Source organism: Lissotriton helveticus, chromosome 7, assembly GCF_964261635.1.
Source record: "Lissotriton helveticus chromosome 7, aLisHel1.1, whole genome shotgun sequence".
NCBI classification, from domain to species: Eukaryota; Metazoa; Chordata; class Amphibia; order Caudata; family Salamandridae; genus Lissotriton; species Lissotriton helveticus.
Window position 1 is genome coordinate 522,071,781 of NC_136068.1, and position 288,358 is coordinate 522,360,138.

Here is a 288,358-nt window from a genome sequence, read left to right on the forward strand (position 1 = left end):
TAGGAAATCCTCTTCCACTGGGTATGTGTGTAAGTTAGCCCTATGGTACTGTGAAGCTCTGTAGAGTAGCCGATTAAATCCTGTTGTCTCCTCTGGAGGTGAAGGTCTAGAGAGGTATACACATCCTGTGGCACATTAGGGACATATGTAGTGTTGTAATCGTCCCAGTGGTCAGGTGAAGAAGGTGGACTAATGTCTCCTGGTAGCTCTTCACTTGCACCCTCCCCTGTGTCATCTGAACTATCATCATCGTCCCTTGGTGGGGGGGATGGTGGAGGAGAATGGTGTGGTAGGGGGGGTGGAGGAGAAGGTGGAGAAGGAGGAGGAGAAGGAATTATAAGTGGAGAAGTGGCAATGCCTCTTTTCTTTGGTGGTGAAGATGGTGCAGGCGTATCCAATGGTCTCTTCTTTGAGCTGAGGATGAGCTGACCAGTTTTAGGATCTTTTACAAGATTCTTTTGTTTAGGATCTGGCCTAAAAAGCTCTTCTGAGGGATGCTGGTAGTTCGGTGCTGACTTTTTACGAGGCACCGTCTCTGGGATTGTTTTGTCTTTCGGCTCCGAAGGTTGTTCTGAACCTTTATGGAGCGGCTTCTTGCTCGGCTCAGAGTGTTTTTCTGGAGTCGAAGGGTCGGTGGTTGTTGGTTTCGGTGCGGAGTGCTTCGATGTAGAGGCAGTGTTCGGCGTGGAGGAGGAGGACGGTTTCTTTTTTGGTGTCGGTGAATGAGATTCGGTATTGATGTCAGGTTGACTCGAGCCCGAGTGGCCTGAAGGCTTAATAGGCTTCTTCGCCGACCCCGAGGGTGGAGCATGGGAAGCAGGAGTGAGGTCTTCGATGTCTGAGTCCTCGCCTTCAGAGGGGCTGTGTTCTTCGACCCGCTCCTGTTCTGGAACGTTGACGCCCTCTTGGAAGATATCATCAGGAATGGATGTCGACGAGCGAGCCATTGTTCTTCGAGCTCGACGATCTTGAATGGTCTTCTTGGAGCGGAAAGAGGCACAAGCAGCACAGTCTCTGGCCTCGTGCTCCTTTGAAAGGCAGACATTACACACATGCAGATCGGTGTGGGGAAACTTCGACCCACATCGAGGACACTTTTTAAATGGAGTCCTTTCCATGAGCCAGATGCTAAGGCCCAGGTAGGCCCGAGTCGATGATCGGAATCGAGGACTTCGACGTTGGAGAGATGCGCGACGAGTAGGGTTCGCGATCGAAAACAATACCGTAGAAAGGGTGAAGAATTGCGCGTCAAAAGTTATATCGGTAACGGCACTGAACTGGAGCGCGAGAAACACATCCGAGCCCGATGGAGGAAAAAAACTATCTGAAGATGGAGCTGATGCCCATGCGCACTATCATACAAAGGAGGAGTCACCTATCTCGTGACTTCCAAAGACTTCTCCAAGACAAAAACAAGTGCAAACATCCAGGCCCAGCACCAGATGGCGATCTATGCATAGTGTGTGATCTGCAGCTCATATGCCTTGAACAAGACTTTCCTTTACCACATATGGTTCATTACCACATATAGCAGGGATTATTTAACTCACAGACTGAGTTTGGCAGAAATTGTTTCTCATGCACAACCAAATCAAAGTAGTACATTTTCTTTAACCGCTTTCATAAAACAGCTGAAATTTATTCATATAGTCTACAACATAATTAAGTTAGGCTTTGGATGCAATGCGTCATTTCTCAGTTGCAAGGTGATTTCCCTGGCTGAAAGTAAGAAAAAGTTTGATAGGACATTTGTTGCTCCACTAAGAAGAAGGGAGATGGATGTCCTTCTTTGGTTTTTATTGCTGCTTCAATTAGATCAGGGCTATGCGCTACGTTTTTTAAATTAAGCATTACCCCAGTATAATAGAACAAGATGTTTCTGTGGCTTGTAGATATTGCCTGACATGACCACACCTGCTGTCTGCTAAGGAAAGCAGAAGATAAGCAGGTTCCCCCAAGAGCCTGGTCAGGCTGTAATTCACACAAAAGGTCTTATTGCTTTAAGCACACTGCAAGATCAACAGCAAACCCCAAGTTGCCTATCGTCTCTGATCTATCTAATTCCCTCCCTTCATGCCATGGTAATTGGTATCTTTTACAGTTTCACTTCCCTGCTTGAAGCTCTGCTCTGACATCAGATCTTCCATCATGTTGTTCTATCTGATTTTCATAAAATGTTTCTTACCACAGCTTCCAGTGCTCCTCTTCCCTCCACAGTGGCAACCATATAAATCATTAACGTGCCTTTTCACCAGTTCATCATTTATTGCTGCGTTACCCTCAATATCTACCATCTTCCCTTTCTTTGTGTGGGATCTGTTGCATATCTCACATCCCTTCAGTTTCTATCACTTTACTCTTACCAATTATACAGTTCGAAGGGTTGTCCTCCCCAATCACCACCGTTCATTGGTATTGTGCCCGTAAGCCCCACAACCTGATCGCTTCTCATTCATATATTTTCAGATCCTTACCAATGCCCTGCCACTCCATCTGATCCCCATCGTCACCTCAGCAGTCCCTTACTGCATTTCTGCTCTTCACATTGCGCCGTTTCCCCCTCCACAATCTCTCCTCAGTGCATGGAGGAGTAGCAGTTTGGTACTTTAGCGTCCTTCTTAAATCCCCATGACCTTCATCTACCAAGTAGGACTTAATGGATAGTCACCAGGGCATCCGATCAGCATTGCATGCAGTGACCATTCTTCTAGCACCTAGAAAAAGATGAACGACTTTAAACTAAAGAGAAGAGTTAGACATCACTGCATTTAACTGGCTCTGCCCTAGGTCTAGCAGTCCTTTGGATTCACTTGTCTTGCAGATATCTGTCCATCTTGCTGGAGTCGCTTTTGCCACTATTGAAGTTGCTCCTACATCATCTTCTCCAGCACACCCTGTTATCGCCATTCATTTGTTTAGATCTACTCCCTTCATTGCCTTCCTCTGTTTAACTGCTTTCCATCCCCTTTCCTTCTACTTTTATCCCTCCTATAACACCCTTACCGACCTGTCTTTTGATTGGTTTTCTGGTCCCAGGTCGTCTGCCTCCTCCTACTCTACATCCCTGGGGAGTAGCAGGCTAGTCTTCTCTCCCTCTGCCTCCTCAGAACATCCTCTTACCTTTTGATTAACTTGACTAAAACTGTGCAACCTCTTCATCGGGTGGCTCAGAAAGTGCTTTAGTAGTCAGTGCATTCGACAGGGGCTCTTTTGATGAAGTCTAATTATTATTTTACCTGCTCCTATCCACTCTTATCTCCACCTTTGTTTTTACAAAGTTCGAGAAGTGTTTTCACTGTGGCTTCAAGAAGCACCAACAGCCCCCTTGATGGTGTTCTGCTGCCACTACATTAAGGTTAGTTCTGAGTTTGCAGTGTCTGAGAAGCCTGCTTTAAGCCGAAGGGTTCAGTTGCAGGAGACGAGCTTCCTCCGACAGATCTACAAACCCAGGAGGATCGCCGCCATCTCCGTCACTGTCTAAAAAGTTGTTGTTGTCGAGGCCTCCATCATCATCCTTTAGGCTCCTAGCCTCCTTCTTCCCAATCTGATTTCCAACCCCAGCCCCTAGACCTCCCCCAATAACAGCAAAGGTGCCTGTTCCAGCCACAGCACCTGCTGCAACCACTGCAACCTCAGCAGCCACAACCACCCCTGCCACCACACCACCAACCACCCCTCCGGCTAGACCGACTGTGCCTACACCTAAAGCCACACCAGCCTTGATGGCACTGATCTTGAACCGTTTGGTGTAGGCTATCATGAAGCGCTCCATGTCAGTTCTCATCCGGAACTCTAGCTCCAACTTCAGGTCCAGCTTCTTAAACTCATCGCCCTCCAGCAGTGTCTCAGAGCGTCTCATCAGCTCAGCCATTTTGTCCTTCAGCCGCTCTTTCATCTTGCTGGGGGATGTCTTCAAATTAGTAAATATGGATTTGGAATTCAGGTCCTGCAGTAAGGAGGTAAACATATGTCACAAACTTTACAGGGTCTGTCGGGATAGGCATGCCACATACAACTGACATTGATATGCGAGTTAGATGCAGACAAACTCAGCATCATTACAAAGTCAAAGCATAAACAGAGTTGTTACTGAGGTACATATATAGAGGAATTGTTACTTTCCCGATACCTGCTCAAATATTTTGGCCTAGCCACATCCTATACTCTCAGTGCCACCTTATCAAACCTAAACAGGAATTGCTATTAAGCCAAAACCTACAGAATTAATAATCCTGAGCTGACAACCTAGCTGAGAACTCTGGCATTCGATCCCACTCCTATAAACAGCGTAAAACGGAGCTTGTTCAATCTTCTGTCTCAAGAGACCTTCACCAATCACATCAAATTGATTTTGTTTCCCAAAAATCTTATTGCCATTTTCTTCATTTTAGTTAACATAACAGAATTAGTGATACAATAGGGACAATATTATCCATTGTTTGCCCAAAAGTGTGGCATCTGGGTTGTTGAGAATTTTTGTGCCAAGTCAACATACAACAACCTATAGATTACTAATATGAGCTTGGCGTTCAATTGGTAGAAGGAACAATGGGGAGTGGAGATGGAACAGACTAGGTTCATAATGAACCGTTTTCTACTTGTGATAAGCAACTGATTGACCATTAAGGGGGTATTATGACAGGTGCGCTCAGTTATTGTTGGAACCTCACCAATTGAAGGAGGCAGCACCAAGGGGGAATCCACCAGGGAGTGGGGGGGGGTGAGGGGGGCTACATTGGTGCATCTTCTAGAAACGTTGTTCTCATCACTATCTTCAGGATGGCATCCCAATCCCTAGATATAGGGCATGTATGAAGGACTCTGGCTTCCTCCCTATCGAGGGCCTTGCTCTCAGCCCCTGCCCACCCTGTAAGCATCTATTCATAGTCAGTAGTGATGCAGATTCACATGCTATGCATACTACAACCATCTAGTGTTGGGCCTGGACTCTGCAAGTTGTTTTTCTCAAGGAAGTTTTATGATCTGCATCATGCATCGTTTCTCCTCCCCCTCGAGGTACTGCACATGATCAATGGCTCCTTTATTAGATGTTTTTTTCCCTTTGTCATATACAGAGTGAGGATATACGCTGCTAGGGGAGCATTTGTTATTCAACATGTTGCCTTTGTGTGCATTCTTCTCACCATCTAATACCTTTCAGAGAGGTGGGAGGGAGCATGTGAATCTGCAGCGAATAGATGCTTAAAAAGGTATGTAACATACTCCATTCGTAGCATGTGTTGGCTGTAGATGCACGTACTATGCATATATTGTTACGCTGTGCTCCTCTAGCAGTGGCATCAGGCATGAGGTGGTGCGTTTGTTTGAAATAATGTCTGAAGGACTGTTTGTTCAACTAGAGCTTGTTGTCTTGCTTGAACATCCACACAATAATGCTTTGTAAATGCATGTGGGTTCATCCATATTGCTGCTTTTCAAATGTCACTAAGAGGGATATTACCCAAAATGAGCCCTTGGTATAGTTGTCAATGTTTATTTTGCTTTAGCAGAACAAATTTGGATACAATTGACAATCCATCTTGCCATTCCTGCCTTTGAAATAGCTTTTCCTTTATGTGGATTTGAAAATTAAACAAACAGCTTTTGTGTTTTGCTGAAGTGTTTGGTACGTTCCAAGTAGTGCAGAAGTACTCATTTAACATCCAGTGTAAGCACGTTCTGTGACTGTCTCTGGTTTTGGAAAGACAGCCTGCAACTCTAAAGTCTGATTTAAATGGAAAGGAGATATAACTTTAGGTAGGGACTTTGGGTTTGTGCGTAAACAACTTTGTCTGGGAACACTTGGAAATATGGTTCTTCCACAGTGAGCGCATGTGTTTTGCTAACCCTTCGTAGGCCACCTTCCATCTTAAAAATTGTATTTGACAGTTATGTAGTGGTTTAAATGGTGCCCCCATAAGTCGTGTTAGGACAACGTTTAGGTTTCATGTGGGTAATGGAGGTGTAAGTGTAGGAAATAGTCATTTTAATCCTTTTGAGAGGGCTTTGATGACAGGAATATGGAAAAGTGATTGGTGCATCTGTTTCGTAGGTATTATGCAATGGCTGCTAAATGTAAGCGTATTGAAGTATATGTAAATGTGCCTTTTGTAAGTATAACAAGTATCATATTAGTTGTTATTCTATTGTTGAAAAAGGACTGATGTTTACAGACACACAGTAGTGGACAAAACGATTCCATTTTGCTGCACAGCAAGCCCTTGTGGCTGGTCTTCTGGCCTCCTTGAGGATAGTCACGCATTCTTGAGGTAGATTCAAGTACCCAAACTCTAAGGCCTCAGGAGCCAGATAGCAAGATTAAGCTGCTGTTTATTGGGATGTCTCACCCTGCCTCCTCTATGAGTGAGAAGCTTTGGATAGTTGGGTAGCTTCTTGTGAGACACTAGGAATAGCTCTAGCAGTGTTGTGTACCATGGCTGCCGAGCCCATGTTTGAGCAATTAGTATTAGGGTCATTGAAGTTGGTCTGAGTTTCCTGACCATATATGGAATGAGTGGGAGAAGAAGAACAGCATAAGCAAATATCCTTGACCACTTCATCCGTAGAACGTTCCTTCTGGATAGTGGGTGTAGGTATCTGGATGCGAAGCTTTGGCATTGTGAGTTTTCATGGTGGCAAACGGGTCTATTGCAGTGGTTACCCACCAGTGGCAGTATTGTTGCTGTAATGGAATGTGTATTTCTCATTCATGAACTTGTTGCTGTGTCCTGCTTACCAGGTCTGCAATGGAGTTCTACTACCCTGGTATGTATTGTGCCAGGAGGAGGATTTTGTGTTAGTTTCTCCATTTGCATATGGTCTGCGCTAGCTGTGACAGTTGTATGGCATGGGTCCGTCCATGTTTCAGAATGTAATACATTGCAGTGATATTGTCTGTTGGTAGAAGAATATTAGTCCCTGTAACATTAGTTAGGAACGCTTTGAGAGACATGTAGATGGCAAGAAGCTCCAGCATGTTGATGTGCATTGTCCGTTGTTGTGAAGTCCAGTGCCCCTAAACCATAATGTCCTTCATAAGAGCATTCCATCCCATGAGTGATACATCGGTTGTGATTGTCACCTGCGGGATTGGGTGATTAAAGTCTCTTACCTTTAGTATGTTTGTGGTGTTCCAATATTATGGTGCCTCATGGACCCTGGGTGAAACGAACACTAGATCTTCCATACCCCCTCCCCCCTTCCTCTTGTTACCATTGCGATGCTAAGCACTCTTGGAGAGGTCTCATGTGTAGTCGTGCATGTGGCACTATCGCTGTGCATGAGGCCATCATTTCTAGTAGGCACAACACAGTTTTGACTGACAGGTGCCGATCTGGCTAAAAAAAGACCCCGTTGGTTCTGGAGCTTGAGAACCCTTTGGGGATTGAAGCTTTTATAGATATTGAATTAAGTATCACTCCTTGGTATGGTTGTACCGGGGGTGGTTGGTGATGCAATTTTGTTGCATTGATAGTGAACCCAATTGATGACATAGGTTGATTGTGTTTTGAGTGTCTAGTAGACATTTGGCTTTAGTTGGACTCTTCATCAGCCAATCGTCGAGATGGGGAAAGACATGTATGCTTTCCCTTCTTAGTTTTACTGCTTCTACAGCTAAGCATTTTGTGAGAACCCTTGGGGCTGTTACCCCAAACAGTAGCAACTTGAATTGATAATGAATTCCATTTACCACGAACCGTAGGTAGCTGCAGTGCGCTGGGTGGATTCGAATGTAAAAGTATGTATCCTTCAGGTCTAATGCAGTCATGAAGTCACCCTTTTGTAGTAGTGGTATTACATCCTGCAATGTGACCATATGGAAGGGTTAGGATAGTATGTATCAAATGAGCGGACACAGTTCCAGATTGGGGCATAGTGAGCAGTCTTTAATTGGTATGAGGAAATAAAGGGAGTAGGCTCCTTTGTTGTGATGTCTGAGTGGGACTACTTCTAAGGCCCCTTTTAGTAGTAATGCCTTTACTGCTTCCTTGAACAGACGTAGATGTTGTAGATTTAACATCTGCTGTTTTGGAAGGAAATTTGGTGGCTGTTGAGTTAGTTCTAGGCAATCTCCCTGCCTGATTATTTGCAGTACCCATTGATCTGAAGTGATGTATGTCAACAAGTGGTGGAAGTGTTCTAGCCTTGCCCTGACAGGTGTTTTGACTCGGGGTAAGTGTGGACCAGTCATTTACTTGGTGGTGTGGAGCTGCCCTTGTTGGTGGCACCTTTATCTCGGCCCCTTTTTTTGTAGCCTTCACAATAGAATCCACATCCTTGCTGGTGATATTGCTGTGGTTGGCGCTGACATGAATTGTTTTCTGGGGTAGAGGCTTCTGCTGCCTCTTGCCCCTGGTAGCGCCAAAAGGGCTATTGCTTCTGAGATGTTGTCTGTAAGGAACCCATAGATTTGCTGTGTAAGTGTCCTTTTTTTGTGTGCAAATTGTGTGTCCAGAGTGGGCCCAGAGATGTTTTCCCCCATCGAATGGGATATTAATAATATGCTGTTGCAACTCGGGTTTGAATCCGGATATGCGTTGCCACACATGTTTATGGAACATGAGTGATATATTGATGTCCCTTGTAACAGTGACTGCTCTGTCCAATGCACATTTCGTTGTTGCATTTGAGATCTGCCTCCTTTCATTTACAAGGTATTCCTCTGGGAAATTTTGCATCAGGTCTTGCATATCATCCCAGGTAGCGCTATTGTATCAGGAGAGTAGGCCAACTGAATTGGTGATCTTCCAGTGGTTTGCGTACCCTTCTGCTACTCTTTTGACTGCTGCATCAATTCTTTTACTCTCTGCCTGGAGGAGGCACCTCTCCAGTACCTTGTGCTGCATCTTTTTTTTCCTAGCTGTGGTGACAAGGGAATCTGCTGGGGGATGCCCCTGTATGTAAACAGTGTCATTGGAGATGGTCTGTATTTATTTTCAATGCGAGGAGTTAGGGCCCTGGATTTTACTGGGTCTTTAGAGATGTCTTTTGATATATTGGCAGATATTAAATTGCATGCTCTGTGTCCGAAAGTGTTTCCACTAGGAAGTCATTTGGATCCTCCATAGTGTGCATGGGGAGTTTTTGGTACTCCGCCGCTCTAGTAGATATAGGTGACCACTATATAGAAAGAGGAACACCCAAGAAGTACTTTTTAGGTCAAAGAGCAAGGGGGAAAAGACAAAAAAACTAGAGAGAACTCCCACACGACCTGTATTCCTTATCTATAGGCTTTCTAGAGCTCTATGAGCTGACCATCACTAAATTTATTAAGCCATGAACACAGACATACTGATATTTATCATTTTATTTATTACATTTTTAAACTTGTTCTTAATTTTTCAATGAGATTTTCTGGTTATACAAAGCTAAAACATGTTTGTGAAACCAAAAATTATTCATTAATACCAATATACAGTTCTTCCACATTGCAATACATCAGGTGTTTATCCTATCACGATGAAACACATTTGAAAACAATACGTGTGTTAAAACATATAGTATGCCCCCTAAAGCCAACCACACAAAATATTGTAACCTCATACGCAATAACAAGATATCACACTCATCTCATACATGACCTACCCAACCACAATTACATACACTGATGATAATCATGGAGAGAACACTAAAAAAAACATATCCGCAATCGTGATGTGGGTTGGGATTTCAAAACAACCAGGTCAACGCATGTGTCAGTGGAATTTCTACTTTACTTCCACCTTCATCAGGACCACCGTTAAATTCTCTACTGCTTTCTTTTAACGGCCTCTAAAGGCTCACAGAGATTTAAGGATGAAGCCAATACATCAAGCCTGAGGCAAGGATCCGATTTGGGTATATCTGTAGCAGGTTCATCCAATGAGTAGCAGAGGTGTCCAAAAATACATATTGTGGTCTCTCTCCTTCCAGGTGAGAAACACCAGATGCGAGACGCAGCCGCACACAGGCACAGCATACTATGCAGAGAGGCTCCTGGATTAAAACAGCCATATCCAGTAAACAAGGCTGCAGCCTGGGCACATGGTGTCCCGGGTAAAGCTTCTTGGCTGTAAGAATAGCGCTGGCAAGATCAAAGCTTTCACTTAGTCTGTATTTTTGAACACCTACAGAAAAGGAATACAGGTTGTGTGCGAGTTCTCTCTAGTTTTTTGTAGGCACCACTGGGTCAGGCAGAACCACATTATAATCGTCCCATGGGTCAGGGCTATGGTGGGCATCCTGTGTTTAGTGGGAATCTGTGTCCTGTATCTCCCCCCTCTGCCTCTCTCTTGTGAAGAGGGTAAGTGTGTTTGTGTTGACTCTGAGGGAGCTAAAAGTCATTGAGCTTGTGGCTCCGTGTTCCTGTGCCTATGTTTGGTGGAGGCGGTGGCAAGGATTGTTCCTGAGCCTGTCTCTTCGCATTTTCTTTAAGTTTTTCCTGCACAAACTGTTGCAGTCTTGCAGACAAGTCCTTGGTCTTAACTTGCTGTTTGTTTCAGGGTCTTTTGTTACTTTGGAGCTGCTGGTGTGTTCTCAAACTTTGTGTGGCTTTAGAACCCCAGCTATAAGACTTCTCTTCTGGCTATGTTGCGTTTTAGGCCTCGGAACCAAGGACTATTTTGATTCCGATGCGCTCGAGCCCGAGTGTTTTTCCGGATTTGATGATTTTCTCTGGGTCACAACCTGCATGGCATCGTTCGGTGCTGACTTATGCTTTAGTGCCGGTGGCTCAGTTGGTGCAAGCTTGTGCTTATGTGCTGGCATAGTGCCTGAGCCTTCCCCATGCTGTGGCCTTGTTGCCCCATTGGGATCAAGAACCTTCTTATCTCTTCTCGGCACGGAGTCGTGCTCAATGTGTATGTCTGAGCCAGAGGGCTGTGGTGCACCGTGGCAGGGATGGTGGAGGTGAGTGCAAGATCTTTACACAGGAGTCAACAGTACTCACAGTACATGGCATCTTGGTCCTTGGCCCAGATCAAGAGATTAGCCTCGACGATGTGAGCCACTCATCATGGACCAAAGTCTGTTTTACCACAGATGACAAATTGGAAGTGAGCAGCTGCTTCGCTTTCCATATCGCGGTCTTGCGTGAACTCCGCCTCGGCCGCCAGTTCCATGGTGTGTCAGCTGTCGATCCCTTTCAGAGCCAAAGTGTTTTCTTGTTTTTAAACAATGCGCAAGCCGGCGCACTTGTCTTCTTTGTGCTCTGAGGGTAGGCATAAATTACACACCTCCTGTGAGTCAGAATGTGCGTGGCTCAATGGTTAGAGCGGCAGACCCTGATGCAGAGGTCTGGCACGGGACCAGGGTTCAATTCCCGCCTCGGCGGCTCTAGGACTCAATTTCTCCAGACTTGATAATTCTCGCCTCGGTGCCTAGTCTAATCATGGGTCCCACTCTGTGACTCTGGGCAATAGCTTGCTTAATCTCCAAAACGGCCCCAGCAGCGCTTGGATGCCTGGCTTCACCTTGGGGGTGCCCAGGTGTGGACATCTCACAGGGAAAGCCAGGAAGGGTTCCACAGCGGTATACGTACAGCGTCAGGAGACCCCGAAATGGGGTGACAGTTGCGCTTTACAAGTACACACGCATTTACATATTCGGCCCGCACCGAGGGCACCATCGGAAGAGACACTTTTTTCTCCACACCAACATTGCTTTGTGCTGGATGCAACGTGCCTGGAACTATAGAGCCCCACCATGCACACTGACATCGATTCCTTTCTATCCATGCCAACAGATGCAGTTCCAAAGCTACTACCCCTTGTCTCTTTGAGACTTTTTATTGTTCTAAATTTTCAAAATCCAGTGTGCAAGGGTATTTTGTCACCCCCTAAATCTACAGAGTTTAAACCATGTGGGGAATACATATGTCTATGACTGACCCATGTGTGGTTTGCCTGGGATCAGCATATGACTCCAAGGCCTGTAGTAATTGTGGCTTTATGCACCCAAAGGTTGTGTATTTTGTATCCAACTCTCATCAATTAACTCCACATATTCAAGAGTTCATCAATATTTACTTACACACCCAAGTTGTACCTGAACACCTCTGTAGTGGGATCAATGACTTGTGCCGTCTCATATTACTTGTTTACCTGACTGTATATTGATATGTTTTATGTATGTTATTATGATCCTTTCATGTTAGTGACTACTACATTGCTCCCACTACCTCTGTTCATTCCTACTGCCCCTACCTTGTCATTGTGAAGCGCTCTGATATCTGTAAAGATCTTGTTCGCGCTATATAAAACTTTGAATAAATAAATAAATAAAATAAACATCATTGGCTAATGTAGTTGTTCTTCGTATCCACATTACAGACTTTCAATTTATGAATGCTTGATTGATAATCTCCTCAGTTAAATGGATTTAAGTCCAAGTCCCACCCAATGTATTTCGGGTCATTACCCTTCATCAGGGGTAATCTGGAAAAAGATTTTACGTCCAAAGGAAATTATTTGCCGACTTGTGGAGACAGAAAAATATTTTTCATCCAAAGGAAATTATTTGCGGGCCTCGTGGGGATCAGTTTGTGACTGGTCTCCATGAGTTGTGCAAATAATTTCCTTTGGACGAAAAATCTTTTTCCGGATTTCCCCTGATGAAGGGTCAATGACCCGAAATGCTTTGGGCAGGGCTTGGGGTTAAGTTCACTTAACGGAGCAGATTGTCATTCAAGGATTTAGCCCGGCTTGCTTGAATCCAGTGGCAAAGTGAGCAAGGGACTCACGTCTGATCATACCCTGCCACACTTATGGCGGCCAAAGCGGAACTACCCCCTTTTGTACCCCAGAAACCGGTCCTCGGAAGCTTGTTTCCGGTCCAGGGAAGGCATGGCTTGGCAGTTCGGGCTGGACTGTTCCCATGAGGCACAGGGTCAGACTGATTTGCATATAGCCATGTCTGAACTGGGGTGGCAGAGTGGTCTAAAGAACGGTGATGGATCAAACCCAGATGTTTTGACTGGGTGTGAGTGTTTGATTGGTTCAGATGCTCCGTCCATCACCACTACCCTTTTGTACCGCTTTGGCCACCATAAGTGTGGCAGGGTATGCTCAGACGTGAGTCCCTTGCTCACTTTGCCACTGGATTCAAGCAAGCCGGGCTGAAGACGGCTGGAATGCCGGAAACCGGTCCTCGGAAGCTTGTTTCCGGTCCAGGGAAGGCATGGCTTGGCAGTTCGGGCTGGGCTGTTCCCATGAGGCACAGGGTTAGACTGATTTGCATATAGCCATGTCTGAACTGGGGTGGCAGAGTGGGCTAAAGAACGGTGATGGATCAAACCCAGATTTTTTGACTGGGTGTGAGTGTTTGATTGGTTCAGATGCTCCTTCCATCACCACCCCCTTTTTTACCTAATAGCCTGGGAGCAGCACCAGGACTTGTCTGAGCGGCCTCGTTTGCTGCTCAGACAGTGTCTTAGTGCCTGTGGCTTTTCTCCAACCGACAGTGCAACATGCAACCCAGCCAGGGTGGAGAAACCTAAGTGGCAGGTCTGTTAGGCAGGCTTAAGATGGCTGGTCAAACCGACATGTGCACTTTAAAGTGTGCACTTACCCCTCTTCTCCGCCATGCCCGGCCGTTCCCCAACCAAGACTCCCTGGCTCATTTAGTCATCGGAGAAAAAAAAACATGATAATATTGTTATATTATCATTTTATTTTCCACTGACTGACTCAGTGGGGCGATGCTCCTCCGCCATTACAGAGGAGCCACCTCTGCATTTACATAAAGTAAAAATCTGTCATCTGTGTAACATGCTTTCCACTAGACAAATTAACTCTCTATGCTACTTTGATTCAAAACTGGGACTAGACAAAACACATCTCTCCAGCAAATACATTAACCTCCAGAGTTATCTCACCATTATTATTATTCCCTGAGATTAGTTGGCACACAAAGATCTCTGTAGCAGGTGCCTTAGCCCCACTAAGATATTTTAAAATGCAGACTTTGCAACCAATTAAGCGGAACAGATGTATTGCCACGTTCTTCCTTGTTGCCAATTTCTTTGTGGCAGGGTTTTAAAAAAAGAATGTATAAGTGGGGTTTGTAGCCATTATCCCGCATTTTTTATCCCGCGGACTTTCAGGCCGCATACCATTTACCCGCAAGGACATTGACCCCGCATACCATCATGCCGCATTTTTTCAAAACGCATGTGCATTTATCACGCATGCCTTTACAACAAATTACGTTGTAAAGGCATGTATGGTAAATGCATTTGCGTTTTGAAAACCACGATGACGAGAGAGGTAAGGGGGTTTGGGTTACTTTTTTAGGGGTGGGGGTTGTGCTGGGGTAGTTATTGTGTAGTGTAGTGTTGTGTTAGTGTAGGGTCGTGCTGGGGGGAGTGTTATAGGGGTTAGTGTAGTGTTGTAGTGTTTGTGTAGTGTAGGGTCATGCTGGTGGTAGTGCTTTAGGATTTAGGGTAGAGTTGTAGTGTTTGTGTAGTGTAGGGTCATGCTGGGGGTAGTGGTTTAGGGTAGTGTTGTAGTGTTTGTGTAGTGTAGGGCTATGCTGGGGGTAGTGTTTTAGGGTTTAGGGTAGTGTTGTAGTGTTTGTGTAGTGTAGGGTCATGCAGGGGTAGTGTTTTAGGGTTTAGGGTAGTGTTATAGTATTTGTGTAGTGTAGGGTCATGCTGGGGGTAGTGTTTTAGGGTTTAGGGAAGTGTTGTAGTGTTTGTGTAGTGTAGGGTCATGCTGGGGTGTAGTGTTTTAGGGTTTAGGGTAGTGTTGTAGTGTTTGTGTAGTGTAGGGTCATGCTGGGGGAAGTGTTATAGGGTTTAGGGTAGTGTTGTAGTGTAGGGTCATGCAGGGGTAGTGTTTTAGGGTTTAGGGTAGTGTTTGTGTAGTGTAGGGTCATGCTGTGGTGTAGTGTTGTAGTGTTTGTGTAGTGTAGGGTCATGCTGGGGTTAGTGTTTTAGGATTTAGGGTAGTGTTGTAGTTTTTGTGTAGTGTAGGGTCATGTAGGGGTAGTGTTTTAGAGTTTAGGGTAGTGTTGTAGTGTAGGGTCATGCTGGGGTGTAGTGTTTTAGGGTAGTGTTGTAGTGTTTGTGTAGTGTAGGGTCATGCTGGGGTTAGTGTTTTAGGGTTTAGGGTAGTGTTGTAGTTTTTGTGTAGTGTAGGGTCATGTAGGGGTAGTGTTTTAAAGTTTAGGGTAGTGTTTGTGTAGTGTAGGGTCATGCTGGGGTGTAGTGTTTTAGGGTTTAGGGTAGTGTTGTAGTGTTTGTGTAGTGTAGGGTCATGCTGGGGGAAGTGTTATAGGGTTTAGGGTAGTGTTGTAGTGTAGGGTCATGCAGGGGTAGTGTTTTAGGGTTTAGGGTAGTGTTTGTGTAGGGTCATGCTGTGGTGTAGTGTTGTAGTGTTTGTGTAGTGTAGGGTCATGCTGGGGTTAGTGTTTTAGGATTTAGGGTAGTGTTGTAGTTTTTGTGTAGTGTAGGGTCATGTAGGGGTAGTGTTTTAGAGTTTAGGGTAGTGTTGTAGTGTAGGGTCATGCTGGGGTGTAGTGTTTTAGGGTAGTGTTGTAGTGTTTGTGTAGTGTAGGGTCATGCTGGGGTTAGTGTTTTAGGGTTTAGGGTAGTGTTGTAGTTTTTGTGTAGTGTAGGGTCATGTAGGGGTAGTGTTTTAAAGTTTAGGGTAGTGTTTGTGTAGTGTAGGGTCATGCTGGGGTGTAGTGTTTTAGGGTTTAGGGTAGTGTTGTAGTGTTTGTGTAGTGTAGGGTCATGTAGGGGTAGTGTTTTAGAGTTTAGGGTAGTGTTTGTGCAGTGTAGGGTCATGCTGGGGTGTAGTGTTTTAGGGTTTAGGGTAGTGTTGTAGTGTAGGGTCATGCAGGGGTAGTGTTTTAGGGTTTAGGGTAGTGTTTGTGTAGTGTAGGGTCATGCTGTGGTGTAGTGTTGTAGTGTTTGTGTAGTGTAGGGTCATGCTGGGGTTAGTGTTTTAGGATTTAGGGTAGTGTTGTAGTTTTTGTGTAGTGTAGGGTCATGTAGGGGTAGTGTTTTAGAGTTTAGGGTAGTGTTGTAGTGTAGGGTCATGCTGGGGTGTAGTGTTTTAGGGTAGTGTTGTAGTGTTTGTGTAGTGTAGGGTCATGCTGGGGTGTAGTGTTTTAGGGTTTAGGGTAGTGTTGTAGTGTTTGTGTAGTGTAGGGTCATGTAGGGGTAGTGTTTTAGAGTTTAGGGTAGTGTTTGTGCAGTGTAGGGTCATGCTGGGGTGTAGTGTTTTAGGGTTTAGGGTAGTGTTGTAGTGTTTGTGTAGTGTAGGGTCATGCTGGGGTGTAGTGTTTTAGGGTTTTGGGTAGTGTTGTAGTGTTTGTGTAGTGTAGGGTCATGCTGGGGTGTAGTGTTTTAGGGTTTAGGGTAGTGTTGTAGTGTTTGTGTAGTGTAGGGTCATGTAGGGGTAGTGTTTTAGAGTTTAGGGTAGTGTTTGTGCAGTGTAGGGTCATGCTGGGGTGTAGTGTTTTAGGGTTTAGGGTAGTGTTGTAGTGTTTGTGTAGTGTAGGGTCATGCTGGGGTGTAGTGGTTTAGGGTAGTATTGTAGTGTTTGTGTAGGGTCATGCTGGGGGTAGTGTATTAAGGTAGTGTTGTAGTGTATGTGTAGGGAAGTAAAGTGCTTTATGGTAGTGTTGGGGGGTCGTGCTGGGTTGTGTAAATGTAGGAAAAGGACTGTGTGTCAAGGGTGGGTGGTGCATGGGTACTACATTACAGTGTAGTGTAGGGTTGGGTAGGGTACTCTTACTTACCTTAACAACTTTAACAACGAGTATACCTTTAATATGCATGCCTTTTCGTTGTAAAGGCATGCGTGTTAAAGGCATATTCGTTTTAAAAGTATTCGTTCTTTTTATTTGCGGCCTAATAGTACTTGCGGGATCAAATTTGCGGTATGATGGTATGCGGGATGTTTGTCTGCGGTCTGACATCATATATTCATAAATGGACGCCCATATTTTACGTTGGGGGTTGCGCCTTTTTCTTGGCATAATCACAACACAAAATCTAATTTGTTAAACATTGTAATGTGCTCAAATGTGCTCATGATAGACCTGCTACACATGTATGAGGTCTGATGGCGGTGATCCGTCCAAGCTCTTGTTTTTCTCATAAATTGTAACTCTGAAAGAGCCCTGGGTGCTGCTCCCTGCCTACCCCGGTAAAAGCTGCAGTTCCCTGCATTGTTCCCTCTCCATGGCCTGTGAAATCGGGCAGAGTCCAGTCACAACAGTTGAGTTCAGAAAGACAACACTGCAAGATCATCTGGCTCTGCTCAAGAGTCTGGGAAGAGGCGGGGGCTGGCGCTTAAGCATGGAGTGAGCCAAGGACAACAGAGAGATAAGAATGGACTGCCCCAAGGGACGGCAGACTTCCCCTCCTATCACTTTATAAACATGGTTTATTTTCTCCTGCACATTTTTTTCCCCTTCAAGTCTACAGAGTCGAAAGCTGTCCCGGTCTTATTGGAAGTGTTATCATTGCTGCGGTTTTGCAATTGGGGGGTTCCTAGGCGTCAGTTGCACGTTGCAGCGGTGGTGGAGTCCACTGTGATTTGTTTTGACCTGGGCGGGACAGCAGCGATTTAATCCCACCAGCCATGCCAATTCCACCCCCTTACACCGACTCCCATCTCACACACACATGCATGTTTGTTTTGTTCTAAATAACTCTTTATTCTGTGTTTTGGAGCATGAACGTGCAAGTGTGCTTAGGGTTCCAAAACCATATTGTACTATCAGTAATTGTCTTACATTTTGCTTGTCATTTTGTAGGTAAAGCCTATTTACTGCTTTTATTACGAATTAACTACTTATTAATTTATAAGGGGGAGCTGTGTTGTGTTCTAAATGACTCTTTATTCTGTTTTGGAGCGTACATGTGTGCTCAGGAATCCAGAACCTGTCCTTGACAGTTGAGGCTGGGAAGGAATCTGGACACACCAGCGGTGTGGGGCTTGGTCTGTAATGCGAGAAAAATAAAGTTTACTTCAAGGAACTTACCGCTTCCACGGCTTTCTTTTAATGGAACAAGTGCCACCTATTGTTGCAAGCGTCTGCTACACACAGGTGGTGGGAGATTTTACTCTTAATGAAGAGTACTTGCTCACCCTTGTCCTTCCTGCTGCCTCCCATATAAGGTTTACTTTTATATACTAATAGTTTGTTTCAAGAAAGCATTTACTTATGTTTCGCCGGAGCACATATGCAGTACTTTTACCCCCGATTTTGCTCTCTGTTGATTTTCACTTGAAACCAGCATCAGGACAATCATTTAGTAAGACATACATCCATTAAAGGAGGAGGAGATTACATGTGCAAGGGAAGCCACGTAGGATCGTACTCTATGATGGGTTTAGTTTAAGCTTATAAAGGGACATAAAAGTTGATGTCATCAATAAGAAGCTGGAACTTCCATGTAGGTTAAGCAAGTTACTTTATTTAAGTTAAGATGTTAGATAATAAGATATAATGATAACCCCATCAGGAGCAGCTGTCCTGCAGCTCAGCCCTCACCCAACTGACCTTCACAAACCTCTAACATTCCATTCATCCAACATTCCACATTACATGCAATCTAGCTGAGCAGCAGGAAAACATAAGATACAACAAGTCTTGACCGGATTCACATATTGTTCAGTGCTCAGATTTTTGCAGGTCTCCCAGCACTGATTAATAGACTGCCCAAAAAGAAGCATGCATGTTGCATCCTTGTGAGTAAAGAGGGGTAAGAACACCAGATATAGCTGCACGTAGATCAGAGTAAGTGACCGTGCCTGCAGTGAGGGGATGGGATGTGCTCCTGTAAAGAAGATGTCTTCTAATTTTAAGGACAGATCCTATTCACCAGCATCTTGGCGCATATGTGGTACCCCTGTCAATTTCAGCAGGATCTGAAAGTGCTGCTCTTGGTTTATTCTGGGTCAATCTATGAAAAGAAGCTCTGCTACTGAAATTCTCCAGTTAGGCTTAACATGTATCCACGTCATCCTCATCGGTTAGTAAACAAGCATCCTATTTGGCAGCAACATAGTGTGTGAGGTGTGTAAGACAGCTGGAGCTACGGTAATCCAGTGTCATTTTAATGATTTTGGAGGCCCTAGGAAAGACATATTTTAGGGGTCCTTTTACTTAACAAATTTGAATTTTATTACCGGTTTTCTGCTAATTCAAGAAAGTATGATGCAAAACTATACTAAATTATATATCTAAGCGAGTCACAAAAAAACAGCTGAAACGGGTCTTGCATGGGACCACAAAAATCCTTAAGATGGCACTGGGAGTCAGAAGTAGAGGTAGATATGGAGGTTGAGATAAGTAGAATAGACAGAAATCAAACAGAGAGAAAGTTTTCTTTCAAAGGGGCCTCTGGAAGGTGGGGCCCTGGGTAATTGCCCACTTTGCCCAGGCCTTAAAACATATCTCCTAAATGTTAAGAGTTAAAGCCAACAGAGGAGCTGAGAAAATCTGTTGTCAGATTGTCTGAGGTCTGACAATTACCCATGGATTACATTTTTAGGTCTCGCACCTGGCGGCGCAGCGCGAAGCGCTGTCGCCAGCGAGACTTATTGTCAGCGACTTGCCTCTCATGCGGTACAGACCGGGGCACGCGCCGATTGGGGTCTGTGGACACGCTTGTGAAGACACTCTTGCACAGACGTGCTTGCTTCCTAAGTGTGTACAGCAGGTGCACGTTAATTAGGCTTGCATGCAGTAAGTGCGCGCACACACACACACCCCCACCCCACCCCACATGATTTTGCTTTCCCTCCCTCCGGCGTTTCAGCCCACGCTCTCAGACTCGGCCTGCTCTCACCTGTTGTACTCCATCAGCGCCATTGGGTGACACAGCCTGTCCGTTCGCTGCTGCCCATTTCCTGGTGCAAGCTGGGGTGGAGCTGTAGGGGTAACTAACTATCTTTTACCATTCGTGCTATCATTACCGTCTAGTGTTTTACCGCGCAACTCCCCCTCCCCCATAGGCATTCTCTCTCTACTTTTTAAATCCCATTTCTGGTATCTATCGCCTTGTTTTCAGCACAGAAATTCCCTAGTCCCCTTCTCGGCCATCCAGGGACGTGTTTGGGGGCCGTCTTCTGACACTCTTGCACACTTCAGCAGGCTGCCTGTCTCCCAGTCCTTTACCACTTGGACCCTCCTCCTTGCTGCGCGGGCACCCTCCCGGGGCAGCCGGGACAAGTTGGCGCGAGATAGAAATGAAAAAAGAGAGGAGCGCGGGCGACTCCTGAGTAGAGTCGGGGGTGACCCCTCTAGGACTGTGCAACAGCAGGCTGTCGTGCAACTGCACTGGAGGATGGCTCGGCGGAGTTGCAGATGATTGTTGCTAGAGTCACCTGTGTCCACACAGCAGAACCTGGGCATTGCTAGAAATCTGGGTTACACTAGAGATGTGAACTGTCAGCGTCTCAGAGATAGCTGGTCTCTGTTTCTCTCGGGATACGATCAGAGAGCCTCCAGGTACTGGGCACTTTTGCAAAGATAAGGCCAAAATGATCGAATGTGGAATCTGTAATTGTTTAGTTCACTCCTATGTTTATTTGTTTTTATTCTGTTATGATTTGTTTTGAGGACGGCAAGGGGCTCTGTGTCCAAGTGTTTCGCCTACTATTGATTTCTCTGTGTTTATACCTTTACCAGCGAGTCTCTTTCCCACTTTGTGCCTGGAGCCCGGCCAGATCATGGCTTCCCTCTCTTTGGTAGACTTAAAAGTTGCCCGCCTATTTCACCCACCACTTCCAATGGCGTCTACACAGTGATTTTAAGTCCGAGCCTTATTACGCACGCATATTGTGCTCGTCTGTCCTTCGGTTTTACCTTGCCTTGCTAAGCGGCAGTTTAATATTATTTAGAATTGGATTGGCACCACTTGTATACATCCTTTGTATCCGACGTCCACACACATATCGTGTTATGCGCATTATAAACGACCTTTACTCAATAATTTTGAATCGAGACTTACTGAACCATTTTGAGTTCAGACTTCGTTTATTCCAACTTAAATTATGCGTTGTACTTTTGTTTTGCTTGTGTATCGTTAGACAGAGTGCTGTATGTCATCACATTGATCACGTTTACCACTCATGCTTCAAGTGAATTGTGTTACATTTGTTATATACAGCAACTTTTCCAAGTGTTATGAGTATTTGATTAACACACGTGTGCTAGTAGTATGGCCCTGTAATACAGCAGTACTTTTTTGGTACGACTCAGTCTGTTGGTGGTCTGGTTCATCTTGGGACTTTGGTGTTACCATTGTTTTTTAGGAAGTTTGAACATTTTGCTTCAAAATTATGAATGGTCATTAAGTGGCGATGTATTATTAAACAATGTTGTATGATTCTAGTTTTGGGGAATAAAGAAGGTAGAAGGTTTTTATTACCATTTGGTTTATTTTTAGGTTGGTTGAATGTCTATTGCAGTTTAACATGTGTGCTGTGTTGCTGGCCTTGTGGCATTTCTGAGTGGCGTTGGGACTTGCTTATGATATTTTCTTATGTGTTGTGTTGCCTATAACTTAAGTGTCGTAGGTCGTCATACACAAACAAGTATTGTCCACACACTTCCAGCCAATCTATACAAAAGACGCCTTTCATTTTTATTCCTAATCATTACTTAGGCCAGTGGCAATTCCGTCACCACCAAACCGCCATCCAACAGTGCTCCCTCAATCCACTTGAATGTACCATCTACAGAGACCTACGTGGATACAGTCATTGCATTACTATTGTGATAAACCCAAAAGATATACTGAAATAAAGTAACCTATGAAGTTAATTACTGATCTCCTACATCCACTCCGAAATGAAAAAATCCTGAAATTAAACAAAAATAAAAATACAAATACAAAAGAGATAACTTGTAATAGTCTAGCAAATGTAATGTAAATAATGTGCCTTGATGGTTGTCATTTCCTAGTATAGATGATTACGAACAAAGACACTCATTGTGATTTCTCGTCGTTATGATTTTTCTTTCAAAGCTTTAAATGCGTCCTGGCTTCCTAAAGGGTTGAAAAATTACTGTGCCCATTTTCATGTGGAAAAAAAACAGGACTCAAATACTCTTTTGTCTCCCGTACCCACTTTCCTAAGGCCCTCACTATCTTCGGCCTAGGTCCGCATGGTATGTGCCACGCCGCACCCTCAGATCATCCAACCCTAACCTACTAAAACCCCCTGTTTTCAGGTGTGTCTCAAAAGGGGGGAAATCAATCGCAGTGATATGGACCAAGGCATGGAACCAACTGCCCAATCACCTACGTTTCATTCAATCAGAAACCCTTTTCAGGGAAGCTCTGGAATCCTCGCAATGCAATAGGTCTCGCATTTGCAAGAGTTTAACCTATTAGCATTGTAAATGACAATGCCTTTTATTTAGGTTTAAAAGCCAACCCATAAATAAAAGGCATTGCCATTTACAATGCCAATGGCTCAAACTCCAACAACTGCGAGACCTATTGCATTGCAAATGCTTTTTACCATTGGAGTTGCCTTGGAAGCCTACTATAGCTACACAGGGAGAGGATACGAAAATGCACGCCTTGAGTTCAAAGTGAACACCATTAGTTTTATGGAAAACTGAAGGAACTTGAAATCGAATTGGGTTAGACAAGACCCGTATGCCAGTAGAGGGAACAGAAGAGGAGATATGTGTGTGGGTGATTCTCTTATCCATTCTTATAATCCTCAAATGTAAGAGACTGAGCAGTCTCATGTCAATAAAGGTTTGAGCATTAAAACTCAGTTCTTACAGAATGTAAAAGCCTATAGAACCTACTTAAGGAAAATAACCACCAGGCTGACACGTCCTCTAGGGGAACCCAGTTATGCACCAATCATTTCTCAAAAGTTAATTTTGTAGCCCTCCATAGGGAAAAAGAAACCATCACTTGGAGGAGAAGAGCCACGGCCGGCGGACGGCCTGGAAGCTGACACCGCCCGGGATCGTTAGCAGCATTGTGAGCCCACGTGCATGCACAGAAAACTTCCTAATTAATGGGATGGTTGGAACAGGAAATTCGAAGCAGATTATCAATACATAATTTGTAGCCCTGATGATGTCCAAGTGTGGACAAAACGCGTTGGCTGATTGATTTGTTACTATATTGTGTGGATCTAAGAATTAGATTTTTTTTTTTTAAATAAGCCACAGAGTTTGAAATTCATCAAAGACTGCCTATGAACCCTTTTTATTGCACAACACCTTTACCTGAATAATAGATCTGTTAACATTGTGACCAAGGCGCTCCTTTCAGGATAAGTTATGAATTCTTGTTGATTAGTGGCCCGGGGCGGTGGGACCATTGAAAGTTGAGCGTGGATAAACAACCCAATCGACTAAACAATATTACACACCAGTGCGCACACCTCCTAGGCCTCATCGCCTATCGAGTTGGATGAATCAAAACATTATTCTTATCACTCCATTATGGACCATCTTCAGGTTTTGTCCAGGTCTTCAATGGTGTTTTAGAAAGACACATTAGCAGCAGAATAATGTGTATAAAACTAGAACTCGAATGAGGAGGATACTTTGAGGTAAGGCAAGCATGAGGTAGATTTTCAACATGGTATAGCAGAGATAAAAAATTTGCATTTGTAGTAAATGATTGGACTCGAGGGGTGAATGAGAGTCAAACATAGCAACCACAATTTCGTGAATTGGTTTTAATATGCACATTTGCCAGTTTATAAGGAGTACTTGTGCTTAGGTTCCACTCCACCTCCATGTGTTTTTAACTGCTCAGATTTTTTATGATCTACTTCATTTTAAATGTGTATGTTTGCTGCTATGGAATGGGTAATTTTATGTGCAACAACCTCAACTTTGCCTGCTGAAAGTCTATGCAAAGGTCTATCTGTGAGTATAGGAGTGTTTATTCTTTTAAGCTTGAATCGCACTGCGCAACCATCTGAACTCATGCCGACTTGTTTCTACAGCATTGACCTCAGTATATGGAAAATGTACTTATGTTCCCACGTACTTCTCATGTGCAGTGTCATAGTTTAATGAGGCACCTAAACGTCACTGTGTATTTAGATTGCTTATTTTTTAAATGTATGTTATCTAGATGAAATGCTCTATGGAATTTTTATGGATTGTATTTACTGCTTTTATGGTGTAGACCCGAAATAAAGTATTTTTGGTGATAAACAACCACATTTTGTGCAAGGAGGGATTGTTTAATAAAACACAGTAGTATTCTGTTTTGTCCATGATTAGCCAAATGACATTTCAGTTCTTCCAGGTATTGGTGGCAACCAGGCAAAGGGCAATGGCTGATGAATAGGGACTGTCTTGTTGAAGGTCTTTTAAAAATCTGAGTGTCGCCAGCATAAATTTGAAATTTTATACTGAATGAGGAGATTACAACAACCAGGGGTCACATGTACATGCTTGGCAGTATCGGAAAGAGGGACGGGTCCTGGGGGACCTAGAGGATAACGTTGTTGTGTTTACCAGTGTACTGAACTAGTTTGACGTCTTGGTTTCTATTTGTTTGGAAGGATCGTATCCAAGCATGGGATTTTCCACAAATGGCAAAATCAGTGTTAAGGTAGGAGAGTATTTTGTGGTCAATTCTATCAAAGACCCCAGAATGATTTAATAATCGTGCTGTACTGTGGCCTTTGTCACTATGCTGAGTAACTGTTTCCTGATATTTAGGATTGCCTTTTCTGTGCAGCATTTTGGTCTGGCAACCTGAGAAGAGTTGGTCAGCTGAGAGACGGCAATGCAGCGATTTTGGCTTGGAACGCAGAGAACAAATGGCCTGTAGTTCACATGTGAACCTTTTATTTTCATGAACAGGATTTTGATAGCTTGTTTTAGCTTATTGAGCTCTGTTCCTCATTGAACAGATGTGCTGATGACTTGGAAAAAGTCTTCTGATAGGATGGAGATGAAAGACTGTTAGGTGTAGGGTTAATTGATCGAATATTGAGCCCAAGATATAGAGCTTTGTGACGACGTCTACCATCCCTGTAGGTAGTACCATACTGATGAGATGGATGGTGAGAATTGATCTTTAAAGTACCTGTTTATACATGTAGTCCAAAGGAGTGCTCTACTACTATACTGTGGTCTAAATATCGACCTCCAATAATATTGCATCCAATATATCAGCCTTACCACTATATTGCAAGTAAAGTCTAGGAAAGTGGACGAAGAGTTAAGTATAGTGAATATATGCATATCTTGCCATATAAGGAAGGCAATGACCTGGATGCAATATTTTTGTAGTTCGGTTTATTCGACCGCAAAAGTGACATGCAACCCACCAGAGGCCACCTCCCCAAGAACACGGGAGGAGATCATAGTTACAAATTATCTACATGGATGGTGTAAGAAGGGGGCATTAGAGTTAGATGCACAGCACAATCTTTCATTCTATGAGAGCAGCAACAGTTCTCAGTGACATCATTCCAAAACATTTTCTTTAGAGGAGAAATCATCTCACCAATAAATGCAATACCAAATGAAAATTAGAGGCCTACACACTTGCATTGCTTTTTATAAATAAATATATATTACCTACTGGCGGTCGCCAGTAGGTAGTTATAGTTAGGTCCTATTTTCCATAGGAAATTCACAACATTCTATTTCCAATAACTTTGGCGCCAGTTGATAAATCTTCGCGAAATTTTCAAAACTCGTGGGGCGCTCCGGTCCGCTCCTATCCTGAAAGTTTCGGGGTGATTCGGCAAGCGGGGGCCAAGAAAAAAGGGTGGTCCCAAAACATGTTTTCCCAATGCAATTTCCCATAGGAAACTTTAGACACGGCTACAGCCTGAACTGCTGAACGGAATTACCCCAAATTTAGCAAAGAGGTAGCCCTTGGTTCAGAAAGAGGCCTTTTTGTTAAATGGTGTAAATCCATTCAGTAGTTGCTGAGAAAATCAAAAGTAAATACCCATATATATCTATGGCCTTGGAGGATCCACGCACCCTCCCGATCACGAGCTGTATGCTAATTGGCTGTCAACACTCCAAACCTGGAAGTGTTGGAAGCCATCTTGTGCCTCGGTAGCCCCCTGGCCCGTCTGCAGATGGGGAACGAATTCCCCTCGAATACTGGGGGTCCCTGGGGGCCAACTATCCCACCAGGAACCTCCAGTATGCGCCAGGGGGCTGCGTTGCAGAGAGGTGTTCTGAGGCCACGCTCCTTTTTACACCTCTCTGCAACGCAGCTCTGTGGTGCTTACTGGAGGTACCTGGTGGGCTCAGGATTGAAGAGATATTAATTCCTCAACTTAAAACGCGCCACAGGGCGTGTTTGCACACATGTCACCTCAGGCCCCGCCCCCTCCCTTCACCACTGTGATAGAGGTTACAGACCTCTCACCCTAATATAACCTTTGATACACACACTCAAAAATAGAAACAAACTTTTTCAAAACAATGGACATACCAATACCACTTACAACACAACTATTCAGTAATTCAAAAATCTATACACACATCCACTCATTCACCAACAGTCCTATACAGTCACTCATACATGAACTCACTCATCATATGTACTTATACACCTATATATCCTGTTAGACAGTGACACTCATCCATAGTTACTCACACTCATAGTCAAACATGCAAACAAAGTATCAGACATCCATTAAATTGCATAAACAGTGATACACACACCACTACACTTACTGCTACAGAAACTTATACATACTTACTCTCTTAAGCAATCCCTTATACAAACACATACTAATTTATACCGGAACTCTTCCAATCTCCCACTCTCCCATACACTCACTTATATACACCAATACTCACATATACTAGTTTAAAATATATGTAGTTACTCATAAAGACACTATTGAGACTGTCATTCACTCACTAACACACCCATACACACACTCATCCACCCATACAGTCCTGCACAAGTGCGGTCTTCAACACATACAAACAGTGAGTCACTCATTCATGCATCTATGCACTACATAATATCCCCCACCGAACCATACAGACACTCAGACACTCCTACTGATACTCAAAAAAACAACTAATAACCTATATAGACACTCATGTAGCTACTTACCAACACATGCAGCCAGTTATACACAAAGTAAGAGACTGATAGATATTTACATATTTAAACATTACTCACTAACCCATGTATTCACTAAGATACGCCTAATCAGTCAGTTATACAATCAATGTTTTTAAAAAAATCATCCATTTAGACACTTATATACCCATTTATTCTTCCATCGACCTTGAGATATACATATATAAAACATTTAATTTTCAGAAAAACACACATTCACTGGATGATGTCATCAGTGATGTCACTTGAGATGTCGAGTGATGTCATGAGTGATGTAATATGTGATGTCATCAACAGTGCATTGTGGCCATGCGAGTTATAGTTAGCTGAACCAACTATAACGGTGGAATTTCAATGGTTTTGTACGAGCGAAATGTCCAACTAACTATAACGCCCCTGAAACCTATGTTTTTTTCAGTGAATATATATATATATATATATATATATATATATATATATATATATATATATATATATATATATATATATATACGATAGATAGATAGATGGATACATATATATAAAAAACGTTTATCCACAGTTGGCACCTACCAAGACTTGAAATTGAGTAAAACATGAGTGCAGTGTGCCTCAAGTGTAACACCACAAAAAAACCCAAAAAACACATCCTCACTGAGTCATAAAAGTATTAGATAGTAGGGTCTCATCGGGACTTGAAGCTTCCTTGGAAGCTTGTTTCCGGTCCAGGGAAGACATGGCTTGGCAGTTCGGGCTGGACTGTTCCCATGAGGCACAGGGTCAGACTGATTTGAATATTGCCATGTCTGAACTGGGGTGGCAGAGTGGGCTAAAGAACGGTGATGGATTAAACCCAGATCTTTTGACTGGGTGTGAGTGTTTGATTGATTGATTCAGATGCTCCGTCCATCACCACCCCCTTTTGTACCGCTTTTGGCCGCCATAAGTGTGGCAGGGTATGCTCAGACATGAGTCCCTTGCTCGCTTTGCCACTGGATTCAAGCAAGCCGGGCTGAAGACGGCTGGAATGCCAGAAACAGGTCCTCGGAAGCAGGGAAGACATGGCTTGGCAGTTCGGGCTGGACTGTTACCATGAGGCACAGGGTCATACTGATTTGCATATAGCCATGTCTGAACTGGGGTGGCAGAGTGGGCTAAATAACGGTGATGGATTAAACCCAGATCTTTTGACTGGGTGTGAGTGTTCGATTGATTCAGTACTCCGTCCATCACCACCCTCTTTTGTACCGCTTTTGGCCGCCATAAGTGTGGCAGGGTATGCTCAGACGTGAGTCCCTTGCTCGCTTTGCCATTGGATTCAAGCAAGCCGGGCTGAAGACGACTGGAATGCCAGATACCGGTCCTCGGAAGCTTGTTTCCGGTCCAGGGAAGACATGGCTTGGCAGTTCGGGCTGGACTGTTCCCATGAGGCACAGGGTCAGACTGATTTGCATATAGCCATGTCTGAACTGGGGTGGCAGAGTGGGCGGAAGAACGGTGATGGATTAAACCCAGATCTTTTGACTGGGTGTGAGTGTTTGATTGATTCAGATGCTCCGTCCATCACCACCCTCTTTTGTACCGCTTTTGGCCGCCATAAGTGTGGCAGGCTATGCTCAGACGCAAGTCCCTTGCTTGCTTTGCCACTGGATTCAAGCAAGCCGGGCTGAAGACGGCTGGAATGCCAGAAACCGGTCCTCAGAAGCTTGTTTCCGGTCCAGGGAAGACATGGCTTGGCGGGCTGGACTGTTCCCATGAGGCACAGGGTCAGACTGATTTGCATATAGCCATGTCTGAACTGGGGTGGCAGAGTGGGCTAAAGAACGGTGATGGATTAAACCCAGATCTTTTGACTGGGTGTGAGTGTTTGATTGATTCAGATGCTCCGTCCATCACCACCCCCTTTTGTACCTCTTTTGGCCGCCATAAGTGTAGCAGGGTATGCTCAGACATGAGTCCCTTGCTCGCTTTGCCACTGGATTCAAGCAAGCCGGGCTGAAGACGGCTGGAATGCCAGAAACCGGTCCTCGGAAGCTTGTTTCCGGTGCAGGGAAGACATGGCTTGGCAGTTCGGGCTGGACTGTTCCCATGAGGCACAGGGTCAGACTGATTTGCATATAGCCATGTCTGAACTGGGGTGGCAGAGTGGGCTAAAGAACGGTGATGGATTAAACCCAGATCTTTTGACTGGGTGTGAGTGTTTGATTGATTCAGATGCTCCGTCCATCACCACCCCCTTTTGTACGGCAACGAGAGACATGCAAGCCCAAGTTCACTAATTTCAAAGTAAGCTCCAACGATACTTCCCATTTGGAACATTCAAGTCTCACGACATTCATTCTCTGTTAAGCATAAACTGTTTTGGTGCTGCATCCGGGAGCTGCTTTGTGGGGGGGGGGGGGTCACTGGTACCTTTTACCGAAAGCTCCTTTCACATCTTTTGCACCTACTTCCTCCGCTAACCAGAGGTGACACGTGCCACCTGCACCCGCCCCAAAGCAGAGCCCATCTGACCTACTTATAGGCCACGAGACAGTGGAAAAGCTGTCTCTGCCTTAAGTGCACTAAACGCTAGGGTGTCTCTTATCGTGCGGGGCACCTCCTCCTCTCCCATTCTCAGGTCTGTGGTCGGCACTGGGAGATGGTGCTCCTTCTGGCCTGAGAACCATATCAAGTGCTATCGTTTTTGGATGCAAGGGTGCTGTATCCAAAAGGTACTTTGCTTCTTTTCAATTGAAAGTCCCTCAGTTTTCCATCTTTATGTCTGTTTCTTCAATTGAGGAGTAACATGTATGTCTCTGCAAAAAATTTACCCACATTTGAAAAGCAGAGCCGGGCTAGGAGTACACAAGGATTCATCAGTTCCTTATGCCTGGAGCTCAGACAATGACATTGGTAATAATTTTTTATGTGAGGGATGTAATAAGGCCCGAGTCCTGAACAGTGTACTTTGGCATTTAGGGTGAGAGTTTGTTACAGACCTTTATTATTCTGGCTCGAAGTAGAAATGCTATTTTTGTGTCCTAATTAGAGGGTATTCATCTGTGGCCGGAATATAGGCATAAGGCCAAAGCTGCCACATCTTTTTAATGTTTCAGAAAAGTTAAGTATCATCTGATTATTGAAAAATAAATATCTAGAGCTCTTACTACCAAGGGAGGAGATATAAGCATTGAAGAGACGATAAAATAGTCCCTGAAGAATACTGCAGGAGGGCTTTGAAAGGGCTGAAGGCCTACGGCTATTGATAGAGTTCTGTTGGTCAGAAATGATTTTACACAAAAGATTAAACAGCCATTTGGCCCTGTCGGACTTAGCTGTGGATGCCGAGGTCAAAGGTCTGTCACTGCAGAAAGGCTGCGGGCGACAAGCATTGTTTCCAGAGGTGCGATAGGCGAGTACCTTATGAAGAACCATGAATGATGAAAGTTCAGTCCTTCCTGAGCCAAGGTGAGGTTGTGGAAGAGGATGTAGTTCTATAATTGTTATTTCTGGGCAACTGCATTTTCGAGGTACTTCGCAGAGGGTAAGAGGTTTGGATCATGGGTTGAATTTGCTCATTTGAAGTATAACAGGAGTACACGTCTGAGGACTGTGGCTACTAGGGCTTGATTAAGACATGGTTGGTATGATGCAGAACACCAGTACATTATTAAGGGGTGCACAAATGTAGAGGGCAAGGTATTTTATTGGAGCATTTACAAGCTAGGTGCAAAAAGCGACTGAGTGCGGGACCTTTTGCAACCAACGCACTGGGCTAACGAAGGATATCCAGATGTACAGCTGCCACCACCTCGTCTTGGAAGGTGTGCCAATCGGGAAAACAACTATGAACTCACTTTGCACCTCTTTCTATTGCCAACCCAGACATGTTACAGCCTCTATCTACTTTCTCTTCGCCCAAAAATGGAAGCTATGCTCAACTAGCTAAGACTGTACGGTTCTAACTCGGAAATCAGAGATTCTAGAAAAGGAAGCTTAGGCTAGATTTTTATTACCACTCTAGGTATGTCTTTCACTTGAGGCCATTTTGACTATGGCTTTGTCACCAAAAGTGTTCCTTCATGGGCTTCATGAGGACATTTTGTGGAAAAGCATTGTTAAATAACAATAGTGTCTATCAAGTGTTTTATTTCTTTTTTTTTTGGACAATAGGCAAGTGCCAGTTGGACGCAGGAGAGAAGGGCAGATCAGAGGCTGTCAGAGAAGCTTAACGACTGTTACAAATATTCCTCATGGCAGGAAATAAGAGAACATATTTCTGAGGGTGGAGGAAAGCACCAAGTCATTCACTTTACCTCTGGGTGTAACAAAGCACTGCAAACCACTATTTTGTATTTAATTCACACCCAGTGTGAAAGTTACACAAGAAGGAACATCTTCAGTATTGTTGCTCATCACGTGCCCATGATCACTCAGTGCTAAGATTTCTCTTATGAATTGTGTAAACAGAGGAGGGGCCACCGTGTAAATAGACTACTCATACATAATACATTAGTTTAAAGAGAGGGCCTTTAGCCAAACAGAACATTAATTCCCTAGGGTTTCCAGGGATAAGGAGACCAAACATCCAACACTTGGTACTGAAGGAAGCAAATGGCAAGCCCTATAGACTGTCAGAGAAGTTAATTTAAGACGAGAACCTGATTTACAGTTGCTTGTGCCTTGTGTAGCCTCTTTCTTAGTGGACTGAAAGTTGTAATTTTGCACAAATTAAATCTCCTTTCCTAGAAAGGCTGTTTTTACAAACTAGTCTCTCAGTCTGTCATCTCTGCCATGCATATTTCAATAGCATGAATTTCATGGCCATCACCAATGCCCATGCCTACTTCAGTAGAGTTCACCTAATCCCATTCAGTTTTGATTCCTGGAACAAGATTTGCCACAATGTGTACTTACCTGTTCCTCGATGAAGCTTGCATACTCATTCTTCATGCTGTCGTTGGCTCGGAAGTTTCGAAGCGTTATGGCCATCTGTACAAGGGAAATAGGTAAGGATAAACTACTACCACAAGCAATTCCAAACAATTCATAAACATTCCCAGACCTGAGCGGTAATCTATGTCCGGAAAACTCGCACACCCACACAAATTTAAATGTTGGCACACAAGTGTTCGGTCTATAACACACAGCCATATTTGAGTATGTCTAAAAGTGCAAGACATCTTCAGCGCACATCCAAGCAAATTATGTGCAAGGGGAGACCATTGTGTGCTTCTAGGCGGAGACGTTCCTATAAAAATCAATGGTTGGAAGTGCGCAGAAGGGAAGATTGTAGCTCAAGGCTCTACACAGTGCAGAGGCTGTGCACCTGCTAGAGCACAACATATCTTCAGGAAAAGCCTAGAGCGCTGCTGGGTCATGGGAGCTCAGCCTGTGCGAAAGGAGCAGGAACCGAAGATCCAGTGTGCACACGTAGGAGGTGTTGGGTGCAGAATAACATGGGGATTCCAGTGTGCACATGACCATTCAAGGATTATGCGATGATTGATGTCACAAACTAGTGATGTCATTAACAGGCATGAATGGACGCCGTACAGGCATTCTGGGCAGTGAACTCCCAATGGGATTGTTGAAATTCTTCAAACATGACATGCTTGGAACAACTGACGGTATGCGGGGTGGCACGCCAATCTATGAGGGCAGCGTAACATGGCAGGAAGCGTAAATAAGAGGGGTGGAACAAAGGAAGATAATGGACAATGTCACAGAAGATGGGGGGACGGTCAGCATGAGCAGTAGGAAGGCTGAGGTTTGGACATCAGAGAAGGACAATGATCTGAGCTCCAGGACTCATGATGCTCTGTGCTTACTGGAACATTTATGAGGAGAGTGAAAGTACCTAATAGTGCTCATTCATGTCAGGGGGGTGGTGTGTGAGATCGAGCACAGGCAGATGCTGTGCTACAAGTTCTGTGCTATTACCAACATTTCTTGATGTACTCAGAATAATACTGTTCATTACTGATTACTTAAATGGAGTGGTCAGTGAAAACCTGCATCCTTCATTCTACAGATAACACATTTTACTCTTCACATGGCAGCAGGATTGGCAACAGAAAAGAGCTATATTAGCTCACCATTATGTTTCTGTCTCCTTCTAGGGATAACGTCATTGGCTGGGAGCTCAAGATACCTTATAGGGTAAAACATGGAAAGGTAGGATGCTGGAAAGGAGGAGAATAACAGGGATAATGACAGCTATAATGACAGGAAATAAAAGAGGTCTTAGAGGAGAGGGTAAGGGAGGGGGTTAGAGAAGAAGAACTCTAGAAGAGTGGAGAGATATCTGCCACAGAACAGAAAAATACATCTATACAGATAGGAAAGAGAGCTAGAGAACAACAACAGAGACATCTAGATAATTAGACAGACAAGCAGAGGAAAGGAGAGAAAAATGGCACCCGTTCAAAGTGTATGATGGACAGGCAGAACAGATATCCAAGGACAAAGCATACAGGCTGTTGGAGCTGGGAACAGCATGGACGCAAAGGATGTTGTTCATAACAGAAAACAAAAGAACAATACACATTACCTCCAAAGGGGACGAAAAGCTATACTCGTTTTTCTTTATCAGCTCCACAAATTTCTGGAGGAGAGGAGAATGAAAAAAGCCACAAATGAGAGCACAATCACAACTCTGAAACCAAAAACATATGCATATTCTGCTAGTGTAAGGCAGTGAAGGGAAACATTTTGATCAGTGCTGGGCAAGGACAGAAGCAACAATAAATTGTCTATTGAGTTACTATCGCCACAGTTGCATCATATCATTTGGACATTTCTAGCTTTAAAAAGACGCTACTTTAATATCAAAACAGATAAAGCTTTCTTTAAATGAGTACACACATAAACATAAAAGCAGATAGATGTGGGTCTGAGTCTCCAATACTCTGTCAGTGGGATGGCTGCTACACCAAGAAGAGCATCAGACACTGTGTATACGAAGAATGCCATTTCCCCTCCTTCATCTCTATTACAAGGTACAGAATAGACTCAGTCATTCCATGCATTACGGTAATGACGGCAAATGTCTTGTGTTCCTTTAAGGTTAGAAGACTACTCCAGTTCTGTAGGAGAGGAATTTCCGTTCCCCATTTAGCGGCTAATATGGTGGTATGTTGTCAGTACTGTCCATTTCCCATATACACTAGACCAGGCGCTAGTGGGCCATTCAAAACAAAGCACTGGGCCAAGGCAGGCTGCAGAGTCTTCCTCAGTGGCTAGGTAGATGGGTGGACACAAGAATTGTCGTGACCCAGAAGCCAAGGAGAGACATGCTTCTGAGTTGGGAGCACAGCGACATAGAAGTAGTGAGAGTCACCGGACTCGTCCCCATTTTAAAAGCATATTGAGGACCAGTAGCAAGAAAGTAGCAACCCTTCCTCCGAAACCAAACTAGACAGCAAGTGGGGAAACAGGAGTCAATTTATAAGACGGTGGTAAGTGATATCAGCATTAAGAGGAAAGAAAAATAGATGATTGGATAGAGGACTACTGCAGGAGAATCAATCGGTTATTTTGGCTCTAGTTTTGAGGTTGAATTGAATACTAATATATTTTCTACAAATTGATTAAGATCCCCACCATGTACAAGAAGAAGTGTTTATTGTGCCCTGAGGTTCATCGAAGTGCAAAATAAGAAAAATCTCACTGATACAATCGGTCACTTCGCTCCCTCACTCCACCACATCTTTATCACGTGGTTTGTTCACATGCTATTCAATTATTAATCTCAGATTCTAGATAGTGGTAAGTAGGGCATAAGTGCAGTTGATGCCACTTAGGAGCAGAGCTCCGCCACAAACAAACCCAATTTTATGCTTCCAGAAGACAGGTGATGGCTTACATGAGTGATTGAAAGGACTGGGTAGCTGCACTGAATCTGAGAATTGCTTTGTTTCCCTTTGTAGAGCCTTGATCCTTGTGCCAACCGACTGACTACATAACAGCGCCATAGAGGCCTCGCGGCTCCAGAAGAAATCCTGCAGTGATGCGACCGGGCCTTCACAATAGTTTCGAGCCCTGACAACCTCTCGTGATGTAGAAGGTGAAAACTAGGTTTTTAGTGCCACTGTGAGACATTGATGCTTAACTACAATGTAGCTTTATGTGGCCTGGTGCTGAGCGTGGGCCTCAGTTACAGATGAACATTTCTCTGATGTACAACATGGTGATATCAAGTGCCAGTAAAGCTCATCTCCTGGGGTTCTAAGGTGATTTCTACGTGCAGGATTCTAATGTTTTTTAACATATTCACAAAAAATATAAAACTCGGGCGTGTCAATGATATGCTTTCGATATGATGTGACAGATAAGTAGCATCGAGATGACGATTTACATCCTGGCAGAGATGTCCTAGGCCCACAAAAAGAGGATTCTCCAAGAGATAATCGGTTTGCATTTCATTTATATACTCTAAAAACTTCAAGACCTTAAAAATGGTGGAATCCAGAGATAAAGATCTCAAAGAGCAAAAAACAGGAAATAAAAGAACGAAACAGGATCTGCCTATCCCAGACTTCAAAGGTTGAACATCCTACATGATCTCCAACAAAGTACAAAATTAAATACGGAGTTCATGCAAAATAAAATGAGGTTTGAGGGGTGATGTCAAAGCACTATCAAGCAGGATTGACGAGGCTGACTGAAGAATAAGCCAGACAGAGGATTCTCAGTCTGCATTAAAAAACTTAATCAGAAAAGCCTTATAAAAAATGGTTGAAATCCAGGAAAGAGAGGACACGGAATTGGATGGCAGGAGTAGAAGGAGAAACCTTAGAATATTCAGCCTGCCAGAAAACGTGAAAAATGGCAAGCTTCTTACAATTATGGAGATTAGATATGCACACAGGCTATCCACCAGGCTCACCAAATTCTAAATCACCTTGGGTCCTTACATTCAGACTGTTTAGATTTCAATATTTGGAACTCACTCGACCAGATGAATAGGTCAAAGATAGGAATATCCCAGGACTATGCCAAGGCGACGGTAGTATGGAGGAAATGCTCCCTGTCTTTAAGACCTGAGTTGAAATAGCATAATATTCTTTTCTCATTTGCTGGTCCTTTGAAAATAGGACTAATACATGAAAGAAAAGGCTTCGTTTTGAATGAACCAGCAGAATTGGACGCCAAGAAATATCTATATCAAATTCAAATGGACATTTAAGTTTGTATCAGGATGGTCTGATAAATTCTACTCTACTTTGTATTTCTGTTATGCTCATGTTGGAATCATTTCAGGACCTTTATACTTTGTAGGCTGGAAGGCATTGTTAACATCCTGTAAATGTGTGGCTAACTATGTGTGTTGACTAGGCTACAATCATTGAAATATTGTATGGAAACAGTGTTTCCACAGCTTCCTAACCACCTTCTGTGGATAATTTCGAACATAAAGTGACAACTGTGGGCGCAATGCTCTTGTAAGGGGAGAGTTTCCAAGCATCTTCTCTGGAATTTTTTGTTTGTTGCCGAAGTTTTGGTAATAGTTACTTGCTCAAGTGAGTTCTTATTTAAATCAGCTTTGCCTTCCCTTTTTGATTCGAGTCACAAATCAGTATATAGCACAGATGTTTATTCATCGATTCATTCCTCCATGTCTTGTTTTTGGCATCTCTAATGATTTAACTTAATCATATAGGAATAATTCTGTTTTTTTTCATAACATCTCTGATTCTCATATTACTTATGTTTGTTCGCACCTTTGTTCTGATACTATTAATCCCAAACCATGTTATTGAGCAATTCAGCAGTTATTCGGTTTTTGTGGTTTGTTTCATAAGCTGGAGTTGGTTCTGCCAGAGGCCTCTTAAGGCAGCCACTGCCTTGTAGTTATAAAAGAAGGAATGTTGGGTGGGTGAATGGGGGAGGGGAGGGCAAAGTTTGATGGATCTTAATATTATCATTTTACTTATGCGTTTCCTTTCTCTTTTCTCTCCTCTCTCATATTGAGCTCTTTCTTAGTCAATTAAAAACAGGCTCTTACTTACATTTCCCGTGATTGTACATCCATATGCTATATAACTCCCACTGATTTCCCTTGGAAAAAGGCTCATATCTCATGCCACTGATGCATCTGTTTTGAGTACAACAATATAACTCATACATCATTATTCTCCAATTCCATACAACCATATACAATGTAGACCTTACAGATATAATTATCATCCTGTCTATTGCCGCAGTACAGTTGCAAATCACAACCCATCCATAGCCCAGGGCACACAAACGGATTAAAGTAATATTGCTGAATACTAAGGGAAATAATCGTCCGGTTAAAAGGAAAAAAGGTGTTAGACTACTGTTGTAAATCCAAAGGCGACTTTATGCTACTCTGTGAAACAAGAATTGGGGAGAATGAATCCCAACTTATGCTCTATTCGGGGTGCGAAACTGTCTCACTGTTGCCGGCTCATAAAAAGAAGAATGGTGTGGTCACAATGATTTTCAAAAATGCTGACATCAGCTGTCTGGAAAATACAGATGACAATGACGTCAGAAGGCTATCATCTAAACTTTCTAAAGACAAATCAGTGTTCTATATGGCCAACATCTATGCCTCGATAGGAGATCAAAGCGATACAAAAGGGGATGATGGACGGAGCGTTTGAGCAAATCAAACACTCACCCCCAGTCAACTGATCTGGGTTTAATCCATCACCATTCTTTAGCCCACTCAGCCACCCCAGTTCAGACATGGCCATATGCAAATCAGTCTGACCCTGTGCCTCATGGGAACAGTCCAGCCCGAACTGCCAAGCCATGTCTTCCCTGGACCGGAAACAAGCATCCTGGGACCGGTTTCAGATTCATAATCCTCATCAGCCAGGCTATCTTGAATCCAGTGGCCAAGTGAGCAAGGTTCTCACGTCTGAGCATACCCTGCCACACTTAGGGCGAACAAAGCAATACAAAAGGGGATGATGGACGGAGCGTTTGAGCAAATCAAACACTCACCCCCAGTCAACTGATCTGGGTTTAATCCATCACCATTCTTTAGCCCACTCAGCCACCCCAGTTCAGACATGGCCATATGCAAATCAGTCTGACCCTGTGCCTCATGGGAACAGTCCAGCCCGAACTGCCAAGCCATGTCATCTCCTTGCTCACTTGGCCACTGGATTCAAGATAGCCTGGCTGATGAGGATTATGAATCCGAAACCGGTCCCAGGATGCTTGTTTCCGGTCCAGGGAAGACATGGCTTGGCAGTTCGGGCTGTACTGTTCCCATGAGGTACCACGTCCGACTGATTTGCATATGGCCATGTCTGAACTGGGGTGGCTGAGTGAGCTAAAGAATGGTGATGGATTAAACCCAGATCAGTTGACTGGGGGTGAGTACAGCACAAAGAAGAACGGGTGAATGGGGAAAGTTTGCGCTGGAAAGAAAAATGTTATTGACAAGAAACAATATTTGGTAAGCTCAAAAAGGATCAGATACCGGTCACCCAACCAGGATCAAACAAAATGCGACTCCAAAGGGGCCACGTTTGTACAATTAAACCATGAACATTAGATCCTGAGCTGAAAGGGAGTACGTCGATTCAAAATATCAAGTCCAGATTTACAAGTTTTTTCGTTTTATTCTTCTTTAGTTTTTCAATCTTTAGTAGAGTCCAATCTTCACACGTACAAAAAAACAACCGCTGCCAACACGTGTTTCGTCAAGGTCATCAAGACCAAACGACTTCGTCAGGGCTGTAAGCATTACAATAGATATAAACATAATTACAATCCAATCAAAAGGGGATATCAAAATCAAATCGCTTTCTATTTACAATTAAATAAACAAAGTGGCTTTCGTTCAAACCTTAAAATACAGCTTTTTTTGTAAAAGTTTCACAACAAAGATTAAAAGCGGTTGTTTTTTTGTACGTGTGAAGATTGGACTCTACTAAAGATTGAAAAACTAAAGAAGAATAAAACGAAAAAATTTGTAAATCTGGACTTGATATTTTGAATCGACGTACTCCCTTTCAGCTCAGGATCTAATGTTCATGGTTTGACTGGGGGTGAGTGTTTGATTTGCTCAAACTCTCCGTCCATCATCCCCTTTTTAATCGCTTCGATAGGAGATCAGGCCTTGAAATATCAGAAATTTTTTACTAGACCACAGGTTCAGTGACTTCAATAATCCACTCGACCTAACTGTAATGTACTTAAACAGGTCTCAAATGGTGTGATCCTAGGCAAATATTTTATTTTAAAGACCTGCTTTTTTCTTCATTATCACATGTGAGAGCACATTTAAATTGCGAGTTCAACATTTCTGCTGTACAAAAAACCTCTTCTGTTTGATTCAATAGACTAAACGTTTGCTCCATGTATAATAAGAACCTGCCCACATATAGGGTATACGTGATACCTGATTTGTCTCTTAGTTCACTGATAGCATTGCCATTAAGGCAGGGGCAGGAGTGTTTCTCAGTTCATGTTTTATATTTTATATAACTGTATCACTAAAGCATGATGAGGTAGCACCCTTTCATTTACAGAGAGTACATTTCCCATGAAAATGATCTGTGACAATTGGGTTTCTGCATATTTATCATTCTGCACATTGACAAGAAAAGTGTTCCGAGTTGTTTTCATCCCATAAAAATATTTTTTTCATCACATTGAATTACAAAAAATGGGCTTTCCTAACTACTGAAATATAGTGTGAAATGTTTGTACAGTTCACTTATTAGCTATCTAAATGTTGATTTAGAAAAAAACCTGACACCCTACAGACGTTCATTTCACACTCTTTGTCCAACACATTCAAGTATTCTTCTCAGCAAACTTTTTACAAACAATTGATAAAATAATGTCAAGTTTCATTTGGATTTTGCCATATTTGGATAGTGCTTTGGACAGAATATTGGCATGTGTTTATAGACCGAACACAGCCCACAGATGTATGAAACACCTGATCTCATCTCTAGCATTACATGGCCTAGGGTACCTCCATAATCCCACTGGCAGTGAATTTACATTCTACTCACACCCACCATAAGCATTCATGAGAATATAATAACTTCTTACAAATCACATCTGACATCTGTATCGACCAATCCAAAAATCAAGCCAATTTTAATCTCGGACCATGAATGCATTTTCATTGAGCTAAACTTTACTAATACTGGACCCACAGACAAAACATGGAGGATGAATGAAGAAGCACTGAAAGATGATGACTCAACAGGCCCAATCCTATCCTCAATTATCAAAAATTTTGAGGACATCATATCTGATAGCATTTCACCAGAAATGATCTGGGATGCTATGAAAGCAACATTACGCGATGTAATGAATGGGATTATGGCTAAAAAAAAGAATAAATAGATACCAAAATAGACTCCCTGGAATTAGAGTTTGGGAAATTAGAAAATTATTTAATGCGAACCAGATATAGCAATAAATAAAATAAGAATATAACAAAATTCTTTTTCAAGAGCTCACAAAAGGGTTACCAGTCTTTATGTCTAGAAATGTTGTGGAGGGAAACAGAGCAGGCAAATTCATGGTTAACTGCCTTAAATTTACAAACAATAAATAACACATTGCGGAGAGGAGATCAGGTGTTTCATATAAGTTTGTGAGCTTTGTTTGGTCTATAAACACATGCCAATATTCTGTACAAAGCATTATCCATAAGTATTGTAAAATCCTAATAAAATTTGGCATTCTTTTATCAATTGTTGTTAAAAAGTTTCCAGAGGCTAATAATTTAAATACACTTGAGTTGAAATTTATTTGAGCTGATATCATCAGTTTGACGCATTCTAATCTCCCCACCAAGTAATGAACTTAGGGGACCCTGCTTCTGTCAATGATTTAATTTTGTTAAATACTTCTAATTGTTCCTTTGTAAGGTCTAAGTTCTTTTAAATTCTATTCCTAAATCTTTAAGTTGATTGGCTTGCCCCTTAAGCCCAGATGAACTAATTATACTAGGGTGACATAAGGCATTTATAGGAAATATTTTTGTTTCACATTTTCTTAGCACTGAATGCAGGAAATTCAACGAGACCCCAAAAAACTTTTCTCTGCATCCAGTGCCATTGCCATGGAGGGGGTGTGCAGTAAAGGAGACTTTTCAGAGACGTGAGTAAATAGTCTTGTGTTATCCGATGCAAAAGTACCTTTAATAAAAAAAGGCAATGATTATGGCTTCTGAAGCCATACCTTTAACTTTCCCAGAAGTGCAAAATTGTGTAAAAAGAGTTTCCAAGTGAGGGAGAAGGTGCGTTTTGTAGTTTATTTTATAGAAAGATGCTGGAAGGCCATTAGGCCCAGGGTTGTTCCCCATCTTTAGTGATTTATAGCCTTGCAAATTTTGGATAATTGTATGTTGGTGTTTAATTCTATTTTGTCCAAAAGATGTAGCTTTTCCAGATACCCACTGCACTCTTCTAAGCTGTTGGTCCTATTTGGGTTAGAAAAGTTAAGAGTAGAATGCCTGAACCACCCTCATAATAGCTTTACTATATGGGCGCATAGTGCCTGGCACATGCATTCCGGATTGCATAGTATTTTTAGAGAAAGTAGCTAACTTATGTCATGTGGCTAGTAGACACTATGATGCTCTTGAAAAACTGAATACCCTCATAAAGAAAAATATCATTGGAAAATCGAAGCTTTTATGTGATAGATCTACTATTAGATCCCCTACGGATGAAGAGTTGACCAAAATCTAGACAAATCCGTTAAGACATAAGATCTACCCTCTACTGTTTTAGTGTAATTGTTAGGCTCTAAATCCCTGCTACTGGTCACCTGGAAGTCTATTTAAACAAGGGTTATCGGAGCCTTCATCAAAACCACTATGGAACAAACGTGACCTCTATTCAGAAATGTCTAAAACTCTGTAGTACCAGACAAAGTCTACCCCGCAGTGCACCCCTCCAACAGAAGCAGAATGCTTAACGTATCTTCAGCCTCCCTGTCCCTTCCCTGTCAACTCCCTCCCTTTACCCACGCCGTAATTGACAGCTTATACAGACTTACTATCCGACTTATCTTACCAAAACCAGGTAGGTTCTGGTATACATTCTTCTACATATCTTTTTTTCTTTCTTTCTTATTTTACATATTATTCTCATCTAATTGCTTTTCTTTTTTACATATATGCATGGGTCTGATTAGCGGTATGCTAGTCTACAATTAAAAGGTTTATAACCATAAGAAATAATATTAATTTATTATGTAATCATTCTATTCTATACCCATATTCCTAGGCTACATACAATTTATACCTTTTGACATCTATACAATGTTAATGTATGTACTTCTTAATATTTCTTGTCACTAATTATCGTTAAAACAATAAAATGTATAGAAGTTCAAAAATTACATTTAATTTATTTCCCAAATTAGAAATATGTAGACAGGTAAAAAGTAACATGTTATCATTATTGTTTCCCAATTGTACAGCACAACTTCTGATGAAGCGCAAGAGTAAGTGTGAAATGCACAATTTGTGATGTACAAAAAAGCCTTGAATTCATTGAAATTTTGATTGATAAATGCTCTCTCCCCGAAAATATGAATGGTCACTAAATGGATTTAAAGTGGAACAGATGTAAATACAAGCTTGAAGAATGCCATTTGTACGAAGGATTACATGATGAATTAAATGACAAGGAGTTTTTATGGGAATTTCATAATTTCAAACTGACTGAACTTTAATGTGGTAGACCTTGAGTCAGATGTAAAAGAGCGCACAACCATATATGGAAGAGAAACCAGATCTAGCTGTTTAAATGTGCTGGGTGTCAAGTGTCAGGGCATTTCCCCGGTACAACCATGTGATGATTAAGGCACATCATATACAAATTATATCAACTTTGAAAAAGTCTAGGAAAATATGTTTAAAAAACTGAGAACAGAGTATTCAGGATTGCACATGGAGTAGACCTTTTAGAAACAACAGTGAGAACCTCACTGGCATCAAGATGAAATGGTGAGGTCAACATGGCATACTGACCTATGTCCCTATTCCCCATTAAAAAGGAAGGTAACAATGAGGAGTCAGTTATGCATCTTCATTTATTTAAGTATGATGCTAAAACCTACCTTTGGTGCTAGGACCATTGCTATCGGTTAAAAACTACATTTTGTTACAGACGTTTGGTGTCTTGTTGTGTCATACTTTCAGGGTAGGACAGAAGCCATGACATGTCCATGTAATAAGGCGGAATGTAAGTGTCACAATATCATGATCTGTGTTAACATTTGAGTGGTTGCTTTCTCTTCAAGGAGCAGAACCCCTTCTTTGCAAATAATAAACTATTTAACTATTAAGACTGACATGGGCAGGTTCTAGATATCATATACTAAAAAAACAGGCAAACTATTATTAAATACATTTGGAGCTTGTGTTCACTCTATTCAACGCTCTTGTTTTTAAGCATTTTATTTGAGTTAATCTTCGTGCTGTCCATCACTGTGTTCCATTAATTTTCAATGTACATATTAGTGAGGATGGTCTGTTTTGTATTCATGTTAAAGCTCTTAGAAGTCTACTACAGTTCAGAAAGGCACACACTCTCAGGAGCATACTAATCAGTATTAGCTAGGGACTTTGACCTCTCTGAGAGAATACTGAACAGCTCCTTAATCAATAGGTTGGCATGAAAAACATCGCATTGTTTTTGTCTCTTTCTTACAGGAAGTGCCATAGCTCTTTGGGTTAGGGTGCCTCTTGCCTGAGACCCTGCCCTCTTACTCAATAGAGCATCCGAGTGCCTCTTACCTTTATTTTCTCTGCCAATTTTCCAGCGGTCAGTTTGAACCCCCTGTTGTCCACCTTCACGTGACTGAGAGCTGAGTTCACCAAGCTGTTGATATAGGTCTTCAGAGTGTCTCGAAAGTCGTCATCCATATCTTTGACAGAAAGAGAGAGAGAGAGGAGAAGCAAATAAATCAGACATCTGCATGGAGATATTTCATACATGTGACATAATAATTCACTCACCTTAAACTAAAATGATATTGTATAAGCGCAGTTGCCCATATGTCTTCAGGTCATTAGGGCAATATGTTTCCTGTGCTGGGGCTCGTGGGCAAAAAAATGATGAACTGAAATGCAGCCCAGACTAATTACCAGTGCCTGCTCATGGTTTTCATCCATCACTTTTTGGTTTTTCTATGGATGGCCCAAGTCTCAAGGGTATAGCCAGACATGGCTTCTGTGCTCTCCGTGCCACGGGGCTCAAGCTACAACTTCCTGATGAGGCCAGAAACCCCCAGCTGGTGTTGCCTATGCTCCTGCTGAGTAGAGATATGGCCTGGCAATGTGGGCAAGAGTCGACTGATCATATTGCAGAAGGACCAAGTCTGATTTGCATATGGCTGCAACTTGAACTAGATTTGGGAGTTCAGGATTATTTTAGGGGTTAGAGAAGGAAACTAATGAAGAATGGGTGTAGGAAAGCCGCATTTACTGCATGGTCCTCCTGGATTTTCCTTCTTTAGATGGACTGTATTTGTTTGCAAACCAGTAGTCAAGTGTCTGTGTTGCCCCTTTAAACATTGTTAAAATGGCATATGCTTAATCTGCATACTTAACTTGCCTATTAAGTCCCTGGCATATGGTACAAAGTGTACCAAGGTCCTAGAAGTTAAATGCCACTAGTGGGCTGCAGCATCTATTGTACCATCCACTACAGTTGCAGTGCAAACATGGCTCAATGGCTACCACTGTAACAGTGTAACTAGAGCAATTTGGCCTGTCAAAGTAAACGCTTTTGACAGGTAAAAACCTTTCTTTTAAATACTAATAAGTCACCCCATGTAAGCCTTTGTAGCCCAGAATGCAGAGTGTCTGGTATTTAAAAGTAGAGCATGTCACAATTTAATGTAAACATGTCTGTACTTTGACTAGCACCAAAGACTATTTTCACTGTAGGAAGCCTGGCTGGCCCATAGCGAAACACTGGCAAGCTATATTCAAATCTAATACTGTATCTAGGGATTATGAGTCAGACAGAAAAAGAATATATTACTTAACCAGTAAGCATCTGATCGCTGCACGTAGTGCTGTAGATTCACATGCTCTGGATGTGTGCAATTTGTTTTTCTTCGATGAAGACTATTGAGTCATGAGACAAAGTGACTCCTTTTAGTGATAATACGCATGGGCATCAACTCGATTGTTATGTTTTTCCGTAGGCAAGTAAGAATGGAGTGAGAGTAAGTATAATTAAAGAGATGTCCAAGCAAATAAAATAGTATAAAGCAACTGCAATGGCCACAGGTGTCCGGAGAAGAGGGTGGGTGCATGTGAAACTACAGCACTACATGCCCTTAACAGATGCTTACTGGGTAAGTAACATTTTTTCCGTTCGAGGCATGTGAGGCTGTAGATACACATGCTTTGTATAGACTGTAAAGCAGTCCCTCTCCAAAAATGGTGGCTAACCTGTGGGTGTTGTATTTGTTTGAAAGAGAGTACATAGCACTGCCTGACCTGCATTGGCTTGAGGGCATGCTAGGACATCCACACAATAATGTTTGATGAAAGTGTGTGGTGTAGACCATGTTGCTGCCTTACAATTGCCAGCTATTGGGATATTGCAGGCGATAGCCATGGGAACCCCTATCTTACGAGTAGAGTGTGTAGACAGAGTCCTTTTAGCTTCGACATAACATGTCTGAATGCATTTAATTATCCATCTAGAAATGCGTGACTTGAATATGGCGATACCAAAGGGGATGATGGACGGAGCGTTTGAGCCAATCAAACACTCACCCCTTGTCAACTGATATGGGTTTAATCCATCATCATTCTTTAGCTCACTCCACCACCCCAGTTCAGACATGGCCATATGCAAATCAGTCTGACCCTGTGCCTCATGGGAATAGCCCAGCCCGAACTGCCAAGCCATGTCTTCCCTGGACCACAAACAAGCATCCTGAGACCGGTTTCTGGATAATCAGCTGTCATCAGCCAGGCTAGCTTGAATCCAGTGGGAAAGTGAGCAAAGGACCCACGTCTGGGCATACCCTGCCATCTTACGGCAAACAAAGCGATACCAAAGGGTTTTCCTTTGTGAGGAGGCAATAAAGCAACAAAGATTTGGTTAGTCTTACGGAACTCTTTAGTTCTGTCAATGTATTACATAAGAGCTCTTTTGACACCTAGAGTATGACAAGCTCTTTTTGCAACTGAATAAGGTTGCGGAAATAAAATCGGTAACTCAACTAACTGATTGAGGTGGAAAGATGAAATCACTTTTGGAAGGAATTTTTCGTTGGTTCTAAGGACCACCCTATCTCTGTGCAGCTAAGAGAAAGGTTCTTCCAAGGTTAATGTCTGAAGCTCACTGACACGGCTAAGTGTGGTAGAGGGCACCAAAAACGCAACCTTCCAAGACAAGAATTGGAAGGGACGGTTATGCAATGATTCAAATGGTGGACCCATATGTCTGGTAAGTACAATATTGAGATTCCATGTGGGTGCAGGTGGGACACTAGGTGGAATTACTCTTTTAAGGCCTTCCATAAATGCCTTCATAACTGGTACCTTGAACAAAGATAAGTGTTGCATGTTTTGTAGATAGGTAGCAACTGCAGCTAAATATGAAGTCTAAACCAGCCACAGGTTTGCAAATGAAGAAGGTATCAAATAATGTTTTGCACAGTTGCATCAAATGGATTAATTTGTTTACTGCAACATGAGGAGACCCATCTTTTCCACTTTGTTGCATAACCTGCTCTAGGTGTAGGTCTACGAGCTTCCTTAATAATATTCATACATTCAGGTGGGAGATTAAGGTAACCAAATTCTGACCTCAGGAGCCAAATCACAAATCGCAAGGTTTGGCTCCTTAGTATTCAAGGGCCTGGTTCTATATGGTTCTGAGTGAGAAGGTACCAGTTGAGGGGATGCTTATCGTGGGAAACTATAGAGTTTGAGCAGTGTAGTGAACCATGATTGACGAGCCCAAGTGGGAGCTACTAGAACTACTAGAACGAGGGTCAGAGACTTTTGCCTGAGCTTTTGAACCACAAATGGTCAGCATCCCTACATGCCAAGAACAGATGCATACTGGTAAGTAGCATATTCCGTTCGAGGCATGTGGGCTGCTGAATTGATATCTTTGCATAGACTGTATAGCAGTATCTCCTCTAGTGGTCGCCACCTGTACCAGCTGCAGCAGTTTGGAAAAGAGTTTTAAGGATAGCCTAGCCCACAGCAGCTTGCTCATTTGCTTGCACATCTACACAGTAGTGTTTAGTGAAAGTGTGTATGGTAGACCATGTAGCTGCCTTACATATCTCTTCTAGGGGAATGTTTCCTAGGAATGCCATGACTGCCCCCATTTTACGCGTTGAGTGTGCTTTTGAGGGAACTGTTAGAGTGCGTTTAGCTTTTTGGTAGCATATCTGAATGCATTTAACTATCCATCTGGCTATTCCTGATTTTGAGATGGGATTCCCTTTATGTTGTGGTGCAAAAGCAACAAATAGTTGCTTTGTTTTCCTGAATGGTTTGGCTCTGTCAACGTAATATAGCAGAGCCCTATTTTACATCTAGTGTGTGTAGGGCTCTCTCAGCCACTGACTGCGGGTTTTGGAAGAAAACTGGCAATTCTATGGACTGATTGATATGGAAAGTGGATATAACTTTTGGCATAAACTTAGGGTTAGTACGAAGCACTACCTTATTGTTATGTATTTGCATGAAAGGTTCTTGAATGGTTAATGCCTGTAGCTCACTCACTCTCCTGAGGGAGGTAATGGCAATCAAAAATGCCACCTTCCAAGTTAGAAATTGTAATTCACATGAATGTAGTGGTTCAAACGGAGGTCCCATAAGTCTGGTAAATACTCTATTTAAGTTCCAGACTGGTGAAGGTGGGTGCATTGGAGGGATTATTCTTTTAAGTCCTTCCATAAAAGCTTTCATTGGGGGTACACTAAGCAAATACTTGCGTTGTCTATTTTGGAGGTAAGCTGTAATAGCAGCAAGATGTAGTCTTATAGAAGAGTATGCCAAATTGCATCTTTGAAGATGCAATAGGTAACAGATAATGTTTTGGATGGAAGCATCTAATGGGTTGATTTGGTTATTTTTGCAATAAATTACAAATATCTTCCATTTAGCTGCATAGCATGCTCTAGTAGTTGGACGTCTTGCCTCCTTGATAATGTTCATGCAATCAGGAAGTAAATTAAGGTACCCAAACTATAAGACTTCAGGAGCCAGATCGCTAGGTTCATCTGATTGGGATCTGGGTGCCTGATTTCTCCATGGTTCTGAGTTAAAAGATGTGGCGAGAGGCGCAGTATTTGGTGGGGAACTACTGAAAGTTCTAGAAACGTTGTGTACCATGGTTGTCTTGCCCATGTGGGAGCAACCAGGATCATTGTGAGTGACTGTTGACGCAGTTTGCGTGCCACCAATGGAATCAGTGGGGCTGGTGGAAAAGCGTACGCAAATCTGCCTGACCAGTTCATCCAAATAGCATTGCCCTGTGACAACGGATGTGGGGACCTGGAGGCAAAGTACTGGCATTTTGAGTTTTCGTTTGTGGCAAACAGGTCTATCTCTGGATGCCCCCATTGCTGAAAGAATGGGTTGAGAACCTGAGGGTAAATGTCCCATTCGTGTAGCTGTTGGCTGTGCCTGCTTCACAGATCTGCTACTTGATTGTCTTTCCCCAGCAGGTGTTCTGCTAGGAGAAAGATGTTCTTTGGAATTGTCCACCTCCATATGCTCTGTGCTAGGTGAGATAACTGTGGAGAGTGTGTCCCTCCCTGCTTCTGTATGTAATACATGGCAGTCATGTTGTCCGTCCGGATCAACACAGTCTTGTTGTACAAGTACTTCTGAAAAGCTTTCAGTGCTAGAAATATTGCGAGCAACTCTAAGTGGTTGATGTGCAGTGTTTTTTGTTTGATTGTCCAGAGCCCTTGAACTGTGAATTGAAGTAGGTGGGCTCCCCAACATGTCAGTGATGCGTCCGCTGTTAGTACTACTTGTGGAACCAGCTCTTGGAACAGTCGCCCCATGGAAAGGTTTTGTGGGTTCCACCACTGCAGAGAGTTGTAAGCGCGACTGTCCACCAACACTAGGTCTTTTAATTGTACTTGAGCTTGGTTCCACTGCCTTGCCAGGCATTCTTGCAGTGGACGCATTTGAAGTCGGGTATGAGGGACAATGAATATACAGGAGGTCATCATACCTATGAGCTGCATGAACACTCAAGCTGGTAAGGAGTGTTGTGGCTGAAACTTTTGAATGAGAGTCTGCATATTGGCTATCCTGGTTGGATTTGGATATGAGTTTGCTACTGAGGTATCTATTGTGGCTCCCAGATATTGCTGTGTGTGGGAGGGCTGTAGATGTGATTTTGGGTAATTTATGGAAAACCCCAGACTGTGCAGCAGCTGGAGTGTTTGAGATGTATGGCTTGCACACTGCACGTACGAGTTGGCTTTTATGAGCCAATCGTCGCGGTATGGAAACACGTGGATGTGTTGCCTTCTGAGGTGTGCTGCTACAACCGCTAGGCATTTTGTGAAAACTCTTGGGGCTGTAGTTACCCCAAAGGGGAGAACTTTGAATTGATAATGTCGCCCTTCTATTGTGAACCTGAGGTATTTTCTGTGAGCTGGATGTATAGGTATGTGAAAGTATGCGTCCTTGAGGTCTAATGTAGCAAGGAAGTCGTTTTGCTGGAGTAACAGGAGTACCTTCTGTAGAGTAATCATATGGAAATGCCCGATAGTATGTATTGATTTAGCGGCCTGAGGTCTAGAATGGGTCTGAGGGACCCATCCTTCTTGGGAATTAGGAAGTATAGAGAGTATACTCCTGTCCCTTGATGTTGAAAAGGGACTGGCTCTATGGCTCCCTTTTCTAGCATGGACGCGACCTCTTGTTGTAAATGTGTTCAGTAACCATACTGGATAATTTGTCTCAGCCACCTGTCTGTGTTAATGGCATTCTAGACTGGTAGGAATTGTTTTATTCTGCCTCCGACCGGTGTCGGGTGGTCCGGAGGGAGTGTGATAAAGTCACTGTTTGGTGGCAGTGGAGGCTCTGGTGTTATTGCCGCCACGTCCCCTGCACTTGTTATTGTTTCCCCTATAACCCCCTCTGTTGGAGCCTTTATTAAAGGTACTCTGGGTGTTACTTTTGAATGTAGAGGAAGCCTGTGATGTGTTGCCTCTTGCGGAGCCTCTCTAGGAGGAGCGACGAAAGGAACCTCTGTGTTGTTGAAACTGAAGTGCGCCCATAGACTTAGCAGTTTCAGTATCTTTTTTCATTTTGTCTAAGATTGAGTCTACTGCTGGACCAAACAGGAAATCTGGGTTAACTGGTTGGTTGAGGATTGTGGATTGCACCTCGTTCTGAAAACCAGAGATGCGTAACCACGCATGCCTGCGTAGTAATACACTAGTATTAATGGATCTTGCTGCTGTATCAGCTGCGTCAAGCGCACATTTAATGGAAGCATTAGTTATAAATTTGCCTTCCTGAATGAGGTCGTTAGCTTTAGCTTTAAAAGGTTCTGGTAAATGTTGCAGCAAACCTTCAAGTTCATCGTAATGCGCTCTATCATAGCGTGCTAATAAAGCCTGGGTGTTTGCAATCTCCCATGAATTTGCAGCTTGTGAGGCCACCCTTTTGCCTGAGGCTTCTAAGATCTTAGACTCTGTCAGGAGGGGGCACATCTCCTGATGTTTGTGAGTTGGCTCTCTTTCGGGCGTTTGCCACTACTAGTGAGTCTAAAGGCAATTGGGATTTGATATAGGCGGGGTCGGAAGGGGCCGCCTTATATTTCTTCTCTATTCTGGGATTGAGTACACGCGCTCTGGCTGGATCTTTGAATATGTCTGGCGCATGTTTAAGTACCCCTTTTAACATAGGAAGTGTCCTGACATTTTTCTCAGAAGTAGGAAAGGTGTCAAATAAAAAGTCCTTTTCTATGGGGTCAGTGTGCATGTCCACATTGTGATATTTTGCTGCCCTATCTAGTAATTGATTGAAAAGAATGGTGTCGTCAGTAGGCGACGGTTTTGTAGGGTATGTGGAGGTGTCTGGGATGGGCTGTGGATCATATGGATCGTTTTGGTCATCCCATGGGTTATCTTGTGCATCAGGATCTTGTGCATCCGGATCCTGTGGCTCATCAAAATTGTTATGAGGATCTTCCCCCATGTTTTCTTCCTCATCATACTGTGAATGTGTAGGAGAGTAAGGCACAAAAGGCATATTAGGATAGAGAGGAGGAGGAGTGAAAGGTCTTGAGGGAGATGTCCCGAAGTCTTTTTTCTTTGGAGGAACAGGGGAAGGACCGTGTCCAATGGTCTCTTTTTCCGATGGTAAACTGTAACCTTTACTGTTTCAGGGTCTATGTACAGTTTAGATTGTTCCTCACTCACTGGATCAGGATGGAAGAGTTCTTCCTCAACTGTCCGTGGCGCCGATGTTTTTGGCTTGGTGACTAGTCCGTGACTTTTTGGCTTGAGAGCCTTAGGTTGTGGAGCTCTGTCTAGTTCGACTAATGCTTTAGGGTCGGAAACCTTTTTCGGTTCGACGACTTTGTCGACGTTCTTTAGTACTTTAACAGTCTTTTTTGGTTCAGCGACCTTCTTTGGATCAACCTATTTCGGATTGACCGGAGTCTTTGGTTCGATATGTTTGTCTTGTTTTTTGTGCTCGACGACCTTTTTCGGCTCGATGTCTTTGCTCGAGTCGACAGCTTTTTTCGTGTCGACGGGCTTTTTCTCCGGGTCGAGTATCTTCTTTGGATCAACGACCTTCTGTGGCTTAGAGCTCATTTTCGGCTCGAAAACTTTCTTGGGTTGGCCGACCTTCTTTTGTTCAAGAACCTTCTTCGGTTCGACGATTTTTGGGTTGACAACCTTCTTTGTTTCGATGACCTTCGGTTCGACAACCTTTTTGGGGAGAGTGTTACTCGGGCCAGGTGTTTCAAAAGGCTTAGTCTTGGGCTTCGGAGCCGAGCCAGAAGGCGGGGCTTCTGAAGTAACTTGTCGATCTCGGCTAAGGCCTTTAGGCGATGCGTCGACCAGAGCCTTTTCTTTTGGAATGAGCGGGGTCGGGGGTTGAGTACTCACTTTTTGCACCGGCGTGATCTGGTCGTCGGAGTCCGACTGGTCCTCAACAGTGCCGATTTCTAGATCAGAGTCTGCCGCTTCAGGGAGGTCGTGTTCGTCATCGAAGATGTTCTCCGGTTCCGGTGCTTGCTGCTGCATCCCTTGCCTAGCGGCCCGTCGATTCCTGATGGTTTTCTTCTAATGGAATTGGGCACACGCTGAGCAAGTTTGTTTGTTGTGGTCTGTTGATAAACACCTGTTGCATACTGTATGTTTGTCAGTATGCGGGAATTTGGCGTGGCATTGTGGGCACCTTTTGAATGGACTCCTTTCCATCGACAGCAGTTCCACGTGGCATCGAAAAGGCCCAACGGCCCGCGTCGACGACCGGATCGAGATGGAAAGTTAAATTGAGTCAAGGAGTACCGAACGAGAACAATACCATCAAGGTAGAAGGCCTTTTGACCTTAGAAAGTAGGTTAGTTTCGATTCCAAAGTTAGGAATAACATCCGAACCCAATGGCGGAAAAAACCAATCTGAGGATGGAGAAGATGCCCATGCGCACTGTAGTCCAGGGGAGGAGTCACCTATCTCTTGATACTTCGAAGACTCTTCCAGGACAACAAGGTGCAATCATCCGGACCCAACACTAGGCGGCAATCTCTGCAAAGATATGAATGCAGCAGCCCACATGCTTCGAACAAGGCTGAATCTGTAAAGGTTGAAGGAGTGATTCCTGTATGTTGACAGTAAACCCCAGTTGATGGAAAAGACGGAGAGTAGTGTGGGTGTATTGTTGACACATGAGAAGTTTACTGGCTTTGATAAGCCAATCATCCAGATATGGGAAGAAATGAATGTTTTGTCTGTGGAGATGTGCTACTACCGCTGCTAGGAATTTAGTGAACACACAGGATGCGGCAGAGACTCAGGGTGGGAGGTCTTTGAACTGGTAATACCTCCCAGCTGTAACAAACCTGAGGTACTTGCCATGAGCTGGATGGATTGAGATGTGGAAGTAAGCATCCTTTAAGTCTAGTGCTGTGTGAAGTTGCCCTGTTGGAGCAGTGGGATCACGTCCTGAAGAGTAACCATATGGAAGTGTTCTGATAGTATATAATGATTTTGTGGGCCTGAGATCTAAGATTGGCCACAGTGATCTGTCTTTTTGAGAATTAGAAAGTATAGGAAGTACACTTCCGAACTTTGATGATGAAAAAGGGCGGGCTCTATGGCTCCATTGAGCAACAATCTACACTTCTTGTTTGGGCAGGTTTTGATGTTATATTGTGTCTGTGAGGTGGAATGTTTGGAGGTGTGTTTATGAGCTCCAGACAATAACCATGTTGGATAATTCTAATACCCACTGATCTTATGTTATACATTCTCAAGTGGGGAAGAAATGTTGTAGTCGGCCCCCGACACGTGTTAAATTGTCGGGGGAAATGATAAGAGAGCCACTGCTTTGAGGTGGATGAAGCGGTGCGTGTTGAGGCGCCTTTACCGCCACCCTCGGAATTTTTTCCTCTATATGTACCTCTGTAGTATTCCCTTGAGGGTGAGGTCTAATGCTGCTGCCTGTTTGAGGAGGTAGAGGCAGGGAGCCGTTGTGGTGCACTGTTTATATGAAGGATGCCGAAAGGAGCCACAAGAAGTTTAGATTTGGAGCACCCTGATTGATTTGGCTACCTCCCTGTCCTTTTTCATTTTTACCAATGCTTGATCGACCTGGGGACGAAACAGCTGCACTAAAAATAATCGTATTTTGTCAAAAGTATCTGTTAGCATGTATTTAGTATAATACATTAAAACAGGGGCTGCTCTCTACACACACCATATAAACAAGCGCTCTCTCCTAGCACATGCTGCCTCTCTTCTCAAGTTATAGGAAGGATGAAACTTAGAGTCAGCCCTGCTTTCATTTGAACCTGTGGCTGCTACGTTTGCAGAGATTTCTGGAGCCTTCTGTTCTTAATTAGCCTGGCTGGGCCCAATTCTTTATCTTTGTTTACTCTCTCTACCCTGCCTGTCTCACCCTCGCCCTCCCTGGTTAACCGGGTCTACTTAACCAAGTTTGAGGCTTGTTGATCACTGCCAATTCTCAAGGTATAGGAAGGATGAAACTTAGAGTCAGCCATGCTTTCATTTGAACCTGTGGCTGCTGCGTGTGCACAGATTTCTAGGGCCATTTACAATAACAAAACAAGTGCACAATACTGAAACATATCAATCTATGGATATTAGCAATGAACTTCTAATAGACTGGTTTATGATCAATAGAGATGTGGAAGACTTGTCCGATGCACTTATGCCATATTTACCACAGACATGCGAAGTAATATTTTGCAATGGCATTATTACAAAAATATTAAAAGATATTGCAACAGAATAAATATATTTATAAAACATGTATAAATGTACATCAATATTTTTTTTCCACTCAACTTACTTTAAAGTACTAAAAATGTTAGTTTAAATTTTATTGCAAGAATTTTAAGTTAACAAACATTTGCCAATATCTTTGGTTACACACTTATAAGGTGCCAAAAAAACAACACATATTAGCAATGTCAATAGTTCAAAAATAAATTCCAAACTACCAAGCTCTAATTGGGTGTTTTATGTATGCTAAAAAAATATTACTGCACATTGCTCAGAAGGTACATTTTGTATGTTTAGCCTTAAGGCTACTTTAGCATTGAAACTAATTGTAAAGCTGTTCCACGTTTGCTTTTTAAGCAAAAAAGCTAGAACAAGATTTTTAAGTAGCAGACAATTCATTACTTTGTAGTAGTGTTTAGAAACATAGTTATGCTATAAAAACATTGCCATAGACAATACGGCTCGCCTTTCAGAACATAAAAGTATTTAGTTATGCAGCACAATATCCTTGGTGCAACAACATCAACTGTTGCATGGCTAAACACTTATAAGGTCCCAAAGGCGAGACGTATTGGCTATGCCAATGCTTGTTTTAGTAGGCACTGGTAAATCTATGGCCTCTTCAAAAGAGGACAAGTGCACAGCTGGTATAGCCAAAGTTAAAGACAAGTTCAATATTTGAAGTAGGTGCTCCTAAGGTGTCGTCCTCTCCCCGAGGGATGAGTAAACAGAAAATAAAGTGCTGTCAATTGAAAATTGATTGCATCCCTTAGGGCACTCTTATGTTGGAGGATTTCAAACCTCTATGTTTCCAAAAAACAATCTTCGTAAACTTTTGCAAGTTGGTGGATACTTTTATTAATCCAATATAAGCATTAAAGTATGTTTTCCCACATACTGAATTTTCTTTATGAAATCAATGTTTTATTTACTCCAGCTCCAATGCATTTCGGGCCGATGCCCTTCATCTGGGAGCATCTAAAAAAAACGACATGTAAAAACACCTAAGTATGATGTTCAAACTGTTTCAAACAAAGCAAACAATAAGTCTACAAAGAGTGCAAACATATAAATGATGAAACATGTTTTTTCTCAGTGACTGGGGTTTTAACAAGTGAACAAACACTCTAACCATGTTGTAAAGTGAAAGTGAAGGGAACGGTTTAAAAGCGAGTGAGGCATAAACTGTGATGTTACATGAAAATGCGATAACGAAGTTAAGCAAAACGGACCGTTCTTAGACAAAAGTTGTTAATAAATGTGGCTTGTGGTAAACGAGCGCATAATGCTGCTAAAGTTAAACGCAGCGCTATCGGGTGCGGGTTTGCTCAGCTTTGAGTCGAAACTTACTTTAGGAGAAGATCAAGTGTGTTCTCACTGGGTCACGGGAACGCTTAGGAATAACGAGTGAAGCTAATGCGGAAGCATAAACGGGCTCAGAGTGCCGATCACGTGACCGGGAACATGGACTTAAAAATGGGACTGGGGGTTCTACATGATATGCGCTACAGAGCGTATCTAAATGTAAATGCACAGATATATACATATATACAATAAATAATAAAACAGAAAGAATATATAATGACAAAAAAATTATTTTAGGTGCCTAATACTATAACAAGGAAACTGTCCATAACTAATGTCCCCACAACAGGGGGTTGTTATAGGTAACAAGAAAATTCGATCCGTTCATTTAAACCATATGGTTTCATGGATTGAAGTCTATAGATCCAGTAGTTTTCTCTTTGAAGTAAAAACTTGTTATTACGTCCTTCAACTTTATCGATGATTTCTAAAATCATGTACTTGAGTTGTGAAACAGAATGTTTCATATCATTGAAATGACCTGCTACAGTCGATTTTTGATTGCTAGTGCGGATGTTGGATTTGTGTTCATTGAGACGTAATTTGATTTTACGTTCTGTTTTCCCAACATATGTCTTACCACATGGACATTTTAAAAGATAAACAACATTGCTGGTGTCACAGGTGGCTGTGACATGTAAAGAAATCGGGTGTGTTAACTTGTTGCCGATGATTGTGTTGCTGCAATTGTTACAATTATTGCACGGTCTTGTTCCTCTTGACACTGGGTTGATGGTTTTGGTTTGCTTAAGGATTTCTCCCATATTTTTTCCTCTCGTATAAGCAAACAATGGTTGAGATTTGAACATGTCTTTGAAATCAGTTTCTAATTGTAATAGCGGCCAATATTTCGACGTCAGTGCCCTATACACATCCATTCCACATGCACGAGGCCTCGAGGCCATGGAACAAGCCATTTTGAAATTAAATTTGGATGAACCAACGAAAGTTTTCCTGATGGAATTAGTAACCTTTACATTATATCAGAGCTATTTCAAACACCAAGACGACTGGTATTTGCAATTAGTGGGCACCAGCATGGGCAATTACGCAGCTCCAGTCTACGCGAACATTTACATGGGCGAGTTCGAGCAAACTAACTTATGGTTCAATCCAGATCGGAGTAGACATCTAAAAATGTACGTACGCTCTATCGACGATTTGTTTATTTTGTTGAAAGATACCAGAGAAAGTTTGGAAAGAGTTCTCATTGCATTGAACACTGCCAACGATCGTATCAAATTCACATGGAACATTGAACCAGAAACCATTACCTTTTTGGATGTCCGTATTACACTTAAGATAACAAAATTAACACAGACATATTTCGAAAATCTACAGATCGCAATAATGTTTTACATTATACCAGTTTTCACCAGGCATCCTTAAAAAAACATCTACCCAAGTGTCAGTTACTTAGAGTGAAGCGCATAACATCGGATCCCATTGTGGCTGAAACTCGCATTGAGGAGATGACTGACAGATTTCGTTTAAGAGGATATCCCAATCAGATATTGGAAACTGCTAAAAATCAGATCAAATCACTCAACCGCAAGAAATTCTACTCAAACCCAGATCAAAACCTAAAAGTGACCGCATGGTCGTTGTTTCCAAATTTTCTAATGTGAGCACGACATTTAGGAACATTGTACTGAAACATTGGCCGCTATTACAATTAGAAACGGATTTCAAAGACATGTTCAAATCTCAACCGTTGTTTGCTTATACGAGAGGAAAAAATATGGGAGAAATCCTTAAGCAAACCAAAACCATCAACCCAGTGTCAAGAGGAACAAGACCGTGCAATAATTGTAACAATTGCAACAACACAATCATCAGCAACAAGTTAATACACCCGATGAAAGGTCATGAAATTTCTTTACATGTCACAGCCACCTGTGACACCAGCAACGTTGTTTATCTTTTAAAATGTCCATGTGGTAAGACATATGTTGGGAAAACAGAACGTAAAATCAAATTACGTCTCAATGAACACAAATCCAACATCCGCACTAACAATCAAAAATCGACTGTAGCAGGTCATTTCAATGATATGAAACATTCTGTTTCACAACTCAAGTACATGATTTTAGAAATCATCGATAAAGTTGAAGGACGTGATAACAACAAATTTTTACTTCAAAGAGAAAACTACTGGATCTATAGACTTCAATCCATGAAACCATATAGTTTAAATGAACGGATCGAATTTTCTTGTTACCTATAACAACCCCCTGTTGTGGGGACATCAGTTCTGGACAGTTTCCTTGTTATAGTATTAGGCACCTAAAATAATTTTTTTGTCATTATATATTCTGTTTTATTATTTATTGTATATACGTATATATCTGTGCATTTACATTTAGATACGCTCTGTAGCGCATATCATGTAGAACCCCCAGTCCCATTTTTAAGTCCATGTTCCCGGTCACGTGACCGGCACTCTGAGCCCGTTTATGCTTCCGCATTAGCTTCACTCGTTATTCCTAAGCGTTCCCGTGACCCAGTGAGAACACACTTGATCTTCTCCTAAAGTAAGTTTCGACTCAAAGCTGAGCAAACCCGCACACGATAGCGCTGCGTTTAACATTAGCAGCATTATGCGCTTGTTTACCACAAGCCACATTTGTTAACAACTTTTGTCTAAGAACAGTCCGTTTTGCTTAACTTCGTTATCGCATTTTCATGTAACATCACAGTTTATGCCTCACTCGCTTTTAAACCGTTCCCTTCACTTTCACCTTACAACATGGTTAGAGTGTTTGTTCACTTGTTAAAACCCCAGTCACTGAGAAAAAACATGTTTCATCATTTATATGTTTGCACTCTTTATAGACTTAGTTGTTTGCTTTGTTTGAAACAGTATGAACATCATACTTAGGTGTTTTCACATGTCGTTTTTTTTTTAGATGCTCCCAGATGAAGGGCATCGGCCCGAAATGCATTGGAGCTGGAGTAAATAAAACATTGATTTCATAAAGAAAATTCAGTATGTGGGAAAACATACTTTAATGCTTATATTGGATTAATAAAAGTATCCACCAACTTGCAAAAGTTTACGAAGATTGTTTTTTGGAAACATAGAGGTTTGAAATCCTCCAACATAAGAGTGCCCTAAGGGATGCAATCAATTTTCAATTGACAGCACTTTATTTTCTCTTCAAAAGAGGGCCACTGCTTAAATGGGTGGGGCACCGGCTGTCGAACCTTAGCGAAAATACAGACAGTCAGAGGGTGTGTAAGTAGTTTTTTCTGCTTAGGGTGAAGCCGCTCCTGCATGGTTTGAAGGATTGGTTCCAAAGGCAACCTTGGTGGAGATGTGGACGTTTTCGGTACCGAAACAGATTTTTATTTGGGTGCGGAGTTGCTCGGAGCCAAAGCGGTCAAGGACGGTGTTCTCGGAGCCGAGGAGGCAGATGGTCACCTCAGTCTGAGTCTCGGTGCAGAAAGGAATGGTTTGGGCTTTGCCTTTGGTTGCGTGGGCAGGGCATCTGTAGGATATGGTCAGGGTGGCTTACCATGGCCTGTTGGTGTATACAACCTTTACAACAAAACTTTTACAACGAACTACCATTACAACGCAACTTTTACAACGCGAACTATTACAACGCATTGCTCTGGGGGGCACTCTAGGATAGGGAATAGGTTAATTTACTATCAAATAACCTTCCCTACTATCCACGGGGACTGGAGTTGGAATAGTAAATTAAACTATTCACTATCCAGCGCCCAAAAGCATTATGCGTTGTAATGGTATGCGTTGTAAAACTTACGATGTAAAGGTAGGCGTTATAAAAGTATGCGTTGTAACGTCATACATCCCCTGTTGGTAGTGGTGACCTAAGAGCAGTATAATCGACTGGAACGGAGTGTCTTTTGGCCAGTTGAATAGGGGCATGGGCACTCCCGATATGCTACCCAGAGCAAGATCCTGTATTCTCAAGGTCGGAGTCGAAGTCCTGGATGGAAAAGGCCTCTTCCTCAGCGACTAAGGCCTCATGGAGCTCTTCCTCTTCCTCCTCAACATCTTGTTGCCCAAAGAGGTTGGGTGTTTCTTCTATGGTGCTGAGCTGCATCGCTCTGCGATCCACACAATGGCCCCCCAAAGTCTTTTTCGATCGAAAGTATTGGCAGGCTTCAGAGTCTGCCCCTTAATGATCTGGAGACAATCATAGGTTGCAAACCTGATGGAGGTTGGATCTCGGGTACTTCGTGTGGCAGTTGGGGCAGACACAAAATGGAGTATGTAGCATTAGCAGTGCATTCTTAGTCAAAGCTGATGATATGAAGAGTAGGTCTGAAGACCGTGAGTGGAGCACGTTTAATAGACAGGCAAACGTTTTCTCCTACACAATGATGGAAATGTGATCGAAACAATAATGACGAGTGTAGAAATAAACAGCAAACCGAAGAGAACCAGAGCTCTAAAAAAGACGTCCAAAACCGGATGGCGGAAAGAAAACAATCTAAGAAGGAGTCAATGCCCATGTGCATTACCACCAAGAGGAGTCACTTTGTCTTGCGACTCGAAGACTTCTTTGAAGAAAAAATACTTGTACAAATCAGGACCCAACTCTAGATGGTGGAAGTATGCACAGCATGTGCATCAAAGTCACATATGCCTCAAACATAATTATTTTTAATTAGTTATTAAAATTCCAATTCTATGGTAAGGTCGTGTTTTTAATTAATATTTAAAAAAAAAAAGTTTTAAAAAGTTACCTTTTCCCTGCCTAAAGTTCCTGGAAGATAATTTGCATTGGCTTTCCAGCTTCTCCCAGACAGGGATTAACCTTTGAATAGATACGAAAGTCCTCTCATCAGATACACAATAGATCACTCGGATTGGTAGGTTGACATGAGCTGATAGGAATGACTTCTTTGAGCTCAGTGGGAGGCTGGGGGCCTCCTTTTGAAATCCCTGTGCCAAATTCCACTTAATAGGTCTGCTGGCATATGGCGCACTTGAAAGAGAATAGAATGCTAAGACTATTCTTTAATATCCACTGTCCAGTTGCTGGAAGGCCCAGCTTTTGTCCTACCACACTTCAGTCTCTGGATATGTTATGGATACAGTGCCTGCCTCAAACCAGATTTTAGTGTTAGATGTGGGAGGACACTAGGATTACCATAGTACACTCTACACTCATATATATATATATATATTAGAGCCCGAGTTTAGTGCATCAGAAGACTTTTGCCATCTTGAAACTGCACTGAAAAATGGCACCGCGGACCTATTTGCAGTGATGCAAATAGGAACTACTCACAAAATGGGCCGGGATCGCCCCAGCAACTTTTACTTCCTTGGTTATGGAGGGACCAGGAGTCACCCTGACCCACTAGCAAGTGCCAGGAGTAAATAAATGTGGCACCTGCCGGCACCCACTTCAAAACACTTTCTGAGCCCAAGGAAGAACAGAAAAGGACTGGAACTGCTGTCTGTGACCTGAGAGTAGCACAGAAGAACTGGACTGGACCTGCTCCCCTTGTACCCGGGACAAAGAAGTACTCCAAGGGTAAGTTGGCTGACCTTCAGAGTAAGCCTCAGGGCCATAACAAGCAGCAATAGGCCTTTTCCTGGATGCACCCAGGTGGCTACTGGCCACTGGCCCTGGACTGGACCCTGCTGTTAGTCTCTGGCTGACACCTTGCAAGTCTCAAAATGCCTCCCCTGACCTGAGGCTTAGAAATGTACTTGTGCAGTTGAACTAAGTCAGTGTGAAAATCTTTGACCAGGATGAAACTGGTTGGTCTATCTGACCCGTGCTCCATCATGGTCAGTCTCAAATTGTGAGTAGGTCTTGGTCTACCACAACTATTCTCATTGGAGCTTTTTAGTGCTATTGCTACCCAAAACATTTAAAAATTCACATCTCCGGTTCCCCTTATTCGTTTTTTGTCATTTTGCTTCGGCTTAAAACAGTCACACGTTGCCCTAAGTGGAGCCTTTCTTCTCTGTACGATGTCTACCAGGTGTTTGATCTCAGGTTAATTTAGTGACTTTGCCGGCTCACCCTGGGAAGAACTGTGCTAAATATTTGATGTGGTTAGTTATCCCCTTTAACTAATTACTTATAGTGGTTGTGAGAATAATAAGGATGGGACCTTACTGGAAGGGCTGAAGCAGGCACTGTGGTACCCAGAGTTAGAAGTGCTGAACCCCAGAGTTACAGTAATATTGCCACCCTTCCCATAAGAGTTGTGTGGGCTGCTTTAGCCTTGCCTACATCTGTTTTAACATGTCAAAAGAAACGTTATCATTTTGTCTCAGGAGTTTGGATCCATACTATTTAGTACACAAAACCTTAAGGTTGCACAACCTTGTCCTGTAATTAGGGTAACCAGCTCATTGAAGGGGATTACCAAAATGGTTTCCAGTCCTAAACTTTTCACCTATAAACCATTGTTTCAGGTGTGTTAGTCTGATTCGTTAAATGGAAGCAAAACAATACTACAACACTCAGACTGCATTAACTTATCACACAAAAGTTCAGGACTGGAAGCAACATCTGTATTGGCCTGGAATACATGGAACAAGAGCACATATGAATGGGTAGTGCATCTATGGGCAACAGAGGGGCTGTGCATTCCTATTATACAGAGGTGACAGGACAGGGCCACATATCTGTATAAAACACACATTTATATCAGTTCAGCAAGGTGGTGAAGTCTGAAAACTGGAACATATTGACAGTTGCTACAAATGAATGACAATGTAGGCCTGGAAGTGAGAACATTAACTACTGTGAAATGAAGGATGCTTCTTGTGACAAGTTGCCCCTGTTTCCTAAGGGCTAATGAATATAGGATCATAGAACAGAAGCAAAAGAAGCTACAGGTAGCCAGGGGTCTTTGATTGTAAACAAGTTGAGGGCAGATTATTTATGAGGCTGTCAATGTCTGTGAAATAAGAATGCTGATCGGGCGAGTCTAGTCTGGAGCATAATGGAAGGATTATGTTTTTGTTGAAGGAGGGAACGCATTCTGCGTGTGTGTGATTGGCTACAGGTGCCTGTTTTGTTTTGGACCATTGCTCAGGAAGCTGCCATATTTTTTTTAAAGGGGTGAGAAAGGGATGTCCGCGTGTTGTTCTCTACAAGTGAATTTATGGCGCTGGGGGTGTGGGGAAGTATGGGTAATGAAGCTCATGGCTACCAATTTATTGTGCCATTTCCCCGCTTCAATCTTTGGCAAGATAGCTGAAGTACATTTGGAAGGATGAGATTTGTGTTGCGATGTGTTGGTGGTGTTATTGTGTCTGTCAGCAATAGTGCTTTGCAATAGGTTTGCATAATGATCATGTGAGGCAAACAGCGATTGTGACAATTTGCGCAGAGCTGCCTTATGTACGGTGATGAAGTAAATGGTATTCGCAGTATGTGTGAAGGTGAAAGTGTACTCTTTGAGGTGTGTTTAGCCTGGGAATAAACAAGCATCAAGGGCAACCACCTTTAACTTGCCACCATTCACTGTGGCCACCAAGCTAATGTTGTGCAAGTGTCTTTCAAGTAGCAGACATAATGCCTCTCGTCTCAACTGACCTTTAACCCCATGAGTGGATGGCGAGGGAGTTCATGTATGGCAGGGATTTGTGCAAATCTTAATGCTAAAAATGACTAGTTTCGTGCACTTGGCAACAAAATGGATTGGGCCACAGTACGCCTACCGTGCAGAGTCCCTGTGCTTCCAATTACAATCTTCTTGCCCGGAAAAGGCATCAAGTAACAGCAAGATCTATTCTTTAGGATGTTCAGAGCTCTGGGGTACTTGGAGGCACTCTGCAGCTGCTGAAAAGCAAAAGAAAATAAGGAAATCACATTAGAAGGAACCACGACTTTCATATATTTTTCTATGTATAATTTATTTTGCTGACAAAGATGAGACTGATATTTCTTCGATGAATTTAAGATTAACACCAAGAAATGTTTAATGTTACCATGAAATATGTTAGATTAAAGATAGCGTCCACACAAACAAACAACACAGTAGACCAAAATATTCAAGTTGAAAAATACTTAAAAAATACACTTCTTCATAGCTTCATCCAGTTCATGATCATTTTAAAATTTAAAAACAACGTTTAGTAATGTACACATTTTCATGTCCAGGGTGTTCAAAAGAAACTTTAAAGGTTTGTTACCTACTTTTAAAATATTTCCACTTTCACATGTTTTAATATGGTGTTCACATTTAACATGGTTTTTAAGATACATAATACCTTGATATTTGATTAATTAGCAGACCACTGTTTCTATTTTTAACTCCCCAAATCCAGCACCCACAGACACCAACAAAATCAAGCACTGGAACATAGATGAGAGTAAAAGTTTGGATTCCTCTTTACTCTTCAACATCAGGTAGTTCTTTCAAACTGAGCCGCAATCCAAGTTTGAGAATTTAACACAATAAATATATTTTTTGTGTGGAGTCTAGTTTTTGTTTCTCTAACAGTTTTCCGATCAGCACTACCCACATCTAAAGCCTTTTCAATTTGACCCAATGAGTGAAGAACACAGTTCTGGGAACTTCGAGATGCCAATTGGTTTCCAACTTCCTCATCACAGCTCCCAGATTCGTATTCACAAGCAGCGCTCTGAAGAATTTGTATGCAACATGCAGCACTACACAAAATCCCCCCAAATATGCAAAGGACACAGGATATTCTTTATTATTTCCTTGAGATCAACCAATCAAGATTTTTTTCCTTTTTCTTCCTAGGCCCTTGGTACCTTCCTTTGCCAATTGTCAGAGAAAGCCACAACCTGGCAGGGCAGCACTGAAAAAGCTCAGTTTTTTTTCTTGTAGATCAGGAGCAGCAGGTGAAAATTTTACTTTTATTTCCACTTGACTCAAGATAGACAGTCTACTGCCCCAGGGTTCCATGTTGAGACACCGACTATTTCATATTTACCTACAGCCATGCTGCTGCCTAACCTAGCCATGACTGTGTGTGAGTGTGACTGGTGTGTGGATAGGGATAGACTGAGTGGTGGTGGAGACTGCGGTGCAGCCGCCGAGCTCTGCCTCCACACCGATATTACTAACGTTGTGAGTTGACTGGACACCGAGAGCAGCTTGTGATGGGACGTTTCTGCTGGAGTAGATATTTTGTTGGGGTGGGTGTTGCAGGATTCCGGTGATTTGCGAGACGTGTTGTTCTGGAGTGTTTACCCAGTGGCAGGGAGGGGCTGTTTTTGTTTCTGTTTGGTATGTTTTTCTGTTGCAGCAGTGGCAAAGTGATGAGTGATGGAGTGGAGTGAAGTGGGCGAGGTATAGTAGGTTACTTCATAATATGGCAACACATTTTAGGGTGGTGACCTGGAATGTGCAGTGGCTCAGCTCCTTTGTTAAGCAGTACAGGGTTCACACACAATTTAGACGACAGGGGATACATACTGCTCTGCTGTAAGAAAGACACCTATTGGACAGTGAAGCCCAGAAGGTGCAGCGGAAATGGAGGGGACAGTTTTACTCCGCTACTTACTCTAACTATGCCCCTGGAGTCTCCATATGGATTGCACGCCAGGTTCCTTTCCAGATGTGGTGCTTTCAGGCTGAAGTGGGAGGTTGATACCTTCTGGTGTGTGGCGTTCTACATGGACGTGAAGTGTGCCTGCTGAATGCATATGCACCAAACTCGGATGATGGGGCATTCCAGTTAGACTTGGAGTGAGGGCTTCTCCCTTTACCTTGGACCCCTTACTTTGGGTTGGAGATTACAACCATGTGTTGGATGGTAGCAGGGATCAACACCCCCAAAACAAGGAACAAAGCCTAATATGGCAGCTGCACTGAGCGAAGTGATGGCCCGGAGAGGCAGCCTAGATGTCTGCCACACAACGCACCCTGCTGTTAGGGAATACACTTTATGTCTCAACACACAACATAGTCACCTCGACAGATTCTTAGTGACGCAACAGAGGATATTGCCACTTCAACAGTGCAAATGCAGATAGTGGGCAAATTCCTCTCAGACTATGCACCGCAACTACTAGAGTCGGGGATAGGTGATAACAGACCCTTAGTGCCCCCTGTGGCATCTATGCCTGGAGGCACTCACTGACTTGCTGTTTCACGAGGAGCTTAGGACCGTGACAGGCAGTTATTCTGACTCTCACTGGTCCTCCACAGCACACAGGGCAGTTGAGTGGGATGCGCAGAAAGCAGTGAGTGTCTGTCCCGTATTAGTGGCACCAGATGCTGCCAAGAGGCGCAACAGCTGGAGGAGGAACAGCAGTTGATGATCCTTCAGTGCGATGCCCTTGCATTAGGGAACCAGCGAGAGTCGCTGTTGACAGCCTGGAGGGCAGTGGAGGAGACCTGGGATAGGTTGGACAGAGTAGTTTGGCTGGATTATCAGTTTTTGCGTCGTGAGGGTGACAAGTTGGGACACTTACTGGCATGGTTACTTAAAAGGGAACGCCCGCCCCGGTGATTCTCTCCTTGAGGCGCCTGGATAGCACCCTTGCAGGGACACAGCCCACGATTAATCTCCTCCTGCGCGACCCCCTCACGACAATTTATGGGGCGATGGGAGTTAAGCGACTACCAGGGGCATGCAGCTTCTTGGATCCCCCTACCACTCTCTCTACTCACAGCCAAGCAGACGGTAGGCCTGGGGGGAGTGGGGGGGGGGGAGCTCTCGGTGGAAAAGCTGAAGGAAGCAGTCCATGAGATGGTGCGCAGCAAGTCACCGGGCCCAGTGGAATATTATCAAGCGTATTCTGCGTTACTCCTCCCAAGACTGTTCGAGACGTTCTAGGAGGCGATGTTACCAGAGTCCATGCGTGAAGCACAGATTCTTATGCTCCTCATGCCAGGTAGAGACCTTTCGGATACCAGCTCTTATTAACCCCTGTCTATGTTGGCAGTGGATGCTAAAATCCTTGCGAAGGCTCTCGCCACTAGGTTGTTGGTCATGGTCACTCATTTAGTGCACGATGACCAGTGTGTCTTCATGCCAGGATGGTGAAATCAAATTAATTTATGAAGATTGCCCCATGTGCTACACTCAGTCATGGATACTAAGGTAGAGGCAGCGTTAGTTGCCTTAAACGTCGAAAGGGCATTTGACACCCTCGGTTGCGAAATCCTCCAGAGAATAGGGATTGGACTGGTGTTTCCAAAAAGCTTCTCTATGCTAATCTTGTCGCATAGGTTAGGCCCGGTGGTGTCGGCATTGCCCCGCGGCCCTGCTCAGTGACTTGTCCTTCTGGCCGTTGCTGCACTGTCGTGGGCCCCTGGGAGTGCCGCCTCAATAATAAGCACATACGGAAGGCTGCTGAACTGTTTGCTACACTCTACCTCCTGCTCTTCAGTGGCTGCTCGTAGTACAGGAGGAGACTGAACCCCTCGGACGGCCGGTGGTGCAGAGGAGATAGCGCGTGTCGACGAGGGCCCTACCCGGGTCCCAACACAGGCCACAACATGGTCCGTAACAAGGGCAGACGCCAAGACCCTGCGGTGCATGCTACGCTGCGCTCTGCCGCCTCTGAGGACCCCCTGGCGTCCTCCAACAACGAAGTAATACCGCCGACAGGTATGGACTCACAGGAGGCTAAGCTAGACCTGATCCTGACTGAAATTAGGGCTTCTAGGGAAGCTCTGGAATCTCGAATAGACACTATGTCTACGGGTCTGTCTCTTTTGAAGGCCGATCACAGTAAGTTGGCAAGAAAAGTCACAGAACATAAACTGGCTCTGGATGACTTAATACCGCAGTCAACGGAACACTCTACGAAAATCGAGGCCCTTGAGCGACAACTAAAGGGGCTGCGGGACAGAGTGGACGACGCGGAGGGCCGATCACGCCGCAATAATGTACGCCTCCTTGGCGTGCCGGAACGCAGCGAGGGGACCAACCCGACGCAGTTTGTAGAAGACTGGCTGAAAATGATTGTTGCACCCGAGGACCTCACCCCGCTGTTTAGTGTGGAGCGCGCCCACAGAATGCCCCCGCAACCGCCAAAGCCAGGAGCGCCTCCACGTCCGCTAATAGCCCGAATTCTGCATTACAAAGACAGAGATGCAATCCTCAAGACGGCACGGGGGAAGGCCCCATTACGCTACGAGGACAAAACGGTGTCAATATACCCGGACTTCACCCCTGCTGTACAGAGGCCAGGTCCTCCTTCCTGGGAGTGAAACGCACTTTGAGAGAACGCAATCTAAAATATGCCCTGTTCTTTACGGCGCGCCTGAAGGTTATCCATAATCACAAAACCTACTTCTTCGACACGCCGGAGGCGGCATCGGAATGGATCGAAGTGGCACTCTCGACGGGATTAACACAAGATCCTTTGGATAATATGCCGGGAGATGCCGCGGCTAGCGTTTCAGATCCACGGAAGGTCACACAGGATACAGCAGACAAGAACTCTGGCACAAGCGGAGCCTCTGCAGGAGTGGGTGAGAGGAGGACCCAGGGATCGTCACTGCTGACGACGGACGCTTTGGCGGCTCATGATGCCCAGACCAGAACCGGAACGGCCAGCAAGGCCAGCTCGCATACGCTGGCCTCTGATTCAGACACTAGCTTGCAATTGTTCCCGCGCATCACGGCACAGATTTATTTATTTATTTATTTGAGAGTTTTATATAGCGCGAACATGGTCTTTGCAGATATCAGAGCACTTTACAACAAGGGGTAGGAGAAACAAGAGAGCAAGTAACAAGCTTTTGAGCGAAGGATAGTTGAAGGCAGTAAGTGAGTAGCAAAATAGGGTAGATACAAGAGGGAGCATAAACAATCAGTTAAACCAATAATACAAATAGACAGTCTGAAAAACGAATATTACAAATAGTGAGGAGTCTCAAATAGTTCCAAAGTAAGGTACAAGTTCACGTGAATTTAGCCATGAGGATAGCTTTCACTTTTTTTGTTAAAGAATGTAGTGGAGGTGATAAGTCTGGTTTCTGGAGGGAGTGAATTCCAGATCCTGGGTGCCATTCCTGAGAATGAACGCTTATATGTTTTTTCCTTCCGGAATCTACGAGGTTTCAGAAGAAGATTCTTTGTACTTCTAGTGGTTCTTGAGCCACTAGAAGTATTTGTCAGAGTATTATCAGGAATTGTCAGAATTGTCAGATGGCAAACGAATTCTGACACATGGACTAGGCTAACGGTGGGGTGGTAATGTATATACATGCCTGTAAGGATGTTTGCATTGGGGTTACACAGCAAGGGACACATGTAGCTCATAGGGCACAATGTACTGAGACTCTTGTTAACAACTTCTGAGTAGGGTGACAGGAGCGCACCCCCCCTAGCATAGGCAAAATGGTTTTGTATGTTCACCCCTGTTGGGTACTGAGGTTTGGTCCTGGACAGTTAGGTAGACAGGACCTCAAAGTTGGGAAGTTAAGCACTATGAACATGCACAATACCCATTATACATCACCACATGGAATACAGGACAGGACGAGACCACACGACAGTCGCGCACATGGCCATGTCAACAACTAACACCTACAAACTCTGCACGTGGAACGTAAGAGGTTTAGGGTCAGTGCACAAGAGGCACAGGGTACTGGCCCAGCTGCCCAGGCGCAATGTTGAAATAGCATGCATACAAGAAACCCATTTGAATAGTGCAGAGGGCTCTAAGATGGCTAAGAAGTAGAATGACAGTTATATGCTACTGATTATTCGACGTTCTCCAGGGGGGCGGATAATTGGATAAAACACACGGTCCCCTTTAAAGCCTTGGAACACCGTGTAGATAGAGAAGGGCGCTATGTGTTTGTGAAGGGATTGCTGGATGGTTCACTGGTGGTAATAGGTAGCCTCTATGCTCCCAACACGGAGCAGTCCAAATTCTTCGATACTATCAGCAGGATACAGTCAGATTGGTCAGAACACGTGTGGGTTTTGGCTGGTGACTGTAATGCGGCGCTAGACCTGACTCTAGACAGGTCCCATCCTCCCTTGCATGCGACAGAGAGTAGGAAACAGTAGTAGGAATCACGCTGGGCGATTGGGTGGGATTTGGCGGACACATGGCGTACCAAATATGCAACTCACAAAGAATACACGTTTTACTCCCCACCACATAAACTACACATGAGGATAGACCGATTCCTTTGCTCTACTACATTGACAGGTTCCATTGATTCAGTTATGCATATGGGCAAAACTTTGTCGGATCATAATCCGGTAGAACTGGTGTTGAAATGGGGGAGACTGCCTACTCCAATACCGACCTGGAGATTATCCCCCACACTGTTGGAGGATCAGGTATTCAGGGCGGCAGTATCGGACGCCATTACGAAATATTTTGAAGAAAACGCTAACACATCTGGGTCCCGCCAAAGTGAATGGGACGCCTTTAAGGTGACCATACGTGGTGAGCAATGAGCACAAAAGTGGGCGTTAAATCTTTAATATTACGAAGGCTAAAGGAAGTGGAGGGTAAATTGGCTATGTTAGAAAATGAGGCTGCGGGTGCGCAGGGCGGCCTCACGCAGCTTCAAGAAGCACATATACAACATGCAGAATTGCTGGAGGAACTCCGTGTAATAGACTACAAGGAATACACGCACAGACAGCATACACAGGCGGACAGATCTGGTCCATTACTGGCTCGAATAGTACGAGATATCCCGCCGATTACCCCAATAGTGGAAGTGAGGGACGGAGCAGGGATGATAGTGCAGACACAGCTAGAAATTAACAAGGCATTCAAAGACTATTACACAGGTTTATATGGCCCGCATCCGCCACTGACGACCACGGCACTGGAGTCGTTCCTAACGGACGTCACCATTCCAGAAATCACGGCAGCGCAGCGGGAAGCTTTAGCACATAACATAACTGTGGCTGAAATCAGACAAGCCATTAAGGCGCTGCCGTGAAACAAGACTCCCGGGACGGAAGGTCTACCGGCCGAGTTTTACCTCACATACATTGATATCTTATCCCCGCACTTACACACACTGTACAACGTATCGATGGAAACCCGCGCTCTGCCTCCCACAACTTTGCAGGCACTAATAGTCTCCCTTCTGAAACCTGGCAGGAATGCACTACAGCCTGAGAATTATAGACCTCTATCGCTGCTGAATACAGATTACAAGATCCTTAGCTAGATTTTGGCGACCCGCATATCCCAATACATTCCTACACTGATACACTCTGATCACTGCGGCTTTGTGCCTGGCCGGAGCACGGCTCTGAACCTTCGGAGACTAGGCCAATTGCTGGGGCTGGAAGGCACGAGACACAACAAAGAGGGATGCATCTTTCTAGACTGAAGGCAGGCCTTCGGCTCCCTGAGATGGGATTACATGGTAGCGATTCTGGGCAAATTTGGTATCCCACAGAAATACATCGACTGGGTGACGCTGTTGTATCTTCGGCCCACAGCGAGAGCTCGAACTAACAAATGTATCTCGGAACAAATTGAAATCAGGAAGGGTACGCGGCAGGGATGCCCACTATCACCACTGCTGTTTATACTCGCTCTGGAGCCTTTACTAATTAAAGTCCGTGCGCTGACGGGTGCCAAAGGGATATGGCGAAACGCAGTGCCCCATGTCACATCGGCCTACGCCGATGACATCATTTTATACATTAATGTTATGTCAGCAGATATGGCTCCGCTTCCCATGATCTTTAATACTTTCCGAGACGTATCAGGATTAGGGATAAATGCCTCCAAATCTTATGGCTTCTATTTTAACACCCCTTCGGACAACACACATATAGAGTTCGAGCCCCACAGCTTTCAAGTGGCAACAACGTCTTTTAAATATTTGGGAATACAGGTATACCGAAACGCCCGTGATTTGCTGGATGGTAACCTGGGTAAGGCAATTACTGCACTCAAAACGCAAATACAGTTTTGGAATACGCTTCCACTGTCGATAGCTGGGAAGGTGGCAATCGCAAAAATGGTGGTGTTGCCTAGGTTACTGTATTTCTTTACGAATCTGCCCCTTTTAATACCGATGAGTTTTTACAAGACTATGAACACGCTACTTACGGAATTGTACTGGGGCACGGGTAGACGGCGCATCAGTCTGGCTAAATTGCAGCTGCCTACGGACAGGGGCGGCATGGGAGCGCCAGATATGATTGCGTATGGCTATGCTTGCCAGCTCCAGCGCAACTTACATGAACTAGGCATGACGGAGGTCGACAGAGCCAAGGGCGATATTCACAGGTTGCTACTACCAAACGCTAAAGTACCGGGGGACACGCCGTACCTCCTGCAGCTGGCTATTAGGTGCTGGAAAAAGGCGATCCGATATACCACTGCTGCGTCGTCCTATGCCCCCACAATACCGCAGCTGGGACTCCCCCTGGGCAGCGGTGTGTTGTCGGAACGGAAACTCAGGTCTTGGCAGCAAGCGGGTGTTATACAAGTGGGTGATTTCTTGGCGGAGAACGCTCTCATGTCCCACGCGGATTTCACATGACTACACAGTACCCCGGACACATTCTTTCTGCTACACGCACAGATTAAGCAATACATAGCTTCGACATGGGCACGAAATGGGACGGAACCACCCGTGAACCCGCTCCTTACAATGCAATATTTAATGGGGTCGGGCAGCCACCTGACGAAATGGCTATCAGCCGGCATCCGAAATGGTAGAGCGATCACATTACAGCCTACACGAGACAGATGGGAGGGTGATGTTGGTCAAGTAATTGGGAATAAGGACTGGTAGCGGATCCTTAGGTTTCCGAAGAGGGTCTCACGTAAACCGAAATTCAAATTCATCCAACTGATGATCATACACAGAGCATATCTCACTCCACACAAATTACATACCATGTTCCCTGGCGCAGCGAACACATGCCCTAGGTGCGCAGCGGTAGACGCCAGACAGCTACATATGTTGTGGACTTGCCCGAGGCTCGGCTAATACTGGGCAACAATTGACAAAACCTTGGAGACGGTTGCCCCGGGTAGACCGTACGTATCACCACTGTATAGCCTGCTGGGGGTAGGACATAGAGAAAAGAAAAAGAGCGCAGCTACCCGCTTTGTTGATCTGGCACTTCTGCTTGGGAAACGCTTATTAACGATGCGCTGGAAGTCGGAAAGGCCTCCGGAAGTGGAGGAATGGCATAAAGAGGTGATGCGGTGGGGTAGGGCGGAAGGTACGGAAATACGGAGGGAGGAAAGACGAGGCCTGAGGAAAATATACATTTCGCTAGAATGGGATACAATGATGGCAGATTTTGAGTTATGTGCTGACTCGTTTCGTGATTAATGCCTCAAGGCACTGGAATGCCCACTGTGAAATATGGGATTAGTCTGTTCTGAACTTGTAAATATGGGGCAGGGAGGGGGAGGTAACGCAGAGAGTCAATCAGCAGTAAGCGCTAATGTGCGAGTCACCAGGTCAGCAGAATACGCAGAGAGTTGATCGTTATGTGCTGTACGATACGCAGATGTTTTGAAATGTTTTGACTTGTCCTATGGATCACATCATGTGCAGAATGTGTAGTGCTGTAGGGAACCGGGAGGGGGGGAGTTGTACACGAAGGGACGTTTTCATAAAAAGTGTACTGTTACATATGCTGCTAACTGTGCAGTCAGACTTACTGCAAAATGATTTGATAATTGGAGAGACCGGTATTATATGACTGTAACAATGTTCAACTGGAATAAAGACATTTTCAAAAAAATAATGTCCCACTGTTTACCTTCATTAAACTTAATAGTCTTCTAGTGTCCCTCATGTGGGTGGGTAAGCGCAGCAGAGTTAAACTCAACATTTTGAATCTAGACACAGAACTGGGAGTTTGGGTCTGCCAGATCTACAGCTAGAATACTTTGAAGTATTTTAACAATATGTGGCTCAGTGGTGTTCTGATGGCCCGAACATGGGGAAGAATCTACTAGGCGCATGTGTAACAAAAGCAGATCTCCAGCAGTGCCTCATGATGGGGGTGGGTATTCCGGACAATCACTTCTTTAGTGTCCACCAGGTGGCAACAGCCTGGGACCATACAGTAAAGTGGGTACTAAGATGGGGCCCCCTATGTCAGACTTCTGCTCCTTCGTTGGCTGGAGCCCATTCGTGAGATCCAATCTGTGATGGGCCTGAAGCAATGGCTTATGGTCGGTTTTAATATCACTGGTGATCTCTATCTTAACGGCATGTTCCTCACAATAGCAGCAGCTCAGGATGGGTTTAGCCTTCACCAAGGCCAGTTCCTGCAATACACCAAGGTATCCTGAACGATTCGCAAGATCTGGACCGATTTCCCAGCCAAGCCTGAGGAGGCTCAGACACTACAGATAATACTGGTCCCTCTATCACTTCTTGGCTTAATCTCACGTATTTATAAGGCTCTTAAAGGTGATCCCAATATCCACGTGTCAGTAGGTTGGGAGAGGTGGGCAGAGGCTCTGAAAAAGCCTCTTACTGATGGGGCCTTGACGAGAACATTTGCCCAGGTTAGGGAAGTATCAAGTAACACGAAGTTAAAACTCCACAGCATCTATACAGAATCAATCAAGCTGGTTCGAATGCATGCCCGGATGTGGGTCAGCTCCAGTGTCCTTTCGCCACATGGGATTGTAGCAAGTTACATGAGATTTGGGGCGAGGTCTTAAAGACATTATGTGCAATCACACGCGTGCCAGTGGAGTCCTCAGTCCATGGTTGGTTACTTGGGTGCTCCTGACACCTAAACGAGGGACCCACAAGAATCGTAAGTTTGCACTCATGGGCCTGGTGCTGGCCAAGCGACAGTTGGCCATCAACTGGATGCAGCTCATGGCTCCGGCCAGCAAGAAAAGGCTGGAAGATATGCAAGAATGGGGTGTGGCTGAGGAGCGGCGACTATGAGCATATGCAAGGATGAGCATGCTCAGCGTGAGATAGAGTAGTGGGAGAGCATGTTAGATCGTTAGTCAGAAGACAACAGCCCACCCCAACCCCCCCAGCATATCTGGGGACCTGAGGCAGGAGCGATGGTTCAAACTTTGTGTGGGACATGGACTCTGGGTCAGTTACTTAGTCTATGTGTGATTCGAGTGACCCCGGGGATGTGTCTGATGTGCTGTGGCCATAGCGATTTCCCCTACATCTCCTGCTCCTTAACCCATCTCACATTTACCCCTCTCCCCTCCTCCCTGCCTTATTCGGGGGTTGTGCGTGAGAGGGCTTTCAACCCTGGTGACATGCTGCTTCATTTATTCTGCTGCTGTTTTACTTTAATATAGGATATGTATTGTTATTGTCCTATTATTTACTGTTTATATTGCAGATTTGGGCAGTCAATCATTCTACTGTCACAATGGAATTTGTAACAGACATACTGCAGCCCTGTGTAGCACCATTTCGACAGTGCTTGGTGTGCCTTAATCTTGTGCCACATGCTAATAAAAACAATTTAAAAAAAATCCCTTCATCTCCTATGGTGGCATCTTGACTGACAGAGTTAAAGACCCGCTAACAATGCAACACGTATTTCAGAGATGCATTTAAGTACCTCAAAGACGACAGCAACATTCTTACCTCTGTAACAGTGTTTATATATTTCTGACCACCTGGGACTCCGTAGACAGGAGGGTAAAACCAGTCTCTCACCAGAATGTCTAAATGCTGAAACATAAAAGGAAACAATGTGGCATCAGTGTTGCTTCAGTTTCTAGGACAGCAAATCTCACACCTAACTCACATTCTGCGCAACCCGAGGCCTATAAAACCAGCAATGTAAATATACCTGCTGCAAGTGAAAAACAATAACAGCCCACTGGGTGCAGGAATAACTCGAGAAAGTAAAATTACAAAGTCATATCAAGTATATTTTCAACCAAAGAGAAGATAAAATGAATATCCTGAACATCTTTATGACATGGTAAATCAAATCAACTATGATAGATGAGAAAATGAGAAAACTTGAAAAAAGAATGTTTATGAAGATAAACTAAATGGGGAAATGCATACAAATAAAGTAGAAAGAAATTCTCAAAAAAGAAATAATGATACCAAAGATTTCAATAACAATTTGAAACACCACGGATGATTGTATCTAATTTCATCATGAAGGTGACACACCAATGAATTAAAGAAATCACTTTTTTCACAAAGATACTGGAAATTATGTTCAAAATTGCATGTAACACTTTCTTGCATGCTTTTACACACTCAAACTGAAAAGTAACTGCAGTTCCCATGAACACGGAGTAAAAAACATGAAATGAAGCATACCACTCTGAATAAACCTTAAAGAGTGACAATGGACTATATGATTATTCCGTGATCAAGGACATGATAGCAGAAACACATCAGGGTTTATTTTGGTGTGACAAATGAAATAAATATTTTTTCACATCCATTCTTTTTGCTCCAGACAGGACAAGACGTTTTGTTTTCATCCGTACCCAGCGCCCCCAACAATTTGCAAAGGAGCACCGAGATCAACTGAAAATGAACTACTGTCTTGGATACATATAAAATAAACTGTACCAATTCAAATCTAGGATAGGCACAGACTCTAAACAAGCATTTGCAATGCAATAGGTCTCGCATTTACCAGAGTTTGAGCTGTTGGCTTTGTAAATGATAATGCCTTTTTATTTATGTTTTGGTTTTTAAAACATAAATAAAAGGCATTGTCATTTAGAATGCCAATAGCTAAACACTCACAAATGCGATACCTGTTGCATTCCAAATTGTGTTTAGAAAACTCATGGAATGCATTTGCAGGGGCTCACTGTGATTGATGGCCGGTATAAGGAGGCGAGATATAGGACGGGCACTTTATAGCTAATGTTGTTACAGATGCATTTGAACAGAATGCTGTCACTTGATGGGAGTTTATTTTTGTATATAAACTAACAGGAATGATTTATGTTTCGGTTTTTAAGTACCAAGGAAAATGCGTCCTAAAAATGCATTCCATGTTGGGAAAAAAAGAAAAGCAAAACAGAAATCTAAACTGTTAGTTTATTTTAAAAACCGTCAGGTGAACGTGCTGTGTTTATAAAGCACATTGAATGCAAGAAATGCATTGTGGGGGCTCACTGTGATTGATGGCCGGTATAACAAGGCCAGGAATGCCTCTTTCGGTGCAGCAGGGTAAAACGACGAAGTTGGAGGAAATAAAAGCAAGCGCCCTGAACCTCCCACCCAATTCTGGAGGGTTGGAATGTAAGATCCCTGCCATATCAGTAGGTGACCCCAGTCAGTTTCTGAAAAAGTAAACATGCAATGCAGGCATTTATTTTTTATTTAATAAAATGACAACAATGTCGTGCACACGTTTAAAGAGGCTCCTACCTGAAGGGTCGAGTGCAGAAGTGGAGGACGTGCTGATAAAAGTGAGTGCAGACGGGGTGGATGTGCCGATGGAATTTAGATAATTAACCGCACTAACGAACTCCCGTAGGGTGAACCCGACATTTAAAAACACGGGCAGAAAGACATAGGCGGAAAAAAACAATTACAAGTGATAAGGAAAGGTTACCTGTGTCAGAGAGAGATTACAGCCACACTGTTTAGTGTCCCATGAAGCCCATCATGCACTGTAAAGGAGGCGGGAGAGCCGCGGAGTAATAAAGGTTCAGCAACTTCTCCTCCACAGGAGGCGATGATAAATCTGTGTGCGTCTTCATGCACAAAACAAAAAGGGTGGAGGGGGCAGGGGAGGAGGGGGCAGGGGAGGAGGGGTCCGGGGAGGAGGGAAGGGCCAGAGGGACTTGATGGGAGTGGTGGGGGGGAGGGGGAGGGTATAGAGAGGGAGAGGAGGAGAGACAGGACAGGGGGAAGCAGCAGAGACACGGCGGGTAAAATAAACAAACACGGCTGGCAGGGGAGGGGGCGGAGAGGGGAGAGGTGCGACACGGCAGTAGGAGGAGGAGGGGGGAGGAGAGTAGGGGAGGCACGGCCTAGCGGCAGGCAGGCAGGGGAGGAGAGGAGGAGGGGGGAGGAGAGTAGGGGAGGCACGGCCTAGCGGCCGTGCAATCAAGTAGTGAGGGGGCGGAGCTGGGGGAGGCTGTGAGAGAGAGTAGGCAAGGCAGGCGGCTGGGGGCATGTGCACGCGCTTTTAAGCTCAATGCACATGCGCATTGAGCTTAAAAGTCACGGGCACTGCAAGGAATCGCCACGATTCCTTGCAAGTTAGATAAAGTCTGGATGAGCCCCTATAGTCTCGCTTGCTCGATGCGCATGCGCATCGACAGGCGAGACCTAAAAAGTGGGATATCCGATAACCTTAGTAATCTCACAACTGGTGGCATTGATTTATCTGTTACCTTAGATGCACTACAGACTAATCAAACTGAAGAGGTTAAGTACACAAATTTGGAGAGTTTTCTTGATGATCTGGGGATTGTATATGATTGTTCTTTTCCTAGTGATTTCCACCCTATTTCCGCTTTCATCCCTTAAATGCTGTATGATGCTATAGATACTTTTAATGAGAGTGGTGGGAGGAACAGGTGTCCATCGCAGAGGACACAGCAGAAGGGATGGACAGGAAAGTCCTTTGGTTGCGCTATATTGATGACCTTTTTATCACCTGGAAAAGTATTCAAAGACCTGCAAGGGAGTCTATGGACAAAATGATGGATAATACTCTCAATCGGAGGTTTATATGTACCACCAGCTGAGACAGTATTGTGTTTTTCAAAGTACAGATTCATGTTCGGAATAATAAAATTTGTAACAAGCCTGTTTAGAAAACCTACTGTGGGTAACAGCCTTCTCCATGCTCTCAGCAGTCACCCAGAGACTCATGTGGAGTATCCCTTATGCGTGGCTGCTGAGGACAAGGAGGAACTGCAGTAATGAGGAGTCATTTGAGGTTGAAAAAAAGGAGGATGATTACTAGATTCAGAGAGAGGATATCCTCGGTGGGTACTAAAAAAGGCCACTGAAAGCATTAAAACAGTCAAGAGGGATGAGAATATTCAAGAACAGGATACAGGAGACTGAGATAGACAGTATCCATCTGGTGACCACATTCAATGTGTGCTCCAATAACATCAAGAACACGGTTTCCCAGAATTGGAATATTTTGAGATTTGACCCAGTCATTGGGAAGTACAGTGAGAATAGACCCAGTATGACCTACAGGAAGGACCTCTCGCTAAGGGACCTACTGGTCAAATGTGATATGACCATCATTAACAACACTACTGACCATCTGCCAAAGGGCTTTACTCCTGTGGCCATGCAAGGCTCGCAAGAACAGCAGAAGTAGTAACGTTTTTGAGGTGCCACCACTCAGTTCCTCACTTGTAACTCCCAGTATGTTATCTATATCCTTGAGTCTCCCTGCAATAAAGATATTTGGGGAGTACTGTACATACAGTCAAGAAAGGGGTTCTCAAACATATGAGAGCCACCGACAAGGCAGATCCCCACTATCCTGATGCCAGACATTTTGATGAGGTTCATTTCTGGGACAGATCTAAATTCAACTTTTTTACTGTAGAACACGTCATACAACACAATAGAGGTGGGAAGAGGGCGCGGACACTGAGGAGAAAAGAATCAAGATCTAGCAGAGACCTTGAAACTAAGAGCTCATGAGGTCTCAACTCTGAAGAAGTACTAAGGGTCCACTTAGGCAATGAGTAGTTCCCCCATGTTGTTTGGTAGTTTGCTGCATACTCTGGCTACTTTGTTGTATATTCGTATTGGGGTATTGCTAGCTCTGTAGCCTCTGTGGGTTTCCTTTTCTTTTGCGGTTTGTAACTCCAAGCAAATTTTGTTTTTTAACAGTTACATGTTGATTTCAAGAAGAAAGGAAGGGAATCTCACCTAGCTGTTGTGTTGCCTCCTGGCAGAAGCCCCCTACCCATCTTTCCTATGCAGCACCTGGATGTCTGGTTCCTGCATAGGTAAGATTTATTTTTCATTAGTCTTTTACCCATTTCAGGGCGTCTGTAGCTATTTTTGTTTTGCGAGTGCAGATCAGCCATTTACTAAATACATACAAATTTCTTTTAAGGTTTGCTCATTAATCCTTACCCCCGTGGGCTATATCCTTGCACACTCGGTCTGGTGTGTGACCTTCAGTTTGATTTCATATTTATTTATCATGTATGCCCCTTTTGCCCTCTAGGCTTTATTTCCTGACACTCTGTACCATGGATAGTTCCTGAGTGAGTGCATCTCCCTCTGCTTGGTGTATACATGACTGATGCTGGCCCCTCACATAGTGCCTAATTAGGATGTTGGACGGACTGCCACCGTAAGTGGCGGTCCGCCCGACATCCAGGATAGCGGTCTGACCAAATTACAATGTGGTCGGTCAGACCGCAGTGGTCGGAGGGACAGACCGAAACCTCCAACAGGCTCAAGGAGCCCATGGGGCTTCGGTCGGTCCGTAATCCCTATAATGGGGGTGGTGGCTGCGCAGCCACCACCATAGGGAACTACGATGTCCCTTTCCAACAGCCTTTTCATAGTGGTACCACGATGGAAAAGCTGTCGGGAAGAGACTTTGGAGGCCCCTAAAAAGGCTCCTGTCCCCTGTGGGCCTCCACTAAATGGCCTGAGGGACACATGTGGTGCCCCCCTCAAACATCCACTATTGTGTGCCAGGCACCACATGGTACCTGGCTCACGGTACATGGATGTTCCAAAAGATCCCTTTTTCTACTGCGTCTTCGCTGTGGCACGTTTCCGGGCTGCAGAACAAGCCGCAATGGGAAAAGGGATGTTTAGGACTGCCAGCATGGCGGTCATATCGTAATTAGGCTGTCGAGACCGCGCACTCCTAGTTGGACGAAACAATCTGACCGCCATCATAATAAGGCCAATAGTGTGATTTACATACCCACGATTTACATTTCTCTCTTCCTTTGGCATTATTTATTTGATGTCAGCTTACTGCATTTTCTTATGCCATGTGTTTATACTATTTGATGGATTTATTTACCTTGATTACAAACCAGTCCAAGTTCTACATTTTTATGATTTGCCCAGCACATGTTTTCACATGTGATTCTTTGGGTTAGATTGTGCTTTTACTGCAGGAATGTCATTTAAGTTACGTAGAACACTGAGACAGACTGTCTATAATTGTATTTTGTGATTTATAGGGCATAACCTAAGATGTTAGTATATCAATTTATACAGCTTTACATTAACCTAATTCACTTTTTATATTTATCACTGTGTACATTATTTTTAAGGTAGGACTGCACTCTATTGGTCATGTGAAGAAGGCCCCCAAGGGTGATGCAGCAAGGACCTTCACTTCCTGTGCTCCACCTTCTTTAACATATTTCTCCTTTCTTTTCTTAAACTCTGGTTAAATCTTTGTTGATAGGGCTCACTTCAAAGTCCCTTATGACATTTTTCTTACAGGACTTGAAGCAAAATCACACACCAGTTCCGCCACTCATCACTGTACTGTGCACAGTCGGAATGATTTACAAGCTGCATTTTGTAGTATATAAATTAGTACTACTTATTTACTATAAAACGCTGTTCAAGAACTTACAAGTGTGAATCTCCTCTGCCACTCCAACTTTTCTATGAGCTGATAATCACACATATAAGTGTACTACTTAGTTGTAAATGTGGGAGATACCAGGGGGGTTGGAAAAAGGGGCACACTTACTACTAAATAAGAGCGATTTAGGGGTGAGTAAGGCGGGGTTTAGGAAAGGCCAGGAAGGGGGTTAGAAAGGGACATGCCTTCCCCCACAAAAGGGTAAGCCCAAAGCATTTCGTAACTGCACTGCTAAAGTTACTACAGCCATAAAATACCCGAAACAGTAGTAAATGTACTCCAGCTCAGAGCTGGAGTGTGACCAGCACCACACATGGCCAACCACAGGTACTGCAACCCCCTCCCTTAATGGAGGTAGGAACTTAAAAGAAAACCCCATAGGAAAGTTATATTACATTTAATTATTTCAACTAGTTAAAAATATAAATACATGTAATGTAAAAAAAAAATCTATTTTATTTTAAAATACTTTAAGAACATTTTTCGAATTGATAAAATAATGTAGAAATAATTTTTGTTTCAATATAATTATATTTTAAAATTCTTTCAATTACTTCTATACATCTCTTTTAATACTTTTCTAATAAATATTAAACTCCGGTGCAGAGCTCTCCCTTTGGGAAACTAAAGGGAAAATAAACTTAAAATCTGCACTATTAACCTATTTTTAAAATAAATATTTCATACATTTCAATATATTGAATACAATTATTTTGTAAAGTTTGAAAACATTCTCACCAAAAAAACGTCATAATATATAAATTATAAGTAGTGAATAAAATGAATTTGACTTACATTATATTTTAATGTTACATTAATTTTTAAATTAAAAATGTAATTAAATACTTTAAAATTAAATAAATGTGTTACATTTAGATTTTATTAACATAAAGGCTCTCATTTCGATGTCTGTCGGAGGCTTTCTGACCGACATCTTCAGTTTCACTTTCGATAGCTGTATTAAAATGACGGTGGTCGGAAGTGAAACCGGATGGTCATTCTGGCTGGCTTCCGCCGTGCTCAAGGAGCCCGTCGGCCATGCGGAACCGGCAAGTAATCCCTTAAGGACAGTGTTTCTGCCGTAGGGATTATGATGTCGGATTCCCACAGACTTTTCATGTTGGGCTTTCTGACATGAAAAGCCTGTCGGAAAGCGACTTTCCCCTTGCAACAGTGGTGCCTGGTTGGGGGGCTGGGGAGCACATATGGTGCCCCCCCTGTCAATCCCTGAACTGAGTGGCATGCACCATGTGGTGCCTGCCACGCGGTGCAGGGATTAACTAAAACTCCTATTTCTCTATGGGAGCTTGTGCTGCAGGTGGTTTCCGACCGCAGCTGAAGCTCTCATAGAGAAATGCGACTAATGAGACTAATGCTGCGGTCAGGACTGCCGACTGGAGGTTGGACGGTCCCGATTCCGCAATGGTGTCAGGCGGACGCGAGTCCGCCTGACATGATAATGAGGCCCTAAGTTAGTTTATGTTTTTTTAATTATTTAAATAGTTTAATTTTACATTATTTCCTATGGGCTTTTAATTACATCCCTACCTCCATTGATTTCTAAGGGAGGGTGTTGCAGTACCAGTGATTGGCCATTTTGGGCGCTGGACCTATTTTTGCTCTATTTTGGCAGCAGTAACCTACACTCGAAAATTTGGCTCCACCGCCTTGTTTCTAGTGAAGACATAAGGCTACGCGTTTGAGTAACTTTACACTCAAACGGTGAACAGCCAAAAGTAGTAAAGTTACTCAAAAGTCTAGGAGCAAATTACATTTGCAAATTACTTAAAAGTGTAAGTTATCTTTGTGAATAGGCCCTAGAGTCTTTAATTTTTCTAGCGCAGATATCCTGAAAACATAGTAAGTCTGCAAAGAGGAGTGACTTCAGAGAAATTATGTTCAGTGTGACAAATCTTTGCAGATGCAGGACTGTGGGCCTGCAGTGATGGGGATGTGAGTCTATATATATATCATGAGGACTGAGTGACTCACAAGTGACAACACAGGCAAGATTCAGATTGGCACGAGTCGAGGAGAGAAAGCGACTGCTTGAAATAAGACTATTTTGATGAAAGAATGAGAGTCATGAGAAACGACTAAAGGGTTGTGTCTTTGGAAATATGCTCTTCTGCCATGGAACTAACAGGGGGCTGCAGGGAATGCATGTCCTTTAAAAAAAACTTGAACAATGAGGAGCACTTTCCGAAGCTAGAACAGGACACTTGTGGACTCAAGAGCTGCATGTGTCGTAACTAGCCTAACTTGAGTAATAACCATGTAAAGTCCCTGGGCTTGTCGGGCGGTCACAGTTGGCTATGGTTTGAAGCTGAAGAAACCAGGGCTCTTTTGAATGCTAGTAGGCAGGTAGAGTCCGGCCAGTCACATTTACAGGGCTAGCAAAGCGAGATGTGAGAACAGCTTACGTGGGTCTTGACTTCCCTTGTCCAGGGAGAGGGGGTCCGACAAGGGTCATAAACACAGCTTCAGCCCATCACTGACTCCTTCAACCTTTGATCAAATTTCACTGTATCAAAGAGGTTTTAAGGAAACAAATCCCATACAGGTTTATAGGTTTTCTATGTCTCATTCATTTATTGCTATTGCTTTTTGGCAGGAGAGGGAAAACCAGAGAGATCCTCGTTAAGGTGGACAATCCCTTCCCAATTGTTAACCTTGGAACCTCAGTAGCTGCAAAGTAAAGGGCCAGAAGAGGCTGTGGAACTCGAGGAGGATGATGGCAGAGATATCTTAAATGAATACCAAAAGCACTCCCTAGTAACCACAACAAGATGCAAAGCACCCTAACAACTGCTTAATAAATATGTCAAAAGGTGGACAGCGAGGTGCACCTGTAATTATAAATATGTGTTGTTTTATCAGTTAGATGGGTAATATGACCCTTCTGTATGAGGGATAGTGTTGATTAAACCTGTAAGTTTACCGCAAAACAGGCAGTGTATGACTATTTCTTATTTAACCACATTTAGGGTTCTTAGGGCCAGAGAAGCAGGAGATGCTCATTTGTAAATAAGTTGGAAGGGACAGCGATTATCTGAGCGAGTCTTCCAGCTACACACATGTGCAATGTCATTACTGTCTGGGATCACCAGACTGGGAAAAGGTAGACTTCTTATGTGCGGTTCAGTGGCAATGACTAGAAATCCCCCTTAGCGGCACATTGCTGGTAACGTAAAATTCAGTCAGTGGACTGCAAACGTGAACATAATACTCCAGGTGTGGCCTACAGCACTGGCCCGAAAACGACATAAAAAACCTCTACAGTTTTTCTCGGTAGACACATGATTGAGTCCAAACTTCCACAGTGGTCTTTCAAAGATACCAGCTTATCCGAAAATGTCCTAGTTTGCAGAGCCCATTAAACCCTCTGATAAAGGTGTGCGAATACTCTGCACCCGTTCCAGTTGTTGGCAGGGATGGTAACCCAAGAAATGCTTACCTGAATGGCCTCCAAGCAAAATGTCTTCCCGACTTCCTCCGCCACATGTGCAAACATCTGTTCAAAAAAGGAGCTTGTTATTTAACAGCGCCGAGCTACAAATGGCAGCAAAGACCTGTGCATCCTTCCACTAGTACTCAAACAACATGCTTTAGGAGGCTACTGCAAGATACAGTGAGTCCCTTTGTCCAAAGTTTTGGAAAGAGGCCCAGTAATTACAGACAAGCATCCAGATTTTCTTTCTAATGTTGTGTTGTGAAACAGAAGAGCCTATTTCTTTTTAGGTCTGGCCTAGTTTCGCAAGGGATAATATAGTTGCAGTACATATTGCAAGGGGCTTGTTTTTGCCCGCCCCCCCAATTAGATCTGAGCCCACTTCATACATGTCCATCCAAAAGGTTTATCCAGCCCTATACGAAACTGCATCAAAATTAAATGAGACTTTGGGAACAACTAAAGTGCTTTAGTGTTCGTTCACCCTGATTCTTCACTGTAATTTTTCAAGCGTGTCTAGAGCAACAACGTGGTGGAAGAATTTTTTTCAGCTAGTTAACAACCCTTTGGAAGCCGGACATTTTCCTACCTTTACTAAAACCCACTTGTTCAGGGTGGTGGATTCATGCATGCAGCGCCATGTCACAAGCGAGATCCCGATTAGGAGGGTGAGAGTTCTGTTATACTAGTAAGTAGGGTATAACATTATCATGTTATACTAGTAAGTAGGGTATAACAAGTTCTCTTAATGCCACACACCCACTGTGATGTCAATGCAGGTCAGGAACAATGTGTCAAGGGTATTTGATAGCTGCAGGTTCCACTAACAACAGGAAGGAAGAGGAAAGACTGCTTCGGATTCTCTGTATTTTAACCTGTGCAATGCATAAATGGCACTGGTTGGGTGACTGGGTAGATGGATGCCTGTGGTCTTTGTGGGGTAAGAGTTCTGGAAGTAAGAGATCACATTTTTCATGATGGGATGGAGAGAAGGTCAGCTGCAGGTCCAGTGCAATGTAAGGGGTGAGCCTAAAGCCGGCACCCTCTAATGACCAGGCATGCTCCGGGGCATAGAAAAGGTGGACAGGGGAGCACCTCAACGCTTTGGTTGGAGACTGGAGTGGCTTCGGATTCTGACATCGACATGGAGCAGCAATCTCATGGAAGAAATGTTTGGACCCTAAAATAAGTCTATAAACCCTTTGTTGGGTTTAGCGTGCCCAAGGCAGAACTCCACTTACATCCTAGGTTCGTGCTGGCTTCACCTAGATTGCCAGGGGGACAGATCTAGCATTTAGAGTGCCTAGCTCAGGGCTCTGGACAACCAATTGTTAGTTTGACTCACCAATAGCAAAGGAGGGAGACCACTATGCTAGAGCCACAGGCCTATGCAAAGCTGTCTACAATGTTTTCTTCCTGTGTCCAATGGTCACCTACCCTTCTAGAGTTGGGACAGCACACTTCCAGTTAAAGTGAGTCGGGTAATGGGTAGTCTAGCGTGGACCGAAACTTGTGAAGATAGATACACCTAGAACACACAACTCTTATTTCGGTAATAGCTCCAAAATGCGAGGATAGAGAGAAAGCCTCACCATTTCCATAATCTTGAGACATGAGGGCTTTCCCAGGACTCTTTATTGGGATTTTACAACCTGAGAAGGATCATTTGCTTACTGACTACTGATACAGAGCCTGCAATGTGTAAGCTGTGCACTTCATTACTGTGCTAATGTTAGACCTGTGCAATATTATAATCTTGAATAATTTCAGAATTGTGCATTAAGAGATGTGTGCAAAATGAGTCTGATTTTAGCGCACAAAGCAGGATCCCGCCCGTGTCTCATGTGACTTTCCTAGGTTAGGCATCTTTTACACAGAAATGCTACTCCACATACAAGCAGAATAGATTTCCTGTAATACACACAATTTCGCGAAATTGCAGGTATTTTGCAGAAAACAATCTGACACTTGGCACAGCATGCTGTATATACGCTACTGTGTCGAGTCGTAGGCTACTTTGCCCTTAAACCAAGTGGGTGCTCTATACATGGCTAACACCTTTTCTGCCCCGACACGGAAACAGCAGGGCAGACAACAGCCATAGATTTCGCACACAGACAGCCTTCACACTTTAGCCTCTCCTGTTTACATACAAAATTGCTGTCGCTCCTAGTTCTGCCTAATGGAATACACTGTAAGTGGAACGAGGGGGTTGTAATTCTATGAAAGTGTTTCATATAAATAGATCATTTATGTTGGTTTTCTCTGCCAGCAGCACAGATGGGAGGAGGGCAGTTATTAACCTCCATGGATTTTTACAGTGCAACTGCACCTAATCTTTCAACGTACACCAATATTATTCTACAATTCTTTGCTTCCACACAAATACATATCCATTCCCATGCTATTTACATGTAAAGCTTCATATTGCCATCCAACATTCTTTTAAAGTCAGACCTTTCAGCATTGCCAATGCTGGTTTAGATCCCTGAGTAAGCCCAGTTTGCTCAGTACGATGGTGTAAATCACTTATCCACAGGGCTTCTGCTGCCATGTGCAATAGAGAATACAACTGTGGCACAGGAAGGGATCTTGGAATTACTGCACCTAAGCCACAAAGGTGCTCAGAAATGCTCGGAGAGCGGCACATTTTACATGGTACTGCTGTAGTCATGGGCATACAATTTAAAGCAAGGCTGTCGGATAGCCAGGAGCAGTGACTGCACTCTGGGCCACTGGTTCCGTCTGATTTCAGACTTTCCTCAGTCGTCCTAACCAGTCATTGCATATTCTGATCATGGACATGGGTAAGGGGGTACCCATTCACTTCAGGAACCAAGGAGGGAGCAGGATGGCATGCATAAACCATCTCTTAGGTAAGGGTTAGATGGATGGTTTTTGTGATATCCCCTTGGCATCATTCTACATCGGCTTTTTCACCCCTCTGAGCGGGTTTGGAAACTTGGACCAACTGCATACATTAAACATAGGCAAGCACCCTAAATTCCACCTCTTTCACAGGCGCACAAGCCCAAATGCATAAATGTGATTCAACACCCAGGGTCCACCACATGAAAAGTATGTTCTGCTACTTGGATGGCTGCATATACTCAACATGTAAATACAAGAAACTCACCTCCAGGTACTCCAGCTCCGTCTCCTTCAAGCTGCAGGAAACATTGAAGATCTACAAGAGAACCAGACGAAAGTTGATGAGTGGTAAACATAAAGCCTATGATGAGCTGTAGGTAAACACAGAAAATGGCTTCTGACTTTTTTTTTTATTTAGCAGGCTCTGAGGAGAGGCCGCTTTGCTCGACCTAATGACTGTCCACTGAGTTCTTTCCCAAATGTTGGGAAGAGGCATGAATCAAGGCAGTTCTCCCAGTTAACAGATACCACCTGAGCAGGTCCCTCTTCATTTCTTATGCACATCCTATCTTTACACAAGGTCTGCAGACAGACCTGAGTATCTGTAACAGGCCAGGAAAACCAAGTGTGTAACTAAGGAAGGCATATGCTGTTGTGGCGGGAGTGAAATGGGCCTGGGTGACCCTTCATATTGCCAACATGCATCACAACACTCATTTCTGACTTGATATTGCTGGCTAACTATTAAATATAAAGTGGCTTGGTGTTGAAGAGACCGACTGTGCTGCTAATTTATCAATCAACCAATCATTGACATGAAGGGATGCAAGTGAGAATTTTCACCCCACATTAAGTAACTGGTCTTTCTCCCTCCTAAATGCTATTAACCAGGCAAGTTCCGAATAAGGTCATACCCAATATTAGAGGTCGAATATGGTGAGGGTTGTCAGAAGATTCCCAAAGCACTGGATGGCAAAAAAGTGATAGGGTAGATTTTCAAACTGGTGGCATTAATCCACAGTGGCACAAACTTACTGAATTTCCATGCACAGTGATGGTGGTTGACACTATTCACTGGAAAATTACTTTTTTATTTTAGGATGAACTAGAGCACAACCAATAAAAACAGACATATGTGGCTAAGAGGCCCTCCCCACCATTTTGTATGCGGAGTTATAATGCATGAATCATCTCTGACCAGTACTTCAGGTTCTAACTTCCTGGAATCTATGGCAGAGGTGACTGAAGGCATGAACATAACATTTAACATCAACTACTGCCAGCTCCAGTTAACAGTTCAGTTCAAATCCTCTTCATAATTCTTACACAAGGTATAAAACTAATCATATGGGCGGGCTCCTCATATGAGCACCCCAGATAATGAAAATTAAGACTGTACCGTTTCAACAGTGTGAAAAAAAGGGTGGCTACAGCAGCCCATTCATGGAAGACAGAAAGCAACTCCTTCACACACATCTGGTAGCAGTAAACAAGAATCCGATAACTAGGTCTACCAAGACAAGAGTGAACTATTGAGCTCGAGGGACCACAGCTGCACAAACCTCGGGTCAAGCTACAGTAAATGTCCACCCATTTGTCAATCAGGCAACCAGCTGACTGAAGAGGCAATATAGTAGCTTTTTGGGTTCCGTCCCAGTATTCAATCTATGCAACAAGGTTTTCACTAAGTTGTTTAGCCAGGCGCAATACAGTCGACTATTTTTCATCGAAAAAAGTTGGTTTTGAATTTAGCAATAGTAAATTAACAACTTCTCGAATGGTTATATGACACTATATTAAGGTAGTTAGCACACCCACTACATCACCTTTCACTATATTGTCAAAGTAAGAATATATCTACTATTCTTGACACCATATCTACTTAAACTATTCTTATCTCGCAATGTAGTGGTTAGGTTGATAAAGTGGATGTTAAATTTTTGTCATGCGATCAAACGCATGTGAAATAGTGACCCAGTACCTCTTGAATATTTGGTGGATGGAGTTAAGGGGAAAAGCACACGTGCCTATGAGGCTGGATCGAATTTCTGGAAGCTGAACACTGAATGGTGAAGACGGATAGCCATTTCACCAAGTCATGGAAGTCTGAAAGAAATATATGTCATTTTCAAGTGAAGGGTAGCCCCTAAAACAATGAGTGTGGAGGGTTGGATACTTACATAGCAAGCTAGGCTTTGTGTAACCTGTGTGTCACAGAGGAATTAAGAGGATAAATCCTTCTATACAAACTTAATCTCAGATTTTAGGAACAAGGTGATAAGCCTAGCAGCACTTTCGGCCAACTGCTGCTAGGACGTCCGTACTGCCTTCCATGAGTCTAAAGACTGCAGCAGTCCCCCTTTCTTTTTCAAACTAAGGGGGTAGATAGCACAGCATCATCTCTGGCAAACAAAAAAAACACTATCCAGGCTCTGAGGAAGCCACGTGTATGCCAGTTCTTTCTCTACTCACCAGATGGGAGCTGAGAAGCATGCTCATTGCAGACATCTTCACGGTGAGCTCTTTGTCGCCTATAATGTCCAGGGAGCCTTCTGTATCCACCAAGAAAACCGCAATCTGCCAAATGAGAGTACACAGTCACAGACAGCATCATGATACACTACAAAGTAATCGCTGTAAATACAAGCGCAGACTGTTCTAACAGAACACAAAGTTATTATAATGGGGTTGTGGTGTCAAGCTCCACCCCTTCTGCTAGAAGTGGAGCTGCTGCCACTAGACATTTACCACCATAATTGATTCAATATCATAAATGTTTTTCCAGTAAGCAAATGAAATCCTGAATTTGGTGTAAACTCTTACTTGCGAAAATGTTATTTTGAAGAAAAGGAAAACAAAAGACAATCCACAAACCCAAGAGGAGAGAACAAAAATACTTGACAAGATGATCACATAGAAAACAATTTAATATTAGGAGAGGATTATACAGTATGCTACCAATTAGGCAAGTCATAAATGCCTAACTGGAATTGAGAGGTATCAAAGACATTTTCAACTTGGTGGTTTCTGTTATGTATTTGGACAATGGGTCTATTAACTGCCTGCAAAGTTCAGTCAACAAATAAACTATGTGCTGAAAATGGGTGTATACTATTTGGTTAGTGGTAAGTTATAGGGTTAACCGCTTCGGAGCGGCGCGAATTTTCACGCTGTGCTGAGCGTTCTAATGAGCCAACGGGCTCATGACGGAACTGTTCCGTCATGAGCATGGAAGGGGTTAAAAGAGGCTCTGGTAAAGGCTGTGGCATGCTATTATGTGTTCCATGCAATGGAACCAAAAAAGGTATTTTAAAAAAGCATTCTTTTACAGGGCCAAAAGCTGTTGGTGCCCTGTGGCTGATGAGGAGTGATGCCCCGAAACCGGTTGCAGGATGCTTGTTTCCAGTACAGGGAAGACATGGCTTGGAAGTTCGGGCTGGACTGTTACATGAGGCACAGGCTCAAGACTGATTTGCATATGGCTGGGTCTAAACTGGGGTGGCATGGTGAGCAAAATAACGATGGTTTTAACCCAGATCTTTTGACTGGGGGTGAATGTTTGATTTGCTCTGCATTCCGTCCACCATCTGTGTGTCTTTTGTCACTTAGAGACATGGCAGAATTTTTATGTGGGAGTGCCATGGAGACTGCCGACCAAGCCACTCTGTATGGTCAGGTTTTGGTGCCGACATGGCCAGTATTGCCTGGTAGCAGACAGCCTGGGTAACAGATGCCCACAGAGGAACAAGGCTGTCTGCTGTCAGCGTTGAAGGGAGACAGACGTATTGAAACGATGGCTGTACACAATAGCTGGAAGGTAGACTTAGAAGAACAACTTACAGATGGCGAGTGGAAGTGAGTATGTGCCCAAGTGAAGGAAACTGCTAGTAATGGGCTCTTTAAGCTCATGCAGTTCCATTACCTGCACCATGCTTATCTCAGTCACAGCTGGCAGGACTTGCAGGTGGGGGTGCACGGGTGTGGGGGCCCCGCGGGGTGGTGCTCAGGGAAGGGGTGTTAATTTAATAAAATTAAGAAATTAAAAACGTACCTTTGTCTCTGGTTGCATTTCCTGCTTTCTCTCTGCTCACAGGAAGCAGAAGCAGGCAGCCTCCCTTCTCCTCCTACAGGCGTCCAAGGGGAGGCAGTTTTCTCCATGCAGGCTGCATGCAGCCTACATTTAGAGAACGGTAGTGCACTCATGACTGGTTTGGTCGGCCCTGGGGCCGACCAAACAGTCAGCGCCCTTATCATTGGGCTAGCCACTCCTCCCCGACATGCACACCCGCCCGCCCCCAACCAAACCCTTCTGCTTTCTCGCAGTGTGAGAAGCAGAAACGTAAAAAAGGTATTTATACCATATTACGTTTCTGCTTCTCGCACTGCGAGAAAGCAGTGAGGCAGCGTGCCTCCGCCCACGTGGAGGAGCGCCCCCCTGGCTTATCTTATACTACAGCGCATGCACAGAATATTTCCTGCTTGAGCAGAGGGCTGCACTAGACGTAGTACAATCCCAGGTAACTTTTTACACATGACATGTGAATGCCAGAGGCGGTGGGGCTACTTGGCTATGGTGATGCGGGTACTTCAAAAGGTCACAGGTACCCAGATAGAGTTAACGGCTCGAAATGATCTTCTCAGTCTCCTACTGATACTCGAAACAGAGATGAAGATGAGTCAAAGGTTTATTGTGCTCGGACTGGTGTTAGCAAGGCGGCGTATAGCAATACACTGTACTAGGTCGGAGTCCCACCGCCTGCTACACCAATGACTGGCTGACCTGCGGGAGTGGACTATAGCCGAGAAGTGCAGACTGAAAAGGGTGAGAACTTATGAGAATGTGGAACATGACCTAGAGATATGAGGGGAAATGATGGAGCAGCTGGAGCGGGAGAATGGTGATCCCTACCCAGTATTCCCTGGTGCAGACGAGAGGTCCTCTTAGTAAGGAATTGGTCTCTGGAGAAGTGCAGAAGGCTGTTGGAGTTTGGTGACCCCTGGTGTCGACGGACACTGTGGACGTCTGCTCGTCCTGTGGTCTTGGACTGAGCTAAAGTATGCTGTTCACTGTAGTAATGTAGTACGAATAAACAAAATCTCCTTGTGCCACATCACATGGGAACTGCGTATGGCATGTGTGGGGAAACACTGTAATGTTATAATTGTTGTACATGTCTTCATCATAAAAACTTGAATTAAAAACAAGAATTAAAAAAAGAGAGAGGTGTGAGGGTGCGAGTGGGGCGGGGACCTGAAGATATCTTTATAACCATGAAATTACTCAATGGATTTGGGTGTGTGCTGGGAAGCACTGCATATAACATGGTGGTCAACAACATATTTTGTGTGCAGTAGCTCAGTGGGTTTAGGCTTCTGTTGATATCCATGTGTAACCTGCATGTGACAAGTTACAATTCTCATAAAATGTCTCGGTACGATATACACACTTTGCAAACAGTTATGTGTAACCTGTAAGGCACAAGTTGGAATCCTTGCAGGTTTTAACCACAGGCTTACTGTATTGTTAAGCTGACAAGAAGGGTTCTGTTAAGATTTAACAAAAACGTAATCACCAGATCAACCATTAGTTGACATCTGAAAGGCAGCCATGTGCACAACCTTCCATGCTTTTACTAAACACTACTTCTGATATGGTATTTGTATCACATATTATTCTAGGGGTGTGATACTCATCACCTGTGATTGTGCTGTTCAGCAGCTTGGAGATACTACTACAGATGTAAACGTATCACTGGCAGTAGGCAGAACGGAAATAAAAAACACAAGTGTGAACTGTAGGGACGAGAAGCAAGTTGACTAAACCACTCCTCTGGCATTACACTGGTGTCAGTGACTGTTCCCGAGCTATACCTCCAGTTGCAGTAGATGTCAGGAATTGATACTACTTAGGAACAGCTCATAGCTAATCTAATGTTTACCAAATATAGTCAGTTGAATTTCTTACAGTTGGAAAGCCAATGGTAATTCCAATACTGGTGTGCAGTAATGCCACTGGGGGTAGTATGGTGCAAGGTATTTTGTGGTAGGGCAGTATTTTACTATTGTGTAATGGACACATATTCAGTCGCTGGCAGCATTCCCTTTAACAGTGGTACTCTGATAGTCTCCCTTCGAAGAATGTGGCCCATTGTCTTGCAAACAAAATTGGTGTTTGAGTAAAATAAAAGCAGGAAAGCAGAAAAGTAATCAAAATTAATTTCACCGTCAAAATTATTTTAGTTACTAATATGCATTACATTTCAAGAACTGATGTTCTTCCTGCAATCAATGAGAGCGGAAAGTACAGCCACTTTGGATAAATCAGTAATTTCAACTATACTGAAGATATCTACAACAAAGGCTTCCCTTCTCAGACACTCACTTGATTATAATGTGCAGGCCCTTTGATTCCAGGTGCAGCAACCAAAGAAGGAAGTGCAAAGGAAGAGTTACTGCAGAACAATGTCTGATAAATAGGGGAAGTACAAAAAATCCTAATTAAGTACCAACATTCACTACTATTTACAACAGGCAAATTATAGAGCCCAAAAGTGCAACCTAAGGTGAGAAACAAAGTCTTGTAGAACAACTGTCCAAATATTAACATTCTGTCCTTTTTCTGTAGGTGGGGAGCACAGTGAGCCCCCCTGGGACAAGAGGCAGTATCCCTCAATACCTTCTCTCCATTGCTATTGATGATGAAGGGTTTCTTCCAGATCCACAGTCCCCTGGTGGCGGGTTGGACACCGGCTCTCCATTCAAAACCCTCAAGGACCTGCTCCTCTTCACCCATCCAAGAGATGTCCTCCGACTCCTGCAAGGAACAGTGCAGAGAACAACAATGAAGTGAAACAGAGAAGAGTTTCTGGAGGAGCAGATGAAAAATTAAGCGAAATGCAAACCCATCATTTTGGTCTATATTTTATGGAGCATTGCGACAATTTTTGGCTTGAAGATGCATTTAAAGAAGAGCACGGTGAACAACAGCCACTCAAGTTCTGTTGTTCCTGTGCTTTCACTGTAAAAAAATGTTGCTAATTGCACCATTCGCTGTTAATTTTTGCAACAAATGGTGCATAATTATGCAACATAGCGTACATTTTGAAATAACGTGTAACAAGAGTACTGTGAGATTCGCAACATGATGCAAGCTTATTCTACCATTTCGCCAGACCTAGAAAGAATACTATCACAAGAAATCGCTAGTGGGTAGATGATTTCCACGCATTCACACCATCACCTTTCCAAACTTAGAACTGCAAAAGTTTGTGAATTCTAAAAAATTGTAAATATACACCTAGTCAATAAATACTTCTATGGGTGCAGATTTATTAAATTTTTGGGTAAACCAGGGACTACATAAAAGTGTAAGGTCCCAATCCAAACAAGCATTTGCAATGCAATAGGTCTCGCATTAGGAAAGTTTGAGCTATTGGTATTGTAAATGACAATTTTTTTATTTATGTGTTGGTTTTGAAAATAGTGAAATTAATCGCTTTGTCATTTACAATGCCAATAGTTTTAACTTTCGCAAATGTGACACCTATAGCATTTGTACTGCAATATGTGTTGTATTTACGTGACTTACATGTATTGATATTACAAATAACAATGGCTTTTAATTTTTTTAAATAATACTTAAATACAAGTTATTGTAATTTATAATGGCAGTAGCTTAAACTTTTTTAAATGACTTTTGTGAAGATTATGTTCAGTGTATTTTATTGTGACGAAAATCCAAGAACATAAGTAGAATATGAACATCTTTTTGTGACATTTGTAATAAAGCTTAAAACATTGAGAGAAGATATTTGAACCAGTTGTTGAATGGTTGCACAGATTGATGTTGTGGTGGCGCTGAGTGATGTTGTGGTGGCGACGAGTGATGCTGTGGCGTTCAGTGATGCTGTGGTAGCGCATAGTGATGTTGTGGTGCCCCTGAGAGATGCTGTGGTGGTGCTGAGTGATGCTGTGGGGATGCGATAGATAGAGTGAGTGCGATAGATAGATAGAGTGAGTGCGATAGATAGATAGAGGGAGGCCGATAGATAGATAGAGGGAGGCCGATAGATAGATGTAGGGCGATAGATAGATGGAGGGCGATAGATAGAGGGAGGGCGATAGATAGAGGGAGGGCGATAGATAGATAGATAGATAGATAGATAGGCAGATAGACAGATAGGCAGATAGACAGACAAGACAGACAAGGCAGAAAAGACAGACAAGACAGACAAGACAGACAAGACAGATAAGACAGATAAGACAGATAAGACAGATAAGACAGATAAGACAGATAAGACAGATAAGACAGATAAGACAGATAAGATAGATAAGATAGATAAGACAGATAGAGTGAGGGCGATCGATAGATAGATAGGCAGAAATACAGACAGATGAGACAGATGAGACAGATAAGATAGATAAGATAGAAAGATAGAGTGAGGGCGATAGATAGAGTGTGGGCCATAGATAGATAGATGGTTGTGTGTGTGTGTGTGGGGGGGGGGGTTGTGTGTGGGGGGTTGTGTGTGTGGGGGGTTGTGTGTGTGGGTGTGTGTGTGTGGGTGGGTGTGTGTGGGTGGGTGTGTGTGTGTGGGTGTGTGTGTGTGGGTGTGTGCGTGGGGGGTTGTGCGCATGGGAGTTGTGTGTGTGGGTTGTGTGTGTGGAGTTATGTGTGTGGTTGTGTGTGTGTGGTTGTGTGTGTGGGGTTTTGTGTGTGGGGTTTTGTGTGTGTGGGGTTTTGTGTGTGTGGGGTTTTGTGTGTGTGGGGGGTTTTGTGTGTGTGGGGGGTTTTGTGTGTGTGGGGGGTTTTGTGTGTGTGGGGGGTTGTGTGTGTGGGGGGTTGTGTGTGAGGTGTGTGTGGGGGGTTGTGTGTGTGGGTGTGTGTGGGGGGTTGTGTGTGTGGGTGGGTGTGGGGGGTTGTGTGTGGGGGTGGGTGTGGGGGGTTGTGTGTGGGGGGTTGTGTGTGGGGGGTTGTGTGGGGGGTTGTGTGGGGGGAGGTTGTGTGTGAGTGGGTGGGTGTGTGGGGGGTTGTGTGTGTGGGGGGCTGTGTGTGTGTGTGGGGAGACTTTTGAAAGCCTTACTATAATTTCGCCAAACAAGCATTGCTAAAGCAATGCTTTCAGCGAGACCTTAAAACGCAGGTGATTGTTTAGGTAACACTGTGTCAAACTGCACAGCATTTGTTGTCTTATTTTCTGATCTCAGCTATCTCAAACCGTGGTTATGTACCGAGCAGCCTGCTTGAGGCCCTCCTTCCGCTTCTGTCTTGATAAATGATCATATAGCTGATTTAGTTTCCTTTTGACTAATATTGGACGGGTTACTGCCACTATAGAAAGCAATTTAGAAAACACCTGCCCCATTAAGTCAGATGGCAAACAACAAAAAAATCGAAAGCTTCTGGTAGAATCTCTGACCTCCGAGGCTGACACGGTTTGATGGGAAATTTGATGCAATAGGCAGCAAAAGCCAAAAGGCTTGTTGTCAGCAATGAAGGCTGAAAGTTAGCAGAATTAATATAACTGTACAATGGAAGGAAAAGAAACCTAGTCTTAATGTCAGCACTTGAAGTGGGGACAAAAGAAAGGGCCGCTTCCTCCTGGGGAGTCCCCGGGGGCTCTTGCCACTTAAAAGTATGGCTGAGGGGCGACAAAGCGCTGTCTTAAAAAATATAAATAAGACGTGTGGGTAGTCTAAGCCTGACAGGGCCTGCTTGTAAAAACACTTCTAACCGGCCCTCACCGAAGCCAATATAAAGCAATAAAGGTCATCCCACACTTCAGCCTAGATCCGCAGGGAACGTCCCCGTGGGATAAATCTCTGAGGATGGAAGTGCTTATCTCCTGCAAGCAGAGCCAGGGTGAAATCTCCTCCGAGCCAAAGGATGCGTATAAATATATATTTTTCTCTTTTTTTGAGATGATTTATGTCAGGGAAGGGCAGTTATTTAACAAACTGGCTGATCATGATGAATCAGATGAGAAGGAGAAAGAGCAGCCGGGGAGCCCTGGGCTCCGTGGCGGGGCTCAGATAAACAATAAACAAAACACTTCTAGAAGGAGCATGCCATCCCGGGTTGCAATTAGTCTAAAGCTGTCACAGGCACTTGTAGCAAGAAGTACACCCTAAATTATCACACATAATTTATTGAGCAACTGCTACACTCCGATTTGTGAACTCAAGTGCAGACGAATTTCATTTAATTGCACCCCCTGACGCAGGGATGGCATATTCATTAGGGAGCCCCCTGACACAGATAGCAAATTATTTAGCTTTCAGATTGTGTGTTTTGTGCACATTGCTCATGTTCCATAATTAAACAATTAAAAACAAAAAAAATTGAAGTTAAACCTGATCTCCTATGCCCGTTTCCCTTCCTGCTTTCATGTCGCCGTCGATCATACTTACATTTGCAGTTTGAGAGGGAGAAGCATGAGACAAAAACATTATTCGCGGTCTCTGGTGATGGCAGTAAAAAACAAGCATACCAGTCTTTTGGCCTTGTGGGGCGGCGGCTGCTCCTCTGCAGACTCCCCCTGCTCCACGCTGCCCTTCCTCCATCATTTCCTCCGTCTCCGTTGCTGCTCGTCGTGGTGCCTCCGCGGGCGCCGACGCTCAGCCACAACTCCCTGCTGCCCTGCTCCTCTTCACCCCGGGTCTCAGAGTAGGGGATGTCCGCCGCTCCTTCCTCCTCTCCAATGGCCTCCTCCTCCCCAGAGGGCGTCTCACCACGCACGAGTACAAAGAACGAAACCGAAACCTAAAGGCGAACAAAGTCACGTGAACTGTTCACGAGCCGCACTTCGTGATCTGTTCTGCCATACTGTCTACTGTAGAAGCTAACGCAGGCAACCAACTACCATTGTACAATGCTGCACGTGGCCATCTCTGGTCTCCACTCGTTGTCGGCTGAGCCGACGACTATAGTGTCTCGGCGAGAACACGCTTTGCGCTTTCGCCAGCGAGACCTAAAAATGAAGAAGTTAAAACCTCTCAGTGAAATTAAAACAAGAATTAAAACCAACACATGCATAGTAGACCTGAATCATGGTTCCCAGACCCAACTATCAAGTCAATAATGCATTTATTTAGGGGAATGTCACATCCCAAGCACCCCTCCCACCGGACCTATGCCCTCACCACGTGTGTTCTACTACAATATCATGTATTTAATACTGACCTAAAAAAACACTGACTCCTGAATATCAACTACATCTTCAAGGTAAATATATATAGAGAAGTATAGATTTGCCTAACAGCATATATATGCACCTTAATGATGAAAAAGTTACTTGGGTAGTTATACTTCTGATGGGTACTATGGCTTCCAGCAGGTTCCTAACCTAATGAATATCCTCCAGATACTATCCTGGATCAGAAAACTTTTATTCCCACCATTAACATTCCAGCGCCAGCGGATGGCACCATGCAACTTCAATCACGGCTCTGTCAGCCCTGGATTTGTGGCGACTAACATAAAATTCTGGTACTTTTTCAGTACACCGTGCACTGGCATCAAATTCTGGTACTTTTTCAGCACACCACGAGGCGTGTAGAGACAAACAGAGAGAGCACGTGACCGTACACCATCTGATATGTTTGCATACCTTGTGATCTAAGTAATCACAGCACTAACACTCAGGGGTGGAGAGGGAGAGAGGAGGGGAATCTGCAGGAAGATAAATTATTCACCTGAAATTCTGTTACAGAAGTTATGCAACTTTTTCTTCGGATGGATACTTCTAGCACACTCCTTACCAGTAGAATGAGTCTCATAGCCATACCCTGCATGGGGTGGGTTCGCAGTAGTGCCAGTTATACATGAAACCCATGCAACACAGCTCTGGCAAAGTATCCATCACTATGTACCTATGCTGTGCAGCAGTAGTGTTTAGTGAAAGCATGAAAGGATGTCCACTTGGCTGCCTGGCAGATGCCAACTACAAGTTGATCTGATGAGAGCAGCAGAGCCCGCCATAGTGAGCAGGAATGAATGCAAGCCAGAGGGTCTTTTTTGGCAGAGCCATGGACGATTGTAATAAGAAAGGTAACCCACGGCAAGATGGTGTACTTTGTCACCACTATGCACTTCATGGCACAAACAAAGTTAACAATCAGCTGATCATCTATTCTGTCCTGTTGATTAAAATCAATGTAGTAAAACATTGCATGCTTGGGGTCCAGTCTATGCATCCGGTCCTCCTATTCGGTGGGATGAAAGGTAGTGTAAACAAATGGAAGAGTTAAACACTGCCACATGTGAAAGGCAAATACTGTTTGGTAATATGGATAGACAAAAAGGAACAACCAGTTTGCCTGGACAGTAGATTGTGAATGATTGCTGTACTGAAAGGGCCTGTAGTTCTCTTTCCTTATGGGCCAAAGGTATTGCGCCCAAAAGGTGGTTTTCAAAGTCAGAAGTCAAACCGGCAACTGTGTATTGGCTCAAATGGAACATTAACACAAAATGTACATACCACAGAGGAATAATAAACAGAGTGTTATAAAACAAATAAAGCAAACCATTCAGAAAACTCCTCACTAGTGTTGAATAAAATAGGTGAGGCTGGTCAGGGAGACACATGAAGGTGTATAGGGCAGTCAAATAATATGTTATGGTAGTCATTTGGGACTAGAGGCCTGGGAAGTGCAGAGCACTGGAAAGGCATAACTGAAATGTGTCCAGACGCTCTTATTCACACCACTGAACAAACATGTTCTAGGGACCTTCACAAATAGGTTATGTGTTGTGTATCGTAGTAACCACGAAGACTTCTGCTACTTCAGGTGGTAAGCAGAGGTACTCCGGCACTGCTCAAGAGTCACACACGAACCGGACCACTCTGCTGAAAGACCAGGTCCATCCAATGCAGGATGGAAAGAAGGGGATACGTTCTGAGTTCCAACAGTTCACTAACAATTGCTCTTTAGCACAATCCGAGGCGATTAGGATCGCCTGTACTAGATTCTGCAGGACTCTATAGTGAAGAACAATAGTTGGGAATGCAACCAGTTGAACCTGAAGGCATCCACTAGGGAACCATTCAGAGGTAAAAGTATGGTACAAAACCGAGGGGCACTTCTGTTCAGGGCCATGGTGATGACATTAACGCATGTACAACCCAATTTTTGAAAATACCACTTCCGTCACATTGGGATTAAATTCCCTCTTGTGGTGAGCCATATGAGAGGTTGCTCAGAGTATCTGCTCTCTGTAGGAAGCTGGCTCTCTATATAGTGTACCAAAAGAAGGTGCACTTTTTTTAGAGAGTCCAGGAATTCCTTACTAGCGTACAGGGCATTGCTTTAACAATCCCAAGGTGCTCTATTTGTAGTAGTGACGTCGAGAAGCCTTAGGCTTATCAGAGGAGAATGTTAGGCATTTTCTGCACACAAAGAGTCAATAAATGAGAAACAAACCAAATAGGAAAATTCAACACCAATTTGTAAAAATAAAACAGGTTTTTATATAATTATAGACACCAAGATCTTTGGGATCAGGTAAGTACTTTTCGTGTTGGCGAATTTCAGAAACAGAAAATACAGCTGTCAGATTTGAGGCACGAGCCTCAAACGCTGTAATGTTATCCCTGGGAGAAACATACATTGCATAGTGTCCCTTGACAACTACTTCCACAACTGTTCTTCTGGACATAAGGTAAGTAGAGGCCAAGGTCTAAGAAATCATCAACAGTTAAAGTTTACCTACTCTGGTGTGTCGAGCTGCAGAGGTGCTTTTCGCTGGGGTAGCCTTGAACGCTACACATTGAAGTCAATCGGGAACAGTACCTGCAAACAGAGGCTGCAAGTGAAGACTGGGGGGATCAGTTCAGCAGAACCCAAAGGGGGGCTCGGCTCTTGAGGGTCTCATGACCACAGAGGCACCGTCTGTTTCAATGGACTCGAGCTGGGGGCTCGGGTGCATAGGTGTTTTGTCCACAGGTTTGAGGAAGGAGAATTCAATTTTCATCTGAAATTTTGGCCCAGATTAATTTGTGCTCTCCTCGTCTGGGTTCCCTGGACTGGACACATGGGAAAAATGATCTACCCATTCGTCAGGACTCATACTAGTGTCCAGTGGTGAGTTACAGCCATTAGACATTTTACTTTAATTTACCATATGCCAGAACAAACTGGCATTTTTATCCTTCCATGTGGTAACTAAGTTGTCCCATACTTGGAACTGATAATCCATTTTCTTTATCCTCAAGATTAGTTTGTATTCTTTCCTGTGTATTGGCTCTAATTCCACACTACCCCTCCCAACATCCTGCACTGCAGCCATGTACTAAGTACAGGTCAACTTCATCTTCTGATGGAAAAGGTTTAAGTGTTCCTACCAATACATGCCATGGAACCAGTACCCGAAAACCAATGCAAACCAGGAGTGTACTCCCTGTTCTTTCTGATCCTCAAAATGCATGGTTCGGTCTGACAGATCATTGACCACAATAACTGTACAGATTCAGCCTCTCCGAACACTCTAATATGGTCCCTTTGCAGAACGTCATTCCACAGCTACACAAGTCGTCAATGCCAGTGATGGATACAAAAAGGGGTATAATTTCATTTCCCTATCCTCCCAGTGCATTACCTGTAACTTTGGTTCCAGGTAAATGGATGACACTACCAGTACCGCTCCAAGGGTGTTTACAAAGTGCTTAGCGGTAACAGCAGTGCACCTACGCAGAAATCCCATACATATATTTCCTTACTAAGGTGATTGGCTTATCAAGAATACCAGCAAACAGCAATGCCTAGCACACACTCAAACAGAAATATCCCAACTTAGTAGACTAGGTTTCAACATCAATGTGAAAAAGTGACATCTTCAACCACAACACATTTCAACTCTTTCTTGGCCCCATTCTGTATGTGGTAGGCAAGTACAGCATATCCCAATGAACAAGGGTGATGGCATTCCAACATCTGGGGCTTTTCACTTTTCGAACTATAATGAAACAGTTGTGTATGATGGCTTCCTACATAGTGACAGTACAACATGCCAGGTGACACATTCGCCCAATATAATAGTGCCTCTCACGGCAGGGAACACAAACTAAAGGACATTGTTTGGATCTAGTATTCAGTATCGACCAGGCCAGCACTCTCTGCTTTGCTTGAAAATGAAAACCTGTGGCTTGGCAGGCACTTTCTAGGTCCTCTTCCGCAGGTGACCATCATCACTAATGCGTCTATAGTGGATGGGGATTTCACTTCCATGAAATGACTGTCGAAGGAACCTGGACTTCCTTAGCACCAGGGATGCAACAAACTACCTCCAGCTCGTAGCCATCAGAGAAGCCCTGAAAACATTCCTCTCAATTATTCAGGGGAAAACAGTACTAATAAAGATAAACATAACAGCCATGTATGGAATACCAAAGCATGGTAGCACCCCCCTAACTCTCTGCACTAGCTCAAGAGATATGGCTATGGGTGACCCACAATAACATTCACCTGTTGGGAGAGCAGTGGAGAACAACTTTGTGCACCTCCTCAGCAGGACCTTTCCAACAGGTTCAAATGTGGAAATTTCACACACAACTCCTTTACAAGTACTTTCGGCGGTGTGAGAACGACACAATAGACCTATTCGGCCCTCCCAAAAAAAGCAAAATTCCAAACCATTGACTCCAGGTACCCGAACCCACAGTCCATGAGTAATGCACTATGGATGGGTTGGTCAGGGATATTTACATATGCTTTTCAGTCTCTCCCCCTTATCCCGAGCATGGTGAGAAAAAATACAGCAGGGATCCATGACATACATCTGAGTGACACCAACCTGGGCAAGAAAGCCCTGGTGTCCAATGCTCCTGGGGAGGTCAGGTAATCCCCACGAGAAGCTCCTGCTGAGGTCTAATCTTCTTTCTCCTATCACTGTAGCTTAAACACCCAGATCCCAAACAGCTATAACATGTGATCTGGCATCTGAGTTTCTAGAGTTTGGTTACCCCAATCCTCTTGAGGAATGCATGACTATCCTGCAGGAAGGGTGAGAGTCCACTACGCACACCTGTTACGTAGCTAAGAGGAAAAGATTAATGCTCAAGTTAATGTTTCTGTGCAGGGAATTGTTTAGTCTCTCCTACACCTTTACAAGACACACCTTGATTACACTTACATATGTGTACCCTTAACTATAGTTGCAGCATACCAACAAAACAGATAACACTCATCTCTTTTTAATGCCCCCCTCATTAAGGCTTTCATGAAGGATATAAAGAGGGTAATACCACCAAAGATGCCCCCTGTAACCGTGTGGAACCTGAATGAGGTCCTCACTTAACTAATGGGTCCTCCCTTTGAGCCCCTACACTCATGTGACCTACACGTCTTGTCTTGGAGGGTGGTGTTCCTATTCTCAGTCACCTTCATTAGAAGCATTAGTGAACTCCACGCTTCTTCAGTAGAGGAACCATTCTTTCAGATTCACAAAGATAGAGTAGTCCTTCATACCAACCCTAAATGTTTGACTAAGGGTGTCTCGCCTTTTCACATGTGCCAAAACGTTGCACTCCTGGTCTTCTTCCCACAGTCTGTCGCAGAAACGGCTCTTCACATTTTGGATGTTAGGAGGGCATTCAAGTATTACTTAGACAGAACTTAGGGCCAGAAGTACGACCCATTTTTGCATGTGCAAACCCGTTTGCGCATGCAAAAAATAAAAGGGTCATGTAAAAACCCTATTTAGCAAGTTGCAATTTATTTGCGACTCGCTGAATAGGATTTGTGACTCGCAATTAGGCCGGGGCGTTCCATGGGCGTCCCTTTCTAATTGCGACTCGCTACTCTATGTAAGAATGTTTTGCGACCACAATTGCGGTTGCAAAACACTTGCAATTTACCGCCCTCTTCAAGAGGGTGGTAATGCACTCACAAATGGGAAGGGGTTCCCAGGGGACCACTTCCCCTTTGCAAATGCAGTGGAAAATGAAACAAAAACGTTTTTTTGTTTTTTTAATGCATCCCGTTTTCCATTAAGGAAAACGGGCTGCATTTCTTTATTTAAAACACACTTTATTGGAAAGCAGTCCCAGACATGGAGGTCTGCTGAGCCTAGCAGGCCACCATACATGGGAGGGCCAGCCATTTCTTATGGGGTAGCAAATTGCGAGTGCCTCATGAATATTGATGAGGCATGCAATTTGCGACCCCATTGGGAATCGCAAACAGTGCCAATGGCATTTAGCGACTTGCCATTATGCGCAATTTGCAAGTGGCTAAATGCCCCAGTCCTACATCTGGTCCTAAGCCTTTTAAAAACCCCAATCAATTTTTGTAGCCTTCACCAAACACCACAGGGGTAGATCACAGACAGTGGTAGTGAACCAGTTCTATTCTGAACCCATACCTATTCCATGTGGGGTTCTTTGTAATGCCTTCTTAGGGCTGGGACCTTTGAGTACTTGTTCGCGCTTTATAACTTGGCAAATCAAGTCAGTCCTGTAATCTCTTAAATCGGCATTTCCAGGTGGACAGTTAAATGCATTAAACATGGTATGTGGAGACCAGTACACACTCTTGGCGCCCCCCTAGAGCCCACTCTAAATACAACAAGCCTTGGCATAGCCAATAGGTCTCGCCTTTGGGACCTTATAAGTTTTTAGACATGCAACAGTGATGTTATTCCACCAAGGATATCTGCATAACTAAATACTTATAAGGTCCCAAAAACGAGACCTATTGGCTATGCCAACGCTTCTTTCTCGCCATTTATTAATTTTCACAATGCCAAGCAGTTACCAAGTTCTTCTACACAGCTTGATTCATTTCCTGCCCTTCACACACACGTGTACACACCCATTTTAATATACCATTAGCTTGTAAGAATATGGAACCTGCATAATTTGATAAACTGTTGATTGAAATTGAACCCTATAAATTCATGAATTTTGTAGCTATTTTAACCATACAGTTGTACTAAATAAAATTGACTTTTCACAAATTTACAGTGGTATATTGAGTCTAGTGCTATCATTGTGGGTTGATGGTCTGCCATATTTATGACCGAGTAGTTGCCTAGGAACTCTTTATGATCGAGAGTCATCTGCAGTTCTACATTGCAGAAGATTTGTTTTTTGCGGTGAGGTCAGTAAAAAAAGAAAAAACACAGAAAGCTAGAAATGCCAAAGCCAATCGGCAAGGCTAGCATGGAGTCTACACTAATTTGTTTTTAAAAGGCTGAAGCAGCGAAAAAAACGGTTTGCTTTCTGTCAGTAATGCATCTAAGAAAAAACGTTTAATTTGTGATGCATCAGTGTACTTCTGAGATGCAAAATAGGCCCTTGTGTATTCATCGAAGAGGGGTGTCTGGTTGAGCCGTTTACAGAGTTACATTCATAATGTTAGCATATTACAAATGTCTTATGAGAGCATATATCACACTGTTGCTGTTACATAAAAAATGTGATTTAATTCCCCGGAATGTACAAAATGTCGACAAGGGCATGCATATGCTTCCCATATGTGGTGCAGGTGTCCCCGGACTGAAAATGTTTGTTTAATTTTCAAGTTGGTCCTTACTGGCTTACTCTTAGCTGTGCCTATCTAGATGACAGTGGTTAAGACAAAAGAGGGCACAACACTGGAAGTAACTACACTTAGGAATGTTGTGAGCAATGGAAGGACACTGCACTTCATATTAAGGAAGGAATAGAAGTAACGGAAGAAAATCAGTACGGAAAGGTAGGATACAACATATACAGCATTGGATACATTTATATGCGCTATTAGAAGTGCAGTATAAAAAAAAAGAACTCCAGGGAATACACTTGCAGCCCTACCTATAACAAAACCTATAAGAACAAAAGGGGGTGAATTGCAGTCGGCAATATCCAAAAGCTGGAAGGTTACCAGGAAGAAGAAAGAGGCAGCTAAGGTCCTAATTGGGTGACGGGAACATGTGGAACAAGAGTGTTTTCCATTTTTTTATAGACAGGAGATTGATTAAAGAGATTGTGCCCCATTGATTAACTAATATACAGTGGAGATGGTGTATGCTTCCACCTCATGTCTCACACTGACAGTCACATCCATTTGCATCATCGCCAACTGAGTTTTACGGTACAAAAGGGGGTGGTGATGGATGGAGCATCTGAACCAATCAAACACTCACACCCAGTCAAAAGATCTGGGTTTAATCCATCACCATTCTTTAGCCCACTCTGCCATCCCAGTTCAGACATGGGCATATGCAAATCAGTCTGACCCTGTGCCTCATGGGAACAGTCCAGCCCGAACTGCCAAGCCATGCCTTCCCTGGACCGGAAACAAGCTTCCGAGGACCGGTTTCTGGCATTACAGCCGTCGGCAGCCGGCTTGCTTGAATCCAGTGGCAAAGTGAGCAAGGGACTCACGTCGGAGCATACCCTGCCACACTTATGGCGGCCAAAGCGGTACAAAAGGGGGTGGTGATGGACGGAGCATCTGAACCAATCAAACACTCACACCCAGTCAAAAGATCTGGGTTTAATCCATCACCGTTCTTTAGCCCACTCTGCCACCCCAGTTCAGACATGGCCATATGCAAATCAGTCTGACCCTGTGCCTCATGGGAACAGTCCAGCCCGAACTGCCAAGCCATGCCTTCTCTGGACCGGAAACAAGCTTCCGAGGACCGGTTTCTGGCATTACAGCCGTCTTCAGCCCGGCTTGCTTGAATCCAGTGGCAAAGTGAGCAAGGGACTCACGTCCGTCCTGTCCAAAACCACTACACCAATAGGGGATAAGGCCATGAAAACATGTGGCCCTCCAAGCTTCTGACTGGGCAACACAGCTTCATATAGTGCAGATGTCCAGTTATCACCTACTTAAAAGGTCCACCAGTGAGTAACTGTATCGGTATGTTAGAAGAATACAATAGTTCGCAACCATCACTTAAGAAAAATCTAGAGTTTTAGATTCAGCAATTTTTAATGTTTCACAAGTGGTTCTCTTCTAAGTTTACAAAATTGTAATATTTCACGGAATGTATTTACATTTATGGAGGAACATGACAGGCAGAAAGATACAGTGAGAGAGGGAGCTGGGTAGCAAGCGAGTGATGCCAAGAGACAGAAAAACAAAGTGAGGGCAGGAAGAGAGAAGAGGTCAGAAAAAAGTGAAAGAGCATGATGGAGAAGGGAAAGAAAGGCTAAAAGAAATAGAAAAAAATGAGAATGTTTGAGAAGGGGAGGAAGAGAAAAGGGTGTGTGGGTGTGTGTCAGTCTTGGAGACAGAACGAGAAAGGTGAAGGGTGAGACAAAGGAAGGCAAAAAAAAACACTGCAGAGTCTGGGAAAGGAAAGAGGAAAAGTTGGAGCAGACGACGCATGAGAGACAAGGCCAGGAGTTGTATGCGCGTGTGCCGCGAAAGTGAAAGTGCATCGAGATGGCGATGCACTTAATGACCCGTGACAGGAGGAAAGACGGATGGCGGCTGCGCGCGTGCACGCTTGTGTGCGCGCAAGCTTAAGGTCACCAAAATGCTTGTGGAATCACTTTGAAAACCCGCTTTCTAAATATCTCGCAGAGCAGTGCGTGCGCTGGCTCAGGCGAGACCTAAAAAGGGGTCCACATTAGCCATTTTTGGTAGCCTTCCTCTAACCAATATCTGCAAGGCTGCTACTTGGTCAGCACCGCATGCCTTCACCAAGCATTATTATGTAGACTTTCTAACATGTTAACTGGCTTCGGTTGGTCAACCTGAAATAAGAACACTTTCTCAAACATCTGCATCATCTGATTAATAGCCACCATTTTGGAAAAGGACGGCTTCATAGTAAATGAAGGACGTGCATATCGACAGCCACACATGCTATGAATGGGAAACCATATTCAACCTGTAACCATCTGTGCGTAGCATGTAGAGCTGAAGATTCACGTGTCAACCCTCCTCCCCAGAAGTCAGCGGTGATCACAGTTATTCCTTTACTCGCTTTACTATTCAGGGCGCACTCTGTCTTTGATAGTGCACTCCCTTACACTACCGACTCGCTGTAAGGAAAACAATCTGAGGTAGAGCCAGGATGCTGCTGGTTTGTGGACCAAGGGTGGGTTCTAAACAGGTCTTGTGCCTCACTCTTCTTCAAAGAAAAGCAAGTTGCAAAGATCTAGGCCCAACACTAGATGGGAGTTGAGTGCAGAGCTGTGAATCTGCAGCACTACGCTCTAGGAACTGATAGAGACAGGTTAATATGTTACATCTACATTTAAATATACCGGTAGTTGATATACCAGAGTTGCTATTCTTCTAGGTTGATATTTCTAACCTCAATATTGTGGCATATTACCATGCCACTCAGTAGTCTGAGGCTGGAGGTCAGTACGATGCAGCTGTGTAATCTTGAGCCATGGGCGATTGTTTGGGTGAATATTGGCATTTAAATGAGGAAAGGGGCTACTTTTGTGTGCATTTATTTTGAGGACATGTGCTCCATTAACTGTTTGAGACTTGCTGAGGAACTCTGACTCTTGCAGACTGAATTAGAAACCGTGGTTTCCACTTCCTACTTGTGCTCTCAGTTTGTCCTCACACATAAACAAGGTTAAACTGAGCTAGAAATGCCAACTTATCTATAATAACACTATCTATCCACAAATCTGTTGCACACAAGTTATTTTATCATAATAACATTTCTGTCTCTCGAGTCAGGACACTATTATCACAAAGACCGAGCTTCCCAACTTTCACCAGGAACACAGACACTCCCAGCACCTCACATAACCTTCAAAACTTCTGTGCTAGGACCCCTGCAAGAAGAACCCCTACTGGGGTCTCTTTATGCTAAGGGACCTTTCCTGCCCCATCTACTCTGGCGAAAGCTGCAGTTAAAGTCTCAAAGATCAGCGCTCTCTTAAACACCAGTGGCCTGTATAGAACAAGTCCACTCCCCAGACTCTTTTATCTGCTGCCAGCAGTCTTCAATGTCAGAAGTAGACTTATCTGTTAGATGGTAAGCGCCCTCCAACCTCCCAGCTACTCAGACTGAGAATCCTTACCCCTGGACCAAACTATTGAGAGACACGCTCTCTCTGAAGTGGAGTTAACCTTGAGAGGGAATCCACTTCTGAGCCCCTTCAAGGTATTTCTACTTCTAGTGGGGGTACTCAGTAGGTCATGTGACTACCTTTTGGTCTGCCTCCTGTGGGGTGTTGCAGATTTAGCCACACTTTATGAACACAAACTCTAGCCTCTATCCCCACCTCCCTTGCCTCGTCAAACAGGCAGTGCTGCGGGACCCTATTAAATCCACTGTCCTAATCAAAGGAAATCAGCCCAAAAACTGCAAGCCACACTAGAGATTCTACCCTCTTCCCACAAATACAAATAACAATCATCATTTACGGGAAAATCCACACACTGAGTGAATGACACGAAGAAAGATCATTTAAGAATCAAGTCTCATTCCCAAAAATGTTCTAGCTTGCTCTCAGTTCTCACCAGGCTTTTTAATTTCCTCAGGAGATAATTCAGGAGGAAGGATTTCCCCTTGCGCTGCTCGCCAATGATGGAGATCATGCACACCAAGCGGTTCTTCACCTCGTCTGACTGTAAACAACTCTTAAGCGCTTCCTCGTGAACGACCAGCCTTCCATCTTCATCCAGCTCCACCAGCTGCACTGCTGTCCCTGGATCTGTTTGCTCATTGGTCTCCTGGAAGAAATGTGCAGGAGGTGCTGAGAGACATTTGAACGCAAGCAATACACTTATGCCTGAGAAGCTTAAGACACACTTGGGTAATGCCCCGGTTACTTACCGGTAATGTTCATTACTCCGAGTTTAGTCTTCCTCGCCACACGAGTTCCCATCCCTCCCTCCCCGTTTGGCTATCGGCTTCATGTTTATGCTTGGTAGTTCAGGCTGTAGGGGTTGGGCCGGCCCGCCTCTTATAGAGGTCATGGGTGTATTGGGTCGGCCATATTGGGAAGGGATGGGAGGCTGACTATTGTGGAGTCATGTGGCGAGGAAGACTAACGAGGAGGTAATATGAATCCATCATCTAAGAAATTCTATAAATCCAAAAACCCATAAACTGTAGTCACTTCTAAAAAGAGATTTATGTTGTTATCTGGAAAGGGTATAAAAAGAAGCATACCAGAAAAGGAGGGGATCAACTGCTGGATGGAGAAAGACTAAAAGATAATGGAAGAAGGAGCAGTTAAGGAGACAAAATCTAAATGGAAGAAAAATAAGGGTAAATATTAGAGAGAAGATACTACCGAAGAGAAAATTGGGAGGCAGGATGAGGGAGACAGATACGGAAAGAAGTAGGAAGTACCATTAACAACAGAAACACTATTACAACCTATAATCTTTTTACTTGATCCCGCGCTCTTAATGCACTTTGATCAAGGCTCGAAATATAGTTAAGACATTTGTCTGTTCAGTTGTATGCTTCCAGCCTTACTGCATCAAGTCATTAACTTCAGTTCAAAGGTTGCACACTGCTTGCTTATTTTTCTGCCAGAGCGGACTACACAGGCTGACCTCATGTATCAGGAACAATATTCCCAAGTTAAAGTGGTCCATTTTCCTAAATTATTCTAAACTCTCATAGAATTTCATGAAGTTCAAACCCTCACTTTAGTACTTCGTGCGTTCGATTAGCTTTATTCGATTTTGAAATATAAAAATCATAAAAGCAACAATACATATATATACACCATTATATTTCATTTCACAATAAATAACATTATATTAATATAGCATTAAATAATTTGAGCAAATCAGCTAATCATTGAGTTTGTTACGAAGTAAGTCAAATCGATTGGAAGTCAGAATATTATAGCCCCTCACCCCGGGGCCGCTTCTGCTCATCGGAAGGTTACTCTCTTCATTTGGTCTTGATTGGGGGAGGAGTGATGCTCTGGGGTAAAAGTCACACAATTCCCAGGTGTGTATAGGGCCGTCTCCTATTTGTGGCTGCCAGGTTTGAAGATGTGGGACGACGTTATTATTTCTAAAATTTATAAATACCATGTCACCAGGTATATCTTTTCGAAGGGGACCTAGCCAGCCCACCCTTCTAACACTTCGTATTCTTCCATCAATATCAGGTGGCAATGGTCTATTTTTTGTTAACCAGAACACCACCTTGTTTCTTAGGTCCTGTTGTCTTTCAGTTTTTCCGTTTGTAAGTGCTGGCACTCCAGAGAGGACGCACACAAACGGAGCATCCTCCGGCGGTAAGTGTATATGGTTAGATTTTGGTGACATAGTCCCTGGGTTAGGAAGAGACCCTTTATGGAGTGTTGGTTTTTTGTTCAGCCCTATTCTGGGGGAGGAGCTCTGTGCTATTGTTGGTTTTGCATAGTTAGATTTACATAAATTATTGAGTTCCTCCAGCAATGATGAGTTTTGTGCTACGTCAACTGTCTGTGAGGGAGATCGCTTACTAAAAGTGTTATCTGTAGACAGACATCGTTCTGTTCTCACTATTTGACGGACAATGGGTGATGTTGCCTTATTTAGGTAGTGGTCCAACGTCCCCTTGGCCAAGTCCCTCTGGAGTATTGTATTTTTGCGCACCCCCTTGCATGTCATAATTAGCACGGGAACAGCAACAAACACCTAGAAGCGTCTAAAATGATCACGCATCACAATATGGTTTCCCTTGGGGAGGGCCGGAGTGTGCCTATGAATAATCTTCGGGGCTCTTTACCTCCTTTTGTTGCACAGCCAAGGGGGGTGGGCCGACCCGGCCTCTTCTGGCCTATGATGGCCTTAGATGGTCCCGCCCTTGTCCCGGGCTTCTCCCGGCGCCGACCCGCGCACGATCCCGCGATGTGGGGGCTGGGCTCCTTTTGAAGTGCCTCCTGGCGCAGGAATGAGGTGTGGCGGCGTGTTCCGCCACTAGGGCGTCTGGGGAATGAAGTCCTGTCCCGAACGGCCCCCTCGCACTACGGCCGCTGGTGTGGCTTTGCGGCGGTGGAGGAGAGCGATTCAGCGGCGGTGGTCCCTGCAATGGGACTGACGAGGTTGTGGTTCTGAAAAATATGGATCCGTAATAGTACCGGACTCGAGAATAAAAACTTCGTCGAAATAGGACGAATTTGGTATCAAAAGACCGGAAATGACGAGTACATCAAGCACATGTATTTTCAGTATATTCGAGTGACAATTTCACCTCGAAATCGTCATTTACCTTCTGAACCCTTAGTTGCATGTTGCCCTCTACATAGGCCTTAATCCAGTCGAATTTGATTCCACAAGGACACGTACTCCTTAATCGACTTCTTCCTGACCCCAGTACAAGTTAGAACCATTGCCCCAGGCCGAACTCGTTAGGTCAGTTCCCTCCCAGTGGCCAAGCAAGATAGTATCTAGGCCCAACCGGCCATAAAGCCATTTCAGCACGCACACCTGCCATATCTCGCTCACATCTTTCTTCACTCCTTTTCCTCACTTATTTTATGGTGGGGAGGTGACCATCTTTATTAGGGGTCCAGCGATATCTGATGAAATGTTGGGCCTTGCCGGATGATTTGTTATGGGTATCACGACGTGAAATATGTACATGTCATCATGACTCTGCTTTCTTTTTGTAATCAGTAACCATAAATGAAATACCGCGCACCCAAGGAATGTTTCGCCAAAGGGCAAATGTTATGTATAAGAAGAGAAGCCTAACTTTGTGAAAGTGTGCAGTCTCCTGAATATACTTGTATCGTACTTCTAGGACCCTGTCACCTTGGTTGCAGCCAATAAACGAATCTTTGACTTCACCTAGAAGACTCTGAAGTTTCTGTGGGTCTGACTCAGGAGAACCCGAGGTCTTTGGTGTGTTGATCCCCTGGCACCGCTGGGTTACCGGTTCGGTACCGGTTCCTAAAAACCCAGTACCTCATTTGGCGCCCAGCGTTGGAGCGATTCCAGTGGTACCAATCAGCCTGAAGATCGTGAGGAGCTTCGTGTGAAAATTCCGGAGGAGGGCCCACCACCTCATCGACCCCTGCATGTCGACGTGGTCCGAAGGTCTTTACTACGAGGTTCCCCGCTTCCCGACGGCTACAAGGACTGCTGCCCTGGCTATCGCCCTGATGTTGGACCCTTGACATTTTCGGTAGAGCGAAACGCTGAGACGAGTCTTCTGGTGAAGCCATCGATAATTTTCAGTTAAGTATAAGTGGAGCGTCTCCTAGTCCTTAGTTGGACTTACTTTGTGATATCTTAGAGATACATAAAGGTTTTTATTGGTTCTTGCAAGTACCATAACCGAAGGACTCGTGTTTTCACGAGCAATATCGTAATCGATAACTCCTTTGAAGTTTTGGAACTAGACTAGAGAAGAAGGATGCCTAGTCTTAGACTCGGGAATTTGTTTTGTCTTGGTAATAATAATAGGGACTCCCGATTGGAGGACTCATGTCCGGTTCCTCCAGTTGGAACTCCGACTTACGAGCTATACGTTAAACATGGGGTAGGCCCCATCGTTTACAACGAGGTATGGATTAAATACACTAGGAAAGACGGTGTTTTAAAATGGCCCCAATATGGTAGCTTTGATTCTGAAATCTTAGACAACCTTGAAGTTAAACTCTTCAAAAAGAAAGCCCGGCCGGCGATGTTTGACTCTTTCCGCATATGGCGCAAAGAGGCCAAACAAAAAGAAATTAAATTAGCTAAGAAAAATAAGAGAGAAGAAGGACTTTCAGTAATGCAAGCTGCCGTGCAGTTTAAAGATAATGAGGAAGAGCAGATAAATGAACAACTGCACAGGCAACGTAAAATGGCAATAGATAAGTGCTATCCAGTCTTGCCGTCTCTTCAGCAAGGGAAAGCAAAAGAGCGTGAAAAAGACCAATTAATGTCGCAATTGTTAACTTCGCCACCGCCCTATGCGCAGAATGCTACCGCACCCCCGCAACCTTTAGTTGCACAAGCTGCGCCTCTGGCTTTTCCACAGCACCCACCAGCTGTTCTTCAGCTGGCTCCTACTTCTTCGGTGCAGCCTCCTCTAGGCCCACCGACCACTTCTGTTGCTCCTGTGTTTTCTACGATCTTGCCTACTGTACTTTCTACAAATGCCCCTTCTGTGATTTTGCCTAGTACCACATCTATTATTCCTCATACCTCTTCTGCCATCTCTGCATCCGCTTTACCTCACCCCGTTCTTTCATCTGTTTGTTCTTCCGTTTCACCTTCCCTTCGGCAAAAAATGGCCAGTACTGTTACTAATCTTCTTTTACCACTTTTCGGGTCGCCTGCTACGACCCCTAACATAGGAAAAAGACAGTTGCGAAGTCAACTGCCCGATTATCAAGAGAGAGATTCCCTGAATAATTTAGCTCGGAAATGGGTCATGGACACTGCGAAATATGATTTACAGTCTGTCATGGAAGTTTTCCATCAATGGGAAACAGCGACACAGATATGTGTTCGAACAGATGTGTGTTTTTCTTTGCGAGGATTTAGAAGACAATGATCAGGATTGCCTCCCACAAGAGATGTGTCGTATAAGGTTTAAGTTTAGTCTGGGTATGATTGTAGGTCCCGATGTAGAAGAAGCAGTTGAAATGCTATTATCACATCGAAGTAAGGGAAGTAGTTCTGGGTCACCATCAGAATCTAGTGCATCTAGTAAGAAAAAGGCACGACAATACCCTATGAGAGAAGTTCCCCCACAGTGGAGAGAGGGTGACGCGACAGCTGTCCCACCTGTCCTGCCCCACTTTCACCGAGTATGGGTACATGTTCCATGGAAGCGAGCAGAAGTTTTAGCACTCAAACAAACACTACCAGATCCGCGTAAAAATCCTGCAGGGTACTATAAAGAATTGTCGCAAACTGCTGGGTCATGTATTATGAATTTAGCCGATATCGATATGTTATTCGGGAACGTTGTTCCACAGCCTTTATGGGGAAAAATTCGTCATGAAGATCATGACCAGGAATTAGGTGACACGTGGGCTAATATTACTGTTGCAGATGCACGACAAGTTGGTGGTGCAAAACCTGAGCCCCTGATAGCGGAACTACCTGGTAGAATAGTAGATTACATGAAGACGATAATGCCTGCGATACGTGTAAATTGGGATAAGTTATCTGCATGCAAGCAAAAGAAAGAAGAAACTGTGTCAGATTTCTTCACCAGATTTGAAGAAACATTCATTGATCACAGCGGTCAAGATATGACCACAGAAGGTGGTCAGAGATTGTTCGTCGATAAATTTGTGCACAATCTGCTTCCAGACTTGTGTAGAAAATTGAAAGATTCAGAAAGTTCTTGGGCAGTCTCATCTTCAGCCCAGATATTAGCTACCGCACAGTACTACGAGAATAGAGACAAGGATGAGAAAGATAAAGTAGAGAAGAAAACTAGAGAACTCAAAACGAAGGTTTTGCTACAGCAAGCATATCCTCCACGTGGTGGTGGTAATAGAAATAATAATGGTCCGAATCACTACCGGAACACTTTTCAGCAGCCGCAGAGAAACTTGCAGAGATTCGATTACAATCAAAACCGCGTAGGTCCCAATCAGTGTTTATACTGCAAACAAGAAGGCCATTACAAATATGACTGTCCTGCCCTGCCGCAACGTACAAGCGAGTTTTCTGGTGTACGAGGTCGTGGTAGTCAGCAAGCGCCCAGAGGTAGAGGGCGTGGAAACACCCCTCAGGACACACGTCCCCTTCCACCACAAAACTCTATGAACAGGTTTGACCAGCAAAATAACGTATCTGATAGGACGGCTCAATACTACGTCGATGAGTATTACACAGAAAATGAGCAGTGGGAGAATAACGATTGCTAGGACAGCCTTAGACGAAGAGAGGGAGTTGTTTCAGTTCCAGTAGATCAGAGTGGACCTTACGTTGAGGTGATTACATCGGGTGTGTCAGAACCTTTTCTGTTGGATACTGGTGCTACAAAGAGTTCTATTATGCACTCCAAACTCCCTGGCGCACCTTTGTCTGGCGAAATGAACGTTTCCGTAGGCTTTTCTGGCGCCCCGGTTAGAAATCCGATTTCTGACCCTTTATCTCTTTCTGTTGGTCCTTGTGAATTCGAAGCACCCCTTATTTTGACAACAGGTTGTGGTGAAAATTTGCTAGGATTAGATTTGCTAAAAAGATTGTATGCGACTTTGTACTGTTCTCCCTCAGGAGTACAACTGACTTTAGGTAAGAAAGTGGTCTCTCCCATGTATTTGTCGAGAAATACGCTTCCAACAGAATTGACACTTCTTCCGGATATTCTTTGGGCTACTGGTCCGAATGATGTAGGTCTTTTAGAAATTCCACCGTATGTTGTAACATTTAAGTCGAATGTCAAAATGCCACGAATTCCCCAATACAGAATATCCAATGAGGGCGAAAAAGCTTTGCTAGCGATTGTTTACGAGTTGATTGAGAAAGACGTAATTGAGGAAACACGAGGCAATGTTTGCAATAGTCCTGTTCTGCCTGTTTTAAAACGAACTGACCCTTCTCAGCCACCTGTGTATAGATTTGTGATTGATCTTAGGGAAGTAAATAAGATAGTGGTGCCACAATTCCCAGTTGTCCCCGACATTACAACATTATTGACTATGATTCCAGCATCCCCATCATGGTTTTCGGTGATTGACCTGAAGAATGCTTTCTTCAGTATCCCGATTGCGGAGGAGAGCAGGGATATTTTTTCCTTTAGTTTAGGTGGTCGCAGTTTCCGCTTTAAACGCGCTCCTCAAGGCTACTGTGAGAGCCCCTCAATATACAGTCAAGCTCTGAAAAGTCAGCTTGACGCAATGGTTTTGCCCAAAGGTTCCACTCTAGTACAGTACGTGGACGATTTGCTCATAGCTGCGGATACTGAGAAAATATGTAAAATGGCCACGTTGGCACTACTGCGTCATCTATGTGATCTACATCACAAGGTGTCACTTTCCAAGCTCCAATATTGCCGACAAGAAGTGACCTACTTAGGTCATCTCTTATCGAAGGAGGGAAGGAAACTGACCCCAGAAAGAATTCAGGCAATAGCGAAATTAAATGTGCCAAGAACGCAGAGAGAAGTACGCGCTTTCTTGGGCATTACATCGTACTGTAGACAGTGGATTCCAAATTTTTCGTTATTAGCCAAACCCTTATTGGCACTAACGTGTATAAATACACCCAATCCCATTCCTTGGTCCGATGAGTGCCAGAAAAGTTTTCTCGAATTACGCACAGCATTATGTTCGGCCCCTGTGTTAGGTAACCCCAACTACAGTAAGCCTTTCACATTATATGTCCACGAGAAGGAGGGCTGTGCATTGTCTGTGCTGACTCAGTTATACGGAGATAGACAACGGCCATGCGCCTATTTTTCGTCAACTTTGGATCCAGTAGCACGAGCATTGCCAAGTTGTCTAAGGGCCACAGCAGCAGCAGCTGTTTCTATTCGACAGTCTGCAGGCCTAGTAATGAATAATACACTAATTGTGATGGTTCCGCATGCAGTAGATACATTGTTAAATAGGACCAAGACACAGCACTTAACTAGTGCTCGACTGTCCAGTTATGAATTGACGCTACTAGCGAGCCATGTGCACATCAAAAGATGCAGTACTCTGAACATAGCCACATTGTTACCAATTGCTGAGGAATCGGATGCTTCAGAAAAGCACGATTGTTTCCTCAGGACGGAGGAGGAGACCAAAGGGAGAGTTGATCTATCCAATACTCCTCTCGCCGAAAGTGATGGTACATTATGGGTGGATGGTTCATGCTTTAAACTCCCAAATGGTAACGTGACTACAGCGTATGCTGTCACAACTCTGCACACAATCGTTGAAACTGCGCGAATACCACATGGTTCGGCTCAAGCCGCCGAACTCGTGGCACTGACGAGAGCATGTGTGTTATCAAAAGGAATGAAAGTGACTGTCTATACCGACAGTCAGTATGCTTTTGGAGTGGCTCACAGTTTTGGTCGATTGTGGAGAGAACGTGGGTTCCTGACTTCGCATGGAGCTAAGATTCAGCATGGTCAGTTGGTGACTGAGCTTCTTGAATCACTGACGTTGCCCCTGAAAGTAGCAGTTGTAAAATGTAGTGCACACAAGAAAGTGATCGATGATGTTGGTCGTGGAAATGCATTTGCTGACGAAACTGCTAAAGAAACGGCAAAGAATGTGATGAGCCGAATGTATGTTGCGAGCCCAGAAAGATGGACTGGTGATGTTGGAATGTGTGAAGACACGATAGAAAGTGTGATGACTAAAACTGTGCATTCGCGAATGAAACTCAGCCCCTATGAAATAGTCTTTGGTCGGCCAGCCAACATATGGGGAGTGCCTAGGCCCACGAAGTTTAGCGAGCTGCAACACCCCATTTTGCTCGACTATCTGTATGAATTGACGGCTAAATTGCGTGTTTTATATCAACAGGTCCACAACACCTTGCCTCCGGTTTCCGAGACACCGGGTCACTCCATTGACCCTGGCTCCTGGGTTCTGGTCAAGAATTTCCAGAGAACAAGAAACGACCAGCCCAGATGGACCGGACCGCACCTCGTCCTCCTGTCTACAAGGTCAACTGTTAAAGTGGAGGGGAAGGCCAATTGGGTCCACGGGATCCATTGTAAGAAAATACCCTTCCCTCTGCCACATGACCAATGGGTCCGGACAGGAGGCACTGACTCAAAGCGCACAACTGATGAACGAGTAGAAGAAGCTAAACGCGATTGTGACAGTAAGAACATTTTTCAAGAAACTACGCCGCCATCAGAACAATTGAACTCTGTGGAACCTGAGCTACTATTTCCGGACCAGACAGCACCCGGGAAAAGACGCTATAATTTCCGACCGAGAAAAACAGACTAAAGTAAAAGTGATTCATTTTTGATCCGAGAGAAAAACCTGTGGACTAATAAAATCATAAGTTTTTCCTTCCAAAATGCTATTTTGAAAATGCAGATTCTCCCATCTAGGTAACTTGCTTATTTTTGTTTTTTCGAACCGCCATCCGGGTTCCGCTGCTAGGGTCGCGGTTGACTAAAGACTTTTGGGTGCAGCTGACAACAATAGGTTGCCGGTTCCAGTTGGTCGAAGGGAGCCACCCTAGACTGACGGAAGCATCCTTTAGCAGAAACAACCTACCGCCGCGGGCAGCACCTTAGAGAGGATGGAGTTTCCTGATGTGGAGAGAACTGCCAGACAAATGAACTTTAAGCAGAGACTTTTGAAAACAATGAGAAAGAAAATTTTTATAATGATGTGTATTTTTATGATATTTAGCGTAATGGTGTTTTTGATAAGCTATGCTTTATTCTCTTTTCATGTGACATTCACGCCTACTACATCGCCCATACCTCCCCCTACTGTTTCCTCTCATTCTTTCCACTCTTTGCCTGACCACGAATCAAATAGGAGATTAGAGTTCATTAATAACTCCTTCATTCAGCTATTACACCAACACCAACTTGTGATGAACACAACCAACTGTTGGTGTGCGGTCTCATGCCCCACACCACGGATAGAGGTATCCCCTATTTGGTCCTGCCATTTAGTCACAATGGGTCAGTATGGGCATATAGGACAATGTTCATATATGCACGAGAAATCCAACCCCTACGTTCTGTAAAAGACAACCTCAAGACTAGCGCTCTAGTGAAGGGTATAGTTGACATGATCAAGGAAGTGACTTCTTACGAAGATACCCCAGACGATGAGATACTTGCATATGTAGGTTGGAATGTGACCGGATATGGCACTACACTAAGTGAGAAACAGCAAGCCAAGAGATCGTCCCCTATCTGGATCGTACCCCATCAAGGTCACCTGTGTCTGCAAGGTATTGGTAGGAATCCCAGAGCTCAGCTAGGGAAAAGTGTCTGCACAGAAACGTATGTTTTTGGATCTCAGACTTCCCCTGCCTTTTTAGCCGCAAAGGGTACTTATTTCATCTGCCACGATAGAGCCTATACATGGTTGCCCCCTGACTTCTCAGGCTCATGTTTTGTTTCATTCCTGTTACCTCCCACCTACACAGCAGCGGCGGATTACCATCGGACAAGGGTAGTTAGAGGTGTTTTGAGTAAAGAAGACACTGCGGGTCAAGAATTTGGTGACTTTGCAATGGGTATTCTGCCGTTCTGGGGAGCCATGGTTAACAGCAGAAACATAAGGCAATTGACAAGGGTAGTTGAATCCACCGTGATTGAAACTGCCGGTGCCCTTAGTAACCTGACTGCTGAGCTCCAGTCGGATCGACTGATGACCCTTCAGAACCGGGTCGCTTTGGATGTAATACTTGCGGACCGGGGTGGGGTATGCAAATTGATCCAGTCCAGTTGTTGCATTTTTATTCCGGATAATGCTCCAACAGTGTACAGGGCCATCTCCAAACTACATAAGATTTCCGAATCTATCCATGTGGACAAAGGAGATTGGTCATTAATGGGATGGTTCTGGGGGCTGATATCTGCCTGGGGATGGAAAATTCTGATGGTCATTGGGATGGTCTTAGCCATTCTTTTCCTGTTCTGTCTATGCATACAGTGTGCTCCTGCAATATGTGGCCTCTGTGCTACATCATGTGTAAGGAAGCCTGTGTCAAGACACGAACTCAGCACTAGAATGATGTTACAGCAACACCTCAATGACTTTATGAATATAGATCCGGACTCAGATTAACATAAGGATAGATTAATTGCCTATGTAAGGGCAAAAGGAGGGTCTGTGGTTCTGAAAAATATGGATCCGTAATAGTACCGGACTCGAGAATAAAAACTTCGTCGAAATAGGACGAATTTGGTATCAAAAGACCGGAAATGACGAGTACATCAAGCACATGTATTTTCAGTATATTCGAGTGACAATTTCACCTCGAAATCGTCATTTACCTTCTGAACCCTTAGTTGCATGTTGCCCTCTACATAGGCCTTAATCCAGTCGAATTTGATTCCACAAGGACACGTACTCCTTAATCGACTTCTTCCTGACCCCAGTACAAGTTAGAACCATTGCCCCAGGCCGAACTCGTTAGGTCAGTTCCCTCCCAGTGGCCAAGCAAGATAGTATCTAGGCCCAACCGGCCATAAAGCCATTTCAGCACGCACACCTGCCATATCTCGCTCACATCTTTCTTCACTCCTTTTCCTCACTTATTTTATGGTGGGGAGGTGACCATCTTTATTAGGGGTCCAGCGATATCTGATGAAATGTTGGGCCTTGCCGGATGATTTGTTATGGGTATCACGACGTGAAATATGTACATGTCATCATGACTCTGCTTTCTTTTTGTAATCAGTAACCATAAATGAAATACCGCGCACCCAAGGAATGTTTCGCCAAAGGGCAAATGTTATGTATAAGAAGAGAAGCCTAACTTTGTGAAAGTGTGCAGTCTCCTGAATATACTTGTATCGTACTTCTAGGACCCTGTCACCTTGGTTGCAGCCAATAAACGAATCTTTGACTTCACCTAGAAGACTCTGAAGTTTCTGTGGGTCTGACTCAGGAGAACCCGAGGTCTTTGGTGTGTTGATCCCCTGGCACCGCTGGGTTACCGGTTCGGTACCGGTTCCTAAAAACCCAGTACCTCAAGGTATGCCCGCAAATTCTGGTTGTTTCCCCTGCTCCACCGGGGCTGGGCTTCTTTTGAAGCGCCTCCTGGCGCAGGAATGAGGTGTGGCGGCGTGTTCCGCCGCTAGGGCGTCTGGGGAATGAAGTCCTGTCCCGAACGCCCCCCTCGCACTACGGCCGCTGGTGTGGCTTTGCGGCGGCGGAGGAGAGCGATTCAGCGGCGGTGGTCCCTGCAATGGGACTGACGAGGTATGCCCGCAAATTCTGGTTGTTTTAGTACTTATCCTTGATATTTTGAGAATTGTTGGCAACAGCTTACTTCAATCCGACATTTGTTCCAAGTGTTGAGTAGTTGCCACATGGTAGCTGGGTATTGGGCCACTCAAACCTCGTTATTAGAAACGAATAAAATGATATAGTCAGAGGTAGTTAGCGCTATATAAATGCAAATACAATACATTATAAAGCCCAACATTAAAACGAAGCCAGCAAATGATACTAAACTCTCTTAATGTTTTAGCATGGGTGGACACGGATATAAAAAAAATGTTTCGTGGTGTTTACATTGTGTAATGTTTTAGGAAGTGAATTTAATAGTTTTAGGTGCACTTTAGGTGCACTTTCCTGAAGCATGTCTCAGTGTGGATGGAGTCCTCTGGCTTGAGAAGAGATCTACCAAACTTCCCACGCCTTTCCTAGAAATAGAAAACTATCCTCTATGCTACTTTAATGAAAGATACTTCTCCTGGGTGGGGAATCATTCTGCGTGGCAGAGCTGGTTGAAAATGGAGAACAATGATAAGAGGCAACACAATAGACCAGGTTTGGCAGAGGGCAGGTCAAGCGACAGGGGTCCAAACACTCGCTCCTGTGGAAGGTAATTTTATCATGCCAACTTCACAGGTTAGAATTTTGCTTCAAAATGTTCCCAGGCACCATTTTTGAGGACAGGAGATCACCGGGGCGTTTTTCATCACAGCTACCTAACCTGTTAGCATTTAGATACATAAGAACGTGTAGTAAGAGGGATTTAATTGATCACCATTCCTTACGTATTTTAGGGCTGGAGATTGACACCAATCATAAAATAAGATGTCCCTTGCATTATGTCAAGCTGTGCCATCACATTAGAATGGAGCCAGCCAGCAAGGCAGATCAGCACTCCCAGTTGCTCAGTAAAAGAATGTGAGGTGAGTATGAGATGGGACAGCCTCTGCCATGTACCTCGCACCACAGGGGGCACTGCTTCGTTCATTAAGAATCCAGTGTCCTATGGCCGGCTATGCTTTTTTACAGGCAGCCACTTATGGGACGGTTTCATGTGGAACCGCAGAAGACCACGGCGGAGAACCCACAGTGAATAAGCCCTTTTGCGTCTAGATGCCGCTTGTTGACATACTACAGAATTGTTGATCAGGGTACATCACCTGCGGCACATCGAATGCTGCGCTGTGAGGAACTGGACAACCGACGACCATTCCTCATGATATCGAAAAAGATAAATTAAGCAGCATTTTAAATTCGTCTGGCTATGCTTGTGAAACTGCAAGAAAGATGTCAGAAACACATCCAAGCAGCACTAACCACTGATCCATGAACGGCCCAATCACCAAAGGCTCTTTGATGCTTCATCCCACCTTGAGCGGACCCGCTTCATTCTTTCACCAAAAGACAGCTGGACCTGCCTAGCTGGATAGACTTCGCGCCAGAGCAACTGACCAGGTGAAGCCCCCGCAACAACTCAATGAACAGCATGTACCACTTACAGTCAGAATACACCTTCTGTGGAGCGCTTTCAATTCTTCAGGTTTACTGCACTGGGGCTACAAGGAAGGCTACTTGAGGGCACCTTGCCTCCACGTAAGATATTTTTGCTTCGGAAAGACATGAAACACACCGGGGAATGCGAATGACTGAGCCATGCCTGACCTCCTAGGCAACCATGTTCGTTCACCGAGTGCATCCCGAGAGGCCGGTGCTGGGTCTCTGTCATTTCTCCAGGACGTACCTCGACTTCAGAAGCCTACATCCCGCCCTCCCACAGAAGAGGGTGGCGCCAAATTAACAACAACACAATTCAGTAAATACACTTGGTGTCCAAATGAGAATACTAATAACAAATGTACTAAGTGAACACTGCGTAATTGTGGTGAAAAAAGAGGTGCGAGAGGGATTTTACAGCTCGCATTAGGCCCAATGGCATCTTTGCTACGTCATTGAGAGAACCGGCCGTTCCGGTTTCGGGGTGACTCATTTTCACTTCTGCCTTTATCTGTTCTTCAAACGCCCAGCTCGGATCACACGTGACAAAAGAAGGAACAAGAGGGCTCATAAATATAGGGTTAGATCAACAAGTACTGACAAAATGGACTATAATAATAGTGTGTGAGAGAGTGCAGGGTACCGTCTGTCCTTTAACATAACTGAAGATTTACATTACTCGGCAGTCTGAGATCTGAAGGATTGTCTGGTTATGGCTTGAACAGCTATAATGTACTTCAATTGGGGGGGGGGGGTTGTATAAGCAGGACTGCTGCAAAATGCAGTGCCTCTGAACAGACACGGGTCTTTTTTACACTTCTAAAGGCACAATAGAAGCATGACAGATGATGCAGTGTATGTCAAAGCATGGTGCCACCAGGACTGCTTTAGGATGCCATACCTGTTCGACTGGAGAGTACCACCAGTTGTCAGGAGATTGTAACTGTAATTTTACACTCTATTTATACAGCGCTTACTACCGCTGACGAGGTGTTGAAGCACTTAGCGGCGAGTAGCATGCTACTCCGAATGTATGATGTTACAACGCATACATTCACAATGCATACCATCACAACGCAACTTTTACAACGCAAGATCCATTACAACGCATGCTATTACAACGCTTGGCATTACAACGCAGATGCTATTACAACGCAGATGCTATTACAACGCATGCCATTACAACTAATTTTATTAATATTAATTTCATTTTCAATTTAATTAAAACAAATGTTTATTAATGTATTTAAATTAATATATATATATTTTTTAATATATTTTAATTTACTATTCTAACTCCAGGGGGGTGTAATAGTAAGGTAAGTGTTGGATAGTGTGGGGGTTAAAATTACAATTCTAACTTCAGGGGGGTGTAATTGTAGGGTAAGTGTTGGATAGAGTAGGGGTTAAAATTACTATTCTAAGTCCAGGGGGTTTAGTTGAAATAAATTAAAATTAAGTTAATATTTTTTAATTAAATACTTACCCATGCTTACGTTGTAATGGCATGCGTTGTAACAGCATCTGCGTTGTAATAGCATGCGTTGTAATAGCATGCGCTGTAATGAATCTTGCGTTGTAAAAGTTTTGTTGTAATGTTAGTGCGTTGTGAAAGTTGCGTTGTAATGGTTGTTTCCCGCTACTCCGGAAACCAAAGTTAGACTCCCCACTTGCCTTCGAGATCAGTTCATGATACAAACTGCTGTGCAGTGTCAAAAGCTTGCAGTGCTTTGCGGGGCGTTCAATCATAAGCGCTCAAAGCAGCATCCTTCATCGCCGTTCCCACTCCTGATAGGTAAGTGACATTACCCAAACTGTACTGGCCTTTCAGAGGCAATAGCCCACCACAAAACCCCAAACTGCGATCTTTCATTATCCGACATGCCTGGGCAAAGTCAGTCGCATATCCGGGATGCTTCGGATATGACTTACACTGCAACTTTCAGAAGATGTTGGCTTTTTCTGAAATACAGCTTGGTGGGTTAACATTCATGTAGGGATCTCCATGTGCTTAACTTTCCTCTCAGCTACACTTCTTTAGGCCTCCATTTTTAAGAACGGCTGCAGCACTTTAATCGAGCAGCACAACAGCCTGCAGCAAAGCAGCAGCACATGTGAGGGACAGTGCCAACACATCTCATCGAGGCCAATAATCAGATATGAGTTCTTATTGTGGATAACTTTTTTTTATTTATTTCAAGAGTATTTTATTATGCATTTTTCATAAACAAATAAACAGGGAAAAGGGAACAATAATATAACACGTGGGCCACATTTTGAGAAGCACAGGCCTGATGCATAGAGTCCTGGCGGGTTAGTTGTGACCAGATGGTCTCATAACAGAACAAAGTCCAGGTAGAAGGGGAAACATGAGGGAAGATTAACATATGGTATATTTACAAACCCATAAGAATAACAGGTTGAGGTAGAATGATTTTGTAAGAATAAAATAAAAAAAATAGAAGCGCTAGCAGGTATAGATTCAAGTGACGTGTATAGGAGGACAAAACCCAAGGATATCCTAGGGCATATAGATGGAGTGATTTTGTTACTGGGTGTATATTTCGAGCTAGCCAGGAGCCAAGCACGAGCTTGATTTTAAGGGGGCAGCACAGGAACCTGAGCAGAGCTGCTATCCCTGCAATCATACAGCACAGCATTTGTTAGCAGGGCTGCAGTACATGTATTAGGACAATCCAGGGCCTTCCCTTTAGTCCTTGTGCTTTAGTGGAAGAGTCCCAACATCTGCTACTTCATGGGACATTACAGGGAGTTCTTATTACGGAATGGCACTTTCTAAGGGAGAGTACGCGCACTTCTCTGCTGCACATGATCCCTAGAATTGGGAAGCAGAGGCTCTTCCCTGAGGGCTGCTATGAAACTGGGACATCCTACTTTACCTTGGAGGGCAGTGGAACGTCTCCATAGGGAGCTATGCATTAAATAGGGCAGTGCCAGCACTTCAATGCAGAGATGCTTTACTTTTAAGAGATAACGAAATGCTGTCTGGCTGCAAGTATCCTTACAACAGACAACAACTTGATATGTAGTAGGACTGCGTGAACTTTGTTACCCTGGAATAATTCGGGGACTCTCATGAATTTCGCATTACTCTTGTTACGTGAAAGTCCTGTAATTATGACACGTTGTGGAATAAAGATACTGTTCACAGCAAAATTATAGTACGGGAGAGTGTGAACAAAACAAGCAACATGAACGTGAGCGGCTGTAGTTCGCAACAGTAGTGTTATTTGAGCTACTTTTTTTTTAGATGTGAGGATGCATTTATCAGTAAAACATAGCACTAAGGGGCAAATGTATTATCACCATCATTTGCAATTCTCAAATAGCGATTTTTTAGAAATCGCTATTTGAGAATTGCAATTTGGGATGTATGTAGAAAATCGCTATTTTTTAGCGATTTCTTCAAATTCCTTAATTGCGCAATTTCTCATTTATTTCTATGGGCCATTTGCAGTTTTTTTTGTCGTAAACGCTGCTTTTTTACGAATCGCAGCGTTTGCGACAAAAAAAAAAAATCGGATGATACATCTGCCCCCAAATGTCAGATGTGTGCTTTTTTACAGTTTGCGTATATTATGCACAATTCCCCTGCAATTATGCATAATTACTCAAAGGCATACTACGCGAATTTCAAACACCCTAATAAATAGTACATTCTTTTTTTTTTACAACCCTTGTTATGTTATGTCCTTAAACTTTGCATCTCCCTTTGATAAAGAGGCGCGCTACAGTTGCATCTATTTCTAGGTTAAGCACATCTGGGTGAAAAGGGGCTGCAGAGCTGGGTCGGACCCCACACCGAGGTCTGCTCTTGACTGAAGAAGGCCAGCTTAGTTAGATTTGCCCCAGGCAGAAACATTCTTGTGGTTTTATGCGCATGCGCTCAGAAGCTTTAGGGATAAGTAGTTCTTCTGCTGTGACAGGTAAACAATACAGGCTGGTTTTCCTTTAGGTATCCTGTTACTCTGCTCTTAAAATACTGACTCATTACTAATTTACGAAGCCACTTGCTACCCAAAGGATTGCTTGCACATACAAAACCAACTTCGAGTAGCTGCTGAATAGAGCACACCTCGATCTCTGATGAAATGTACTGCAGCCCAAGGTTGGATTGGGATAAAAAATGGGCCCGGGCATGCTAAAAAAACAGTGGCCCACATTTGCATATTGCCTTTCCACAAAACACTGCTTCGTCAAGGTTAAAAAAAATACACAAATTAGTTTACACTGGTGAAACACACCTGAAAACAAGTGAGGCCACTTTTGCTCAGGTTCCCTGCCCCCGCTCAATATACATATATTAATGGACCGGCCCAGCGAGTGAAAGGGAGTGTCGCCTGTGCCCGTTGATAAAAGGGAGGTAATGGGCCCATCTACCTCCAGAATGGCCACTCAGGCACCCACCGGGTCGCTGGCAGCATCGAACAACGCAGAAACCACCCAAATCAGCCCCCCAGGCTGCTAAAAAAAAACAATCCCCAAAGCGGGAATTCGGATACCGGCCCCTCGGGCATTGCCAGAGTGCCCGTGTTACCAATCCGACGCTGCTGCAGCCAGAGGTTCTGTAAAACAAATGTGACTTACAGTCCGGGCCACTGGAAGTCTGCGGCAGAGGAGGACAACATTATGCTGCATGGTTTATTGAATTATGCCACAAGAAAAGGCAAATTATGCTTCATAATGCGGCTCATTATGCGATAGTAATGCCTCCTGATTTTGTCATTTCAACACTTGTTAACACTATCAGGGCTAACGTTTCACTTCATTAGCACCAGTCTGACATTGAAATGCAGCAATAATGCCTGGTGGCCCGATGACATGGGTCGCCTGTCCACAACTAACACCCAGGTTAAAAACCTAGGCATCTGGTTTGATGTTAAACTATCTTTTGATGCTCAGATCACTGTCCTCATAGGGAAGTGCTTCAGGATACTCAGATCACTGAGGAAAGTCCTCTATCTCCGACCAGAGGTCGCCCAGAAAACGGTGATCCAAGCACTGGTGATATCCAGGCTGGACTATGGTAACATCCTATATGTGGGTTTATCCCAGGCCTGTCTGAACTGGGAACATCCTTTACAACGCAGTAATGACACCGCAGTGCAATTACAATGCGGGTTTCACAACGCAAGTCGTTACCACGACTTATGCTGGAGGGCGCTCTAGGCTAAGGAATAGAGGATTTACTATTCCAGCACCTTCCCTACTGTACGTAGGCTGGTGTTGGAATAGTAAATCTTACTATTCCTAAGTCCAACACCCTACAGCGCAAGTCGTGGTAACGACTTGCGTTGTAAAACCTGCGCTGTGATGGTCTGCGGTGTTTTATACCACGTTGTACCGTCATACATCCATCTGAGCAGACTACAACAGGTCCAGAACGCGGCGGATCGAGTACTGTTGAAGCTCCCTAGGTGGGCCTCTATGAGACCCGCGCTGCAGAACCTATTCTGGGTTCTGATGACACAGTCTTTTTTAAAGCACTCTGTTATTGCTTTAAGGCTCTTTCATACGAAGGTCCTCTCTACGCTGCAGCCGATGATGAAACCCTATGTGCCCACTAGAAACCTAAGGTCAGTGGTAGCCACAGGCCGCCATCACTAAAATTCAAAAGGGCCAGAGCAGGAGGCAGTTCTTTTGTTCTCCTTGCTCTAAAGCTGGAATACCCTGCCCGTGGAAATTCACCAATCCTCTTTCAAACTCCTATCCAGAAAGAAGTTGAAGACCTGTTTTTTTTACTTCGAGTGAGCTCCTCCATCAGACTGGGTAACCCCTCGTCTACTATGTCATCACCCAGGCACTGGGCCACTCTGCAGGAGTTGCCACGCGCTCTACAAATCACATTATTATTATTTCTTATAAGCAACAGAAAGATGACCAGTACGACTTTGAAAGCGCCTTCCACTGCACAGCAACACGTGTTGCTGCATTCTTAGTAACTTTTGACTTGTCTGAGCTAGAAATATATTTTTTTCAAATATGCAGATTATGGAGCAGGTGTAGGGTTATGGGGCAAATTCATAGTTATGCAGAAAGTGCCACGGCTGAAGAATGGCAGAATTCCAATGGCCCTACTCATAGTGTCTACTTGCGGACATGCCCCTTCCAAACATTTGCCTTTTATTCAACTGTACATCGATGAGACTGGTCTTGTACAGCCAAAGCTCCCATCAGGTAGACTTTGGAGCCTTGCCGCCATTTTAATCTGAATAGTTCATTACAAGGTAAGGCGTTGAACTGGTTAAGGGGCTATTACTACTACTCACTAAATATTGTTCTGTAAAAATCATCATAGTTGTAACACACAATAATCCTATGGAGCATATGAGAGATCTATAATCTATGTAACTGAAAATATATTACTCACCTCAAATACCGCTTTTCTAGTGGGATGTTACAGTCACATGCTGTGTGGGCAACAGGACCGCATTCCCCGATTCTGATGCTTTTAAATAGTAATGCAAACAATGTCAACCAGTATTATGATTCCTAACCAGACAGCACCTAACTCTTATGCACCAAAGTTTCTTGAAGTCGGCGGGATCACTTTACCTTCAAATGTGAGGTGGAGGTCAGGTTATATGGTAGGATCCAATTTTGAGACAGGCAGCATACAGCGTATGGCTACAGATTTCACAACGGATGAGGTAGAGTTATGGGACTATTGTATTGTTGAGAATGACAGACTCCTGTAGGGGGCTATGTTCTTTGCGGCTACAACAGGATTTTGCTAGTAGCTCACATTTGAGTCCGTAGTCTTCAATGTCAACATTCACCTTGTTGGTAGCTGCCGCCATGTCGACATCTGATTCCACATCTTCCTTTCTAACATGGTCTCCACCCAGCGCTTGATTTCTTTGGCAAGAGCGTTCTGCAAGCATTTCAATCCCCCTGCCTCAAGACCACAAGCCAACCATCCACACAAACAGTGTGCTCTTCAGAAATCACAATCTTCAATGAGCATGAGGGACCAAGCTTAAAAGATGGTCTTAGTGCCACCATCAGGTCACATGACCAAAACAGAGATTATAAAAACACACAGGACTTCTTCCTGTCAAAAACATCTGAAAGGTGGTCCTCCAATCCTCAATACAGAAGCCAAATAGAAAGAGTAGCTTGTTTGTCAGTCAAAAAAATAGCAGACAAAGAACCTTATAAGAAAAATATAAATCAGGGGGATTCTGGGACTCAGGTCTATTTTCCCACAATGTATTATGATACTACATCTAGTGAGGTCCACTGTTTTTTTTTCAGGACTTTTCCTAGACATGCCAGAAGTATTGCTCACATACCTATGTAAACTCACAAACATCCTTAAAAAGGGAGGGAATTAAAACAAGTGACTCTGTGATGCCCTAATCACAAAATCTACCAACAGTATATTCTCATTCATTTTGAGTCATTGAACTTTATAGGACTACAAGCTAATGTTTATGACCTAACTCACCACAGCTACTCCTGCAGCTCCAAGCACAATCTTATCCACAAGGTTCTTTATCCGGAAGTCAGGGATCACCCGATCTTTTCGACAGGGGTGCCGGCATTCAGGACAACGGTATCCCTGTACTGAGATGCCGCTCCAGTGGGCCTCAATACAGCCACGGCAGAAGTTGTGGCCACAGTCAATGGAGACAGGATCTTCAAAGACATCTAGGCAAATGGAGCACTTGAGATCCTCAGCCAGGGCCTCCATTTGAGCACTTATGGTGTGCATCTGCACTGGGGTCGGTCTGAAAACAATACATAGAGTTTATCTGACAGAGTCAAGCAAGTGAATCCAGTACAGAAAGAAAAGGTATGAGCCAGGAAGTGTGGTACAAAGAAATGACAGTACACAATAAGTGGTGAAATGAAATATGAGGGTAGGCCCATGCTTTGTAAACTGGAAAGAGAAGCAAAAGAGTAGAAAATAGACATGGAAGAAAAGAGATAATAAAATATGATGAATCCCCATTCACCATTTAAAAAGAAGGAATGAAAAAAAGAGATTGTGTGGTAAAAAGAGAAGTGAAAGCAGGTGCATTAAGAGGAGAGCGGTGGAAACATAATTAATTAAATAAAGTCAGATTGTTAAGAAGAGAGATGCTAAGAAAAGTAGTCAGGAAGACAGATACGCTGAGATGGGAGGCTGTCTAAAAAGACACTTTTGAGCCTCTATCCCTCTTTGGGACTAATGTTGAAGAGCAATTTTTATTGTAGGTGTAGTTGAATACCACCAAGTTTCAAGAGTTGGAAACAACAGGAAAAAACTGCTTTAATCATGATTATGGGGCGCACTCAGTAGATCCATCCCTTATGGTGTAAACAATAATAACATCAGTAGTCCCAGGAAGGGGACTGACCAGCTGAAAAAGGGCATCTACAATCTCTATTGCCCATGAGCAACTGGCCCAACTAGATTTGAAATAGGCTACCCAATACACCACATTAACACTGAAATATTTAATTTAGAAAGATTTTGGAACTCAAGAAATCTAAACATAAAGCCAATTTCAAATTTCTTTCAGGCTCCAAATAACACCCTCAGTATGTATTAGAAGACCCAAACCCTGCACACAAGAAAACAACTGCTCAGATAATGGTTCAAACTTTTAAGATAAAAAGGAGAAAATGCAAGACTTTATCTCTATGATTAAGACTCCTAAATGTCAATCCAATTCTTAAAACTAAGAAAAGGTAGCCCCACACGGGCATGCATGCCATTTAGGCGTGGGCAGCGGTATTTTGTAATGTTGAAGGGGCCACGGATCTAACAGCAGTGGTCTACAGGTTTATGCAGACTTTGCAATCAATTATCAAAGATTCAGGTGTTTGGGTTCACTTTGCATAGGTGGACAGTGTCTAACTTATTTGTTTTACAGAATGGAATAGAGTCTGAATAAGAGGTTTAATATAGCAATGAATGCAAAATTTCTCCAATTGGCATTAACTAGGCTGCACACTGTAGAAGCCAACTGAATTAAATATCATATTCTACAAAAACGAATAAAAGATCTTGCAGCTAATCTAAAAATACTGACCCGCATATGTGCTATTGTTTGCATGCAAACAGTTTAAATTTAACTAAGCTTGATTTGATTGACTTGGGTTTAAGCTGCACACTGTTCTGGTAGCAACTCTTGTGAGAGTTAAACAAAGTAATGGGATTTTCTGGTATTTTTATTAGATGTGCAATTAAATGTATGAGAAATAAAACCATTTTAAAGGACTGAACTAGTCAGAAGACAGCAGGAAACTGTGATACCATGACGTAGGAAAGGCATGAGACAGCTGGGTTGGAAAGGCTGTTTGGTAAGAGCGGCTCATTACCTTAGACACGCCCAGAGGTATGTAACAATCTCCCTCTAGGGGTGAAAGTATTCTTCCATGATGGATTTTACTGAGAGTGGTGCACTATGGAATAGTTTGAAGGGAGGCAAACAGGAGATGAGAAGTGAGAAGATGTGAACTTTAGTACTTTTCGCCAATTGGTCAGAAAGTGTCCAAGAGTCACTTCCCCACTCACTGGCTAGTGAATTGAACAAAAGTAGACTATAGCCTCAGCTTCTCCAAACACTTTCTGGACCTGTGGCAGAATAGAAAGGGACTGGACCATCTGTCGCTATCCTGTATGAAGGCATGAAGAGCTGACCCTGCTCCCACTAGTAGGGAGGACTAAGACGTGGACTTCAAGGGTTAATTGTCTGACCTCCTGTGTGGCTACAGGGATGTCAAAAGTTGCAAGTGGCCTTTTCCTGGATTTGCCAGTTGACCACTTACAACTGGACTTGCAAAGGACCTTGCTAGTGGTCTCTGCCGAGTGTGTTCTGGCTGCCAAGTGCTGTCCCTGAGGACCTGGAAGTCCTAAAAGTGACTAAGAGGAACTGCTCCAGAACGTGTGAAAAGTTTGGACTTCCAGAGCTTCAGTGGGATCTTGTGGTAAAGCTATCCTTTTTTAGGAGGACTTTGCCAGATAGAGCTTCAGGCTTCCCTTCTGCGGGATTATAGCTCCAAAAAGAGAACAATTTTGAAGAAAAAACCCATAAAGTTGTGAAGGTGCAAAACATTTCCGTCTGACAAGCAACCATTGGTGGAAATCAAATTTTACCTGTCCCTGTGGTGGGCATTTGCCGCCAAAGCCAATGGCTTCTCTATAACCTCGACCAAAAGCTACATGACTTTTACAGGACTTTGTCGGATTCAGTGTCAACCTTGCCCTGTTGGAGGATTTTGACTTCCTTAAATAAAATAAGGTAGAGGATAAAAGCTTTGACTGAGATGCCTCACTTGGTGTATCCAGCCTCTGCTCCATTGAGGTCTGCCTGAAATAGCACCTAAGTTGTGGGCAACCAGGCACAGTGATTTCTGATTGGCCCTTTACTTTTTTGTGTGCACTTTTTCCCCTTTAACTTCATATCTCCAACCCCCCCTATTGTTTTGGAATACGTTTTGTGCTTTGACTTTTTGACTGTTTTCTTTTAACATATTTTCTCTGTGCTATAGCTACCAAAGTTTAAATTATTAAAACTGTGTGTCTGACCTAACAGGATTTGGAGGACTTAAACACCTGGGTAGATATGGCATCCTCAACAAATAACTGATTTTCTTACAGTTGCTGTTGACTTGGCCTTTTTTGGCTAAAGTTCCTTAAACTTGTTGCCTTCCTCCAAGACCTTTTTTTGACACTGTGTTGCTGACTTAGATGCTTTGGGCACTTTGCCACTGCTGATCAGTGTCAAAGTGCAAGTGCTCCCTGTATAAAGTGTTATGGCAAATGCTTGTCCATAATTGGTATGTTTGTCTAACAAGTAAAGTTCCTAGTAAAGTGCACTATGTGTGCCAGGGCTGGTAATGCAAATGATACTAGTGGGCCTGCAGCACTAATTGTGCCACCCACATAAGTAGCCCTAAAAAGATATCTCATGCCTGCCACTGCATGGCCTGCACGCAGTTTGTTAACTGCCTTGTTGTTCTGACAAATGCACCCACTTGCCAGCCCTTACCCTTCCCTTTTTATGCACATCAGGCACCCCTATAGTAGGCCCAAGGTCCCCCCTGGGCAGGGTGCAGTGTATGTGAAAGGTAGGACATGTACTGAGGTGTGTACCATGTCCTGACAGTGAAATACTGCCAAATTTGTTTATAGCCGTTTTGCAAGGCCATCTTGCACACAGGACAGAATGGGGAATGCTGTGTCCCATGTTTCCAGCATATCTTCCCATAGGCATAAGATGGAGAGATGGAGTTTAGTGTGCCTGAATTCAGAATTTAATAACATCTTTCTATGAAGATGGTTTTAAAGTATGTGTTTAGAAACCACACTTTTAGAAGTTGCTGGTTTCTTGTCCTGACCATCTTGTGTGCCTCTGCCTGGTTGTGTATTGACTCTCTGGGCTTGGATGTGACAGGGTCTGGGGAGTGTCCGGATTCCAGGGAGGAGTAGGTGAGACAGCACAGGCTGGCTTGCATCTGGTGTGGTGGGAGGAGTAGCCCCTTTCAAGCGAAGAGGGATGTGCTGCAGCCACAAAAGAATGGCTCCACTTCCTGTGGAGTGTCTGGGGCCCAGACCCTCACTATCAAAGTAAGAAGGTGTGCACTGGCAGGAAGACACCCAGAACTGGTTTGGACTTCAAAGGCATTTAGGTTTATAAATGTAAGAAGTGAAACCCCTGAACTCAAGACTGAAATCTCAACTGAAAAAGGATTGAAACTACTTTGTGATCAAGAGGAACCTCTGCCAAAGGAGAACAGTTGAAGAGACCGAAGAGAAGGCCTGCCCTTGCTGTGTGTTTTGGGGCTGGCCTGCAGTTTGCTGATTTTACTAAGGAGAAGATAAGGGACGTTGCTGTGTGCTGTTTCCCCACGCTTGAGAGGACGTAGCTGGGTGCTGTGTCCTGAAGTAAATTGTCTCAAAGGGCCCGAGGAGAGCTGGTCCCCTGTTGTGGAAACCCAGGAACATCAAAGTTTACAACTGTGTCTCAGCGACGCTTGGTGCATGTGCTTTTGCATGCCTGAGACTGCCGTGTAGTCCATGGTGCTGTTACGAGGTGCCCTGTGACCGCATGACCCCCACAGTGTGAAACATTGTCCACGCTGCTGCATTGCGGTTTGTGGCTTAAGCCGTCATCGTAACTGAGGCTGTGTGTGAGAATCGCCTCCGCAGGCCTGAGCCGCAAAGTGCCAAGGATTTCTTGAAGCTAAGGAAGCTGCAAGGTGAAAGGGATCTTGATCGTTGTTTGCAGAGAGGAAACTGCCCAAGAACATCAACGAAGGAGGAGGCAGGGCTGCGACCCGTCCGGCTACAGCGTTGCCTAGCAACAGAGCTGCAACGCCATCGGGCCGCCAAGCAGGATGTTGGACGAGCGGGGAGAGAGAGGCAGCGCAGCCCCGAGGTAAGGCTTGGACTCAGGTCGGGAGCCGTAAGCGTCTGTGGCCTGGGGAGGCGTGCAGGAGGAGTACTACTGTGCTCTGATCTCTCTCCCACTGCACCGCATTAGACGTGCTGAGTCCCCGAGAAGCCCCGTACCTGCCCAGCAGTACCGGGGCCATCCCTTTAAGCTTACGACCGTTCTCTGCTGTTGGGGTCTAGTGGTGCCCGAGTTGACTGCGCAGATTGGCTTATCGCATTATTCCTTGCATTACGAACTGCCTGATTCTCGCATTACGAAACGCATTATTCTTGCATTACGAACTGCCTGATTCTTGTATTACGAACCGCATTATTCTTGCATTATGAACTGCCTGATTCTTGCATTATGAACGCCTGATTCTTGCATTACGAGCCACATTATTCCTTGCATTACGAACTGCATTATTCATTTGTTAAGAACTGCATTAGTACTTGCATTAAGGACTGTCTTATTACTACATTACGAACTGCATAGCATTGCATCAGGACTGCATTAGATCATCGTGAATAGCTCATTAATACCGCAAGAATCTACAAGTGATTGTTAGCCTAATAATTGGCAAAGGGAAACATTACGAATACGCATATGCTGGATTTCTATCGTTTGGTCTCATCTTTTTTCTTTTGATAAAGATACCGCTATTTTTATAAAAACCAGTGTGGTGTCCATTTGTGGTGTTATCACTTTGTTATTGGGAGTGTTGTAGCAAATACTTTACACATTGCCTTGGAGATGAGCCTGGCTACTCGTGCCAAGCTACCAGGGGGGTGAGAAGGGGTTATGTGAGAGTGTATCCCTCCTTTCCCTGACTAGAAGCAAGGTTCCCTATTTGGACTAAGGTACCTACCTCTGCCAACTAGAGACCCCCAGTTCTAACAGTTGCCTATTTACCATGTTAATCTTCAACCCCATTCCAAGTTTCTTTGGGTTATATGCATACAACTTTTGAGTTCTTATCTTTTCATCCATCCCTTAGTGCTTCACCAAAGTGACAGGTGATATGGCAGAACATTTGTGTGTTGAAAAGCTTTATTTCGATAAACAATTGTATCTTAAAAGCATTACAAATAGTAGGAAACTGCAGATAAACAATACAAGTGTCTCGCAAGTTAAGAACAAATAAAAATGCCATTTTATGCATGAAATAAAGTAGTTAAAACTAGATTAAATTGAAATAGACAGTCTGTTTCTGCGAAGTATCCACGACCATTTTAAAAATGTAGAGATACCACACACTATAGGAGGAGATGTGTCTGTTAACAAAATACGTAGCGCTACCAAATGTTCGCGTGTCCCAAGGCGTTTGAATAGGGGTTTGAGCCAGCACCTCCTTGGACGGATATAGTCTGGGCACTCAAAAAGGATATGTGCCACCGTCTCAGGCCTTTTAGGGCAGAAAGCACAAAAGGGCGAAAGCTGCACTGGCGATTTCCATCGGGATATAAGGTCCCCAATCGGGAGAGTGCCTATTCTGAACTTGATGTAAAGAGCCCTATCAACTGGCATGGTGATCAAATCCAGGTAGGGTTCGTAGGCCACCACGCCCTTGATTCTAAGAAATGCTGCGGTCGAATTGCAGTGACGTGGGTTACCAATAAGTTGGGAGGAAACCCAGTCCCAATACAGTTTTTTCAGGATAACCTTGGGTGGGGCAGATTTTGTGGTCCAACAGTCTCCCAAGCCCAACTCCCCCAAAAGGTTTTTTTATCTCCCTCAGCCACTTGATCTTATGCCAGCCCCCCATTTCCATCACCCCAGACAGCCTGTCAGCATAAGATTTTAGCTCTGGCACCCTCCACAAACAAGCCCATAGGAGCAACGGCCGGAGACGAGCCTGGTCCTTAATTGTCTTACAGCCCACGTCTAAACAAACCGGGACTGTAGGAGTACTCGAGGGGAGAGCAAGTAAGTCTTTCAAAAATTTGCTCTCTGACTTGGATAGGGACTCCAGATTAAAAAAGCCCCATAACTCCGCCCCATAAAGTGCGGAGGTGACTCCTTTTGCTTTATAAATCTCTATTGCCGGTGCCACAGACTCTTTAGATGAGGCATGATACTCCTTTAGCAACGCACCCCCTACCCTTTTGTGGCTGAGGACCATCTTGTTGATATGTGACGTCCAGCTCATAGTGTCACACAGGCATATTCCCAGATAATCAAATTCGGAAACTTTCTCAAGCGGGGTAGAGTTCAATACTGGAGGGCGTCCTAGTTTCCGTGGTGGATGCATGATCAGATATTTTGTTTTGTCCACATTGATCACCAATCCCCTTGCCAAACAGAAGTCCTGGAATCGGGTCAAAAGCTTCTGGAGACCCTGTGGAGTCTTGGCGATGAGGAGGGTGTCGTCCGCAAACAATGTGGGGATCCGTACGCCCCCAGGGAGGGTGCATCCGCAGGTTCTTGAAGCAGATGCTCTACCACACCATTTACGTATAGGGAAAATAGGGTGGGAGCCAGCACACAGCCCTGGCGGACGCCCCTACACACCGGGATCCTTTCGGTCGTTTCCCCACTCTGGCCCCACCGCACCTGGGCAAAGTTGTCAGTGTGGAGTTTTATCAGGAGCGACAGAATGTAGGGAGGGATCCCAAGGCACTGGAGAACCCTCCAAAGTTCCTCCCTTGGAACCAGGTCGAAGGCAGTCTTTAGGTCGATGAAGGCCAAATAGAGACTGCCCTTACCCAGTTCCACCACCTTCCAGTGCAGAAGCATAAGTCTAAAGACTTGTTCTATAGTGCCCGTTCCTGAGCGGAATCCTGCCTGGAAGTCCGATAGGATATAGTTTTCATCCACCCAGTGGAGGATCCTCCCTAAAATCACCTTCCCCGCCACTTTTTGTGTTGAGTCAATCAGACTTATTGTCCTGTAATTCCCTGGGTTCTCCCGGCATCCCTTTTTGAATATGGGGACCACCTCCGCCCCCTTTCAAGATTCTGGGACAGGTCCGCCTTCCATGATGGCATTCAGAAGGGTGGAGACCAGGGTGGCCCATTCGGACGGGTATGCTCTAAGTAAGTCCCCCGGAAGCCCATCTGGGCCGGCTGCTTTCAAGGGTACCACGAACTTTATTACATTTACTACCTCCCGAACAGTGAAAGGGTCAGTATTTCCATTCCAACCTAAGGAGGAGGGTACAAAAGGTTCATTAAGGGGCCCTTCTACCGGGGAGTATAAAGCCCCAAAATGATTGGACCAGGTCTGGGACGGGATGGTACAAGTCCTCAGTGTGTCGTCGGGACGACTCCTAGAACCCACCAGGTTCCAGAAGCCCCTGGCATCTTTTCCTTTGCTGGCGGCTAATAGGTCCTCCCAAAACTTATCCTCCCATTCTTTTTTTGCTATTAGTAGACTCTGGGAGTAGAGCTTCCGGGCCTCCCTAATCCTAGTTTGGGATTTTGACTTGACTGCACCCACCAACATTTTCTTCCTTACCCTGCAGTTGTGGGTATACCATCCCTGTCTTCTCAAAGGCCTTGTTTTAGCCCCCATATGTCTCGTTGGTAGAATAAACAAATTACTTATGGCCTTGGTCAGGTCGCAGAATTTCCCTGACACCCCCACCGGGCCTCCCTCTGAGTTAACCAAATCACATTGGGCTGCAGCCAGGAGTAGCGTTATTGCCTCGACCTTCTCGAAAGAGAGCTTAAGCTTTGGCCACTTCAACCGCCTGCCACAATGTGAAACAGTTGAGTCCCCAGAGATGGCAGTGACAATAGGCAAGGGACCCCCTCTACTAACTGACCACCAGGGAGTCAGGGTCAGCGAGAGCAAGTTGTGATCGCGCTCTACGGACGGAATAATTACCATGTCCCTCGCCAAGGGCCATAGGCACATGTCGAGCAAGATGTAATCAATTCTCGACGTGTGATTAGGCCTGTTGTATGTGTGGACACCCGCCCTGTCTGATCGTGACCTCCCATTGAGTGCCCTCAGATCAAACACCACACTAAGGGTGTTAATTTGTAGCACCACTTCAGTCCACCTCTTAATCGGGGTTAGTTCTAAGGCTGGGATCCCTCTTCTCTGGTCCGCCTCCTCCAAATCCAAAGTGTCGTCCGAGCCCAATGGCTCGAACGTGCAATTTAGATCGCCTGCAACTAAGGTACATAACTTATAGGGAGTTGTCCTTAACAAGCCCTCCAAGTGGGCAATTGTGGGCGACTGTCTACCTCCCTTTGTGCCCCGTGCATAGATGTTAAAAATATTCAGAATGGGACGACCCCGGACATCTTTCAGTATGATATGGAGGAGGTCAGGGCTGTTGGTCTGGTGGACCTCTACCCTACAGTTTAATGAAGCAGCCACCCAGACGAGAAGACCGCCAGAGGGGCGTCCCCTCCCTGCTTCTGGGTAGACAGCTGGAATGGAGTAAGAGGAGTATCCGGCCTTATGGATGGGCTCCCTACTCCACGTCTCCTGGAAGATGCAAATCGAGTGCTCCTCCACGAGAGCATTCCAGTCAGGCAGGGCAAGCTTTCTAGCTAATCCAGCCACGTTCCAGCTGAAAACCCTAAAGGCTGGGTCCGTTACAACTGGGATGCGACTGGATTCTACTTCGCAGTCGGCAACGCCCCCAAGCGGGACAAATGGGCCATCGCCCACACTGTTGGTAACCTGCCCACCCTCAGAGTCGCTCCAGACAATATTTACTGCGGGTGTAGCGGGTGGGGGGGCAAGCTAGTCAGCCTTTCAGTAGAATTAGAAGCCCTTCTCACTTTAGAGACCCCAGGGACCAGCCCACGGGGATCTTCAACTCAATACCCTGTTGTACCCCAGATCGATCCTGGCCATACTGCCTGGGGGTAGAACTGGGGTCCCACCGAGTGCCATGGATGGTCGCTAGAGCTATAGTTTGTTTCCCCAATTACTGGACTGACGTGATTCATAGGGGGGCAGGGGTAGAAATTGGACAGGTCCACCACGCTAATGCCAAGGCCACCCACATGCTGATTCAGGTTAGAAATTGTTTGTGCTACTCTATTATCTTGGAAATTAACTACCACGCAGTCCCCTTCCAGTCGTTTCCTACTCTGTCCTATCCAGCCTACCCTGCGGACTCCCAGGATTACTCCCTCCATACCCCTAGGTAGTGGTTTGTTAGATCTCAACCAATGCAGAGTTTTATTTTTTAGGGTCTGGTGGGTCTCAAACTGGGCATCTTTCAGGGGAGGGACATTTACAAGAACAGCGACGTATGGGTGGCCCTCCGGGGGGAGATTTACAGGGGGTGTCTTGTGGGTATTTTTCGGAGTAATGACTGCTAGTGGACCAGCTCCTGAATGACTCGTACTATGTTTTACTAAGGAAGCTGGCCCTGCTCTCTTGCCCTGGTCAATTCCCTGAATCGGTTGTCTAGGCTTAGCCAACGCCCCACCCGCTGGCAGCTTAACACTGTCTTGTTTTTTGTTCAAAGCTTTAGGGGTCTTGGGGGATCTTGCATGGACCTGGGCAGTATGTATAATGGGCCCCGGTTGGGTCGAAGTAAGGACCTCAGGAGTGGCAGTCAGGTCCTTAGGTGCTACAACAGTAAGTACAGACGTTACCAATGGTGGGGCCTGCACTGTATATACAGGTGCCCGATTTCCCCTAGTCCCCCCCATGTTGTCATCGGTGATTCTAGACTGAAGTTTGATGAGCGTTTTAAGCGAGTAAAAGTTGTCAAGGGTGGACTGCTCAAATTTATCCAGTCTAGAACCCAGACCCTTGACCTGGTCGGTGAGCGGGACTAATAATGATTTAATCAGGTCCTCGATTTGTTTGAGGGAGACAGAAGCCTGAGAAGCTGATAAAATATCTAGGGGATTGGAGATTACCTTGTCGGCTTCTAGTGCTGTGCCTAGAGGGAGGTTAACCCACATCCCATCAGGGTCCATTACAAGCGTGCCTTTGCCTGATTTCATACCCATACCCCTTACCAGTTGGTTCCTGGGACGCTTGTACAATGAGGTATGGCTGCCTTTCCGCATGGTAACAGCCCATTTCCTTTTTTTCTGGTTGTGGGAGTCATGGGCCTTGCAAGACAGAGGGGGAGGCAAAGGAGAATCTTGGTGTGTTGGGTGCAAAACCTTGCCGATAACAGGGCAAGGAAGATCTGAAGAGCGGGGGTCCTGGACCATAGGGCTGATGTCGGGAGATGGTGATTGAGCTACCAGGCTCTCCAGCCTGTCAATGCTTACATGTATAGCGGACATCCGTGGTTGCTCACACGTGACAGGGAGCAGAGGGGAAGGGTTTGGCACAGTGGTAGGGGACAGAGCGTGTGGCATTAGACCAAGTGAGGAGCGTCTAGCCGGTAAATAATCCTGAGATAGGCGGCGTTCCGTCATTGCTATCTCTTTTTCTATGACAGCGGCTACTCTGGTTATAAATTTGTCCATTGTTCCTATCACTGCACTCCCAACAACTCCCTCCCCCCCCTCCCCTGATGCTTTTCCCCAACGAGTAGACATGATAGTGTCAGCTCCCTTTACCGGTAGTCCAATACCTCTCAGAGCCGTGGGTGAAAGATGGGTGGCCCAGCCCAGCCTCTGCCAGCCCCTGACTGCCACAGACTGCCCGCCCTTTGCCCGGGCTTCGCTCGGCGTCCCGCTTGCGTCCCGCTAAGCGTCAGGCAAGCTGTAAAATAGAGGGTGTTGCAGGCAGAACATTTAAGAACTATGGGGATAAGAATGATTATTTACATGATTTTCATATGCCAAATCAAACTAGTTCTGCTTTTGTAGGTATTCTAAGCCATCGAAGTTCTTCAGAACATAGGATTCTTGATCAATGTTCCAAAACCGGACTAATACCCAAAGAAGGTAGACGTCCCTTCAGAGAGCCCTACAGAGACTAAAAATAGCTCATCTACATAAGGTTTTTCCTTGTAAGGAAGTGTTACCCATATTGGATGAAGGCAGATGGTAACTTCAGTGGTGGCTTTAAACCAGAGAAGCGTGGAATGGGCGAGCTATCTTTGGACCCCACCAGATCGGGCTATCCAATCCAATGCCACTAGTATAGGTTGAGGAGTTAGATGCTGGTTGAAGTCTAGGGATATGGTTCAACTATGCACTTACGCTCCTAATAAAACAGGATATGTTAACAGGTCATTCATAAAGAAATCTTGGTCAAAATACAAGTCAAAATCTTGTAAGGTTCTCAAAATGGAAAACATTTCAGCTATGCACTACATCAACAATCGAGGAGGAATAAATTCAAAATTGTTAGCAAAGCTGGCAAAGGACTTTCGCCACTACTGTCTGGACCAAAATATTTCTCGAATGGTGGAGTACTTTCCAGTAGCAGACTGGAAATCCAGGCTTCTGTCAGATTCCAGTGACTGGATGCTAGGTCCAAAAACTTCCCAGATTGATGCAGATCTGGGGATCTTACACGAAAGACCTCTTTTCATGAAGGTTGAATAGCTAACTGAAACAATTCCTAAGCTGGCATCTGCACATGAAGGCAAAAACCATAGATGGATTTCTTTTGGACTAGCGAGGTCATCTTCATTATGCTGTTCCTCCATTTGTCGTAATACATTGGGTTACAACACAAGTTAGGCATTAACAGGCAGAACTGGTGATAAGGACTCTTTCTAGAGGTCACAGGTGTAGTTCCCTGTCCTCTAAGCCTGATCTTCAACCTTTCCAATACTTCTTACTAAGAGTTCTCTCATTCTGAGGTATTCACATCCATTGACATTTTCAGGACAGCTACACTCAAAGAGTGGTAAATTTCTCTGAAAAAGGCAACTGCCTGGTTTATTACTACAGGTTTCCTTTTTCATCAAACAAGGCTAGGCTCCTGGTATGTCAATAATAAACAATTCCTAGGCAACTAATAAGTATGCCAGTAGGCTGGTCAAGCAACACAATAGGTAAAAATGAACAAAAGTGTACTGAAATAGATGATAACCAATTAATTTAACATAAATATTGAATCTATTATATAAAATATACATACAAATTATATAAACTTCACAGTAAGTAATCATAGATTTAAATAAAATATATGTCAAACAATGAAACACATAAAACAGTAACCACTGTTATATTATAGATCAAAACATTTTTTAACTATTGTGTTATAGCAATTTTATCATTGACATTGGATCTTAACACTATGTATGTATTGGATTTTTTTTTACTGTTTTATGTGTTTCATTGTTTGAAATATATTTTATTTAAATCTATGATTACTTACTGTGAAGTTTATATAATTTGTATGTATATTTTATATAATAAATTCAATATTTATGTTAAATTGGTTATCATCTATTTCAGTACACTTTTGTTCATTTTGACCGATTGTGTTGCTTGACCAGCCTACTGGCATACTTATTAGTTGCCTAGGTATTGTTTATTATTGAAATACTATTGCCCTGTCCTAGGAACGTTATCTACTTTCAGGGGATCCCTTCTATACATATTGTAGGTTCCTGGTATGCAATTGAGATAAGTGAGTTGATTCCTGGGACCAGCAGCTGGAGGCAGATGTGACTGAATTAGTCAATTTTGTGTCGGATCAGGGATCACTCTACAGAATGATAATTCCACTCAGATCGGCCATTTCTTCAGGCCATAATTTGGTTCCCAAGCTTTTAATTTTTGGACATCCTCTGGATAAAAAAATGTCCTTAAAGGGATACATTTTAAACCAGAAACGAGATACATGTTCCTTTGAGATATTAATATGGTCCTCAGATTTTTGAAGACATGGCTAGCTATTGCGAACTTGTCTCTAACAGTTATAAGCCTAACTGCCTATATCTAATGTTAGTGCCTTGTACCTCAAAAGCAAAATTTTCCAGTGGAAGGTGTGACTTTTGTGATTGCTAAGAGAACTAAAACATCTGCAAGGTCAATGTTATACCTGAACATTCCAGATAAATCGCACATTTGTGTGGCTCAATCTCTAAAAGAATAAGAGAATAGAATAAGACTTCGAGCAGTGAGAACATCGTTTATTTCCTTGTTTAAACCATTTGCTCCTTCCTGGACATGTGGGTTAGTCAGGTGAGTACAATAGGTTATGTCAGAATCTGCCACTGATAGGAAGAGATGTGGTGAGCATTCTCTGAGAAAAGCGAGAGTGATGACACTGTATCTGGTAGGTGTACCTCTTGATCAGATTAGGACTGCAGCAGACCAGTCAAATGATTCCACATTCTAGAAATTAGATTTCTGGCCTATTCCTTGTATTGCAGCAAATGTGGTTCCACTAGCATAATTATCACCCTCAGAGCTGAAATAGAATACGTTTCCTAGCTTTTGCACCTGAATGTTTTATTTCAATTGAAAGAGTAATGTTGTTCTAGGGTGCTGCCTTGAGAGGGTCTCACGCCGGCCGGGCTTTGCTCCGCTGAGGCGTTTGAGGCTCACCTTCACTTGTCGGGTGTAGCGGCCGGGCTTCGCTCCGCCGAGCGACCTACGCCCACTGCTTTCCTGTCTGGCCGGGCTTTGCTCCGCTGGGCAGGACTACGGTTCCCAGCAGCCCCAACCCAGGACGCCGCCACTGTTGTCATCATCCTGCGCCAGGAGGCGCTTAAAGATCAGCGTGCTATCTCGTCCCGCGAGGACGCGCGCGGGACGCGCCGGGCCAAGCCCGGGCAAAGGCGGGCCATCTGTGGCCGTCCTAGGCAGACCGAGGCAGGGCAGGACCCCCCTCTAACGAGCGACCTGGTAGTACACCAGAATACATTAAGGTACTGTGAACACCTCTCGGCTGTATAATTCATTAAGGGACCATCTTGAGAGTGCTTAACCAGCCCCTTCCTTCTTAAAATATTGTCATATCAGCATGGGGAAAAGAAAGGCTATGGAGGGGGTGGGAGCCCCTGCTACTACTATTAATAAAAGGAAGAAGTCTAAAAAATCTTCACATGCCGCTACCAACTGTGTATTGTCAAGTATTGAAACTATTGTTGAAGATTGTGAGAATATCTTATTGACTGCTACTGCTTCAAGTAATGTGGATACTACTGACCCTTAGGTGGAAAGTCTACTGCATAGAAAGAGCAAAGTCATCCCAGCTATCTTCACTAAAAACTTAAAATCTAAGTGTTTACTGGATAATACACACTCTAACTCCCCCATAGAGGTAAATGTTATAGAGGCACATAAAGGGGTAAATGTTAATGCTATCACCGAAATGCCAAATGAGAACACAGATAGGTCCCCGTGCCACATAGAAAAGGAAGTGGGCATTACTTGTACCAATCGATTTGTGGTGTTGGAAGGGGAGTCAAGGGAAATAGGTGAGGTTTTAACGCAAAGGTTGGGGGAGGATATGAAGGATAGGAATAGTCCAGATGGAAGTTCTAGATGCTTGAACTTTAATCATGGGCTAATGGGAAAAGTAAAAAGCCTGGAAAGGGACATAGCCCAAATTAAAGAAATGACGACGGACCTTATAAAATGGAAGGCTCCACATAAAGTAATCTCACCACATTCAGTGCCAGTACCTAACCCTGTTAAAGCTCCCATTCCACGATTGACCCCAATAAATCAGACTGCAGAGGTGGCATAATCTAAACGTATACCACAAACTGCCCCATCGACAGTTGGCAAAACCACAGGAGATTTACGCACTATGCATCCAGTCCAATCACCCCTTGCTAAAACCACAGCTAGGCACAACACCTTAAGCTCAAATCCCATAGTAGGAAAACCGAGGGACCTAACATTACAATGCAGGGACGTGAAGGGGCATGACATTCATTATGGAGATAGGGATAGACTATCCACTGGGAGCAGAGCGGCAAAATTCCCCTGTGGCACTGTTTACATGACTGGGGTTACTAAGCGGGAACCTACCAGTAATTATGAGAATAGTGATTCCTTACGTAACAAGGCCATTCATTGGCTTCGTCATGTTAGAGGGTGCAGGTCGGTCATTAGAGAGGACATGATCAATGTTAAAAGACTTTCCTTGCCAGCTCGGCAACAGATTGTATTGAGATCGTGTTTGGTAATCAAACAATTGCTGAGAACTTAGTAGCCTTGGAGCATAGGACTTACCCCCCCAGGAATTGTAATATTCAAATTAGACCGACACCACTATGGTTTAACTATAGGCCCGAGGATCAATCAGGCCTTAACCATATAGATTGACCACCAAAGGGTGATCGTTTGAATAGTGCAACTCAAAAATATGACACACAAAATCCTGAGCATCAGATCAACTGTTCTGCAAACTTTGTAGATGAGGAGGGCAGGCCGATTGATGTTGAGGCTACTCCACCTAGGGATGGAAGTCCTAACGATGTACCCACCGTTGATGGGTACCTAACTACAGCTGTAGGAGGAATAGCTTTGGATCTAATCATCAGCAATACTAATCCAAACACGAAAACAATTAAACTGCTTTCTTGGAATATAGAGGGCCTCCAGAAAAATATGTTAAATCCTGAATGGAGTGAATTCATAGATATGTTTGATATCTGCAAGTTTCAAGAAACATGGAGTATATCCCCCCCAATATAAATGTGGATATTCTACCCACTTTATTCCGGCCGTTAGTACAGGGAGAGGTCGTCCATCGGGGGGTTTACATGTTTGGATTAAAGTAGCGCTTAACCTGGTGGTTACTGTTCACTCTTTGCCATCGCAGGATATACTGTATATCTCTGTTAAGGGCAACCATTTGATAAGCTCTTTTGAGCTGTTTAATGTGTATGCCCGAGGGTCCCCGCGAGGCCAAACCTCATCCACTATTGCCTTACTTGAGGGAGCACTGGCAGATATTCCTCTACTGTCCAGTGTCATTATAGAGGGAGACTTTAATTGTACCTACGAACCCCTAAGTGCTGATGATATCGTGGACATGAATGAAGACGATTGTAAAAAGTCTATCACGCATTTGACCCTAGCCCCAATCAAAAAATGGACTCCAAGAGCGATCCAAATAAATGCCTTAACAATAGAATATAACTCACGTGCCCTTAACGGTAGGACAATCTCGGACCCTAATGGTGCGAACACCTACAATAAACTTAGTTGTCCATCCCGAATTGATTATATTCTGCTTGACATTGGCTCTTGGAATAGACTAATTGATATGGAAATCATACAGTCGCAGGATAGCGATCACAATCCGCTTTGTATGGAAATAAAATGGGGGGTGGAGAGGGAATCAGATGTTCCATTAATGATAACAAAAGAATTAGTTCCATCCAACTGCAATCGCAGGCTTAAATGGAACAGGGTGTTGTGTCAAGAAGACAGTCTACTTTGTATCAAAGATCTGGTGGAATTAGAAACCAGGGAACTTGTATCTAAAATCTGTGTCCACCACACGAATCAAAATTTCAGCCTTACAGACTCCTGTAATACCCTAATGAAGAAAATTGGCTCCTTTTTCACAATAAAAAATACAGAGGATTAAAAAGGAAGAATCCAGTAAAAGCCAGCACTCCATGGTACACGGTACAATGTAAGGAAAGGAGAAGGGCCATAGCAAATGCTATTAAAAAAAAAAAGGATACCACAGCTGTACGGTTGGTTGTTCTAAATATATTAAATAATTTCCCTTCTTGGTTGAAGTTCAATGCATTATTTAAAGTACGCTAGTGTTAGTTAACCAGATTAAATTTAGTCTTGTTTCTTCTTTATAGAGGTAGAATACAAATTGGAGCAATTACATTTCAGGCCTGGGGAGAGAGGGCAGTTGACATACAAAGAAATAGTTTAAGATGGCTGTGATCTGTGATGTTATGTAAAATGGACTGTCTAATTGGACATTGGGGGGCGTGGCTTTGGAGTTTTATAGTTGGGGATTTTAGTTTCTGATTTGGTATAGGAAAAAGAAATGACCAAGCATATTGCTCATCTTCGTATACTTAACATAAGTGAAGAACTTTCAGATGCAAACCTAGAAATTCTGTATTCAAAATCCTTTTGGATATATTCTTATTTTCAAAATCAGTATTCACCCTTCTGTAGAGGGAGGGCACATAATAGCTACAAACACTCATAATACAATTATAGCAAATATGTCATCCATGTACTGTCCACAGACCATAAACCTTTCATCATCACGCTCTTCCCATACAAACAACACAAATGCAGGCACTCACCAAAATTCCAGCACACCTATCCACAAACCTACTTTACTGTGACACGTTAAACACACAATATACACAACACATATGTTAAACACTTACCCACATACTTATGACAGACATGCCTGAATCTATTACCCCATCACACAAGCCAAATACACTCAACTTCATAAAACATTTGGCGAACAACAGCCTCACATCCAAAACACACGCCAAAAATTGAATGTCACCCCAGTAAAAAAAGAGAATACATTCACACATGAAATACTTTGACAAGCATCCATCCATATACCTAAAACTCATTCCATTCATTCACAATATAATTAATGATACAACCACCCTCATGCAGTCCAGCCCACAGTCTTTTCTTGGAAGCATCACATATCCGCTTGCAGAAGATTGAAATCAACTTACTCTTTCTTGTTGGAGTTGCCCATCATGGCAAAGGGCTGGGGCCTCTAGTATAAACCATTTACTGTCTCTTCAAGGTTCCTAAAACAAACAGGAACAGGGATTATTAAAATGGATGTGCTGCTATCCACTCCTATAGTAACTCAAGTGGCAAAGAAGCATTCACAGGACATGTATCCACACTCATCGTGCCCAAAAAGTATTTATTTCAGATGAGAATGACGGTACAAGAGCGAGTTGCTTGCAAACAAATAATCATTGTTGAATACCCAATTATCGAACGAACCGAAGAGTCCAATTTGATTGGCATAACATTATAGGATTTGGCACACAAGACCAAGCAGGACTTTTCAAGCAATTGTTAAAAGTCTGTCTGAGACAGTGGGTGGGCGTTGTGAATTGTCAAGTAAGGCGTGAAGCACTATGGATGGTTTCGTGGTCCGGGGTCATTGTGGCCCTAAGGTTGTCTTACTATAGTTTGACTTCAAGGTGTAGGAATACAAGGGATACGCTGATCTGGGTGGTGAGGTTGTCACATAAGCGCTCCATGATGCTAGGGCTGCTGCTTGGGATTGGAAGATTGAGATGCGGTGTAGGGTGTATCATGGAAAGATCTTTTCGAAGTAGTGTGTCAAACAGGATTTGAACTAGGATTAAGAGGTTGTCAGCATGGGAAAAATAGGTCTGGATTAAGGATCTTGGTAAGAAGAACATTTTGCCTGAAAGTGTGCAACAGAACTGGTCTGCAGGGAATGCACTTTTGAGCCTGGTATTTAGCGATATACGTTATGCATATGTTATTGCAACCGGCATGGCTTGAGCACCCTGGGCAGTAGGAGGCGGACTAAGAGCAGTTCAGATTTAATGCATACAGCTGGAGTAGGCATTGAGGTGTGACTTTGAGAAACATGGTCTCGGATGAAACTTAGGTTGCTGGTGCCATTTAAAGAATTGTCGGTAACAAGCAATTGATGTATTCAGTTTCAGCTGAAGGCAAGCATGCAAAACTATTCAAATATCGTTCACATTCATGATTTTTTATTACTAGAATAGCAATCACTTATAAATGTCTGCAACTGGTACTAGGATACCAATTCATTATATGCAGTAGGCAGAAAAGCATGGTCTGACAGTTCATTCTAGAGAACTGGCAAAGGAGCAGAGGGCGATAGGTGACTCAGATAGCCCGACAGGGGAGCAAATTCCAAAACAAAATAATGGGAATTTAAGTTTCACATATCACTAGACTGATTGTGCACTGCTGCAACTTCTTATTATTACTAAAAGCTAATCCAATCATGTCGAATTTATGGACTATAGAAGGGAAGGATGAAATGCTGAGCAAGCACATCTAGTATTTGGACCTGTGATCTTATACACAGATGTCAATAAAGAGTGTATGATACCCCTTAAATGTAATTTCTGTTATTTGCTTCTCATCGAATAATTCAGGAACCTAATGCTTTCCTAAGCAAAGGACATTTCTCTGAAATTCTGAAAACTGGCCTGATAAATCTTATATTACAAAAAAGCGTTGGTAATTCATCAGTTTTGCCATTGTATTGAATAAAGAGGTGTTTTCATCAATCATCGTCCAGGAGAAGAAAAGAGCTCCCTGACATATAACACGGGAGTGGAGTGGATGTTGAGCAGTGGCCAGAGCTGCTGACTTGAGAACTGGCGATTCTGGTTCGAGTCTCGGCGGCGCCGTGTAACACCCTGTGATTCTAGGCAAATCACTTAATCGCTCATGGAATTGTTGTATAAATATGCTGCAAGACTAAAAGGCATAACTTTATGGAAATATAGTTTCACCACAGCAGGTGTTAACAGTATTTCGGCGGCGGAAAACTGATAAGAGAAGCAGACAAGGAACAAGCATTGGTAAATGCAGGAAATATGCTACAGCCAATAGAATGGAGGAAAGGTAAGTGGCACGGGCAGGAGCCAATGAGAAGCCAAAAAAGAGGAGGCGGGATATAAGTCCCCTTTAAGTTTATATTGAAAACAATAGATTTCTCAAGCGCAAGCCTTGTGCAGGCGAAACCTAAAAAACAGACTTGGAACCAAACCAATTATAGCACTATACAGACCCCCAGGATATAGCGGCATGGATTAGTAAATTTAGCGGCACAAAAATGGAAATTTAGCGGCACAGATATGGAAATTTAGCGGCAATTTTGCGGCATTTTACCTACAACAAACACAGATATCTTAGTTTTTTTAGTTATTTAACAACATGAAGCTATGTATATTTGCTTTATTTACAATGTAGACACTTTGTTTCCCTCGAGCATGTGCTTCACAATTATGGGCTGCTGCGCATTCTTTTTATATTTCAGACCCTACCATTAACCCCATTGCCAGCGATCCTCCGTAACCTACAACTCGTCATTAACTGGTTCATCTGGAAAGGCAAGAATCTGCCTCTTCACCAACAACAACTTATCCGACCCAAATCGGAGGGAGGCAGGGAGCTTCCCCTGATCCCACGGTATTTCCAGACTAAACAGTTATGCTTTATTATGGAGAACCAAGAACGTGAACTTCCGGGGAAGGTGGGTGATCTAAAAAAAGGTAAACATTAAAATGGAGCCCGAAAGACATGAGGACATGAGGCCGTCTGCCGCACAGACAAAGCGGACCCATGGAAACAGGGTTGGCGGTAGAACAGGCCTTGGTTGTAGCCCTCGCAGAGTCGTAGCCTAGCATTGAATGGCGCGTCCATACTGTGCGCTGAGATGGGAGGGGTGGGCAGGGCCTTGAGGGGAAAGGGGGCCCTTCTGGAGCTGGTGAGGCCCATCTACCTGTCGGCCGATGCCCGCTCTCCTGCTGCGGTGGGTGAAGGCTCACAGCTACGGTAGGTTTCATGTCTGGCTGCCGCTAGCGTTTCCATGACCATTAAATGACATCACTCGGGTCAGAGGCTAAAGATAGCTCGCCATTCACGAAACGAGAGGCTACGTGTGTGTTTGGCCGTCACGTGTGGATCAATCCCTCCCCCCTCAGCCCCCATCCGTCTCCCACCATGCCCAGAAGTGCAGTCCCTGAGGGGGGTGCAAGTCTGCGGGACAGCAGTCTCCAGCTGATGGAAGCTTAGAATGGGCGACAGGTGGCACGTGGTCTCGATGTTGCCCCTCCTTACTTTCTAGGCATTATTGTTTCAGATAGCAGTGCATTCTTTACTGCGGAAAACTGCTCTATTTGGTAGACAAAACATTTTCCAGTGTTACTTTATAGAACCAACACGTTCCTTCATTCTTAAGTGTGAGCATTGTTCTAAAACACCTGAAATGCTAAGCTGGATGATGGTGCACCATGATATGATCCTAGCACTTCCAACAACACAGAGGTTATTATGTGCTCACAGGAGGAATGCTAGGAGTGACTGGAAAGGTTATTCAAGTACCGTATCTTGTTCTGCAGACTCAGTGTGATAACTTTAGCCCGGTGTTTCGGGCCACTTTATATCCTTCAACCTAAGGAAATATTACTGCTTAAGATTTCCAACACCATTTGGCAATATATTCTATTTCAGGGGCATAGGGATACGCGATTCTAAGGCTGCGGAGTATTCCATATAATTATGGATTTGTAGCACTTATCACAAAATCCATTTTCTGGTGCATAATTTTACGATTTCATTTGTTGATTGATTTATTCGAGAGTTGCATTGTTAATAATGAGGCAAATGCAAGGACAGTGCCAATTTGTGTATAGTATACAAAGTAATGAAGTACTACTGTGACCAAATGTGCTGCATTCGTGCATGTAATTTACCTATTTGTGCGCCATAATTTAGTCAAACGTCGCTGCATAATATGGTGCTCACTAGCTCCATTACTGAGAAGTTATACAGCAAGAGAAAGCATATGTTCCAACTTGTGCTCTCTTGGGAAGACAGCGATGTTGGATACCTTTGCATACAGAGTATGCTACACTGTATCCTCGAGACTCTGCACCCAGCATCGTCATGTGCTTCACAAGTGAAATAAACGACATGATCAATTAGAATAGTTGGTAACGAGCGGGCGGTCATGGGCACTTCACCAACATCAGGAAGTCTCTGGCTTCATTTATTTTACAGATACATTCATGCTGGAGACCTGAAAAACATTGAAAACCTGCATGATCTCTGCCTTTGAAAACACAGCAAGTCACTGCCAAATGTAGGAAAATTGTAAAGCATGAACGGTCCGAAATTGGATAAACTTGCATTTGTACATTAAACGTGACGCAACTTGGATGCAGTGGTGCACACCTCACTCACATGAAATGTTTCAGAGAAGTAAATCAAGCTTGGTTTAGATTAAAGCCAAGCACACGGTTACTGCTGTAGAAATTGCTCACCTCATCAACTGAGTGTATTATACTCAAACACGAACTGGAACACTGACAAAAGGGAACGTAAAAACAAAGCTAGAGCAGTAAAAGTAAACTCAAAGAACATCGAAAAATGAACAAAAGGATACAATTAGAACTAGGCCACGTTTTGTAAATGACAGAGTACTGGAGGGCATTAATAATAATAACAATACTATACACATATTTGGCCCACGTGAAGGTGCAGAGTCTTGTAAAATGGAAGAGTTTCCGGATAAATGACTACCTATCAGCTACCCGACAGCAGAAATGTACCGGCACATTACTTTATCAAAATGTTTGCAGCACAGATTGCAGGGTCGCCGACTTTGCTTATTATCCAAAGACTACTTAAACAGCATTAAAGATGACATGATTAATTGATCACCTTGACATTTCTACTGAAGCGGCTGAAGAGAACGTATTAAGATGATGCTTTGTAATATAATTATCTAAACTTTAAACATGCTTCGATGTTCCAGATATGTTTTCACGAGATAAACTAATAAATATCCCCCAAAAGCGTTGTTAAAACAAATGGTCATAAAGAAATGCAATATCATACACCAGTTTCTAACTTATCCTGATGCGGAAATGCAACTGAATGTTCTGTCTCTACCAAGCTAGCAACATACATCAATGATAACCGTATATTGGATGGCTTTGATTCTGGATTTCATGCTGTGTTTAGTACAGGAACTGGTGCTTTTAAAGTGCTAAATAACTTTCATCGCAATATGGTCAAGGGCAAAACCTACTTACTGGTCTTACTTAATCTCTCAGCAGCATCACCAAAGAGTACTCAGTGTCTCGGAAAACAGAATGGGATTTAGAAATCAAGATCTTACATGGTTCATCTCACTCTTATCCTTGAGGTAACAAGTGGTAACATGGGGCAGACCCCTCTTCAGGAACATCCCTAAGTTATTTGGGGACCAGTAAGGATTGATTCAATCCTCTACCATTTTCAGTCTCTACCATGAGCCACTACACCCGTCACTGAAGGAGTAAGTAGTTACTATTCATCAATAACCTGACGATAAGCAACTTTATCTAAAAATTGAATCCATAGAGGGTATTGTCTGTCTGCACTTGACTGGGAGTGAGTGGTTGAAAAGTTTCAGCACTCCATCCATCATCTTGTTGTGTTTGCTATGTTCGCCTTAAGTGGCCAATGGGATGCCCAGACATGGGTTCCTTGCTCACTGTGCCACTGGATTCAAGCTAGCATGGCTGATGAGGGGTGAAACCCTGAAACCGATCCCAGGATGCTTGTTTCTGGTCCAGGGAGGACCTAGCCTGGCAGTTTGGGCTGGACTGTTCCCACAAGGAAGAGGGTCAAGACTGATTTACATATGTCTGGGTCCAAACTGGGGTGGCATAGTGAGCAAAAAAACAATGAATTAAACCCAGATCTCTTGACTGAAAACATTTGAAACGTTTCAGCACTCAATCTGTCATCGTGTTTGCTATCTGCACTCACGCTTTAGGGCAATTCAGAGTTGGATGTCAGATAATCTCTTTATGCTTAACTCCCAGAAAAGAGAATTCTTCATCCTCACCCCTAAATCTCAAAACAGTATGCATCCAATTCTACTAAATACATGTAATCTGCAGTGCTTCCTCCAAAATCCGCCTGGCATCACCTTGGACAGTAGCTTATCGCCATCAACTCACATAAACAAACTCACCAAGTTAAGATATGTCTAACTTAATTTTCAAGAAAAAAAAAATATGAACATTTTGAACATCCACACAATTGAAAACCATGGCTCAAGCCGTCATTGCCAGTCTATAATTTTGGAGGGTAAGACCCAAATTTCCCTGCCCCCTTAGAGACATACAAAAAGTAATGGGTGGACCAGTAATTACTCAGGTTGCATCCCAGTCCATCTTTATTTTGTACACCATGCCACCTTTGCTTGGACCAGCCATATGCAAAAACAATGGACTGGGTATGGCCGGAGCAATTGCCAGTGGCTGGAAAAAAAAAACAAGCATTAGGAATGCATTAGGGCTCGGGTTTGTTTGAGTTAGAGATAATGGCATTGTAAATGGCAATGTGTTTTAGGCATGTGTTTTGGAGTGGAAGCATGTGGTGTGTGTTGGAGAGGTGTGTTGGATTGGAATATTGGAAGGTTATCAATGGTGGCTTGCTGCACTTTAACGCATTATCTTTAAAAGGTAAAGTGCAGCATAGTGCGATAGGTACAATATTAATTGGTGGATGCGTTATCAATTGGTGTGTGCATTGATGGGTGGTGGATGTGTGTGCCTGTAGGAATTGTGCAGTGATGGCTGTTGGTGTGTGTGTTTGGTGGAAGCGTGTAGTGGTGGCTTGAGGTGTGTATGACTGGTGGTAACGTGCAGTAAGAGCTGTTACTGAGTGTGGCTGTCAAGCGTACAGAGCTGGATGGTAATGCATGTGGTTGGTGAAAGGGTGCACTGACAGCTGTTGATGATTGTGCCAATTGAAAGAGTGGCTGGTGCACTGTCAGCTGTTGGTGTGTGTGTGTGTGTTTGGTGAAAGTTGCACTGACATTGTTTGTTGTGTGCGTGGGTGTTTAGCGGCACTGATGCATGGTCGTGTTTGTTTTTGGTGAAAGCGTACATTGATGGTTGTTGGTGTTTGTGCCTGGTGAAAGCATTCATTGATGGCTGGGAGTGTGTTGTTGTGTGTGTTGTTTTGTGTGTAGTGGTGAGTGTGTGGTGGTGAGTCTGTGGGGGTGAGCCTGGGGGGGGGGTGAGTGTGTGGTGGTGAGTGTGTTGTGGTGACGAGTGTGTGGTGTTGAGAGAGTGAGGTGTGTGTTGTTTGTGTGTGTGTTATGTGTGTGGTGTATGTGTGTGTGGTGTGTGTATGGTGTGTGTGTGTGTGTGGTGTGTGTGGTGTATGTGTGTGTGGTGTGTGTATGGTGTGTGTGGTCTTATGTGTGTGGTGTTATGTATGTGTGTGGTGGACATAGTTTGAGTGTTCGTTTCCTGCACACTCACACACTGCCCCTACACATTCACACACTGCTCACCCTGCACACTTACACACTGTTCACCCTGCACACTCACACTGTTTACCCTGCACACTCACACACTGCAGTCACTGTCACTCTGCAGTCACTGTTACTCTGCAGTCACACTCACTCTGCAGTCAGTCTGCACTCACTCTGCACTCACAGTCACTCTGCACTTTCACTGTCACTCTCGCACTCACTGTCACTCTCGCACTCACTCTCGCACTCACTGTCACTCTCGCACTCACTCTGCACTCACTGTCACTCTGCACTCACTATACACTGTTCACCCTGCACTCATACTGTTTACCCTGCACACTCACACACTGCAGTCACTTTCACTCTGCAGACACTGTTAATCTGCAGTCACCCTCACTCTGCAGTCAGTCTGCACTCACTGTCACTCTGCACTCACTGTCACTCTGTACTCACTGACACTCTACACTCACTGACACTCTACACTCACTGACACTCTACACTCACTGACACTCTACACTCACTGACACTCTCGCACTCACTTTGCACTCACTGTCACTCTCGCACTCACTCTGCACTCACTGTCACTCTCGCACTCACTGTCACTCTCGCACTCACTCTGCACTCACAGTAACTCTCGCACTCACTCTGCACTCACTACACACTGTTCACCCTGCACACTCACACTGTTTACCCTGCACACTCACACACTGCAGTCACTGTGACCAGTGCCTATGTGTGCGCGCAGTGCCGGTGTGTGTGAGCAGCCTGTGTGTGTATGTAGTGCCTGTGTGTGTGAACAGTGCCTGTGTGTGCGAGCAGTGTATGTGTTTGTGAGCAGTGTCTGTGTGCGTAAACAGTGCCTGTGTGTGAACAGTGCCTGTGTGCGATCAGTGCCTGTGTGCGAGCAGTGCGCCTGTGTGTGTGCGCAGTGTCGGTGTGTGTATGTACTGCCTGTGTGTGTGAACAGTGCCTATGTGTGCGCACAGTGCCGGTGTCTGTGAGAAGTGCCTGTGTGTGTGAGCAGTGTCCGTGTGTGTCAACAGTGTTTGTGTGTGTGAGCAGTGCCTGTGTATCCCTGCACCTAAAATCAACCTACTTGTCATGAGGCCCAAGGTTAGACACACAAGCACAACTGTTGCAACACAGCTGCTCGGACCCTCCATGCAGAAACACATTCCTGCTCTCGGAGGTTTTTGTTTATTTGCTGAACAAGACATGAGCCCCTTTGTCGAGATGAAGAGAATGCGGCAAAATGTGGGACTGTTCGTAAGCCAGTGAAAAGAATTCCGTTTCGTACCTGGACGTTACTGTCTCCAATACAAACGCACTTACATACTTTGTGGGGTAATGAAGACTGTGTGTCTCATTGTCGGCGCACGACCAAGCCAGCTCTTCAAAGGCCAACACTTACACATGAAAGGATGCAGACGAACGCGCACCCACCAAACTCACTGCAGACTGGTGAACGCGCCCGAACATCTGGGTTCAATTACCTCGGCACCCTGACAGCTCGTAATTGACAATTTATTGCACTCCCCTGCGCGTAACCGCACAGAATATGCAGGAAGTGCACAAACTAAAATCCATATGGCCTATTGCGTGAAGGCTACTAGAAACACAGCACTGCGAGGACCAATTAGCATGCAGATGCCAAAATAAACTACGGAAAAATCTCGCGCAGTGAGGAATTTTTACTTCACTATTCTGAGCCCCGTAACAATACGGCTCGGAGCTCCGCCCCACTTCTGACGAAGTGGTGACGTAGGCCGAGCCCTAAAAAACAAGCATTCCATCTATAACCTTGTTGTGGTTGGAATTTACCCCCTGAAAGCCATCCTGCACTTAACAGCCAGACTTGTTACAGGAAAGAAGAAATTCAATCACATCACCCCAGTCTTGAAGAATCTGCAATGGCTCCTGCTGCAAGTGCGGATCAAATTAAAAATCTGCTGCTTTAACGGCTAGAGCGGTCGACCTCGAATCTGGGGAACTGGCATCGAGTCTCGGCAGGGACGCTGAACATCCTGTGATTCTGGGCAAATCACTTAATCTCCACGTGCCTAACCAAAAAAAATGAGTGTGTCCTCATGTAATGCAACTGGTGCTTTGTAAAGTGCTCTGATACCCGTTTTGGGTCAAGTTCACGCTATATAAAATAAATAAAATAAAGCTACCCACTTGAAAATTCCTCCCTACCTGGCCAACATGGTAACCGTTTCCATAGAGCTATGTGGACTGAGAAGCAGAGACTCTATTAAATTAGATACAGACGTTCAAAACGTCTCTAGCCATGAAACAATCCTTCTCAGGGGTTGGCACACACCTGCGAAACTATCTCTAGGCTCATCTGAGAACACAGCCCACTATCCTCTCCTTCGGAAATACCTCCAAGACGCACCTTTTTCAGAGGCACTCTGCACAACCCTTAGCCCACAGATTTAACTTTGATCCGCAGATTACTTTACGAATGTGCACCCACTCTTATAAAGTCTGCCCCTATCAAGAGTCGCGCTGTCTCTGACCCTTCATGGAATATTACCTGGTATTTGACACTGGTACTAGCTTTCTACCTTGTAAAATGCATGATCCATCTATATTATGTTCCTGGTAATGCAAAGGACATTAATACCCTCGGTGCAACTGCGCTATAGAAAAATGTTACGTAAATCAAATAAATCGTTTTCAATATAGAGTATATACATTATAGAGGCTAATAATTAAATTAAATTATATAGCAGGAAGGTGGCCATAAAATTAAAAAAACAGCTATAAGCATATGACTTGGAGAAAAGACTGGAAATGTACTTTGCTCAGTAAATTAATAGGTAGACAAAGATTAGCAACCCTTGCATTAGATTCTCATCTTCGGCCATGGGGGGTGGCGGAGGGGGGAGGTAATTGCATGCTCCTTTGCAGAACCATGAGTGATCAGCTGACAGTCACGAGCATTACCCACATCCAATTGTGTGGGAGGATGTTTGAGATGTTAGTCACAATATCGAAACTGCTTGATGTTCTGAGAGCTTCAAATCCCAATCCCAGTATGTGCTGACAGTCACAAGAGGCAAGAGGAACTGGCCAAGCCGACCACAGCATAAATTAAAATACTCTGAGCTACTAACTGCTTGGTAGTATGTGGTGAAGGTTTGAAAAAAGGTTTATAAATACGTTTTTTTCTTTTTAAATAAAAAAAACGTTGTAAAGATTTTTTTTTTAGAAGCCAAACGTGCAATTTTAAGAAAATTATTAGAATAAGGGTCAATGTCATGCTTATGATATTGTTAGTGGCGGATCAAAGCTAGTTTTAGGTTAAGGTCCAGTCAGGCATAGAGTTAGCTTCACAGTTTAAAACTAGGGTCATTGTTTGTTTTTGGGTTGGAGTTGGCATTAGGTACAGGGAAATGTTAGGTTTAGGGTGGGATCTGGGTTTGGTATAGAACATATACCCAGGTTCTGAGGGACACTGGGCCGCCCCATTATTTTTTCTGGTATATAACTTAAGCTGAATAAATTGTTAATACAAACATTAATTTTCAAACTCATAGTTAAATGTAAACTGCTTTTCGAGGGGTTAGGTTTTTGTGTAATTACATTTTCTAGCTTTACTTTTCAAAGTTTTGATTTCTAAACATCTTGGCGACCAGAAGGACATAAGGAGACAGTGACATGGTAATGAAGAGGCCAGTGGACTTCAAAAGAATCCCGTTTCCAAACTATGAGGGTCAATACAAAGCCCTCACTACAGAACAGAGTATTGAGTTCAGAAGTGGACAAGGAGGGGCTGGGGTGATTGGGATATCCTCCAATTAGCCAATGCATTCTGGTATGGGTGGAGACTCTTCGGCAGATAAACAAGATGACTGCCAGAGGTGAAGTTATGGTGGCCATGACTTGTCCGAATATTAGTCAATGGCTGATAGAAAGGTATCCTGCAAGGAGAGCCAGTGGAGCTTTAACTATTTTCATGGGTGTGGGGCAAATGTAATTCAAGCCATCTGCAAATTGGGACTCAACATTGGCAGACCCCAAGTATACTTTAGAGTCTTCGTTCCGCTGCGTCTACCTAGAGCACTAATAGCCTGAGACAGGGGATTTCTGTTCCACACTTGGGGAGAGCATGTGGAGGATTGTGAACCCTGGTTACGGTGACCAGATGTATTGGATTTCTCAGGGCAGCCTCAGCTTTTCCACGTCTGTCCCAGCAGGCTTCTACAAATGTACTATATGGCCGAGTTTTTAGAGGCTGACTAAGTACCGTGATTTGCTCCGCTTTTGTACCTGTGGAGGACTAGTAAGCAGCCATGTCAGGAAGGAACTGCAGGGACACTGATATTGCATGTCAATTTGCATTTAATATACCCTATGCCATTAGCACAAAAATAACCGATGGTCGTCTCTCAGCATCATGCCTTTTATATGCTGTTGCAAAAGTGTAGTCCTTCCTCTATGTTAGAGGCATGTCCCATTTTTCGGTTTTCAAAATCCGGTCAACTTGAACTCTGGTCACACTTCCACCTTCCATTTCTGATTTGGAAAGTTCTATTTAGGACCCTGCATTTCAAGTTAAATCGAGGCATGTTGTGTGGATAATTATTTCCGTGGGTCTCGTTCTTCTCTAATGAAGTGATATAGCTTGGACAGAATTGCCCCTCCTGGGCCTCGTTCAGGCACCACATACTAAACAGGTTGTGTAACCTACCTGAACATTGATGCTTAAGGGAGCAGTTCTGGCTACATACACGTTTGATAGAAAACAAGACAGGTATGTGGAGGGTCTAGGGGAGTATATTTAATGACCTGTCTGCTCAAACCCCTATACCAATATACGAAACACAAAGGAGCAGACCAGGTCCACGAATGGTGTGAGACTATACTGGCTACTGTGAGACAAGGAGAATGTGTGAAATAAGATGTTAAAGACAACAACTGTGGAGTACAGAAGACTAGAAACAATTTCCATCAGACCCCCCAGGAATGGTGGAGATTCACATCACGTGGAAATTGTTATAAATCCCATACCGGATCAGACCATTAAGTGCCGTTGCGGAGGGATGTCCAAAGGTATACTAATGTTATACATTCAAGAATACAAAAAGTGCAGTGCTCAAATAATAAAAGTGAATAAAAATGACTACCTAAACTCTAAACAGTGTTTAAGCAGAGATATAAGTGTCAAATATTAAAAACACGCCAGATAATGGGATATCGTATCCTATGGCGCTGAGCAGTATGGTCGACATGTTTCAGCCTGGTGGACATTTAGTCCGGCTTTCTTCAGGACCTTAAGTTAGAACGGCTACTGCAACATGACAAATTATATTTACGTCATATTTAACGAACAATGTACTACTGACGAGTTACATCTGTATCAAGAATATAGATACTTAAGTGTCCACTGAAGGGGAAGATATGCAACTTTTTGTATTCTTGAATGTATAACATTAGTATACCTTTGGACATCCCTCCGCAACGGCACTTAATGGTCTGATCCGGTATGGGATTTATAACAATTTCCACGTGATGTGAATCTCCACCATTCCTGGGGGGTCTGATGGAAATTGTTTCTAGTCTTCTGTACTCCACAGTTGTTGTCTTTAACATCTTATTTCACACATTCTCCTTGTCTCACAGTAGCCAGTATAGTCTCACACCATTCGTGGACCTGGTCTGCTCCTTTGTGTTTCGTTCTTACATACACGTTTGTCCCGGACTACACTGCAAAAAATCTTGAAAATTTAACAGCTTCATAAATTTTGTCTAAAGTTAGCGCCAAGGTCCACGTTTCTAGCACGACAAGCTGGGTAAAAATAAAAGAATAAAACTCTGTGAATTCCCTTGGAATAGGAAAGTTGTAGCGCATTGTAACAAAAACAAGTCGGAAAAAGAAACCATGAATTTCCCAAAGAACACACTTTCTGGCTCTTACTTTTATCAGCAGAACTATCCCTTAGTTATGTAACTATTGCATAGTCATGTATCACATGTATCAGACAGCAGAGCTACCCTCTCCATGTTACTCTGATCAAATATACTCAAACCTAGATGGCAGAGTTATGAGTTTATTTGTATAGATACTTCTACTGCTACATTGGAGAGCAAAGATATAGCGCAAGCAACTACCGCAGAAACCTCAGTGGACACCTGCTACCTACAAAGAGCCGTTGGACTATGGATTGGTGGGTCTACATGTCCCTGTGCCTACATTGTACATCTGCGTAGTATGCCACCGCTGAACTCAATACCTACCTCAATCTTTTGGATCCAGCAGCACGATTAAACATCTCCATAAAATCTTACAGTAGGACTCACCACTTTATGAAAGATCCTGGACTTCACTACAGAAGTGAAATTGAGTTGTGTAATGGTAATCCCTCCTCCGCTGTTGACACTGGTTCCTCTGCCTGTACCAAGCGGAAGCCTGGGTGCCGGGTACCATGTATGAGTTCCTCTTAAGAAGTATCTTAAATCTATCGATTTCAGTGCCTCAAACAGTAGGTTGAACTTCCTATGGTAGAAAACCACTTATGGATAAAAGTAATCAAACATTCTCAGTTTGTTCTCATACCTGGAGGTCTCCGACTGCCCTGCAATCTTGCAATGAGGCCTGTTTAGGCTGCAAGTTGAGTAGCCTGAAATGAATGGGCCTTTCCCCTTTTGAAAGTTTTGGTACTAGACCTGTCATGCTCATTCTAGACCAGTCCAGACCTTGCAGGGCTCTAGCAGGCATCAGTAAAGAAACGGTAAATGGAATCACATCCGACAGTGGACCTCAGCCAAAGTAGAGGGCCAAGAACATGGAAGATTGAAGTGAAGGTGCAGTGTTCCAGAGATGGGGCACTGCCAGGGGCAGAGAACCAGTCAGATTTCTCTCCGTCAAGCAGTAGATCTGCCACTGCCACCCTGTAAGCTTTCTCTGCCACCTCCGCCACTCCCTGATCCTCTAAGCAGCAACTTCTGGTCACTTTAAATTTGGTGTAGTCGCACCACCAGTCTTTTCCGACTACAGAATCAACATTCTCATGCTCCACTCTCAAGCCATGATACAGGTTCGAATGTTTTTTTTTTTAACTGAGGAGCATCAGACTCCTCAGTACATGAGGGTACGGCTGCATATTCACTTACCTCCGTCTCAGCACGTTCCAAAAGTTCTCACTCCGCGTGATCCCCCCATTTCAGGTTGCCTGACCGCAATCTCTCTGCAGCAGTCTGGTACAAAATCCATGCACAGGCACCCTTACCAGCACACAAGTGACTCGCACAAAACAAGAACTACACACTTCTGGGGGGGGGGGCAGCAGGTCTTAATACTTCAAATTTAGAGTCACGCAAGATACTCTTTCTGTCCAACAATAGTAGAGTCACTCACGAACAGACAATTAAGTGCGTTATAGAGGGGCAATCCCCTTTTGAGTTTTAACTATAGGGAGACTTTTGTCTTAAAAAAATATTCTCTTCTGAGTTTTCGTTCCTATTTTAAGTCACTTTTGACTTTATGTTCCCATTTCTATGTGCACTGCCACCTCTCCACACTTCTGCTTTTTTCTATCTTCTTTACCCGACCGCTCTTCTTCTCCCTCAGTCCCTTCCTTTTCTGAGTATTGCTCTGTTGCTCCTCATGTGCCTGGTCACTTTCTCTTTGTGTCTCCAAACTTACACCGTTTCTTTCTTTAGCGACCCACTTTCGCTCCTTCTATTCCTTTTACTTACCTCGGTACCTTTCTCTACCCTTTTCTCCCCTCGAACCCTCTGACTTGCTCGGTCTAGATCCCTGTTTCAACCTCTCTTTTTCACTCCCTATCTTTCCATAGGTCGTGTAATGTTGCCCAAACGGGCCAGACCAAGTTACGGGGTCCCAAGGGGACGTTCCATGTCCCCACCCCTTTGTGCTTGCCGGTGGTGGGCTGACCCAACGTCCACACCGAGGGTACGCAAGCTGTTAAATAAATAGCCCGGAGTACTGGGCGTGACCAGAGTTGTAACTGGCCACCAGTGAAGCCAATGTGTGGTGTGTGCGTAATTTCTAGGCCCCAGGTCGCAAAACTACATTGGCGACGAGGTGGTCTCGCCACCCCATCGCGTGCAAGGCTCCATCACGCTCTTGCCCAAGGAGCGGATTGCCCTAGCCCCTGCGGCCTCCCTCCCCACTGGCGCCTGTTCCGGCTTTCAACGTGCCGCATCGCTGAGTGTGGCCCCCAGCTGCCCCTGCGCCGGGCGCGCTCTACCCGGACTCACCGCCTGCATCCTTCGGTGTCCCGGACGTGCTGGAGCGCTCTCCCCGCCGCGGCCCCACCTCTCCTGCCCGGCGGTGGTGCCACGCGGTTCCGAGGTGAGCGCGCTTATGTCCTGGCACGCCGGCTGCCTCCCCCGTCTGGACGAGATCCCAGCAGCACCTCCTGGCCCAGTGACCGCCTCACACCTGCCCGGCCGCTTTCTACCTCCGTAGAAACAGCACATGCGGAGCGACGCAGCCGGCAACGCTGCTGGCGCTGGGCACTCCATCTCTCACGCATCGCGTTCCACCTACGACCCAAGGTAGAAGGGGAACTGCGTTTACTCGAGCGGACATGCGCATCCCCAACCTCGCTATCAAGCGTGAGCGCCACCTGACGCCAACCATAGATGACATAATTGGGGAGTTGTCTGGCTCGAAGTGGTTCTCGAAGCTGGACCTGAGGTCTGGGTACCACCAAATTCCCCTACACCCAGATTCTCGCCCAATTACCACCTTCTCCACTCACGCCGGCCTCTGGCGATACACCCGGCTCAACTTTGGGATATCGAGTGCAGCGGAAGTGTTTAAAAACATTTTCCAGAACGTCCTGCAAGGGCTAGACGGCGTCTTGAATGTCAGTGACGACTCCTTGGTCCACGCTCCAACTTTGGACGAACACATCCGACGCCTCCAGGCAGTGTTTACCAGACTTCAAGAGCGAGGCTTAACCCTCCACAGGGAGAAATGTGACTTCCTACATAAGGACATTAGTTTCATTGGCTACAGGTTCTCCGACCAGGGAATAGGCCCGGACCCGGAAAAGGTCAAAGACATCCACGAAGCTCCCGCCCCAACATCGGTGACAGCAGTCCGCAGTTTTCTCGGGATGGTCACCTACTGCGGGCGATTCATCAAGGGCCTGTCCGACCTCACCGGCCCTCTCCGCAACCTCACAAAATCCACTGCCACCTGGGAGTGGGGCCCAGAACAGCAAGAGTCCTTCCAGAAAACCAAGACGGCGCTCTCAGCTGACACGACCCTAGCCTGCTTCGACCCCCGAAATGAATCACAACTCGTGGTAGACGCCAGCCCGACATGCCTGGTGGCAGTGCTAACACAGCAACAAGGATGCGGAGAGTGGGCCCCCGTCGCATATGCAAGCAGAACCCTCACGCCAACAGAACAGCGGTACTCGCAGATTGAAAGGGAAGCCATCGCCATCCTGTGGGGGTGCCGGCACTTCCACATCTACTTATATGGACATCCTTTCGTGGTAATCACAGATCACAAACCCCTCGTCCCGCTATTCCAGGGGTCCTCCTCACGTCCTCCTCCTCGGATTGAGAAATGGGTGCTTCAGCTCCAAGAATTCCAGTTCACGGTGGAGTATCGACCAGGCACCCGAAATCCAGCCGAGTTCTTATCGAGACACGCTCGCCCGGTCACTGACTCGGAAGCTGCAGAAGCCGCTGCCACAGAGGAGTATGTCAGGATGATCGTAGAAAGGTCAAGGCCTCTGCCAATCTCTCTGGAGGAAGTGCCTGCAGATCGCCATCCAGGCCATCACATCGGGAAACTGGAAGACACTCCAAAGCCCAGCATCTTTCCGCACGCCCGGTGCCCAAGCAACGCTGAAGGCGCTCCACCAAGTCCGAAATGAACTGTCTGCGTCTCCGGAGGGATGTCTCCTGAGAGGCCCCCGCCTGGTACTACCCGACTGTCTCACTCAACAGGCAGCCCTCCTGGCGCATGGCGCGCACCAAGGCATCGTAAAGTCTAAAAACCGCCTTCGGAGCAAACTCTGGTTCCCAGGCCTTGACAAAGTTGTTGAAGCAATCGTCCAGCGATGTCCCGTGTGTTTGGCGACCAGCCTGCCCAACCCTCCGGCGCCAGTGATCACCGAGGAAGGACCGACGTCTCCGTGGGCGCGAGCCAGTGCGGATTTCGGCAGCATCCCCAGGGGGAAATACATGTTCGTTGTAATGGACGACTTCTCACAATACCCCCAAGTGGAGATCCTGTCCTCGACTGCCGCCTCAGAGGTCATTCCCAAGCTGGAAAAGCTAATCGCCACCCATGGCCTCATTGGGGAGCTGCGCACAGACAATGGTCCACCCATCAACGGCGCCGAGCTGGCCGTGTACCTGCTGTCCCACCGCGTCAAACACCGACGCATAACCCCGAGATGGCCTCAAGCTAACGGGGAAGTCGAGAGGCTAATGAGGACTCTGAACAAGACTATTCAGATTGCACTTGCGGACGGCCAGAGTCTGGAGCTAGCCCTCTACCAATTCCTACGCGAGTACAGGCTGACGCCCCACTGCACCACAGGAGTTCCTCCAAGTCGCCTTTGTTGTTTCGGCAGGGCAGTTACAGACACCATCCCCCACCACCCAACGTGGGCATCGTCATCAACCCCGCCTAACCGTTCCATGGAGCAGAGAACGAAGACCAATAGCGAGGCATTCCGGAGGAGAAGAGCCGCCGACAGCCCCATCCAAGTTGGTGACTGAGTGCTGGTGAAAAACCGCCGTCCAGGGGGAAAGTTCCGCCTGCCTTTTGAGCTAGACCCTTGGACTGTTACCAACATCAAAGGCACACTGATCACGGCGTCCCGGGGCGGTGAAGAGGTCAACAGGAATGTATCATTTTTTAAGAGATTCCCAAATAAAGTCGAGTAAGAACTCCCAGAACTAGGAGAATACCGCCCAGTGACACAGTCAGGTCCACGAGCATCTGCGGAAGAAGACATCGCCCTCGGAACAGCAAGTACAGGAGACGACTCGGCCACGCAAACCCAAGAAGATCTCTCATCGTAAAGGAACACAGTCACAAGGAACACAGAGTCGCCCAAGGGTAGCGGAGACGGACTGCTCTGAGGACATGTTTCAGACCCCTCCGGGCGGGCGCAGCCAAAACAGATACCATCTGCGCCCTTGCCCGAAGCCATCCCAGAGGTACCAAGACTTTGTGACCCGCTGTCGACAGCAGAAGTGAAAAGGGGCTGTACCTCCGCCGAGACCAAGTAAGACTGTTCCAATTTGCTTTGGAACCTGCTGTATTATGTTTGTACAGCTACCTGCTGTTATGTTTTGATTATACAGCATTTCACTTTTCTGGGTAAAGGAGGAATGTAATGTTGCCCAAACGGGCCAGACCAAGTTACGGGGTCCCAAGGGGACATTCCATGTCCCCACCCCTTTGTGCGTGCCGGTGGAGGGCTGACCCAGCGTCCACACCGAGGGCACGCAAGCTGTTAAATAAATAGCCCGGAGTACTGGGCGTGACCAGAGTTGTAACTGGCCACCAGTGAAGCCAACGTGTGGTGTGTGCGTAATTTCTGGGCCCCAGGTCGCAACACTACAGGTCGGACTTGGACACTCACTGCACGTCAATGCCACACACAGTCCTGCAGAATGGTCATTATATATTACAACCTCAGAATATGTTAAATGTGTGCAGTGAGAGAAAAACTCTAGACAAACGAACCCGGAAGAACCTTCACATAGTTGTCCGTCTAGGTTTCTCTTTCTCCTTCCTTTCTGTATTTTTCTCCTCTCACTTTTCTGTTTCTTTACCCCACTTAATCTTTTTTCCTCCATCTCTTTCCTTTTTTCATGTTCTCATCTACTCTCTCCTGTACATCTCTGCCGCTGTCCCACTATAGATAGTTCACGTTTACCTGTCACATCCCTGTCTCTCCATCTCCTCATTCACTGTTGCATTCCATCTCTAGTCCTATGTCACTCTTTTCACTCTTGTCGGTCTTTCACTAACTTGAGAGGTTGTCGTTTTGAATTCTGCAAACTTAATCACACCTAGGTAGCTCCGGAGCAAGGATTCCTTGAGCACCAGGCAAAATGTGGATTGCTGTGTGTGAGTTCCCCTTCTCCTAGCAGCAGACCTATGTGAATCCTTTGAATGCACCCTTGCACAGCCTCTTGCCTACTGTTGCCTCAATGCTCACAGCATGCTGGATGAGGAGTACGGCAGTCTACTCATTCTCCTGGTAATTGTGTTGGCCTTGGACACAATGGACTATTAAAGGCTCATACTAACCGTCTTGAGTAGTGGGGGTTCCCCGGCTAAGTCTTGCAATGGTTCACCTCCAATTGTCATTTGGTAGAAACAAATCTCTGTACAAAGCTGACCCAGGATTCCATTCTGCGATAGCCCCAAACAGCTTTCAAACAAAAGAGCAATATCAATGTAATACATTCTTCATCATTTGTTCTGGTAAAGCATTAATTGTTACACAAGGCGTATCCAAAAATGTATGCATGTTCCATAATATAGCTATAGTACCCAGTTCACAGTCAAACACCGACATTTGTGTATTTAACCATAAGTGACATATATACTTGTTAAACAGATATAGTGGAAAAAAACTATTTATTACACAGATTTGTACAAAGAAATCCCCATATCTAGATACATACATCGAATACAATTCGAAATATTTGCATACACAGGGATATGGTGTATATTCCTGCTTGCAATCAACTGAAGTGACAAAACGGCACCAACAAGTTTAATGTGTTGTGTGTAATGTAGCACTGAGTCACTGCAGAGGTGTCAAACACACTAAATTAACAGATAATGGTTATCAGACACAGTATGAATTACGGAGTTGAAGTTGTGCTGGTGACAAATGCAGTATTACTGATGTTGTGACTTTGAATTCCAGAAAGGCAGGCTTAGCCTTGCCTCCTGCCAAATTTGGAAAACTGTGTACCACAAATATGGCAATACTAGCATCTGTTATTTACAGTGCTTAGAAGTGACGTGTGCTATATATTTATTATTATTGTTTGTAAAAGAAAAGTAAAGACTTTGATACACGGGCGATTTTCATGATTATGGACAGCTTCTTGGGTTTAATAATAGCTACACTACATGCATCTGCTGGGAATTATAAAACACTTTATGACTCAGATCAGATAGGAAAGGTATTACATTGATGTGTCACCAGCAGCTATCCAAGGCCTAATATAGAGCAACATAATGTTTTTGTAAGGCTCTAAAAATAAGATATTTGCTAATAGAGGTTGGTAATTTATTCATTAATTCAATGTGCAAAGGTTAAAAGGGTAGCATTATCTGCAGCTGCTTCCAATGGACGACACATAATTTGTTGACGCACTGTTCAGTATTCAGAAAGAGCACTGGCATGCATCAAAAAACAAGCATTGGCATAGCAAATAGGTCGCGCCTTTGGGACCTTATAAGTGTTTAGCCATGCAACACTTGATGTTGTTGCACCAAGGAAATTGTGCTGGATAATTAAACACTTGTGAGGTCCCAAATGTGAGACATATTGGGTAGGGAAATGCTTGTTTAGGATAAAGTGCACATGTGGCCAAGCAAAATGCAGTGGCTTACAGTTCAAAACAGCCATTGGATGAAGTGGGCTGGCCCATTGCGCCATGCTGAATCTGTGTTGGGCAGAAGCTAAATGTGGCTGACATTTGAATAGACCAGTGGATAACGTGTGCTTTATAGGACCAAACAATATTTTTGCTTCCAGCTAGTGAGAGTCAGGCAGCTTTTTCAACAATAACGTTTTGCAACATGGCAAAACAAAACAAGCATTGATAAAGCCAATAGAATGTCAGCCAGCGCCAGACATATTGGCTTTGCCAGTGCTTGTTTGAAAACGTGAAGCGGGCTTTCCCTGAAAGGCAGCCAGGAAACCGCACGATGAGTGCTTCTTTGTCCATAGGGGAATTTAATTTAAGCAGTGTAAATGTTCTTATTCTTCAGAGCGAACAGCGATTTGATTTACTCATGCCTCACTATTTGGAGACTAAGTGTGTAGTTTATATGCCTACTTCTACACAATGGACCCCATGAATTATGTGCACATGTTGTACCATGCACAGCTTCTTGCCTTTAACTTCCATGTGTTCTTTTACTCGTTGAAACATTTCCTACAGCGATTCGCTCTGCTACTTTAGTTCAATAAGTAATTTTAACCACCCTTATCGCTTCTTCAAGTTTCTTTTTTCTTTTGAGTCCTTTTATAAATATGTTATGGGAGTTGGCATAATTGCAACAAACAACCATATCAATCCTCAAATTTGGGCACCACAGGTTGCACTTTTGCACATTTTGAGGCACTATTCTGCTCTAACTTTACTCATTGTAAAAATATTTTTACTGGCCAGGTTGTGAGGTTGTATGTGGATTCTAATTTCGAAGTCGGTGAGCTCCGGGACACCCCTAAAGAGGTTGTTCTCACTTTCTTACAGCAGCCCGTCTCAGTTAATATGCCTCTGCATGCGCAGTTCTGGGCTGCTGCGGGGCTGCAGTGTCAGCACCGCAGATGCTTGTGGTGTACAGGAGGGGTGCTGGCACATCTCTGGGGGAGAGCACGCCTTCACGGTAGGCCGCGCAGGGTGTCTCTTTTATTAGGTGCTGTTTTAACGTCGGCAGGGGAGGTTGTCAAATCAGATTGCTGCCCGGGCCAGGGTGTGCAGGGGCTAAGCTGGAGGCAGCCTGCTCGGCTGTAACCTGGACGGCACTTGCTGTTTTAGGCATCACTGGAAACTGCAACTATCAAAGGAATGTTGTTATCACTAAACTGTGCAAAAGCCAGGCATCTAAGGGACAGCTGACAGAGAGAGAGGGAGGAGAGGAGCGAGGGAGGACGAATGAGAGAAGAGAGGGCAAAAGATAGAGCGAGAAAAGTGGGAGAAAGAAAAGGGGATGGGAGAAGGAGACGAGAAAGAGCAAAGAACGAGTGGTGCGCGCGCCACAGCGAGCGATCTGTTCAATTATCGCGCCCATGTCTGGGCACGATAATTCAAAACAGATGTCGCCTATGCGGGTAACCACAAGCAATAGGCCGTGGGTGGAGCAAAGGCGGGACATGCACCCGCCTTTGCCCAAATGTGTGCTTTCTTAGAAAGACGCACGCAGAGCCCAATAGCCTGTAACTAAAAACAAAACACACACACGAGCGTGTGGTGAGCTTTTGAAAGCCTCTTACTAAAAGTCTCGATAGAGCAGCGCATGCGCGCTGCTACAGGCTCGACCTAAAAAACTAGGTTCTGACTTTGTTCCAGAAATTGGTTAAATGTAGTAGATTACCAGTAACATATAGAACTAAAGAGCTGGATGACCACAACGGAGAAGACTGCTCAATCTTTGCAAATATACCCTGAAACAAATTAGCAAATTCTAATGAAAACAAATTAAAATAGAGACTTCACCCATAAAATACATCTCTAAGAGTATACAAGACTTAAGCTGATGGGGGTAATACCAATATGATATTACTGATGGGACCATAGGCAGGGCTACAGGGTTGCCCTAAAGGTCCCTTGCAAATTAACTCCATCCCCAACAATTATCTCTGTGAAGTAGCACAAGCAATTACACTATTCAGGGTTGATTAAGTCTCATACAAAATCGAACGAAGTGGATAAGAGAATATTATATATAAATATATATATATATGTTACATATATACATACACACACACACACACACTGGAGCTACTTTCCATCTAAACTAGAGGACTACCCAGAGTTCTCTGCTTCTTTTTTGCATAATGTATGCGCCACTCTTTGCCTGAAAAATATTTCTTTTGACTTGTACTGAGTGCTTCCTTGTGTCTGGACAAAGCTATACCTCTCTTAAACGCTCTAATGAGAGTGAAACATGTGTCAGGGATTGCTTTTATTCATTTCAGGTTGGCTTGGATGGTATTTTACCAATCCAAAGCTGTAATACTGTGCCTGGAGTGGTAAAAGGTTTTGGTCATTTTACAGTTCGGCATGGATAGCACTGTGCTAACCCTATGCTTAAAGGCTTTGCTGTAGAAATGGCAGAAGACTGTGTTCCTTTCTATCTCAGCGTGGATGGCACTGTGCTAACCCTATGCTTAAAACTTTTGATAGAAAAGCAGACATTTGAGGTGAGCAAATTTAGAGTTTCACTGGTGTCGAGACTGCTCTATACTGGAGTTGCTTTCCGCCTAAACTTGAGGACTACCCAGAGTTCTCTGCTTCTTTTTTTGTCCAAAAAGTTCCCGATGTCAGCAGGGTGAAGCGGTTTGGGGACATAAGGAGGCGGCGTGTTCCATTCACATGGGAACAAGGAAGGTTCCCCTCAGCTATTTTGTGGACCCGCCCCACGCAACAGCCTCCAGACACAAAGATGAATAATGCATCCTGGGACTGGTAGGAGTAAAGACAAGTAACAAACTACCAGGGCTTCTAGCGCTTAGGCATACACCTTTAAGGAGCGGGACACTGAGCGACCTATCAGGAAGAGCTGGAATATATACCTGCGCCATACGAACCTTCCTGAATCATTTACATCCCAGGCGCTGAGGAAGGCAGAAAATACGCCGAAATGCATTCGCCGAGTGGGGATGATGGAGGACAGAGACTTACCCATGTGTGTGAATAAAGCCGTTTCCAAACTGTTCCCCAGCTGTGGTCTCTTCACTTTTGCTTCGGTGGAGGTGTGGAGTTGGATATTTCAGCGCGGGTTCCAGCAACGCGCTAAGAGGCCCCCGCTTTGAAAAGTTGGTTCTGGACAGCTGGAGAAAACGGATTCAATCCGGGTTACCGTAATTACCAGAGCCCCCCTGCCAGTTCGGGACTTGTTATGGCGGTGTTGGGGTCATTCAGCCTCACGTTGGGTAAGGTTTGATTTCTGCCTTGCCCCCGTCCAAAAAGTTCCCGATGTCAGCAGGGTGAAGCGGTTTGGGGACATAAGGAGGCGGCGTGTTCCATTCACATGGGAACAAGGAAGGTTCCCCTCAGCTATTTTGTGGACCCGCCCCACGCAACAGCCTCCAGACACAAAGATGAATAATGCATCCTGGGACTGGTAGGAGTAAAGACAAGTAACGAACTACCAGGGCTGCTAGCGCTTAGGCATACACCTTTAAGGAGCGGGACACTGAGCGACCTATCAGGAAGAGCTGGAATATATACCTGCGCCATACGAACCTTCCTGAATCATTTACATCCCAGGCGCTGAGGAAGGCAGAAAATACGCCGAAATGCATTCGCCGAGTGGGGATGATGGAAGACCGAGACTTACCCATGTGTGTGAATAAAGCCGTTTCCAAACTGTTCCCCAGCTGTGGTCTCTTCACTTTTGCTTCGGTGGAGGTGTGGAGTTGGATATATGTATATATATATATATATATAGCCTGATAACAACAATTGGACAGATGAGAGAACAGATGAAAGCTCGGCTAGTGAAATATGAAGCCAAAATCCGACTCCGCAAACAGGAGAAATATGAGAGGGACGCAAATGATTACCACACTGGACGCGTACTCACATATGCAAAGAAGTTTGACGCTCCACGAAAAGCCCTCCAGAAAACAAGAAATGATGGTGTTGGAACAAGAAATGAAATGGGGGAAGTGACATCTGAATCAGATATCACCGAGAACGATTCAGAAGGAAACCAATCAGACCCGGAAGAACGAAGAGGTAATAAAGGACTGAAGACAATGGAGAAAAGCAAAAAGACCCCTTTTCAGGAGGAGTACAAAGTAATAAAGAGCTCCTGGCTCCGGGGAGGGAAAAACAAACCACCGGATGCAAATACCCAAAAAACAGGAAAAGGAGGAGAACCAGAAGGGCAGGTGGGGGGAATAAGAGGCAGAGGCGGCGCGCGGCCATCCCGCTGGTCAAAGCGGAATCGTGCCAACAATTAGTAGTGCTACCTACCATCAAAACTGCCAATACGGCCAACACCTCTGACACCTCTGACATCCATAACATCGGGAATGAAGAAACAAATCTAACCGTGGTCAATCTAACATGCAGAGAACTTACGACTGAAGAAGAACAAGTCCTAAGCCTCGGACTAACATTTTGTCCCAACAATGAGGTGGAATACACTCAGACTAAAATAGACTTGTTCCGCTTCACACGCAAGCTAAAATTACATAAATACTTCAAACTGCGACCGCATCTACAGAACAAGGGGAATAAAGGTTCCAGGATTACCGTATAGGATGCCTTAAGCGTCGGGGACCTACGTACAATAGAGACACTGGATGACCTAGAACTGGAACAGACACAGGACCTTGCTCAACTAGACACAGCTCAAAGAGCAGAAATGCAAGGTATAGAACAAGAAAGGGATACAAGTGGATTCAAACCGGTATCTATTTTTGTTCCTCAGTCCCCTTGGGATGCAGTAGATGTATCCTCTGAAGCCATGAACAATGATCTATTGAAATACCGAAGAGCGAACCATCAGAAACTGAATTATAACATCACGGAACAACAAAGACATGCACTGAAGACCTTAATGGCAGACAGGAACATTATTGTGAAACCCTCAGACAAGGGCGGGAACGTGGTTTTAATGACACGAGATTATTACAAAAAGGAAGCTCTGAGGCAGCTCTCAGATGAGAAATTTTACAGCAAATGTACTAATGAGGTCTACCAATAAAGTATCAAAGACTATGATACATTGATTACAAAATGGTATGATCTCCAGATGCTAAACAAGGACGAACTTCTGTTCTTGCGGACTAACTGCCCCATGACTCCTACATTCTACCACCTCCCGAAACTGCACAAACACCGTGACTGCCCACCTGGTCGCCCAATTATTTCCTCAATTGGGAGCCTTACAGAGAACATGTCTCGCTTTGTGGATAACACCTTGTTTCCTCTGGTGTCAACTTTGGAATCCTACGTGCGAGACACAAAAGACTTTTTGATGAAATTACAGAACCTTGTGTGGGAACCGGGATACTTACTGATGGTATTAGACATCACTAGTCTATATACCATAATGGAACATCAACATGGACTAGAGGCTGTTAAGTATGCATTAGAACAACGCCAGTTACGTTTTTCAAGACATAACATCATGATTCTTGAATTCGTACAATTCTGTTTGACCCACTATATCTTCTTGTTTGAGGATCAACTGTATATTCAGAAATCTGGAACGGCGATGGGCACCTGCTTTGCCCCCAGCTACGCGAACTTGTTCGTGGGCTGGTGGGAGGAGCAGGTGCCCAGGAGCTGTGTATTGGGAGGAAAAGAGGGAAAGGTCATTTGCTGGCATCGTTACATCGATGACCTGTTCCTGGTATGGAGTGGTGAATGCGATACAGCACGTGAATACATCAATGTCCTGAACAGGAATACAGTTAATCTTCATTTCTCGGGAACAGTTAGTCCGGTGGCAGCGGACTACCTGGACCTGAAGATATATGTAGAAGAAGGACACCTCCACACATGCCTATTCAGAAAGGAGACTGCTGGCAATTCTACACTGTTTGCCAGCAGCAGTCATCCCCCCCAATTGATCAATAGCATCCCCTATGGGGAATTACTCAGGCTTCGCAGGAACTGCTCAAAAGAGTCTGACTTCGAGGCGGCCGCTTCGGAGTGTGTATCCAGGTTCAGGGTCAGGGGTTATGGTGACAAATTACTGAATAACACCCTGAATAAAGTTAGGAGAATTGATAGACACACTCTCTTGACCAATAATCCTGAGCATGGTAGACGCAGAGGACTTACGGGTGACAACAAAGGAAAATTCAGAGTTATAACTCCCTATTCATCAGGAGCTGAAAACCTAAGAGGTATGCTTAGAAAGAATTGGCACATTCTCCTAACGGATAATGTGCTGAAAGAAGACCTACCAACCCACCCTCTCCTGACCTTCAGTAAAGCCAGATCAATAGGCGACATGCTAGTGACCAGCCATTTTGAAAAACTGCCCCAAAGAATCAACACCTTCAGGGAGCAAAAAGGCTTTTACCCCTGCGGCCGCTGCAAAGCGTGCGCAGGTAGTAAACTGGTCCTTTCGTACATTATAGCTGATACAGGTAGAAAAATGAACATCAATAAATTTATCACCTGCAGTACGCAGTATGCCGTCTACTGTCTACAGTGCCCTTGTGGCTTACGCTACATTGGGAGCACTATTAAGGAGCTCAAGCTAAGAATACTTGAGCATTTAAGAGCCATTGATAAAGTGGACCAGGCTTACCCTGTGGCTCGCCACTTTGCAGAGGCCCATAAACAGGACCGGAGTAAACTCCAATACTTCGGCTTAGACATTGTGCCTCCCAATATACGTGGCGGTGACCGTTTACGCAGGTTAAGGAGACTAGAGTCTAGATACATCACAGACCTCTCAACAAAACATCCTAAAGGTCTCAATAGTGGGGAGGAGATGGCCTTTCATTTGGGGAAATGAATTAAGATCCATCTCTCAATGACAATGCGATCTAGAGGATCTGAGATGTCACATGTTTTCTGAAAGCTGCGAAAAGACCTATCCCAGTGACATCTATAATTGAGAAACCCTATAATAGCATACACTTTGGTTGTAAGTTGAAAATTGATATGTGTCAGATGAAGGAACCATGCTATATGTATTTGTATTATGTTGCTTAAGCTCATAGTGAGGAGATATTTTCATTTCTTTCATGTGACGATGATTTTGAGACTAAGAACGGGTATTGGGATTATGTGATATATATAATTCTTTATATCTAGAATGTGTCCGCTATTGATGACAATCTATCTGGACTATCTATAATCCCTGTACATTTAATCATGTGAAAGTGAGTCCACACACAATGATAACATCAAACCCCACGAGCACCAAGGCAACATGATTTATGTATTTTGATTTGATTTGGATTTTGAATCATGATTTACGATTTGCCATTGATTAATTTTGATTGGATCCTCATAGGGGATTGCTGGGAGACTACTATTTCTCTTTCTTTCTCTTGTTCCCAGAGATTGTTTTTATATATGAACTGTGATTTTTAGATTTGTAAATAATCTAATGAGCTTTCTGCTGCCACACGTAAAGCATCCAACCCTATGACTCCCACAGTTTAGTTATAAGTAACTTCAATAGAAATGTTATTGAACTTGAAGTCTTATAATTTGATGGACTGCATTAATTTTGACAGGGGACATTAGCCGATCCACGGCTGGATTACTTTCTCCAAATTTGGATTATATTTTATATACACCATAGTCGGAATACGGCACCTGCCCATCGGTGGGCTTAAATGTTTTCTACATCTTTTATATGTATGATGTTGATTTGTTTTGTAATCATAACACACACTACAAGATGGCTGCCTTTATTCTGTATGGTGTGAGTCCCCTTTCACTGTTTATGTCCTAAGGATGTGGGAGTGACAGAATAATGTTTAAAAACAATGTCGAGAGAAAATGCAGTGTAAACACACACTGACGAAGGCAGAACGCCGAAACGCGTCTGTGTGTCCCCCTCCGCTGAATAAAATCTAGCGTGTTGAAAGTATTCTACCCTTCGAGTGCTGTCTCGTTCTTTTATCGAGTTTGGGAGGATTTTGAGCGTCATATATATATATATATATATATTCACTGAAAAAACCATAGGTTATAGACCATATATAGTTAGGAATTAGCATTTAAAAAACCTTATTTTACTCACACAAAACCATTGAAATTCCATATATAGTTAGTTGCACTAACTATATATCGCGCACCTGCAATCCACTGCTGATGATGTCACATATTACATCATTCATGACATGGTCAGTGACATCACTGATGACATCACTGATGACATCTCAAATGACATCACTGATGACATCACTGATGACATCTCATTTGACATCAATGACCACATCACTGATGATATCATTCATGTGACAATACAATGCATCTCCTCACATTTTAATATAACCTCTGTTTCACCCAGTGTTAAATACAGAATATAATTTTTGAAACCATTGACACACCAATACTAGTTACTACATACGCACTCACTGATTCCTACGTCTACACACACCTTCACTCATTCACCCATACTATCATTCATACATACAATCACTCATCTTTACAACACTATCATATGCACTCATACACCTATACAGACACTCACAGTCTGCCACTCATCCATGGAGTTACTCACACACCTAGTCAGTCCTGTAAAGAATCAATGACACTTCCATTTTCTTGTCTATACAGTTAAACATAGAGCACCTTACATTTTCAAACATATACTAACACATACTTACCTTGTTATACAATCATTGATACAAGTACACATTGATCTGCACAGAGTCACACACCTCCCAGCCAGCCACACACACACTCAGTCTCCCATACAAATACTTGGACAATCAATCAGTAACCCATATAGTTAATCATATAGCTACTGATCAAAACATGCAGCAGTTTACAGAACAACAGACATAATGATGCACAAATTAAGACACTTTAGTCACTAACCCATGCACTCAGTGAGACACATTTAATCACTCACTCATGCATTCAGTCATGCACCTACTAAATCCTTTGTCCAGACACTTATACTTCCACTCATTCTTCAATATGTAAGACACATTTTAACTTTACAGAAACATACAGTCACTGGATGTTGTCATCAGTGATGTCATCAGTGATGTCATTTGAGATGTCATCAGTGATGTCATCAGTGATGTCACTGACCATGTCATGAATGATGTAATATGTGACATCATCAGCAGTGGATTGCAGGTGCGCGATATATAGTTAGTGCAACTAACTATATATGGAATTTCAATGGTTTTGTGTGAGTAAAATAAGGTTTTTTAAATGCTAATTCCTAACTATATATGGTCTATAACCTATGGTTTTTTCAGTGAATTTTCAAGGTTTTGTAAATGCTAATTCCTAACTATATATGGTCTATAACCTATGGTTTTTTCAGTGAATTTCAATGGTTTTTTAATAGCAAATATCATAAGCTGTCGAATGTCAAGTACGTGGTAAGTGAAAACATTTTCGTGTTTATGCACACTGATCTGCTTTGAATGGTGCCCCCCCCCCCTCATTTCTATTAGGAGTACTCTCTCTTTGCAGATAGTGAAAGGTAGTTAACGCAGGTCTTTGCCCCCATTGTAATCCGTCGTGCCTGCTTCTCTCTCCATTTGATTCATTGTTATCCAAGTATTTACTGTTTTAGAATTAGTTCTCTTTGGTTCATTCTCTATTTACAAACAAACACAGAGTCGCAATACTCTGTTTAGTCTTTGCAGATAACGAAAAATCGTGTAAAAAAAAAGAAAAGGAATCGAGCAAAATCAGTAGGCCACTAATGGGATCTCTTTTTGACCTCGCTAAAATAGAAACATTAGGAACAACCCCTCATGACAAATACAAAACTAGTGAGATGAACTGAACTCCACACAATGATGGCTGCAAAACAGCTCTGCTCCGCCACCCACCCCGCCCAAAATAACGATAAAGAACGGCTGCCATGATTGGTTGCGGAATGACCACGACGGAGCTACGAAATGGTGCTGCTCTCATGCTAACCCCAGCTTCAGTCTGAAACATCCAGAAACACTGTAGACTACCAATTCGATCAGTTCCGGTAGCGCCCCAATGTAACCCGGTAGAGAAGAACTAGCCCTCCCCTCTTTGACTGATGGTTCTTGTTGCCTGTCCCTTCTGTTGTCATTTAACAGAACTATTTAGCCTGCTGAAAGGGGTTGTGTTCCGACCGCTGGTTGGTGGAGACATTTTGACTATATTCTGTACCTGCGTTGTCGCGTAATGCGTCATATGACGCGCCGCGTTAGCGCATCCGGAAGTCATCCGGGGCGCGCAGCGCGTAACGTAAGCATAACAAGTCATGTGACTTGTTAATAAAACTTTTCATTGGTTCATTTTACTTTTCTTATTGTAATGATGAAAGGCTTGGTCATATGACCTAAAAATTACGCTTTTCATTACTTCCGAACATTATTTTTTCTTAAATATATGTTATAATGTTCCAGGCTAATGTACTTTCCCGGAAATTTTACAACTGTCCTGCAAGTAAAATATATTCTTTTTTCGAGAAAAAGAGCGTTTCTTCGTCCCATGACGGAGCCGTTGAGCAAAAGAGGGTCGACCTGCTGTCTTAGTCGCCGATACGCCTGAATATGAGATTCTTATCGATCACTTTATGTTGCAGGAATAGAAAACACAACAGCCCTTGACCATTTATCTTTACTGCGTTCCTTCGTATTATACCTTTTACCCTTCATGTAATTGGTCTGCTTTATTTCACTTGCCTTTTAATGATTCTAAAACAGTGACTATTATTAAAAACTTTACCAATGTATATACTACTACCATGTTTTCTTTTAAAAACCTTTATTGTGAAAATTTCATTATACAAATACGAGCCTATAACCACGTGGGCCGGCCACGGAGCAAACTGTAATCGTATATGATAAATAGACATTTACACTGTAGAGGAACGTAACGGGCGTGCCATTAGGTTGCAAGAACTAAGGTGTCTAACAGTTACGGAATCGGTGGACGTACATTTTATAATTAAAATACGACAGGGCCAGTTACAATAAAATTATCTAGATATACATTAGCGGGCAAGTACCATGGGTGACGTTAATTCGAACTTTCAACAGTACAGTAATCAATAACACATCAGAACTTAATATCAATAGGGATGTCGAAATATTCAATCAATTCTCGTCCCCGCCCGCCATGTGCTTCAAAACTGCATACGTATCTCGTGATTTCAAGGTTCTGCAACCAGTACACAACAAGGAGTTACGAGTCCCATTTATTCTGGCGCCATTTTGGGCGAGGACGGGCAGGTCCAGGATATAGTCAAAATGTCTCTACCAACCATCGACTATGATGATGTTCATATGCTGTATTTATTAGAGTAACACTCAGATGTCCACATGAAATAAATTTGCCACAATCTAAACATGTCATTTTAATCTTTCCAAAGTTCTTCTAAATATTTGGGACCGTTTCCCTTGCCTCTGAAGCTCTCAGTGCCACTTCTTTGATGAATGTACTAGCAGGTCAGGGGTTCTCCTCCAAATCTCTCTTTTATGCAGCACTATAATTAATTGGTGCCACCTCTCCATATGACGATGCATGGTATAGTTACCACAACTATATTTTTTTTCGGTTCCTCTAGAGAGTTCATCGTGGCAGATGAAGCGTGTAACGTACCGGGCATTTACCTTTTTTTGCATGTACAGGAAAGGAAAAAAAAATCGAGCGTCCGAGTTCTAAGGTGTCCCAGGGCCATTTTAGTGGACCAGGCCCAAATCCAAAGAACAGGCCGCCATTTTGAGAGTCCTGTTGCAGCCGCCTGTCGCTGTAGCATCAAGAGCAGCCGAAACTCAGCTGAATGGCAACTGAAACGGTAAAGGGGCGCCCCACTACAGCAGACGAGCCAGGCCCAAATCCAAAGAACTGCTATCTCACAGGCTAATGGGGCGACCCACGCCGAGTTTCAGCATTGTAGGATGACCACACAAGTACAGCAACTTGCTAGACATCACCTCGGTGCCATCCGGATCTCGGCGCCCCACTGCAGATGAAGTGCCTCTCAACTATGAAACCACCACGGTGACATCCGGATCTTGGCGCGTTGTGCTGCCTTCGGCCTATTCGCACATCGGTCCGCTACTGATGCCATCTCACAGGCTAATGGGGCGACCCACGCCGAGTTTCACCATTGTAGGATGACCACACCAGTACAGCAACTTGCTAGACATCACCTCGGTGCCATCCGGATCTCGGCGCCCCACTGCAGATGAAGTGCCTCTCAACTATGAAACCACCACGGTGACATCCGGATCTTGGCGCGTTGTGCTGCCTTCGGCCTATTCGCACATCGGTCCGCTACTGACGCCATCTCACAGGCTAATGGGGCGACCCACGCCGAGTTTCAGCATTGTAGGATGACCACACCAGTACAGCAACTTGCTAGACATCACCTCGGTGCCATCCGGATCTCGGCGCCCCACTGCAGATGAAGTGCCTCTCAACTATGAAACCACCACGGTGACATCCGGATCTTGGCGCGTTGTGCTGCCTTCGGCCTATTCGCACATCGGTCCGCTACTGACGCCATCTCACAGGCTAATGGGGCGACCCACGCCGAGTTTCAGCATTGTAGGATGACCACACCAACTTGCTAGACATCACCTCAGTGCCATCCGAATCTTGGCATCTCAACGCCTAGTGGTATCTTCCATACAAAAAATATTGTTACGCTGCCTTTGGCCCCATTCGCACATCAGTCCGCAACTTAGACATCACCTCGGTGCCATCCGGATCTTGGCATCTCAGCGCCTTGTGGTGTCAGTCAGAAAATATTGTTGTGCTGCCTTCGGCCTATTCGCACATCGGTCCGCTACTGACGCCATCTCACAGGCCAACGGGGCGCCCCACGCCGACTTTCAGCATTGTAGGATGGCCACACCAGTACCACAACTTGCAAGACACCACCTCGGTGCCATCCGGATCTTGGCATCTCAGCGCCTTGTGGTCTCTTCTACAACGGAAATATAGTAGAAAATATTGTTGCGCTGCCTTTGGCCCCATTCACACATCAGTCCGCTACTGACACCATCTCACAGGCCAACGGGGCGCCCCACGCCGACTTTCAACATTGTAGGATGGCCACAGAAGTGCGACAACTTACTAGACACCACCTCGGTGCCATCCGGATCTTGGCGCGTTGTGCTGCCTTCGGCCTATTCGCACATCGGTCCGCTACTGACGCAAACTCACAGGCCAACGGGGCGCCCCACGCCGACTTTCAGCAATGTAGGATGGCCACACCAGTGCGGCAACTTCCTACACACCACCTCGGTGCCATCCGGATCTTGGCGCGTAGTGAAGCTGCAGCAGCTGCAAATAAGCTTCAGACAGTGTTACAACCGCTGCTCAGAACTCTCAACTATGACACCACCTCGATGCCATCCGGATCTTGGCGCGTTGTATTGCCTTCGGCCTATTCGCACATCGGTCCGCTACTGACGCCGCCTCACGTGCCAACGTATTTTCTCCGCATTTTATACCCTATGCCGCATAACAGGTCATGTGACTTGTTTATAAAACTTTTCATTGGTTCATTTTACTTTTGGTTTCCTAATGATGGAAGGCTTGATCATATGACCTAAAAACAACACTTTTCATTGGATGAAAACTTTTTTTTTCCCCCAAACGATGAAAGCCCCACCTTGTTTCTGGATGTTTCAGACTGAAGCTGGCGTCACCATGAGAGCACCACCATCTCGTAGCTCCGTCGTGGTCATTCCGCGAGCAATCATGGCAGCCGCTCCCCACCAGAAGCCTGCAGGAGTCGGGGCCCCCAAAACTTTTGATGAATTCTCAAGGCGGAGGGGACGCTTTCGAGAATGGGGTCCAAGACCTAGCAGACAAGCGTCCGATTTCCAAGGTGTCCCAGGGCCATTTCAGTGGACCAGGCCCAAAAAGGAAACAGCCTGCCGCCATTTTGAGAGTCCTGTGACAGCCGCCTATCGCTGCACCGCAAGAGTGGGCGCAACTCAGCTGAATGGCGGATTTTGACACAGTGGACCAAAAGCGGACGGAATGGCAACTGAAACGGTAAAGGGGCGCCCCACTACAACAGACAAGACTCCACCTGGAGAGGCCCGTTCACGCCGCCTCCCCCGGGGCGCCCCACGCCGTTATTCGGAGCAGCATTGTAGGATACCAAAACCAGTGCGGCAACTTACTGGACATCACCTTGGTGCCATCGTTCTGCTGCCTTGGAACTATTCGCACAACAGTTTGCTACTGATGACCCACCCCCCGCGACGCCCCACGCCGTTATTTGCTGGGTGGCAACTTACTAGACATCACTTTTGTGTCATCTAGATTTCGGCGCGTTCTGCTGCCTTGGAACTATTCGCACAACAGTTTGCTACTGATCACCCACCCCCCGCGACGCCCCACGCCGGAAATCTGGACGTTGTGCTGCGTTGGGACTATTCGCACAGCCGACCGCTACTTCGTTGTTTTTCTCTAAAAATGTTTATATGTTATTACTATTTTTGTTTTCTTGTATATATTTATAAATTATTAAAGTTTTATAATCTTACTACTTTGTCGGAGTGCTATATATTTTTAATGTGACACATAATTGTAAAAACTTTGATGTACAAAGAGTCATCCCTGGAATCTTCCGCTTCACGCTCGGTCCCCTCCCCAATCACAATACAGAATGGTTTTCAGATAATAGCAACGCTTCTGCTGTGACGGATCTCATCGAGTGTGGGCCTTGATCTACTATAACTCCTTTGAAGACGGGTGATTCTTTACAGCTGTGGCCATAAACTACATCTGCAGGGCTAGCTGATAGCCTAGGACCGGCCTGGACAATCGGACACAGAGGAAAAGGAGTGTCAGAGGGTGCGGTAGTGAATAGGGCGAAAGGGAGGTGTCGGGCGGGCACAGGGTGTGATTCTCAGGGAAGAACAGCGCAGATGGGGGGAGGTTTATTACCCATGCATAAAACAGAGAGCGGGGGTGACCACTGCCTGGGGGAGATGCTTGCGAGGGTGGGGAGCCATGCTAAGGATCGACAGCGTTCACAGAGTGGATCTGGTCAAGGCATCTAAAATGGCTGCCGTGCACGACAAAAGTGTGGCATTTGAAAAAAGACAAGATGGCGCACACAATGTTTTTCAACAATTCCTGATTTCCTTCGAATCGAACGTTAACAGACGTTGGGGCATATTACCAAGGTTAAGCGATATTTATCCCCAACGATGCTTAGCAACGATTTTTTTACCGTCAGAAATTATCGCAGATAAACCTTGCTATTATCAAGGTTTATCGCAAATACGATAAAAAACGAGCGCAATGCATTAATGTCGCTGAAAACTCCGCGATATTCATGCATTACCGAGCTAATGCTCTTAGCCATGTTATCCACCTCCCATTGGATAACATGGCTAAGAACTGCTCAGGGCAGCTGTTACTTTTTGGAGATATTCGCGCTTATCTCGAATATTTCCAAAAGTTGATAATAGGAGATAGCGATGTTAGCGACTGTTTCCAGTCGCTAACATCTTGGCATGCCCACTTTGCATGTCATTAGTGATAAATATCACTCACATGCAAAGTGGGACCCAAGATGGTCGCTATCTCCTACTAGCCGTCGCTAACTGGTGTTAGCAACAGCTAGGTAATACACATATAATTTTATCTCCGCGAAGCGGAGCGCTGTTACAGATATATATCTTGTTTTTGAACGTTAATTTCTCAAAATGCACTGAAGCACATATATTGAGACATAGCAAAGGCACATCGGGCTACCAGTCCCTAATATTTTACCAAGTTTCGTGCAAATCCATTCAGCCGTTCGATTATTATTATTATTATTTTTTTTTGCCCCGCGGGGCCCTTTTAAAACCTCCACATCAAACCTAGGGGGTCAGCGAGGATCTACTATGCCCCCTTATGGTCATCAGCCGTTCGATTATTATTATTATTTTTTTTTTTGCCCCGCGGGGCCCTTTTAAAACCTCCACATCAAACCTAGGGGGTCAGCGAGGATCTACTATGCCCCCTTATGGTCATTTGCCCCTTCGCTTTGGCCTCCTCTTGTCTCTCGATCCTACCGAGAGACAAGATGGCGGCCGCTACGTACTGTTTGGAATGTTTACAGACACCGGAGAGCCAATCAGCTTCGCTTCGCAAAGCTCCGTAACGCGAAAAGTACGCGAAGCGGTGCGCTGTTACAGATATATATCTTTTTTTGAACGTTAATTTCTCAAAATCCACTGAAGCACATATATTGAGACCTAGCAAAGGCACATCGGGCTACCAGTCCCTACAATTTTGCCAAGTTTCGTGCAAATCCATTCAGCCGTTCGATTATTATTATTATTATTTTTTTTTGCCCCGCGGGGCCCTTTTAAAACCTCCACATCAAACCTAGGGGGTCAGCGAGGATCTACTATGCCCCCTTATAGTTATTTCCCCCTTTGTTTTGACCTCCTCTTGTCTCTCGATCCTACCGAGAGACAAGATGGCGGCCGCTACGGACTGTTTGGAATGTTGACAGACGCCGGAGAACCAATCAGCTTCGCTTCACAAAGCTCCGTTGCGCGAAAAGTCCGCGAACCAGAGCGCTAACCGGTCCGCTGTTACAGATATATATCTTTTTTTAAACGTTAATTTCTCAAAATCCACTGGAGCACATATATTGAGACCTACAAAAGGCACATCGGGCTACCAGTCCCTACAATTTTGCCAAGTTTCGTGCAAATCCATTCAGCCGTTCGGGCTAAAAGTGAGGCCAACCGCCCTATGGAAAACTCAATGTTAAAAACACGTTTTGGGACCCCCCTTTTTTCTCGGCCCCCACTGGACGAACCCCCCCCCAAATTTTCAAGGGCTGCTCAGAAACAAAATGTGCCATTTTCCTGAAAATTTCAGCCGATTCCGTCCACAAACGCCAAAGTTATTAGACATAGAATTTTCAAAAAACCCATAGAGAAAAAATCCTAACTATATATACCTACTGGCGACCGCCAGTAGGTAATATACACACACACACATATATATATATACATACATACATACATACATACATACACACACACACATATATATATATATATATATATATATATATATATATATATATACACAAAACGATTGAAATCCTCTGTTGACAAGATTTTCTCTAAAGCACATACCCGATTCAGCTCAAGTCATGCACGACCAGTCCAGTTCAGAACCTGAGGCAGCAGTTGACCAAAATAGTATATAAAAACTCCTCCTATAATACCTTTTGCCAGCATCGGACAAAATCAACATTATACCCTACCAGTCAGACAAAAAGAATTTGGGACCCAAAGACATGCTTTATAATGTATTTTTAATGCTCCGTATACTTATCCTCCCACCTTTTCAATCATCACCGTTTAGCACAGAACTAATACATACCTACTCATCAATACCTATCCAAGCCATCCCTCATTCATCAAAACATTTATTCACTCCAACTACAACAGCAGCACCAACACCTAGATCATTCTGAAAATGCTTGAAAAACGCTTTACCATTCAACTGTGCGTGCCCTTTTACCAAAGAACTAGCAGTTTCCACTTCTGCCGAGGACAGGAATTTCGATATCACTATTAACACTAAGGTCCCATCGATATCTTGGAAATAGCAGATACATTATTTGTGCATAATCAGAACTCTGGGATTTATTTCGTTTTTAGGTCTCAGCCTGTGATGGCTGCGCTTGCGCAGTCTGGCTGGTGAGATTTAATGAGATAGAGGAGAACATCACTAGCAAGGTTAAGCCCTGCCCCTCTTCTCCATTGGCTGGCCTCCTAAACGGTGGCCAGACATTGGAGAAGAGGTCCTAGTAACGTTCTTATTTCTATCTAAGCTCTGTCCTTTTCAGACTGGGAGGCGTGTTTATGACCGTTGTTTACTTTTTTGATGCGGCACACTATGCTACGCCCCTATTTTGCACGTACTTTAAACCACGCCCTGTATTATCTCCTTCCCGGAGCTGGGCATGCGGCGCTCCTCAGGCCGGGGGCAGGCGGCGCTCATCAGGCCGGGGGCAGGCGGCGCTCATCAGGCCGGGGGCAGGCGGCGCTCCTGCTCGTGACTGAAAGGCTCGTTGGCAGGTGACATTCCTGTCAGCTCAGGCCATCTTCCCGCCATTTGCGTCCCCCGTCCTCCCCCTCTGTTAAAGTGCCCGACTGGCGAGTCTGAAGATCCTCGCCCGCAGTCACCATAGGGCCCCAGCCGTCCCACTGTGTGTAGTTCTTGTGTAATCCTCTGCACTTTCCTGCTTCAGCATGCCTTTTCGCCCCAAATCGTTACTCAATCCTTTCTTCCGTAGTTTCCCCCAATGCTTAATAGTATGTCACTCCCTCATCCTTCCAGAGACCACCCTCCCATCAATTCACAGAATTCTGTTTTCATACATAAAGTACATGTTGTTAACAGTAGTGGGGAACTCAAGGGAAAAGGAAACATGGACAGATACAAGCGATCTAATGCAATTTTTCTTTTCTGTTGTGTATGTAAAGCGCTCTGATACCCACGGGTCTAGCTAGCGCTATATAAAACTTTATAAATTAAAAATAAGAGCTCAGGCCGTCTTCCCACCATTTGCGCCCCCCCTCCTCTCCCTCTGTTAATGAGCCCGACTGGTGAGTCTGATGGTCCTCGCCCGCAGTCACCATAGGGCCCCAGCCGTCCCACTGTGTGTAGTTCTTGTGTAATCCTCTGCACTTTCCTGCTTCAGCATGCCCTTTCGCCGCAAATCGTTACTCAATCCTTTCTTCTCTAGTTTGTGCCATGCCTAGTAGTATGTCAATCCCTCATCCTTCCAGAGACCACCCGGCCATCAATTCACAGAATTCTGTTGTTTTCGTACACAAAGTACATGTTGTTAGCAATAGTGGGGAACTCAAGGGAAAAGTAACCTGGACGGATACAAACGATCTAATGCAATTTTTCTTTTCACCTGGCAAACAGAGACTGTCAGTACTCCTCCCCTTAGTATCTGCACCTCGGAAAGATCTTGGGCAAGGCTGTCGGTGGAGAGTCTGGCTCTGAGACTGGAGGGTTTGTGCCCCTCCCCGGTTCCTGACCCGGTACTGGCAGAGGCAGACTTTAGCAGATGGCTGACTAGTGCACTTGACTCAGTTCTCCCTATGAGATCTGCAGGTAGGAGAAAGAAGAGAACAAGTTCCGCGCCATGGTATACGCGGGAGTTGAGAGACCTCAGAAGGGGTTGTAAAAACTGGAGCGTGCCTGGAGGAGGAACTGGGAAGAGGCTAGCAAGGTTGAATATCGCGCCGCGATCAGGGCGTACAAACTTGCCCTTCGGCTCGCCAAAGCCCAGTTCCTCGAGGAGAGAATTAAGAACGCTTCTAATTCCTCCAGGGAAACCTTCTTAGTGATTAAAGAACTGCTGAGGGTTCCTGAGGCGCCCGCAGCCACAGACAACTTGGATGGAAAATGTAAAGACCTGGCAGACTATTTCTATACAAAAATAGTAAAGATCTTAAACACCCTGCCCCAAATCACCATGAGAGCAGAACCTAGTAGTGTGGTAGGGAGACCCCCGGACAGTCTAGAAACTTTTGGACCAGTATCGATGGATGAGGTTCTTAAAGCTTTGGCGCCTGTCAAGAGTGGTTCTCCTCGGGATTTAGTTCCCATGAGGATTTTAAAACAGGTCGCCTCCTCCATTGCTAAACCTTTAACCGATCTCGTCAATGCCTTGTTGGGGTCTGGTGTGGTTCCGCCGAGCTGGAAGGAAGCAGTAGTAAAGTAGTAAAAGCTCTCCTAAAAAAACCCAACCTAGATCCCCTCGACATGGCGAACTATAGGCCCATTTCTCTACTGCCTGGGCTTAGTAAAATCACGGAAAAGTTGGTGAATTTCCACCTATTCAACTTTCTGGAGTCCAACAGCCTACTGAGAAGCTCGCAAACCGGATTTCGTCCAGGACAGGGCACGGACACTGCCCTACGGGCAGTCGTGGAGGAAGCAAGGAGCATTTTAGATTCAGGAGGATCAGTGGCAGTGATCCTCCTGGACCTCAGTGCTGCCTTTGACACTGTCAACCATCAAGTGTTACTTCAGCGACTGTCAGATGTCGGGGTGACGGGGAAGGCACTGAAATGGCTTCGATCTTTTCTCAGTGACCGGACCTACCAGGTATGGGAAGGTAGTGCACGTTCTGCATCTATCCACCTCCACTGTGGGGTACCGCAGGGCTCTTCCTTGAGTCCCACATTGTTCAATGTGTATATGGCCCACTTGGAGGATGTGGTCGCTCCTTATAACATCAAAATAGTGAGTTACGGCGACGATACGCAGTTGGTGTTTGCCCTTTCCCAGGCCACTGAAAGTCCCGACCAGCTCTACTCCTGCATGTCCAAAGTTCACACATGGATGGGAGAGTCAGCATTAAAGCTGAACGGTTCAAAGACCGAAATTATGCTGTTGGGGCATAAAGGAACCCCACTCCCCGCAACGGCCTGGCCCAGCTGCTTAGTCTTACCTCCGAATCCTAAGGAGGAGATTAAGAGTCTTGGGATCTGGTTGGAGCAAGATCTCTCCTCCAGGACCCAGGCTACTAAAATGGCAGGGGTCTGCTTTGGCCTTCTCTGGTCTGTGCGCAAAGTGCTGCCTCTTCTTCCTTCGCTATCTCGGAAGCTCCTCATCCAGGGGCTGATTATATCAAGACTGGATTATAGCAATGCTATTTATCTGGGTGCCCCGGAGGCAATTTTGAATAAATTACAACAAATTCAAAATGCGGCAGCACGAGTACTTAAAAACATCCCCATGTCACGGTCGGCCAAACCGGCATTGAGGGGTTTGCACTGGTTACCAGTGCGCGAAAGGGTGAAATTTAAATCCCTTTGTCTTGCGCACAAAATTTTGCGAGGTACAGGCCCTCCTGTTCTGCAAAGTTAAGTTACACCTTATAAGGCCAGCGGAACCCTACATTCGGATCAAAAACACCTGCTTAAGACCCCGAAAGCTAAAAAAGCCCGCACAGGGGGAAGAAGATTTTCTGTGAATATCGCCGTGCTCTGGAACTCACTCCCCTTAAGCTTGCATTCTGAAACCTGCCTCCTTCGTTTTCGCAAGCATTTGAAAACACACCTTTTTGTCAACTGCTGACCCTGATTGCTCGCGACTATTACCTCTGTTCTGAAAGCGCTGGGATGCTCCAGGGTAACTATGCGCTATATAAAACTGTACTAATAATAATATAAAACTGTACTAATATGTAAAGCGCTTTGATACCCGCGGGTCTAGCTAGCACTATATAAAACTTTATAAATAAAATAAATAAACACTGTCACCGCAGAACCCCAATAAATGTTTTTGTAGACACCACAGTCCCCCCTCTGACTGGCTCTTGCTCCGGACAGCCCTGTGGGTGGGTTTCTGTCAGCTTCGAAAGAAATTCCGCCTGCGGCAACTAACCGCGATCCCAAACAGAGGGGACTGTAACCTCAGCCCCCGAGTACACTTCCTGTTTATCAGAACTTTCCATTCTTTCTTCCCCTCGCGTGCCACGCAGCTGAAGCAAGAAGCCAGGACAATACAGTGATTCTCTCAAGCAGCTCGTGGCCAGGTGACAGAGACGCGGCGTACTGCCCTACGAAAGAGGGGTCAGGGCTGTAAGCAGGAGTCAGGGGCCCCGTGCTACCCTCTGAAAGGAGTGCCATCTTGTACATTTGCAATTTTTCCCTCCTTTCACTCCACTTATATATTTGCATGTGGCTCTGTGTGTGTGTGTGGCTCTGTGTGTGTGTGTGGCTCTGTGTGTTTGTGTGTGGCTCTGTGTGTGTGTGTGTGGCTCTGTGGCTCTGTGTGTCAGTGCACCTTTCAGAGTATAGATCACCAGACAAAACAAGCATTACCACATCTATTGACTTTGTCAATGTTTTTTTAGACATCTTGCACAACAGTTGTTGATATCAATGTATTACTGTTATTTATATCAAGCTATTACTTGAAACTAGATGCAGAGTTGATTACTCATTCGATGTGGTGTGCACCACATGCGAAGCAGTAGCTTTATTTAGCAATGCTTCACAGTATCACCAATGCTGTTCTACAAGACTAAAGAATAAAAAAACAACAAAAAAAAACCTTTTGACCTACCCATATGCTTGTGCTGCGTCCCCCCCCCCCTTTGGATTAGTAAATAAAAGGGTAAAAAAGCATTGGCAAAGCCAATAGGTTTATCCTGTGCACAAGCGATTGCCTTTGCCAATGGGTTTTAGCCATGTTGTACACCAATATGGCCTCTGTAAAGCATAGCTTTGTGGTGTAGAGGAGAGTGGGATAGAGTGGAGTGCCGTGGAGTGCCGTAGAGCATGGATGGAGTGGCTTACAGTGTTGTTTAGCAGAGTGGTGGAGAGTGGAGTAAAGTGGTGTATCGTGGAGAAGAGTGTCATAGAATGGAGTGGCATAGAGAGTCGTGGAGGGAGTAGAGTGTTGTAGAGTTGAGGGGCATAGAGAGGAAGACGTAGAACGGAGTAGAGTGCAGTGCTGTGCTATGGAGTGGCGTATCATGTCTTAGAGTGGAGTGTTGCAAAGTGGAGTGGAGTGGAATGCCGTAGTGTGGGGTGGGGTGGAGTTGAGCGGAGTGTGCATCGTAAGAGAATAGTGGAGTGTCATAGAATGGAGTGGCATAAAGTGGAGGGACATAGAATGAAGGGGCATAGAGGGGAGTAGGGTGGCGTAGTGTGGAGTATGCATGATATGGTTGCACACTGCCAGTACAGACAACACATTTTCAGCTGAAATGACCATTACATTTGCAGAGACATACAGTTTTAATGTTAAAAGTATAAAGTGCACAAAAGAATGTGTGGAATGTCATCACCAAGTGTATTGATTTGTTGTGATCGTATTAAAATATGTTTCCATCACATTTTGGAGTTACAAAAAATTTGATTTATTTGTGCTTTCATAATTCTGATATATTCTGAAATATCTGCAAAGTTAATTTACAAACATTTACATTTTGTTGTGTGCTAGAAAAAAGTAAAACTGTAGAGCCTTCCGTCCAGCACACCCCCAGTAGACAGCATGATTGCCACATAAATCCTCTCACTTTGAAGTCAGAGAAACAAAAGCAAACACCAAACTCCCTCCGAAGACAGAGCCCGACATTGGACCTCTATCTTTGAATGCAAGAGTAAGAACAAGATTTAAAGGCCTGTTTACAGAAAACGGGCACTCCTGGAAGAATATAGTAAAAAGGGTATTCTCCACAGGAGGGATAAACTCAAGCTGGACAGCCTATAACAAAAAAGCCAGCAAACAGAAGGCAACGAAATGCGAGTTACAAAACACAAAGTCAAGGGTAAGCAATGGATGGAATGCATTCCCAGGGAGAATTTCGGAATTTATCTAAGATGTTGTTAGTAAAAGAGACAGCTACGCTGTCTGGTAGGCTTTGACATAAAATAAGCGTTGGCAATTGAAGCAGGTTTGGCTTCAAAGAAATGTATAGCATTATGAAGCATTACAAGTATATAGTGAATGAACATGTATTTGTCTGAAAGCAAAGAACTGTAGAATAATTTTGGTTAAGGTTAAAAGGTCAGCTGACAGTTGCACTTTCAAGCCATACCTAAACATCCATGTGGGTTAATGACTACCCTTCTCCCATTTGCGCTGCTGCCAGAAAAAAACATAAATTATCTAGGTTATCTAAAACACTTTCAATATCATTACAATATTGTGTATGCTCCTGAATTTCATGCTCAGGAAGCTAGCTAAATAAACAAAATGATCACAGCTGTGTGGAAGACAAGCACCTTTTTGTGGAAGAACACAACTTCTGCCCAATCAAAACATGTACTCCCGGCACCCAACATATAGGCAAAGCCAAGGGCCCCCTCTAGCGATTCCCACATATTTGTCTGTCGACAGCTGTGCTGTCAAGCCAGACCATAATAAGGACAAGTGCTTTTTTATTTCTTTAAGCAGGGAAAGCATCACTGGAGGACGCAACGCTGGGGGAGGGAAGCATCAGCAAAACCGGTGCGGGCAGCAGCAAAATGGTGGGTGGGTCTTGGGAAGCTACACTGGGACGCAGGGGTGGGGGGAAATCAATTGAAACATGAGAAAGCGCACAAAGGAGAAGGCAACACAGTAAAGTCCACATTTGTAAAGCGCACAATCACCCGAAAGGGTCTCTAGGCGCTGGGGGCCGTCGGGAAGATTAAGCGAGCTATTGCCCAGAGTCACATGGTGCTGGGCTAATCTGCCGCCGGAGCCGGGGATCGAACCGTGGTCCCCAGATTCCAGCGTCAGTCGCCCTGGCCGCGGCGCCACACCTCTTTCACACAGGGGTGAGGGAGAAGCACACAGGTGAGAGAAAGGTACATGGAACACAACAGAGGCGGGAGAGAAGCACACAAGGAAGGCAGTTGAAAAACACAAACAGTCTCAGAGTGCTTAAACAAAGATAAAAAAGTAGTGTCTGAAAAAGCAAGACCGCGGAGGGAATAAGAGGAAGATAAGCAGACGCACGTAACAAATAAGAAGCAAACAAACGAGTGATAGTGGCATGCGCTGTTTCAGGCAAAATCTAAAAATGTAATTAAAATAAATAAATGAATCAATAAGCATGCATCTCTTATTAGGGTGTTACAAAAGTCTGCATATTAAAGCATTACCGATTGCGATGGATACAATTACAGTGCCTAATTTATCACTGATAAGAAATGCATGCTAAATGTCTGCTTGGTCACGGAATAATTCTGGTATATAACAATAAATACGTTTAATAAAACTATATTTGCAAAATGTACTGCTCAACTGCTAAGTACCAAGCAACCAAGAATCGGCGATAAACTAGGATAAGTGAAATGAGAGCGTTTCAAGTGCTGTCCATTTCAAAAAAAGCAAATTAAAAGAGTGCCGTTACTTCTAACTAGTGCCACAGATGCAGAAAATGCTGTTTTCACAAGTCAATAAACAAAAACAACTCTGCAACACAAAGGAAACTGAACTTGCTCTCTCTATTTGATTTTTTTCACTGCTGCACCAATGCTTCAGAGCAACAGCAAACTCATAGGGCCAGATTCACAAAACTAAATTTACACTTTTGAGTAAGTTTACTACTTTATGGTATTAAAAAAACTACACAAAGAGTTTCATGCCTATGCACTCCCTATATTATGTGAACAGGGTTTTCCGCACCTGGAGACTCCGCAATAGAGGCAGAGAGCTCTCCACAATATAGAGGTACAAATAAGACACCTCGATTAATGATTATTCAAATTCACGTTAGAGGGATAAATGTCCAGGATCAAGTACTAAAGGAGGTCCTGCAACATATCAGAGACAATCTGATTTTTTTTAAAGTTCCATTACTAAGGAAAAGGATGATTTGTTTTTTCAATATCAAAAGAAAGAACCAGTCTCTCTTTCTTTCCATCCTTCTATTAAGAACATTATGGAAAATTAATGGAAGTAGGTGGATAAATATTACTTTCCCAGATACCTGACAAACAGGAATCCAATCCAGAACTTTGCAACAGAAAACCCAGTGACAGTAAAAGCAGAGTCCTTAATGGTAGATTTAGTCTCAAAAGGAACAATTATTTCTGAAGAGGCTTCCCCATAAGATCAAATAGACAATAGGGTGTACACTGCAGTAAAGCGCACATACGTGGCATAAAAGTTTGCCATCATGGCTGCAACATATTCCTCTTATGCTATACAGTCCCTCAAAGGATTTTCAAAGCCTAACTGACTTGATAGAATAGGGAAAGACATTACACCAACTCTGGCATTAATGGAGAGGCAGGCGAGGATACTTTAAGATTTTTCGTACTATTTCTTGAATGCTGGGGCTGCAACTGTAAGTTTATTCATTGAGGTGAGAAGACAACTGAGATACAGGAATGCAGATGCTTTACAAACGTTTCTTGTGATGAAGATCCTTTTTGCTGGGACAAAACTGTTTTGCAAGTCTCTGGCAGAAATAATTAGGAAGTTCATAGAAGATAGAAAGGTTTTAGCACCAACCAAAGTTCCAAGGAGGAGACAAGGAAGGTTTTGGTCTGGCACTCCAAAGAAAGTCTAAATCAACCCTTTCAAGTTCTGGTCTCAGTAGCCCACAGGCAATGCTCAACTTTCAATGAATCCTGCCAATATAAACAGGAAGGGGCTTATTTACAAGCCGCTTGAGCCACTTTTGCGTTATCTTTAACATAGGAAAATGACGTACAGGTGGCGCAAGGGGATTGTAAATAAGGCCCGAAGTAGGAGCTCAGCTCTCACATTTTGTGGAGACATGGAGACCATCAATTTCGGACTGACGGATCTTGGAGATAGTAGAGGTTCGGTATCATATGGTCTACGAAACCCCACCACCAGAATGTTTTTGCTCTACTCCTCTACCAGCAAGTCTGCTATAGAAAGAAGCACTGTTGGAAATCATCGAAAAGCTGCTTTTGAAAAATGTAATCGTCGAGTCAAGCCTCACCAAAGGGGAAAACAAGTCTATACAATACTTTTTCTGTTAAAAACATTTATCAGAAGAGTTCAGGCCGGTGTTGGACCTCAAAGATGCAAACTCTTACATTCCCCACGTAAGATTCAAAATGGTAACCATTCAGGAAATTCTACCCTGCTTGGACCAGGGGGTGTTTTAGCATCAACAGACTTGCTGGATGCTTACCTGCATCCCAGGTCACAGAGGTTTCTCCCGTTTGATGTGGGGCATCAGCATTACAGTTCAGGTACTACATTTGGGCCCTCCTCTCCATCAAGGGTGTTTACAATGGCGTTTGCTTCGTTAGTAGGAACCACTCAACACGGAGGAATTAAAGTTTTTCCTCTTCTGGATGATTGGCTCATTTCTGCTTCTCCTTTTGTCAAGGGACTCCTCCATGTGCAAGAGGTCTGCAAGATCATTCAAGAGTATGGACTTCTGTTGAATTGCAAGAAGTTGTGTCTACCTCCTACACAGGATTTGCACTTTATAGGTGCTTACTTCAAGGACAGATGTGGATCAGGTGTTTGTACTGATGGAAAGGAGGCAAAAATACTTGCTCAAGCTGAAGGCTCCTCCTGTGAGACAACAGCGTAGAGAACAGAGGATGATTGCTTAATCAAAATCCTTCCCTGTGAACGTCTCCAAATGTACCCTTTGAATAATTATCTGTTAACCCAGTGATTACCCAATTCACAGGAGTACGGACCGAGAATAACAGTCTCAGAGCAAGTCCAAAGGTCCTTGGACTGGTGGTTAATAGAGAGCAACCTATCCAAGGGTCTCCCTTTCTATGTCGCTCCCTCAAGAATTGGGACCATATATGCCAGCAAGCTGGGGTGGGATGCCACATTAGATGCTTGGGCAATTCAGGGTAATGTAGACCAGACTTTAGGACTCCTGCTGTTTGTACTTCAGGAATTGGAGGGATGCAGCAAAGAAGTTCTTCAGTTATCTGAATAACATGGTGTCCTTTATGCTTTCCCTCCTACTTTTATGATACTTAGATGGCTCAGAAAGATCAGGAAGACAAGGTTTCAGTCATTCTAGTGGGGACAGGTTGGCAGAGACGCACTAGGTATCCACTGTTGCTAGAGATGGCAGCTCAACCCACTAGTGATTCTTTTACATACTTACCCTCTAGTGGGCTCTCCCCTTCCCTTCTTGATCCTGAAAAAAATGCAGCATCAGGCTTGGATGTTGAGAGGAAAAATCTCTTAGCAAAATGATGTGATGCTGAAGTAGCAGCATTAGTTCAAGAACTCTAAATGCCACGCTACCCTCAAAACCAATTCCAGCCATTGGATGATCTTTGTCAATGAGTTATAGTTCGGTATATGTGGATAATATTAAAGCCTTTTTTTTAAACAGGCACCTTTATTTTGTGGGCTAGCTACTTTCACTCTCTGTGCCCACTGGGCAGTGGTAAAAACATTCAAGAGTCTTCAATTAGTCTATCTGGAGCCTTTGGTATCTAAATTGAGGAAAGGTGTTTAGGTATTGCCTGCCGACATCACTTGCGCTGTGCTGGGAGATGTATTGTGTTCTATATAGAGCTTTGAGCCTACCCATTGCTTACCATTTGTTGGCTTCATTGCCATTCTTATTTGCTGCTGTCTACTTGGCCACCGTTTGCTGACGTCACTTCCTGTTTTTTTTTATTTTGGAGCATGGACAAAGTACAGATGCATTTACTTTGATTAGTGTCCTTCCACTGTCCATCCACTGCTCTCCTTGATTTAGGTACTCTTTTCGTTATTCATCCAGTCAGTGTTTCTTTTTCCGCTCTCACTCCCCACCTTTATCCTTGTTGCTTCTTACCCTTCCAGTCCCCAACCTTTGTCAGTGTTGCTTCTTTCCGTCCACCCCCACCCTACCGTTCTACTAACGTTAGTGCATTAGTGGGTGGTGGTCATGCATTAGTGTGTGATGCACTTCTAGAGGATCATAGTGCCCCACTATTGCAGTTATGGTACACTATTGCTGGCTGTGCTGGGGATTACGGATGAAGGTACAACACCCCTCAGCAATGTTCCTTTACTGTGTGATGGTGAGGGTGCACGATTTTGTTTTAATACGCTGCTCGCCTTTGAGGAACTGTAGGATTATGATGCGTACTTTTAGCAGGTGCGGATAGCGCATTACTGTGCAATATATAAGTCTGTGCTGGTGGCGCACTGCTATTGCTTAGTGACGCAGCACTACTCCGTTGTGCAATGTTGAAGAAGAGCTTCTTTGAGCAGTCACAGCACTTTTGATCGTGCAAGAAGAAATGAGCGATAGAACATTTAAGTACAATCATTGAAGTGGTGTGGTGCTTGTCTGGATGATGGTGCACTACATAGTAATGTTCCACTGACTTATGAACGACGACTCCTACCCAACTAGTGACTCAAGGTTAACCATTAACAATTCAAGGACTAACCGCCCTTGCTCCACCACCACCACCACACCCAGACCTACGGACGCTTTCGTTTCTGCAGTACCATAAACAGCAGTCCATTACTGATAACATGGCTCAGTTCCCCGCACCCCCCTCAGACACTTTGGTCTCACTTTCGTTTTAGCACTGAAACAATCCAGATTTTCCCATAACGTTTATCTATATTTGTCAAACAGTTACGAACAATGCCCTGTTTTACATGCTGAACAAACTAATGAAGTCATGTTCACAATGTGCTCCTCCCATACAGCGGTGAAGTTTCTCTAGGTTTATGTGTGACACACTCACCTAACTTTTCCTGGTTTTAAGCCAAAAGCATTTTGCTTTGTGGGACTTGTAGTTTGGCTTTCACATGTGGTAGTATGAGCATATACTCATGCCTGCTAAGAGCTATGGTAACCAGAGCCAGTGAAAGTAACATGTATAACTTGAGGGCCACATAGTAGCTGCGTTTCTACCTCTTGCATTCATATGTTGAAGATTGCAAAGAGAATACTACCCCGAAGCTCCTCTTCCCATCAGGCCTTATTCCTACATGGTTTATTATCCATGGAGACTCAGTTCATGTACATGCCCTTCCACCTCCCACACCGCTTCTTACCCTTCCACCCTACCCCCCTGTTCTCCATGTTGCTCCTACCCCCCACCTCCTCCTCTCCCATTGTGTGGATTGCCCCCTGCCAACCCGCCATAAAAAAATAGCGCTAAAATACAGCTAGCATTGGCCGAGTCTTAGCTCTTTTTTTACCGCCCCTTTGAAGTTATCTCCCACCCTCCTGTTGCCCTTGTTGCCCGTTCCCTCTCTTCCTCCTGTTCTCTATGTTGCCACCCCCCCCCCTCCATCCTTCGTAACAATAACAAAAAGCACCATGATGCAGTCAGTGCTGGCTGTGTCATAACACTTTTTTTCTAAATTCACTTTTAGCCATGCTTCAGAGTCACACTGATGTACAACATGGCTAAAAGGAATTGTCCAAGCCAATAGCATCCCATAGGCGAGACATACTGGCTTTGCCAATGATTCTTTTCTTAAGAGACCAAGGCTTTTGTGTCCATCTCCTTAATGGGATCTACCATTGGTATTGAAAGCTCTTCAATTTGCCCTTTTTGAGCCTCTGGCGGAGGTAGATGTTAAATTCTGGACTCTGAAAATGTCTTTTTTGGTGGCATTTCTTCTTCTAAAAGAATAGGGGTGTTGGGTTCATTTTTAAGAACTGAGCCTTTTTTACGTTTAAATGTCTTTATTGAATTTGTGCATTCAACAAATACATGCACCACAAAGATGAAATATGCATTATTACATCCCACCACATGGGAGAAGCGGTAAAACTATTAACTAAACAACCCCACCATCTTCCCCCTCCACAAAAAGCCCTCCCCTCCTCCCCCACCATCCCCCATCTGTATAGCGGCCAGGCCTGTTATGCTGTATCCTGAGGGTCCGTCTGCATCTGATCAGTAAGGCGCAGTAGTCTCAAATATTTAGGGCAGGCGAGTTCTTTAAATTCAGAGAATAGCGATAAAAAGGTTTTCCAAAGGGCAGAGAATGAAGCAATCTTGTTGATAAGTGAAATTGAGATCTGCTCCATGCCAAGAATGTACCACATTCGGTGCAACCATCCCGTATGGGTGGGCAGACGGCTAGTTCCCCAATGTGCAAGGATGTTTTGGAGAGACGCCCCCAGGGCCAGTGCTATTTGGCGACCCCTGTGTGATTTGAGAGGGAACATGAGAAGGTTCGGTAAATCCAAGAGAATGTATTGTGGAACCGGGACAGTTCAGTGTCAAAGTGAGTATCTATCTCCTGAAGTACCTGCACCCAGTAGGGCTTTAATAGGGGGCATCCCTCCGTGTATCGGTCAAAGTGCCAGGTAGGGCACATCCGCGCTAGCACAAGGGGTCCTTAGTTGGGTTGCATTTGTGAAGTACCAATAAGTTACTTTAGTGGCCGCCTCTACACTAGCTATGTTACGCATAGTATGCTTAGCCCTGTAATAAATGTGCTCCCATTCTCGCTGGGTAAGTGTACGTTCTAATTCTAGTTCCCATCTCTTTTGGCTCTGTGCCTTATGGTTAAAGCATGATTCAAAGAAGAGGACTCAAATGTGAGCGGGGTGGGGTGGGCGGGCTTCTGTCTAGGGGAATTTTCCCCAGCAGTGTTGCAAGGATTGGGATGATCCTAAAAAACATAGTTCAGCGGAGAGTCTGGAAATTGTGAGATAACTTGTTAATATTAAAACTAATGTTGGTTAAAAAAGGGTAACTATGTTTATGGGCCCTTTCAAAATCATTGAAGTGAAGAAGAACGTGGTGAATTCCGGGGATTTGTGGAGAATATTCTGATTAGTAGAATATAGTCTGGACACACGAATACTTTATATCAGTAGCCAAAGATACCAGAAAAGTCCTGTATGGTAGAAGGACTTTAAGTCACATTGAACCTACTTCTTATGCACTTTTGAGATTGTTGTGCACCACTTTATGGTTCCAGTGGTGTTCTACTAGTTGTATAATCGTTGAAGGGACCTGGGTGACCTAATCGTGTTCCTTTTCTTCTGTTCATTATCAACAAAATCTAGTTTTTTTGATTTCTTATCTTGTAGAATGGGAGGAGGGGGAAGAATATGATGTGGTTTGCTTAATGGTAGTTCAGGGAGTGTTGAGTGTGTCATATATTGGAGTGTGGAGTTTGGAATGATGACATGGGTGGAGTAAGTGGTAATGGCTGGTTCGGAAGTTGCTGCTGACTCTAATGCTGTCACATCTTGATGGTGTTACTCTTTTACACAGTCCTCCCAGGTTGTCACAGCAATCCTGACAGGCTATTGAGCTCGTCACCACAAGCGGGTCATGGATTATTGGTGATTTTAGTTTATTGTCAGGCCTGTATTCACGACATTTCATATACACATGTTGACACAGTGCACAACTGTCAGTACCGCCCTATAGCATCTCCACACTAGTAACTCAATGTGACAAGGTAACATACACCTCTCTTCCCTGAAGGTCACCCCATTCAAGGCTAGTGAACTTTCGCTATCAACATCACTATACTAGGGCAAACATCACAAAAACACTACGGCCCAAGTACATACATATATACTTTCTTCATATGTTTACTCTCTTTGGGTATTCAACAGAATACCTACCTCATCCTCGAAGTTACTATTTCTGTCCTTAACCGATGCTGTTCTTCAGCTCCCCTGAGGATTTAGCATCAACTGAGTGTACCAGTACCAAATTTCCTTACCACTATATATCTTTCCTAGATTGTCTCTACAGGACAGTGCACCTGACCCCCATGCCAGGTTCCCTTGAGTTGAGGCACAAGACCCAATGATTGAGGGTAAGCGTGTGGATTTTGTATGAACGCAAAGTTTTATTGATTTTACACACACTTTTTCATGGTGGTTACAATTCACCATAATATGGGTAGTTGGAAGCCCTGTTTTGGGAAGTGCTACTGATCTTATCATAATAACCTAGCCGTCATTGTATTCCCCTACAGGTTGTAATGGAGTGGATTGGATTTGCTGTTGAAATTCACTGTTGACCACTTATTGGTTTTGTATTTTTTCTTTTTATGAACATGTTAGGTGAGCAGGAGCAATAGTTAGCGGTCTTGACAAATGTCAATACACCTCTTTTGAGGATCTAGTTTGCAGTAACAAGTTGACCTATATTTAGTGACACACAGAAGCAGGGTCAGTTGACAACTGCAGTGTGTCCCTTTTATCTTTTTAATCCTGACCCAGGCATGCATTAATAAAAGTGTACGCCCGCTCTGGAGTCAGTTTCAGTCATGTTTCCACTTATTGCCCACTCTGTGAGCCTCACCGCCCTGTAGTTCACCAAAGGACCTCTACCAAACCCTCTCAAAACAACTGCAGGACTCCTCCTTCTCAGAGTGGGAGTTGTAGCCCATACTGTGGTCAGTTGTCACAGTGTAAGGAGAATCCCAATGATGAAGCATGCCACCTATCGTGGGTGAGGGAATTTGTCCTAATGTAGGAACATTTCTGTTCAGGTAGGTTTTTCTAAGTCGTCAGAGACCCAGGTGTTTGTGTGTGTGCTAGGCTTCTACATGCTTCAGTACAAGTACACAGCTTATTCAGCAAGAGATCCACACTTCAGGGGATGCCCCCTCACCTCTGGTGTCAGTCAGACACCAATCCTGGTTGCACCACAGCCATCTGAGTGCTCTGCACAGCAGGCCATTCGTTTTCAAATGTTGACTTGAACCGACAAAGTGGGGAAGCAGGCCCCACTTTCACACATAACTGGCAGACAAGAGATATGAATTCACTGTTTGAAACTGTAGAGCAAGTTTAAGGTTGGTTCTCCTTTCAATTTCCTGGCTGTTCTGCAGACACAGCCTTTGGGTAGAGTGATACTTCTCACAGCAGGGTGATCTCCAACCTGGAGCAACCATAACAGGAGCACAAAAAAGCTGTGAGGTTTTTGCAATTGATTGTCATCAATCATACTGAAGGAATAATCAGGGGAAGGCATATAGACAGGCCTAATCTGAAGGATTCCCTGCCTTGCACAACAGAATCTGCGATTCCACCCCATCACCTCTACAATCTACCGAATGGCAGCACTCAGGTAGACTAATCAAAAGATCCTGGTAAACGAAAAGCCTCATCGGACATCTAATGGAGCTCTGTGTCCATTGAGCTTTCTTCCATCCCTAGGCCTCCTTGGACCAGCTTTAGGAATTGGAGTAATATGTTTTCAATGTCTGGGAAAACAATCTTCACCTCCACCTTGTGCAAAGGTCAGGCTAGGGGAGAATTCGAAATGAATCCCACATGATTGTATCAGCCTGTCTCACTTCCACACACAATGCGTATCCTACGCAGGCTCCATATATCACCATTCTTAACACTCACTCTGGGTGTTGGTGCTAAGGAATGGGTAAGCAAATCAAACCAGCAGGACTTTACATAAGTAGGCCAGTAGGCTTCCAATCCAATGACTCAGATAACAAGCACTGGCAAAGCCAATAGTTCTAGCCAACAGGAGAGCGCTTGGTTTTGTCAATGTCTTTTAGCCAAGGTGTTCAGTAGCAGGGCTGCTGTGCAGCAAGGTGGAAAGTTAGGGGAAAAAGCACTTGGACGAGGCGAGCGCTGTGCATGAGCTACAGAGAAACAAATATACCAAGCATTTGCAGTGCAATAGGGCTCGCATTTACGCAAGTTTAAGCTATTGGCATTGTAAATGACAATGCCTTTTATTAAGGTTTTAAAAACGAAAACAAAAATAAAAGGCATTGTTATTTGCAATGTCAATAGCTGAAACTCGCGTAAATGTGAGATCTATTGCATTGCAAATGCTTGTTAGAGTAGCTGCCTCCCCACTGTAAGGGCTGCTGGCAGTTACGGACACCTGCTGCTTGTGATACCGGGCCCCTTGCTCACTGTTTACTGCTGCTCAGCTGCCCCGCACACCACGCCTCTCATGTTTACGTGCTTACCATGTGAACAGTATTGTTGGCATTTTTTGCTTCCAGTGGCCCAGTCAGCAGAGCAATTTTGAGACAAAAAGGTGGGTAAGCATGGAGACAGGGGAGCAAGTAGTCGGGGAGGCGCCCCTGATTTGTCCGACCTGTAACGCTACAGGTTCTGTGCTCTTGCAGCGGTTTGCAGAAATAAAAATGTGCAGCGGCAGTGTGGCCTGGTCTTCGTTCTGCCGAAGTGCCGGAGTGCCATGGCGCTTGGGCTACAAGAAGCCCCGATTCCAAGCCCTGAGCCCCAAGCTCCCAACTAATTGTTTGTGGCTCGCTGCTGAGCTCCTTGTTTGTAGCGTATCATCAGCTTTCACTGTGAAAACCTAGCAGAATCTTTCTGCCTCATTCCTTTGTCCCCCAGCCAAAATACTAATAAAACGGAGCAACACAATCTTCTTTCTCTCTCTAGTACACTGTCACTGAATTGGTCAGGTTTCAGGTTTCAAGTCTTTATTTCGATTTTTAACAAATCATAAAAGACACATTAAAATACAAGTAATCAAACAAATCATCAATAAACAGGTACTAAACACATTTAAAACAAACCAAAAAGTAAAAAAATATTAAATATCGGTTAAATGGAAACCTGAATAAAATTTAAGAAGAAATGAATTATGTAGAAAAAGAGCATTTCAATTCATATTCATTATCAATGAGCCCTTTCTTGCCGAGTGTGCAAAGGATGCGGATGGGAAATACTAATGACAAGTGATTTAAACTGGTACATGTTCTATCAAATTACGAGACAGTATGAGTGGCCCAGAGAGCTACAACCTGTGTTTTAGCCTTAAGAGCCAGGCCCAGCCCAAATATTTTGCCAGACTTACAACAAAGAGTTCAGAGGTGTTGGTCTTAAGCGCCCAAATAGCTTCCGCAGATGTTTTAAATGGTGATTTTTGGAACAGAGGTTTCAACCATTTCCTTCGGGGTACAGCATATCTAGGACAAGCAAAAAGAAAATGTCCTTCAGATTCATTGTGACCTAGGCAATATTTACAGTTGGTTGATGACCCTGTGGACCATTTGTTTGAGAAAGAGTTCAGAGGCAAGGATCCCACTCTAAACTGATGGTACAGTTTTTTATCTAGTGGTCTGGTTATTATATCCCAATAGGGCTCTCGTAATAGGTCGAGTTTGAATGTTAAAAACCTGCCCGTAAGACTATTATTGTTAGAGAGTAAAACTCTTTTTGAACGGATCGAGGCCCAGTACAGGGATTTAAACTCGTGTTTAGAGGGGAAGACATTGGATTGGGGGGATGACCAAAGATGTTCTAAGCCCATATCAGTAAGAATGGTTTTTACAGCAAAAAACCATGGGATTTTCCCAGATCCAATGATAGACCTGACTTCAGCCAATTCTTTTGCAAAAAGAAATAAATCTGGAGACGTCCATATGCGTCTCCACAAGGCCACCAGCCTAAATCTAGCCATCTCGTTAATCGGAGGAGACCCTAGATCCAGGCAGAGAGGAATCGAAGGGGTCGACTGTGGGAGGCCTACTAAATTACGGAAAAACTTACATTGTGTTTTAAATAAGTTGAGCAGGTCCATATAGCCCCAAAGATCAGCGCCATAAAGAATGGCGGAGGAGATTTTAGCATCATAGATCTTGAGGGCCGGTAGAACCCGCTTTGTAGTCGATTCCTTTTGCTCTTTAACGAGGCAGCCAGTCAACCTTGCAAATTTGAGATGTTGAATGTTAATTTGGTCTTTCCATCTCAAACGGCTGTCAAGGGTGACCCCCAAGTAGGTCATGGTATCGACCTGCTCGAGGTTAACCCCGTTCAACCTCACGGAGCTCCGAACTGGGTGATTTTTAGTGAAGACCATAAACTTTGTTTTCCCCACATTTACCACCAGGTTGTTAATAGCACAGTACTCCTCAAAGCGGTCCAGAGCCCGCTGGAGTCCGCTACGTGTTCTTGAGAGGAGTAGAGTGTCGTCGGCGAAGATGAGAAGGGGGAATCTCATCCCAGCCAGCATTGGGGCATCCGTGGGGGTATCCAAGAAGAATTTAGCAACTTGGTCAATAAAAAGGAGGAAGAGTGTTGGGGCCAGAACGCACCCCTGACGGACACCTCGAGTTACGGGAAATGTTTCCGTCACTTGTCCCTGGCCACCCCACCTTACCCTCGCATAGTTATCTTCATGGAATCTGATAATGAGGTCTAGTAGGTCTAATGGACATCCCAATTTTTCCAGCACACCCCACAATTTGTCCCTTGGTACCAAGTCGAAGGCGGACTTCAGATCAATGAATGCAGCAAAGATGGTACCGCCGCCGAGCCAGACCACCTTCCAATAGATCAGGCAGAGTCTAAACACCTGATCTATGGTGCTTATTCCTGATCTGAAGCCCGCCTGCATGGGAGATAGGATGCCCTCTGTTTCAATCCATCCCTGGACCCGACCCAAGACCATACGTGCTATAATTTTTTGTACCGAATCGATCAAGCTGATCGGGCGGTAGTTCCCTGGTATGGACTTGTCGCCCTTTTTGTAAATCGGGACTATCTCAGCTCCCTTCCACGATTTCGGGACTGTGGCTCCGCGGGCTAGGGAGTTAGCTATCATGGTTATATACGGGAGCCACATGGCGGGGTTGGATTTAAATAGGTCAGCCGGAATCAAATCCATACCAGGGGCTTTTCCTCGTGAAGTCAAGGCCAGGGCCAACTCCGCCTCACCAACTGAGAAAATTATTTTTTTCCCCATGGGGAATCAACGGGAGTGTCCTGCCCAAGGGATTTATAGCTTCGGGGTCATCGGCTCTGAATTGGGCAGAGTAAAATAGTACCCAATCCTCGAGGGGCACATTATTAGCCGGGGTGGAAGAGTCACGATTTTTCCCCCATTTAACTAAATCCCAAAACTTTTTTTGGTTATTTGAGGTGGACGCCTCCAGGAGGTCAGACCAGAAGCTATCTCCCCACTCCCGTTTTGCTACCCGAAGGGTTTTCCTATAATGGAGCCTGGCCGCCTTAACTGCGACCATGTCCCGTGATTTAATAGATAAGATAAGAGCCGAATGTGCCTCCCTGCATTTTCTATTATACCATTTCTGGAGCAAGGGATTGGTTTTAGTGGAAGCACTTCTGCACGGGAGGGAAAGTAGGGATTTTATCTGGTCAAAGCATATAGTATGTAATTTCATAACATTGTTAGCTAAACCAGAGTCTGCCCCCAGCAAATCAATTTGCGACATATCATTATACACATTATTTGCCACCATGTTGACATTGTCCCATAAAGATTTATCCTCCATGACCCGGGACCATTTCAGTCTCCTCCTATCGTTGGTTAATGTGGCATCCCCTGTATGAGAGGTGGTAGGCTCCTCTTGTCTCTTTAGGCCTGGTAATTTCAGTGACAATGACAGCGGGTTGTGATCGCTTTCCGGGCGCTGTAATACTGCCATGTCAATTAATAATGGCCAATGTTCCATTTTTAGCAGGATATAGTCAATGCGGCTCTGCCTCTGCCCATTGTCAAAGGTGCAATTGGCCTCTTTGTCCGAGGTTGAGCGGCCATTACATGCACGAAAACCCCTATTTAGGCAGAATGCCATCCAGGACACTGCCACCTCTGTTGTCTTTGCCCTCTTAGTTACTTTTAGATCGGGAATGTCCCAAACAGAGTCCTCAGCCATGCTCCAGCTGTCTCCCATATCAAATAATGGCTCTATAGTGCAGTTTAGGTCTCCAGCTGGTATAGTAACATTCTCGCTGCCTATTTCGGAGATTTCGTGGTCGATAATGTGCAACAAGGGCGGGCTTCGACCACCGGGCAGGCCTCTCGCGTAGATATTTAAAATGTGCACATGTCGTTGATTGTCTTTGCCTAGTTTAATTTGGAGGAGATCCGGATGCTGAACAGAAAGCTCAGTAGGGTGGAGGCCCAAAGACTGTTTCACCCAAATCATCAGACCACCTGAGGCACGCCCTTTGCCCCCTTTGATCGCAGGTTTAAAAAAGTTAATAAAACCCAGCTTGTAGACTGGCTCAGTTGCCCAAGTTTCTTGCAGCAAGATGATGTCATAGCTGTCCACAAAGTTCAGCCAGTCAGTAGAAACGAAGCGGGCCTTAATTCCTGCTATATTCCAGGACAAGATTTTCAAGTTGTCATTCGATTGGACCAAAGGGGGAGGTTGCAAAGAAGAAGGCGGCGTAACTGCCTGTGAATACCCTCTATCATTTTTTACATCAATGTGCCCAACATGGTATATTGGAGCTATAGGGTCATCCTTAGTCGAGGTCTCTTTAATATCTCTATGGAGTGGTAGATTAGGTAGCCCAGCCTCTGGGCCACCGCCCACCACTACTGAGTTGCAGAGTGGGTATGGGTTTGCCATACTGTGCCCTATAGACTCTTGGGCTACCGATTTGACAGGGGGTTGCTCACAGAGTGGGTCGTGGGGTCAATCGATGGCCTCAAGGTCAGAAAGGGGGCCGAAGTGGTTAGAAAGGAAAGGGCGCTGACGGTCAAGGGGAGTTAGTGCCAAGGGGTGTCTAACGGCTGGAACCTGACAAAATAAAGGGTAAGGCTGGAGGGGTATTTGCCTATGTGGGTAGAAATATGATAGGGCTAAGGTTTGTACATCCCCCTGTCTTGCAAACCTGGGTTCTCTTCGGATAGCATCTACCACCCATATATCTTTAAACGAGATTAAAATGCAATCTCCCTCCAAGTCTTTGGTCCCATGACCCACCCAATCTACTCTTCTCACAAATAGTATCTCTGTGGGAGAGGAGGGTGGTAAAGGGCGGTTTTTGTTTAGCCAGAAAATGACTTTATTACGAAGGTCCCCATATGTCTCCTTACTGCCTGGTTTTAACGGGGCTACACCTGTCAGGACAATAGTGTGTTGAGCTGCTTCAGGTGGTAAATCAACACGGGGGGTAGTTATTCTTTTACGTCCCCCCTCCCTATGGTTGTTGTAGGCGGTGCGTTGGTCTCTTTGTGTGCTGGGGGGGGGTTGGGTTTGTGATAAATTGTGATGGAGGTCCCGTGCTTTGATGGCCACCAGTGTTTTGCTTATCCATAGATTTTGACTTTAGCTTGGGTGACTGGGTGAGGATGCTAGTGCCTGGTTTGGAAGATTTGATATTAAGTTTTTCTCCCCCTTTAAGCGTAATGGTGTTTGGCCCTGAGGTTTTGTTAGGTAGTGGTTTGCCCCTTACCATGTTATTACTAACAGGGGCCATAGTGACTTTTTGTGTTTTGCTGACACCCGTATGGTTTGTGCCAAGTAAGGTTTGTAACATAGCATGGTTTGAATTAGTCATAGCCTCCATGCTATCAATTTTTGAGGTCATGAGTCTTGTCCGCTCCAAGACAGGTAATAATAAAGTTTTAAACATGGCCTCCATTTTTGCTAACAAATCTTCGTCACTATTAAGGCACATGGGGCAAGTGCTAGAGGAACCCAAGGCCGAGAGGGAGGGGCATAGCATATTGGCGAATACAGAAGGGTTTAGAGGGTCTGGGTGAAGCTCAGGCCCCTGACTCCATTCGCCTTGGGCATCATTTGTTTTTGAAATTTTCAGGTCTCTCTCCCCCGACAATCTGGAATCCAACTTTCTCTTTTTAACGTTAGGACCAGAATTGGGTGCAGGGTGGTTTGTAATTTCGGCAGGGTTAGAGTTGTTAGAGTGGTTAAGGGGAAGGTATCCGGAGGGCTGACTGAGATCGGGCCCCCCACTATTCCATGAATCATCCCCCTGACTGCATTGAGAGACATCTATACTGTGCCTTTCCTCCTTCGAAATGCAGGCTGATGAACTCACCCCTACACTTTCTAGATGGACAATAGCGTCCGTGGAGGAAGTGTGAACACAGTTGAAGGCAGCATGTGGAACGGAGGGTACAGGGGAGGTAGATGTAGCTAGAGCCCCCAGTGATGATCGCTTGCCACTAATAAGATCTATTGAAAGTCTTTTCTCCACCATGGCAATTTCCTTCTCCAGGATTCCAGTAGCCCGTGAGATAAATGCATCAAGGGGGCCAGATACGACTCCCTTGGTGATGTGGATTTGGACGGATCGTTCTTTGCCTGACCGTAGCAGCATAGTGAGGGATACAGGTAAGAGAGTCAAGCAAAAGTTTGTAGGCTGTCTTAGCAGCACCAAAGGGCAAAGGATATACGTGCACAGCCCACCACCTACCTTGAGGCCTTCCGATCGGCCAGGGTGGAAGGGCCTAGGCCGGACTCTGCCGTACTCGAACGGCCTCAAACGGCCCGCTCTTTGCCCGGTCTTCGCCCCGGTCGCTCCCGCGCAGCGGGCGCTCCACCCTATAGAAGTAGGGGAGGGCAGGGGGCGGCGCCGGCAGGGAGAGCAGCCACAGGTGATGCACGCAGGGACTCCTGGTCACTGGAGTCCCTGCTAGGCAGCTCGCAGCCCCGCCGGGGTCCAAGGCTTGATGATGGTGATGAGAGCAGGCTCCCCCTCTCCTTCCACACAGGGTGAGTCACACGACGCAGCGGGACCCGCGCAGCGGGTCCGGCAAGGCGTTGAAGGGCAGCAACAGGACACACGATACTCCAAACGCCAGCAAACTCCGTAGAAGCTTCCCACAAGACAAAGGAAACACTGGCCCTTTTAGATCCGCCTGTCAGGGGCGGCGCCGGCAGGGAGAGCAGCCACAGGTGATGCACGCAGGGACTCCTGGTCACTGGAGTCCCTGCTAGGCAGCTCGCAGCCCCGCCGGGGTCCAAGGCTTGATGATGGTGATGAGAGCAGGCTCCCCCTCTCCTTCCACACAGGGTGAGTCACACGACGCAGCGGGACCCGCGCAGCGGGTCCGGCAAGGCGTTGAAGGGCAGCAACAGGACACACGATACTCCAAACGCCAGCAAACTCCGTAGAAGCTGAATTGGTCATATTGGGCACTTTCTCCTCTCAAATTAAAACAAGCATTTGCAATGCAATAGGTCCGATTGCATTGCAAATGCTTCAATTTAAAACTGAATGCAGCGACGCTTGAAGGACACCGCACTCTTTTTTTTTTTACTTTAAACACTGAGCACGGTGTCCTTGAAGCAGGCACTGCGCTCAGTGTTAAAGTAAATAACTATATAAATAAACCGAGCACTGTGTCCTTGAAGCGGCGCTGCACTCAGTTTTAAAGTAAAAAAAAAAAAAAAAAACCACAGAGCGCGGTGTCCCTGAAGTGGACGCAGTGAAAATATAAATAAATAAAGTGACAACGGTGTCCCTAGCGGGCACCGCGCTCATTGAAGAAATTAAAAAAACATACAATTTAGAGGGCATAGCGATACAGCATCGTGCTTCATGGACGAATGACAAAAAGAAAGTGCCTACCAACTAATTGCAGGAGACAGTCTAACGCCGCAAGTAAAAGAGCCAGTCCGGGTGGACGGGGTCAAAAGGAGACAGGGCGGTAACAAGGAGGGACTAAGAAGCCTTTTTTACAAAAGACAGACAGCATTTATCAGGCACAATGACGCAAACCAATTAAAAGAAGGGGAGGGACTTAATCACCAATTCTGAAATCTCCTCGATTACAAGAAGCCTCGCTGAACGTGCTGCAACGCTAGGCGAGACCTAAAAATGATGCGTCCTAGTCAGTCCGTTCTATCAAAATGGGGGTCGATGCAATGGAAGCAAGAGGCTTTAGGATGAAAGATACTTCCAATTGCAAAAATAATGGACATGCTCCAGTTAAACCAACAACTGATTTTTTTTTATGTACAGTTAGTTCATTGATTTGGATGCAGCCAAAGAATGCTGGCAAAAAAAACTTGGTGCGGTATGATGATAGCATTCACAAGGGCATACAATCCTTAACATGAAAGACTGAGCAATTTCAATTGCCTCAGAAGGCATGGAAGATAAGTGTGCTCATAGCACTAGTATTCAGATAATTTTCAGCCAGAATATTTTACAGACACATCGGTTAGGAACTGAAATCCTCTTTGACACAAGGGAACTGTGTAACCATTCTAAATCCTGTATGTCTATTTTAAGGCAACACACCTCAGCCGTACATTTTACAAGCTCAGCCTCTGTGGTGCGAAACAGGAAGAAAGGCAGGGCAGCGGAAAGACGTGATTTCCTAGCCAAAACTTCATCTGAAGAGGTGTTAATTATTCACCAACAAAGCCCAAATAATAGATTCAGCAGCAACCACTGCAGTTCCTCATTGCACTAGAAACCTGCTATAAAGACACCAGTAAAGCAGCCTGTGTATTTAAAAAAATGTAAACAATGCCACAATTAAAATCTACTTTAAATTTCGTTGCTAAACACAACATGCCTACTACACACTGCAAAACCAAAGTTACTGAGGTAAAGCTTTGTAAACAAACAAAGGGTGCAGTCAATTACACTTACCTCAAACAAGTAGTCTAAAACAGCAGGACTAAGCTAACATTTTGTATCACCCAATTCATGGGTATTTTAGCAACTTAAAGCAACACAGACCCACAGGACCCGGCTTACGTATTTAAGTCAGCGCTTAGGTTCACATTTAAAGATAACGCTGCATCTATTTAAATAAAGTAATAACCCATAACTTAAAAATAAATCACACCTAACCTACAGTGCTGGTTGAAATTGCATCAGCTTGATCCACCATAAATACATTTGTAGCAACCCAGATAAAGCAGCGTTTGGATGTGAGGGAGATCTGGTTGGGATGGGGCAAGAGGCAACAAGAGGCAGAGGACGGAGCAAGTGAATACATGAGCACTTGTGTGGAGTGCTCAAACACAAAGGAAAAAATTGTTCTTAAAACAGGAGCAGTGGATGGACACAAGTATTTGGTCCATGTTCTGGAGAGGGCTACACATAAGAAGAGGCAGGCATGCCATGGACAAACAGCGGCAAAGGAATATAAGAGCGACGATGACGCGAGTAAATGGTATGTTTATGGGCGGGCTGAAGCCTACAGATTGAAAACAACACGTTTCTTTAAGAAAGCACATGCACTATCTCGGCGAGACCTAATAAGATTTGGTCACACTGTTGATTCTCAAAACACAGTACGCTGCCATCATTGCTCTGTATGCTAAATTCACGGCAGGGACAGTAGTCCACTGTCAACTGATGAGGGCAACCTGGGGCACCCTTCCAGGTTACAGGACAAGTCCAGTACCTACTAATTACCAGAGGGAGCTTAGATTATCTTGATTCCATTGCCAACAACTGAAAAAGTCAGGCTAACACTTTCACGCAGTTTGGGCAGTCAGGGCAGGAGAAAAGACCTACTTACAACTCAGGGCACACCCGCTCCATCCACTGGTGCTTTCATGGAATGGAAAAAGAGTGTGCAGGACTGGGGATTAGCAGAAGGCTTTAAAATGGGTGTGGCTACAAAGACTATCTAAGAAACATCCACAAGGTGCTTGACCTACATAACTAAGGGAGCGTCCTCTTACGTGTGAAACAGAATTCTGTTCTTGACAAATTCATGAATAGAACCTCACTGGACAGGCAGGCGCTGGTGCTCCAGGGCCGGTGGTTTTGGATTCCTTGGGCAATGTTCCTTCAACTAGCAGGGAGACTAGCAAGACTTGGGCCCCAGTACTGGAAACAGGCAAAAGTCTTACAGCCCCCTCCCCCCCCCCCACACACACATTGCCTGTGTGGCTGAATGGCAAATGACAGTTTTGGGGGTTCTCAAACTCCCCTCATAATAGACCATTATCAGACACCAAATGTGATTCAGGGGCTGAGATTTTGAAGATCTATGGAGAAGTTCTGCTCTTTTCAATGCATACTACACTGATCACTCTTCCTCTTGAAAAGCAGTCGGTCACAGCAGGGAGGCCTCCGAAGCTGACAGTCCCACAACTCAGGCCATGGCTGGGACTTGAGTTCACGCCTGAAGGTCAGCCACAGTGATAATCGCATAACATGTTTTGCCCAGGGACTCCATCCCTACTCTTAATGTTTCTCCTATCAGCTCCACCTCCTTCCTGAGATATGCCCAGTGCCCTTCCTTGTCTCCTCTCACAGAATCAAAGAGCAGCCTTTGACGTGCATAGGGGAGGCCTGTTCCTCCCCTCCCAATGGTGTATCCCAGCCAGCTTACACGAGTGGAGCAATATGTTGGGGGGTGTATCTCTCTACCGCCACTTCATGTTTCACTGTGCGGGCCTGGGTCTCCCAGGACCTTCCATGTATTGTACCATTCACAGGCACATATATAACCAGTGCATGTATACAGCGTACACACACTGCACAGTTCTGTATCTTCCATGTCCTACACTGCTCAGAGGCTCATATACTTCCAAAACTTTCATTCAACATGCACGCACTGCCCAGCGAGCAGTGTATCCTTTATGTACTGTACCACTCATCGGCACACAAACACCCAGCACGTGCATTTGTCCTGCACACTTCATGTATTGTACCACTCACAGGTACACATACACCGAGCACATGCACTTATATTGCATGCACTGCACAGCACTACATCCTTCACATACTGTACCAACCTCAGTCACATGCATCTCCAGCACATGCATACACCATGTACACACTACTAAGTACTGCACCCTCCCCAGGCATACATACACCCAAAGCAGATACACTTTCTGCACTGCACACCAATCTGTTGTAACCAAGGGTGAGTTGAGAACACAGCAGCTGCATTTTTAAAAGTGAGTGAGCATACAGGACTCACTCCAGTGATACAGGTTAATAAAAAGGCCTGTTCACTCCTACTGATCACTACACAGTATGTTGCCACCACTGCACTCGTGTTGATTGACTCCTGGCGAAGGTAGTAGCCTTCCACCACTATGAGTGTATTGCTTTGGGGTGTTTTTCCGGCCTAACAAGACCGCAATCCATGAGACAGGCCTATGTCCTGGCGAACATGCATGGTACGTGTTGGCCTATGACAACGAAAATCAGCATCAGGGATACAGACATTAGTACACTTGAGCACTCAGGGACGTGTGACATGTCCATTACCATGTAGTTGACTTTTCAGTGCCAACACACCTTCATGTCATTTTAATAATGCACTGTTTTTGACATGAAGGCATTTTTAAACTGCTACTAGAAAATATTGTAAAGGGACATTATCAGATAGTTGTTGCATCTGCATGTGGCACATAAAACGGATGCTGTCAAAAATCTAGTTAGGTAGACTATTCAGTGATCTTTTAACTCCTGATCTCAAACCTTTCTTCCAGGCACCAGTGATGACAACAATAGAACTTTGGTAACTCCAAAGGACACCCCATCTTTGCCTTTTTATAAAATTGATTAGGTCAGGCTACAGACAGCTTTAGCTGTCTGCAAGAACGTAAGTCATACCCAAAATCAAAACAGAGAACACAGAGCTTCCAGTGTTGATTTGAGCAGTAATACGTTTTGTATAGCATTTTTAGGTCGAGCCTAGACAGCGCATGCGCTACTCTAAGGCATGCTGTATTCAGATAGGGACTAGAAGCTCTGCCCACTCTCTGCCCATATTTGTCATTGGCTTGTGTCATTGTCCATGCAAAGTATGGTTGTTCATTGGTCAATAGGCTTAGTAGTACCTACTTAGTACCGCCAGGTCTCATTTTGTAACCTCCCAAGGCGACACTCCCTGCTACATGTGTTACTTGGTAGGCTTTAATAACAGCCTTCGAGCTCTATTTTCGCAAATAGCTTTGTCCTGTCTGCTGTTGCAGGCAGGACATGCTCTCTCCTAATGTTTTTTTAAATGTTTAATAGCACGAACGTATCTGCAATGCAATAGGTCTCGCATTTACAAGAGTTTAAGCTATTGGCATTGTAAATGACAATGCCTTTTATTTATCAGTTTTAAAAACAACACATAAATAAAAGGTTTTGTCATTTACAATGCCAATAGCTCAAACTCTCATAAATGTGAAACCTATTATTATTATTATTATGGAATTTAGTAGAGCGCACGGCTACCCCCACCGGGGGTGTCCCGGCGCTGAGGACAGGGACATCAGTGGTTTAGGCAACTAGCAGCGTGAGAACAGGTATTTTTTTAGCTTGGATCTGAAAAGGCATTCTGATTCGGTGAGTCTGAGGTCAAGCGGCAGAGAGTTCCACAGCTTGGCGGTGACTACCGCAAAAGCTCTACCACCTCTTCTCGAACGATGAAAACGGGGAGGTAGTATGAGACGAAGGTGGTTGGATCTTAGAGAGCGGGCAGAGTGGACCTGCTTCAATCTATCTCTGAGATAGCGTGGCCATTGAGCGCTCTGAAATCTAGGACCAGGCCTTTGAACTGTATGCGGTGGGAGATTTGGAGCCAGTGTAAATTCTTCAGGTAAGGGGAGATGGAGTGCTGATAGGGGACATGACAAATCAATCTTGCCGCCGCATTTGGACGATTTGCATTCGATGGCATAGGTATGCAGGTGCCCCTACATACAGACCTATTGCATTGCAAATGCTTGTTTGCATATGTGATAAGGTTAAATGATAGTATCTCTAAGGAATCATGCAATTGAGCTTTCCTGACAAAAAATGCTGCCCCTAAAGCTCCCCCTATGGTTGTGTTTTAGCACAGCAGCAGCCAGATCAACTACCACAGCAGGAACACCGTCATGACAGGAGTGCACAGCAGTGACCACAGTTGCCACCAATGGCCGGGGCATAGCAGGCAGCAGAGCAGGGGCACCAATCACAACAGCCAGCAAGGGAGGAAGTATGGCAGTCACTACAGTGTTAATTGACCAGTGAGAAAAACATAAAAGCAAATGGTGGAACATCTGAATTAAACATAGCCATAACCCCTGGTACTCAGACGACACTCTAGCCCATCAAACAGATGGGGATGAACCATCTGCAAACAAGCCTTGGTCCTGGCTCAAACAGAAAGAGTTCAGCCCCAACTGCTAAACTGTGGGACACCTTTGTGCTTTGCTCTTACCGCCAGCAGCTGACCTTTCCTGTGGCTTTTCATACTGCTCGCGGAACCCGCTTCGCGGGTCCCGCTTCGTGTGGGAACTTTGTGACATCGCTTCCAGGCGTTTGGGAGAGGATTTGAGGACGCTGCGCCCGTGGTGGTAGCTGTGGGCGTTTCTGAATCTGCAGGGCTGCGAGCGAGCGTGGGCGCAGGACTACTAGTCCCAGGAGCGCCCGCCAGCCTCAATTGTCAACAGCTGAGCCGCTCTCCCTGCAGGCTCCTCCCTTCTCACACTAACTCAATAAAGCTAACAGACTAGTCCCGCTGCGCGGGAGAAGCCCGGGACAAGGGCGGGACCGTCTGTGGCCGTCCGGGGCCGAGGGAGGCCGGGCTGGGCCAGCCCTCTGACATTGACCATACTGGTTTATATTGCACTAAAAAAGGGTTCTGTCGAATAAGTGCTAGACTTGGAACTCTGTAAAAGGGTTGGTGACTTTAAAACATGTCTGTATATCCAGGTAGTATAGTCCTGATGAACCAAACGGACGAGCCTGGACCCGCAGTTATTGGTCCCCTAGACAAATACTTTAATCGGCCCACACAGGACATTGATAAAGAGAGAACGCTTGCAGAGAGGCGGGCAGAGCGTAGATTATCTATTGAACTTCTTAAAAATCCTGGAGACAAATGCTCAGTTCAAATATATCCTGCATTGGTAACGCCTTTGTCATCTTTAAACCTGCCTGTTGTAGCTGAAATATGTCACGATGTAACTATTAACAAGGGGAACCAGGGTATTGTAGCAGAACCAACATCTTCCTGTGTAAGTCATATTAACCCTATAATATGCTCAACAGAAAAACATGCCCTGGTTCCTGTGCCCCAATTAAAATCAGGTTCAAAAAGAAAAAGGAGTACCGCTCCTAGAAAATGTAATACTGCTAAACCCCCACACAAACTTAGGAAAGTGAGCAAAAAAATGTGCCCCAGTAAGGCTATCACTGAAGTAAGTCGTAGTGGGGAAGGTATACAAGAGGGTGATGTTGTTGTACTGGATAATCTGGATTCTAGTATTGCTAATTCTCCGGACACTGGCTTGGTAATGGCCGGTACATCACAACTTCCTAGCAACCTGTTACCAGATCTAGAAAGGCTGCTAAGGTCAATTTTACTTCCAATAGAGGAACGAATTAGCAAATTATTTGACCGGCTAGACCGTTTCGAGCAGGCAACATTAGATAATTTCTTTTCAACCAAGGCACTCATAAAAACCCAAGTAAGGCTAGTTGAAAGTAGCAAGCCCAAGAATAATACCCAATGCATACCGGAGGACAAGGGACGGAGGTTACAAACTAATTCCCCAGTGCCACCTAAGTCGGGTAGTGCAGTAGGGAAGAGACCACCCAAGCCTCTTGACTTAGTTACACCAGGCTCTATCAACAATTGCTCTAATATTACAACTACGTCCCAGACTGCGGCGCAATTAATGCCGCTTAGTTTAAATCCGTTGCCCATTGAGGGTGTAGGGGGCAACGTGTGTTCTGGCACAGGTACTGCTCTACCAACCGTCCCATCAACTAGCAATCAGCCCCCAGTAAGCAAACCTGCACTTTGCCCTGCTCCCATAGCTTTCAAACCGTCCCTACCAGCCTTGATAAAGCAACCTCAAAAGAAACCCCCAATGAACCTTACCCCTGATTCCTTTCCCTATGTAGCTGTCCTTATTAATGTTCCACCACTTTTAATGGGACAGAGAGAAACCTTCCAGATGCTCAAAAATAAGGTTATGCACTGGTTATGGGTGAACCGGCCTCTACCAGGGGAAGTGGATGGATTAATATTGGGGGTGAGGAGAATAGAATGGATAGGTTGTACCCCCAAAAGTTTGGGAGGGGACTGTATTGTGGTCAATTTTCAAGATTCAAGGGTGGCAGGATGGATAACAAAATTGGGATGGGGCATAAATAATGGAGGAATCAACATTGTTGATCTTACTTTCTACTACCCACGTCCTATTAGTGTCCTGACTGGTCTGCTTAATGAGCAAACTTGTCCCCCTAACCCCCCACGGTCAAGGATTTACCCACCTGTTCGGTCGTTTCAGTGCCAAAACAATCTTACTGGCCCGAACCGTAACTTTTCGGTTGGATGGCAAGATCCAGGTTGGGGATGTTGACAAACCTTTCATCATATGAATTTTGGTGGAATGGTAAACAGCATGAATCAACAAGGGGATTCTAATGACCCTGATCCAAATGCTGGGGTAACGTTAGATGACACGAATATTGGTGATGATACCGCGAATATGGAGGAAGGTTGTGGGGATGTAAGGCAAGGGAAGTTACCTATACTGACCGTATATGTTGATAATGACATGGATGGAGGTAGTACAAGGTCTAGTGAGAGACCTGTTGGGATTGATGCAAGCTTAGAGAATATACAACCATGTTCTTTAACAAATGTAGTATGTGAGGAAGGGTTTAGTCCTGGGAAATTCCTATCTTGGAATATTGCTGGGCTGTATAGCAAGTCTGAATTACAAACCTGGGTAGATTTTATTAACGGGTTCGACGTGTGCCGTTTCCAAGAAACATGGGCCTGTGACCCTGTTTTTCTCTGTGGGTACTTACATTTTTCAATCCCAGCTACCAGAGGGGTTAGGGGCCGGCCAATGGGAGGGCTTACAGTGTGGATAAGGCAGGATTTGGACATTTCTATCAAAGTGTTGGATGTGGGACACAGTGACATTCAAATGTTAAGACTGTCCTCTGAAAAGTGGGGTGTGATTGATCTGTATAACATCTATGCAAGAGGTACGAACTCTGGGAGTTCTCCCACCCTAGAGGCCTTGCTCTCCTTTTTGGAAACCAAGACCCTAAAAAATAGATTTGTAGTAGCTGGGGACTTAAACAGGACCTTCGAACCACTTGACAGTACAAATGATCCCCTAGGCCAGGATGAGGATATGCTTTGGGGTATACCATCTTTGAGCATAGATCCTATAAAGCGGTGGACGAAGGACGTATTGCTACTAAATGCGATGTGTTTGGAGCACGGGTTAAGAGCTTTAAACGGGAGGACACCAGGGGACAAAGAAGGTGCTTGTACTTTTGATAATGGCCATAGCATGAGTAGAATAGATTATGTTATATGTAGTCTTTCACTCTGGCAGGGGGTTTTTGATATGGTCATCAATGGTAGATTGGAAAGCGATCACAATCCCCTTTGTGTGACCCATAAATGGTGGAGTGTGGGGCCTTATAACATGTATACAAGAAACGAACAACTTCCAATAATGGCCAACGACATGCGAAGGTTGAAATGGCCAAGTGTCTTAGCAAATGAAGAATCTATGATTATTATTAATGCTGAGGTTGATAGGGCTCTTATTTTTATGCAAGCGGTAAAACCTATAATCCCTGGTTCCAGGGAAATTACAGATATTCATAATGAGCTTTTCCGCCTCCTAAGACCACACTTTATGCAACCATTAAGTGCTAAAAGTAAAAGACCTCCTAAAGCGGCAAGGTGGTTTAACCGACAGTGTAGGGCAGCTCAATTGGCACTGGGTCATGCGATTAGAGCAAGAGATAGGGCTATGATTAGTGTAGCCAGAAAATCCTACAATATATGTATCCTCCAGGCAAAGAGACAATGGGATGAAGTGCACTGGGCAGAGTTAAAGGAGACTTCCAGTAGTAAGGATTCCAGGCTTTTTTGGAAGATCATAAAGTGGGGTAGAGGCGGTACCCCTGATAGGCCAGATAACAACGTAGCTGAAGAAGCCTGGGTTGAGTATTTTAGACCTCAATATGCTGATGCAAAGAAGGATGGGTTAGGGGAGGTGTTACCGCCAGTTTTTGCTACTGATAGCTAATTCCACTTCCTTGAGAGAAAACAGGTTATTTGCTCTGTTAAAGGGGGGAGGGCACCAGGGCTAGACGGAATACCGTCAGATGTCTTTAAACACGACACGAAAAAGTGGGCGAGGTATGTCCTATTATTAAGTAATGCAATTGCCAAGGGTGGGGTGGTCCCGGAGCTGTGGCAAGGTGCTATTATTATACCCATCCACAAAAAAGGAGATCGATCTCTCCCAGCTAATTACAGACCAATAAGCTTGATTGCAACCATACAAAAAGTTCTGGGGAAAATGGTTGTAAATCAGCTTATGGACTGGGTGGACGACAATAATGCCCTATCCCCCTACCAGGCAGGATTCAGGCGGGCCACCAGCACAATCGACCAAGTCTTTCGTTTTACCATTTTGCGGTGGAGGACGGTATTGCCTGGCAAAGGCTGCCTGTATGTTGCATTTGTCGATTTGCGGGCAGCCTTTGATTTGGTCCCAAGGCAAAAGCTATGGATGGTATTACATAAATTAGCCATACCAGCTGAACTCCTTACCCTTATCATGCGATTGAATGAATGTAATTTTGCAAGGGTCCAGTGGGGTGGGAATGGCGAGGCATCCTCAGACTTCCCGGTAGAAAGGGGGGTCCGACAAGGCTGTGCAATGGCACCCCTACTATTCTCACTATTTATTAATGGGATTGTGGGGAGGATGATAGATGTTAGTGTAGATGCACCTTCATTAGCGGGCGTCAGGGTCCCGATCCTGATGTTCGGTGACGACACACTAATTATGTCTAAGACTCCTGCAGGTCTACAGCGTGCCATAAATATATTTGATGATTTTTGTAAAGAGCATGGCCTTGAAGTAAATGTGGGCAAGACGAAGCTAATGGTCTTTTCCCCACGCCATGAAGCCCACCCTAGGGTATTTTTGAACAATATCAAGCTAGAGGTGGTTAGCGAATTCACATACCTAGGGGTCCAGATAACAGATGGCTAGGGCTGGTTACATCATCTGGAAAAAACGGCATTAAAACACCAACAAATCTCGGGGGCACTGCGGGGGGGAACATAGGAAATCCAAAACAAAACCCATCAAGCCTGTCCTTATAGTGTATGACGCAAAGGCTCTAGGTGCGGCCCTATATGGGGCAGAGTTGTGGGCCTGGGATAACCTATCTACCTTACAGACATCAGAAAACAGGTTTCTTAGAGGAATTACGGGTGTACCCCAGAGCACCCCTCTAATTCCACTGTTCTCCGACCTAGGCAGACGATCAATCAGTGATAGAGCAAGATTGCGCCCCATTCTTCACTGGAGAAGTCTATGGACAACTCCAGAGATTAAACATTATGCAGATGGATTCCTGGCAATTATCAAGGAAGACAAATTTCACAAGATTAATTGGTTAAAAAACTTAAGGTCCATGTTAATTAAATTGGGCCTTTCTAATCTGTGGGATAATCCCCAGGGTGAAGTCTTCCCAAGCAAAGAAACCCTCAAGTCGCAATATTTGGATTGGGTAGATAGTAGCCTTTTGAGGGGCACGAGATCTGATTCTATGGCTGGCCGCTTTTTGGAAGTTAAAATCTGTCCAATATTGGAAAACTATTGGGACAGTATTACTGCCCCAATGGACAGGAAGTTATTTTTCCAATTAAGGTCTGGATCCCTTCCTTTAAAAACATTGACTGCAGGATGGCAGAATCTGACCTCTAAGTGTTGCCCAGTGTGTAAAGCTGCTACTGAAAGTCTAGGTCATTTTTTATTTGTCTGTAATGCCTATTCGTTACCAAGGAGGGTTTGGCTAACCCGAGTTTGCAAAAATCTTGGGACACGATGTAGTGTAGTGGCTATGAGAATTCGATGTACATCCACTGATGAGCCGATTGCACTTGGAGTGGCTAAATATTTGGGGTGGGCTTGGTCCATTAGGAGGAGGTCGATAGGTAAGGTTTGTTAAATGTAGTTCACTTATGTAATTTTAATGTGATTTTTAATGTAATTTGGTTTTATATTTATGTATAATTTGTATTATATACTATCGTATTTGCTTGCACAACTGTTTTTAGAAATTGTATATGTATATTGATGAATGTACTAGTTGTTATTTGTAATGAATTGTTTGTATGTTGTGCTTTTATGAGATTTCATCTCGAATAAAGCTTATACTACTACTGCTAAACTGTGAATCCTCCGAAAAGGAACACAAGCACACTCAGACCAGTGTCACCTTGTTGGGTGTCATCTTGAAGTACAGCTTCAGGCCTCGAGACGTTTGCCGTTACACCCTCTTAGACCATTCCAGCATTTCTTAGGCCACACTCTAAATAAATATTGCTTTATTGTTTTCAATCCCCCAACCCCAGTATTTACCCCACTTAAGCATCAACAATATGAAAAGCAAATTTACAAGTCCCACAATGCAATTTGCTAGTGGCGTAGATAGGGACTTTGAAGGTGTCAATGCCAAAGAGGGTCCCTTGGCGAGTGTTTGCTGTACATACAGTTTAGCCTCCCATTAATTAGCTCCAGGCTGCGTCAAAGTCATCTTAGGATATACACAAAGGGGCAGATTTACAATTAAAGTGACTCAGTGCGTGCTGCAAGCCATTTCGCTGCGCCGCACTGAGTCACTTTCAAAGCACAGGGATGCAACATATTTACAATAATATGTGGCATCTCTGTATTTACCCCTGCGTTGGCGCACAACTGCAGCGTGCATCGACGGGGAGGGGGGGGTGAGATTGTTTCTGTACAGGAAGGAAACCATTCCTGAACAAAAACAAACAATCTGATATGCTGTTTTTCAACTTCTATGTGTGCTGCATTAGCACACATAGAAGTTGGAAAACAGCATTATTTCAATGATTATTCATGTGCAGGAAGGTAACCCTTCCTGAACAAAAACTATCATTAGAGGTGATTTCCTCTTTCTATGTGTGCTTCAGAATGCAGCACGCTTAGAAACAGGAAAAAAGACGAGGAGAATTTAATACATTTCTCCCCGTTGCGCCTTCCCTGGGGAGGCGTAGCATTCACACGCGTTTCCAGTATTACGATTCCTCGTAAATCTGGAAATGTGTCTGGTTCCATGGGTGTTGGGTGGGAACACCCATGGAACGCCCCTTTCACGCAAAGTGCTGCGTGTGAAGGGGCCATATTTACAAGGACAGGAAAACTCATGCAGGGTGGCTTTTCTTGGTGGCTTTTCCTGTCCTTGTAAATATGGAGCAGTAAAATGCGCCACCGGTGCGCCACAAGAAGTGACACGCGGTGGCGCAAAGGGCTTGTACATCTGCCATACAATATAGCTCCTGTCTCACAGTGAGTGTCAAGGGGAGTCCCCTAAATTGAACACTCAGGGGCTTATTTACAAGCCCCTTGCGCCACCCAAATGTCATTATTCCCATGTTAGAAATGACGCAAACGTGGCACAAGAGGCTTATAAATAAGCCCCCTAGTATATCTCCCACCACTCTTGATTAGGGTGACCACCTCTCTCCGGTTCATTGTGGGCGCTGTCTTCAGTACTGAACTTTTCACCTACAAACCATTGAATCCAGTCAGGCACGTTACACCGATGATTTCAAAGGAAGCAAAACACCAACACCCATAATGCACTAGGCTATTACACATTTAAAAAAAAAAACTGGACTAGAGCCTGTAAGCAGCAGCAGGGAAACACTTTGTGCCCAGTGCTGTCCTTGCACAGCCCTTCCAGATTCCTTTCGCGATTAATTCATTCACACAAGGTGTTTCTTAACATACCGGGAGTTGAAGTTACGTTCATCCATGTTTAACTTAAAGACTGCAAGTATCATGAAGGAAAGAATTAAAAAAAAAACTGAACCGGAGGAGCTACGAAGTACGCAGTCCACAGCACTCACCTCCCTTTGAGTTTGTGACGTATGTGTTGCACGCGCACAACTACCGACTTACAAATAAACACGCACTTTATTCGGCGGTTTTCTCCCCCCCCCCCCCCCAAAAAAAAAGCGAGCCCGACTTAACTTTGTGGCAAACATCAATGATAGGGAAGTAACTAGGGAAGTAACTCAGACAGCCGAGACTTGACGGGTAATTTGTATAAAAATAGATATTAGATGGATATATTCTAACAAGTGTTTACCTGACAGGCGCGGTTCTCGCCAGGTTGCCTCGCTCCTGCGTCTTCCATGAGATGTGATGAACACAGCAGGAGGTTGGGGGAAGAAGGAAGAGAAAGCGAAAGTGAGCTTGACGGCGCCGGTCTCGGGCTGCGCCCATTGGCGGCTGAGATCTCTGGGGAGAGCAGGGTGTGAAGGAAGAAGCCTGGCACCAGCAGTCTCGTGACGAGAGGGGTGGAGTCGTACATCGGAGAATAGAGACACAGTTGCATTGTGCATGGCCTCCAGGCAGTGCCAACACGCAGAGAACAAACAAAAGCGGCACAGGGACGAAATAATGAGAACAAGCTAGAAAGATCCAAGGTTGTCACGTGGCAGGTGTGCGCCGCCCCATTGCATCTTGGTATTTGTAGTCCTGGTATTTGTAGCGTTTACGGCACATAGCTACAGAAAGGCTCCGTGTCAAGAGAGGCTGCTTTTAGCGAACATCACTGTGCATTTCCCTTTGGTATTTTTTTTAATTTTTGTATTTACTTGAGTTTTATATAGCGCTGGCTAGACCCGGAGGCATCAGAGCGCTTTACATGAGGAGAGTTGCGTAGCTTACAAATTATTGGTTGGTTGGTTGTAATACTTTATTCGACAAATATTCATCATAAAAGTACAGACATACATACAAAAAAACATAAAAAGCAGTCCTTCCTAAAGTACTACATCCCAAACAAATAATGCTAAAAAGTTGAAAGAGTAAGATAGTATAACTAAATAATCAGTTCAGATGGGTTTACTGGATTGCCTAGCAATCTAGATCGAATTATCCAGGCACCCCCAAGATATTTTGACACCCCACAAACAATATACAATGAGGTAGTATTGGTTGTCATAATACGCAAGGCAGATCTATGGTCTTTCACCCCCAAGGACTTACACACTGGTTTCAGCCATTTGTTTCTAACATATTTATAGGCTGAACATGCAAATATGAAATGGCCCAAAGATTCCTTCGGGCACCTGCAACCTGGGCAATTTAGGTCTTTCCCCTCCATGCTTTTCCAGCCTGCCGTATTTTCTCTAACAGGCAAGGTTCCATATCTAAATTTCAAAAACAAAGTCCTATCTCTAGGCAATTGGATAAAGTCCAAAAAGGGCTCAATCTTACACAATACTTTGTGTTCTAGGAAGTTACTCGTCAGGGGGCCTAAATTCGGATTAGCATGCACCTTGGAATCAACCCATTCCCAATATAACTTTTTTACTTGTTGTTTAGTAGGTGGGCATTGCAAAATCCAAGACTCCCCCAGACCTATCGAGTTTACCAAAAGTTTGAGTTTGTTAAGCCACTTTATCTTATTATTCACATTAAGGGTGATTAACTCGTCCAGGACTCGAGCATAATCTTTTAGTTCTTCAGTCCTTTTAAGTTGCACCCAGAATAATAGAGGCCTAAGATGGACTTTATCAGCAATACATTTCTTGCCCATGTCAAAAAATAACGGTAACAGGGGTGTTGACATAGGAAGTGATACCAAGTCTCTGACAAACTTATTCTCTATGACTGTCAGGGCTCTAGTGTTTTCAGCGCCCCAAATTTCAGAACCGTAGACAGCCGAAGCTACCGCCTTCCCCTCATAGACTGAAAGGGCTGGAGCAACAGGTCTACTGATGGACTGGCGCTGATTTTTTAGTATGGCTCCAGAAACCCTTTTAAGATTGAGTATCATTTTGGATATATGTGGCCCCCAGGACATGTTATTAGATAGTCTAACCCCTAAATAATCAAATTCGTTTACAACCTCCAAAAGAGACCCGAAGAGTGAAATATGTACCTTCCTAGACTTCCTTTTTGACGAAAAAACCATTAACTTTGTTTTTGAAGTGTTTATTGTTAAGCCTCGCTCCTTGCAGAAAAGCGAGAAACGGTCAAGCAATTTCTGCAAACCCTGCGGGGTCTTGGACATCAGGAGGGTATCGTCCGCAAAGAGGAGTGTAGGGGTCTTCTCACCGGCAAGGACGGGCGCATCCGCAGGGTCCTCCCTCAAATGGTCTACCACCCCATTTATAAAGAGGGAGAACAGCGTCGGTGCCATCACACATCCTTGCCGCACTCCTCTGTTGACTGGTACCCTCCCTGTCAATTGCCCTTGGCTCCCCCACCGTATCCTCGCAAAGTTGTTCTCATGGAACTTAATGATAAATTGCAGGAGGTAGCTAGGAAACCCCATTGTGGATAAAACTTCCCACAATTTAGAGCGAGGAATGACATCAAATGCGGTTTTGAGGTCTATGAAAGCCAGATACAAACTGCCTTTGTTAATAGATACTGACTTCCAATAGACCGCACAGAACCGGAACACCTGGTCTATTGCTCCAACATTCTGTCTGAACCCTGCCTGGAAGTGTGTAAGTACCTCTTCTTCCATGAGCCATGTCTCAATTCTATTTACAATTACCCTGCCAACTACCTTTTGTATAGTGTCAATTAAACTGATTGGCCTGTAGTTTGCAGGGTCCTCTCTGTCACCTTTTTTGTATATCGTGATTACCTCCGCCCCTTTCCAAGAATCTGGAACAGGGAGACCCAATTGGATTAAATTCATTATACTGGCTATAAAATCTGCCCATATCAAAGAATCATGAGCTAACAAGTCTCCAGGCAGGCCGTCTGGACCAGCTGCTTTGCCAGGGCGGATTTTGGAGATAGCGTCTTTAACCTCTCTTACTTCGAAAGGGACTGCCTCCGTTATTAAATCTGAACTTAAAAAGGACGATATTGCTGGAATAGATGGGCTTGAGTCTCATCTTCACAATATAACTTTAAAAAGTGGGCATGCCATTGCTGATCATTTATGTGATTTAAAATGGGATCAACTCCTCTTCGATCTAAAATATTAATTAGTTTCCAAAAGGACACAGAGTTCTTATCCCATGCTGCAATTTTAAGTTGGTGCCAATGATCTTCCTCCCAATTTTTTTTGGATAGTGCCAAAATTTTACGATAGTCCCCCCTAGCCAATCTTACTGCTCTGGGGTCTTTTAGCTTTATTGCTGATGCAATTGCCTTTCTCTTTTCCCTGCAGTCAGCAGTGTACCAAAGATTCGTTTTTAAAGTTTGCTTCTCAGCAGATTGATTCCCCTTAGTAGTTTTTTGAAAAACCTTGCCTATTTTATCTACAAGATCTTGATAGTGGGTTAATAATTGTGGCCCATAAGAATTAAAATTAGCCAAATCCATCTTTATTGCTGACAAAATAGAAGATTCCCCAATAACTAACTCCCTGATGTGATGAAGAATCCCCTCTTCAAACTTGATCGCCTCCCATCTCAGTTTCCTATTACAGTTGGATGGGATAGCCTCCTTAGTGATCAATTTCGGTCCTGTAGACTCTCTTTGCCCAATACGCCAGTTAATTGCCATACATAGAGGATTATGGTCACTGTCTGTGGACTGCCTAATCTCCATATCTATAAGGTTGGACCAAGAGTTGATATCTAAAAAAATGTAATCAATTCGCGATGGGGAGACTAGCTTATTGTATGTCATCGCCCCATTGCGATCGGAAATGGTCCGCCCATTCAAAGCTCGTAATTTGTGGGCCAAGGCTAGGGCATTCAACTGTATTGCTCTGGGGTACCATTTCTTAATAGGTGCCAGATCTAGGGTGGGTATAGAGTACTTCCAATCCTCCGAGGTCCAGCCCAGAATGTCCTCATCATCCAGAGGTTCGAAAGTACAATTAAAATCGCCACCCACCAAGATTTTTGATCCCGGAGCCAGTTCTAATAACTTGGAATCCAATAGCTCTATTGTTTGTGAGATTTGGCAGCCCTGCGATCCTCTTGCATAAATGCAGAAAATATGTATTTTGCCCCCTATTGGGGTTTTCAGAGAGATATACAGGATGTCGTCTGAGTGAACATTGAACACGTTAACAACATAATTTAGGTTTACTTTCACCCATATATGCAGGCCACCAGATGGGCGGCCTTTCCCTGAGGAAACAGCCGGGACATGATAAGTAGAGTACCCATTTTTATATTGTGGAGACAGACACCATGTTTCCTGAAACATGCATATATCGAATGGTTCAATAAAATCATTCCATTCTGGAATTGCAAGATTTTTTTTGAGCCCTGCTATATTCCAGGAAAGGATATTAATAGGGGTGCCGTCTACAGTCGGTGCTATTAGTAAATGGGTAGGGGCAGTTTCCATTTCAATACAACTGGGTTCACCAGGTTCCAGGAATAACTTGTTCAGCTTGACATTAGCTATGTCAGCAACAATCCGTTCTGGCTTTACCCCTACTACTGCCTTTTCTGTTCCTTTTAAGTTTGAAGGGTCGGCTAACATGTTTTCAAACCCAGAGTTATAGGTGTTTAGATAAACTTGAGTCTCTCCTGACATAGAAACTTCTGAACCTGGAGGTTCTATCATATCCCTTAGTATTATTTCCCCCGATGAAGTAACTGGGAGTCAATCTACATTTTCCAACCCGCTGTAACGATTGAAACAAGGAATAGGCGGAGGATTGTATTGTGGTCCTGGCCATACTCCATTCGGGAGATCTAGGCCATACAGTGGCCTACCCATTCTCCTCGGAACTACACTCCACCCTTCATTAGCACCACCATCCCACTGACTGATGGTATTATGACTAAGATTACCAGACCATGTCCCATTTTGCTGGTTGATGTCGTGGAAACGACTACCCCTTATAGGATGTATTGGATTCCTCCCAGTCCACTGGATTGAATTGTGATCCTGCCAAGAGTTCCCTCTTGTTCCTCTTCCTCTCAGCCAGCTCCACCTATTACCACAATAGTCTGAGACCATGTAGAAATAGGATAGGGGTTTGGCTGAAATTGAAGAGTTAGTAATACATGGGGGCCCTGCAGTTATATGTTCCACCGGGCGCGAATCCTCAAAGGACACAACAACACAGTCCCCCTGTATGTTTTTTTCGTTCTCGCCTACCCAGGGTGCTCTCTCTACCATGAGTAATTTACTGTTGACATTTGCGGGTAGAGGATGATTTTGGTCTAACCAATGGCAGACTTTATTCTTGAGAGCCCAAAAAGATTCAGATGTTAAAGGGGCGAGCTCAGGGACGCCTGTTAGCACTATTACATAAGGGCAAGCATCAGGTGGTAAATTAATATTGCGGCGAACCTTAGATTTTGCTGGTCTGAGGATCAATGTTTTAGACACTGGAATTTGGGGTTTATCAGAGGTCTGGATTTTATTGGGAACATTAGATGTTAGATTAGGTGTGTTACTATTGGTGCTCTTAGAGGTGGGTGTTTTAGATGGAAGTGATTTAGAAATCACAGGTCCCCCTATTATCTGCTTAGGGGGTACTAAAGGTTTAATACTAGGCAATGCTGGAGTACTCAAGGCATTATTGACAGGATTGTTGAAGTTGTTTTTCCCCTCTTGATATATAGCCTGCAACTGTAGTTCAATCCCCTGTAGTCTAGTTTCCAGAGGTGCAAGTAGGGATTTAATGAGCTTTGCTAGGGTACTCATAAATATACCATTTCTGTCTTCTAAGCCCTCTGTTGTCTCATCCAAGCTGCTTGACTCTAAGAGACTCGCAAGACTGATATTAGAATCTGAATTGTCGGGGATGCCCAATGGGAGGGAATGGGGCCCATTGGTAACCTCTACTCTATCAGTACTTTGAACTGAGATGGCCATACTATCCCTTCCTTCCTGAATGCCACTGATGTTACTGGCAGTCTCTATAGGGCCTCCCGCACCATCAACACCCATTGTGATATCACCAGTACTCATACTAGATGGTTTAGAGTTTTTCGGGACTGCGCCCTCCCTTACACCCCTTAGATAAGTTGACTCATCCTGACGACGGATGACTACCTGGGGGGTTACAAAGGGTATGGGGAGAGTTACAGGTGACGGGTTCGGAATATGGGGATCAAGTAGGGCAGCCTGGTCGTCGTTGGTAGAGGGACAAATGGATGGCAAAACAGTTAGATTAGAATCAGGGTTGGGAGGAATTTTTGTGGGCGTGCGTGCAGATGCGATAATACCTAAAGAGGACCTTCTTGCGTTAGCGAGGTCCTGGGAAACCCTCCTTTCCATGAGGATGATGCCTTCGTCAATTAATTGATTGGTACGTACAATAAAATTATCTAGAGTACCAGTTAGTTTCGACTTGCTACGTGTTTCCCGGGTACACATTCCTGATAATAAATTAAGCCTAGCTGGCTAACTAATCCCAAAGAAAAATAGAACCATGTACAAAATAGATACAACAAAGTGAAATAAAGGACTTACAATGGTAATTGCCCCAATAATAACACCAGCGGAACACAAATAACACTGCCAAGGGGTCTGGCCCAGACCAGACTCTCCAGGCCTCGGAGGGCCACAGAGGGCCCGCCCTTTGCCCGGGCTTAGCTCCGGGCGCTCCCGCGCAGCGATGCTCTCTAGTACTTATATGATAAGGGCCGTGAGGACGTGAGGGTGGAGATGGGGCGGGGCGGACAGGGAGAGCGGGCCAGGTGACTCGGCCACTGGAATACCGGGACTCCTGGGAAAGCGAGTCCCGGTTCCACGCTCGCAGCCCTACAGCCAGTCACACACCCCACAGAAACCACAGGAGCCAAACAGTCAGAGCAGCAGGGCGAAGCGGGACCCGCGGAGTGGGTACCGCGAGGCGTGGGTTTGGAGTCCTTGTGGATAGCAGCAACAGCGGAAGGTAAAAACAAAAGGTGTCCCACGAAGCAGCAGCGTCCTGGCCTTTTTGAATGGGTGGAGGTGGGGCGGGGCGGACAGGGAGAGCGGGCCAGGTGACTCGGCCACTGGAATACCAGGACTCCTGGGAAAGCGAGTCCCGGTTCCACGCTCGCAGCCCTGCAGCCAGTCACACACCCCACAGAAACCACAGGAGCCAAACAGTCAGAGCAGCAGGGCAAAGCGGGACCCGCGAAGCGGGTACTGCGAGGCGTGGGTTTGGAGTCCTTGTGGATAGCAGCAACAGCGGAAGGTAAAAACAAAAGGTGTCCCACGAAGCAGCAGCGTCCTGGCCTTTTTGAATGGGTGGAGGTGGGGCGGGGCGGACAGGGAGAGAGGGCCAGGTGACTCGGCCACTGGAATACCGGGACTCCTGGGAAAGCGAGTCCTGGTTCCACGCTCGCAGCCCTGCAGCCAGTCACACACCCCACAGAAACCACAGGAGCCAAACAGTCAGAGCAGCAGGGCGAAGCGGGACCCGCGGAGCGGGTACCGCGAGGCGTGGGTTTGGAGTCCTTGTGGATAGCAGCAACAGCGGAAGGTAAAAACAAAAGGTGTCCAGAAATTATACATTGTTACATCAGGTACAGCAATTACAAGTTACATTTTTAGAAAAATGGCATGTAGAGGGGTAAGGGGTAAAGTAAAAGGGAGAGGGGAGGGAGAATTTAATGGAGCATAGGCAAAAGGATAGACAAAGCAAGCAGGTGGAGAGGAATTCAGGGGAGAGAGGAAAGGAACGGGGAGGTTTATTTATTTATGCATTTTTATATAGCGCGGACTTTACCCGAAGGTGTCAGAGCGCTTCACAAAAGGAACAGAAATGAAACATAATGAGAAACATTACAAAAGAACAGATTACAAAAGCATACATTACGTTACATAAGGTAATAGTGACATTTGTGAGCAAACAAAATACATGAGGTAGTAAAGGTAATAGTGACAATTGTTAGCACACAAACCGTGTAGCCAAAGGATGAAGGAGGGAAGTGGAGGTGGAGGGGATAGGGGACACTGTGTGGAGAACAAGGAGAGTAACTGTGTCTGAACGTCCGGTTGGGTGGGGCAGTGATCATATTTCAGTCCTCAGTTAGGTGTGATTCCCAAATTCACGTTGGACTCTGAGCGGGGTCGCTGAGAGTCCATGGCCTAAGATGCAGGATCCCTCCCCAACAAGGGGAGAGGAGTGCTTTGGTCACTGGCACATTCTTAGGGGTATGGACCTAAAATCCCCAGAATGCACAGAAACTTTCCTTAAAATCTAGGGTTTCTTGAATGTGTCACATTGCATAGGATTGCCATTAAAATGGTGCTTACTACCCCTGACGAGGTGCTGAAGCGTTTTCTTGACGAGTAGCTCTCTACTTTTGAGTAGCCCTGCCAAGTTTCCCAGGTCCATGCATGATGTCCTGATCCAGTCCAGTTTTTTTCTTTGACTTCTGAGATTTTTAGTCTTGTGTATTGCATAATAAAACAGGGCTACATGTCCCACAATTGGAATGGAGAAAAAACATGGAATGTAGCAGCACATCACGCACGGATCTGGGAAATATGGCACCTATGCATGGGTGAGTATAGTTAGTAATCAGGTATCCACTGACGGTTCTTGTGAGTCTGGGCTGTTTGAGAGATTGGTGAATTGTCTGTAATATGATAAGGTAGGAAATTACCATAACTTCGCCATCCCCTGAATTCTACATGAATCTTCATTCCTTCATCTTTTCTGGAAACGAGTTACCTAATTTTACTGCTTGGCCCATGAAGACTGAACCGTTTTTTTACTCTAGTGTGATTAGTTTGGGTGATATTCTTGAACACAGTGCCGTGTCTAATTTAATTTACAGGAAAACTCTTCCATTCACATTTACTGCTCTGTTTGTAATGTAAGGTATTTTAAAAGTAGATCTTCTGGCGAGTGGAGGCCGGTGAAGGCCTTTCAGCGTAGGAGAGATGTGGCTTCTAGAGTTTAGGTGCCTAAGTTGTCTTGCCAATACACCCTGTATTCTTTAGATCTTCTCATTACTAAAATTGATATTCAGTGGTATAAGCCATTGGCATAATCCAGTTGTGACATGACAAGGGAAGTAGTTTGATGGCCTTTCTGAGCGAGTCCCAGATGTGGCAAAGTACACTGTAGCATCTTCACGCTACAGTGACCATAACCCAGTTTTACTCGAAGTGGCCTGGGGCGCCCAGATGGGGCCGCCACCAATGAAACTAAAACCGGCACATCCCCTGAGGACCACTGATCAAGACCGACGAGTGAAGTGGGCTAAAGTGATTCCGGAAAATTTTTATGGAAAATGTTTTCCTAAAATTAAAGACAATGTGGAGATCTGTAAAAATCCGGGCACGCAAGGTATTCACATAGTAGTGGCCTATGAGGCAATCTGTAATCAGGTATCCAAGGATCTTTTAGCAAAACCAATCCAGGGCGTAGAAGGACATAAGCGATGGTTTGATTCTGCATGCTCAAAAGCCCATAGAGAACTGTTGGCAGCTTTAAAAAACACTCCAAGGGATAAAGATGTAATCTTGAGATTAAGGAAAAACTATAAGTCAGCCGTCAAGAAACGCAAAGACACCATTAAAAGCGAAACATGGGATAATCTTCTCTCGGCGGCAGTGCTGAAGGACAGTAGGAGATTTTGGGAGATTATCAAACAGCCCATATTCTCTGATGACAGCAATGCACCAATGGACTGCGTGATCACAGATGAAAAATGGTTGTGTTTCTTTAAAAATGTTTATGGGGGTGATGAAGTCGGCTGCAAAGATGTTCCATTAATAAATGTGGACCTTCATTCCATCATCTTTAATCCCCAAGAAGTGGAGAAAGCTATCTTGGCTACCACCAAACATAAGGCACCTGGCCCCGATGGAGTCCCTGCTGACTTTTTTATGTACTCTCCTAAACTGTGGGCTGAGGTTATGTCAAATGTCTTTAATGCAGTTAATTGTAACCCAGCTCCCGCCTCGTGGGCCAGATCTACCATCGTCCCCATTTTTAAAAACAAAGGTCAGCGGGACGACCCCGCGTTCTATAGGCCCATATCCCTCTTGGACTCAACGATAAAAATTCTGGGCAGAGTCCTTTTATCTAGACTGAGGGAGAATGTTGAGGGCTGTGGCGGGTTGTCTGACCTACAATATGGTTTTAGGGAGAGAAAAGGGACCATCGAACAATGTATTAATCTGCATTTACTCATCTCAAAGTATACGGTGGCCAAGGAGGGGTCAGTGTTTTTGGCATTTATGGACCTATCCTCGGCCTTTGACCTCGTTAATAGGGCAAAACTTTGGACAATTCTTTTGGAGATGGGTATTGATGAAGCTTTGGTAACGTTCATGGCCACCATGCATCAGGAGCTTTTTGCAGCTGTCCGAGTGTCAAACAACGGCAGATGTACCCCGTTTTTTAAATCTTTAAAAGGGGTTCGGCAAGGCTGCATCTTAGCGCCCACGCTTTTTACCATCTACATCAATGGCCTGGGGGAATATCTGCGAGACCAGGACGCGGACGTGCCACGTGCAGGAGATGTCCACATTCCGGCACTCCTGTACGCGGATGACGCCGTGTTGATTGCTCGCACTGGTGTGGGTCTGCAGCGTCTTCTGGACGCTTTTGGCTCCTTCATGGATAACCTAGACCTTAGGGTTAATGTTTCTAAATCACATACTATGGTTATGGGCCGCGAACGTTTCAAAAAGAAACATAAATCATTCTTTTGCAGAGGTGCCCTGGTTGCCAAGGTAACCACATTTCCATACTTGGGTGTCTTGTTTGACCAGAACGGAACGTGGGGGCCACAGATTAGAGCAAAGAGGCTGGCGGTTATAAGATCTTCCTCAGCGCTCTTGGGCTTTGCTGGTAAGCTGGGAGCCAGGCCCATGGAGGCCCTTTTAAAGATCTATAAGTGCAAGCCTGTTGCTATTGCCCTATATGGATCCCCTTTGTGGGGGTACGTGAATCTTGATCCCATCCAAAGGGCAGAAAATAGATTTATAAGGTCGCTTCTCTCTATCCCCCAGTCAACTCCGACTTTTTCCATACATAAAGAGGTGGGTTTACCCTACCTGTCAGACTCATTGAGTTTAGCACCTCTAACTCTGTGGCTGAAAATGTGGTTGAACGAAGATCTTCCTTTGAACCACATAATATTGAAGGATGTCTTATTACTTGATAAACATAGTAGCATCCCATGGTTGGCCTATTTAATTAAATCATTTACTGATTTGGGCCGCCCATAACTCTTTCTAAGCCCAGATAAAATTAGAGCTCTGGACATAGACCTTATAAAACAGTCATTTAGGGTTATGAAGGAAATGCGTCGTGAGGAAGCTGAAATGCAGAAGCCAGCAGTTAGGGCTCACAATCTCTTGGTGAGCGAACCTTCCCTTGCATCTTATCTCATTTTTGTTACAGTCCCTTACCACAGGTTTTTACTAACTAAATTTAGGTTTAACCTGTTACATTTTTACTTAGGTTCTTTTACATCTTGGCAGAAGCCAGACTTAGCCCCCCCATGCAGTTGTGACCATTTTTCTGTTCAGGACACAATGCATTTTATTATGTTTTGTAGCCTATACCATGAGCAGAGAAGAAAATATTTGCTCCCTATCCTGAAAGAAGCAGGCTTTACTCAAGTGCGTCCGGCGTTGCTTTATTTACAACTCCTGACAAATCCCTGCACAACTTTTTGTATTGCCAACTTTTTAGTGGCCGCTGCAAGGGTAAAAAGGGGGGGTCAGGTGTCGCCTTAAATTTTTTTTTTAAAGTTGTTGTGTTTTTTCTTTATTCTGATGGATTGTATAATGCATTTTCTATTTATTCTTGTATATAGTATTTATAATATAATATGTATTTAGTTTGATGTTTTTAGGTCACTGAAGGGTCATTTATGTATACATCCCTTCTCAGGGTTTTACTGTTTTGTTTCTTTGTATGACTTGTAATAAGTCGAATAAAGATATTCTGACTGACTGACTACATGAATCTTCATTCCTTCATCTTTTCTGGAAACGAGTTACCTAATTTTACTGCTTGGCCCATGAAGACTGAACCGTTTTTTTACTCTAGTGTGATTAGTTTGGGTGATATTCTTGAACACAGTGCCGTGTCTAATTTAATTTACAGGAAAACTCTTCCATTCACATTTACTGCTCTGTTTGTAATGTAAGGTATTTTAAAAGTAGATCTTCTGGCGAGTGGAGGCCGGTGAAGGCCTTTCAGCGTAGGAGAGATGTGGCTTCTAGAGTTTAGGTGCCTAAGTTGTCTTGCCAATACACCCTGTATTCTTTAGATCTTCTCATTACTAAAATTGATATTCAGTGGTATAAGCCATTGGCATAATCCAGTTGTGACATGACAAGGGAAGTAGTTTGATGGCCTTTCTGAGCGAGTCCCAGATGTGGCAAAGTACACTGTAGCATCTTCACGGTGTAGACTGCGGGTTTTGTTACTTGTTTTGCTAGCGGGATTATGGATAAAGATTAGCCCTTTATAATTCCATGTTTTTTTCCTTCTTTTGAGGGTGTTGATGTTGGTCTTAATTTCTCAGTTCAGGTTGTTAAAGTTCATAGAGTTTCAATTCTCCAAACATTAGGATCTCTCTTTTCGAGGCCATGGGTTTGAAGTGGTTTTTTACCATTAGGTGGTTGAACCCTTTCAGGCAGTCACCTTGAAGGTGGCCTGTACGTGAAGAAGTAGGAGCAGGCAATGGTTGGAGTTGGGTAGCTACTTACGGGCATGGATTCTCAATCAGTCATTGCAAATACTTCCATGTTGACGATTTTCAAGGATTACCTAAAGATGACAGCCAAGCTGCCTCCAGTGCTGCTGGTGCAATTTCTGTTAATTCAGGTGGAATGACTTCATAACATTTAAGGTCTTTTTTATTACTATGCAAAGTTATAGGCAGGACCACTAGAATTTTTTGTGGTATAGGAGAAGAAAAGTATGTGGCACAGTCATCAAAATTATGCGGCAAGAAAAGCAAATTATGCGTAGTAACATGGCACATTTAGTGTTAGTATTACCATATTACACTGCATTTTTTTTTTTACAAATGTTAATACGATCTGGGCCAAGTTTTCTCTTTATTAGTACCACTTTGACACCCAAATACAGAAAGATGCAAAAGAGAGGTGACCAGTCAATCTTTGCAAATGGCCTTGCACTATGTCCGACAACTCATGTTGCCACACTTTTAGCAACTTTTGATCCACGTGAGCTAGAAAGATTTTTTTAAATCTGTAGTTTATGCAGCAGATGATGGATTATGTGGCACATGCGGTAAATCCATAATTATGCGAAAAACGGGGTGGCCGCAAAATCTCATAATTCCAGTGGAACTGGTTGTGGGGTTACTACACTTAACCCCAAATATATGTGCGATCACGCTATACATATATGCATTAATCGTTTCAATATGTTTAGTCCTCTGTATTTAGGCCTCAATATTTTGGCCCCACTATATTTTATCAGCAATAATTTGACACACCTGTAGTAACATCTAGAAAGTATTACTTGCTGTTTCGTTTTTCAAAGAATTGTAGTGTTCACAGGCAGAAGGGGTAGAGTGATCTATGCATTTGCACACATTTCGAGCAAAGATTTACACAGATTTTTTTTTTATTCTCCTCTGTGCCAAATCATGTGTCAGTTTTTCCTCCCTTGGTTTATTTGACTAAAAGAGACTCTTCTTTCTCAAAGCTCTCTCACGGTTTGCAGACTTGTCTGTGAACAAAGTTCAACCATAGGTCATGAGAAAAGCTTGGAAAAGAAGATGGGCTGGCTTAGGGAAGTCTGTTGTGTATATGTGGGAAGCTGTAACTTGTGTAGCCTTAACTCTCCCTTAACAAAGTTTTTTCAGTGATTTATTTGTTTTTTATTAAATACTTAATACCCTGCCAATATGATCAATGGGGCAAACACCATGGTGCCCCAGCCCCTTCTTTATAACTTACAGGCGCGCCTGTAAGAGCACTGGAAGAGGAGAGTGGTGTACGCCGTCATTCACGCTGGCCCGGCGGGCACTTTGCCCTCCAGAGTCCGATGTGCAGAGTCATTTATATATTGCGTACTCAAATTAGAACTGTTTCTTGGGATCACTCATTACAACATCAACATGGCATTTTTCATAAGTCTTCCAACTTTTAAGTTCAGAAATTCTGTAATGTCACTCAGTGATGTAATGAACTGTAACGCATGTTATCACCAGACACATATAAAACATGTTTGTTGCAGGACCAGAGTGTTGCTAGATGTTTGTGTGTAACCGACGTAAGGCTGCTGAGCTTCCAGTGACCTGTAGTAATGGCTGTGTTACTGCAGTGACCAGCTAAATCATTCAGTAGTCCAGGTAATTTGCATATGACACAGAGCAGGCAGCATCAAGGCTGCAGTACCACAGGCTGGCACTAGAGGTCCGTAGGAATACCCAGTACTGGTCTATAGGAATGCATGCCTTGCCAAGGCCCTCTTTCTGTAAATACAAACACAGAGTGGGCTTTGAGCCAGCCCACCGGTGGTTTGTGTGGGTCAGACCACTTCATCCAAAGTTTGTCTGAAATGACCATCATGTTTTGTTTGGGTCAGCCTATGACCAGTGGCGTAGTGAAACTCGAGGGGTCTCCCCTGCAAAGTACATAGACCCACTTAGGAGCTATCAGGACAAGTTACTGTGCTGAGGACCCCCCTCACACACTGCGTGGGGCCGTTGTTACGCCACTGCCTATGACATTTTACAGATGTTCGCGTTTTGGAAAAGTAGCTCAGTGCTAACCAGGGTACAAGTCGTCAAAACAGAAGTGGGGGGACGCTGTCACCGGAAGTGACGTCACGACAGGTATTGACGTCACGACAGGTGCCGAGCTCCTCGCCCAGAGAGGCCAAAGAGTGAAGTCCAGCTGTTTGGCAGGGGGGACGGCGTCCCCCCGGTAAAATAAGTGGGGGGGACGCCATCCACCCACGTGGTACCCCGACTCGAGCCCTGGTGCTAACTCTGTACCCACAGCTCGCCTGTGCATGCTGCCGGGTGCTTATTGGCAGCTCTTACAAAATAGGAATAGCACAAATCTCATAGGAAGTGCAGCCTCGTATATGTACTAGTGTGAGTCAACAGAAGAGCGAGTCCTAATACTGTCTTTTCCAGTGGACTGGAAAAATGTAAGTGCCAGGGCTCTTGCTTAGAGGTCACTGTAGCTTGTACCACCCCTTGCCCCTCCCAATTGATGCCAGTGACAGTACCAACACAACTACTGACCTCAGTGAGACTTCAAGGTATTCCAGCCCCCCCTCACAATTTATAAGAATGGCTTGGGCAACATGCATTAGTCATATTTATTGTATATCGAATTAATAAACAACTGTTGTGTTCATTTTTAAATTAGATAAACAGTGCCACCATGTGGCAGACTGTCCTAACTGCTGGTGTTGACAATTAAGTGACGGTGCAGAGCACAGAAAACCACCGGCTTTCAATTAAGCACTGGTCTGTGCTCTCCTGCATTTTATAATCTCCAGCTGATATCTCCTGTGACCCTGATGGGGCAGTGTCGTGCTTGCTTCCGATTGTCGCAGGAGTGCCACGGAGCCTGATGCCTAGCCCTCAGTCTCGCCCCTTATCACCTCCCAGTGTTAGAAATGACAACTAACACTTAAGCGATGACTTGGGGAAAACAGGGGAACACAACAAGGAAAGGAGGGGAAGACACTGCAATCTGCACTCGTCTGGACAGAACAGGTTTCTAATTTCACCGGAACTGTATCTATAAAACAAAGCAAATAATTAATATAGTTCTGTTCCCACTTTCCCAAACATGAGGATTATAACTATGGCTATGTGTATATATACCTAAGGGAAGTTGTGTATAAGCTCTGTCCCCTGGGATAAGGAAAAGTCTTGATCTTCCTATTATTGTACCTAGAAATAAGGTCACAGGATATTAGGTATAGACAGGAGATGTCTAGGTCATAACTATTATAATGTTGTATATACAAGGTACCTCTTAGCATCAGAGGATACACGAAGAAATTACCAATGTTGTTTAATTCCTTGTTAAAAGTCACAAGGAAAGAAGAGTCTCCAAACGATGAATATCAGGGCACAACTCGACTCAGACGCCACTGAGACAAAAGGAAATAAACTCCTGCTAGCTACCACAGGAATAAGTCCAAACACCGAGACTCGACTCAAGGCTACTAATAACCAAAGGGCACACGCGAATTAAGGAAATAAAGGTAAATAACCGTGTCAAATCAACCGACTCGACACCCATAAACCATAAACCAGACTAACAAAAGAATCAAAGGGAAATGAATCCCAGCACTCACGAACCGCAGCAAAACGCCGATGAAGGAAAAACGCCAACCACTAACTCCTCGGACGCTCCCCCGACCCGGAACGAATCAGGAACACTAGCTTAACGCGAAGCGCTTCCGGGCTAGTGAGGCGGTCCTAAATGCTCCGAGAATCTTCCTGCGCATGCGCAGTACTCCCGCCTTCGGATGGGGCGTTATTGCCAACCACGTCTGTCTTGCCAACCACAGCGTTCGTTTGTGACACGGGTTCTGCTCCAGGTAAACAGGCATGACAGAATACCCCCCCCACAGCACCCCCCACCGGTTTCGGCTTCTGAGGATAGCGTCTATGGAAGGCTCTGAGTAGACGAGGGGCATGCACTTGGCTGGCCGGTTCCCACGACCTTTCCTCAATACCATATCCCTTCAAATGCACCAAATATTGGAGGCGACGTCGCACCCGTCGGGAATCAATTATAGCTCCCACTTCGTATTCCACCTCATCGTCAATCAAGACAGGAACAGTAACTGCTGGGATACGAGTACCAGGCACAACAGGCTTCAATAAGGACACATGAAAGACGGGATGCACTTTCATAGATGAGGGCAAGGTCAATTTCAAGGCTACAGGATTTACAACTTTTGAAATCACAAAGGGACCTACATACTTAGGTTTAAATTTACAGGCGCCTTTGAGATTCAGATGTCTGGTGGAAAGCCACACCTTATCTCCCGTTTTATAGTCTGGTTCTGTCTTTCTGTGGACATCTGCTTTGTTCTTGTACACAGTTTTGGCCCTATCAAGATTGTTATGTATCTGGGAATGAACTGATTGTACATGATGCACTAAATCAGTCACAGCAGGAAGAAGACAGTGGGTAGTAGAGACAAAAGGCATGATTCTAGGGTGATAACCATGGGACCCATAAAAAGGTGTGAACAGGGTAGAAAAGTGGTGGCTGTTGTTGTATGATAACTCAGCAAGCCAAATTAACTCATCCCATTCATTCTGGTCTTGCAACGATTGACATCTGAGAAATTGTTCCAGGCTTTGATTCACCCTCTCAGTTTGCCCATCTGTCTGGGGGTGGTGACTTGAGGAGAGGCGTATTTCTATGTGTAGGGCCTCACACAAACATTTCCAAAATTTGGAGACAAACTGAGTCCCCCTGTCTGTGATTAAAACTGCTGGTAAACCATGCAATCTGACAACATTATGCAAAAAGACAGAGGCCAATACTTGTGATGAGGGTAGTTTCTGTAGTGGGATGAAGTGAGCGTATTTGGTAAACAAATCAACCACTACAAGAAGAGTGGTATGACCTTTCTTCGTGCATGGCAATTCAACTATAAAATCCATGGACACGGTATGCCATGGTTCAGGGGGAGTTGGGATAGGCTGTAGTAGACCCACTAACCCTTCATGAGAAGGCTTCCCCTGGGCACACACATGACATGTACGAACAAACTTTTGCACCTCCCCTGCCAGATTAGGCCACCAACAATATTTCCTCACCAACTCGAGAGTCCTTTTATACCCAGGATGGCCTGCTATTCCTGAGGAATGACATAACTCCAGAACGTGTAGTTGCAAGGGTTGTGTAGGAATCACCAATCTACCCAGAACATAGTGCAAACCATCCTTTACAACAGAAGTTTGAGGAGCTAGCGAAGTCAGAAAAGAAGGGTCCTGCTGAGCACTACCTATTCGTTCTATCAACTGCTCTTCTGATGTAAGCCCACAAATAATCTTGCAAGGACTAATGATCTGGGGAGGCTCCTCATCAATGAGAACAGGATCAAACCCCATGCGGGACAACGCATCGGCCTTCCCGTTCTTTCTCCCAGGCCTGAAATGAATAACGAAATCATACCCACTAAAAAACTGTGTCCATCTCATTTGCCTCATGGATAATGCTCGAGCAGTTTGTAAATACTGCAGGTTTCTGTGGTCCGTTATGATGGTGACTGTGTGATGGGTGCCCAATAAGTACTGTCTCCATTCTTCCAGCACTTTCTTGATAGCAAGAAGTTCTTTCTCCCCCACCGCATAGTTGGATTCAGCAGGTGTGAGTTTGTGTGAATAATATGCCACAGGATGTAATTCCCCTGTAGGAGATGCAGCTTGGGAAAGGACTCCCCCCACTGCCACCTGGGAGGCGTCAACCTCCACTATGAATGGACTGGTGAGATCGGGATGTTTCAGAATGGGTGCACAGGTAAATGCTGATTTCAGAATTTGAAAGGCTTTCTCAGCTTCTTCAGACCACACAAAAGGTACCCCTTTACGCAACAGCTTAGTGATAGGGGACACTACATCAGAAAAGTGGTGGATGAAGCGCCTATAGAAGTTAGCGAACCCTATAAACTGTTGTACCTCTTTGACAGTTCTAGGGGAAGGCCAATTCATCACAGCAGACACCTTATGAGGATCCATCTGTAATCCATGCTCGGAAATCAGGAAACCTAGAAAGGCTACTTGGTGCCTGTGAAAGAAACATTTGTCTAGCTTGCAAAACAAATGATTCGTTTGCAATTTGTGGAGAACTGTTTGTACATGTTGAAGGTGTTCTTGGTAGGTCTTAGAGTAAATGAGTATATCGTCGATGTAAGCTATGACACTTACATCGAGCTGTTCTTTCAGTACTTCGTTAATGAAGTACTGAAAGGCGGATGGAGCGTTGCACAGCCCGAAGGGCATTACTAAATACTCATATAACCCATACTTTGTACAAAACGCTGTTTTCCATTCATCTCCGTCTTGGACCCTGACGAGATGATACGCCCCTCTAAGGTCTAACTTGGTAAACCATTTGGCATCTTTTATTTGGTCCAAAAGGACGGAAATGAGGGGAAGAGGATATTTATTCTTGATCGTAATAGAATTGAGCGCGCGATAATCAATACAGCAGCGCAATCCTCCCTCCCTTTTGGGTATAAAAAAAAGAGCTGACGAGGCAGGAGATCTAGAAGTTCGGATAAACCCCAACTCAAGCATATTGTCCAGATATTCTCTGAGATACAAGTTCTCTTTTTCAGTGAGTGAGTATACTCTACTTGTGGGTATTTTGGCTCCGGGTTGTAATTCTATGCGGCAATCGTATACCCGGTGCGGGGGTAATACGGTGGCCTGTTTTTTATCAAACACCGACTGGAATTCTCGGTATTCTCTGGGTAGCTCCACATCAGGTTGTTCCACAGTCAAGGGAGAAACAAAAGGAAGGGTTATGGAATTAACCTCCTTGTCTGGTACTTTGGTACATGACACAGAGTCTTCTGGCTCTGTTACGCTATCAATGGTAATAGGAGTAGTTCTCGCCTTCATATGAGGGCTGCATCTTTCTCTAAAGGAAAGTGTCGAGTGTTCCCAATCTATCTGGGGGTTATGTAGGCGTAACCATGGCAACCCTAACACCACCGGAAATTGGGGGGAATCTATCAAGTCGAAAGTGATTTCTTCCCAGTGATTGGGTGGCATAGTGAGTTCCATCCTAATAGAAGCTTGAGTGATGGGTCCAGATTTTAAAGGACTGCCATCTATGGTATATACTTCTTCACTGTAGGTCTTTTGTGTAGTTGGAATTGACTGGCTTAAGGCCCAATGGGTGTCCATGAAGTTCCCGGATGCTCCGGAATCTATCATGATAGGTATTTCTATCTTAATTCCAAACCAGCTGAGCTGAGTCATGATATAAAAATGTCCGTTGTTAATCAAAACAGAAGAGACCATGTGTTTGATAGGACCCGAGAGAGCAGTCTCAGACAGTCTCAGGTCTCCTAGTTTTCCGCCCTGCGTGAGGATTTAGGCTTAACAGGGCATTCTCTGAGGAAATGACCTGCTTTCCCACAATACAGACATAACTTGTTGTCTCTTCTCCTTTGCTTCTCAGTTTCTGTCAGGGGACCCTTAACGCTACCTATCTGCATAGGTTCTGGTTCGTCGGTTTTTACTTCGGTCTCTGTCTTCTTTTCTCTAGGACCTAGTCTAGAGGATTCATAACGACCTTTATCCCTTTTTCTTTCGTTTAACCTGTGGTCAAGTTTTACCACCAAGTCTATCAACTCAGGGCAAGTATCGGGGGGGTCTACAACATGAGCGAGGGCATCTTTTAGCTCTTCCCTTAACCCTTTATAGAACAGTGCGCTACGTTTGCCCTGTGGCCAATCCGCCTCTACAACCAACCTATTAAAGGTAGAGATATATGTGATAAGATCTTTATTTCCCTGTTTAAGGTGTAAGAGTTCAGTGTCAGCAGCATGGGTGAAGGTATGTTTATCAAACATCTTTCGTAATTCCCTTTTAAATCGATTGTAATCCACCAAAAGTGGATCATCTCTTTCGATTAAAGGAATTGTCCAGTTAGCAGCCGAACCTCCCAAGTAAGAAAGAACGAACGCTACTTTGGCCTGATCATTCGGAAAACAGGCTGCCTTACATAAAAAATGTAGCTGGCATTGCGTAAGAAAAGCGGCACATTTATTAGGGTCTCCATAGTATCTTTCTGGAGGGGCTAATGGTATAGTTTGAGGAGTGACTACTTGGACTACGGGGCTGGGGGAACTAGTTCCTGCTCCTCCGTCTCTTTGTCTTTGTAACGCTTCTACCTTATCAGCAAGGGATTGGGTCTCCACTTGGAGATTGCCTATCATCCCTGCTACGTCTGCAAGCGTAAGATCCATGGCACTCGGGAGACAAATAGACAAAGGGCTTCGCGTTCTGTCGTGCTTGCTTCCGATTGTCGCAGGAGTGCCACGGAGCCTGATGCCTAGCCCTCAGTCTCGCCCCTTATCACCTCCCAGTGTTAGAAATGACAACTAACACTTAAGCGATGACTTGGGGAAAACAGGGGAACACAACAAGGAAAGGAGGGGAAGACACTGCAATCTGCACTTGTCTGGACAGAACAGGTTTCTAATTTCACCGGAACTGTATCTATAAAACAAAGCAAATAATTAATATAGTTCTGTTCCCACTTTCCCAAACATGAGGATTATAACTATGGCTATGTGTATATATACCTAAGGGAAGTTGTGTATAAGCTCTGTCCCCTGGGATAAGGAAAAGTCTTGATCTTCCTATTATTGTACCTAGAAATAAGGTCACAGGATATTAGGTATAGACAGGAGATGTCTAGGTCATAACTATTATAATGTTGTATATACAAGGTACCTCTTAGCATCAGAGGATACACGAAGAAATTACCAATGTTGTTTAATTCCTTGTTAAAAGTCACAAGGAAAGAAGAGTCTCCAAACGATGAATATCAGGGCACAACTCGACTCAGACGCCACTGAGACAAAAGGAAATAAACTCCTGCTAGCTACCACAGGAATAAGTCCAAACACCGAGACTCGACTCAAGGCTACTAATAACCAAAGGGCACACGCGAATTAAGGAAATAAAGGTAAATAACCGTGTCAAATCAACCGACTCGACACCCATAAACCATAAACCAGACTAACAAAAGAATCAAAGGGAAATGAATCCCAGCACTCACGAACCGCAGCAAAACGCCGATGAAGGAAAAACGCCAACCACTAACTCCTCGGACGCTCCCCCGACCCGGAACGAATCAGGAACACTAGCTTAACGCGAAGCGCTTCCGGGCTAGTGAGGCGGTCCTAAATGCTCCGAGAATCTTCCTGCGCATGCGCAGTACTCCCGCCTTCGGATGGGGCGTTATTGCCAACCACGTCTGTCTTGCCAACCACAGCGTTCGTTTGTGACACGGGTTCTGCTCCAGGTAAACAGGCATGACAGGCAGCCTGTGAGTGGGAGCCTACATTATGGTGCTGTTAGAATCCAAGTTTTGTGGCTGGACAGTGATTTGTTTTACACATGTCATGTGCCCCTTGTGGGGCAGCACCTGCAACATTGTGCTGCACATGTTCAAGGCAGAGTGTGTCAAATTGGTGTTTAAAGGGTCTCCACCTAAATCATATAAACCTCTCCTCATGTAAAAGGGTGCCAGTGCACATGTAAAAAGGGGTCTGTGAACTGTTTTCCTTTCTCAGTGTCTCTTCATACAGTCTAGCTGCTGCTGCTCGTATTGTTCTGATAAATTACATCTATTTTGCCCTGGCTGATTTCCTAGGAGTGTTAATGGTAGTCCATTATTTTTCTATTTGAAAGGCTATCTCTGCCCTCTCACTCAATGGGTTGTTTCACCTATGATAGACTACAAGAAAAAAGGCAGACAGTCAGGAGCGAAATTGTATTTTCAATTTCACAAGTCTCCTAAGTTGTACTGTGACGTGATTCCATCTTGCCACAGAACTTTGCTGCCTGAAGGAGGAGCGTGTTGGACCAGCTGCACAGCGGATCTGTGCCTCCTGTCATCACCCCAACGACTCGCCGGACCCGCTTCGCGGGTCCCGCAGCGCGTCGTCCGCCTGAAGGACTGTTTAGAGGAGCCAAGGAGGAACGCGGGGGTAGGCAAGAGAACCAGCGGGGCTGCGAGCAAGGCAGGGGACTCCAGCGACCAGGAGCCCCTGCGCGCCCAACCAGCAACACCTGGGCTGCTCTCCCCGCTGGCCACGCCCCCCCGCCAACGGAGCCAAAAGCTGCTGCTATCCCTGTGTTTGTGGGACACCTTGCCACAGAACTTTGCTGCCTGAAGGAGGAGCGTGTTGGACCAGCTGCACAGCGGATCTGTGCCTCCTGTCATCACCCCAACGACTCGCCGGACCCGCTTCGCGGGTCCCGCAGCGCGTCGTCCGCCTGAAGGACTGTTTAGAGGAGCCAAGGAGGAGCGCGGGGGTAGGCAAGAGAACCAGCGGGGCTGCGAGCAAGGCAGGGGACTCCAGCGACCAGGAGCCCCTGCGCGCCCAACCAGCAACACCTGGGCTGCTCTCCCCGCTGGCCACGCCCCCCCGCCAACGGAGCCAAAAGCTGCTGCTATCCCTGTGTTTGTGGGACACCTTGCCACAGAACTTTGCTGCCTGAAGGAGGAGCGTGTTGGACCAGCTGCACAGCGGATCTGTGCCTCCTGTCATCACCCCAACGACTCGCCGGACCCGCTTCGTGGGTCCCGCAGCGCGTCGTCCGCCTGAAGGACTGTTTAGAGGAGCCAAGGAGGAGCGCGGGGGTAGGCAAGAGAACCAGCGGGGCTGCGAGCAAGGCAGGGGACTCCAGCGACCAGGAGCCCCTGCGCGCCCAACCAGCAACACCTGGGCTGCTCTCCCCGCTGGCCACGCCCCCCGCCTATCACATAGCTGTAGTATCTAAAGGAGAGCAGGATCTCCGCTTCGCGGGAGCGACCGGGAGAAGCCCGGGACAAGGGCGGGACCGTCTGTGGCCGTCAGAGGCCGAAGGAGGCCGGGCCGGGCCCCCTCTCTTGATCCCCCTGAGCGTCATAACCAAGGCTATGCCGTCGCCTCCACCACGGGAAACCCCCTCAAGGGATGGTGCCTCCAGCTCCGGGACTTTGGATAATTATTTCAAACCTAATAAAGGTGAGGCGGACTTGGAAGGTTCACTTGAGAAACGTAGGGCGGAGCGTAGGCGCTCCATTGAATCTATGAAAACTAGGCCTTTGCTAGATATCATTCCCTACTCCACCACTCAAGAGGTAGGCGCGCTACCCAGTAGTTTAGATAATTCGACACTAGAGGATTTCCCCGTTTTACTAAGGGAAGCTCCCTCTACCCCAGGGATAGCATTTGAAAAAAACGCAGAGCCAGCCCCCTTAGAGATTTCCCATACCCCTGTTAACCTGGTAACCCAAACCCAACCTATACAATTGGCTAATAAGAGTAAGCCTAAATTAAATGTCATGGCGGAGATACACAGGCCCCCACCCAGTAAACGGGCTCGGAAAACAGCGGGGGGGTGGGGGAAATCCAAAATATCACATTTGGACTTTGGCAAGAAAAGTACTAACACCACCCTACCGGGGAAGACTACGGAGATAGTGCCACCACCTAAGCTCTCAAACTCCAGCATAATTGCCACCACCAATGAGCCAGAGGCTATTACGCCGAATCCAAACCACCAACTCTCTGCCAAGGGGAGCATAGAATTTCTACTCCGCTCCCTTCTGCAGCCTATCACCGACAGTTTAAAAAAAGTCGAGATTAGGCTCACCTTACTAGAAACTTCTCTTACCACTCTGAATACTCTAGTAAGCAAGCAGACTAAGTTAGTGGAAACCCATTCCTCGGGCGGGGAATCTTCCAAAGTAACCAATGTCAACAAAACCCCCCCCAGAAGCATGCCATCTGCCGCCCCTCTGCAACCCCTTATGGCTGTCCAACTCCAAGCACGGAACAATAACCCAAGTAACAGACCCATTGACCCGGTGGTTCTAGCCCCACATAGTTCACAAATAGAGTCCACTGGAACATACCAAGATCAGGTTAATGCCCCCCCACCCACGCCCACTTGCCCAATTCCCAGACCACGGAGGCCAGACCTCCCACCTGAGGCTAACAGACTAATGGTGGTCCTAGCTGGTGCACCCCATCTAAGATCAGGAGAAAACGAGGATTATCAATCCCTTAAGAAAAAGGTAATCAAATGGCTTAACTGGAACCGACCCCTGCCACCCCACTTTAATAACGAGATCATCATGGTGAGAAGGGTTCCATGGCTAGGGAAGACCAGGAAAACCATAGTGGGGGACTGTATCATGGTAACCTTTAAAGACCCGGGCACGGTTCGACACATCTGTGGAGGAATGAACCGATCCCTTGACTCCACCATACAGACCCTCCCAGTATCCTTTTTCTTTCCCCCAATTCCCAGGCACCAGGCCCCAACACACGATGGCTGGACAAGGGTCGACTACAGACGTAATCACAAAGGCTTTGTTCAACGCCTGTACTCCCACCCGCCGGACACACCCTTTTGCGATTTTAATCGCTTTAACTGTCTGAACGGGCTGGACGGGGTCGACTGACTCACCGTCAGTAAGTCTGCTTCAGGGGTATCGGGCTTCTGTGGCCCCCTGGATCCCCCCACCGTGTCCCCCGGCGCAATTTCTGGCCCACTGAATGACTCATTTGCCTCAGAACACGGTCGAATTGAATCCTCCTACCTAGCCACTGATGGAGGAGTTGCTGCCGAACGGATAACTATGGCTCCCTCCCTTGAGGGCGAGGGGGAGCTGCGATCCATGGAGTCACATGTACTTTCTGCTGCCTCAGCCGCAGGCTCCGCAACACAAGTGGATCATGGACTTACCTCCCCCATCCCTCACGCTATGACATCTTCCACCTCTGAACATTTGAGGATAATCTCCTGGAACATCGCGGGATTAGCAAATAAATTGGAAGAGCCGGCCTGGGGAAAGTACATAGAAACTGGTGACATATGTATGTTCCAGGAAACTTGGGCCAGAGAGGACTATGAGCATCAAGGCTACGCATCCTTTTTTATTCCAGCTAGGTGGGAAGGCAAAGGCCGACCATCAGGGGGCCTTGCGACATGGATTGCTGTTCACCTGGGCTGTGTGGCAACACGGCTCCCATGCAGATCCAATGACATCCTCGCGGTCTCACTAACATGGCCAAACAAAGTTAACCTCCTGCTGGTCAATATCTATTCCAGGCCAATGGGAAAGGCAAAAGAATCACCGACTTTTAATGAACTCTCGAACCTTTTATCTGAACTGTCGACTGATTCATACTATGTGGTGGGTGGAGACTTTAATTCTCACTTTGAGCCACTCCCCGGCCTCCAGGAAGGGTTCCTATCAGAAGAAGAAGATAGGTGGGCAGTACGAGGGGTTGATGTGCCATCTCCGAAAGCTTGGACCCCACTAGCGTTGCAAATTACTGCCCTCACGTTAAGGTACGGACTTAGAGCGTGTAATGGGCGAACCAACTCCGACATACCAGGCAAAATCACTTATAATCGCCAGGGAAGGGAGTCACACTTGGACTATATTCTGGTTCAACTAGCGAGGTGGTCAACAATACAGGATTTTAGGGTAATTGATAGGATGGACAGTGACCACAATGCTCTCGAGCTAGACCTCGTCCACCCAGCACCCCAGGGCCTAGCGACCCATGAGGAAGGGAACTATCCCACACTCCTTATAGATAACAGCAGGAGAAGAATTAGGTGGGAGCATATGGTCACAAACAAGGACAAACTCCCACTGCTTTATGCAGAGATTACCCCCATCCTGGAAACTGTTGGGGACCTTGATAGAGTGGCAAACAAAATAGATATAAGGAGTAAACTGTTTGATGCCCATAAAGAACTCATAAAAGTGGCGGCACCTCATTTTACACGCAAAATGCAAAAGCCAAAAGAGAGGCCCCAAGGTAAAACACAATGGTATAACATAGCCTGCAGACGGGCCAAAACAGAACTCCTTGGAGTAATTAAGGAGGGCAAAGGAGGGGAACGTCTCAAGCAATGTAGACAAGCCTATAAGAAGCTTCTTGCACAGGCCAAAATAGAATGGGAGGAGAATCAGTGGGAAGAGCTCACAAAGGCCCTAGCAGTACAAGATCAACGCCTGTTCTGGAGAATGGTGAATGGGGGATCAGGGAGTCTACACTCGGCAGTGGAGCCTAATATAGCTCCTGGTGCGTGGCTGGTCCACTTCCAGTCGCTATATAGCGCTGAGTCCGGAGAACTTCCTGTGCCAATTGAACCAGTGAGACAGGGCTTGCAGGCGGATCAAATAACAGTGAGCGAGGTTACGGCTGCTATTTCAGGCCTGGCTTCGGGGAAGGCGCCTGGGCTGGACGGGCTACCGGGAGACCTGTATAAGCAGGAGACCACCGTCTGGGCGCCCTACCTCGCAGCTCTTTTTAATGGTGTCCTCGGTGGGATGGAAATCCCCAGTACTTGGCTGGAGGCTGAGGTGGTCCCGATTTTCAAAAAAGGATCCCCCCTGCTCCCAGCCAACTACAGACCGATTAGCCTGATAGATGTAGCACAGAAGCTGTTCGGTAGGGTTCTCCTGAACAGGCTTCAGGAATGGATTGAGGAGGTGGGCGCCCTCAGTCCATATCAGGCAGGCTTTAGGAAAGGGGTATCGACTGTGGACCAGGTCTTTAGACTGAATCTGATCTACTGGAGGACAGTGAGGTTCGAGGGCGGTAGTCTGTACACGATTTTCGTGGACTTAAGAGCCGCCTTCGACCTCGTGCCCAGGGGAAAACTCTGGGTCATCTTAGCAGGGATGGGCGTTCCACCAGATATTTTATTGACCCTGCAGAGGCTGCATCACAATAATTATGCCCAGGTGAGGTGTGGGAGGTCGGGGGAGCTGACTGATAGATTTCCCGTTGGCAGAGGGGTAAGACAGGGCTGTGTGCTGGCGCCGACCCTGTTTTGCCTCTTCGTCAACGGGATAATCGCTCATCTAAACGCCACCGACTATACAGATGCCCCTAAATTGAATGGCAACAGTGTGCCCGCAATAATGTTTGCGGACGACACACTGTTGGTATCCAAGACACCCATGGGCATTCAAAAGATACTTGATGCCTTTGTGGCCTTCTGTCAGGATAGAGGGCTGGAAATCAATGCCACAAAAACCAAATATATGGTATTGAACCCAAGCCCCAAACAACGCCCGAATCCCCTACTGGGAGCAGCGAGACTGGAAAGAGTAGCCACGTTCGAATATCTCGGCGTGACGCTCAACGAAAACATGACCTGGGAGAGCCATCAAACTAGGGCTAACCTTAAACTAGTACAAATTACCGGGGGTATTTCCCGGATGATGACCGGTTCGACCTATCGCCCATTAGGGGCCCTAATTCAGATATATAAGGCACAGGCAAGGGGGGCGATTTTGTACGGGGCTGAATTGTGGGGCCACATTCCATGTCGGAACTTGTCTTGCACAGAAAATAGGTTTTTAAGACAAATTACCGCACTTCCCCCTAGCACCCCGCTTCTCCCTTTGAGGCTTGATTTAGGGCTACGGCCACTTGCCGACGAGATAAGTCTAAGACCCATTGCCTTCTGGCGCAGGCTATGGAGCGGCGACGATCTCGCCGATTACAGGGCGGAACTGGTCGAACTACTAAAACATCCTAAGGCGCTCAGCATTCCCTGGGTCCAAAATATCCAGTCAGTTTGCACAGATTTGGGGCTCCCTGAATTGTGGACCGAACCAGTAAATACAGCACCAAGAATCTCTAAGAGAGTATTGGCGAATCTGTACCACGTACACAAAAGGGTAAGGGCTATAGCTACCCAGACAGAGGGGTCCCTTTCCTCCATATTCCTGCAAACCAAGGATCTCTATACATTTGAGAAAGCTCTTGATCCCGTTTATCCCATATTCTCCAGAAAGTTATTTCTCCAGTGGAGATACGGCACATTGCCTTTACGGTCTTTTACTAGCACCTGGTCACAAGTCCCTTCTACCAAGTTCTGTCCTCTTTGCGTGGACAAAGAGGAAAATGATTTGCATGTGATCTTTTTCTGCCCAGCATACAAGGCAGCCAGAAAGTACTGGCTGCTGCCCTTGATTAAGAATTTGGGTGGCAGGGAATATGCATCGATGTACAGGATTTTAAAATGCGATGTTTCCGGCCCAATTGTTTTTGCACTTTCCAAATTCTTTACGAATGTCTGGCACACGCGTAGTCGTCTTTTAAAAAATGCGGGGTAGACTGTAGAATCGCTCACTTTTTAATAATTACTTGCATTGTCTGGTTTTGATTTTAATATCATGCATTGATGTTTTAATGACTGTGACAGAATTTATGTGATTTTACTGTATGTGTATCTTTTATGACCAAATGGTCGAAATAAAGATTGAATAAATAGATAAATAGATTCCATCAAGTCCATTATCTTTCTATTTGAAAGGCTATTTCTGCCCTCTCACTCAATGGTTTGTTTTATCTATGATAGACAAAAAGAAAAAAGGCAGACAGTCAGGAGCGAAATTGTATTTTCCATTTCACAAGTCTGTTAAGTTGCACTGTGACACGATTCCATCAGCCTTTCCATGCTTTTCAGCTAACAGCATGTTGTGGAGCTTGTAGTTTTTGTAGTCTCTGCTCTCATATTTTGTGAGGGCTCACTCTTGCACTCACATCATGCGTTAAAAAAACAAGCAACTCAAATCTTTTTCTGTATATTGGAAAATGTATACTTGACTGTACAACAAAGGTACAATATGAGCAGCAGCAGCACAACCTTCAGCAACACAAATGATAAATAAAGGAAAGGTGGAAGAAGTAGAAAGAATATCACATAGTCTCTCACACATACTGCGCGAGTACAACACAGGTAGCTATCAGACGGCGTTAAAGGACAGTTGTACGATTTCCGTAAACAGGCTTAAATATACAAGAAGTACAAAACTTATCGAAGAAACATCCAACTCTCTTATGAAATTACCATTCATCCATGTATTCACATAGGATGATGAACCCTCGCCTGCCTAGTGTGGTCCGGTTCATCAGTGGGTTCCACACTGAGCACTAAGAAGCATACAAGAGTACTATTCTTCATTGGATTAACAGTTTCTTAGTTATGGGTTCCCTACTTTGGGTGAGGTTATGTCCCTTATACAGACATTCATGTTTTCTTTTTGTTAAACTGTAGGACCTATATTAAAACTTTAGATGGGTGAGATAAAAATGTATTTACTGGTATCTCCCTGTCACAAGAATAACAAGCATTTACAATGCAATGGTTTCGCCTTTGGAAAAGTTAGAGCTATGGGCATTGCTCATGACATTTCTTTTTTTTTTTTACTTATAAATAAATGGCATTGTTATTTACATTGCCAACAGCTCTGAGAGAGAAACATTGAACATAGGGGGGGGTGGAAATGTTGTGGGGATCACACTGGGGACAGAAGAAAAGAGCTGATAAACCTATGCACTCTCACGGAGTACAATCCGAGACAAAAAAAGTCATCGAATAAGAAGCAAATAAATGAGATTGACAATAAACACAACCAATGGTAAGCAATGGACAGGTTGTAGGCACACAGTAGGCCTTTTGCAATCAGACAAGTTAAACTACGTGGGCTGGACCACAAAAAGTAATGTGTTCACGCTGCGTCAAAATGTCAGAAAGTTAAGAAACAAGCATGGCCAGTACAAATAAGTATGACCTTAATGGGCTGCACTATCAAAGACACACTCATCACTCTGAACTCACACTAGCACTGTTCATCCCCTGCACTTGTAATTGTGGGTTGGCTGTATGTATGTAGTAGTGGATGGATGGATGGAGTTTATGGGATGGATGGATAGTATGGATGTCTGGATGTAGTGTTACATGTTTGGAATGTAATGTATGGATGGAGTGGCTAAAGGATGTATGCTTTGGGATGAATTGTTGGATGTAGTGGGATGGATGGACGGATGTATGGTGTGGTGTTATGAATGAATGTAGTGTGTTGATGGATATATGGATGGATTAGGGGATGGCTGGCAGAATGGAGTGGATGTTTTGTATGGATGGAATGGAGGGAGTCTATGGATGGATGGAGTGGTGGATGTAAATAGGGATTTAGTGGGATGGATTGTGATGGATGGAGTGTGATGGTTGGATGCAGTGGGGGATGTATGGATGGAGTGGTGGGATGGATGGATGGAGTGGGATGGATGGATGTCTGTTGTGGGGGTATGAATGAATGTAGTGGACTTTGAAGCTGCGGATCCAGGTTCGAGTCTGGTTAGAGGCTCAACATCAGTGTGATTCTGGGCAAACCACTTATTCTACCCGTGCCTAAAAAACACATGAATGTGTCCCTCCTAAATGCATCTGGCGCTCATGTTAAGCGCTCCGATATCTTGGGGTCGAGTTCAAGCAGTATAAAAACTGCAACAACAAAAAAAGATAATAAGTGGCTGAGGTAGATTCGAACCCATGCAGCTAGAGTAAAAAGGTCACTGGCGTGCAAAAATACAAGGGCTGAATATACGGTGCTCAACTACTAGGAGTGGCCCGGCTATGCCTCAAGAGGGTGTGGCTTAACGGCCAGATCGGCCGACTTTGAAGCTGCGGATCTAGGTTCGAGTCTGGCTAGAGGCTCAACATCAGTGTGATTCTGGGCAAACCACTTAATCTACCCGTGCCTAAAAAACACATGAATGTGTCCCTCCATAATGCATCTGGCGCTCATGTTAAGCGCTCCGATATCTTGGGGTCGACTTCAAGCAGTATAAAAACTGCAACAACAAAAAAAGATAATAAGTGGCTGAGGTGGGATTCAAACCCATGCAGCTGGAGTAAAAAGGTCACTGGCGTGCAAAAATACAAGGGCTGAATATACGGTGCTCAACTCCTAGGAGTGGCCCGGCTATGCCTCAAGAGGGTGTGGCTTAACGGCCAGATCGGCCGACTGTGAAGCTGCGGATCCAGGTTCGAGTCTGGCTAGAGGCTCAACATCAGTGTGATTCTGGGCAAACCACTTAATCTACCCGTGCCTAAAAAACACATGAATGTGTCTTTCCATAATGAAACTGGCGCTCATGTAAAGCGCTCCGATATCTTGGGGTCGAGTTCAAGCAGTATAAAAACTGCAACAACAAAAAAAAGATAATAAGTGGCTGAGGTGGGATTCGAACCCATGCAGCTAGAGTAAAAAGGTCACTGGCGTGCAAAAATACAAGGGCTGAATATACGGTGCTCAACTACTAGGAGTGGCCCGGCTATGCCTCAAGAGGGTGTGGCTTAACGGCCAGATCGGCCGACTTTGAAGCTGCGGATCCAGGTTCGAGTCTGGCTAGAGGCTCAACATCAGTGTGATTCTGGGCAAACCACTTATTCTACCCGTGCCTAAAAAACACATGAATGTGTCCCTCCATAATGCAACTGGCGCTCATGTTAAGCGCTCCGATATCTTGGGGTCGAGTTCAAGCAGTATAAAAACTGCAACAACAAAAAAAGATAATAAGTGGCTGAGGTGGGATTCGAACCCATGCAGCTAGAGTATAAAGGTCACTGGCGTGCAAAAATACAAGGGCTGAATATACGGTGCTCAACTACTAGGAGTGGCCCGGCTATGCCTGAAGAGGGTGTGGCTTAACGGCCAGATCGGCCGACTTTGAAGCTGCGGATCCAGGTTCGAGTCTGGCTAGAGGCTCAACATCAGTGTGATTCTGGGCAAACCACTTATTCTACCCGTGCCTAAAAAACACATGAATGTGTCTTTCCATAATGCAACTGGCGCTCATGTAAAGCGCTCCGATATCTTGGGGTCGAGTTCAAGCAGTATAAAAACTGCAACAACAAAAAAAGATAATAAGTGGCTGAGGTGGGATTCGAACCCATGCAGCTAGAGTAAAAGGCTCATACAAGGGCTGAATATACGGTGCTCAACTACTAGGAGTGGCCCGGCTTAACTGAAGAGTGCAGAGCACAAACGGAATGTGATGGCAATCAAAGGACATGGTTGGTCTACACCACTGTTCCCTCTAGGCCGCGCGCGCGCGCGCGCACCTTCTCTGACGTCAGCGCGCACCACCTATCGTGGAGCGTGCACACAGGCCGTCGCAAGAGATTCGCGCCGCCCGCCGCTTTTAAAAAGCGAGCGGCGCGAACATGATATGCAGCACATTTCCAGTGGTGGCGGCGGCGGTTGGCGGCGGTGCGGGTGTAAGAAGTTGCAGGTAAGGAGCGGGAAGCGGGAAGCGGGAGGCGGGAGGCGGGAGGCGGGAGGCGGGAGGAACGAGGAACCGGTGGTTATTGTGGGGGCTATGTATTTGATCTGACCGGGAATTATCTGCTGGAAAATCTTAACCGAAACCGTAGCCCAGGCGGCCTCTCGTGCGTGCCGCCCCCTGCCCTGGTGTGAGTGATGGGGTGGTTCCTCTATGGGGGCGCGGGTAAAACTCTGCGTTTAGCTGGTCTCGGAGATAGAAGCGCTCTGGGCTCCACTGACCGAAATCCTCGCTGACATCGATACTGCCCCCCAGATCGAAAGACTATGACCCCAGCCAGGTGCATAGCTGCCAAGGTTTCAGATTGCTGTGTGTGACATTTTCATAAATGCAGTGTAAATATGTGTGACATTTCAACAATTATGAGTGACACTTTGTCACAATCAAAATAAAGCAATGAAAACCAGGAAAACATATAAATATGAGCAGTTAAACCCATTTGAGCAACAAGACATTCTAAGAAGATGTTAAAACTGCTAGAAAGCACAGCACCAGAAACTGAAGCACCAAGTTCTCTTCTGCTGATTGTACTGTTAAACAAAACGAGGACTCATGTCTGCACCAGTCATTTCAGTGTGCGCCACGCCACTGCAAACAAAAGAATGTTTCTGTAAATTTTAGCGGTCAGTTATTGTAATAGGGTTAGATTATGTTTTTTTTAAAAACGGCGCTGTTTACTTGCCACTTACTCACCTCAAGTAGAGAATAACATAACTTCTGTAGTGAGGGGATAAATAGAGAGGGAGGCGGATAAGCACTGTTTTCAATGGGCCTTCTCACTTGAAAGGAAACATCAACGTTCGCTGGGGTACAGAATGTAGCCACAGTGCACTGCAGACTCCACTACCGAAATTTTCAGCAGGTGTTCCTCTTTAATTACTTCTACTACTCTTACTAACGTAAAATAACCAGCTTTACCCAATTGCTTTCTTGACTGCTCCGTTATAAATCTGGCCTAATCAAATGAGTAAAGGGACATCCGTTTTATTTAAGAATACTTATAGTTTTACGAGTAGTTCAGAGTTTTCACTTACTTCAATTCGAGGCAGGCGACGAGCGAAGGCAGCGCCATGGCATTAGGTGCCTCACCCCGGCTGGGACATGCTCTCACAGCTGCAGGCAGCAGCCCGCCAGCAGGCTCCGGTAGGGTCCGAGTTTGTTGACCCATAGTCCAGGGGATCATGATTATACAGACAGCAAGGGCCGAAAGTAACGAGCAGCAGGTATCTCTGCTACAGGTCGGCTGCAGGCTCCCAACTGAGTCAGCTGCCGCCAACGCTGGTGGGACACATGGTGAGCCTCAGGAGGCCGAGGGCCCGAGGTAAGCCTGCGGTGGTGCGAGGAATCACGGCGCGGGTCAGGGTGGCTTGCGCATATCCTCAGCTGCCTCTACCAAGACTCAGCACGGACCCAGCTCACTGTCCAGTGAACGCCGGCGCCAATGATGAAGGAGGCACCAAAATAATCATTGCGGCGTAGCGGCCAGCGGCGGCAAACTAGAAAAAAAACATAACTGCTGCACACACAGAGCGATTATTGATACACTGTTGCAATCACGTGACCACGTCACGTGAATGCCATGCCCCTGGTCGGCCTGCAGCAGCTGTGCTGTAATGACTGTCTGGTCTGGTTATTGGTGCGGCCAACGCGGTAATAGGCCACCGGGTCGGCCCGACACTCTGATTTGCCAGCCATTCTAGTTCACTAGATTATTGCAAGACACTCTCGCACAGCAGCATGCGGTCCGACGCTGCGTGCTCATCAGGAGTATTTGGCCAAGGCGGCAATTCCGGTCCTACTTGTCTCTGCCTCTACACTGGCGGCGGTATCAAGGAGGCTTTACAAATGCGTGACCTGGCATTTTATTGCGGCGATGCGGACCACTGCCCAAAAATGCGTTAGTATCACGCCTGAAGCGTGATACTTGGCAGGACTGCAGGTGACCCCTCCAGTGCTCTTGGCCTCTCGGGTCCCGCTCCTGGGGGACATCCGTACCGGAAGCCGAGGTCGTAATTTAAAACAAATGTAGGTTCGTGCGCTTAACTGAAGGTGACATACATTGTGCAGTAGACATGGTGCAAGACTTGACTTATTAATTTAGCCCAATTTCTTCTTCTTTCCCACTCATCTCCCTTCCCTGCTTTTCTTTTCTACCCCCTGCGTCTTGGTTCTCTTTCTTATTGACCCTCTTATTCCAATCCCTTTCAAATTGATTCCGTCTGCCTGACTTCAAACGCTTTGCTGTAAAACCGTTTTCATTCGTGAACTGTTGTCCACCTCCGGAACAGGAAGCTAAACCCGTGCCAAATATTAAGAATCTGGATTACAGCAGAATACCAACAATGGGCAAAATAATAGGCAACAAAAAGAAAAGAAATGCAGTAAAAACTTATGATAAAAAAAGGATTGTTTTGCAGGTATCCATATTGCCACCAAACTGTAAAGTAAAATCACCATGTCACCACTAATTTTCAAACTTAGCACAACTTCAACAGCGGTATTTAAATTTTACACAACCATCAGCACAGCTTGACCTCCTTAAGGCACATAAAACAGAGATTACATACAAGGTTGGAAACTAAACAAGGGTACTTGACAAAAAGACAGTAATAATGCATGCGATTAGACAAAAGTGTAAAGCAGGAAACTTGGTACACAATAATGTCTTGTACATAAATGTTATAAAGGTAAACTGTAGCAGATCACTGAAACACCCAAAAACCTTTCCACCCGGGCAAGTTATGTCAAATACGTGATGCCAGCCTTCAGATCAGGCCAAAAAGATTTAGGAAATCCTCGGTGAAACAACATGGCATTTAACTGCTCTTATTTGGCCAGTGTCAATGTAGTGCAATCTGTATTGTGTTTGGTTTGTGTAAAAGCAGGACATGAAAAGCAAGTTAGAAAAAAATAGGCTTTTAATAGCATTCAAGGAGATTGCAGAGCCAAGCGTGCCCATCGCTTGCGGCATTATTTATAAAGTAAAAGCCTTCACGCGCACGGGAGCCATTCTGAAACCACTGACAGAAATCCATATGATTCTCTGATCAAGCTGTCCATTTTCACCCCATCTAGCAACAACACTTCTCAGTTCTCACTCCCACTGCTCTCCGTTTGAATAGCGTTGCTTAGCAACATTAGCCTTAATCCGCAAAAATATAGCCTATTTAAAGGTATGTGGGGGGGGGGGGGCTGGGAGGAAACCGAGTGCCAGTGTGGTTTAGTCGTTAGACACCTGCATCCTGAACACCCCACCTACAAGTGGGCTTTGCACAAACACACATACCTTTAAATTCTACATACCATTTTTAAAGGTACTTTAACAAGTGATTTATCATTGGTGATACAGGGCATAAAGGCACAAAAAACGAGTGAGGCACAGGACAGAAAGGCACAAAAAACGAGTGGGGCAGAAGGGCACCAAAAACGAGTTGGACACAGGACAGAAAGGCACAACAAGCATTGGAAATGCAATAGGTCTCGCATTAGAAAAGTTGGAGCTATTGGTCTTGTAAATGACAAATATTTTATTTATGTGTTGGTTTTTAAAATAGCTACATGGATAGCTTTGTCATTTCCAATGCCAATAGCTATAACTTTCGCGAATGTGACACCTATAGCATTTGGAGTGCAACATGTTTTGTATGTACGTGACTTAGATGGCAGCTCTGGTCGTTAGGCCACATCTCTAGAGAGCACGAGCGTGCAGCTAGGGAGAGAAGCACAGAGTGCAGCAAGGAAGGGAAGCACGGAGAGGGAGCCCAAGAGTGAAGCAAGGGTGAGATGCACGGACAGGGAGCCTGAGAGTGCAGCAGGGGACAGAAGCATGGAGAGGGAGACAGTGTATCAGGGGCGAGAAGTACGGACAGGGAGCCCAAGAGCGAAGCAAGAGAGAAGCAGGAGAGGGAGTCTGACATTATAGAAAGGGAGAGAGTTGAGCATAGAAAGGGAGAAGATGAGTTTGGGAGAGAGGCATGAGAGGTGAAAGGCAGAGCAATGGAGATAGACCTGGGAAAGGAGTAACCATGGGGCAGACGGAGATGAGAGCAACAGGGAAAAACTAGTGGTGTTGACTAATGGCGAAATGGTATAAATGATGCTGTGTTAGTGCTCATTGACAATCGTGTGTACCTTGCGGAGAGATGGGAGAGGGGAGGGGAAAGAAGGGAGAGTGAGGGATTGTAAAAGGAACCACTTCAAGAATGGTGACATGTTGCTTAAAATACCTAAACAACTCATGGCTCTTCGAGCTGCGAGTGAAGTGATCGATAGGGCGTAGTTATTCAAAAGAGAACCCCTGGTTCTGGCTTTAAGAGTAAAACACAGACTTTGTTGGCATCAAGCCAACATGATGTACTCCAGTTCTGCTTCCAGTCCTGCATGGTTCACCAGCTTTTCATCAGGCATTTTAACCTCCTCAGCTACTTATTGAGTCAACTTCCAGTAGGCAAAACTGAGATCTCTCTGCAGCAGGTCCATCATTCTTCAGTTATCTTGACATATTTATGGTTGCCTGAAAATTGCTTGAACGTAGTCAATCATATTTTTGGTGCGCCACTGCAGCAGCTTCAGGTGGGATCTTTTGATGGATTGTGTGCTTCTCAGCCATCCTGTGGGTTACCTTGTTCACCCACCTCAACCATTTGCGGTTTGTATTTTGTGCTACACCTTCTGTAATGCCGCTTTCCCCCTGGGATTCACATTTATAGACCAGTTTAAGATAATGGATGCTAATAATGGAACACATGGGCACACCCCTGTTTGTCCTAGGCTGAAATCCCAGGTAATTATTTGGTCATTTTTTGTCTTGGGCCTCTTGACCGGTCCCATGCACAGTTTGTAATTCTTCGGGCGTTTGCTGACTTACTTGTCTTCACTTGTAGGTTTCCAGTCTGTACGGTATTTGGATTACAGTGGTCAGGTGCGAGTACCACAAAGACAAGGTAATTCTGTTTACGTTCCTCGTTGGGTTGGGGGTTGCTGGGTAAATAGATTCAAAATCTGCACCCTTTTTTCTTTTGCAGGTTCGTGAGACCGTACTACAAAGACAATTGCACAGGCAGACGTGAGTGCAGGCAGAAGAGGTAATTGTTGGGTTGAGTTAAACTGTGGTGAGTCTTGAACAATGTAGTACCATATATACTTACCGATGTTTTCTTCTGTTTCAGGTTTCACAGCAAGAACCCCATACATTTCAAGAGGCGCACGTGAGTGCAGGCAGAAGAGATAATTGTTGGGTTGAGTTACACTGTGGTGCGTCTTGAACATTGTAGTACCATATATACTTACCGATGTTTTCTTCTGTTTCAGGTTTCACAGCAAGAACCCCATACATTTCAAGAGGCGCACGTGAGTGCAGGCAGAAGAGGTAATTGTTGGGTTGAGTTACACTGTGGTGCGTCTTGAACATTGTAGTACCATATATACTTACCGATGTTTTCTTCTGTTTCAGGTTTCACAGCAAGAACCCCATACATTTAAAGAGGCGCACGTGAGTGCAGGCAGAAGAGGTAATTGTTGGGTTGAGTTACACTGTGGTGCGTCTTGAACATTGTAGTACCATATATACTTACCGATGTTTTCTTCTGTTTCAGGTTTCACAGCAAGAACCCATACATTTAAAGAGGCCCACGCGAGTGCAGGCAGAAGAGGTAATTGTTGGGTTGAGTTAAACTGTGGTGCGTCTTGAACATTGTAGTATAACAGTTTGCATTCAGGAGCTAGGCGTCAACGTAAGCCATGTTTCCTTATTTTGCAGGCTTTGTGGGACAGCAGGCTCAAACCGGCGGGTACGGAAATGTTCAAGCGCAAAGCTGTAACTTTGGGAGAGTGCAGTGCTTCACCACAAAGGAAGAAATGTTGCCTTGTATTCAAGGAAGAGTGGATGAAGGAAATTGTGGAGGCTGAGACACAGAAGTCACGAAGCAAGGTCCGCATGCAACTCGGGGAACTATTTCAATACAGTCCGGATGTGGGCTTGATTTGCAAAGCATGTGCCGAAGCCAAGATTGTTGGGGACTTTTCCACAGGGAAGAAATGGAGTGATGGCTGGAAACTGGACTACATGAAACGCCATCTACTTAGCAAAGTACACGAGTCTGCCATGGTGATATTAAGAAACAGAAGTGCTGCTGCCAGGTTTGGTTTTGGAGTACGGGCAATGCTGACAGAAACTGCCACAGACAAAGCAAATAGAATGGAAGTAGTTGAACGCCAAAGATCTATGCCTGAGGAGATAAAGATTCTCATCAACAACGTGTTGCTGGCAGTCAAGATGAACACTTCAATGTTATCTGTACAAGACATCCATGACCACTTAGCTTTGTATGTGAAGATACCAGACAGCTGGAGGAGCAAGAACTATGCCTTTGAGTTCCTTGAGGCCATCAATAGCGTGATACACTGTGAAGCTATGACAGAACTTCGGCAAGCTTTGTATCACACCTTGATAATTGATGAGAGCACAGATATTTCTGTTTCAAAAATGCTCATCCTGTATTTCAAGTTCCGACCTGTAACATCAACTGAGCATAAAACACAGTTTGGGGGCATAGTGAAGCTGACTAGCTGTAATGCTGAGGCTATCACTACTGCCGTGAAAGAATTCTACACTGCCAATGAACTGGACCTCATGAAAATGGTCATGTTCACATCTGATGGTGCATCTGTGATGCTGGGGAAGAATAATGGTGTTGCTACTCGCCTTAAACAATCCATTCCTCATCTAGTTGAGCAGCATTGTGTCGCCCATCGAGAAGATTTGGGAGTTGATGATGCTTGGAAGAGGGTTCCAATGATTAAAGAGATGGAGACATTATTGAGGACTGTCTACACTGTGTTCTCCAGATCTCCTGCAAGGAAGTCCAAGCTGGATGAAATTGCATCGGTCACTGAATGTGAAGTTGTCTCTTTTCGACCACTGAATGAAGTCCGGTGGCTTTCAAGGCATTTTGCTGTTGGTGCACTAATTCGTAATTACGAAACTGTTCTTAAGTACTTTGAGCATGAGAAAGTTGAGGAGAATGATCCAATTGCTAAATATTGTTATAAAAAGCTATCGGACTCCAACTACCATATTTCCCTTGCAGTACTTAATGACATTCTGGGTGAATTTGCATCTTTGTGCAAACTATTCCAAAAAAGTTCTTTAACTACTGTTGAAGCCGTACAGTATGCAAGAGCAAAGATTGGCCAAATGAAGCAACAGTATTTGGGGGACACTGTCTTTTGGAGCAGCAATGTAAGAGAGCTGATGGTTTTGTACAAGGATAGGCAAGAGTTTGACAGTGGGCCTATTTTGTCTTTTGTTTCCCTTCTTTGTGAGCACATGCAAAAAAGGTTCCCTGAAGGTGAGCTAAAAGAATGGGCAAGTTTTGAGATCCAGGCAATAGCCACACAATCTCATTTTGATTTTGGGACTGAGAATATTGAAAGACTTGTTGAAAAGTATAAAAATGTCTTGGCCCTGGGTGATTGTGAAACACCAGAAGATGTTGTTCGACAGTACAGAGACTATAAATATGTGGTGGCAGAACATGTTAAGGGTGGGTTATTTACCACCTTTCAAGACATGGTGACTTTCACTGTACGCAATGCTGCTCAGTATAGTGTTGTGTCTCAGCTTGTTGATGTCTGCGCAACATTTCAAGCATCTAGTGCAGACTGTGAACGAGGATTCAGCCTCATGAATACTATCAAGAGCAAATTGAGGAATAGACTAGAGCAGAAGCATTTGGACATGCTGATGAGGACAAAGGCCTACCTCCTGAACGGGAAAGTTGACCTAGACCGAGTTTATCAGCACTGGAAAAATGGCAAGGATCGCCGTGAGAAGCAACCCTGTCACCCATCTAGTGACGCCACTTGACGTGTCTGAACAGCCCTCTACCTTCTTGTGTATATGTGATATTGTATAGGATCGCAGCATTTCCCCACCCAATGAACTGTGCTCCAGTTAAGAATATTTATTAAAATCTAATGATGGTACCACCATTGAAGTCTTGTGCTTTTGTAAACTTGAAGTGTACTTGCCAGTGTAACCAGTTCATGTCATGGCGTGCTTATCCAATATTGCAAACTGCCCTTAAGACCCTTATTGTGGCGCTGTATGTGTGAAAACGCACTATCTTTTGGCTTTTTAAAGAAAAATTTTGGAGTGCCATTTGGCGCCGCAGACGCGCGCGGTTTGGTTCCTGGCGCACATAGCCATGGTTGCAGCGCACAGAGACCCTCCACTGCCGCACACAGAGGAAAAAAATTAGAGGGAACATTGGTCTACACTGTTAGCAACTGTCCACAGTGAGGGCAGAAGTGAGTACCAACAGTTCAGATGGCAGACACGTGAAAAAAGACGGAGCAGCCCCATGCCTAGTTCGCACGATTTGTGGCAGGGGTGTAGTGTGTGCAGGGGCGGCTGGAGTTTGTACCCAGTGTGCAGCAGGAGGTGAGTGTGCAGGCGGCGCAGCACCTTACCGAGCTCGCAGGCCGGAGACACGGACATCGGGGGGCGGGGGGAACGGGCACACGGACAGCGGGAGGGGGGCGGGATAGGTTTAAGAAAAGCGCTTAGCGGCTCTCGCCAACCACTCCGGCTAAAGGCACTTTCAAAATGACGAAAACATCACGGGACCAAAAAAAAAAATACACGCCCACAGCCACATGACGTCAGAAAAGAGGCAGGATGAGAAAAACATCCCAGGAACGCCCACGAGTCGCCTTGGTGAATGACGGACGCCTCTGTCTTCCAATGGCTAGCCTCCATTTATGGAGGTAGCCAATGGAAGAGAGAGGCTGAACTAAAGCACACAGTGTAACTCAAAAGATTTCGACCTGCGCCGAAAAGCTGCACAACGCAGCTTTTCGCCAGGTCGAAACCTAAAAACAGAGCCAAGCAACGGACCCTACTTCTCTTTTAAATCAACATGTTTCAGTGCTTAAATACTATCCCTGTGGGGTCAGGAGTCTTCCTCAGGACTATAGGTATGTTACATCAAATATTGCGAAACAGTCATGGTATGTTCACCAGAGTCAGAAGATGAGAGGCATTTGCGCAAATTGCCCCAGCGCCCATGTGCGGCATATATCACGGGGCGAGTCACTGTAACCACAGCCTGTTCTATGAACTATGCCATGCCTATACTGCTAAGCTCCATTCACAGCTGATCTTGTGTGGGTGGTGGGGTATATAGGCCTTGAGATGGCCAGCCACATTCTCAACACTCAGCCATCTCCTGCCTTGCTACAAGAGCCAATATGGCAGTGGTAGTAAGGCGGTGACGGCCGGGTCCCATAATTCACCATCTGTGTTAAGTCCCATCAAGAAATGCAGCCTAGCCGAGACTGAGGACGACAGTTCTTAGCTCAGCCTGGTTGGGAGGGCCTACCCAAAACCCAGTGACCCGCTCCTAGCTAAATAAGTGAAAGAAATGAATTTCGTTGTGTCCTAAGGTTCCCCCATACTCGGTGTCCCCTCTATCCGAGAAAATAAACAACAGAAAAGTGAAGTGGCGGCGCCAACACTTAAAATACAGTATCATTAACATCACCATGTACAGCAATTATATATAAGACCAAATATTTCGTTTAAAAAAAAAAAAGAATCGGTCTGTATTATTTTAGTATCTTTTAATACCTCCAGGGTTCGTTGGTAAATAGGTAGATCAACTATATCAACAAGTCATAGGTGATTACAAAAATACATGCATCTGAGTAGTCTCTACTTATGGTTTCTGTGCATCCCGTATTGAAACCCTCCGCTGTTCTTCATGTGAATTGGATTGTGAGCTCAGCCAGCACGTGTTTCGCCCCTTGAGGGCTCGCAGGCCTGTTTTTTTTCAAGGCTCAAATTAGAATGGTTTAGGAAGTGATGTACAACAGATAGGTAACCTGTAAATTAATGATCTTTTTGGACCTGTTCAGTATATAAAACCTTGTTAGGGTGCAGCAAACAATAGGGCTAAAGTGCCCACTGAAGTCGGATTATTGCTGTTTAACTACCTTGCTTGGAATTATGGGGACCCATATTCTATGATCCATAATTCATAATTCAGTAGAGCCCATCCCACCCTTTCTTTGCCACTGGTGGGACACATGACAATTAGGGGTGCTCTCACTTGAGGGTTCTTAGACCAGGGAGCGCTTTGACCATGGTGAACATGGCAGATAGTGGAGATGGATTTCAACCAGTGTCAGAGGTACCGTCAGGATCGGGCATTTGGACAAAAAATAGGCCAGGGCACTAACATTAAAGCAGCCCCATTAGTAAATCACTAAAAAAGTGGCCTATATTCTGCAAATGGGGCTGTTTGGAATTGGTGAAGGTGCATTGTATAGATGATTTGGGAAGTCATTAGAATGTTGCGACTGACTGCCTGCTGCAGCTTCATCAGAAGTAATAAAGATCTCCTTGCTATCCCGATGAGCACCCCAACAGTCCCGGTGCTAATGGATGTAGGCTGCAAAGCAATTGGGGATCAGGCACGCCTTCGTCCTCTCCTGCTTTGGGCCCGCCTGTGGAGGGTTCCGGAGTTAAAACCCTATGCTGACGGTTTGGCAGAGGTGATGTGCTCCACTGGCTGGCGAAAGATCAAATGGCTCAGGGATATCAATCAACTCCTAGGGGACCTAGATTTGGAATCCTGTTGGCTTACCCACTCTGCCCCCCCAAAGGACTCTTTAAAAAAACTATATTGGGAATGGGTCTCCATGAAGCGCACCAGCAACCAGCAGCACTGCAAAGCCACCGCAGCTTTTTTGCTAATAAAAGATGTTGTTGCCCTTGAGCCCTACATGGACTTAATCACCATTGCCATGGACCGGTCCTTGTACATCAAATTCCGAGTAGGAACTCTACCTCTTGCTGACCTGTGTTCCAGGTGGAATAAGTCCCAGTCAGCATCACGTTATTGTGCCCTATGCTCTGATAAACCAGAGACTGTGCCACATCTTTTATTTGAATGTCCGGACTATGGGCGCCCTAGATCACGATGGCTTAAACCTATTTGCAGAGAACTGGGCACCCGCCAGCACATGGTCGCTCTCCGGATACTTTTAACCAATACAGCCCCCACCATTGTTTGTGCTGTTTCTAAGTTTTTAAAATGGGCTTGGTTGATTCGACTAAACAGACTGTCCGTATCAATTTAATGCTGTCTTAGATAATTTATTCTAATCAATTGTGCTTTTATTCCTTTTATTCTTAATGTACAGTCATCTTTTTCGACATGCTGTTTTATCCTTCTATTTTTGTAATGCTTTTATGATATATGCATATCGAAATAAAGCAATCAACCAACCAATAATCCCTTTAACACAGCAGCTTACTGGGCCCTCGGGACTGGATCCCCAGCTTATAATGTCTGTAATTTCATTTCATGGAATATTGCAGGGTTGATGAGCAAATTCTATGATCCCGGTTGGATGCTCTGTATAAAAAAGTTCAATGTGATATGCCTACAGGATACGTGGGCTATTGAAAATAGCTTTTTCTTGGAAGAATATGAAACCATCTTTTTACCAGCTACCCCCTCCAGTTTGGGTAGAGGTAAGGACGGATTGGTCAGTTTCGTCTCCCTAGCTGTTCGTGGCAGCCTTGCTGTGTTGCCCACAGAAACTCCTATTTTGCAGCCCTTGTCGCTTTCCAGTGGGTTGCATAAGTTGTTGCTCTTTAATTTTTATAACGTTGTATACTCTCTCTCTGTGGTTTGTAACATCTCCCGGTTGGACTCTTTTCTGAGGAACCTGAGCTTGTGTAATCAGAGCTGTACCTACCTTATGATTGTAGAAGTACCTTATGATTGTAGGAGATTTTAATGTTCACTTGTGTGAGGACGCAAGGCTTGAAGGGGTTAAAGACATGGGATGTGCATGCATGTGGAACACACCAACCAGGGTTGTAGACTTAGCTCCATGGTGAACCAGTTTGTAATCCAAAATATATTCTTTATTAAGTCTTCAAGTTGAACATTTTTTGTGGACATCAGTCAACGCGTTTCGTTCCGGGAGGAACTTCGTCAGGGCAAAAATGTCTATGTCTGGTATCCCTCGCGCTGTATCCAACAATCAGTGGTTTCCTCAATGACTGATATTCAATAGTAATTTCATTTCTTTCACAGTTTGGTTTCATAAACCTTGCACCCGTATCAACATCCCACAGCTTCACAATTATATCAATCCGTCTGGAGGGTAAGATACCAGATTCTTTAAGAACATCAAGAATGATCACATCAAAATATAGAAAATTCCAGGCATCAGTATAAAAGCCCAAAAGTCCTCGTCATTGTTGACGTAGAGACCAATCGTCCCGTAATCCGATGACAAAGTTCCTCCTGGAACGAAACGCGTTGGCTTGAAGACTTAGAATCCAACACCTTCCCTACTATTGCACAGCCTGGAGTTGGAATAGTAAATTATACTATTCCAACATCCAGCATCCCCTACAGCAAGTCGTTGTTACAACTTGCATTGTAATGGTATGCGATGTAACAACGCAGTCATTATAACGACCGCGCTGTAATGGCATGCAATGTATCGCATGCAATGTAATATCACATATTCATTTATTAACCCAGAGAAAATGTGCAGGAGGTACTTGTGTTGTGTGAAGGAGAACTTTTTTTAAAAGCAGGTGCTAGACATAACACTCTTGGCTGTACAAAAACAGCATTGACTCATTCAAGCATATGTCTTTTGCTCCAAACTAAATATCTTTTCTAGTTTGGGAAAATTGAATGTATTCTGAAAATAAATATCTCACTTATGTTACCCTTAAAAATATTGGATTTACAATCTATAAACATGATGATTTCTAAAGATACAAGCAAACATTTTGATGTCTGCGTTGCTTAGGATGTTACCAATGTAACATCCTAAGCAACGCGGACATCAAAATGTTTGCTTAGGATGTTACCAATGTGATTGATGAGGCAAGATGGCGGTCATGTGAGACCGTTGTGCATACGCATGACTGGAGCTCCTGAGTAACTAGCTGAGCAGCTAGCTGCAAAAGGAATGCTGAGCTAACATTTTTCACCAGGAATGATTGCCGAAACCGGGTGCGAGAAGGTGAAGCCCGTTAGAACACATCCCTACTAACTAGGTACTATAATCGGGCTGGCAGTTTTGTGGTATCTTCTTGGAAGGACTCAATCAAATATAAACCCAGAGGAAGCGATAGTAAGTCAGCTTCGGCAACCACAGCAACAATCTTACCTGCTATCCGGAACCAACGTCGACACTGTAATGGATCCAAAGGTGGCAGCTGTATCGGCGGCCGCCAAGGCCAGGGCTGCAAGATTGGCACAGCGTGAGGGCCTTGACCAGGACGGCGATGCAGTAGTGAAAGACGCAGCGGGGGTGCCGATTCCCTCGGAGCCGACGGGTTTTAAGACGCTGAAGTGAGGAGCTGGTGCCACGCTGAAAGGACGCACGGCCGGCCCTACGGTTGCTAATCTGCTCCGTGGAGTGTCGAAAGCAGTGCCGGGTCAACAGAGGAAGAGCGAGTCCGCCCTCGCCGAGGGGGCGGAGAGGACTGAGACCGCTGTAGAGTGCATAATGATCAGCGGAGCAGGGAGTACCGGCAAGGGGCTGGTGGATACTGTCTATGATACACCTAATACACCTGATGTCCCTGAATCATCCGGGCTGCTGCTAGCGACAACCGCACAAGATCGATCTACCACAGAGAGGGGTGAAGGTATGCCTTTATCGCTATTATCCCCGCAGTTAGTAGAGACTATCCCCAATACTGACAATGCTCCAGGTGTTATTAATGTGGTCATTGATACTAACTCTGATGGTATTAACCAAATGCCACCTCGTCTTGATAAGCTGACTAGTACTCAACATACCAAGCAGGCAACATTGGGTGGATCTGTTCAGAGTACTGGCAAGGCCATTAACAATATCGAGTCTGGTGAGACTAGTGAGGCTGGTCTATATGATTGCGAACCAGAAAAGGACCCTAGCGATTTTTTTTCCTTCTCTGAGAGAGGTGAATGGTCGGAAGATATTTCCTTTACTACAGATAAAAGCTGTAGCGAGCAGACAGATGCTCAGGGCTCCAGGGCTAAGACTACTCTAAAGAAAAGAATGAGACGGCATGAATTAAAAGACCTTGCTTGGGATTATACCCCCACAAATCAACTCACTTATCCTCCGAATAGCTCGACCAATGAACAAGCAAGGCATCCTGATCTGGCAGCACCCCCAACTCTAGATACTATCCTACAAGCCATCTCCATACACCGTGAAGAAACACGCCAGGACGGGCGAAAAAATCAAGCTGCGATGCGTAAGATGCAGGGGGCTGTACGGAAACTCGCCAAGACATGCAGTTCATTTGGGGATTGGTTTATGGAGTTAGAGACTAGGATGGGTTCCAATTAATCTGAAATAGCTTTGAATCAAGAACGGGTGGACTCCCACAAGGCTCAACTAACAGACGTGAAATGGAAGCTAGAGGAGTCTGAGAACCGCCAACGTAGGAATAATCTGCGGGTTCTTGGTGTCCCTGAAGGTGCAGAAGGGGAGGATGCCCGTTCCTATATGGTGGATCTCTTTCGGGACTCGATGCCTGAATTTACTGGGTGGAGTTGGGCCATGAAAGTCCAACGTGCCCCTCGTGTTCCTTTTCCTTTAAAACACCCAATAAAACCCGGGGCTTATCCCCGTGCCATCCTGGTGACTTCGGCAATTTCCTGCTTTGGAAGGCGGTCTTTGAAAAAGCTAGACCGGAGTCCAAAAGAATCAGGAATGAGGTTTTTTACTTTGTGCGCCCAGACTTTTATCACTCCACCATCGAGAGGCGGTGGAGGTTGCGCCAGCTAATTAAGCCGTTCCAGGATAAGAAGGCACAAGCTTATCTTAACAACCCTGCTCGGCTCAAAGTGATCTGGGGCGGGCAGACTAAGTTTTTCCTCTCAGAAATAAAGGCCAAAGAATCTCTTGATGGGCTAATTGGTTAGGCTAAGGCTGGATCAGCGTTATTATTGCTTTTGATATTTTCTGATATAGTAAGGCATATTTATATATAATGGTTGAGTATGGAGCATAGAATTGCAACAAAAAAAAACAGGGAAAAGGGGGGAATAAAACCACAAAATAGAAGTGAAAAAAAATATATATTTTCAATTAATGGGTGAGTTTGGAGCTCAGCTTCTGAAATATTAGAAATGACATAGGGAGTGGGTTCTAGTCATGCGTTACATGTTCATCACTAGCGGACTCTATCTGGAGTCTGTTTGCCTCAAATGGGGCGGAGGGTCTGTTTGGGGAGTGGGTGGGGGGAAGGTGGGGGGAGGGGAGTGTGGGCTAAATATTAAAAAAAGATGCAACTCCAGAATTAATACCATAGTAATAAAGCAGAGAGCAGCAGGAAATCGTACACAAAAGGAAAGTCATGTTCTGAGACTATTTGAGAGTTCTGTGACAGTGGGGGAAGGATTCATGAAAGTCTATACTAAACTACAATGGGGAGGATAACAATTTGCTCCTGGAACGTGGCCGGTTTAAATTATAAAACTAAGAGGGCTCGCTTTTTTGAATTAATTAAACAAGGATCCTTTGACATAGTTTGTATACAGGAAACACACCTTCCCTAGAAAAGAGAGAACTATTAAAAATACTCTTGACTGTACAACACAAACCTTGAATATCCGGGGGGTGGCGATTATAGCCAAAACAGCATTAGGCGCACCTCAGCGCAAAGCAGTAGATCCCTTGGGGAGGTGGGCCATTGTAGCACTGACCTCTGGCATTACTATCTGTTCAGTTTATGGTTCAAACCAGGATGACCCTCACATGTTTGAGGATCTGGAACTAGAACTCGCCTCCTGGTCAAAATCAATAATTTTTTGTGAGGATTTGAATATTTCGCTAGGACGTACATTTAGTAGATACTCACAAGATAGATACTCAGGTCGTAAACCCAAGGTATTTAGCGCTATAAGTCAACTTAGAGATAGCCACGATTTATTAGATATTTGGGATCTAAAAAATCATCCTGATCCTGGGAATATATATTTTTCATACCCAAATAACAGATATGTTAGGATAGATTATTTTTTGGTGTCACGCAATTTAGTTTGTAAGGCAGAAGTTAAGAAACGTCCAAAAATTATATCCGATCATAACCCTCTAATCTTGGTATTAGATCTAACTAATTTTACTAGACCTCGCACCAAATGGACGTTTGATAGAAAGCTTCTAGTTAATGAGGGTTATGTTAAATATATCAAAGATTGGGCGCAGAGCTACTTTGATATGAACCGCTATAGGGCCTCTAGGGGGACTGTTTGGGACTGCTTTAAAGCAGCCCTTAGAGGGGAAACTATCAGCTATGTGGCAAGAATAAAGAAACAACGAGAAGCCAGAAATCTACAACTGACACAGGAATTGATTAGAGCTGAGGAAGAACATGTTTTAATAATAGCTCTGGGCAATGATGGAGTCCATATTCTTCACCGTATAATGATTCTTAAAACTGAAGTAAATAGTTGGCTAGCCAAAAGAGCTTCTGAAACCTTTCAGGTACATCAAAACAACATATATGAGAATGGTGAGAGAGGTGGCAAGCCGCTGGCTTTGCAAACACGTCAAAAGGTCTCCTATAACGCTATAGCTTCCATCAAGATAGATGGTCATGAATATACTGATTCCGATGATATCATCGAAGGGTTTCAGCAATATTATCAAAGGCTGTATCAAGATGATATCTTACAAGGCGCTACTGAAGTTAGGAAAGCTGTGATAGAACTTGTAGAAAACTCTGGGCCTGGGAGAGCTTTAGATGACCTAACTAAGGAAGATCTTAAGAAAGAAATTAGTGTCACTGAGATAGAATTACCTCTGTCCGGTTTGGCCTCGGGGAAAGCCGCAGGCCCCGATAAAACCCCCTTAGAAATTTATAAAATATTAGGTACTGTAATATTGCTCCTTCTGCATGACTTGTTTACCGGAATACAACGGACCGGAAATCCTCCAGACTCTTGGAAGGAAACGGATATAATTATTTTCCCCAAAAAGAATAAACCTGTCAAGAATCCATCTTCATACCGACCAATCTCCCTGATTATTTCAGATTCCAAACTCTACGCAGAACGTTTGGCTAATTGGCTCGGGAGGGGGGGTCGTTGAACATCTGGTCTCCCTCTGGCAACATGGTTTCATTCCGGGTAAAGTTACGGCGGATCATATCCGCAGAGCCATCTCACTTTTTGATTTCATGTCCTGAACGGGGGGCCAGATGTCAATGATCCTCCTCGACGCCGAGAAAGCTTTTGAACGGGTGTCGTGGGAGTTTCTATGGGGGTACTCGAATTAAACAACTTTTGGCACAATTTCATCAATTCAATTAAAGCGATGTATCAGCACCCGAAGGCTAGATTGCAGTTAATGGGCAAAGAACTTCATACGATTAATATATCTAGGGGAACGAGACAAGGCTGCCCTTGCTCTCCAATTCTATTCTCCCTCTATATTAATCCTTTGATTATTAAGCTACTACTGGACCAGAAAATTAAGCCAATTCGCGTAGATGCTTATGAGACTAAGGTGTTAGCATACGCCGATGATGTGGCTATAGTAACACCCAATCCCACGGAGACAATATCTGAAATAGACATAATCACTCACCAATTTGGTTTATATTCTGGATATTCACTTAACAAAGACAAAACAGTTATCTGTGTACAGACAATACTGATTATGATGATCCAAGGCGAGTAGATAAGGCTACCTATCTTGGTGTATGCTTAACCTCAAGAGTAGGGGATATTATTAAATTAGACTATAACCCCCTGATTAAAAACATTGGGAAGGACCTTAGGAGAATTAATAGCCTGCATTTATCCATCATTGGCAGGGGCAATTTTTTGAAGATGAATGTACTTCCACAAATTTTACGAGCGCATGGAAAATATGGAGGAAGGTTTCAAGATTTTTGACAATTCCGAAATTTAATAGGTATACCCCATTATGGTGTTCTTTGCTATTGCCCCTGCTAGTTAATGATGATATGGCTAAAAAATGGGAAAAGGTGGGTATAAGAATATTCTGGAATTTTCTTGAAAACGAACTGGACTGCAAGTTTTCAATCTTACAGAGCAAGTTTGAAATCCCAAATAGCCATTTCTTCAAATTTATGCAGATTAAAACTATTCTTAAATTAAAGACCCCTAGGATTTTATTGGAAAGAATACCACTTCTCGATATCATGGCTACCAATTCGTTTAGCATTGGGAAACTGTATGATTTGCTCGTAAATAGCTTACCCGACAATTTGGAGTACACGGAATCATCTTGGGCTTTAAGACTTACCAATCCCAATATCGATATTGATATGAGTTTATTCTTAATGTCAAAAATACTTTTATCCCCCAGTTTAAAAGCCCAATTATATAAAACTATTTTTAATCTATACTTCACCCCGGCTAAGCTGTTAACTTGGGGGAAAAGATTAGATGACCGGTGCCCCAGATGCAGGCTGGGGCCTGCCACCTTAACCCATATGTTTTATGATTGTGATAAATTATTGGTACTAAAGGATGGGCTGGGTAGTTACAGGGGGGAAGTATTTGGACACAGATTGGCTGTTTCATCTACGCTTTTTGTTCTAGGCTACGACTGTACACTTGGTTTGAGCAAGGAGGAGGAATCATGTCTCTTCATTGGGACAGCAGTATACAGGATACTACTGGCAGCTAGTTGGAAAGATATAGCTCCTCTAACCTTTCAAATGTGGCTTGCCAGGTTTTTGGCTGTATATAATCAAGAAAAACTATCTACTCCACTAGGGGTAGACACTCGAGATCGCGTGGTCAAAAAATGTGGTTCCCTATTGATAACTGGTGTAAAGGGGTCATAAGAGCAATGCACTGATTCAATTTTATAAAATATGATATGCATATAGGTATGACTGTATAGTATTTGAATACTCTGTTCACGGATCGACTACCTAAGATCATTTCTCTCCTGTTTCCTACCCTGTACAAATGTCTTATGCTGCTATCATTGAATTCTTACATTAACTCGCTGCTATATTAGTGCCTTTTGCTGCTATTCCTAAACTTTTACATTTACTAACTGCTATATATATGTCTAATATTTTTTCTGTTTTTACTGTGTATTAACTGGTGTAGCATAATAAAAACATAATTTAAAAAAAAGTATGTTACCAATGTAATGCTGTCTTGGAAAACATGACAATATCTGCTGGAAGTGGTGAGATAAGGAAACAGCCTTGCTTATGTAGCTTAGTTAAGGCACTGTCCTAGACCTAAAACCAAAGGTTCTATCTTCCAAGTTTTTATTTAACTAATGATCATTTATACTTTGAGTGGCTTATTATGGATTCTCTCTGCTCTTTGCCACCTTTTATGTTTCTCCATAGTGTGTGTTTTGTGTCCCTATTGTCACAGTTGATTTGTTGTACTATCCAGTCCTCAAGGGCTTCCCATTATATGTTAATTGTTTTTTTTACTTTGGATTTGTGTTGTTGATTGAAGTCAATTTGTAGTTGAGTGTCAAATATGTCCCTTCTGGTTGCCCCTCTAGAACTCATACCAGCTCAACACACACACACCATTCCAATCTGTTGTACAGGTCTTTGAAGGATGTTGAGACCTGCTTCCTCTCAGCTGTTCTTTTCTCCTGTCATCTCCCACTGGCTCATTAGGACCACGGTTGTGTTTCACCCCTCAAGGTTTGTACTCCCAATTTAGCATTCGGTTGCACAACAGCCACAAAACATATAGAAGTATACAGAGTGAGAGGGCCTACTACAGGTTGGTCTTGCTTTAGGTCTGCCAGCCCAAGCAAGTGTCAGCGCTACCCAAATATGAGACCCTGGCAGTGTTCTACACTCCTACTTAGAGACAGGGACACACCCCACAATCTGTGCAAGGGCCACCTGTTAATCTTAAACTCTGTCTCACTGCTGTGCAGGAATTCAAGGTGATTGGGACTGTATTTTAGAGTTCCCAGCACCACACAAAGGGTCAGTCCACCACAGCCTTGTTACAAATGGCATTGATGTTTTTGACCGTATAGGTTCTAAGACCTCTACAAGAATTGCTGGGCTTGACCTGGAGCTCAGCACATAAGCTGTCATTCCCACTTGACTCCACTCAGATCACTCAAGTTCTGTCTCAGGCTCTGTCGGCTTTCCTACAGCTTGGCTGATCTCTTCCTGTGGCCTTTCAACCACTGCTGGTGTTGCATCTGGGAGAGGCACTATTTCTTGTTCAAGGAGACACAAGACTCTACGAGTGTGGGATGCATGCACCCACTTTGGATGACCATCACACTTCACAGCAGTTGTAGTGATCAAGATCACCTGGTATGGACCACTCTAACAAGGCTCCAGACATATTTTTCCCCACCACACCACACCACTCTGGGCAACCCTTGCCTTTTTTATGACTCACCAAATCAGACATGTAGATAGAGTGGTAGATAGAGAGACTGACCGATAGATAGGATTGCAAAGAAATCAGGACGTCAGAACAAAATTGGTTTACAAGTATAACTGGTCTTTAATTAAAGTCCATACCAGCATGACATACATTAGTGCATTTATAAATGCACTTTATTGCCTGCATACAGAAGAAGCTAACTTTATAAAGTGCCATTTCAAATGGACACAATCTGACATGCCATGAAATACCAGCAGTCAAATGCCACCCCAAAGGAATTTGCAACATCATTGGCGGGAGACAGGAGCCGGAATGTGCCCTGTGCTCAGATAAAAAACACACAACATGAAGAGCTAGGAAAAAACTACCTGCTATCAAAGAAGGCTCTAAACAAAGATGCAATACTAAAGGAATAAAAAAGTAAAAACAAACATCACCGGCACTGAAAAGAGCTATATTTTGTACGGATGTGCTCCTCCTGAAAGAGCAAAATGCAGTCCCTGAAAGTCAAGTTAGCCATTGGCTGAAGTAGACTGATCCACTGCCTCATGCTGTGTGCTATAGTGGGCGGAAGGAGAATGTGTATGACACAACAGCGGACCAATGGATGAAATGAGTTGGATGAATGCCCCTTTAAGTAAGTACATTATACATATATTTAATATATATTTATATTTTTTATAGATAGCTTTTTATTTTGCTTATGTGTGACATGTCAAAGTGTTCAGTCTTTGTTAAGAGATTCCTTTGATAGCTCTTGCATTCTTGTCGATCAAAGGTTTTTTTTGGTTCATCATGTCAACACAATTTCTTTGTCCTGCTTTTCTGCGTAATTTTCACATAATTACGCAGAAGCAAAATATGTGAATTTCACACACCCAAAGATATTGCTTCGCAAGCTTCAGACACCTGCAAAGGTGAAAAAAAAAAAAAGAGATGGTCCAAAAGCAAAAAGTACAGGTACACCATGTGAAGATGGGATTTTTTTTATAATTTGCATCTCAGAGACCCCTCTAGTGTTTGCTTACCAGCCTAGATTTTTCCAGCATCGACATATGGAGCTGCAATATCATAGCTGCCAAGGTTTTAGATTGCCATGTGTGACATTTTTATAATTTTAGTGTAATTGTGAGTGACATTTCAACGACTATGAGTGACACTTTCTCGTGAGCAAAAATCAAGCAATGACGACGAGGGAAACACAAATATTTACATACATACATTACACCCCTTTGAGCAAGGAGAAACTCTAAGTTAACTGCTGCAAAGCTTAAGCATAATTGTTAGATGGCTTTCATTTATCAGACTAGCAATAGTGGCCTGTCCCCACACAGCTAAAATTATGTTCGAACTAGGCATCTGTAATCTTTATTTCATTTCAAAGTTCTATTCTTTTTTTAAATTCTTTTTTTATTTCAAAGTATTTTATTAAAAGTTTTTTTATATACAGTACAGTGGTGATGCATGAGGGCAATACAGGTGATTACAAGCGCCATAGTGGTTACATAAGGCGTGTCGACAGGCATGGCTGGTCGGAGGTAGTTCTGATCTACAATCGGCCGGTTGGCGCATCCTATTTCGGAACCCGCTGTATGACCCTCGAAGGAAAGGAAAGAGAAGAGTGAGACAGAAGGAAGGAAGGAGGAGAAGAAAAGGGGGGGGTAACAGAGCCGATATGGTGGACGTTCTGCGCCAGGCCTCCAGTGCTAGTGATCGAGTCAGGTGGGCTATTTACGGGGGTTTGTGTAGCCCCAGATGCTCGTCCAGGGAGGACCACATCTCGCCTCTTGCTGTGTGGGTGGGTGAACTCATTTCTGTGATGCTATCCGCCCCCCTGAGGAAGGTGACCCAGTTGACCCAGCTTTTGAAGGTCACTTTCCCTGTGTCTTTCCAGTTCGCTAGTATTGTTTTGACTGCTGCAGTGAGTAGAAGGTCAATCAGGTCACTGTCTCCCTTGGATTCTAGATCTGGGGCTATGAATGCGGTGACTAGCCCTCCGAAACCTGGCTGGATGTTTCGTCCCACTATCTTATTGATGAGGTCTCTCACTTTGTTCCAGAATGCCGTGACTTTCAAGCAATAAAAGATAAGGTGAGCGAGGTCACCTTTTTCTTTGGGGCAGTTCCAGCATTTGTCATTTTCTCTGACTCCGACCTCCGCTAGGCGGGCCGGCGTCCAAAACGCTTTGTGTAGTAGCCAGTATTTTGTTTGTGCCAGTTGGGAGGAGACTTTGTTCTTGGAGGCCGAGACCCACAGACTGAGCTTTTCTTTCTCGTTAAAATGTCTGCTGTGTAGTGTTTCCCAGAAATCTAGTGTTTTAGTGTTAAGTGTCGAAGTAGCTGGGCTAAGAAGTTTGTATAGGTGGGCACTCTGATGTCCTATCTTGTTCAGATTCAGCATAAATTGTATGATGGAAGGGACCCCCTTGCCCAGGTTCGCTCTCGTGATGGCAGCCCTGATTTTGAGGAATTCATAAAATTCAATGTTAGGTAGGTTGTGAACGCCTTTTAGGGTGTCAAATGTTAGTGGTATGTCGTTTTTTCTATTCGACAAAAAGATGGAACAAAGTATCAAAAACACAAGATTGGAATCCATCTGGTTCAACTCAAAAGTACAATACAAAGGGAGGACACTAGGCAACAACACCTGCTATGGGAAGTTCTATTCTCACAATAAACAATGACAGAGGGCACCATAGGAAAATCAGGTCAACATTGATCCATTTTAAGAACATAACAATTTACTATATTTTAACTTAACATACTGTTGCCCTATCAATTAGGTGCGTTGAAGAGCCGCTAGAAACCCTAAGGCAAAATGTGTTTAGCGAGATAAAATTTCATGAGACAAAGTTGCCTCAAGAGACAAGTTAAAATAAGCACTGCACTACTTGCATTAAGGCGCACAGGTTCAGCTAAGCGAGACATTTTTTAGACTAGAAATATCGATTTGGGCTAAAACAAGTCTGTGTTATCCACTCTAAGCTCTGCTATGTGCTTATGGTGAGTCTTGGGTCTGTCTCTGCAGGTGGGGTTGCAAAAGGCCAATTTCATGTCTTAATCGAGCTATGTGCAGCCTTCACCTGTCGCCCTGATTTAATTAGGCCTCAGATGCGGGCTCAGAGCCAGACTCTATGGCTACAATATCGGATGAGGCTATGGACAGCTACATGTACTCGGCCTACACGCCGTACAACTATAGGTATCGGAATCCCAAAGGCAAGGGCGGTGGCTGGAGGCAGCAGGGTTACCTCGCCTCCTATGCGGTCACTGGAGAGTACTTCGACAACTACCAGCGAGCGCAGCTTAAGGTCATCCTGTCCCAGGTGAACACCAAACTGACTCCACGAGTGCGCAAGGCTGACATCCGGGATGTCGAGGTGCAGGTGAACCCCCGGTAGGATGCCTCGGTGCAGTGCTCGCTGGGGCCCGCACCCTGTCCTGTAGGAGGCGGGGCGTGTGGAGACAGGCTCCGCAAGGTCCCGATGGGAATCTGGCCTCCTCGCCCCCCAAGACCGATGCATTCCCCAGACCATCGCAGTGTACTCGTCCGTCGGTTCCTGCAGACTGACCACCTTCACGGAAGAGGATGCGGAGGCCAAGGGCGGTGGAGAGGGGAAACCCGTGGGGGGGGGAGATTTCGGGGGAGCGGCCCGCAGAGGAGAAGGGTAGCTCTGTGGAGGGAAGCCCCGCAGACCGGCAGGAGGAGGATAACTTGGAGGAAGAGAAGCGAGAACAGAAAGCCGAAGGGGACGCAACAATTTAGCCCGGGCATCAGGAAACCACCGCCTCCCCCGACAAGGGCAGACTGCGTTTCCAGGTGAGGAGCAGGCAAGCGTCCAGGCATTTTTTGCGGGGGGGGGGGGCGTGGGCGGGTGAAATTGTAAGTCGTACTACCTTATGGCCTACCCGCATGCAGTATCCACTCGGTGACAGCCCATCCCTCTGGCCCCTCTCACCCCCACCGCCTTTGAGGGCACCCATTTGCCCCACTGTGTTGCTGGACTCCCTTCGCCAGTCCATCGCTCCCAATAATCAGCCGTTGCTTGTCTACCAGCAGCCGCTCAGTTTCCCAGGCCACAGCTGGAAAAACTTTCACAAAGTTTTTTCTTCTTTGGCGTTCTGATACTTGGTTGTTTTGATTACTTTAGGGACTTGCGACTTAAAGTACTTGGCTGCCAGGGAAACCAGCATTGACATAGCCAATAGGTCTCGCCTTTGGGACATTATAAGTGTTTAGCCATGCAACAGTTGATGTTGCCCCAAGGATATTGCGCAGCGTAATTAAATACTTAAAAGGTCCCAAAGGCGAGACCTATTGGCTATGCCAATGCATGTTTTAATCAGCTAAGAGTTCCTTTTCCTTGTTTTTTGGTCTGTCTTGATAGAACAGCTGCCATTGTAACCCAATGTTACCTATTCTTTTGCATACCCATAAACCATGGCAAAGGTATTGGCCAGTTTTCCAGCTGGTAAATTTGGTCTGGTGTTTCCACACCCAGTTAATCTGGGTGTGTGAATACCACCCACTTGTGATCGGTCCCAATTACGAATCGGGCAAAAGTCCCGCATGGAATTCCGCTATGCCAGACTTGTAATTTGGCCACTAGAGTGTCCTTAGGCTCCACCCATAGGACTAATTTTCTTTCACCTTTTACTAATGGCTCTGTAGTGTACCCTTCCACCTCCGATGCAGTCCTTGCATTGAAAGGCATGAAATACTATTTTATGTTTCATAAGTGAATTGAATCATCACACTTTATTATTAGTTAATTTTTTTATGGCCTGAAAAGCATTTTATTTGTCTATTGCCACCGTAGGAGCTGGCAGTTAGTGCAGCGGGTGCTGCAGCTCCCCCAAAATAAGCATGCATGAGTTCAGAAGGTGAATGAGCAATAAAGATGCCTTTATATTTTGTTTTTATCGCGTCAGATTTGCTGTCCCTTCGAAGACAGAGGTCAAATGTCAGGATATGTCTTCTGACAAATTGTTGCGTATTCTTTTCTCATTGAGATTGTTTATTTTTATGACTGCAAAGATCACTGATAGATTATGTTCTGATTTCATCATGCAAAGGCCCAAACATCGAACTATTTGAAGTAATTAAAAACCCATTGATCGATCACTTCCCAAATACCATCGCCTTATACGATTCAAAATTTTAAAAAAAAAACGACATAATGAATATCTTAGACCAGCAAGAGCTTCAGTTAGGATCCTTGAATGGTTGTACATTAAAATGGGGAAACATTGACAAAGGAGATGCAAAAATAGTCAGACAAAATCAGACAGACATTATAAACTGTCTAGACCCTAGGACAAAATCTAGAGAAGTTCTGGCTAGCTTCAACATCATTTCTCAAAATATAAAGAAAGCACTCACTAGATCACATAAACAAAAAAGTCAGGTGAAAAAAGGCTGGTTTAGCCCAGCTTGCACAAAAGCATACTCAAAATTAAAGGAAGCACTAAGTAGGGGAAAGAGAGACAGAGGGGAGATTATTAGACTAAGAAAAGAATATGCCCTAGCTTTAAAAACCAGAAAACAGGAGCTAAAGACTGAACTATGGGAGCGTCTTAGTAGAAGCTCAGAACTAAAATAGTGCAACCTTCTGGCAAATAGTTAGATCCCCTTTTTTAACAGACAGAGAGGACTTACCATCCATCGATGTTGCGATTAGCGACCATGAATGGGTGAATTATTTTTCTAAAGTTTTCAGTGAAGGGAATATATGGGGTATGGACAATGCAGATCCTCTGACCCAGGTTACCTACCCAATAACATTGCATTTTTCACATGACGAGGTGCAAAAAGCACTAAAATCCTCGAAAACAGGTAAAGCCCCAGGCCCAGATGGGGTTCCGGTGAACATTTTTAAACATGAAGTAGATCTCTGGTCCCCGTTACTGACAAATGTCCTAAATGCCACCATAGAGAAGTGTGGAGAAGCATGGAGAAGCGTGGCTCAGTGGTTAGAGGCGGCAGACCCGGAAGCTGAGATTGACCGTGGACCAGGGTTCGATTCCCCGCCTCGGCGGGTCTCGGGCTCAAAATTCCACGGACTCGACAATTCTCGCTCCGGTGCCTACTCGAATCACGGGGTCACACTCTGCAACTCTGGGCAATAGCTTGCTTAATCTCCACTACGGCCCCTCGCGGCGGGATGCCTGGCTTTCACCTTGTGGACACCCTGCCGGGGTTTCTCACAGGGGAATACCAGGACGGGTTCCCTAAGCAAGCGCCAGGATGCCCTTTGGGTGACAGGTTTGCGCTATATAAGTACACTTACATTTACATAGAAGAGGGCCTAATAAAATCTTGGAAAACTTCGATACTGGTCCCTATATTTAAAAAAGGGGACCGAAATTCCCCATCTTGTTATAGACCTATTTCGCTCCTGGATTCGCTTGGGAAGATGGCAGGTCGGATTCTTCTCGACCGACTCCAGGAGTGGACAACTAGTCAGAACATCATTTCGGCAATACAATATGGGTTCAGGGAGGGGCTAGGTACAGTAGACCAAGCATTAAACCTGTCTTTATTGGCAGGAAAATACGTGGAGGCCAAGGGGACCGCGCTGAATATGGTGTATGTCGATTTATCCGCAGCCTTCGATTGTGTAATACACTCGAGGCTGTGGAAAATCATTTTAACAATGGGTGTTGACCCCCCGGTTGTAGATTTCCTCCGAGAATTATACACTGGAACAACAGGCAGAGTAAGATTTGGGACCAAAGGACAACTCACAGAAAGCTTTAGGGTGGAAAAGGGGGTCAGACAGGGATGTGTGCTGGCCCCCTTTCTATTCACCCTGTATACAAATGGGCTTGAGGCCGCTATGCTAGAGGGAAGTAAAGATCTCCCTTCAATTGGTCGTCGGCAGATACCCGCCTTGTTATATGCCGACGACGCGGTCATCCTAGCTAGAACTCCTGTTGAACTGCAGCGTGCACTAGACAGATACTGTGCCTTCATGCTGAGTCTAAACCTGACCCTGAATGTAAAAAAAACTTACACTATGCATGCGGGGTAAAAGACTGCAAAGATTAGAAGTCTGTTTGTAAAAGGCGAGGTACTCGACAGAACCGTAACATACCCATACTTGGGAATTGTCATCGATGAAAAATTCAAGTGGAAGGCAGCGATTAATGCAAGGAAACTGGCCTTCTTAAGAGCAACCACAGCATTAAAATCGTTTGCACAAAGACTGGGACAGAGACCGCCACTAGAACTGTTAAAAATATATAATGCAAAATGTGTTAGCACCGCCACGTACGGGGCTGGGATATGGGGTCTTGCGAATGTGGATGAACTGCAAAAAATAGAAAATTCTTTTGTAAGATACTTAACTGGAGTACCGAGGAGTTCCTCCGCATATGCCTGTCATTTAGAGTTGGGCATAGATTATCTATCAGACACCATAAAAATCCAACCAGTAATGCTGTGGCGCCGAATTTGGGTAACTGAACAATGCCATCTAACAAGATCAATTATACAAGACATACAGACACTCGATCATTGTGGAAAGATAAAATGGTTAGCATATGTCAAAGCTCTATTAACAGACTTAGGGCATGACATTTTTTTACAGAGCCGTTATCAATAACTGAGATCTCAAAGGCGGATCTAAAAAAAGCATGCCTGGCACAATTGGGCCAGTTACGCCTGCTAAAAGAGATAGAGAAACCCTCTGTTCAATAGGGCTTATTAGCTCAAACTGTGTTTTCCATTGAACCCTATTTGATGTACAGATTAACTCAATTTGAAAAATTGTTGCTGACACGCTTTAGACTTAATATGTTTCATTTAATGGTCTCTTTTCCTTCTTATAACGAACGGCCATCAAAATCAACCCCTTGCCCTTGTGATTCTGTTTCCACACAATCGACCATACATACAATACTTTTTTGTAAATTCTATACAATACCACGGAGCCGCTGGCTATTGCCCATACTGAAAAACTGGGGCCTGCGCCAATGCCGTCCAGCATATTTTGCGCTTCAGTACCTCGAAGACGAAATAATAGCAAAAGCGATGGCGCGCTTTCTTAAATACTGTATTCGCCATCGTTTAAATCTTTAACAAAGATGAGCCTTTATGCTTGTATAACAGAGGACTGATGAAGCTATCGAAAAAATTGCATGTTATGGTCATAACTTTATGAATTGTGATTTTTTTATACAAATTGTTTTTCACTGCATATTAATAACTAAATTTTAAATTTTAACTGTTTTTTTTTAAATTGTATAAAATGTATTTTATGAACTTTTATGGTATTTCTACAATTATGAAAAACCGAATAAAGTTGGTTTTGATTTGATTTGACTGCAAAGTGAGATACTTTTTAGAAAGTGAACTCTCATAATCTTGCTCTGATACAGGGAGCCGAAAGGAAAACGTTGTAGGATGTCATGTTTTTGTAACACAAAACAAACATGCTTGTAAATGAACTATACAAATGTTTCAAAATGTATCAGCAGTTATGAGTGCCCAGTTGAAGCACATTTTTAATTCTGAAGCATGATGGAAACAAAGATTTTATAATAGGATAAAAAGAAATCCAAACACTTGGTGATGCACAAATGATAAATATTTGCCGCAACCAGTTTGCTAGATGTCATTGTTTGTGTGTTATATACTTCTATCAGAAACACTATATGATTGTGCAAATGTGGTGGAAACTGTGCTGTCTGGAATAACATCGCACAGTGCTTTAGTAATATTGTTGCAGTAATGTTCTTCAAATTCAACACAAATGGCCAGGCTCCTTTACTACTCTTTTCTTTGTGTGACAATTTGATTGTTCCCAATCGCTGTGACTTCAGTGATGTAACATTGATGGCACCCCACCTCCTAAAATTGCTCCAGCACCAATGGCTGCCGCAATCCATTGATGTGCAGATGGATTTTAAACAAATCATGCACAACAGGCGCTTACTGATGATGCAATGGCTTTTAAATCATTTATATTGTGCGTGTATGTATATGCTGAATTTTAATTGTGACTGTGCCAGTACACATTTCTGTATATGCATACTGTTTCAAAAGAAGGAAAACTAAAACATAACTGATAACATTTATGTGTGTCGGCCATTTCAATGTTTGTAATCCTCAAAGTTTGGGAGTTTTCTTCTAGCGAAAAAGAATCAATTCTCAAGGCAACGCATTGGTTCATTTCTCGTTTACCCGGTTTTTCATTATTTTCTGTAAGCTTCGTAGAATAGTGGGTAATAACCGTTATGGTGAAAAAACACAGATTGCAGTTAATAGGAACATTGGCTAACAACTAAGGAAAGGCTGACACTTGGTGGACATAGATGAGATTGCAGCTAGTCCCACGCCTCAAAAGCATCGCTGCTTGCTGCTCGTAGCCACTGAAAATTGGCACCCTGTGATCCTAATTTTAGTGATAGGAA

General features: G+C 44.6%; 1 protein-coding gene and 1 pseudogene across 1 annotated transcript; one reads left to right on the forward strand and one right to left on the reverse strand.

The window, feature by feature from the left end:
• Positions 1–1,604: 1,604 nt before the first annotated feature.
• Positions 1,605–226,051, reverse strand: RNF112 (ring finger protein 112). Its single transcript, XM_078652573.1, has 14 exons — positions 225,889–226,051; positions 149,716–149,793; positions 131,312–131,594; positions 110,030–110,242; positions 94,278–94,415; positions 90,074–90,178; positions 87,867–87,917; positions 84,737–84,793; positions 75,324–75,410; positions 63,508–63,628; positions 43,773–43,903; positions 33,564–33,617; positions 31,928–32,002; positions 1,605–3,946 (listed from the first exon to the last, which is right to left on the reverse strand). Exons 2-14 carry the CDS (start codon positions 149,739–149,741, stop codon positions 3,392–3,394), a joined length of 1,896 nt encoding a protein of 631 aa, XP_078508699.1. The 5' UTR covers positions 149,742–149,793; positions 225,889–226,051; the 3' UTR covers positions 1,605–3,391.
• A 56,024-nt stretch (positions 226,052–282,075) lies between these two features.
• Positions 282,076–288,358, forward strand: part of LOC144769138 (zygote arrest protein 1.L pseudogene) — an 11,415-nt pseudogene continuing 5,132 nt past the window's right edge.

What these genes read in the sequence shown, in the direction of transcription:
- RNF112 (XM_078652573.1), bottom strand. Translation starts at nt 149,741, where the DNA reads ATGATGGGCAACTCCAACAAGAAAGA. An exon ending in TTTGCTTGGAGGCCATTCAG is followed by an intron (nt 75,411 to 84,736) that starts GTAAGCATTTCT and finishes TTTATGTTTCAG; the next exon opens with CATTTAGACATTCTGGTGAG. An exon ending in ATATAAACACTGTTACAGAG is followed by an intron (nt 63,629 to 75,323) that starts GTAAGAATGTTG and finishes TTTGCTTTTCAG; the next exon opens with CAGCTGCAGAGTGCCTCCAA.